This window comes from Ambystoma mexicanum, chromosome 3q, assembly GCF_040938575.1.
Source record: "Ambystoma mexicanum isolate Mex_15411 chromosome 3q, UKY_AmexF1_1, whole genome shotgun sequence".
NCBI lineage: Eukaryota > Metazoa > Chordata > Amphibia > Caudata > Ambystomatidae > Ambystoma > Ambystoma mexicanum.
In genome coordinates, this window is record NC_090926.1 from 371,338,383 (window position 1) to 371,626,740 (window position 288,358).

A 288,358-nucleotide genomic window follows, 5' to 3' on the forward strand; every position below is an offset into this window, starting at 1 on the left:
AGCCCTATTACACCTCCTGGATCAAAATGTACTTATCCTCCAGACCCATGCAATTACATTGAACAATGGGTATTTTGCAAGCCGGACGCAAAGTGTTGCTTTATGACCTGGAGCGTGGACAAATACATAAGACATGCAGGCAACCTGAGGGGATGACTAAGATATGGACTCCGAAGGTACATTAGGTGGGTTAGGGAACTAAAAGCGGTGTGTTCTAGGACTTGACCAGAGGGGGGGAATGTTGACAGGCAGATGAATATGTCATTCATAGCTATGGACCCTCCCCCAGCTCAATATGGCATAGGTGAGAAGCGCTACTCACTAAGGCAACCACGCCATCCGTAACCGAGGCAGGTACAAGAGGAAATTAACCTAATGTACTAAAGATGCCAAGAATAAGTTAACTCACTGTGAACTGACACTTGCGCATGCAATAGACAAAAAGCAAATATGCACTCACCATGAAGAAACACGGACACTAGGTCAAATATGCATATATACACAAAAATTATCGCTTGCGACCATAAAAATATGAAGAACATCATATTAGCAAAGAATAGGATGAATGCAACATGAACAACACACATATATGGATCACTAACATAGAAACGCTGCAGTACTGACCAGCTATCCTTTTCAAAATGGAAGCAGCAGCACACATTGAAATGAAAGGCCTCAGTGCTTCATGGAAACTCAAATTGCTGAATTTACTGAAACACAGACCTGTGCAGGGCACAGACAGTGGCTGCGCGGACTCAGTGAAAGTTACTGAGAAATTATGGAGGGTTTGGATGGCTTTGGTGAAAAACATGAGATAATAATTCCCAAAAGAAAAAGTGTTAGGAATCCTATCAGTACTTGGTCTCTCTGGCATCATTGTAGGAAACAACATCCTCACAGGGTTTTTAACCTTTCAAGATGGTGGCAGGTTGAATCCGTACACAGAAACTCAGGCAAAGCTTCATTTCTTCCTAAAATGGCACTCAGAATTCGCCCCATCTCAGGGGATGTTAAAACATCAAAAAATACATTATAAGAAGCAGCCCAATGATGAGTGCCTTGCATCGCTTCGTATCTATGCCTAGCTGAGACGCTGTTCCTAGTCGTGTTCTGCCCTGCCTTTTCCTTGTCTTTCTTGCCTGTTCACACCATGCGAAGGGCCATGGCTCTCTGTGTGATGTCCACTGCTTCATCCCTCCTGCCTTCCCTGTCTCCACTCTTATCTGCTGTGTTTTTTGCTTTGTTGCATTTGCTCTTGCTGGCTGCTCTTCAAACTCTGCCACCTGGGAGCCTGGTTCCCATCTCACCACTCTGCCTCTAGCTGAGTTTTCTACCTTTCACTCCGGAGCTGGGATTCCATTGCCATCTGAGCTGCACATCGGATACTCACCATTCTTGTTCCGTGCTGAATGGTGGTGCTAAAATAATTCTGGAAAATAAGGAACTGTTCACCCCAGTTTTTACTAAAATAGTTAATGTCTCCTTCAATGAGGGCATGGTCCCCCAAGACATCAAGAAAGTTACCATTATGCCCCTGGTCAAGAAACCAGGCTTAGATCCGAAGGACCCAGGTAACCTACGTCCTATAACTAATACCAACTTCATCCTGAAAATTATGGATAAAGTAGCTACGAATCAATTCCAATCATATGTTGAGACTAATGACATTCTGCATGAGCAGCAATCGGGCTTCCGTGCTGCACACAGCAACGAGACCGCGATGCTTGATCTGCAGACACATATGTTATCCATACTAGATAAGGGCAAGGCAGGGATGTTAATGCTCCTGGATCTTAGTGCTGCATTTGACCTGGTGGACCACTCATCTCTACAACAGGTTCTGGAGAAAACGGCAGGATGTTCCAAGGCCGCTTTGGCGTGGTTGACATCCTTTCTGGCGGATCGAGTAGCAAGAGTCCACTTAGGAGAGAAGTTCTCTAAGACAGCCCACATAAATGTAGGGGTTCCACAGGGAGCCAGCCTGTCCCCTATACTTTTCAATCTTTTTATGAAATGGTTGTGTGAATTATTAGAGATGACCAGTGCATATTTTGCCAATTACGCCGATGATACACAGTTGGTGTTGGAATTGGAAGGTGACTACCAAAAATACTCAGCTAAGATTGCAGCAATTTATGGTATAATTGACAAATGGATGGAGTGTAATTGGATGTGCTTCAATAGGAAAAAAAACAAGCTGATGATATTTGGCTCCTGTCAAGCAAAAGCCAAATTAGGAGCAGAATACAAGTCGTTCTTGCTGAAAGACTCAAGTATTAAGGTAGTTGCACAAGTGAAAACCCTATAGATGATGATGGATGCGCCAGGTGGGTGTAGAGGCCCAGGTAAACTACCATCATAAAAACAGTGCCTATTATCTCTGCCTCTTGAGAGCCATCCGCCCCTTTCTCAGCGAGACAAACTCAGCTACGATTGCCTCAGCCATTATCCTATCACGCTTGGACTATGGCAACTCACTGATGTTGGCCACTTCAAAGAAAGGCATTGAGAGATGTTAGATAATGGAGAACAACACGGTAGGCGTGGTCAAAGTGATTAACAGAAGAGACCATGTGACGGATGGAAGGAGAGCATTACACTGGCTCAGGATTGAGGAAAGGATACTCTTCAAATTAATGACACTAGTGCACAGATGCCTGCATGGGGTAGCACCAGGGTATCTCAGTAACAAGTTCATAAGATACATCCCTAATAGGCCTTTGAGATCTGAAGCGCACGGCTGAGTGACCGAGCCGGGGAAATCCTTCCCGGTACTGGCCGCACAGCAGTGGAACACGTTTCCACTGGCTATCCGCTTGGAACCTAACTTAAGAATGTTTAGGAAACACCTCAAAACACAAACCTATTTAAGTAAAATCCCTAAACTGAATGAGTCTTGAACTGCTCCTATGTCTAAGTTTGTCTTGTCACCTGGTTCTTTGTCACTGCGCCCTGATGCCTGCGGGCTTTCGGCGCATTACAAACACACAAATAAATAAATAAAAATAAATAAAAATAACCCCCTTTGCGACATTATCGCAGAAACATACACCGAAAAGGGGTTTCCCTATATAGGTTTTCCCCTTGGGCTTTGCCCATAGGGCACACACAGCCACCCTATTCCATTAGGGCAAAGTGGATGCTTTGGGGCTCTGACTTATGGCATCACTCCTCAGAAAGGATCCTCGCAGGACCCAACGGCAGGATCACAGGTTAGTCCCAGACAACCTAATCCTCACAACAAGACATATTTCTCTAAGATTAATTAAAGAACAATCAGCCTTTGAAAGCTAGGTGCAGAATAATTATAAGCTAACACCTTCATAGCGAATGGATCAACTAAGTCTCTAGTGGTCTGGAAAGTAATAAGACTTGCACTTATATTAGCTAACATCTTAGTAAATGCATGGTGAAATAATTCAAAACATGGTCTTCTCAAAGTTGATCCATAAATCAAGAACACTGTGTATTCATTAGTCCCAGACACAGATATGCACCTACCTCGACTCCCCACATATTCTCAGAAACAAGGCACCTGGCAAGGTTAACTACAATGGGGTCGCTCTGGCTCATGACCTTGGAATAAGGGATAGTGGGCCTCATTATGAGTCCGGCGGTAACCATGCCTGAAATTCCGGCAGGTTACCGCAGGAATCGTATTACCATTCCGCCTCCGTGATTCCTGGAATTACCGGGGCATTACGACCCCAGTGACCCGGGAATTCCGGAGGCGGAATTTGGTAAATCCCCATTCCCATTGAGTCCAATAGGACTCAATGGGAATGGGGAAGTGAAAACACCGACACCATCTCGTGATGGTGCCGGTGTTTCCACGTCTGCCTGCAGGCGGGTGGTGTTAAACCCGCCTGGTCAGACCTGGCGGGAATGACACCTCCGCCTGCAGGACTCGAGATCACCCGGCATGGAAACAACTTTGGCGGCGGGTTTACCGCCACCATTATTTTCATACCGGGTGACTCATAATGAGGCCCAGTATCTTTTTTAATTGAATGGAAAGACGTTCCTGGGCTCTCTCCCCACTCACGTTCTGGCTCATGTGTTGACGACCTGTGAAATGCCCAAGGTTGGTCAGTAAGATGCCAACCAATGAAAACCCCCAATGCTAGGCCGCCCAGTACATATTATGCCAACCAATAGCTTATTGTAGAGATTACATGTATTCACTATTATCATTTTAGAGGTGGTCTCCGGTGGAGCCAACAGATATGTAATGATCGATTAGAAGACTTACCCCTATATAATATGTACATATTCAATTCTCTTAACCAATTCCTTAGGTTTGTGTAACTGAGATTGTAGTATGACATAGGTGATGATGAAATCCTGCCTTATAATCTGTTTTTGTATGATATGATGTGATATGGCTTTTATAACACGCCGGGTATAGCTGTTGAGCTGGGGCGACCACTTTTTTGATAGGGGCTTGTGGGATGTGGTCAGAAAATCATAGACGAAAAAGGGGTTTTCCCAGAAACAAGCTACCTGTTGTTGTCACAATCTCGGGCGCAAGGTCTAGATAAAGATGAGGAACATGCAGGAGAAACATAATCTTATTATAGAATCAATCTGTACAAAAGCTAGTATTTTACTCAAAAAACATGATTTTATTTGATTACATAAAAAGATTGAACATAATTAGTTCGATTAAAAAAACACCAAAGATGACCAAAATCACAATCCTGTTTAACAGAAACGGTTAGATAATAGAGGTAGTCATGTGGGACCACTTCATTTCATCCAATCATGTATCAGGCCTATTTTCTTTTATGAATATAGGTGATGTTAGTAGTTGTGTAAGTGACTTTTCAACACAAACAATGACTCATGAAAACATTTTTGAACGACCACTAATTGTACAGTATATGGGCATAAGCCCATCTGTAAACAGTGTCGACAGGTTAGCTCTGTTTCCAGCCTTATAGGTCAACACCAGTCTTTTGTGAGTGGCTGTCGTCGTGGGATGGAAGTGAGACCATATAAGACTTTCGTCAGGACACGTTAAGGCGGTGCTTCTAGGTGCCACAAGGCAAGACAAGAGAGGGAAGACAAGACAACGATCCTACTAAGCATTGTGTCATTCAAATCGTGCAAGTGAGACATGAATTGCAGGGGGAAGTGCAAGGGCGAAGGTAGGGGGTAGTGCGATGGGGGCAGCTTGGATCTGAATAAGTACAGCCAGGGCAGCATGGCTCTGGGAAAGTGCAAGCGAGCAGGGGGATGTAGAGGTTACATTAACAGCCCCAAGTGTGTGGTAGACTAGGATGCAGTGCAAGGAAGACTGGTCATGGATGAGCCTGTTACCCAGTGAGACTCTGAGGGTACCACGCAACCAGTCGGCGCAGCAGACAGGTAAGTTAGCAGGGAAGTGAGAGAGAGAAGGCAGAGGGGAAATGGAGGGTCTCGAGCTGCTTTTGGAACTTCAGGTGGTCTGGCTCAAGTCTGAGATGGGCAAGGAGGCCATTCCAGAGGGAGGACCCTGCAGAGGAGAGAGATCTACCCCCCACTCTCTGTCTGGAGAAGCGTCAGACCCTCAGGGAGTTGGAGGTACTTGAGCGAAGGGCTCTAGAAAGAAGGTATTTCAGAAAAGAGAACTGGACGTAGTTCGGGCCACGTCCGCAGAAAGGCTTGTGGATGATGCAGAGAGTCTTGAACTTGATTGTTGCAGCCACTGGGAGCCAGTGAAGAGATTTCAGGGCTGGAGCGATTCTGTCCCTGAGCTTGAGGCCAAGGATAACTCTTGAAGTCCTGTTCTGAATTAGTTGCACAGGGTGAAGAGCAGTGGTAGGTTGACTGAGAAAGAGGCTGTTGCAGTAGTCCAGCCTGGAGAGAACCAGTGCTCTGGAGACAGTGAGCTTCTGGGGGAAAGTGAGAAAAGGTAGAATACCTCTGAGGAGGTGCAGCTGGAAGTGAGCCTTTTTGGTAAGGTCTGTGATGTGAGGCGAGAAGGAAAGAGTGGAGTTGAAGATGACACCAAGGTTTTTTGCCTCACAGGAAGGTGAGGGTAGATGGCCCAAGGAGGGTGGCTAGAGTGAGAGCCTCTAAGAGCTGTGACTCTTGCTTGTATGCTGTCCCTGCTTTATGTGGATTGTTTAGAAAGCAGGTTTTGCCTTTCACTTTGACTATTTCTGTTAGTGAGTGCAGCTTTTACCGGTCATCCATTTCGGCTTACACTGGGGTTTTCCAGACCATCTTAACATATGGCAGCAAGGAGATTAATAACACATGGCAAACGTGCTAACATCCTCCGATGGAGAAGAAAATGTAATTTTTGACAGCGATGTTTGCAACATGTTCAGTATGTACACGGACAGAAGGGAAGGGGCGTGGTTATGTTAGGTGAGCTTGGATGGGTATTTGTGTGGGACATGGCTTAGTCATGTAAGAACCGTTTGGTCAAGGGCTGCACACACATGGCCATTGTGACCTTATGAAGATATTTTAGGGAATGGAATAGAAAAACAGTTATGTCTGAGAACTTGTTAAAGAGGTAGTTTGCTCAGCAATGTTATTGTTTAAAAAGATTGGGCATAATGAAAATATATATAAAAATATTTTTTTTTAAAGTTCCTATGTACAATTTTTGGGAAATCAGCCTCAAAGTTTTCACTAGGAGGCATCCATTTTGTAGATTTCAGCAGCCTCCTGTGTTAATGTTAAGCTCTGCTCTTTCGGCACTAATCAAGCAAAGAAAACCTACTGGGAGCTTTTGCTTATTACTGCCGGAGAGCAGAGCATGCCTTCATTGAGGCAACATGCCTCCAGCATATAAAACCTAAAAAGAAAGCCACGTCAATTATGAAGACTCTGCTGCCTGCCGGGCGGCGGAGTCTTCATAATTGCTGTGGCTTTTTAAAAAAAGTTTCCCGGGCTTACCCGGAAACTTAAAACAAAACCAAAGGCAATTATGAAGACGCTGATGCCTGCTGGGTGGCGGAGTCTTCATAATTGTTGGTACTTTTGCTTTAAGTTTCCAAGGCTTACCCAGAAACTTAAAAGAAAGCCACACAATTATGAAGGCTCCACCGCCCGGCGGAGAGTAAAGTCTTCATAATTGCTGGTACTTTTGTTTTAAGTTTCTCAGGCTTTCCCAGAAACTTAAAACGAAAGCTACAGCAATTATGAAGACTCCACCACTCGGCAGGCATTGAAGTCTTCTTAAAATGAAAATGACAGCAATTATGAAGACTCTGCTTATGCTGCACGCCGCAATCATATATTAATGAACTCGGAGAACCAAAGTTCATTAATATAGGATTACAGCAGGCGGAGTGAATGAAAATAAGGGTGGGAGCAGCACTTACCCAGCTGCAGCACTGGAACGAGCCTCCAGCTGCAGCCTGCCAGCATTCTGTGCTCTCCGGCACTAATAAGCAAAAGCTTGCATTAGGGGGCTTTTGCTTGATTAGTGCCACAAGAGAAGAGCTTAAAATTAACACAGGAGGCTGCTGAAATATACAAAGTGGGTCCCTCCGGGTGTCTAAAAATCCAGACTTTGATTTGCCAAAGGTTTTACACTGGTAATTTAAAAAAAACATTTTTGCATATATTGTTCATTATGACCAATCTTTTTAAACAATAACATTGTTGAGAGAACTACTCCTTTAAATGCTTAACATTTTAACAGGTGTACCATCTTCTGAATAGCATAGTCCAAATGACAGAGTGAGTATTTGGAGTGTCATATTACATGTTTGAGTAACCTCCATTGCATGAAATGCACTACCTTTGCCAAAGGCAGTCACTACTCATCAATGATAGAAGAAGCCTCCAGAAAGAGCAGCACCTTCCTCAATGTCTCCAAATATTGCACCAGACCATTGCTGGCGCCCAACATATCTCTACAATATCGCCATGTACAAATACATTAACACCGTCAACAAGTTCTTCACATGCAAAATAGACAAAATCAGACAACACATTGACAACCCCATTCACACCATACACACCCTTAGCAGCCCTCCATGTGACAAACCAAAATTAACCAAGTTTAGGACCGTAAACCAGAAGGAGCATATCAGCATCCTCGCAATACACATCCTATGAAGATCACATCCTTCCAGCCTCCATTATGAGACCATCCCAGGTGATCCATATACACTGCACCTCCACATCTTCCATGCCTCCATTTTCCCAGTCATTTTCTTCAATGTCCTAAAGGTGGACACATTCCTTTCCCTACTTAAAAGCCCAAATCTGACTCTAGTGGCCAGATGACCAGGCTAACCGCCCCATCAAACACCTATCTCCCATTAGAAAGGTAATCAAGAACAACCTTGCCCTTTACCTCACTATAGGATAGTTGAGCATAATCACAAATCAAGCATGTGGGGGATCTTTGACTGAGACCACCTCGATACATTCTAAACGCCCTTCAAATCCTGGACAATGGGGGGGGGGACTTCCTATTTGTGCCGGTAAGTCATTTTAACAAAGTTTTATTTCACATGAATATAGCAAGAATTTGAAAGACCATGTGGCATGCAGTCCAGCTCCTCTCTTGGGCATCACTTCCACTGACACCAATTGACTACATTGCAATCCAGTTGGCTCAACATTTCAAATGTGTCCCACTATCCTGTATGTATAATATGTACCAATACAGCAGTCACCTTCAGCACTGTTATCCACAGGGCTGTTCTCCAGCATCAAGCGTTTGGATGACTTGGTCCTAAGTTGGGTGAGCCACTAGCACAAAGATGCACACCATCCCACCCCTCCCATGCAGTGCCCAACACATTTCACGGCCACCTCGAAACTTATGGAGCCCCACAACAGATCTATCTCCAGCCTCTACATGGGACCACAGGAGGAACTCCTCACTGCACTAAATACAGGCAACTCTACCCTTTGATCACATGGACCAGTTACATTCATTGTGTGAAACAATGCATCTCCCTTATTCAGGCAAACATATCAGGGGACTACCTGAATTTGAACCCAATGCAGACAGAGATCATCATCCCAGAATGTTGATGGGTTCACATCTCAACTTACTCCAAGTGCAAAGTCTCTAGGATTCACCATCAATGACAATCTCACCTTCAAAGCCCATGTCACATGGGACTGGCTCGCTGTACTCTGCAGAATGTAACCTGTCACCACACCTCAAGGCTATGAATTTTGCTGTTCAAGATCTTCTCCTCTTCCACATATATGGGATCAACGCCGTAGCCACAGGAGAACCACCGGCACCATTGCATCCTCTGGAAACCATGCAACAATCTCCAACGGCTCATCCCATGCCAGAAGAATGTCAGTCACATTAGCCTTACCCTCATGAGATTGCACTTTCTTCACCTCCAGGGCCACTGCAAGACATCCTGCATGTTACGTTAGGCTTTTATATATATCGCGCCACATTCAAAAGCGACATGGCGTCCTTGCATTGTCAGTGCCCTCTGCTGTGAGTCATGGGCGTTTGGATGCGGAACAACCTCCTGGGTAAGTAGCATTGCTGTTTTCAGACTCTATAATACAGTAACAACCAATGTATAACCACTGGTCTAAGTAACCCATACAGTTCCTGGCTGGTGTATGTCACATGATATGATATGATATGATATGGCATTTGAAACGCGCCTATACACAAGTGTTTCAAGGTGTGACGAGGCAGGGGGGGAACAAGGGGAGACAGACAACTATCATACTAGGCCAGGTGTCATTCAGATCGCGCAAGTGCAAGGGTAGCGGGACTGGGAAAAAGTGCAAGGGGAAGGGAGAGGGGGAAAGTGCTGTACATGGTTAGTAGAATACAAGATAAATAATAGGGCCAGCTGGTGGCAAGTACAAGGAAAAGTGCAGGACATGGTTAGTAGAATACAAGATAAGTAATAGGGCCAGCTGGTGGCAAGTGCAAGGTAAGTGCTGGGAAAAGGGGCTGTAGGATACAGAGGGAAGAGTGGCTGGGCCAAGGACAGAGATCGGAGAGTGGCCCGGTAGCAGATTCCGTCCAGGTTCAGTGTTTTTAGCAGGGGAAAGAGGGGGAGAAAGCGGAGGCAAAGAGGAAGGTTTTGAGGTGCTTCCTGAACCGGAGATGGTTCTCCTCAAGTTTCAGGGAGGCAGGAAGGCTGTTCCAGAGGGAGGCCCCTGCTGAGGAGAGAGATCTACCCCCAGCTCGTTGCTTGGAGAAGCGGCTGACCCTGAGGTAGTTGGAGGTGGATGAGCCAAGAGCTCGAAAAGGAAGATATTTCGGAAGAGAGAGTTGAAGGTATTTTGGCCCAAGGCCCCAGACGGCCTTGTGGACAATGCAGAGGGTTTTGAACTTAATCCTGGCAGCCACTGGGAGCCAGTGTAGTGATTTCAGTCCTGGAGAGATACGGTCCTTGGGCTTGAGGCCATGGACAAATCTCGCAGACCTGTTCTGGATAAGTTGCAAAGGGCGGAGAGTAGAGGCAGGAAGATTTAGATAGAGGCTGTTACAGTAGTCCAGCCTCGAGAGAACCAGGGCTCTGGAGACAGTGAGCTTCTGGGGGAAGGAGAGGAAGGGAAGGATACCTCTGAGGAGGTGTAGCTGGTAGTGTGACTTCTTAGAGACGTCAGATATGTGAGGAGAGAAAGAGAGTGTGGAGTCGAAGATGACTCCAAGGTTTTTTGCTTTGCAGGTAGGCGCAGGAAGAGGGCCAAGGGAGGCCGGCCAGAGAGCTGCAGGGAAGGAGGGAGTGGGTGTGCCGATAAGTAGAATCTCAGTCTTACTGGCATTAAGGCAGAGGTCATTGGCGGCACACCATTCCTGGATAGCAGAGAGACAGTCAGAGATGAGGGAAGGGGAAGAGGAGGCTGAGGGTAGCCTGAAAATGAGCTGGGTATCATCCGCGTAGCACTGAAAGTTGGGACAGAGAGCGGCGATGCGGTGAGCAAGAAGTGCCAGATACTGGTTGAACAGCCAGGGGGAGAGGTTAGATCCCTGGGGGATACCACAGGTAGAGGAAAAGATGTCAGAGAGGAAGGAACCCAGTTGGACCTGGGAGGGTCGATTGGAGAGGAAGGAGGTCAGCCACGCCAGAGCCTGACCAGTGATACCCAGGTTATCACGGAGACGGTTAATCAGGATGGTGTGGTTGACAGTGTCAAAGGCAGAAGAGAGGTTGAGCAGAATGAGAACACAAGGGGTGTTAGAGTCAAGGTTAGAGAGCAGGTCCTCACGGATGTTCAGGAGAGCAGTTTCTGTGCTTCTGGCAGCTCAAAAGCCAGACTGATGGTCATGAAGACTACCAACAGATTCAGCATGGAGACTAAGCTGGGAGAGGGCCAGTTTCTCCAGGAGCTTGCCCAGGAAGGGGGTGATAGAGATTGGGCGATAGTTAGCTGGGCAGGAGGGGTCGGAAGAGGGTTTCTTAAGAAGGGGGTGCACAAGGGAGTGCTTGAGGGGGGAAGGGAAGACTCCAGAGGCGAGGGAGTGATTGCAGAAGTCAGCCAGGGCAGGGGCCAGGGAGTCAATGTGGTCCTTGATAGTTTTGGAGGAACAGGGGTGGACCTGTTTTGACGACTTTCATAGATTGGACTTGTCTTGAAACCTCGTCAGCAGAAAAAAGGGGAAAGGCAGAGAAGGAGGGAGGAGGGGTGGCTGCAGAAGGGCCAGAGGGAGAACAGGGAATAGAGGGGGGGAGGTGATAGGAGGAGAGTGAGGACAGGATGTCCTGAGTTTTTGAAATGAAGTGGGAGGCCAGTGCCGTGCAGAGGGCCTGGGAGGGGACAGGAGAGGTGAAGACTGCAGCAGGGTTGGCCAGCTCCTTGCAGATTTTAAAGAGCTCGGCCGAGTTGTTAGATGCCACAGAGATGCGAGCTTGGATAAGGGCTCTCTTCTTAGTGAGAACGGAGAGCCGGTATTGCCTTTGGAGCATGCGGCAGGCCAGTTTGTCAGAGGATGAACATGAAGCACGCCGTTTCCTCTCTGCCACCCTGCACTTGCGTTTAAGGGTGACGAGATCTGAGTCATACAAGTAGTTACATTTGGCTTTGGGCTTCAGGCGGATCCTCATGACAGGGGCAAGGATATCGAGGGTATCAGATATAGCAGAGTGGAGAGTATAGAGGGCTGTGTCAGGGTGGGAGTCAGCCGAAGGGAGAGGAGGGGGCGAGAAGGTGGTAGCGAAAGCCTCAACTGACACGCGCTTCATGGGTCGGATAACCGTGAAGGTGGGTGGCAGTGATGAGGGTGGCTTTGCCTGTGGGGTAGGGAAGGTGAGGTGGGAGGATAGGAGAAAGTGATCACTCCAGGAGAGAGGAGAGAAGAGAGGGACAGAGAGGGGAAGGTCAGAAGAGATCAGAGCATTGAGAGTGTGCCCTGCAGTATGGGTCGGCCCAGACGGGAGAATAGAGAGTGAGAGAGAGTCGCAGAGGTTGCGAAAGAGTCCGGAGGGAGGACAGGAGGCATCGAGATGGATATTGAAGTCTCCAAGAAAGAGGAGTTGAGTGGTTGAGGACAGGAGTGAGGAGAAGAGGTCAGCCCACTCGGAGAGGAAGGCGGAAATTTGACCAGGTGGCCGATAGATAGTAGCCACGGTAAGGGAATGGCTAGGAGAGAGAGAGAGTCGGCAGACAAGGCATTCAAAGGAGGAGTAGGTCTGCGTAGAAGTGACAGTGGCAGGAATCCACTCAGGGAAGATAAGGGCCACATCCCCCCAGCACGGTTGGGCCTGGGCAAGGAGAGGATCTTGTAACCGTCAGGTAGGAGTGTGTCAAAGCTGGTGACAGAGCTGGCCGTGAACCATGTCTCAGTGAGACCGAGGATGTCAAGGTCCAGTTCCTCAAGAAGGTAACAGATATCAGAGGAATGTTTGACGGCAGAGCGAGAGTTGAGAGTGGCAATGTAGAGAAGGTTGCCATCTTTGAAGGACTTCCGGGGAGGGGTACAGATCAGAGGTACGCCCTGTGGAGGTGAAGAAGAAGGAGCCAGAGCCAGAGAGAGGGCAGGGTGAGAGGGTGGAGGCAAGGTAGCTGAGGACAGGGAAGAGGGGACAGCAGGAGAGGAAAGGAAGTTGATGAGGCGCGGGAAGCGTCTATCAAAGAGGTGGAGGTTGGCCTGAGGGCCTTGGACCAAGACGGTCCCGTTAGCGTAGACATTAATGATAGCCTTAGAGGAGAGGAAGGGGGCCAAGAGGACATCCCAATGGGTGCCACCATTAATGGGAGAAGAGGAGAAGGGAGAGAGCACAGAGACCATATGAAGGGTCCATTGGTCAGGGGAAGGCACGAAAAAGAGGATGTCAGTAAGAGTTTCCTTGGAAGAGGCACTGGTGTAGGTGTCAGTGATAGGGAGGTCTGGGTTGGAGACCAGGATATCCTTTTTAAACTTTTTCCTGCCATATCTAGTGAGGAGAGCAGGATAGTCAATGGAGAAGCAGTTAGAGAAGATAGGAGAGATAGAGAGCAGCATGGAATAAGGAGGGAGGGGGGGGAAGACAGACGAGAGCAAGCAGACAGGGATGAAGCGGCAAGCCCTAGTTTACCACAATTACAGAGCAACAGTAACAGTAAATACGAGTTAGGTACCTAGTGTAGAGGCCACCTAAGTTTGAGAGTCCTGCGGGGGGAGAAAAAGCCCTAGTTTACCACAAGTACAGAGCAACAGTAACAGTAAATACGAGTTAGGTACCCAGTGTACAGGCCACCTAAGTTTGAGAGTCCTGCGAGGGGAGAAAAAGCCCTAGTTTACCACAATTGACGGATCACACTGAAGTGGTGTAGGTTAGTGGGCGAGCAGGTGGAGCTAACCAGAAAAAGGCGGACAGGCGCCTGGCATCCCCTGTGGACACCTGCAGACACACAGGGAGCCGCAACCGTAGGAGCCGCCCTTTGCCTAAGGGACCCTTAGCCGAGGGGGCTGCCCGGCAGGGGGCTGCCCAGGGGGGTGGGATTTAAGGCAGAAGGAGAGGAAGGGGAGGTGGTGTGTGGGCGGGCATGGAGGCGGGAAGGGAGAGGGCAAAGGCGGACCAGGAAGTGAGGAGGAGGGAGGGGGCAGGGGGCAGCACAATCGCGCACGGAGCGCCAACAAAACAAAACAGTAGCAAAATGGAAAAAATCAATGGAGGCTTACTGAAGCCCAACGGGGCTTGGATGGCAGCCTCACAGCAAGCCGCACAGGGTTACGGGCGACTGCTCGATCCCGCTCTGGCTCAACAAAGAAGCGAGCTTGGAGAGCGGTCGTCATGTAGTCCTGGAGGGCCTACAAAGACAACCAATCAGAGGGGGGGTGGGCGGGCAGGGAGGCGGGAAGGGAGAGGTCAAAGGCGGACCAGGAAGTGAGGAGGAGGGAAGGGGTAGGGGGCAGCACAAGCGTGCACGGAGCGCCAACAAAACAAAACAGTAGCAAAATGGAAAAAATCAATGGAGGCTTACTGAAGCCCAACGGGGCTTGGATGGCAGCCTCACAGCAAGCCGCACAGGGCTAAGGGCGACCGCTCGATCCCGCTCTGGGTCAACAAAGAAATGTGAGTAAAACAAAAGGAAAATTGCACACGGTCATGATTTATCTCAGTGATGTACATGTTTTTATAAAGGCTGGCAGCATATTTGCTGCTAGGTACATCATGATTTTATGTTTGTTGTACTTTAGGCAGAAAGAAGAAAACACTGCAAGAATTGTTAGGCTAATGTGGGGTGGTTCTTGCTAATGGCCATATCTGGGCTGGTGGAATTTTGTCCGCATGATAGGGGACTATAGAACCTTAGGGTTTTATGGACAAAAGGCTGGCAACCCCTGCCAGGCTGGAGTGAATGGATTGGGCCGAAGGACTGTTGGGAAGACGCTTGGAGGGAGAGCGAAGGGCATGGTGTTGCTGCTCCTGGCGGTCTCTAAAAGGGCTGGACATACTGCTTGAGGCTCGTGCTGGAATCAGGATTCCTAATCAGTATTGGGGTGGTGTGGGTGCCACAACACTACCATGCTGACTGCAGCTCAGTGAGTGTGTGTGTCAGCGAGTGTAACAACCGGGGTAAGTTCTGCACTGTGCTCAGCAACCTTAGTGTCCGCGGTGTGCCAGATCCCACCACAGCCATCAGCGCTTGCCAACCTGACGGCTTTCGCAGCCCAGTGGAATCAGAAAAATCACTGCCACTCTTGATACATAGATCTGCTGGTCTCCTTGAGAGTGGGTAAGGGTGGGCTCAAAGCAGGCTTCCGACTGCTGCGGAAGTAAGCAGCCATGCATCCGATTTGGGAGCAGTGGGGCGTCCCGTGGCTACTGCACTCCTTGGCCATCCTGGCGTCAAGTGGGCATTGAAGAGATGAGGTCCACACATGATGGGAGTGTGAACCTGAGAGCTAGTGCTTAATTTGTAAAAAAAAAGAAGTGCCATGGCACAAATGTTTTCTAGCACTCCTGTGACACTGCTGGTGGGCAGTTCCCCACCACTGCTGCCACCACGCATAGCTGCTCCCCACAGTGTCGGCATGTTCGGGTTGCACTACAGCCTCCTCATTGTGGGTGATGGATGCACTGACTATCACCACTTCACAATTAAATTGAATCTGAGACAATGTGTCTGGGCTCAAAAATAAGTGCCAGGGCTGAGCCCTGGCAAACACCCCCACTGATTAAGCAGTGCTGAGAGCGGGACAGTCGGACAGTGACAGTGAGTGCTCCTGGATGGCCTCACTCTCTGCCCACAGAGACTGAAGCAGGCCTGACTGTTATGGCTTGTGACTTGTAAAGGCTGGAGTGTGTTGAATAGATGGAAACCGGTCATGGCATGGAACTAAACTTCTCTTTAGGGGCTGCTGGCTCCAGCCCAAGATCCTGTTTGTATTGTTATTCAGGACTCCGGGAAGGAGGCCTTTCTTGCACCCATCCTCTTTTGCAGGTTGCTTCAACGTGCATATTCCCACTCTAGCTTGTCTGGGGTGAAAGTTGGGGCGTAGTGTTCCCCTTTGGGTGTGGTGGCACCAGCCAGTCACCAGTTATAGGCAAAAACATCTGGGCCCCAAATGGAGCAGCCTAACTAACCGAAAAAAGCATCATCCTTGGAGGCTTATACAGCATTGGTAGGCTGGAATGCAGGGACTGCCAGAAGGAGAAAACCAGGAAGCATGTTTCCTGCTATTTGCCCACCCTTTTTAACTGAGGGTGTAATTTCTGACCTTAGTGAACCTGTTCTCATCTCAGATGTATTGCCCACGTGGTTAGGTGCACCTCGTACAGCAAGCAAGGAAGTTAATAACATGGGCATTGGATTGGAAAGTAAGCGTTCTTTCCACGCAACAATAAGCTGCTGCAATCCTGTTGCTTCCTTTCTAGAACCCATAGCTACATGTTCAAACACCTCGAAAGGCCCCAGCAGGCCCATTGGCCCTTATGCGCCATTGGCACCTCCTGCCATTTCTCCACTGGATTATACCAATGGATCATATCAGGATCTTCCAAAAAACGCTATTAACCAGCTCCAAAGAACTCGAACTCTCAAAGTGGGAAAAAACACAGAACAGGTTATCATGCTAGAGAAGGGCGCCTGCTACCTATTTTGTATTTTTGAAAGGAACTTGGGCTTGGTCACCCTAAGTTACCTGGGGGAACTCAGACGTGGACCCCTTGCTCACGGTGCTTAAAGAGACACAGCTCCACCTCACTGATGAGCCCCAACAAGGCTGAAACACGTGTCTGGGGTTGCTGTTGGGACTCTTGTTCAAAGGAGGTTTGCCTGGCATTTCGGTGCTGCAGTGCCTTTGTGTGCGGGACAAAGACTGATATGCAAATGGATATTCCTCCTTTGTGAAAAGTACAGTGAGCAAAAAGTGATGGCTGTTCACTCTCAAAGTGGGAAAAAACCCACAGAACAGGTTATCATGCTATGTTGTATCTAGAGAGGGGCGCCTGCTACCTTTTTTGAATTCAGCTGCATTCAGCCTGTTAAGCCAGCCCTGCTCTGCTTCATCAGGCTGGGTGTTGCCTATGTTGCTCTGGCTAACTCCCTATTTATGAGCAAGACTTGTTGAATGCCTCGTGCGTGGCTTGCTGATGTGTATATGGGCAGGGGACCCCATTTGTAGCAGAGAAATAGCTGCTGCAGTCTCCCACATGGATTCCTCGTTCTTCTGGCTTGCTACAGCCCTGCATTCCTGATATTAAACGCAACGCACAGGAGGCTGCTCTTTAGCTTATCTTGGGCCCTCCTACAGGAATTGCCTGACCTACAACCTAATGCCTTAGCACCAAAATGGACAAAATGGGCGTACAACACTATGACGAATTGGATTCTGCTCTGCATGCGTACAAGGATGAGTAGGGGTAAAAATGCCCACTCATCCCTCACACTTGTACAAACCAAGCACCAATGCAATCACAAAGGTAAACAGGCACAGTCCTTCGCTGAGAGTGGTAACGTGGGCCGAGGGAAGGCTATGCTCTTAAGAGGGGTGTGAATATGATTCAGTAGCGACCCAAATAGCAAAGCATAACAGTCCAAAATAAAGGGAATATCCAAACAAGGTTCTATAAAAATAGACATAATTTAACCAAACACAACATCTGCAATAGAAGTATCTACAAAACACTGTACAAAGCCCATCCCCGTGGATAGAACAGAGAAGATGCAAAAGATAGGAGAATGTAGCCTCTGAGTATGAATAGAGGGGCAACGGGCAATCTATTAACCATACACAGGATATATCTCTGGGTAGAAAAGGTTCAAAAATGACCTAACCAGTCTCTGGGGCCCAAATGGACCAAGGCGGGTTCAGTTATTGATGGACAGAACCTCATTTTGGGTCTTTGGTGGGTTAACAGTGTCAAACCCTTCTTCGATCAGTGATACAAGCGGATAAAGCTTTGTTCGGGCACAGTGGATCACGTGGGCCCAGGCATCAAACAGGTTCAAATGCAGTTGCTCGAAAGAGGCATTTTGGCGATGCAGGTCAGCGCATTCCCCAGGAACCCTTCAAGGTCGAACTGAGTCGGGTTGTAATCGCCAGCAAGGGTCGATGTGTGAGACTCCAGCAGTTAGAGTCAGCTGGCGATGGTGGTCAAAACTGTGATCCTGTTGCTCCGGGGGTGGAAAGTTGCGGGCATGGTGTTTGGAGGGTGCCTGGGAGTGCTATGTGTGTCTGGCTACCTATAGAGATAAGCACAGTATTGGATGCCCTGCCGCTGGAGTGAACGGTCTGGAGGTGGAGACAGTCAGATACTCGTGGGTTCTGACTGGGTCCATTTCGTGCTGGGATGAATGGTGTGGAGGGAAAGACAGTAGGAGGTGCTGCCAGCGAGAACAGTTGGTTCTAAAATAGATGGTATGGAATTGTGATCGTGGAGAATGTGGGGACTCGGAGTTCACTTTACTGGTGCCGAAATATATTGTAAAGGATGGGCATTGGCACAGGCAGCTTTGTGGGCTGGGGTTGTCAGGGCACACAGAGCACACAGCATCAAATATCCTGTCTTGGGAGGATAGCTCAGGGGCAACGTGCTAGCCTTGAAAGCAAGATGACACAGTCATATCATATCATAACATGCTCCAGGACAAATTCTCCATGTGGCGACGAGGCATAGTAATGTATTAAATTGTGCCAAGCATTTCTATAAATCCCTTTATTTTAGCAGTTAGATGCTCGTGGTCCAATTCGATGCCACCATGCGCTGTTAGACATGTGTGTCTCATTGAGTGAAGCTCTTTCTGGAGCTGTTTTACTAGGAGTCTCAGTGTTCCTGCTCCAGGGGGGCTCTAGTTCCAGCAGGTCCACAGCCCCAATGCCCCCTTCTTTGGAGCACCCGGGGTGCTCTTCCTTTCCAGGAATGCTTCATTGGTTTCTGCTGTACCCATGGCAGATAACTGTATTTCATTAACCTCACCCAGAGGGGCTAGCTTTGTTAGCGCTTCAACTTGTTGCTCGTCTGTCACTGGTGCTTCCACTGGTCTTGGGGAGTACTTAGTGGTCAAGTCAAGATTCTGCTTGCTTAAATGGGCATTGAATCGAGACATACTTGGTCACCTCCAAAGGTGTTTGGTCCCAACAACGCCACCGCTTCTAACTGGTCGGCCTAAGTAGCAAACACATACCACAAAGCTATTATTTTACATTAGGAACGGGGAGTGGGAAGCCGTCAAAAAGGTTGCTCAGGTCGCGAGTATAGCCTGTTAGTACACGCTCACATATTGCACCAACTCACTCCCCTCCACCTGCTGCCGTCTGCCTCCCACCCTCGTCCTCCCATCTCCCACCCCTTGGCTCTTGCCATCCACTGCCACTAACAACATACCTCCCACCTTACATTTGTAAAATACCCCTGCCTCTGCTCGTGTTCAGCAATCACTCTGCGCCACCTTTAGGAAGCTGCATTAAAAAATGGGTTGCACACTCTGTACAATCTGTTTTTTTCTTTAAATAAATGGGCCTCTGCACGGTCAAGCTTGTGCTGGGGTAACAATAATGCAGTGTTTGGTGAATGGTTTTCATCCATTGTATTCTGGTAGATGTAGTTTTTCATTTCCGATTATTAACATAGGACTTCAAGTCCCAGAAGGCAAGACAATTTGGTACTTTATGAGCTACTCCCACTTGACATGGGCCTACTTGAGAGCTGTGCCCAAACCATAAAAATGCATGTTAAGACTCATTCATACAGAAATGAACCAGCAGTTGGTTGATTGGGAAGTCATTCTCACCTTCCCAGCTCTGCATTCACCAGGTCAAAGGTAAACAGTGGACAGGCCATTCTGCTAACTGTTCTGTAGTTACAAAGTCACATCTTCTGATGCCTGCCCTCTCCTGTGGCCTTCTCATAGATGAGCAGATGGTTATTGGCAGGGAAGCGTTTGCCTTGTACTGTAAAGGCTGCACAGGGGACCCTTTCCACTATGTTCACATGTGACTCTGGGACTGCACTGGAGAAAACAGAACCCCATGAGACACCCAGGCCTCGTACAGGTCCACTCAGGAAAGTGAGTCTGTGTGTTTGTGGGGCGGCAGGAGAAGGGTTGAGTGGCTCTACAACTTCCCTAGGGGGGGAGTGGGGCTTTGGGAGTGAGTCACGCCTTCAACAGTTGCTTAGCTCCTGGCTCAGGCACCCTGGGTGTTACAGCGGAGGCCCTGTTACACTGTGTGAAAGGTGTGGCTACACCCCTCGCCAGCGACAGCTATGTGTACAGTTTCGGGGATTTAATGAGCCCATACAGGGAAGAGATTGTTTGAAAGCCCCCACCTGAGTGATGCTTGATGGATACAGCTATTTTACCCCCCCAGCTGTCCGGTCAAAGTTTCGACTCAAAAGGGTCGAATGACAAAAGGGTCGAGTGAATTCGACTGAAAACAAAAGGATCGAATTTTTTTTTAAATGTTTTTTTTGTTGCTTTAATATAGGTTAAAAAAGGTGTTTTTACACCAAAAACAGGGGTTTGGGGGAGGGACCCTCATAAAAAATAAAAAAAAAATCGACCCTTTTTTTCGGTCGAATTGACTCGACCCTTTTATCATTATATTTTATCATATCACGTAGCATCTGTGGCTCTTTGGGATATAATCAGGCAGCAGGGCTGGGAGGGTGCATTCATGAAACAGAAGGAGCGCCATATTGGATCGTCCACCATAAGTGCCCTGCTGGCTCTGGCATGCCCAATGGTCCCCAGTTGGCAGAGGTACCAAGGTGGTCTTAATAAAGCAGCTCACTGGCGTAACAATAACATGCTCTATGGCAAAATGAATGCTCAACAACTAATCATGATTTTCTTAGGGCGCAGGAGGAAAAGAGACATGGGTGACTGCATTGCCCTATCTTTCCCCAGTCGACTAGCTTTGCCTCTGTGTGTTTCTCTCCACCTATCCCCACCGCCCCCCACCCTCTCCCTCTCAGGCTTATAGCTTCCCTATCCCTCTTGTATGCTGTCTCTTTTCCTGTCTCCTCCAATGGGCTGTAGCTGTCCACGTATAACATCTTTCAGAGAGGAGTTGTGAGCATCCATCTTTTGGACCCTGTCCTAACTCCCACTTTTTTGTCGTTTCTGAATCACGGTACGGCTGTGGTCAGCGATGAAAGGATTCTAACTTTTGTGGATACGTCCCCATGCTTTGACTGATGTTTTATGTCATGGCAGGCTGACTCACGTGGTCCCTCTAGTGGCAAGTGGATGTATAGCAGGCTTGCTCTCTGGATTTCTCTGTTCTTGCTGCCACATGCATGCACAGTACACGAGCAATGAATGAACACGGTGCAGTTACCAGCATTCTACCACAGTTTGTATACTGTGAACGGCACATTGAAAATCTATCAGATTTGGCTTCAGTAAGCCAGGCCTGTCCTGATGCACCTAATCCAATTGTCAGATCATTTTAAACACAGTGGGCCTCATTGCAATAATCGAGTTTAGCGCCTATAGTTGCTCTAGCTGGCACCTCCGCCAAGAACATTCACAGACTGCAAATCACACAAAACAATGCCCTCAGAGCCGCTATGAGCATCCCTAGAAGAGACCATATATCCCACGCCAGACGTGCAGCACAGTGGCTTCGGGTCACAGACCGAATTACTCTGAAAATCCTCACCATCACACACACAGATGCATCAACAACACTGCTCCCACATACCTATCTGAAGCAATATCAAGGACCACTTCCACTCGCCCCACCAGAGCTCAGTACACCAACCAGCTACACATACCACGCATCAAGAGAGCCACAGCTGGAGGTCTAGGCTTCTCCTATATTGCACCAAAACTTTGGAACTCACTCCCTGCCACCCTTAGAGCTGAAACTTCCATCTCTGTCTTCCGCAACAACCTCAAGACCACTTTCCTCAACTAGCACCTCGACTTCCTCCTGTACTCCTGTCATGTATACTGTAATATAAACACAAATGCAATATAATTATATTGCAACCTTGTATATATATTGCTCATGACTATGTAGCTAAGCTTTTTACTGTGACAAGTGCCACAATGTCCTCGGGCTGTTGTGCGCTATATAAATACGAATAAAACAAAACAAACAGCAACTGCAGTGCTAATGAAGGTACCACTCACAGGGAAACATTGAGCCTTGTTTGAGTGAGCGCTCCATGACAGCTGAAGGAGCAGTTCACAAACAGAGGTGGGGCTCAGGGAGACAACAGAGGTACTGTGCTGTAGCTGGGCAGTGCAGGACCCGTGGCGCAGTGTCTGCTGGAGTCTGGAGAAGTTGGGTCAGCCATCCTTAGCCTGAGACTGGGGAAGGCCCTTGGACCCCAATGGAGCAACTGATGTTGCATCAATTCAGTCCTCACATCCTAATCCTGAGGCTGTCCGAAGCAGTGCATGAAGCTCACTGTTACAAACATTTTAATGTTAGGGTGTGTGGTATGAAAAATGAAACCCCAGTACGTCACACAACACTTTTATCACAACCATATTTGTCAGAGGTAAAGATCCAAAGTCATATTTATGTTCCCAAAATACTAGCAGGCTGGAACCCCCACTGGCATTATTTGTCCCCTTTCCCTATCTCATAGTGTTTTTTCCAAAGAGTACAATGGCAGTCTAGCAGACTGTCTGTCTTCGAATAATAAACTATCAGAAAATAATGTATTCCATTATTCCACTCCTAGGTTTTCATCTTCATCAGTAAGACAAATGTAACGTTCTGTTTATGACTAAAATATAAACTGGAAGTGAACACTAGAAATGAACACTGGACTATTTAAAAAAAAGAGTCTTTCTACAATTATACAATTTACATTTTTTCTTTTGTTTATAGCTGCTAGGCAAAAAAAAACACAACCGTCCCAACCTACTCCCCACCATAAATACATTTCATTTTCAGCGGGTTGCACAGCTGTCAACATGACTTGGGTGGTTTTAGCAAACACGCACCTAACAAAGCGACTCTCACCCACACAGGAAGAGACAGAAATATAGTTAGGAAAGGCTGGAGATAGGAAGAGAAAGGCAAAGCGAGGGAGAGAGGCTGGGAGAGAAAGGGAGCACAGAGAGAGAGAGTGTGTATGAGTGAGAAAGAGAGTGAGCGAGAGAGAGCGAGAGAGTGAAAGGGAGAGCAAGCACTTCATTGCATATGAGGCGCCGGGTACAGCTAGTAATTCTTATTCTTTCAACTCCATTGATTTTTGAGTGGGTGTTCATTTCTTGTACTCCCCAGAATGTCTCTCAGAGTAAGCACTCTACACAAGCTACACTATCCAAGGGTGAGCCTTATTCACCTTTAAGGAACCCCTGCTACACCTCTTTGAGGTCCCACTGACAAGATACTTGTGTAAGATTTGTCATCACACACATTAAAATGTAGCCAGTCTTTCCCTGTGCCTTCCCACTACCAGGTTGAGAAGGGTATGTAAAGGCTGGGTAATGCAGATAAACTCAGATAAGAGCCCAGACTCAGACTAAGTGCATTTGTGCCTCACACACAGCTATAAAAACCACCTTTAAGGTTTTATTAGAGATCAAGAACTTCTAGCAAGCCTAGTTCAGGGCCTTTCTCTCACGGGAGCTACGGTTGACACCCCACCACCTTTAAAAGTGCCCCTCTTTCCTTCCAGCTTCCCTGTCTGCAAAACGTTACTGTTTATGGCACATGGGAGGAAGTAGACGGGGTTTGACCTCTGTTGTAATGGCATTGTTTCAACAGATCCATGCTCACAAAGACACTGTGGCACTGTGGGTGCCTTAAATGTCTGACCATTGCTTAGCCAAAGACAATGTTCATGTCCTTAAGCGCAAAAGGGTAAGTGTATGTTGTTCTGAGACTACGGTGGTGGTGACTTGGTGCAGTATAAAATCTGTGTTGCAGACCTAACATTAAGGGGCAACAAAACAAAAAAGGGACACTTTTTTCTACTTCTTCAGGGAGATTTGCATTTCTGACATACAACTCCTCCCAAATGTTGTTATAAAAAGAATTTCCAGGTGTACAAGCTGCCTACATCGTCATTTCTCTTGCCTGAAATGTCCATTGTGGGGTACACTCACTCTGTCTTTCCCCCATTCTCTTCCCTGTGTCCAGCTGGCTGGCTGAGGAGCCCCTCAGTGCTGATCTTTGCATGCACTGGTGCTCTTGTTTGCTCATGGACTGTGGGCCTCATCACGAGTTGGACAGTATCCCGGCGTTGTTCCTGCCGGGATACCACCCGCATTAATAGTGCTACCGCCAACGGGTCTGGTGCTATTAGCACCGGATCATGGGTTTGGCGGAACAGGAATTCCCCTTTCCCTTTGGAGGAATTTGGGAATTCCCCATTCCCCATTGAGCCCATTGGGGAATTTCTGGCGTGCCTACCGTCAGCGGTATTACAGCGCGATAATTGTGCCACAAATTGGCAAATTTGCAGCGGATTTACCCCCAGCACAGAGCTGGGGGTAGATCCTGCCAAACAAATGATTTGGTGACCCTTAAATGCAGCAGTAATAGCATTACCGCTGCATTTAAGGGCCGCAGCCAAACTCGTGATGACCCTGTGTATGTCATAGCCGCATTGTAAAAGGCACGGTAATATACCATAAGAGAATGGTGACATTCGGTCACTACAGACAGAAGGACAGACATCTGGCCCTTCCTTCCCTGTCTACCCTGTCTGGTTACACAACCACCTCTGCCTTTCACATAGTCTAATGAACATGTCCTGCATACAGAACTCAGGCTATATTTTCTCATACAAAACCCCAAGTATTACTATAGTTTAATAGCCTGCATCCAAGTAAGGCACCACCCTGCACCACAGCAAAACTACAATAAAATAAAGTATAGCATGATATGACATGGAATAAAATCAGAATAACATTTTTGACAGCAATGCATCAGGTCTTTTTACTTTTACTCATCAGTTTCACCACCCCATCCCCTCACTTTCTGTTACCAACATTGACCTTTTTACACAGTCTGTTCTTGATTATGTCAGTTTTGGTTCAGGCTCGGCAGGCACAGAATTAACATTCTGGAGTTTGCAAAGGGGTGCAAAGTATAGAGACAAACAGGAAAATAAGCCACCAAACGTTCAATATTGCCCAAGCACACTCTCGAGCCCCTTGTTAGGGACATACATGCAGCAACCATTGATGAGGGAACTCTCTCCCTCCCCAATCAAAAGCGCCACAGTAAAATTCCTTTTCAGTTCTACAAGTCCTGTATTTGGCTCATATATACTACCCTGTATGTCCTTCACCTGTGTGCCACAGATAAGCCAAGAATCAGGCTGTTGTACAGAAATAATGTATACTTATTAATGAATAGGACAATTAATATCTGTACAAAATTACAAATCACACCACCTCACTCCATGGCCCAAATGCATTTCTTTCCTGGAAGTTCAAGTTTCACAAATTAAAATCTCCAGTGGTTTTCGATAATTCACATCACAGACTCTTCAACCCCTTTACATGTACAGTCAAAACCCTTTGTTTGAGATGCACTTTCCTAGCATATAGCGCCTTGAAACATGACAAGATCAGAAGCTCGACACTCGATTCTATATGAATTTTAATTTAAATAACATACAATCCTTGTCTATTGGCAAAACAATTTTACACATGCAGCGTTTTGTATTTTTAATTTCCCAATGCACTTGAAAAGGCTAGCAGTTCTGTTTCACTTAATCACATGTAAAACATTATTTTGACTGGTGCTGCGCTCTTAACAATGCTTGCAGTTTTATAACAGAACCAGCTTTTCAGACCAATGCTTTTGATTTATCTTTGCACCCCTTTTCCTTTCACCACTATGTAAGGCAAGATTTCCCTTCTCTTAGGAGCCACTTTGTCACTTCAATAGAAGGTGTGCTTTTAAATAAATGACTCCACTCTGTTTAATTTTGGGAAGATGCTGTCCTGTCCCAGAATACCCACCCAGGTATACATCTGGCAGCTACTAACTGCACCAAAGGGTCCCAGAGAGCAGGTTATTCTAAATCCCGTCAGTGAGGCTGCTTGGCTGGAACACATTGGTGAGAATCAGAAGTCTGTTTCATCAACCTCGACTGCTGGTGACTCAATGAATGGGGAACGTTGACCAATTGAAACATCAATGAACACATTGATGGCCATCAACACCCTTAAATCCTCTAGTGCAACGGGGACTAATGGGTTACCCAATGTGGTAATTAAAAAGAATCCTGCTGCTTGGGCGCCATATCTGAACAACTGTTTGATGGAGTATGTGATGAACAAACCACCCTGTCCACCTGGAGGCAGTCTGTACTTGTCCCAGTGTATAAGAGGGGGGACAGGAGTAAGCCAGGCAATTACAGAATCCACTCCATGCTGGACATGACTGGCAAGCTATTTTTGGGCTTGGTACTGAAGGAACTCCAGGATTGGGTTAAAATTGAGAACATCTTGGATAATCTGTGGACGGGCAGCTCATTGGCCATACATTTTGATTGGACAACTGCCTTGAATCCCATTATTCAAGCCTAGCACCTTCTTATTTTAATGGTCCCTTCAGTTGCCAAGCCAACATTTTGGGAGGGATAAGACCACCCTTTGAATTCACCTTTTTACATATTTCAATTTTGCTATTAAAAACTCTAACATGGCAAATATTTTTACTTTACAGTTAAGCATAACAAAATGGATATATTTGGGTTCCTTTCATCATGCCGAATTGATTTAACTATAGACTTGTTGTGGCACGATGTTGCAGGTTTGACTGAAGTTCCTTCCGCTTTATTAATACATTATAACAGTTCTCAACATGACATTTTATATACAGAAATCTAATTTATTCAGCTAACACCTCTGTGAATTTCTGCTGCTTGACATTTTCTGGGAAGTTAAAAACACATTTTAGGTTGTAACTCTAGTTTCCAAGGTTACATTTTGAAGGTGGTAGTCTCAACAGATCAAGCTATTTATATGCTTTGCAATGATATTTGGGTTATTTTTCTGTGACATACGGATCTCAGGAAAATTATAAAATTATAATTATAAAAATGGACAACATATGGTTTTCAATGTAAATCTATTGCAAAATAATTACATGCATATGATTGTTTACAATCAAACAGCACATCTCTCTTCCCATAAGGCGTATGCAGGTCTGACCCCTGGCTTGCTGGCTCAAGTCTGCAATAAAGTTCATCAACATTCTTGCTTATCTGGAAAGGCCGATGAGATGGCCCCATCCTCCATTCTCATGGGGAATCCCTCTGCAACAGGCCTATAATCAGTTTATTTTCAAGAATTGTTCAGAGTTCAGCCCATAGGGGCGGGCTCTCTGTTGATTCTGCTGTTTACTCCACCCCCAATAACATCTATGTCATGCATGAATACAGCTTCCTCTCTAGCCCTGAAACTTCAAAGAGATTGTCTTTCAGATAGAGAGCACAGCAGAGGCCTGGCATCCATTGGGGGAAGTTGGCTTTGGATCTCAGTGTACAAGTCAGTCCTAATTTATAGAAATGTGTACCATTTTTTTTTTTTAGACATGAGGCATGCATACATATTTGACCTCATCTCATATGCAGTTTACTCCTGTACCATGCCATCAATGTTCATCTTTACATCCTGATATGTATTTTGTGCATCATTCTGGCAATAGAGATTCATTTTCCCTTGTGCTAATCTGCACAATGGCCACCTTTCTCCATGGCATCTTTCATTTGGCAAAGGTGCACTTTGGGGCCTCAATCGCTTGTATTCTGAAAGCAGGCCTTTTATTTTGGGCTTTGTAAATCACATGCAGGGCCCATTTAATTTTACTTCTCTGGAACAGCATTTTGAAGTGGGAAAGTAGAGAAAGAAATGCTGCCTTTTCAGTTCGGCAGTCATCTCTGTGTGTTTTCAATGTTCTGCATTTTTAGACCTAACATAGCCAATTGCAGTTTCCTTTTTTTCTGGGGCTGGTTTTAAACCCCACACCCTCATGCATCCACCATTACAGTGGGGATCATTATGACCCAGGTGTTAATCATGGCGCTATTAGCGCCATGGTTGACGCCAGAATCTGCCATGGTGAATGGCAGAATTACCGCCCCATCACAAGGTTGGCGGGCGGTAATTCCCCATTCATCATTGGCCCTTCCCCATTCCCATTTTTGCCCCATAGGGCTCAATAGGAATGGGGAAGTCGGTAAGGGGTTAACGGTGCCACCACCTTTTACTGCGCCGTAAACCCCTTACCGCCTGGGTCGTAATGAGGCCCAGTGTGTACTAACTTAAAATTATCCATATCTGCCTTGGTAACACAACTCAAATAGCAGAAAACTGTAGGAAATATCTACCCCCTCCATTTGGCAGAACCATGGTACACCTCACCAGACTGACATGGTCCCATGCTATCACAAAACATTTTTCCCCCACTTCACCCCTTCCTCCTTCTGTTTGTAGCATCTACATTCTGCTTTCCCATCTCTAATCTTCTATTTGCTACTTTTCTTTCTTCCAGCAGACTAAGGTCTGGGTGCACAGTACGCTACTATACAGACAAAACATGTGCTCTGATACTACTCCGGTGGTGATTTGGTGCATATTAACATAACATTACACTAAATAACATAAAACCTACATATTGATTCTTGCTTGTGTGCAGTTATACTAACTGTTCACCTGTGCTACAGTCAAGGTGTTTTGACCTCTCCCGAAACCAAAAGGGTAGCCAGGGATTTATTTGGAATTATTTCCATCTCCTTTCAGGTTACATTCTGCTGAATGTATCTGGAGATCTGATCTACCAATTAGTAAGGCTAGCCTTAACCTATTGCTTCCAGGCAGCTCGTTGTAAACCTCACAGTGGGAGTACCCTAGGTACATCTCCTGTACTTACTGCAATGCAACTTAGAAATTTGAGGTGCAGTTGATGTATACTTCACCAGTGTCAGTGCTAATATTTCAGGGAAAGTGAATATGTCCTTTGTCAGGTCAATGTTGGTACTGTTACCCGCACCTGCCAGTGGCATTAAGTAAAGGAAAACACATAAGAGGGACCAACTCTATCTTTATTACCTCCTCTCTCAACCTCTGTTACAACACTGAGCCTTCTTGACTTCTTCTCATCCGTTTCCTCCCATCTCCGTCCCCCCTACTCGATTTTCTGTCCTGTGTCTCTGGCTCTTAAAGGGGTATAGCTGGGCTTGACCTCAAGATATCACCCCCTAAGTTATCTTCTTTAATCTGTCTAGGCTTCTTCCACCAGTCGTAAAAATCCATTTGCCTTTCCTGTGCAGTTGATCAGGATATCTTCCAACTTCTTGAGGCTATGAATCCAACGGATTCACTCCTCCTTCCACTTCACCTGAGGGTTTTTGATAGTCATTCTCATCCGCATCACCCGCTTCAGCAGGTGGTCTGAGCAAACATTTAAAGTGTGAAGCGTTCATTGTCACTTCTTCACAGTCACTCTGGGCAGTCACAATCGTGCATTCTATCTTGGTTACCTTTAGCTGTGTGATGCATATCTTGAGTCCATCTTCTTTTGTTGTTGCAGCTTCACAAGCTCTTCTTTTCTAAAAGTGAAGACCTTTATTTTGGCTCCTCGTTTTAGATCTGTATGTTCTCTGGCTTGTCGTTTGATCCATGCTCCATCTTCCATATTTCTTCATCTTCCTGCCTTTCACTTGGGTAGCTTCTGAGTAAACGTGTTCTTGGTCGATAAGATATCATCGCTCGCCGGGGTCTTCCCTGTGGCGTCATGTGGAGTATTTCTGTTCTGTCTCTACATTTTGCACAGTGCTTGTTGTGTAGACATGTTTCCAATTGCTGCGTTTTGGAATATTATCTTGATCGACAACATGAAACGTTCATCCATGCCGTTGGCTTGTGGCCAGAGAGGGGCGATCTTCTGATGTGGAAATTCCAAATGGTGTGCAAATCTGTTGAAATCATTCTCATTAAATGGCAGGCCATTATCTGACTCCACAACGTGCAGGATACTCCACTAACTAAATACTTTATGTATGATACCTGTCACCTGACTAAACGTTGTTGTGTCATGTACACATGTCTCACCAGGGGGAACCTTGAGAATTTGTTTATAGTTATTTACAGATATTCTCAATTTTCCATTGGCCCATAGATGCCAACGGCGACTCTGTGCCATGGTCCCACAGACAGAGCAGCCAGACTTCCAGCTCAGACTCTTCAACAGATGATTAACCACAGGCCAGAGGGTGACAAGCGAATTTTGGCCAAATTCAACCATTCTTATAACCACCCAACATGCCTTTTTTAGGCCTTGGGCGTCCCAGAGGAGGGTACTGGGGCCCACCCCAACTTCCACAATTTCTCTTCTACAACTTCCCCCAATGGGGACATCTGAACAGATGCCACAGGAACAACCGGAGGCGCTAACGATGACCCCCATCTTCAACCTTTCCGGCTCTCTGCTAACTACAGATGAAAAATCGCTATTAGCGAAAGGACTATCATTCGTTCCCACCAATCATACTGATTGATTTAAATTGGACCTTGAACTCACCGACTCTTTCTGGACCATAAGGAGAAAGGCCTTTTTCTTGACAAAGATCTCCCGACTGGACCCGAGGACACCAGCCAGAGACCCAAATCTGACTTTCTCCCCAGAGACTCTGAAACACCTGCCTCTATCCTATCTTTTGAGAAATGTATTCGGAAAGAGATTCGGAAACTACAGTCTACGCCGGACCAACACAGGCAGAACCTTACCTCAGGGGAAAGAAAAGCCCTCATAACCCTAGGTGCCAACAAAACACTGGTGATAAAACCAGCCGACAAGGGAGGAGGCATTGTAGTACAAAGTAACACCCATTACAATGAAATGGTGATGTCCTTCTCAATGAGGAAGGCAACTACAAATAACTAAAAAAGGACCCGACAACAGAAATAAAAAACAAGATCCAAGAAGTGACCAGATATGCACTGGAGTGCAACTGGATTACCGATAAAGAAGAGGCCTTTCTCAACATATCTGAAGGAAGAACTCCTGTACTATATGCCCTTCCCAAAATCCACAACAACAGCCACACACCCCCTGGTAGACCTATTGTCTCGGGATGTGGCTCCACTCTTGAACCCATTGGAAAATGTATAAATTATTTCCTCAAACCTCTGAGCCAGTGTACTCCCACTTACCTGAGAGACACTATGGACACAATTGCCAGATTTGAAAATCAGCCATTTAATCCATCAGAAGATCTCCTAGTGACTCTCGACATCAAAAGCCTGTACACTTCAATTCCACAACAACAAGCATTGGAATGCATAAGACATAATTTAACGCAGCATATGACACAAAGACAGGTGCCTATCAATTTTATCATCAAACTACTTGAAATAGCACTTACGAACAACTTTGTTGAGTGCAACAATACCTTCTGCCTTCAAACTTGTGGGACAGCCATGGGTGCAGTGTTTGCCCCCAGCATGGCCGTCATTTTTATGGCCGAATTCAAACTGACACATGTCCTCAACATTGTCAACCTGCACCTGGATTCTGTGACTTTATGGTTCAGGTACATTGACGATATTATCTTTCTCTGGAAAGGGGAAGACAACACCCTGATGCAATTTTTTCAATGGTTGAATCTACGTATGACAGAAATTCAATTCACCATTAACAAAAGCAACCAGAAGATGAATTTCCTGGACCTCACCATAACACCCAAGAAAATAAACTTGAATGCTTGATTTTCAAAAAAACTATGGACCGAAACACCATCCTTCACACCAGCAGTCATCACCCCAAAAGCCTACGAGATAACCTCCCATATGGGCAGTTTCTGAGGATCCGCCGCAACTGCACTCAGCTGGAAGACTTTCAAAAACACTCTAACGACCTACAGCAAGTATTGGCCTCAAGAGGATACCCCAAGAAACTCATAAAAAACACCCACAAAAGAGCACGATTTACACCCAGAGAAGCCCTCTTGACACCTAAAGTCCACATTGAAACCCCTGAGAACATCATGACTTGCGTCACCGCCTTCTGCCCTACTACTTCCAAACTCAAATCTCTCATCAAGAAACTTTGGCCTCTTGTTCAACTTAACCTTCCAGATGAACCCAAACCACACATTGGCACTTAGGAGGTCTAAATACCTCAAAGAATTACTCACTAGTGCCAAAACCTACAAAACCCTGGCTCGCTCCACGTTGTGGAATATGAGAGAGATCCATGGGCATCACCCGTGCGGTCAATGCACGGCGTGTAGACAAACTAAGAAACTTAACTCCTTCACCATTGAAGGCAAAGATTGGCAAATCAGACACTTCTCTAATTGTAAATCCACCAATGTCATTTATGTGATTTAATGCCTCTGCGGCCTATGATACGTAGGACAAACTTCAAGACCCGCTCACAAAAGTATACGGGGAACACAGATCCAGGATACGCTATAAAACCCTGACTGCTCCTCTGGTCCACCATTTCAATGAATACCATCATGATCCAGATTCCTTCACCTGTTGGGTGTTAGACAAAGTTCAAAATAAAACCAACATTGTGAATGCTCTGAATTTCAAGAAGCATGGTGGATGCACAAACTCAAATCTACCACAACTGGCCTTAATGAGGCCCAACCAGGACAATTTAACACCCAGTCCCTTTAGTCCTTAACACTTTGTCTCCCATGGACCCTATCCACCCTCTTAGCCATCCCATCCACTCCTTGTATGCTCTGAGTTCCCTCCACCTATTACGGGATTCACACACAGACCACTTCTCCTAGTACTACCTTGAGCATTAGAATCATATGATGAGAATTTTGGGTTTCCATCCTTTGGCTTGAGATCCAGCTACATGTAGACTGCTGTGACACAGAACGATTTCCCAATACCTGTCTATATATGGATAATTGTTGAGTACGCACTTTTCCTTCCACTATCCTAGTAACCCTGAAATTGTACACTATACTGGGCATTGATCATAATTGTTGCTTATATGCATGCTTGTGTTTATGCTTACCTGATACCAACTCATGCATTTGCATTCATGTAATTGTTCATTGCACTGTTCAATATGGATTGGTTTATATGTTTGTCATGTGTCAACGCTGAGTCTTCTTGGGGGTCTCCCTCACCAGGTCTTCGAGTACCCGCTATACACACTGACTCCTTATTAGCAAGGTCTACATGTCCACTCTGCCTTGTTCCTTATATCTGGAAGCACGGTCATATTTCCCCTCTTGCTCCTGTATGACTAATTATGGGTTGCTGCCCATTACATTCCACCAAGCCAGCCACTTTAGGCTACCCACACCTGGCTTTGACATTTAGCTTTGTTTAGGTTCACCGACCATGCATGCCCTCTGGCTACACAATGCACGTTAGGTCCATGTGTGCCCCCATATACACTCCTTCCTGTGATCCGATCACACGGCACTTCAGAGTCGTCTCCGTGGTGAGCCACTTCTCTCCTGTGCTCGTGCAGTGATGTCTTGAGACACTTCCCTCTTGTCCCGCCCCACGAGACACTACCGCCATGCGCATTGGATTTTCGTTCGACAGCGCATATATGCAGCTCACTTACCCAGAGTCAGCACAGGTGCCATTTCCAGACACCGGTCCTCCTCCAGTTTGCCTTGACTCCTGCAGGTATTTTTTTATCACACTCGGATGCCTGATGCTACCCTCGTGGTGTCATCAATTTCTTAACTACTCACTTTCAGGCTGGCAGGCTCCTCATTTATGAACCCTCTCCCTCTTTATCTCTATGTTTTTTATATAGGGCGAGCTTTACGGAATGTATACCTGCCATTTAACCTTGATGACTTCATCTCAGGCTCATTTTGCTCCAGCCCTCCTCCAGCATTTGGCTCATTTCACAAGTTACCTTCAGGTAAATTCAGTACCCCTACCATGGTTACTGTTATGATGCAGTCTGTCTGTTCTGTCCCGCCTTGACGGACACCCAATGACCAGTGTGCCCCCCTTTGATCATCCCAGGTTCCTCATACCCTTTGTCCAGCCGGACCTTGCTCCAACTGCTAGGGGTCCCTCGCGTTCTCCCAACGGGCCCTCCATCCACATTCCGGCTGCCTCCATAATAAGTGCCCACTGCGGCGACTCCTGTTTCCATTCCTGCCCAGCGATGAAACCTCTCCTGTTCATCCGCCCCTACTCCAAGCACGAGCAGTGCTGAGTGGAGTTTTCTTCTAGAACTGCATAAGATATGTGTACAGTATTAGTTACCTCTTATTGACCCACTCCAGCACCTTGCTGCTGTTTTAACACAGTTCTCCTATTTCTCTACATTTTTTTGTTCTTCCAACACAGAGTTCCCTGACTTTTTTGTCCCTAGAAGAAGGCTTCCATCTTTTCTGCCGAAACGTCAGCAGCACACAGACCTAGATTCCACATGTGCTGTACTTAGTGCTGTATTCATACTTCTAACATCTCACCTAGACGTAGACCAAACATGAGGTCAGACCTTAGCTGGGCATAGGAGACCTACAACCAACGTCTCCTCCAACTGCACTTACATCCTGTGTTTCCTGCACCTAACCACATGGTATCTTCCACTTATTAGCAAGTTGTTTGTTAATTGTACAAGTGGACTGTTTACACCTTAGGACACCTGTAAACATGTTGCACTGGATTTCAAATATAACCATGTGTTTGTTTATTACAATGGTCATCATGTACTGTTATGTATATAAAAATACTTAAATATTTTGTAAAAGAAAGAGTATCAGCTAATTAATAATAAACAGCTGACATTTTCAAAAAGTAAGAGACATGTGTTCATTAGCAGCGAGCGTGTTGTTTCTAACACTGACTGCCCCATTTGTATGGGCATCCAAAAGGGTTTAAAACCAGTTTGCATTTGAATTGTTTTGCATGTTTTTGATTTATAGAGGGTAGGACAACCCCCTAGTCATAGAGCAGTCAGACAGAGCAGTTTCCTGAAGAAGTATGGGTGGATCTGCCCATGACGTGCATTGGCACGGGAGACAGCTCCGGACCATTTTCTCAACTAGCAGATCCGTGAGTCATTTCCTGGTAATGGTGAGTTCGATAGCAAACTTTATTGTTGGGTTTTCGCCTGTTTGAATTTTTCGGCACACCACAAAGCACTACACTAGCAGGGACATGTGCCACAGGTGGCCAAAGCAGAGGTGGCACGATGAGTGCCACCACTAATCAACCCACAAACATACTCATCCCTCTGCCTCCACCTCTCAAACTCTAAACAAAACACAACCATACCTATACAGCACAACAAACTACACGCTCTTCACTACACCACAACAATGAACCATACCACACATAGCCTCGCACAACAGCACATGACAACTACTGACTGAAAAATCACATCTACGCTCAGTCAATGGTGTAAACCAAACAGAAGTTGCCAACTGCACACCACAGCTCTCGTGCGCCTTTTACTGCTCAGTCCTACTAACTTACCCTACCCTCTTGCTTTTCAGATCCACCAGAGCACCAGGGAACAACTCAGGTGGTGATAGGGTGTGGTTTAAAGATCCTCTAACATAACATAACATAACATAACAACATAACATAACATTGTCATTGTTGGAGGGAGCACATGTGATATCATTTAAAGGTTGTATTCTTCTATAGCACCTTGCAGTGCTCCATGAAGATTGTTCCCGGGTGCCTTGAGATGTAATCAGACGGATTCTGGTCACCTCCTGGCCAATGAACAATGTCATAGTCATGCTCTTATAGGCAAATGCCCCAACTCTTAATGCACGGTGGAATCTTAGTCTGCGTTTCCAAAGAGTGACAGCAGTGCCTGATGTTCAGTCACTAGGGTGAATCTTTACCGTATAATGATATGGTGAAAATGTTCACACGCCCAGAGAGCCACCAAGCTCTCCTTTTTGGCCTGTGAGTATGTACATTCTGTTGGCGACAGCGACCAGCTGGCATATGCAACAATATGCCTTGGTGCTGCTGCCGTCATTTCACATTAGGCAAGGATCAACCCCTAGGCCAACTACGCTGGCATCCATAATGATCTCTGTGTGAAGAAAGCCAGCTGATTGGCTTCAGACAGCGTTAGCTTGATCTGGTCAAATGCCAGTGGACACTCCTGGACCACACAAATGCAGCCTCCTTCTTGAGGCGGCACCACAGAGGTCCGCTTTGTCATAGCGTAGCTAGAAAATTATCACAGAAGCCGGCAATGCCAATCAAGGATCGCACTTCAGCTACGTGGGTGAAAGCAGCCAAATTGCTGATGGTGAGAACCTTCCCTGGGTCGGTCACTTCCCCTGGTCAGAAAATATGTGAGCATAAAATCAAAGGTTCCTCTTGTCAATGTTGCTCATCTCAAAGTTTCATGTTACACCCGCTGCTTGGAGGGCATTGCAAACGGCAATGAGCGCCTCATCATGTTCATCCTGAGAGTTCGCACATACCAGGATATCATCACTGTTATTGAACGCTGTCTGAAATGGAAGGAGGATTTGCTTGATTGATTCCTGGAAGATTCCCAGCACAGTAGAGATCCAGAAGTTCAACCTCCTATATTGGAAAAGACCATTGTGGGTAGAGAACATTGTAATAACCCTGGATGAGGGATGCAGCTCCAGCTGGTGGTAACCCGGATAGAGGTCAAATTTGGAAAATCTAGTGGAACTTTTGAGTTGTACAATCATGTCCTCTATGTTCAGACAAGGATTTCTTTGCCTTTGTATTGTTGTGTTAGCGACCCTCATGACAGTGCACAGGTCTATGTGACTACCACCACCAAAGGAGAAATCCAAGGCGTGGGGCCGATGCTTTCTCTAGTATGTCGTCCTGTAGCAGCTAATGCAGTTCCTGAGAGACAGCCTGTTGTAAGTGGAATCCCACTCTCCTAGGGTGTTGAGATGCTGGATGAACTGCTTCGACAATGTGGAGCTTCACAACAGTTCCCTTGAGCGGTCATCAAGGACACTATTGGTGTATTGGTTCCACCACACGGGACACATTGCATCACATTCGACTCTTGGCAGTGGACATCAATGATGCCGAGGTCCTTTGCTGTTTTATAGCAGAGGAGGCATCTTCCGGCTGTGGGGCTCCATAACACGTCAATGGTGGTGGACATCAATCTCTCTTTGTGCGTCAGTACACGCTGAAATCGGTCGATGGATGGAAGTGGTGCGCTCTCACCCCATTGGTATATACGTGCTGTCGACCTAGAGAGATAGGGCCTGTCTTCAGTTTGAAGGAATTCTGTTTCCCCCATTATATTTACTGTTGCCCCTGTATCTATGATGAAACAGTGGGCTATGCCACTCATGTTCAGCGATACTCGCAGGGCTGCTTCGGCATCAGGGTCCCCATCCACCAAGTACACATTTACATTTGTATAAGTAGATTATGGGTCAGTTGGTATCTGCGAGTGTGGGCTGTCCTTATTTGGATATTTGTGCATATTGTGGTCATTCAGATATCATTCTGTCTCGTGGTGAGTCTGATAATCTTCCATCATGCGGCGGTCCGGGTATTCTTCCATCATAAGGACACACCTTTGTCGCCCTTCGGATGCATCATGTGGCAATGAGGTATTCTGCGGCCTGACAGGCGATGATCTACACGTGGAACGTTGTGCTGCTCTGGTGAAGGGGAAAGGCTTTCCATCCCTGGCTACTGCCTAGAAATTACCTTCTCTGCCACAGTCGGTGTGTAGTTGACTTATCGCTGGGCGTGTGCCAGTATGTGAGAATGCGATTCTACACCTGCAGCACATTCTGGAAGGTGGATTATGGGGCAGTGTCTGATATTGTGGTGGATGAAGGGTGGGCTTTGGTATTATTGGAGGCTTGTCAGGGCCCTTTGATGGTTGTAACAATGCTATGACCTCTGTTTTCTTCTGGGTGTCCATGGTGGCTGCTTGCGCATTGACCCTCTCGTATACACTAGCAAGGTCTATAATGTCAGCTAGTGGCAACGTTTGTTTGAGCAGCTGTTTGCGAAAGTTGCATGAGGTGCACCCTAAATAATGCGTAGGTGAATGGCCTCACCATCTGAGGAATTAGCAAACTGACGATGCATCATCTTCTGACGAAGTCCCATCACAAATTCGTCAACAGATTCATGTGGGAGATGGTGGCAGTGGTTGAACACATAGCTCTCATAGTTTCTCTTTGGTTGGATCGAGTGTGTCTTAGGACATTCTCTCAGCATCCAGCATCTCAGATCGTTTGGATGATGGCTATGACTTTTTTCCCCACCCTGTTGGTGAAGATATCAATCATGGCTGGGGTTCTATCATTCTCCATAGCTGTGATGAAATCCGTGAATTCATACAGCCATTTAGCTCATCTGGGCCCTTTATCCTATTGTGAGGGCAGTTGAAAGGGCACTGCAGCTGGCCTTGCAGCAGGCTCACTGACCACGTCCTCAATGGTGAAGATGCCAGGAGGTTACAGTGCGAAGGAGCAGGAGCAGAGGCACCCCTTTCTATTAATCTAGATGTTAATATTATTTTTCAGTGTTGGAGCTTGGAATGGGCTATGTGGACGCCGTACAGGACCGTTCTTGAAGCCGTAGGCAGGATACCTTTGAGGTAGAGACTGGTGGAGCAATGGAGATTGATGGAGGACGGCTACACATGTGGACTTGGAGCAGAATTACAGTGCAATGGGGGGCCGGCGTGGGCTTGCGCACACATGCATCCTACTCGGGATTCTGTATGACACCCAGATGTCCCGTGGGTTAAGCCACAGTGTTGAGTCAGGGCAGCCAGCCGTTGCGACTGTTATTGCTGTGCACGGGCGATGTCGGGGAGAAGGGTGAGTTTGACCATCCGGGCGGGAACAGAGCAGAGGGCAGCTTCAGGGTGGAGTGTCCGACCCCCTCAGGGAATGGAGCGGAGGGCTTGCTGAAAGCGCTGGTATGGGCATGAATGGAGCGGATGGTGCTCCGAAGTGGAATGCCCAATCGCTGTAAGGGTCGCGGGAAGGTCCTGCAGTGATGGTGTACTGCCAAAGGAGTACGTCCGGGCAGGACCCCTTTGTCGCAGGTTGTTACCAGCACCTGCCAGTTATGGTAAGTAAAGGATGACACGTTAAGGGATCAACACTATCTTTATGACCTCCTCTCTCAACCTCTGTTAAAACAGGGAGTCGTCTCAACTCCCATCTGTTTCCTCCGATCTCCCTTCTCCCTCATTGATTCCCTGTCCTGTGTCTCTGGCTCTTAAAGGGGCGGTGCTGGGCTTGCCCTCATGACAGGAACCTAGTTTGCATCTGGTGTCTTCTCTCTGTCATCTCATTGTGAGTACCCGAGGTAGCGCCTATGTGTCCATTCGTCATATCTGTGTGAACTAATGTGGTTTACTTGTGTGTCACTCACAAGAGTTCGTGTGAGGACCTGCAGTACAGCCGGTGTGTCCCACTGCAGGGAGGTGCGAATACCTGGGGTACAGCTGTGTGCCTTATGCAGGGTAACGCAGTTGATATGAAGGGGTCTGCAATGTCAGGTATGGGAGGGATCGTGTGCAACAATGCCCCAGCTATTCCAGACCTATAAATCAAAATGTCAAATGTTTGTGAGGAAAATAAGAAGCTACCTGTTCGTGTTTGTACCTTAGAGGTATAACACAATGACATGGATCCTGAAGCCAGACTAGCGCCTTATATATCTAGTCCACTGGTTACTGACCTTTGGTACTGTCCTGAAAGTTAGTAGGATGAAATAGACAGACACAAGAATGTATAGCCCAAAAGGTGTTTATTGGGATATTTACATGGTTGGATCGAATCAAGGAAAAGGCAACAAAAAACTTTTCTGCTTGGAGATGCCCTTTCACTTTTATTTTTTTTATTTTTAATCCCTTTGCCCTCATTTCTTCTCTCCTTTGCCTTTATCTCACCCTCCTTGCACCAGTTGCTCTTTTTCACTTTTACCCGTAAAACCTCCCATTCGATCTTCTGTCCTAATTCTCTGTGTCTTCACATCTCCTTTACTCCTTCTTTGTGTCTCCATTTCAGTCTCCTCATTCCTTCTCCTCTGCACCTCAAGTTCAGTCTCCCCCTTTCTTCTCTTTGTATCCACCTAATTTAAGTACCAGTCACCCAGCCTCTTAATCTCTGACTCCATTCACCTACACCCCCTGGATGACTCTGGCATTTATCTGGCCCCATCTCCTCCCCGGGCCCACCCTCCTTGTGAGTGTTTGTATCTGTGTCTAATTGTTAGTTCAGCCTTTGCATTGGTGGGTCAGGGATCAACTGCTGAGTGGGGGGCTTTTGTTCACTTGGCAGTTCCTTGCTGGGCTTTTGCAGCAGCCGACCTCTGCCAGCCCAACACTGCTCATATTGCGAGGTTCAGTTAGACTTCCACCTCCTTCTCGCAGCTTGATCAGCGCCTGATGATTGGGGATGCCTGGCCAAATGACTGTACTCTGTTCCTTCCCCGAGACAGTATGACTTCTAAAAGGGGGGGGGGGAAATGGGTGTATATGACTTGGTTGACAATAACTAAATATCTTTAACGCTGTCCCAGATTGTGCTCAGTAAATACTAACTGACTGATCTGTTTGTATTTTATTTCTCATATAAGTCATTAATTAGTCATATTAAGCACATAGCCTTTCTTCCATTCGAAATTGCACACCTCTACCAAGGAAAATATATAGGTCATTGTTTATAAAACTGCAAAACAGATATCGCCTATACATTTAACAAGAAGCTACAGCCCTAACAATCAGCTATATGAATCTATGCCAACACATATTTTGCTTAGTGGCCCACATCAAAGTAGTGCAGCCAGTGACGCATCTAGCGATGTCGTCACTGCTTCCATGGAAATGCTTCCCTTATATGGCCTGAGAAAAGCAGAACCTACCTGACTCTAATCCTGGGGGTGGGTATCTGTGGGAGGACCATATAATGGAAGTCAATCCTTGGGGAGGCAGAGTAGAGTTGTTGGGTCAAACCAGATACCCTTTTCAATTTTCCTCTGTTAACACCCACTTGCCCCCACCCCCATTCCTGTATGGCATATTGTGATGTTGTGAGTCTAGAAATTACCCTTCCATAGCATAGACAGTATATTTTGTTGGCCGAAAACCAACCGCATCATATATTCAGTATTGTTGGTACAGACTCATGAGCATAACCATAGAGCGTCCATTTTGTATGGAATAGAATTCGCCATTTTGATGATTTCTGCTTTTTTTGCTTCTGTTCAAACTGCTTTGCTGTAAGTGAATTCTATTTCGTTCTTGGTCATGCATAGAGCAAGGCCACAAGTTACATGTTGAAATGCAGCCCGGACAACCCAGACAGCAATGCCCCGATCTCCTCCCTCACAAGTCCTTGGAAGTAAAGCAACAAGGCATTTAATCACTATGCAGGTGCCAGCTAGTCTCGCTGGTGCGGCAGAAACTGTAGAAATGAACAGTTAAAGGCTGAATTATACTCTCTTGTGCGGCCCCCCTTCATTGAGCCCCTGTAGATCGAGCTGACCTCTTGCCCACAAATAGAAACTTGAAGATAGTGAGGCCTGGAATGTGTCTCTCCCCTGCACGCAGCTGCTTGTAAGAACAAGAGCATTATGTTCCCTAAAACAAAGACTGGTGTCTGCACTTTTGCAAATTGCAAACTGTTGCTGAATAAATGTCTGAAGGGTGTCATATTCGTCATAATTGTCAATCATCAAACCATTGCAAAGAAAGATACATTATGGGCGGTTTTGAATGTGTCACTACTGATAATAAGATGAGAATTTTGTATATATGTAACTGATGTAAAATGCTCGCTCTCTTGTGTCCCACGAGGTCTGGGTGACACACGTTGCAGGACGTGAGACCCAGTCAGCCGACTGAGACTATTTGCTTTGCAATAAACCCTAGATTTTGGGAATTGAACCTTGTGTCTGGTGTATCAGTTTGTGTGTGATGATTGTGCCTTGTTTCCATACGGGAGGGTCTCCTAGGGGCCCCATCAATGTAGTCATAGAACCTTCAGTTTTGACCAACCATCAAACTTACTTACATTCCCCTTTACTTAATAACACTGAGACGAGGAAGAGAACTGGAGTAATGAAGATCACTAGAAGCAGAAAGCAAACGCTGCATTCTATTTGTTGGAAAGGGTCATTTAAATGGAGCACACCTTATGAGGAAGGGAGTCTCACTTTGACACCGGTTGGGGCACCGGAGGAGAGTAGGCTGCAGTGTGGAGTGCAGAAGCTGCTGGAAGTGCCGTCCAGAGAAGTCAAACAGTGGGAGGTTTCTGCGCTTGTGCCAGCAGGAGCTGTCAAGTGAGGAAGGAGGCAAAGCAGACACCGGAGGGCCAATGGGACACTCTCCCAGATGACGAGCAAGCAGCAGAGAGAACGATGAGAAGCATGGGATGCCGAAGCCGCAGACAGAGATCGGTATGCCCAGGGAGAGAGGTTGGGACACTGGGGTGCATTATGGCAAATGCTGCATACTGTTAATTAACCTAGTAAGCCCAAACTACAGGTAAGCTGAGATACCAGGAAAACTGAGCAGAGACTAAGACTACTGAAAATGGGTTGCTGACCCTATATATGAAAAGGATAGTTAAAAAATCTTGGGACTGGATAAGTGGGAAGGTGATTGCTGATGAGAAGTGTGAGTCTGGGACTTGCACCCAAATACTCAGCCAAACAAGAAAGTCCTGACAGGAGAGTAAACCAGGCAAACAGCGAGTCAGGGACCTGCACCAAAATAAAGAGATAAGAAAATCCTGGCAGGGGAGTAAACATGCCATGCAGCAAGTCGGGAACCCACACCAAACTAAAGAGATAAGAATGTCCTGGCAGGAGAATAAGCCAGGCATACAGCGAGTCAGGGACCTGCACCCAAGTAAAGAGATAAGAAATCACTGGCAGGAGAGTAAACCAGGCATACAGTGAGCGTGTGATCCTCACCCGAGTTATGAAGTAACAAAGCCCTGACTGGAGAGTAAACTATGCAAAGAGCAGGTGTGGGACCCCCACCAAATTAATGAAGTAAGAAAGCCCTGGCAAGGGAGTATACCAGGCACACAGCGATGGGACCCACACCCAAGTAATGAAGTAAGAAAACCCTGCAGGAGCATAAACCAGGCACACAGCAATTCTGGAAGCCACTCCCAAACGTTGAAATAAGAAAGTCCTGGCAGGAGAGTAAACCTGGCATAGAGCAGGTTTATCCAAACAAGATTGTTGAACTTGTGAAAAGGGGAAACAGCACCCCATAAGTGAAATATGTGAACTCTGGAAAATCTAAGAAAGCTCAGGGACAGAGATACACTCCTTGTGCTTGTGGAACTGTGAAAGTTGCAGACTGTGGAAAAGCAAAGAGAGCTCAGAGGCAGAAACACACCCCGTGGGCCTGTGAATTGTGAAAAGCTTGAAGGGAAGGATTGTAACCCTTCATACTGTGGAAGAGAGCTCAGGGGCAGAGACACACCCCCTGAGCCTGTGAATTATGGAACTGTGATGAACTGTGTGAACTAGAGGAAACTCAGGGGAAGAGTCATAACCCTTGAGATTGTGGAGTAAACTGTGCAACTTGAAGGAAACATAGGGGTAGAGTCATCTCCCTTGAGATTGTGCAGTAGACTGTGCAACTTGAAGGAAACTCAGGGGAAGAGTCATCTCCCTTGAGATTGTGGTGTATATAAATGTGACACTGGAAAGCCTGAGAAATCCAGGTGAAGGGAAGGGACCCTTTTCTGGTGGAACTTTATTGGTTTCTTTTACACTTTAGAACTTTGTGTTTGGAACTTTGGAGAGAAGCTGCAGGTGTTCATATAAAACATATCCTCACTGCACGTTATATTAAGTTTAGTGTGTGACGGTCAGTTTAGGATTTTGGACATAGGACAGAGAACTCTTTGTTTCAGACATTCTGACACAGACGTTCCTTTTGTTGAGGAAGGGAAATCCCTCCTAAAGTTAGGGATAGGTAGGTTTTCCAGAAACCCCTCCTTTCTTTTATCAATAAAAGTCTTTAACCAACACCACAACTTCCACTGTGTCCTAGTCTTACTCTTGATCTGTTATGGCCCCTTGTGAGCTTCTTCAAGGCACTTTGTATTGATAAAATATATACTTTTTTCATTCCTTCGTACATTTTTAGTTAAGCTCCATTTATCATGTTTCTGTTTGAATGGGTATGGCTGCTCCATTCTTTACACAGTGATTTAGCTTATTTTTATATCTGCTTTCCTAGCACAAATCCTCCTTCTACTGTTTTTTGATTAATTTGATATCTGATACAATTTCTTCAAGCAGCATGGTATGATAACCGCGCCTGTTTGCATTCTGCGTTGCCAACACACTTCCTCCATGACAGATGTTTGACTTTTGAATACAAATTGTGTCAAAAGTTACAAATCCACTCTTTCGACACGATTCTGTATGAATACTGGACATTTTAAATACTATGCACCACAGCAATTTGTGGTTCCTGATCAATTCACAAATCTCCAATAACTGAAATAGGCCTTGGCAACTGACTTTTGACCAGCATATTCTCATTCTAATAAACAAAGCCAACAAATTGTGAGCTCCAGAACCTGATGGTCTTTCCAACATGATACTGAAGGGTGATCCTGAGGTGTGGGCCTATATTCTGTACCAATTATTTGATTGCATTATTACACATAAACCACTTCCCCACTAATGGAGGACAGAATATGGTGTTGCAAACTTTAAAAAAGTGAACAGCTCAATGCGATCAATTATCGCACAATCACTTTACTGGATGCCTCAAGCAAGATCTTTTTGTCAATCTTTTTAAGAAATGTGGAGGTTTCCATGGACACTACTGGCAATCTGGATTTGAATTAGTCAGGACCGGAACAGGTTGGGCACCTCTCTGAATGGCCTTGCTGTTCACTTACTTCAAACCCAGTCACTCTAACCAAGGTGCTAACAGACTTGTCATGGCAATCGACAAGTTGAGTCAGGCAAAACTGTGGCAAAAATTGAGCACAATAATCCATCCGCATGAAAAACCTGAAGGCCAAATTAGACTTGGCAGGGAAGATTCCATAACTGAACCTAATGCTACACATCGTGGACTGCGACAGGGCTGTGTGCTCGCTCCAGCACTATTTAATTTGTACGTGGTTGATGAGTCAAGATATTTTAAAGTACACAATGGGTTTCCCCCTAGTTTAGGAACTCTTTTTATCCAACATTGAACCTATGCTGATGTTTTTATCCTTCTGGACCAGGCCACAATAGATCTGCAGCGCTCAACACTTTTCTTTGCATCATTTGCTGAAGACCAGGATCTTGACATTGGTCCTCACAAAACCAACATCTTGATCTCTGCTGAGAATAAAAAATTCCAATCAAACAAATTCAAATGGCATCCTAATAGCACCATTTTAGAGGAAGTTACAAACTGGAACTATTTAGGGCTCCAGATCAAACATAAATGTAACAAAAAGTTGGTACTTTTTCAATAATTCACATTATGACAAGCTAAGCTGCTTCCTGCTCTGTTATATGGAGCAGAATTTAAAGACTACGTTTTTTTGTGCCCTTCGGTAGCAGCTAAATTATGGCATTGTGTTTTCCATCTACTAGTGCGAGTTCCTGCAGTTCTTACTAAATACAAACTTGCTCTCGTATCCATGCAAACGATGGTTGAATGGAATTGTCTTTCGATTCATAACAAAATCTTGTCACCCGCACTAAACTCCCTTATCCAGTTTTGAACGGCTGGATCTTACATTGCACTGGAACTTTGGAAACCATCAATGCAACAAAACCGGAACTCATTTGGTGACCCCTCAGCATCCAAAAAGTAAGCTATGGCTTCTCGATTGGACTAAAACTACTGAGGAGAAAAATAAATACAAACTATACTCACAATTACACCATGAAACGAAGAAGTTGAATCATCTGCCCAACCATTTAAAATTGTTTCCAAATAGGCACTGGAGAGGCTACTTTATGAGCAGGGGAGTTGCTAGGTCTGGAAAAGACCCGGGGCTACGCTGATGTCAGAACTGTTGGGACTGGGGGCTAGCTAGTCTTTTGGCTGTAGCTCCTGAGATTCTATACGGGGCTACAACCAAAAGATATGGGGCTATAGCCTCCTTAGCCCCCCCCTAGCAACACCCCTGTTTATGAGACTACGATTTCATCTTTTGCCAACGAGAGACATTCTCGGTGCCCTACACGCGAAATCCATGCAATCTGACCTAATATGGGCAGATTTTGTGAATAAATACACGCCTGGAACTTCATAATGTTTGAAGGGAAGAAGAGTGGCCACTTTGACCCGCCCAACTATTTGAAACTTGTCAAAAATCCCACCGGAAGAGATCGCTATGTTGGCTTTAAAAAGGTCAACAAGGAGGCAATCACACTTACGTTTATATAAACGTGAACATTATGCACTAATCACAACCACTGGAACACCTCAAAACATACAAAGCGAGAGGAGACACTGTTTCGTAGGGGGAGGAAGCTGGAGGGGGTAAGTTGTAGTAAATGTCCCATGTATAAATTGTTGAGGGGAAAGTATTTGCTTAATGTATACCCCTTTGATATGTCCCTAATAACTACATGTATTGATTTTGACTTGTTATGGAAATCTCAATAAACTTAAATTTAAAATAAAAATAATAATAAGTGGCCTTCCACTTCTAGATGTTGTCATTTCAGTAGGAAGGAGGAGAAACTCGAGACGTTAGTACATTTATATGTGGAATGCTCCAATCTATTGTCAATAAGGGAAAATATTTCTCTAAATGGGGTTCATGGCACCGAACTCCTGCACACAATGCCTCTCATTATAAGATTGACGGAATGGGTTAACTGGTTCCGCAAATGGGTGCGGACACGTTAACTCCATGCCGCAAGATTACAAGCTCCCCTTGCGGGACCCGGTAAGGAACGCCTGGTCAAACCAGGTGTCGTTACCGGGGCCCGCGAGGGGAAGAGGGAGCAAACAACGGGCCGCTCGTAATCGGCCTGTTGTTTGCACCCTCTCCCATTCCCATTGAGCCCTATGGGGGCTCAGATGGGAATGGGGAAGGCCCGGGCCCGGGTTCCCAGAGGGAGGAATTACCAGGCCCTCCGTACTCAGAATGGCCCGGTAATTCCCCATTCTGGGAACCCGGTAAGAGAGCCCGGTTTGGCGGCAGCCATGGAGCTAATAGCTGTATTTCTGGCTGAGAATTTTAAACGGAATTCTTACATCCCTCACGATATCTGCTATCACATGTACACAAGTAATTTTAAGAGAAAGCAGTGATCACTAGGTTTCTTCTTTTTACCTGTTATTTGTTTTGTGTTTGCTCTTGTATGCTAGTTAAGAAACTTGGTATGATAAACCACACCGTACGTACGTATAGGATTTGTATGTATTGGTTTTCTTTTGTCTCCTTTTATAAAGGGTTTTACAAAGGTAGCGGGCGCCCCTCTCTCGCAAGAACAGACATGATAACCTGTTCAGTGGTTATTAACCACTTGAGAGTTCGCAGCCACTGCTTTTACTCACTGTGCCTTTCACAGATGGGAAATATCCATTTGCATATCAGTCTTTGTCCTGCCCAGGGGCAGTCCAGCACCGAAATACAATGGCAATTCCAATCTGAACGAGAGTACCACCAGCAACCCCATACACGTGTTTCACCCTTGTTGGGGATCATCAGTGAGGTGAAGCTGATGCCTCTCTAAGCACAGTGAGAGGGAGACCACGTCTGGTTGCCCCCAGGAGACCTAGGGTTACCAATCCCAGGTTCCTTAACAAATAGTTTTACAAAGGTAGCGGGCGCCCCTCTCTCGCAAGAACAGACATGATAACCTGTTCAGTGGTTATTAACCACTTGAGAGTTCGCAGCCACTGCTTTTACTCACTGTGCCTTTCACAGATGGGAAATATCCATTTGCATATCAGTCTTTGTCCTGCCCAGGGGCAGTCCAGCACCGAAATACAATGGCAATTCCAATCTGAACGAGAGTACCACCAGCAACCCCATACACGTGTTTCACCCTTGTTGGGGATCATCAGTGAGGTGAAGCTGATGCCTCTCTAAGCACAGTGAGAGGGAGACCACGTCTGGTTGCCCCCAGGAGACCTAGGGTTACCAATCCCAGGTTCCTTAACAAATAGTTTTACAAAGGTAGCGGGCGCCCCTCTCTCGCAAGAACAGACATGATAACCTGTTCAGTGGTTATTAACCACTTGAGAGTTCGCAGCCACTGCTTTTACTCACTGTGCCTTTCACAGATGGGAAATATCCATTTGCATATCAGTCTTTGTCCTGCCCAGGGGCAGTCCAGCACCGAAATACAATGGCAATTCCAATCTGAACGAGAGTACCACCAGCAACCCCATACACGTGTTTCACCCTTGTTGGGGATCATCAGTGAGGTGAAGCTGATGCCTCTCTAAGCACAGTGAGAGGGAGACCACGTCTGGTTGCCCCCAGGAGACCTAGGGTTACCAATCCCAGGTTCCTTAACAAATAGTTTTACAAAGGTAGCGGGCGCCCCTCTCTCGCAAGAACAGACATGATAACCTGTTCAGTGGTTATTAACCACTTGAGAGTTCGCAGCCACTGCTTTTACTCACTGTGCCTTTCACAGATGGGAAATATCCATTTGCATATCAGTCTTTGTCCTGCCCAGGGGCAGTCCAGCACCGAAATACAATGGCAATTCCAATCTGAACGAGAGTACCACCAGCAACCCCATACACGTGTTTCACCCTTGTTGGGGATCATCAGTGAGGTGAAGCTGATGCCTCTCTAAGCACAGTGAGAGGGAGACCACGTCTGGTTGCCCCCAGGAGACCTAGGGTTACCAATCCCAGGTTCCTTAACAAATAGTTTTACAAAGGTAGCGGGCGCCCCTCTCTCGCAAGAACAGACATGATAACCTGTTCAGTGGTTATTAACCACTTGAGAGTTCGCAGCCACTGCTTTTACTCACTGTGCCTTTCACAGATGGGAAATATCCATTTGCATATCAGTCTTTGTCCTGCCCAGGGGCAGTCCAGCACCGAAATACAATGGCAATTCCAATCTGAACGAGAGTACCACCAGCAACCCCATACACGTGTTTCACCCTTGTTAGGGATCATCAGTGAGGTGAAGCTGATGCCTCTCTAAGCACAGTGAGAGGGAGACCACGTCTGGTTGCCCCCAGGAGACCTAGGGTTACCAATCCCAGGTTCCTTAACAAATAGTTTTACAAAGGTAGCGGGCGCCCCTCTCTCGCAAGAACCTGTTCAGTGGTTATTAACCACTTGAGAGTTCGCAGCCACTGCTTTTACTCACTGTGCCTTTCACAGATGGGAAATATCCATTTGCATATCAGTCTTTGTCCTGCCCAGGGGCAGTCCAGCACCGAAATACAATGGCAATTCCAATCTGAACGAGAGTACCACCAGCAACCCCATACACGTGTTTCACCCTTGTTGGGGATCATCAGTGAGGTGAAGCTGATGCCTCTCTAAGCACAGTGAGAGGGAGACCACGTCTGGTTGCCCCCAGGAGACCTAGGGTTACCAATCCCAGGTTCCTTAACAAATAGTTTTACAAAGGTAGCGGGCGCCCCTCTCTCGCAAGAACAGACATGATAACCTGTTCAGTGGTTATTGACCACTTGAGAGTTCGCAGCCACTGCTTTTACTCACTGTGCCTTTCACAGATGGGAAATATCCATTTGCATATCAGTCTTTGTCCTGCCCAGGGGCAGTCCAGCACCGAAATACAATGGCAATTCCAATCTGAACGAGAGTACCACCAGCAACCCCATACACGTGTTTCACCCTTGTTGGGGATCATCAGTGAGGTGAAGCTGATGCCTCTCTAAGCACAGTGAGAGGGAGACCACGTCTGGTTGCCCCCAGGAGACCTAGGGTTACCAATCCCAGGTTCCTTAACAAATAGTTTTACAAAGGTAGCGGGCGCCCCTCTCTCGCAAGAACAGACATGATAACCTGTTCAGTGGTTATTAACCACTTGAGAGTTCGCAGCCACTGCTTTTACTCACTGTGCCTTTCACAGATGGGAAATATCCATTTGCATATCAGTCTTTGTCCTGCCCAGGGGCAGTCCAGCACCGAAATACAATGGCAATTCCAATCTGAACGAGAGTACCACCAGCAACCCCATACACGTGTTTCACCCTTGTTGGGGATCATCAGTGAGGTGAAGCTGATGCCTCTTTAAGCACAGTGAGAGGGAGACCACGTCTGGTTGCCCCCAGGAGACCTAGGGTTACCAATCCCAGGTTCCTTAACAAATAGTTTTACAAAGGTAGGGGGCGCCCCTCTCTCGCAAGAACAGACATGATAACCTGTTCAGTGGTTATTAACCACTTGAGAGTTCGCAGCCACTGCTTTTACTCACTGTGCCTTTCACAGATGGGAAATATCCATTTGCATATCAGTCTTTGTCCTGCCCAGGGGCAGTCCAGCACCGAAATACAATGGCAATTCCAATCTGAACGAGAGTACCACCAGCAACCCCATACACGTCTTTCACCCTTGTTGGGGATCATCAGTGAGGTGAAGCTGATGCCTCTCTAAGCACAGTGAGAGGGAGACCACGTCTGGTTGCCCCCAGGAGACCTAGGGTTACCAATCCCAGGTTCCTTAACAAATAGTTTTACAAAGGTAGCGGGCGCCCCTCTCTCGCAAGAACAGACATGATAACCTGTTCAGTGGTTATTAACCACTTGAGAGTTCGCAGCCACTGCTTTTACTCACTGTGCCTTTCACAGATGGGAAATATCCATTTGCATATCAGTCTTTGTCCTGCCCAGGGGCAGTCCAGCACCGAAATACAATGGCAATTCCAATCTGAACGAGAGTACCACCAGCAACCCCATACACGTGTTTCACCCTTGTTGGGGATCATCAGTGAGGTGAAGCTGATGCCTCTCTAAGCACAGTGAGAGGGAGACCACGTCTGGTTGCCCCCAGGAGACCTAGGGTTACCAATCCCAGGTTCCTTAACAAATAGTTTTACAAAGGTAGCGGGCGCCCCTCTCTCGCAAGAACAGACATGATAACCTGTTCAGTGGTTATTAACCACTTGAGAGTTCGCAGCCACTGCTTTTACTCACTGTGCCTTTCACAGATGGGAAATATCCATTTGCATATCAGTCTTTGTCCTGCCCAGGGGCAGTCCAGCACCGAAATACAATGGCAATTCCAATCTGAACGAGAGTACCACCAGCAACCCCATACACGTGTTTCACCCTTGTTGGGGATCATCAGTGAGGTGAAGCTGATGCCTCTCTAAGCACAGTGAGAGGGAGACCACGTCTGGTTGCCCCCAGGAGACCTAGGGTTACCAATCCCAGGTTCCTTAACAAATAGTTTTACAAAGGTAGCGGGCGCCCCTCTCTCGCAAGAACAGACATGATAACCTGTTCAGTGGTTATTAACCACTTGAGAGTTCGCAGCCACTGCTTTTACTCACTGTGCCTTTCACAGATGGGAAATATCCATTTGCATATCAGTCTTTGTCCTGCCCAGGGGCAGTCCAGCACCGAAATACAATGGCAATTCCAATCTGAACGAGAGTACCACCAGCAACCCCATACACGTGTTTCACCCTTGTTGGGGATCATCAGTGAGGTGAAGCTGATGCCTCTCTAAGCACAGTGAGAGGGAGACCACGTCTGGTTGCCCCCAGGAGACCTAGGGTTACCAATCCCAGGTTCCTTAACAAATAGTTTTACAAAGGTAGCGGGCGCCCCTCTCTCGCAAGAACAGACATGATAACCTGTTCAGTGGTTATTAACCACTTGAGAGTTCGCAGCCACTGCTTTTACTCACTGTGCCTTTCACAGATGGGAAATATCCATTTGCATATCAGTCTTTGTCCTGCCCAGGGGCAGTCCAGCACCGAAATACAATGGCAATTCCAATCTGAACGAGAGTACCACCAGCAACCCCATACACGTGTTTCACCCTTGTTGGGGATCATCAGTGAGGTGAAGCTGATGCCTCTCTAAGCACAGTGAGAGGGAGACCACGTCTGGTTGCCCCCAGGAGACCTAGGGTTACCAATCCCAGGTTCCTTAACAAATAGTTTTACAAAGGTAGCGGGCGCCCCTCTCTCGCAAGAACAGACATGATAACCTGTTCAGTGGTTATTAACCACTTGAGAGTTCGCAGCCACTGCTTTTACTCACTGTGCCTTTCACAGATGGGAAATATCCATTTGCATATCAGTCTTTGTCCTGCCCAGGGGCAGTCCAGCACCGAAATACAATGGCAATTCCAATCTGAACGAGAGTACCACCAGCAACCCCATACACGTGTTTCACCCTTGTTGGGGATCATCAGTGAGGTGAAGCTGATGCCTCTCTAAGCACAGGGAGGGGCGCCCGCAACCAGACGTGGTCTCCCTCTCACTGTGCTTAGAGAGGCATCAGCTTCACCTCACTGATGATCCCCAACAAGGGTGAAACACGTGTATGGGGTTGCTGGTGGTACTCTCGTTCAGATTGGAATTGCCATTGTATTTCGGTGCTGGACTGCCCCTGGGCAGGACAAAGACTGATATGCAAATGGATATTTCCCATCTGTGAAAGGCACAGTGAGTAAAAGCAGTGGCTGCGAACTCTCAAGTGGTTAATAACCACTGAACAGGTTATCATGTCTGTTCTTGCGAGAGAGGGGCGCCCGCTACCTTTGTAAAACTATTTGTTAAGGAACCTGGGATTGGTAACCCTAGGTCTCCTGGGGGCAACCAGACGTGGTCTCCCTTTCACTGTGCTTAGAGAGGCATCAGCTTCACCTCACTGATGATCCCCAACAAGGGTGAAACACGTGTATGGGGTTGCTGGTGGTACTCTCGTTCAGATTGGAATTGCCATTGTATTTCGGTGCTGGACTGCCCCTGGGCAGGACAAAGACTGATATGCAAATGGATATTTCCCATCTGTGAAAGGCACAGTGAGTAAAAGCAGTGGCTGCGAACTCTCAAGTGGTTAATAACCACTGAACAGGTTATCATGTCTGTTCTTGCGAGAGAGGGGCGCCCGCTACCTTTGTAAAACTATTTTTAAGGAACCTGGGATTGGTAACCCTAGGTCTCCTGGGGGCAACCAGACGTGGTCTCCCTCTCACTGTGCTTAGAGAGGCATCAGCTTCACCTCACTGATGATCCCCAACAAGGGTGAAACACGTGTATGGGGTTGCTGGTGGTACTCTCGTTCAGATTGGAATTGCCATTGTATTTCGGTGCTGGACTACCCCTGGGCAGGACAAAGACTGATATGCAAATGGATATTTCCCATCTGTGAAAGGCACAGTGAGTAAAAGCAGTGGCTGCGAACTCTCAAGTGGTTAATAACCACTGAACAGGTTCTTGCGAGAGAGGGGCGCCCGCTACCTTTGTAAAACTATTTGTTAAGGAACCTGGGATTGGTAACCCTAGGTCTCCTGGGGGCAACCAGACGTGGTCTCCCTCTCACTGTGCTTAGAGAGGCATCAGCTTCACCTCACTGATGATCCCCAACAAGGGTGAAACACGTGTATGGGGTTGCTGGTGGTACTCTCGTTCAGATTGGAATTGCCATTGTATTTCGGTGCTGGACTGCCCCTGGGCAGGACAAAGACTGATATGCAAATGGATATTTCCCATCTGTGAAAGGCACAGTGAGTAAAAGCAGTGGCTGCGAACTCTCAAGTGGTTAATAACCACTGAACAGGTTATCATGTCTGTTCTTGCGAGAGAGGGGCGCCCGCTACCTTTGTAAAACTATTTTTAAGGAACCTGGGATTGGTAACCCTAGGTCTCCTGGGGGCAACCAGACGTGGTCTCCCTCTCACTGTGCTTAGAGAGGCATCAGCTTCACCTCACTGATGATCCCCAACAAGGGTGAAACACGTGTATGGGGTTGCTGGTGGTACTCTCGTTCAGATTGGAATTGCCATTGTATTTTGGTGCTGGACTGCCCCTGGGCAGGACAAAGACTGATATGCAAATGGATATTTCCCATCTGTGAAAGGCACAGTGAGTAAAAGCAGTGGCTGCGAACTCTCAAGTGGTTAATAACCACTGAACAGGTTATCATGTCTGTTCTTGCGAGAGAGGGGCGCCCGCTACCTTTGTAAAACTATTTTTTAAGGAACCTGGGATTGGTAACCCTAGGTCTCCTGGGGGCAACCAGACGTGGTCTCCCTCTCACTGTGCTTAGAGAGGCATCAGCTTCACCTCACTGATGATCCCCAACAAGGGTGAAACACGTGTATGGGGTTGCTGGTGGTACTCTCGTTCAGATTGGAATTGCCATTGTATTTCGGTGCTGGACTGCCCCTGGGCAGGACAAAGACTGATATGCAAATGGATATTTCCCATCTGTGAAAGGCACAGTGAGTAAAAGCAGTGGCTGCGAACTCTCAAGTGGTTAATAACCACTGAACAGGTTATCATGTCTGTTCTTGCGAGAGAGGGGCGCCCGCTACCTTTGTAAAACTATTTTTTAAGGAACCTGGGATTGGTAACCCTAGGTCTCCTGGGGGCAACCAGACGTGGTCTCCCTCTCACTGTGCTTAGAGAGGCATCAGCTTCACCTCACTGATGATCCCCAACAAGGGTGAAACACGTGTATGGGGTTGCTGGTGGTACTCTCGTTCAGATTGGAATTGCCATTGTATTTCGGTGCTGGACTGCCCCTGGGCAGGACAAAGACTGATATGCAAATGGATATTTCCCATCTGTGAAAGGCACAGTGAGTAAAAGCAGTGGCTGCGAACTCTCAAGTGGTTAATAACCACTGAACAGGTTATCATGTCTGTTCTTGTGAGAGAGGGGCGCCCGCTACCTTTGTAAAACTATTTTTTAAGGAACCTGGGATTGGTAACCCTAGGTCTCCTGGGGGCAACCAGACGTGGTCTCCCTCTCACTGTGCTTAGAGAGGCATCAGCTTCACCTCACTGATGATCCCCAACAAGGGTGAAACACGTGTATGGGGTTGCTGGTGGTACTCTCGTTCAGATTGGAATTGCCATTGTATTTCGGTGCTGGACTGCCCCTGGGCAGGACAAAGACTGATATGCAAATGGATATTTCCCATCTGTGAAAGGCACAGTGAGTAAAAGCAGTGGCTGCGAACTCTCAAGTGGTTAATAACCACTGAACAGGTTATCATGTCTGTTCTTGCGAGAGAGGGGCGCCCGCTACCTTTGTAAAACTATTTTTTAAGGAACCTGGGATTGGTAACCCTAGGTCTCCTGGGGGCAACCAGACGTGGTCTCCCTCTCACTGTGCTTAGAGAGGCATCAGCTTCACCTCACTGATGATCCCCAACAAGGGTGAAACACGTGTATGGGGTTGCTGGTGGTACTCTCGTTCAGATTGGAATTGCCATTGTATTTCGGTGCTGGACTGCCCCTGGGCAGGACAAAGACTGATATGCAAATGGATATTTCCCATCTGTGAAAGGCACAGTGAGTAAAAGCAGTGGCTGCGAACTCTCAAGTGGTTAATAACCACTGAACAGGTTATCATGTCTGTTCTTGTGAGAGAGGGGCGCCCGCTACCTTTGTAAAACTATTTTTTAAGGAACCTGGGATTGGTAACCCTAGGTCTCCTGGGGGCAACCAGACGTGGTCTCCCTCTCACTGTGCTTAGAGAGGCATCAGCTTCACCTCACTGATGATCCCCAACAAGGGTGAAACACGTGTATGGGGTTGCTGGTGGTACTCTCGTTCAGATTGGAATTGCCATTGTATTTCGGTGCTGGACTGCCCCTGGGCAGGACAAAGACTGATATGCAAATGGATATTTCCCATCTGTGAAAGGCACAGTGAGTAAAAGCAGTGGCTGCGAACTCTCAAGTGGTTAATAACCACTGAACAGGTTATCATGTCTGTTCTTGCGAGAGAGGGGCGCCCGCTACCTTTGTAAAACTATTTTTAAGGAACCTGGGATTGGTAACCCTAGGTCTCCTGGGGGCAACCAGACGTGGTCTCCCTCTCACTGTGCTTAGAGAGGCATCAGCTTCACCTCACTGATGATCCCCAACAAGGGTGAAACACGTGTATGGGGTTGCTGGTGGTACTCTCGTTCAGATTGGAATTGCCATTGTATTTCGGTGCTGGACTGCCCCTGGGCAGGACAAAGACTGATATGCAAATGGATATTTCCCATCTGTGAAAGGCACAGTGAGTAAAAGCAGTGGCTGCGAACTCTCAAGTGGTTAATAACCACTGAACAGGTTATCATGTCTGTTCTTGCGAGAGAGGGGCGCCCGCTACCTTTGTAAAACTATTTGTTAAGGAACCTGGGATTGGTAACCCTAGGTCTCCTGGGGGCAACCAGACGTGGTCTCCCTTTCACTGTGCTTAGAGAGGCATCAGCTTCACCTCACTGATGATCCCCAACAAGGGTGAAACACGTGTATGGGGTTGCTGGTGGTACTCTCGTTCAGATTGGAATTGCCATTGTATTTCGGTGCTGGACTGCCCCTGGGCAGGACAAAGACTGATATGCAAATGGATATTTCCCATCTGTGAAAGGCACAGTGAGTAAAAGCAGTGGCTGCGAACTCTCAAGTGGTTAATAACCACTGAACAGGTTATCATGTCTGTTCTTGCGAGAGAGGGGCGCCCGCTACCTTTGTAAAACTATTTTTAAGGAACCTGGGATTGGTAACCCTAGGTCTCCTGGGGGCAACCAGACGTGGTCTCCCTCTCACTGTGCTTAGAGAGGCATCAGCTTCACCTCACTGATGATCCCCAACAAGGGTGAAACACGTGTATGGGGTTGCTGGTGGTACTCTCGTTCAGATTGGAATTGCCATTGTATTTCGGTGCTGGACTGCCCCTGGGCAGGACAAAGACTGATATGCAAATGGATATTTCCCATCTGTGAAAGGCACAGTGAGTAAAAGCAGTGGCTGCGAACTCTCAAGTGGTTAATAACCACTGAACAGGTTCTTGCGAGAGAGGGGCGCCCGCTACCTTTGTAAAACTATTTGTTAAGGAACCTGGGATTGGTAACCCTAGGTCTCCTGGGGGCAACCAGACGTGGTCTCCCTCTCACTGTGCTTAGAGAGGCATCAGCTTCACCTCACTGATGATCCCCAACAAGGGTGAAACACGTGTATGGGGTTGCTGGTGGTACTCTCGTTCAGATTGGAATTGCCATTGTATTTCGGTGCTGGACTGCCCCTGGGCAGGACAAAGACTGATATGCAAATGGATATTTCCCATCTGTGAAAGGCACAGTGAGTAAAAGCAGTGGCTGCGAACTCTCAAGTGGTTAATAACCACTGAACAGGTTATCATGTCTGTTCTTGCGAGAGAGGGGCGCCCGCTACCTTTGTAAAACTATTTTTAAGGAACCTGGGATTGGTAACCCTAGGTCTCCTGGGGGCAACCAGACGTGGTCTCCCTCTCACTGTGCTTAGAGAGGCATCAGCTTCACCTCACTGATGATCCCCAACAAGGGTGAAACACGTGTATGGGGTTGCTGGTGGTACTCTCGTTCAGATTGGAATTGCCATTGTATTTCGGTGCTGGACTGCCCCTGGGCAGGACAAAGACTGATATGCAAATGGATATTTCCCATCTGTGAAAGGCACAGTGAGTAAAAGCAGTGGCTGCGAACTCTCAAGTGGTTAATAACCACTGAACAGGTTATCATGTCTGTTCTTGCGAGAGAGGGGCGCCCGCTACCTTTGTAAAACTATTTTTTAAGGAACCTGGGATTGGTAACCCTAGGTCTCCTGGGGGCAACCAGACGTGGTCTCCCTCTCACTGTGCTTAGAGAGGCATCAGCTTCACCTCACTGATGATCCCCAACAAGGGTGAAACACGTGTATGGGGTTGCTGGTGGTACTCTCGTTCAGATTGGAATTGCCATTGTATTTCGGTGCTGGACTGCCCCTGGGCAGGACAAAGACTGATATGCAAATGGATATTTCCCATCTGTGAAAGGCACAGTGAGTAAAAGCAGTGGCTGCGAACTCTCAAGTGGTTAATAACCACTGAACAGGTTATCATGTCTGTTCTTGCGAGAGAGGGGCGCCCGCTACCTTTGTAAAACTATTTTTAAGGAACCTGGGATTGGTAACCCTAGGTCTCCTGGGGGCAACCAGACGTGGTCTCCCTCTCACTGTGCTTAGAGAGGCATCAGCTTCACCTCACTGATGATCCCCAACAAGGGTGAAACACGTGTATGGGGTTGCTGGTGGTACTCTCGTTCAGATTGGAATTGCCATTGTATTTCGGTGCTGGACTGCCCCTGGGCAGGACAAAGACTGATATGCAAATGGATATTTCCCATCTGTGAAAGGCACAGTGAGTAAAAGCAGTGGCTGCGAACTCTCAAGTGGTTAATAACCACTGAACAGGTTATCATGTCTGTTCTTGCGAGAGAGGGGCGCCCGCTACCTTTGTAAAACTATTTTTTAAGGAACCTGGGATTGGTAACCCTAGGTCTCCTGGGGGCAACCAGACGTGGTCTCCCTCTCACTGTGCTTAGAGAGGCATCAGCTTCACCTCACTGATGATCCCCAACAAGGGTGAAACACGTGTATGGGGTTGCTGGTGGTACTCTCGTTCAGATTGGGATTGCCATTGTATTTCGGTGCTGGACTGCCCCTGGGCAGGACAAAGACTGATATGCAAATGGATATTTCCCATCTGTGAAAGGCACAGTGAGTAAAAGCAGTGGCTGCGAACTCTCAAGTGGTTAGTAACCACTGAACAGGTTATCATGTCTGTTCTTGCGAGAGAGGGGCGCCCGCTACCTTTGTAAAACTATTTTTAAGGAACCTGGGATTGGTAACCCTAGGTCTCCTGGGGGCAACCAGACGTGGTCTCCCTCTCACTGTGCTTAGAGAGGCATCAGCTTCACCTCACTGATGATCCCCAACAAGGGTGAAACACGTGTATGGGGTTGCTGGTGGTACTCTCGTTCAGATTGGAATTGCCATTGTATTTCGGTGCTGGACTGCCCCTGGGCAGGACAAAGACTGATATGCAAATGGATATTTCCCATCTGTGAAAGGCACAGTGAGTAAAAGCAGTGGCTGCGAACTCTGAAGTGGTTAATAACCACTGAACAGGTTATCATGTCTGTTCTTGCGAGAGAGGGGCGCCCGCTACCTTTGTAAAACTATTTTTTAAGGAACCTGGGATTGGTAACCCTAGGTCTCCTGGGGGCAACCAGACGTGGTCTCCCTCTCACTGTGCTTAGAGAGGCATCAGCTTCACCTCACTGATGATCCCCAACAAGGGTGAAACACGTGTATGGGGTTGCTGGTGGTACTCTCGTTCAGATTGGAATTGCCATTGTATTTCGGTGCTGGACTGCCCCTGGGCAGGACAAAGACTGATATGCAAATGGATATTTCCCATCTGTGAAAGGCACAGTGAGTAAAAGCAGTGGCTGCGAACTCTCAAGTGGTTAATAACCACTGAACAGGTTATCATGTCTGTTCTTGCGAGAGAGGGGCGCCCGCTACCTTTGTAAAACTCCTTTTATAAAGGGTTACGATAAACCATACGCAAATAAATAAAAAATAAATAAAATCAATGGTTGTTACGTGGAGCCCTGTAGCGATTGCTTCTTCCGGGGTTCCCAGAATCATCTGAAAGTGACTGGGTTTATTAACATTGCCTATTGGGAATTGAGATCCAAGTCAAAGAACCACCCGGGAAAGAGATATTAATTCGGTTGGTACAGCTGATGTTGTGCAGAATCCTGGTTTAGTGGCAAAGGTTTGCTCACAGGAGGTAAACTTGCTTTGAATGTTGCACTATATGCTGCTGCAATGCTAAAGTGTATCACCTCAGCATTTGCATGCTTTTACACATTGGAAAGGGCAGGGAGGTTGCGCTACACTCAGAGGTGGACTGGGGACCAAAAGAGGCCCTGGAAATAAAGTTCAAAGTGGCCCGATATGACACATTTTCAGCAAGCCTAATGCTTTTCCTATGAGAAAATTTGGAAATACCACACAAAAGAGGCCCAGGGTGCAGAGGCCCACCGGGAAATCTCCAGAGTTCCCTATAGGCCAGTCCACCCCTGGCTACACTGCCTGTTGCCCTGGAACAAGAGCTCTGTGTTGTTTTCTACCATTTGCAGGGCAGGTCAATAAGGGCTTAGTGTAAAGGCCATGGTCAGAGGATGAATTGTGTGCAGGAGAATGGCCGACTGGATGTGTTGCACAGAGTCTTTGGGGTGCACTGTGATATGGCTGCTGTCTTTAGTACTAGTTAAACACCAAAGTATTTTCACAACACTGAAAGGCGTTTGTTAGGTATTTATTTTATTTGACTGTTCTGTTTTGTTTTTTATCTTTTGCACCAGTAGAAGCCACTATCCTGCGTGGGAATGCCACCAACATGTAGTACCGCACTTACACTTTGCCTGTACAGCGCCTACACGTGCAAACAGAGGCAAACAGAAACAAAAAAACAGACAACAAAGAACACGTTACTCCTAATTTTTCAAGTTGATTTTGTGATTATCTGCGCCACTCCTTTTCCAGCCCATTAGAATGTGATGCAGATTGTACTGGGCGGGCGTTCTATGGGCCATTATAAAACGCTTCTGAGAATCAGGCCCCATGTGTGCAGTGCATACACAGTAAGAATGGCGAATCAGTCAATTTTGGAAATTGACACGCATGTTCCCAGACAGTGAAAAGCAACATGTGGCCTTTGATAGGGTAACCTTAGTAGACTCAGACACACTTTTACTCAATAACAACTTTCATCTTCATCAATGTTCTACTGTGGTCTTCTTCAGAAACGAGCAAGCATGCCATTACTTAACATGCATAGTTCTGGCACTGAACCAGAATCTCGTTATGACTTGCATTTCTGTATGTTTCACGATGCATGTGTATAACTGTAACACATAAAGCAACACACAAATACGCCCACATTTTAATGTTCTGCAACGCGCATAATCACGAGGGTTACAAGTAATGCAAGAGGCAAGCACACGTTTTCACAGTGGAAGGTGTAAATGGTCGAACACTATTCATTTTCAAGTTTGCCTAATGCACGTTTCAGCCACTGGAAACATCCTTTGTGTATTCTAGAATCTCTTTACATGAAGTTGACTGTCAGGGTTCCTTAGATGTCACATCCATGAGGGGAGCCCATCAGATTGTGGGGATCATCCCCCCCCCCCTCACACCAAGTGCAAAAACACTCTGAGGGGAGGGCTACCCGGGGCCAGTTAGAGGGAGAAGGTCATCACCATGGGTGCCCACTCTACAAGGGAAAGTAAGACGAGAGGTTCAAGACCCTAGGCCTGCTGAAAAGATGTGCGACGTCACCCTAAAGGAGAAAAGAAAAGGCGGGAAGTTCCAGAGAAGATTGTAGGTTAAAAGTACTGTCCACAGACCAGAAACCTGGCCCAATGACATAAAGGATGGAAACATACAAGTGTAGTCTTTAAGTGACCCATCCAGGCAGCAAGGCCAAAGTTCAAAGGGTGCCAGAATCACTAGCAGTACCAGGCAGCATGATCTGGCAGCAAACTCCGGCATCGAAGAGGCAGATCCTAGGTAGCAGAGCCATCCAGCATGGCTTTGCAGAGAGATGGATAAGCCTGAGCAGCAGAGGATTTGGGCATTGCTAGTTTGAATACGATATACAATAGACAGGGGATCCGGTGCAAAGCTACGTCACCAAGAGCGAAGGTACACGGAGAGCAACCAGAAGGCGTGTGGAGGTCGAGTCGCGTGGCTCCAATAACATGGCATCAAGGAGAATAGGAAATTAAAAAAAGCCAATCTAAGGTCAGGGGAGACTGGCCTGGCACACAGAGAGATCACCAGACATAATCAGTGGTAGTGGAACAGCCGAGGATCACAACTGTGGCGTAGTCTCATTCTGTAATGGGTAGCACAGTTTCTACAGAGAGAAACAAAGTCGAATCCTGCAATGGCAACCAAAAGTCAATAAAGGAATGTGTGTAGGATCATTGTCTGGCTGCAATAGGACAAGTACAATAGTCTTCTCCCAGGGCGGTACAGCAGCTTCCAAAGGGTGCTTACAGGTCCCGCAAATCATCTCATAGGCTTCTCGAACTGACATTTTCTGAATTTGACGCTGCCAAAATTCTCTCAAAAGGAATTAGTGAACATTTGAGGGAGTCAAAGAGACAGGATGCCACTTAGCTGGAGAGCAGGGTTCAGTGAGCCTTCTTCCAGTAGCTTAGACATGAGCAGAGATGATCACCCTTTCCACCAGCAGCACTACTCACGTGCATGTGTGCACCAGAGAATAGTGCTTTATGGAGAGAAATGAGAAAATCAAGTTTCCTTCTGAAAATGCCACATTCTTCAGGATTGTGTGGCAACTAATCCTGGACTATAACGACACAATGACTACATGTTCTTGTACAGTCGCTGCATCTCCAACTCAGGCCAACCCTTCCCATCTCACACTAGCCTCTATAGCCTTAGCTAAGTTGCACAGCGCCTACTTTTACGGGTTGCCCTTCAATGACCTGTGGAGCATGAGGACGGTTTTAGGGCAATACTTTAGTAATGTTCTGACTACATTTACTTATCCTAAGGGATTGTCGGAAACACGGCCGGTGAGAGTGTGAGAGGTGCGGCTTGACGATCATTACACGTTGTGAGGTGCTTTGCTATAGCCTTCCTGGTGCTGTCCCGGTGTAGCCTTCCCGGAGCTGCTCGAGTGTTTCTGGAGCATTTTTGGATTTAAGTGCAAGTTTTTCTCTCCCGCCAGTGTCCGCAGTCTAGAGGGCTCTGAATTACAATTGTTGTAAGTCCGGTAAATGTGGTGGTCTTGCATCAGAGAACTTCGTAAAATAAAGTAGGGTGTGAAATCCAAAGCTCTGAATTTATTGTAAGATCTATTGTCGCTGTGAATGTGAGTCCTGAGGGCATTGTAACGATTCCAGAGGCTAAGCCCCTTCAACAATGATTACCACTGGAGAAAAAAAGATTACCGTTTAACATAAAAAATAAGTCGGAGACCTAAGCAATGACTGGGAAGTTATCTCTTGGTGGTGTGGAGGCCAGACGGCCACCACCGAGTAACGAGTACAAAGTTGGTCTTGAAAAATGTATTTTGTTAGAAAAAGTGTTACACATGGATGACACTCTGATTACCAATCGTAGTCATGTACTGAAGCACCTAGATCACATTCCAAAGTTGAGAGCTATTGGCTCGAATGATATAGAATTGGTGGAGTTTGTGATTGATTATCAGCTTGATGGGGTAATGATTCATTTGAATTCTAAATTGCTATTAGAGTCCACATTGTGCTTACTACACTTAGGGTTTGATTTAATGGCGGTGACCTAGAGAAGTTTATTAGCTGTGAAATGTACAAGGGGGTCTGATGGGGCAAAACTAAAAAAAATAAAAGCCCTCAAATTGCTGAAGGTTTAGGAATGGTTAATTGTGACGTCCATGTGGAGGTTCCAGTATGCCATTTAGTGTAACATTTGGAGGTAAGGGGGGTCGGAAAGGAAAACTGTTATGCAGAAGGGAGCGGTGGACCAACCCCCTCAGGAGGGATCATGTGAATGGTTTGCTGAGGCTTTGGTGCTGGATGAAAAATGAGATTAACTAAATGACGTAATAACATCTAGGGGCATAATAGTAGGGTTGTGGAATATGCAGGATTTCACTCACTTGTTTAGGAGTGACCAATTGAAGTTTGAGGCCTTTGACACACTCTGTCTACAAGAGGCGTGGCTGTGTACAACCCTGACTTTGGATGGCTATTCTATCAATCTAAACCCGGCAGTGAAAGTCTTGAGGGGGAGACCTGTGTTGGGTCTTTTGTTAGCCCTTAGAAGCAGAATTGGAATAGAAGTTTTAGAGATCCGAAACCCCAAAGCGTATATATCCAGATGGTAATCATACACTGGGATAATATGAGAGCTGTGGGCAAGTCCTTGTATGCAATCTTCAACTTGTACTGGAACCCGGCTGTGGTAGGGGATGGTGAATTTGTGGACTATGTTATGGAATTAATTGATGAATGAACGTCACGCAAATGTAGATGAATTTTGAATTCTGGCAACTTAAACAGTTGCTTTATGGATCCAAATGGTTAGGTTTTGAAAGAAGAGGGATGTCTTTATAAACCGCCTTAGAAAAGAGGGGTATTGTGGCAAAAGGAAAATATCACTAGGGTCCCCCACCTCCTAAATGGGCAGGTTCATGGAGAGATACCAGGATGGCCAACGTGGTCCAGGGGAACCCAGGTGGGAATCTTGGACTACATGTTTGTATGGTATCCCTACATATTATCCCCACCAAAAATATTGCTGTGCATATGGTCATTTGACTCGCCATAGGTGATATGTTTGGGGGGATAATTTGTGGGAGCAGTGGTTGCAGGTTTTTCCCCCGTACATTTAAAAATAATGTGAGGTTGCGGGGGTGTCCCCCGCAGGTTCCATGGCTCAATATCGCCGCAAAAATATGGTGATATATTTGTATCGCAGTATATTTGCGGGGATATTAACACATAGAACTGGTAATACATTTAATTGGGTGTTGAGTTTTGAGATAATAACTTCTTCTAGTAGTGACCACAACATTTTGAAAATGATGTGTGGGATATTAAAGATGCTTAAAGAGGTTTATTATAGTGAGAAGACTTTTTGCAAGGGAGGACTGGATGAAATCTATAGAGATTAGAGTTTTAATGATTGCATGAGTAATTGGAAGGATCAAAAAACATACAATATTCTTGATTATTCCCCACATTTACAGGATTGGATTGAGGTACATAATAAGGGAGGCTAACCGACTTTTCGAACCAAAAATTGACCGGCAGACAGTGGAGAAAAAAACAATTGGTTAAAGCAGAGGTTAAACAGATCAGTGATGTCAGGGCCAGAGATGGCTGATCGCTTAAGAAAAAAGAATTGGCTATGGTCCCACAAGGCCATGATGCTTCAACACGATGCTGAGAACATGTTAGAAAAGATCTGCAAGAAACGCACAGGGGATATTTGGCAATTTATAAATGCTACAGATACCCCAGAGTCGGCCCTACAAGCAAAGGTAGTGTCAGAAGAGTCCTCAGTAGCTCACTTTACAAGTATTCTTTTTGTTCCCGATAAATTTATGGAAGTAGTGGATGAAGGTACTTCCACCTAGTGGTCTATTCATATTGTTAAAGGAGAATATCATGGACCTCATAAAGAACGATAGTAATTCCAGAGCACCAGGTCTGGGCAGGCTGACGAATGCTATGCTGAAAGAGGAACCAGGATTATGGGCTGACTTCCTTTCTAACTTTTCTGTTTAAGCTAGTGAGGAAGCTAAGGGAAGTGCCTCCAACATGGACATCCAACATTATCATCACAATTTTTAAAAAGGGCAATAGGTCTAATCCTAAGAATTATCGGCCTATTGTCCTCGTGGACGTCGTGGATAAGATCTTTGCCTCCATAAACATGGAGGGTTTATCAAAATGGGTGGTTTCTTCTGGTCATTATGATGTGCACCAGACTGGCTTTGCAAATGTAGTGGGAACGAGTTTCAATTGTGGTTTTACTAAACATTATTGAAAATCGAACTCGAAGATGTATTTAGTATTCCTCGATCTAGCCCAGGCATTCAATAGCATTGATAAAGACCTGCTGTGGGCACAATTAGCAGATTGCAGATGTCTTATCGACTTGCTACAGGCAATTAGGGGTTCATATTATTTTACCTCATTGAGGGTTAGATTGAACTTGGCTATCTAGTCTAATAAAAACTGATAAGGGCCTGAAGCCGGGTTGTCTCTTAGCACCAGCCCTGTTCAATCTGTTTATTTCAGACTTGGGTGTTACTCTGGGATGTGCCCCATGCCTCCCCCCCTGACTCAACGGCAAGGTGTTGGGGTGGTTGCTGTATGCGGATGATCTGGTCCTTTTGGACCAGACACTGATTAGTTTGCAGCATCAATTCGACGCGTTGCAAGTGTATGTTGAACAGAACAGACGTAAGGTAAATGTCACAAAGTAAAGGGTTTTGATCCTTCGATCACAACTGGGCAAGTGAAAGACATCCTTTGAATGGCTTTTCAACCAAGAGACTCTTGAGAGGGTGGAGACTTTTATGTACTGTGGTTGAATACTAGTCTGATTGATGCCCCAAGAGAAAAGGTTTTACGGGCAAGGGCAAACAATGTGGCTGCCCAGGGTAGTGTTCAATTGAGGCCATAGAGGCGTTATTCATTAATTGGGAGCGGACGGGCTGGGACCTTTGTTTAAATGCTAACAAGACTGAGACCCTCCTCATTGGTACACCCACTCCATCCTTTCCCCTCTCTCTCTGGCTGGCCTCCCTTGGCCCTCCTCCTGCCCCCACCAGCGAAGCTAAGAACCTCAGGGTTATCTTTGACTCCACACTTTCCTTCTCTTCACACATCTCGGATGTCTCCAAAAAGTCTAACTTCATACTACACCTCCTTAAAGGCACTCTTCCTTTCCTCTCCTTCCCCCAGAAGCTCCTTATCTCCCAAGCTCTGATTCTCCCTAGGTTGGACAACTGTAACAGCCTCTTTCTAAATCTATCTGCCTCCACTCTTCACCCTCTACAACTAATCCAGAACAGAACTGCGAGACTTGTCCTTGCCTCAAGCCCTGGGATCGTATCTCTCCAGCTTTGAAATCCGCCCATTGGCTCCCTGTGGCTGCAAGGATCAAATTTAAAACCCTTTGCATTGTCCACATGGCTTTCTGGGGTCTGGGTCCTCTTTACCTTCAACTATACCTCCGTAAATACTTCCCCTCTAGAGCCCTTCGCTCCTCTACCTCTAACTCCCTCAGGGTCAGTCGTTTTTCTAAGAAACGAGTTGGTGGTAGATCTTTGTCTTCTGCGGGGGCTTCCCTCTGGAATTGCCTCCCTGCCACTTTGAAACTTGATGTCATGATCTCTGCTTCCAAAAGGTCAGGGTTTTCCCAACTCCCTTGGAAGCAGATCCATAACCCAGGTTCCGAGTGCCAACCAGTCCCAATTGAGACCTTTTGGACCCAGTCCTGGGGCCAGTGGCACCAGGCTCATAAATATGCCCAGTCCCAGCGCTGGAAGCGCCGGGCTCATAATGCTTGGGTGGACTTACCTGCAGCAGACCATGCTGCTTACTTGCCTGCCAGTTGAGCCTCTGATCCTCTTCTGTTTGGGTGGGGCAGGAGCCACTCCCTAGATTCAGAACACTGGAACTCTTCTGGAAAGCAGGAACTCTTTTCTTACCTAGGCGTGGCTGTGGAAGGAGACACCTAAGCACTACAGGAGGCTATTTAAACCACACCCGATGGATGAATCTTGCTTTGCGTTATTCTGCATCCTCTGCAGCAGAACGCTCATCGTGTCTTCTGCATCTGATCCTGGGCCTAAGGAAAAAGGCTTACCATCCTGAATCCAGTCTTCAGCAACACCTATAAAGACAAGAAAGAACAGGTTAGCATTACGGTCTTCAGTGATAGCTCTTCACTTACCTGGTCCATCGGCTGTCACCAACGCCTCGCGCTGCATTCCGGCATCTGAAAGACAAAGGCTTACCTACTCCTCGTGCGCTCCGGAGGTCTTCACACTGCATTCCGGCATCTGAAAGACAAAAGCTTACCAACTCTTTGCACGCTCCGGAGGCCTTCGGCGCTGCATCCCGCATCTGAAAGACAAAACAAGGTGCGTTTAAAGACATTGGGGAACTTAAATACTCACGTGCCATTACTCCTTTCCACATCTAACCCAGTGGGTATTCCAGCACCCTGCAGCCGCTCCGAACTTGTACCTGCAAAATAAAAAGACAGTTAGAGCGCATCGTGAAGCAGGCAACAAGCGCTTACTTACGTGCTTCCAGGCGCTTCTATTCATCACACGGGCTCCATCTTCAACTCACTTCAGCCCGTCATCCGCCATCGCCGGAACCCTGCAAAACAAGAAACATCATTACTAAAGACTTTAAAGACATTAGAATTACTCGAAACTTACCGTTCGTGCAGTAAACGACGGACAGCAGTCCTCTGAAGTCAAGAGGCCTGTTCCCCTTATCCAGTGAAGAAACTGGTTACAGCACCCTGCCCCGAGGCAGATGGAGAGCACGGCGTTCACTTACCTAAGGTGAGAGCGTTAACCTTTGGGGTTCTACAGGAGAAGAGAAAGGGAAGAAGAGAGAGACATTCAATAACCCAGTTCCTTAATCCCTTTTTTCTATCTGCAGACATTTTACCCTTCGAGTCAGACATACAGTGCACAGAGGTCCAGCCCAAAGAGCCAGCCGGGTGTTACACATCACCTTTGAAGACACGGTATACGCCCAGTCAAGACCGGCGCCTCTACGGGAATCAGGTGAGCGTTACACTTGAGGAGAGCCACCTACGGTTCCGTAAGCTCCTCAAGACCTTCCTCTTTGCCTCTGCCTTTTCCTCTCTTCTCCCCTGCTGATCTGCTTTGTTGCTCAGCAATGCTGCACCTGGCCAACCTCTACCTTTGGGCCCAGGTACCTGTTCACCCTGCCATCCTCATGCACTTCCCCCCTAGAGCCCCTTGCACTGGGGCCTGTATCTGTACCCATACAGGTCCCCCCACTCTATCTGCACTGATCGGTTACTCTCTATTCTGACCAACCTTGCACTTGGCCCTCACAGGCTGCACTACCACTGTTTTTGGCTCACCTTATTTATTTATTTATCCACTTCCTATTTATTTTTCCTCTCTTATGCTCTGCACTTTCCAATTTCTCCCCCTTCTATTGCACTCTCCCCCTTTTCCCTTTCCCATGCACTTGCACGTTCTCAATGTCACTGGGCTAGTAAGATTGTTGTTTTTGTTCTCTCCACTGTTCCCCTCCCTTTCCCTGGTCATGCTCTGAAACACCTGTGTATGAGCGCAATATGAATAAAATATCATATCATATCATAAGAAAAGATGAAAAAAGAAGATAAGTGGGGTTGGGAGGGAGGGCAGAGGATAGTTTGATAGGGAGGGGGGTGGAGGAAAAAATAAACGTACCTGAGTCCCCGGCGGGGGACGAAGGCAGCCTCCAGCCATGAGGAGGCTCGGAGCAGGATTGTCCCGTTTCGAGCATCCTCATTGGCTAAGGGGCTGCCACGCCCCTCGCCGGAAAACAGAGTACCCGGCACGCGCGGGACACACTAACGTACACGAGAATACCGTGTGGTATGGCTCGGAAAAGAGCCAATCTACACATAGTATGTCTGGTGTACAGTGCGCGCCGGGTACTAATGCTGTGTATGGATGGTAAAAGGTTTGTAATGAGCCAAACACCTAAATAAAATAAAATATATATATTTCCTAATTACACAATGACCTCCCTCGTCACAGTACTTGATAACTGTTGTCTTTCTGACACCGGCAGCTGCCATCCATATAAAAGCTCATCTTTGAATGATTGAAAGCCTCTAGAGTCTCCTTCCAGCACAATCAGTGTGAGAGAAACACTGGCCCAGCCCCAGGCATTCCCTATCACTATCCTGATCCTGCAGGTCATGGTTGTCACAGGAGACCTAATGCTTGCATACTCTAACTAAATATTATAAACACATTGTCACATTTTATGAAATATTTGGTTTTGGAGAGATATTTCAAAACTGACACATTTACATCTACAGAAAAACATCTACCTCTTCTTGATTATTCATGAAAAGGTCAGAGGTTAGGAAGGACATCTTCTTGGTCTAAGTGAAATGAGGACCAAGTCTTGGGAAGAAATCCTGGAGTTAGAACAAGAACAAATATTTAATGGAAAAGCCTACAATATGGAGGCATACATCCTAAGAAGCTGTGTGTGTACACTGAAGTAAGTGGCACCAGTAAAAGACTTCTAAATGATAGCTTCCTGAATAGGCTGAAAGGGCGGCCCTTGCAGAACTTTCAGAACCAAGAGAAAGTAGCAAAGAGGTGGGCAAAATGCCTCCAGGGGATTGAGGAGAATAAGACCATTTGATCATCTCAAAAGGGAAAACAATAGTTCTTCCAATAGCATCTAGATCTCCCCCAGGCAGCTCATGCAATCCTCAAAAGCGAAATTTCCACTCCTTTATGAAAAACGCTTTAGGAGAAAATCTAGGCTCTTCAGAGGCTCACAGGACAAAGGATAGGGGGTCTTACCAAGGCACCTCTACTGGGCGGACAACCAGCGATGAGAGTATGCATGACGAATAGGTCTCCTAGAAAGTTAAACTGCAGCTCGGGCATCTTCCAAAGTACCAAGCCTTTGATGCTCACATTCCTCAATCTCCAGCCTGACACTTACATCTGAGACAGTGCCTGCACTGATAACTCTGTGAACTGAGGGGGGAAGGGAGAATCCTGATCCTACCTGAGCATTTAGCCGACTGCTGATGACCGGAGAATGCAAATCTATGGCCTCCTGCCCCAAAAGAGGGCCATTTGGAACAGATTCACTGGTCCTTCAGCCAACGAAGCAATGGAACATCTACCCTGCATTCATGGGGTCCCGGTGCATGAAAGCTGAATAGGGAGAAATATGAATGTTCTTGGGACAGAAATAATTGCATCTCAAGGAGCCCAACATCCTGCAAATCTAAAGGAATGCCATCTGGTACAGGTAGCATTTGAAGGCAGGAGGAAAGGTTTAGTGGAACTGATTGGCTTACTGTTTGTTTATTCAATGATGCAACATTTGCCTTAGCCCAAAGAAAACTCTGCTCTGCTGACTGTGCCAATGCTATCAATTAGTTCCACCCAATGGTGCTTGGTGTATGGGTTTCCCAATGCATTGTTTATCCAGATCTACACTCTTCCCTTGGTCTTCCCTTGGTTGAGCATGAAAAAGACCTGAATAGCCTCGTAGGTAGCTTGTAGCTCCCTCCAGTTGGAATATATGAATTGATGCAGGAGAAGTAATTTTCCCTGAGCTGAAAGGGTGCCCAAGCCACTCAAACTCATTGGGATGGCTTGTGGTACAGGAGGGTTTAGGATCTTTCCCTTCTATATATTCCTGAGTATTTCTCTCCTCTGTCGCCAGGTCCTGGTCTCTTCTAATACTGGATCAAGTCTTTCTACGTCAGGATGCTCTCAGAATCACCGACACTGGACCTCTTGAAACTCTAAGCTGTCTTATACACAGTTGACCACAAAATGCTCATCTCCCCCTACACTGACAGGATAGGCTTTCTCTGGAACTGTTCTAAAATGGTTTGCATCCTACTTATCTGGTAGGTACCAGGTCATACAGATGGGCTCATTCAGATACAAATGATTCCCTGTCACGTGTGGGGTCCCTCAAGATTCCATTCTCTGCCCAATTATCTTCAGTCTATACATAGAACCCTTGGGAACTCTCCTAAATGACACTAATATAGCCATTCATCACTTTGCTGATGACACTCAACTATAACTTAAGGTCAGTGGCCCCCAGGACATTGATTTGATATGATATGGCATTTATAATTCGCCTATACACAAGTGTTTCAAGGCGCAGTGAGGCAAGGGAAGGGGAATAAAGGGAGGACAGACAATGATCCTACTAGACCAGGTGTCATTCCGATCGCGCAAGTGAGTGGGAAGGGGGAAGGGACAGTGCAGTACATGGGAATAGATAATAACAATAAGTAAAAGTAACGGCCAACATTGGGAAGTGCAAGGGTAAGTGTGCAGACATCAGGTGTCAAGTGCTGGTAGGGGGACTGCAGGGGTACAGAAACAGCCCCCAAGTGCGGGGGTTGCCAGGCAGGCAGTGCAGTGCAGTGGTGAACATTGGTCACCTCGACAAATGCCTGGCTACTATCCAAACATGGATGCCAAATGCTTACCTTAAACTGAACCCGCCCAAGACCGAATATATCCTTATCAGTCCACTCACCAAAAAACAATGGCTGGATGAAATGTGCTTGGAAGGATTCACCCTTCAACTGTTAAACTCAGCCAAATCCCTGAGCTTCATTGTGACAGTAGCCTTTCTTTCCAAAAGCACTTAGCCAAAAAGGCACAAACGGAATAGCTACAGATCTACACTATCTGCAATATTAAATCCTTCATACCCCTGAACGAATTCCTTACGTTGGTCCAATCCCTTGTTATCTCACACATCGGCGGGGGAAATGCCCTCCAAAAATGAGCTTTCAGTTACACACCTGCCTCCTCAAAGTAGCACACCACGCTGCAGTCCGCCTCATTACAGGTGCCCTGCAAATATGACCATATGTCTCCAACATTGCGCACGGTTCACTGGCTCTCCATCCCCGCCAGGATCAAACTTAAAACTGCATTTATCACCTACAACCTTAAATGGAACACCATCATATTTGCTGACTAAACTCCACACCTCTGTAAGTTCTTGCACCTCACGTAGTAAAACGATCAAAAAGGTTGGAGTCAAAGCTAGCCCAAAAAGAGAAGACTCGCAATCAGTCCTTTTCCTGCCACGCTCGACCATCTGGAACTCAATCCCAGTAGAGGCTCGAAATGCCCTTACCATCCTCCAGTTCCGCAAAACACTAAAACGTGGCCCTTTCAACAATACCCGACAGTGTTCTAAAAATCCCACTCTCCCTCCACCAACAGTACTGTGTTACTGTATAAAATGCCGAGCCGCATTCTGGCACAACCTTGTTTTTTAGTGCTGCGCTGCTATTGAGCCAGGTTTGTGTTGTGAGCAATAGAATACAATAAGATGTAGGATCCCAAAGTGCAAGAAGAGACTTTGCATCCTTTTGTTAATGAATAATGAATGTGGGTCCAGGGATCCCAAAACACTGAAACCGCTACGTCCTCCTTTATTTATTTAACATTTATAGAGCGCTCACACAGCCCGCAGGCATGACAGTTGACTATTTCCTAGCTTACGAATGATGCTGAGCAAGCATTCAAAGAAGGGGGCTGATTCACCTATTCCACGTGCAGAATCCTCCTTACGCAAGCGACTACGCTGGCGTAAATCCTGGTGCTGGTTTGAGACTGGAGTCTTATATCTTGCTCTGCAAGTGTTGCCATTAAGCACCGAATGGAGGGAGACTCTGGTGAGCAGGGGGTATCAGGGTATGGTGGTACACCGCTTGCAGGCCACAGAATGCCATGAAATGGGCAGGGCTGATTATTGGAATTATCTGCTGTGAAGTGTTCATCAGAATCTTGTTGCTGCGCTATACGCGCATGGTTGACTCGGCACTTCCAGCAACAGTGGTAGCTACATCAACCAGGTTTAATAAGGGAGCAATCAGACAGTGAAGAGAGGGCAGCATTAAAAAGATAAGATGTAAACACAGAGCGAACTATGCTGACTGTTGTACGTGACTAAAAGAGACGCAGCCCCTTTAAAGAAAAGGACACACACCAAGGCGGGAGGAGGGCGGAAGGGGAGGGACGGGAGAGGGAAAAGGGGCAGTTGAAATATATAGAAGAATAAAGAAGCTTGATACGACCCACGGCTCGGTGCATCCTTGCCATGTGTGCGCGCGGATGATTGTCGGATGAACCCCTAACAACTGGCGACGAAGCCGAGACGAGCCCTCGCTCTACGGCAGCATTGGACCGCCCGTGACCCCAGCAGCATCGGATTACATGGGTCTGTGTGCCTGGCGAACAAGGTGGGCCTGCGTGCCCAGCAGCACTGGTGGGCCAGTGTGCCCGGCAATCAAGGTGGGCCCGTGTGCCCAGGATTTTGCGGGCCTGCGTGCCCAGCAACGTAGCACCTGGGACGGGGGACGCAACCAATCAGGTTGCTTGGATCATGGGCTGAATCCACCGATTTAAGGCCACGTTCTAAGCAACCTGATGGCTGCTTCCCCCACCCCGTCATTGTCCGTCCCACCCTCCCTTCCGTTCATTTATACTTTTTTGCGCCTTCCACCCCCAGCCTCACTTACCTTATTGCTTCAGCGGTGGCGGCGCCCTTCGCTGCTGGTGCTGCTGCCGTTCCGTGTCCCAGCTGTCCACCATAGACATGGAAGAGGGGCTCCATATGGAGCCCTGCCTTCCTGATCCATGGCAGCCATCTTAAGAAAGTATTTTGTTTCAATGAACAGGAAACAGCGAGGCATCCCGTTCATTAAAAAAAAAGACATTTATCTTAGCACCCTGAGTTTCTGTATTGCCAACCCAGGGTGTTACTAGTCATAACCACACATTCCATGGGCTGGAACGGATGATAATGGCACCGGGACTCTCAATAAAAGCCCTTCCTACATTCGGCTTATTAACTCTGGCACTGGGCCGTTACCACCCATGGAACGTTGCAGCCCATGGAACGGGTGGTTATGGGTTAAATAGTGGATTGTCAGGCACATTCTATGCATCTAAGTTCAGGAGACGGGAGAGGGTTGGGAGACGGGAGAGGTGTGGAATACCAGTTATCAACTCAAGTCCACCTTCAAGAGGGAGAGATTGCCTTTTTAGAGTTCATTTGAAGTTTGACAAAGTCGGGATGGACTTGATGTCAGTGGTTATGGAGTTCCAGGGGTAGGGACAAGTTGAGGAACGGAAGCTGGAGTCAGAGCAAGGAGGGGGCAGGGAAGAGAGAGGTTGAAGACAGGTAGAATGCAAGAAGTGAGAGTTGGAGGTGGCCTGGTAGTGGGAGTAGAGGACACTCGATGGATAGATGTATTGTTTAGAAGAAGGAACTTCAAGAAGGAGCGGTTGCACATTCACAGCCACCCTACATCGAGGGGTTGTGCAGAGGTGAGTGAGGATCGAGAGAGTTTGGAGATGGTACTCATAGCAAAGGTAAGTACCCCATTGAGTGGTATGAAGGTGTAAAAATGATGTGTAAAGAACTGGGTTCTCTGCTCGGGCAATATATGAAAGGCTGTAAGACATTCCTGACATATATTGGTTATCCTAGGGAGGTATATCTAGGTGGAAATGGTGAGGGGAGGCCCTCAGGGATATAGAACGATAGCATTGAGATGGAACCACATGAAAAATGAGGAACAGTTAAGGAAGAAAACATTGTTCCCGTAAATCTACTGAAAATTGTCTATGGCAATGGAAGATGGAAACCCTCTTGACCAACTTTACCGACCAAGAAAGAAAGATGGGTTTTCTGTGATTTAGAGCAAATTGCTTAGAGACACGCGAAGTCTGCTCCCCAAGTTAAACACTGTCCTCTATTTGTAGATGGTGCAACAAAGAAGTCGAAACACTAACACATCTGTACACCTTCCATCCAGGTACTAAATGTCGAGAGAGGAATCCTTTGGACGGTTCGTACACTACTTAAAGAGTATACACACAGATCACACAGATTATAGCAAGAAAACAAATTAAACAGACTCTAGCGATTGTAAATATTTGGAAAAGGATCTCTATGAACTAGGGAGCGGACAGATAATTATGGAATGTTGGTATATGAAATAAGGACTACAGGAAATATGTTTCATTCGGAGTTGCTGCATCTGTTTTTTAGAATTGGAAGTATGTCATTTCTCAGGAAATTTCCTTTGATTTATTTATTGATTGGATATTTTTATTATAATATTTAAAAATTGGGCAGGTGTTTTATGGCACATTAAATAAATAAATAGGGAAGTAAACAAGCAAGTAAATACATAAATAAACTCATGCCTAATAAGGGGTCCCACGAGGAGGATGGGGTCTAATGAGGGTAGGGCTGCATACGAGGGACATAGCAGAGTGAAAAGTGAGAAAGGGGAGGATTTTTCGCATGGAGGTAGATGCAATGCATTGATGTAGTTTCATGTATGTAGCAAAGAGTAACTCTAGGTTGTGGGCCCTAGAAGATGGAGTGATGGATTCAGGGTGAAGAAAAGGGGAGGGCAGGATAGAATTCCTTGCTTAAGGGCAGCAGCCACTGATTCACCAAAGGTGACTGCCACGTGGCCACTGTATATTTAGAGACTTTTCCCACATTCTGATTGACTGTACTCTTTTACATGCCCTGTCCGGCAGCATCCGGAATAAATGCAGCCACATGGCTGTACCAGGCATCCTCCTCCTCTTCCTCAGCAATGATGTCGCTAGGCTGCAAGGACTCTTGCTCGCCTTCCGCGGCACGCACACTCGAGACAAAGTACACCCTCCACACCCAACCTGTAGCCCTTCCCAGGAAACATCTACCCGCGACATCACACTTCCGGATTTGCTCTCAGCATTGCATCCTTTTCTATATCCCTGGCGAGGAAGGCCAAGGAAACCATTTCCCGATCTGGGGTGTTTGCGTTAGAACCTCAGGTAGAAGACGGGATCTCTGTAACTGTACAGGAAATATAACACGCTCCCAAAATAGTAGAGCCAGTGTCGTCTACCGCCACCACTGGGAAACCCGGTAAGAATTGCCTAGTAAATAATGGACTCGCCTGCTTAAGCGAAAAGCGAGTAAATGCGGGGGATCACACACTAAGCCCCACAGCCAATAACACTAGCCAAAATCATAGCCACCTTTCTAGTATTCCCATAGAAACAAAACTGAGGGATACACTTGGCTCTGCGATTATAAAAGGAACAGCAGGGAAAGAAGCCGTGAGGCGCCATGGTGGGGATTTTGAAGAGGTCAGGGCGGTCAGGGAGGCCCTACTGTTGGACACTGGGAAGGCAGGGGGAGTACAAAGCAGGTGGAAGCATCGCTGAGCCAACCTCTTGAGCTTTCTAATCTGGTACGCTCTTTGCCAGCCGCCTCAACGGAATCGCTATTGGCTTCTCAATCCTTATGTGATTCACTCTCTTCATTTGTTTGGGACAAAATTGAGAACATTCGGGAGGACATTCGTGGGTCTAGCCTGAGGTCATTGCAATCCCAGCCTGGGGTACATGATGCTATGGTGGGCTCTGCCTCGGATTTTATTCCCACATTCACTTGGGACGATGCTCTAGTGTCCACGAATAGGCTGAGGTCAGCCTCGCCCACGGATGCTATTCCATTGATTGTTTTGAAGGAAGTCATGACTCAGGTTGCTCCGCTGCTTTCTCGTGCGGTGAATGCCCTGTCTAAAACTGGCCAGATCTCAGCCCCCCTGAAACACGCTGTGGTCATCCCCTTACTGAAAAAAAAAACAGATTACATCTTCCATTCCAACAAACATTCGCCGTATTTCTCTTCTTCCTTTTCTTATGAACTTGCTGGAATCTTTAGTCTGTCCTCTCCTCACTTCTTCTCTAGAAAAATCCTCTTTTTTCCATCCATTCCAGTCTGGGCTCTGGCCAGGACATGGCACGGAGGGGATACGGATCTCAGTTGTGGACGACCTTGCTCGACTGTAAAGATTGGAAAGTCCAAAGTTGCGCTTCCACTTTCAAGTTGTTAGGTGCAGTTTACAAAAATTAAATGACTCGAAATGCCACTCTGTGCCTCTGTGTTTATTGATTATTCCACACAGAAAACAAAAAAATAAATAAAGGACCCCTTGGATTTACTTCATTCCATTCATTGCTGTGTTCACTTTGATGCTGGTTATTAGTTCCCCTAATAACAATTGAATTTAATGCATTCAATGATACATTTTCAGTTATTTCATTGGTCCTCATTATTTACTCTCCATAACAATTGAATTAGCTTTATTCAATAATAAATTTGCATACTTTTCATTACTCCTGGTTGTTTGCACCCCAACAAGTGTTTCCCCGCTAGTATATCTGTAGCGGTACTTCAGGAGGCGCAATTTAGGTTAAGAAAGTTCGAAGGTAGTCTTTTCAATACTGTCATACAATTGTTAGCTGTGCAATACATTTTCAAGATGTAAGCAAACAAACAAACAAAGAAAAGAAATGATTCCATTCCCAATGGGGTAGCTCTGCTTGTTTGAATAAATGACTGCACTTGCTACTTCTGGTCAAAGTTGTATGGGACAAACCTTCTAACTCATTTGTTGACCATGTAATTGTTTTGCTGTATCTTGTATTATTCCGAGGTCTGCATGGCTCGACTGCATGATCAAGGTGGCGCAGGAGCCTTGATATTGTTTGTCTGCCACAGTTAATACCATCGTTCATGCCGTCTTGCTTGGTCGCTTGGCAGGGGTCGGTCTCTTGGGTGCCATTTTGTCCTGGTTCACTTCTTTTCTTTCTGATCATTCTCAATCTCTTTCCCTTACACCTTTCCATTCTGCTCCCAATGCTCTTTTCTGTGGTGTTGCTCAAGGCTCTGCCATTTCCCCCGTCTTGTTTGATGTGCATGTTCAGCCACTTACTAAGCTCATCTTTTCTAATGGCTTCTGTTGCTATGCTTACGCAGATGATACCCAGGTTCTGGTTAGGTTAGGTCTGCTTGTGCCTGAAACTGCAACCAGGCTTATAGCCTGTCTTGAAGCCATGGGGGAATGGATATGTAACAACTGGTTTACACTGAATGTGGAAAAGAGGCAGGTTCTGGTGGTGGGTTCTTCTGCTGTTGTTGCTCTTTGGTCGCCCCTCTTTTGGCCCTCTTCGTTGGGTCCTTGACCCACTCCAGTTTCCGTGGTTGAAGACCTGATAAATTAAAATCATGTGCACCCTGTCCATGGCTGCTCAAATTAGTGCGGTATGCCAGGCGGGCCATTTCAAATAGAAGATTCTTCGTAAGTTCCTTCCTTTTCTACCACCTCATCTCCGTGCCACTGTGGTTTCTTCTTTAGTATTGTTCTCTCTTGATTACTGCAATTCTCTGTTTTTTGCACAACCACCCTACTTGATTCGGCGAAGGTACATTTTAAAGAACGCGGTGGCCCAGCTGCGACTTTCACCCATCACTGGGTGCATGTCTCTCCAATTCTGAACAGCTTACACTGGCTCCCAGTTGCTAAGTGGACTCACTTTAAAGCACTCTGCCTGGAGCATCGGGCTGTGCACGGTCAGGAGCTGTCTATCTACAGGTGTAATTCAGGTTCTACGTCCCTCGTCGGCCCCTATGGTCAGATGAGGCTTTTCTGGTGGAGGTTCCATGGTTCAAACTGACTCGGATTGGCGGTCGTTCCTTCTCAGTGGTTGCCGCCTCCTTGTGGAACACCCATCTTCGCGCCGTCCGGCAGTGGATGATTATTTGTCTTCTAATCGATCTCTTAAAACCTATCTATTTTAGTTTTTTGTCCTTAGTTCCTTTTTCTTCTTTTGTCTCAATCGTCCTGTCAAAGTTAGCGGCAAGATGATTTTGGGCAAACGCTGCGCTCTACAAATGCTGTTAGGATAAGATCAGTATTGTGAAAGTATTCCTTTTTTTCTTCACAAGAGATCTTGCTGCAAGCAACAACAAAAATGTATCGTGCTCCGTGCCATGCCATCAGTGTGAAGGGCTGCGAGTGTGCCAATGCTTTCTGTTATGACTATCAGTGAGAGGTGGGGGAGGATACCGCCAAAATAATCTGGCCAGTGGGAGGTCTTGTTGCATGGGTCCTGCGCATTTCAGAATCCTAGTCTACGTTTGGGGGAGGAGGCTGGCTGAGCTGAGAGAGGAGTGGTGTGATAACAACAATCAGCCGTCTGAATATGTTCTTTACAACTTAATCGATGCGCCTTGGCACATCAGGTAGTTTATGCATGCTTTATTTCAAAGTAACCTCTACATCTTAATCCAAATGAATCAAATTGCGTGTTGGTACTGTAGGGCGCTCGTTCTATATTATTTCTTTTCAGAAACATTTTCAGTGTCGGAAAACGATTGGTGTGTAATTCTTCCTTTTGGCACTAGATGGCAGCCATACCCTATAAATGTACAAGTACATTTGAGACCCCGGTACACCCCGTTTCGGCGCGGGCCGATTCGCCGCAGCCAGTTCGCCACGGCCAGTTCGGCGCTGGGATGTTTTGGCGCTGGGATGTTTTGGCGCGGCGCACACTTGTGTGTGTCCTTATCCCGCTACTCATAGCCTGCGCCACATCTCCTCTGATTCTACCCCTGTTGCCCACACATTGCTTCGCCCCTCCCGCCATGCCCCTTCGCTCCTGGGCATATCTCGACTCCACACATGTACACGGAGTGAGTGATAGGGCATTTGATGCCAATAGAGGGCACACTGTCTAAGTAGCAGAACATTTGATGGCAGTGCATGGGCATACCGGTGCAGATCTAATGCTTCGATGCGTGTTGCTCCGCTTGAGGACCCACTTAGTTTTATGATGGCATCCCTCCAATGCTTATCATGCTTGTGTCCCTCTCCCCGCAACCTTCCTCTACACCTCCCACTCCCAGCTCCTTGCCATGTGCTCCCCCACGTCCACCGACCTATTTTGCCCTATATGCCTCTGCACACCGTTACCTTACCCAGATGTGGACTGAGCAGTAGCCCTCTGCTTGCTTTGTCAATGCCTCGTTATAAAGGGCATTTGCGTATCGAGTCGAAGCCTAACCTCCCCATTCAACAAGAGCAAGCTACCGCACAACGGTTAACACAACAGAACATTGTGTTGTTACCTTGAATTCCTTGATCGAGCCTGCGGACTGCCCAAAGTGCCCCCTAGATAGCCGCTCTCCCATTTCGGAGCAGCACATTTCTGTAGGGCGAGGGCGGCGCGAACTGGCCGTGCCAAATCGGCCCGCACCGAACCGGCTGCGCCGAAATGTCCTGCTCTGTGAGACCCTTTTTTCCTACCTTTAAAGATCGAAGATTTCCCGAGGGCACTGTTGTGTGCCACACTTCGTCATCTGCTTTACAGACCATATTAATAAGGGAATAATGTGAATTAGTTTAATATGATTTGCATGCGCCTATATCCTAAACGTATCAACTTCTTGGTTTGTTTTTCAATTTTCCTTTTCTATTCAAAATCCAACAAATAATAGGTGAACTGTTTTTAGTTCACATGAATACCCCAAGTGTTTCTCCGCTCTTGTGGCTTCATCAGGTGGATCTACTTATTTAAATACAATGTATCCAAAATAATTGCTTCGGGGCGTTATTTTAAATATAGTTGTTCATTTGTTTTGAATATTGTCCACTTTAGTGGCACAAACAATATGCCTCACAAAGCCGAGCTGAATTAAGGACGCTGCAGCACAGAGAGAGAGACCATTACATCACATAAAACAGAGTCGCTTCTCTTGAGGCATGCATTCATTTCAGGAGACCGCAGACATGTTCAAGCTTCTTTATTTCTTCATGTTCTAGGTTCCAGTTACTCTCAGGTGAGACACTCACCGCGCCAGTCAGTCACAGCTCAGGTCTGCCTGACACTCATGGAACCATACGCGCATCACACTCGCCCAACGTTCTCTGAGCTGTCATTCCTCCACATGCAGCAGCATGCTACCAGCAGACAAGCACCACCACAAGCCACGTACACTCAAATGACTCATGATTGACTTAAGAGTGACACTCTCATCAGACATTTAAGGTGACACAATGTTACGCAAAATTACAAGAAATGCATAAGAAAAATGTGGAGACTAAAATAGGCAATATACAAAACAAATGGAAAACTATATTTAAAATAGCACTGATAAGCAATAATTTTGGATGAATTATATCTAAATAAGTAAATCCTCCTGAGGAAGCCACAGGAGCAGAGAAACATGTGTTGGCGTATTTATGTAAAATGAAAAAAATGAATCCATAATTTCTTGGATTTTGAATAAAAAAAGAAAATTAAATAACAAACCAAAAAAGTTGTCATATTTAGGATATAGGCGCATGCAAAATCATATTAAACCAATTCATATTTCAACCATTGCAGCATTGCAGGAGAAGTGTAATACGAGGAATGCAGCCAAAATGCAGCAAGATTCTAATCAGGAATTCTGTGCAAGGTACCTGCACTCTGCTAGTTGTATATATTAATAGGGCATGATAATAATTCACCCTTTTACATAGCGCATGGTTTAGGGTCCCCCATGATTCTATTTGCTGTATTGTGCTGTCCAAAGGAAAGCCATGTACCCTTGCTCATTCTGAGTACAGGGGCTCTCACAGTTTTTGGAAAATGTAATGGCAGTCAATTTATCGACATTGGTTGAAGAATAGGGAGCCCGGAATCCACTTGTGACTGAGGGCAATCTCACTGCTGATCTTTGACCTCACTGACCTATCTGCCTACATGTGGGAGAGCAACACCCTGTTACTCCCCAATTCATGGCAACGCCCAGATCTTTGAAATAAGTATTTGTGTATTTGTGTTTCCTCCCAAAGACGATTCGCCATTTTAGTGACTTGCTCAGTACGCGTTCGTTTAGGAAAGGATCCTATTCCAGGCATTACACAGGAGGTCGAATGCCCTCCTTGACCCTGTCCACCAGGCGGATAAGCGCTTCGAAAAGGTCCTAGGTCCCATGTAGTGCTTAACAAAACACCTACACATCAACAGAAATAAATGTCCCACCTGACATGGGGCCTGCATAGAAAGTTGAGCCAGCTTTCGGACAGCTGCTTCATGCAGTTGCCATCCCACAGTGTCTGGACATTTTCTTGAAAAGAGCATGTTTCAGGCTGAACCTAAGTGACTCCTGCTAAATCTGTGACACAGAAACATCACCAGGTCTCAGGGGTGGACTGGGAACTAAAAGAGGCCCTGGAAATAATTACTGGGGACCAAAAGAGGCCCTGGAAATAAAGTTCAAAGTGGCCCCATAGTACACATTTTCAGCAAGCTCAATGCTTTTCCTATGAGAAAATTTGGAAATACCACACAAAAGAGGCCCAGGGTTTAGAGGCCCACCGGAAATCTCCAGAGTTCCCTATAGGCCAGTCCACCCCTGCCAGGTCTGCTCTCGAGATCATTGATTGGCTCGGGCAGGATAGGAAGTCCGCTGGCAGGATAGGAAGTCAGCTGGCAGGACAGGAAGTCAGGCAGATGTGCTCCTGTAAGTGCTGCCGGCACATCAGCATCATATATTTTTTTTATCCCACCCCAGTCACTCATAAATTGGCTGGGGCAGGATTGGAAGTCAGCTGGCAGGACAGGAAGTCAGGCAGCAGGACAGGAAGTCAGGCAGACGTGCTCCTGTAAGTGCTGCCGGCACACCAGGAGCACATTTCAATTTTGTCCCACCCCAGTCACTCATTGATAGACTGGGCAGGACTAGCACACTTCCTGGTGGTGCTGTGAGGTAACAGTGAATTCAAAAAAGGTAAGTGAGCCCCTTTGTTTCTCCTCTCAGTATCTTTTGTCACCTTTTGTTGACCCAACACTGTTAGCTGCCCCATGTCGATTTTTCACGTTCTCTTGATTCCCCCCAGTTTCTATTATCCACCTGGCTCAGTGGCTCACTTCACCTCTATAACCTTTGCTTGCATACATGGTCAGCTCGTGTGGCTAATGTCCAGCTTTGGTTTACAGTAGACTTTCCATTGGGCGGTCGGCCAAATGCCTAACATCTGCCACCAAAAATAATTGTACCCAGTGCTTTAAGTGGGGTAAGAAATTGAGGGGGGGCCCTCGTTTGGGGGCGTGGCTTCCATTGTGGGTGTGGCCTAAAACGTGCACAAATCATTGTAAGGTGCGCAAAAAAATATATAAATGTATGTGAGCATTTATATATTTGTATGCGTACTACTATGGTTTGTGTACCTTTCAAGCCTTATAAACATACCAATGTTACGTATTTCTATGTTTATAAAAAGGTGGCTTGAAAAGTGCACAAACCATAGTAATTTACGCACACTTGTGTGCTTACCTTACTATGGTTTGTGCACTTTTCAAGCCACCTTTTATAAGCATAGACATTTATAACATATTCCTATGTTTATAAAAGACGGCTTGAAACGTAAACAATTCAAGGCATCTTTTATAAAGCGTTGAGGACGGACAAAACCCGAGGTGGCTTTGTCCATCGACAAAGCTTTATAAAAGATGCCCTGAATTGTGCACATTTCAAGTGGTCTTTTATAAACATAGAAATATTTCTACGTTTATAAAAGATGGCTTGAAACGTAAACAATTCAAGGCATCTTTTATAAAGCTTTGCCGATGGAGAAAGGCGCCTCGGGCTCTGTGATCTCTGCTCAGAGCAGATAGATCACTGAGCCCGAGGCACCTTTCACCCTCTGCGAACCCACAGGCTCGTGACCTAATCTGCATATTAGATCATGGAGCCCGCAGGTTGGCTGAGGGTCAGTGACCTGGAGAGGGCAAACAAAGGAACTGTAACTTCCCTGATGACCCCTCGGATGAGGGGTCATCAGGGAAGTTACAGTGACTGACAGAAGTGCCAGCCAGCCTCAGCGACGCTGTGCCTGGCTGGCACTTCTGTCAGCTCGCCTGAAATTAAACTGGTGGGCGCATCTCCCGTCGCGGCTGCAGCTGCGGAGGGATAATGCATCACGCCAATGTTGTGTGGGATGGGGGGCCCCGCAGGGCCCTGGCTCAGTCCCACTTTTTGGAGACTGCTGGGGCCCGGCCCCGGCAGGCCCCGGCCCACTTTAAGCACTGATTGCACCTTTGGATTGAGAAGTACCAACGTTTTCGGGTATAAATGTGTACCCCCCACTTGGATCGAGACAGCACCATAAGTGGGAAGCAAAAGGTAGCATAGAGGGAGTCGCTGAAGCTTCTCAAAAGGGGGTGGCCTCAGAAGCGAGAGCTCATAGATTAATACTAATTAGTCAGTATTTTGTTGATATTCATGATATAAATGGCAACCATCTTGCCTGGTGAGAGATTAGCAGATTGGCACTCTTGCCCTTGCACATTTCGTGTACCCAAAATTCTGTTGACAAATGCTGCCGTGGAAGAGTCACCCTGCAAGTAAGTGGAGATGCCAATGTACATACTCATTGTAGGTTTTATGAAGCACCTTCTTCTTGAAGTGGCCAATGTTGTCTGTGCTCAAATGTTTATCTGCTCCCTACTTTCTCTTTTTTTCACTCATCCTTTATGGCAATTAGAAACAAACTCGGGGATTTTAAACGCTGTACAAGCAATCCCTGTGCCCGAAGGTAAAGGGGTAAATGCAGTGTAGGCCAGTGCCCCCATCTATTAAATGCCCTTTCTGGCATCAGAAATCCTGAACACAACTATCTGAAATTCAGGAAAAGGCTTCTACCCTCCTGTGCTCAGCCATTCACTCCCCTTTAAACCCGGCCTAGGAGCCGCCCAGAAGTGATTCAGCTTTCTCTGTTACTCTATACACTCACTGGCACGTGCAAGGTAAGCAGGGCCATAGTGAGACAGTACACCTTTGTGCCAGATCATGCATTTTGAGCATGCACCCCTTTGTGAAATTGTTGGCGTCCCTCATTTCTCTGATTGCTCTTTAATGGGGGCTCACCCCTATGCCCCCTCTTCCCTGCGCCACATATCCACCTCTCCCCGCTCACCCCTCCTCAATACATTTTTCATTCTCTAGCCCCACTTGCTCCTCCTGCCTCTATCGGTGACCATGAGGGGCACTGTTACTGCTACCCACGCCCCATTCTCCCACCTAGGGCTCTGGCCTGACCCATCGCCCCCCGCGGGCCAGTGCTTGCCCAAAGCAGGGCTGGCCACAAGCCCTACCGGGTGCTGGCTCAGTACTTTAGATACAAAAAGGATGCATTCCTGTAAGTGAGCCGACAGCACTTACAGGAACACGTCTGCCTGTCTTCCGGTCCTGGCCACCTGACTGCCGGTCCCTCACCACCCACTCTCCAGCCACTCGTTCATTGGCTGTGGCAGGACAGGAAATCCAACGGCAAGACAGGAAGTCAGGCAGACGTGCTCCTGTAAGTGTTGCTGGCACACCAGGAGCACGTCTTTTTTTCCTGCCCCAGCCACTCCTTGATTTGCTGGGGCAGGACTGGAACACTTCCTGGTGGTGCTGTGAGGCAGCAGCAAATTCCAAAAAAGGTAAGTGAGCCCCTTTGTTTCTCCTCTCAGTACCCTTTGTCCCCCTTTGTTGCTCCAACTCCTTTAGCTGCCTCATTTCCATTGTTCCCCTTTTCTTGACCCCCATTCCCATTTACCCCCTTTTGGTGCCCCTTAGACCTTTTAGATGCCCCAGGCCTGGTGGGCCCCTTTTCTTGACCCCCAGTCCCATTTACCCCATTTTGGTGCCCCTTAACCCTTTTAGCTGCCCCAGGCCTGGTGGTGCCCTTTTTCTTGACCCCAGTCCCATTGAGCCCCTTTTTGGTGCCCCTTAGCCCTTTTAGCTGCCCCAGGCCTGGTGGGCCCATTTTCTTGACCCCCAGTCCCATTTACTCCCTTTTGGTGCCGCTTAGCCCTTTTAACTGCCCCCAAGCACGTGTTGCCCCTTTTCTTCACCCCAGTCCCATTTAGCCCCTTTTAGTTCCCCTTGACCCTTTTGGCTAGCGCTAGGCCTCTTTTGCCTCTTTTCTTGACCCCCGTCACATTTAGCCCCTTTTGGTGCACCCTAACCCTTTTGGCTACCCCTAAGCCTGTGTTGTCCCTTTTCTTGACTCCCAGTCCAATTTAGCTTTGTTTGTTGCCCCTAGCCCCTGTTCCTGTCCCCTTTGATCCCAGTTATTGCCCTCTTAAGCCAATTGTGTTGCCCCAGTACTGTTTATCCCCTTCTCTTGCCCCCTTTAGCCTCTTTACTCAGCCAGTCCCTTTTGTTGCCCCAAACCTCTTAAGTCTATTTTATTACTCCAATCCCTTTCCTTCCCCACAGCCCATTTCTTCACCGTGACACATCCGTCCTCCCGCCCTCGTTTTGCACAGCCATTTCCTGTGCTTGGCTTTTGCTGGGCCCTTAGAGACAGGGCTCCTACCCATGAATTCCCTAGCACCCCAGGTCTACCCAGCCTACCACATTGTCCCTAGCCCCACTCTTCGCCCTCCACTGATTCACCCATAAGCAGACTCTGCTATCCATGGCTTTGTGTTCCACGAGCACATCATTCAGTGGGCCATGTTTCCGCCCACTCAGGTTCGGTGAGGATGGATTTAGTGACTGCAACTTCTGCAAACATAGATTGATCCCACAGTCAACCAATATAAACACAACTCATTATCAAGTTATAATTATTACATTGTTAAAAGCAGGAGTGAGGAACTAGTGTTAAGACTGCTGAAAAATTCGTCTTCCACACAGTAACAGTACTTACATGCCTGAATAACAGGTTAACATAAAGCGGCATTGCCATCTAGCGGTCAAATTTAGAACTAAAATTGCTTCAATGGAAAACGTATTTTACATCCGGATAGTAGCATTCTGAGCAAATAAACATGCGCATTTCATGGTCGACGTTCAAAGCCCCAAGGGCCATCGAGTCCAAGTGCAAAAGGCATTTGCTCTGAAGCCGTCAGAGCACGAGTCTCTCTTTTGCCTTTTCTGTGGCTCTAGTTTAAGCCTATCAAATACAAAAATGAAAGTATGGACGTGTTCGAAACCTGAATGTCTCAAAAGTGTACTGATCGCTAGCGCAGGTCAAGTATTCAGAGTTTCAAAGTATACTACTACTGGGAACATACACAGTAGAGCAGGGACATACAATAAAACATATTGTATAGGTGGATAAACAATTCAGAGTCGATTTTCTAGAGTTCCATCATTATCAAAAACCTCATCTTATAGGCAGCCTGAGGGCAGATATTGCAGTATCCGCAGTTAAAAGCAGAGGGATGATCCACCGCGTGGAAGACCGCAGAGAGATCGAGTAGGATGAGGATGGTGGAGAGATGAGAGTGGTGTGTGGTGGACAGCAAGTCGGAGACATGGACAAGAGCAGTTTCGTTCGAGTGTCCTCTGAAATCCTGATTGTGCGCTTCGTGTTTGCTAAGCATGAGATTGAAGACAACGGACTGAGGATGTGTGTAGATGTGCACCAGGAGGGAGAGACAGACCTTTAGACAGAGGGGTTGTGGAGACCAGCAGTGGGGTTTTCAGTGGGGGTAATATCACAGTGGCTAATTTATAATAGGCAGGCAAGAGACCTGTGGATAGGGGTAGGTTGAGAAACAAGGTGAGAAGGTGATGGGGCCAGTTCAGAAGAGAGTCTTTGCAGTAGGTAAGAAGAGTAGGCGAGCAAGTTTAACACCAGATGCCTAGGTGGAGGCACGTGGCTGTCCATAGCTGCTGGGTGGCTGGGGATGTCCATGGTTGGGGGCGAGGGTGAAGGGTGTGAAGGATGGAGCAGAGTGGTGGCAGTCAAGGGAGGTAGCAAGAGCATCACTGAAGGCAAGATCAGGTGAGTGGGCGAGGGGCAAGGAGGAGGACTTGACCTGGTTGAGATAGGAGCGCATGGAAACGTCTTTGCATTTTATATGGGTGGGTCATTGCAGACAGAGAGAGATGTAAGGGGTTCGGGGAAACAGGGATGCTGAAGTGGCTGGGTGAGTGCTCAGAGGGAGAGATGGTGGCATAGAGAACAGAGGAGCTAAGAGTGGAGGTTAGGAAGATGAGATTGAGGGAGTTCACTAGGGTGTGAGTAGGAAAGTCATGCACGCTTATCAGGTTGTGATCAGAGCGTGTGGAGTCTAGTTGCCGGGGATGGGCCTTTGTCCTGTTGGAGAGGTTACAGTCACACATTAGGATGATAGGCTCATCAGAGGGAAGTGGATCTCATCATCTTTAAAAGACTCAACAATACTCTGGGTACTACACTCTATAAAAAGCCAACGGATAAGAACACGCTTTTACTGTACAGTAGCTTTCATCCTTTAAGTATGCGAGAAAATCTACCAGACGGTCAGTTCCTTAGGATAAGGTGCAATTGTTATGATATAGACGACTTTAAGTTTAACAGCAGTGAATTAAGTTAAAAACTTAAAAGTCGCTAATACCCTTTAAGAACCATCAGGCAATCAATGAAGCGAGCACATAATACAAAAAGAGATATTTGTTTGAGAAAACAGACCATGGGGTCGATTCAGGGAATTAATGTGCGCCGAAAATTCCCGCGCAGAGGTGCCAAAACGTGCGAATCGCAGTAAAAGTGCGAAAATCGCAGTGCAAGTGCGAAAATCGCAGGGAAACCAGCGCACATCGATTCATGGAAGTCCGTGCGCGAGAAAAACATCGGATGTGCGCTGAAAATGTGCGCCGCGCACGCCGGCGCACAGGTCATCCAACAGCGTGCGCCACGGCCACTGCGAAATCGCACATAGCGCGGCACACATCACAAAAGTAGGCGGAACACGGGGCGTAACACTCGGAATGGGGAACAACGCGTGAAAATATGGGCGTCACGGGGGAAGTACAGGAGGCAAGTGCGCGGAACGCCCACACGCTCGCCTACAACATGTAATTATGGAATCGAATAGGGCAAACCAGTGCATGGTCCAAGACGCGCACAGGGCCAAACAAGTACGTCACAAGAAAGCAGGCGGTAGCGTCCCTGCGCATGAAAAAAATGTGCGTCAAAATGTGCGATAACAAAAAGCACCCATATACAGCCATGATGAATGGTCCATGCAGTGGCCCTCTAGGACAAATGAGGTGCAAAGGGGTACCGACAAACACGGACAACCGCTGTGTGAAAAATAGCGTGTGCGTGTGTCCCTGGGTGCGCGGGAAGTTTCACACGCGACTGGCCTGGGTACGTGTACTACGGGGTGCACGGGAAGTTCCACACGTGATTAGCCTGGGTACGTGTGTCTCGGGGTGCGCGGGAAGTTCCACAAGCGATTGCCCTGGGTACGTGTGTTTCGGGTGCGGGGGAAGTTACACACGCGATTTGCCTGGGTACGTGTACTTCGGGATGCGCGGGAAGTACCACACGCGATTGGCCTGGGTACATGTACTTCGGGTGCGCGGGAAGTACCACACGCGATTGGCCTGGGTACGTGTACTTCGGGTGCGCGGGAAGTTCCACACGCGATTGGCCTGGGTACATGTATTCTGAGGTGCGCGGGAAGATTCACACACGATTTCAGCAGGGTACGTGTATTTCAGTGGTGCCGGGGAATGCTACACGTGATTTGGCCGTGTGGGTCCTTCCAGGTGTTCCCACTACACCCTCCACAGCCCCTGCAGGCAGCCCACACCACAGGGGACTACTCTGCACCCCTGCTCATGTCCCACAGGCAACCCATCCACCATGGCCATGACCCCCAGCCAACCCACATGTCACCTTGCACTACTGATCACAAACACATATCTCCCAGCACCCCCACACCCAGCAGTGCAGGGGCAGCCTCCACCAGGCCCCCACCCATGTCTCCCACCACCCCACCCTCCAGCAGTGCAGGGGCAGCCTCCACCAGGCCCCCACTCATGTCTCCGACCACCCCCAGCCCCCAGCCACCAGGGGCAGCCTCCACCAGGCCCCCACTCATGTCTCCCACCACCCCCACCCCCCAGCAGTGCAGGGGCAGCCTCCACCAGGCACCCACTCATGTCTCCCACCACCCCCACCCCCAGCAGTGTAGGGGCAGCCTCCACCAGGCCCCCACTCATGTCCCCCTGCACCCCCACCCCCCAGCCACCAGGGGCAGCCTCCACCAGGCCCCCACTCATGTCTCCCACCACCCCCACTCCCCAGCCACCAGGGGCAGCCATCACCAGGCCCCCACCCATGTCTCCCACCACCCCCACCCCCCAACAGTGCAGGGGCAGCCTCCACCAGGCCCCCACTCATGTCTCCCTGCACCCCCACCCCCAGCCACCAGGGGCAGCCAGCACCAGGCCCCCACTCATGTCTCCCACCACCCCCACCCCCCAGCAGTGTAGGGGCAGCCTCCACCAGGACCCCACTCATGTCTCCCTGCTCCCCCACCCCCCAGCCACCAGGGGCAGCCTCCACCAGGCCCCCACCCATGTCTCCCACCACCCCCACCCCCCAGCAGTGCAGGGGCAGCCTCCACCAGGCCCCCACTCATGTCTCCCACCACCCCCACCCCCCAGCAGTGTAGTGGCAGCCTCCACCAGGCCCCCACTCATGTCCCCCTGCACCCCCACCCCCCAGCCACCAGGGGCAGCCTCCACCAGGCACCCACTCATGTCCCCCTGCACCCCCACCCCCCAGCCACCAGGGGCAGCCTCCACCAGGCCCCCACTCATGTCTCCCACCACCCCCACCCCCCAGCAGTGTAGGGGCAGCCTCCACCAGGCCCCCACTCATGTCTCCCACCACCCCCACCCCCCAGCAGTGTAGTGGCAGCCTCCACCAGGCCCCCATTCATGTCCCCCTGCACCCCCACCCCCCAGCCACCAGGGGCAGCCTCCACCAGGCACCCACTCATGTCCCCCTGCACCCCCACCCCCCAGCCACCAGGGGCAGCCTCCACCAGGCCCCCACTCATGTCTCCCTGCACCCCCACCCCCCAGCCACCAGGGGCAGCCTCCACCGGGGCCCCACTCATGTCCCCCTGCACCCCCACCCCCACCCCCCAGCCACTAGGGGCAGCCTCCACCAGGCCCCCACTCATGTCTCCGACCACCCCCACCCCCCAGCAGTGCAGGGGCAGCCTCCACCAGGCCCTCACTCATGTCTCCCTGCACCCCCACCCCACAGCAGTGCAAGGGCAGCCTCCACCAGGCCCAAACTCATATCTCCCACCACCCCCACCCCCCAGCCACCAGGGGCAGCCTCCACCAGGCCCCCACTCATGTGTCCCTGCACACCCACCCCCCAGCCACCAGGGGCAGCCTCCACCAGGCCCCCACTCATGTCTCCCACCACCCCCACACCCCAGCCACCAGGGGCAGCCTCCACCAGGCCCCCACTCATGTCTCCCACCACCCCCACCCCCCAGCAGTGCAGGGGCAGCCTCCACCAGGCACCCACTCATGTCTCCCTGCACCCCCACCCCCCAGCCACCAGGGGCAGCCTCCACCGGGCCCCCACTCATGTCCCCCTGCACCCCCACCCCCCAGCCACCAGGGGCAGCCTCCACCAGGCCCCCACTCATGTCTCCCACCACCCCACCCCCCAGCAGTGCAGGGGCAGCCTCCACCAGGCCCCCATCCATGTCTCCCACCACCCCCAGCCACGAGGGGCAGCCTCCACCAGGCCCCCACTCATGTCTCCCACCACCCCCACCCCCCAGCAGTGTAGGGGCAGCCTCCACCAGGCCCCCACTCATGTCCCCCTGCACCCCCACCCCCCAGCCACCAGGGGCAGCCTCCACCAGGCACCCACTCATGTCTCCCTGCACCCCCACCCCCCCAGCCACCAGGGGCAGCCTCCACCGGGCCCCCACTCATGTCCCCCTGCATCCCCACCCCCCAGCCACCAGGGGCAGCCTCCACCAGGCCCCCACTCATGTCTCCCACCACCCCCACCCCCCAGCCACCAGGGGCAGCCTCCACCAGGCCCCTACTCATGTCTCCCTGCACCCCCACCCCCCAGCCACCAGGGGCAGCCTCCATAATGCCCCCACTCATGTCTCCCTGCACCCCCAACCCCCAGCCACCAGGGCCAGCCTCCACCAGGCACCCACTCATGTCTCCCACCACCCCCACCCCCCAGCCACCAGGGGCAGCCTCCACCAGGCCCCCACCCATGTCTCCCACCACCCCCACCCCCCAGCCACCAGGGGCAGCCTCCACCAGGCCCCCACTCATGTCTCCCACCACCCCCACCCCCCAGCAGTGCAGGGGCAGCCTCCACCAGGCCCCCACTCATGTCTCCCTCCACCCCCACCCCCCAGCAGTATAGGGGCAGCCTCCGCCAGGCCCCCACTCATGTCCCCCTGCACCCCCACCCTCCAGCCACCAGGGGCAGCCTCCACCAGGCACCCACTCATGTCTCCCTGCATCCCCACCCCCCAGCCACCAGGGGCAGCCTCCACCAGGTCCCCACTCATGTCCCTCTGCACCCCCACCCCCCCGCCACCAGGGGCAGCCTCCACCAGGCCCCCACCCATGTCTCCCACCACCCCCACCCCCCAGCAGTGCAGGGGCAGCCTCCACCAGGCCCCCACTCATGTCTCCCACCACCCCCACCCCCCAGCAGTGTAGTGGCAGCCTCCACCAGGCCCCCACTCATGTCCCCCTGCACCCCCACCCCCCAGCCACCAGGGGCAGCCTCCACCAGGCACCCACTCATGTCCCCCTGCACCCCCACCCCCCAGCCACCAGGGGCAGCCTCCACCAGGCCCCCACTCATGTCTCCCACCACCCCCACCCCCCAGCAGTGCAGGGGCAGCCTCCACCAGGCCCCCACTCATGTCTCCCACCACCCCCACCCCCAGCAGTGTAGTGGCAGCCTCCACCAGGCCCCCATTCATGTCCCCCTGCACCCCCACCCCCCAGCCACCAGGGGCAGCCTCCACCAGGCCCCCACTCATGTCTCCCTGCACCCCCACCCCCCAGCCACCAGGGGCAGCCTCCACCGGGCCCCCACTCATGTCCCCCTGCACCCCCACCCCCACCCCCAGCCACTAGGGGCAGCCTCCACCAGGCCCCCACTCATGTCTCCCACCACCCCCACCCCCCAGCAGTGCAGGGGCAGCCTCCACCAGGCCCCCACTCATGTCTCCCTGCACCCCCACCCCCCAGCAGTGCAAGGGCAGCCTCCACCAGGCCCCCACTCATATCTCCCACCACCCCCACCCCCCAGCCACCAGGGGCAGCCTCCACCAGGCCCCCACTCATGTGTCCCTGCACCCCCACCCCCCAGCCACCAGGGGCAGCCTCCACCAGGCCCCCACTCATGTCTCCCACCACCCCACCCCCCAGCCACCAGGGGCAGCCTCCACCAGGCCCCCACTCATGTCTCCCACCACCCCACCCCCCGGCAGTGCAGGGGCAGCCTCCACCAGGCCCCCACCCATGTCTCCCACCACCCCCAGCCACGAGGGGCAGCCTCCACCAGGCCCCCACTCATGTCTCCCACCACCCCCACCCCCCAGCAGTGTAGGGGCAGCCTCCACCAGGCCCCCACTCATGCCCCCCTGCACCCCCACCCCCCAGCCACCAGGGGCATCCTCCACCAGGCACCCACTCATGTCTCCCTGCACCCCCACCCCCCAGCCACCAGGGGCAGCCTCCACCGGGCCCCCACTCATGTCCCCCTGCATCCCCACCCCCCAGCCACCAGGGGCAGCCTCCACCAGGCCCCAACTCATGTCTCCCACCACCCCCACCCCCCAGCCACCAGGGGCAGCCTCCACCAGCCCCCTACTCATGTCTCCCTGCACCCCCACCCCCCCGCCACCAGGGGCAGCCTCCACCAGGCCCCCACTCATGTCTCCCTGCACCCCCAACCCCCAGCCACCATGGGGCAGCCTCCACCAGGCACCCACTCATGTCTCCCACCACCCCCACCCCCCAGCCACCAGGGGCAGCCTCCACCAGGCCCCCACCCATGTCTCCCACCACCCCCACCCCCCAGCCACCAGGGGCAGCCTCCACCAGGCCCCCACTCATGTCTCCCACCACCCCCACCCCCCAGCAGTGCAGGGGCAGCCTCCACCAGGCCCCCACTCATGTCTCCCTCCACCCCCACCCCCCAGCAGTATAGGGGCAGCCTCCGCCAGGCCCCCACTCATGTCCCCCTGCACCCCCACCCTCCAGCCACCAGGGGCAGCCTCCACCAGGCACCCACTCATGTCTCCCTGCATCCCCACCCCCCAGCCACCAGGGGCAGCCTCCACCAGGTACCCACTCATGTCCCTCTGCACCCCCACCCCCCAGCCACCAGGGGCAGCATCCACCAGGCCCCCACTCATGTCTCCTACCACCCCCACCCCCCAGCAGTGCAGGGGCAGCCTCCACCAGGCCCCCACCCATGACTCCCACCACCACCACCCCCCAGCCACCAGGGGCAGCCTCCACCAGGCCCCCACTCATGTCTCCCACCACCCCCACCCCCCAGCAGTGCAGGGGCAGCCTCCACCAGGCCCCCACTCATGTCTCCCACCACCTCCACCCCCCAACAGTGTAGGGGCAGTCCCCACCAGGCCCCCACTCATGTCCCTCTGCACCCCCACCCCCAGCCACCAGGGGCAGCCTCCACCAGGCCCCCACTCATGTCTCCCTGCACCCCCACCCCCCAGCCACCAGGGGCAGCTTCCACCGGGCCCCCACTCATGTCTCCCACCACCCCCACCCCCAGCAGTGTAGTGGCAGCCTCCACCAGGCCCCCATTCATGTCCCCCTGCACCCCCACCCCAGCCACCAGGGGCAGCCTCCACCAGGCACCCACTCATGTCCCCCTGCACCCCCACCCCCCAGCCACCAGGGGCAGCCTCCACCAGGCCCCCACTCATGTCTCCCACCACCCCCACCCCCCAGCAGTGCAGGGGCAGCCTCCACCAGGCCCCCACTCATGTCTCCCACCACCCCCACCCCCAGCAGTGTAGTGGCAGCCTCCACCAGGCCCCCATTCATGTCCCCCTGCACCCCCACCCCCCAGCCACCAGGGGCAGCCTCCACCAGGCACCCACTCATGTCCCCCTGCACCCCCACCCCCCAGCAACCAGGGGCAGCCTCCACCAGGCCCCCACTCATGTCTCCCTGCACCCCCACCCCCCAGCCACCAGGGGCAGCCTCCACCGGGCCCCCACTCATGTCCCCCTGCACCCCCACCCCCAGCCACTAGGGGCAGCCTCCACCAGGCCCCCACTCATGTCTCCCACCACCCCCAACCCCCAGCAGTGCAGGGGCAGCCTCCACCAGGCCCCCACTCATGTCTCCCTGCACCCACACCCCCCAGCAGTGCAAGGGCAGCCTCCACCAGGCCCCCACTCATATCTCCCACCACCCCCACCCCCCAGCCACCAGGGGCAGCCTCCACCAGGCCCCCACTCATGTGTCCCTGCACCCCCACCCCCCAGCCACCAGGGGCAGCCTCCACCAGGCCCCCACTCATGTCTCCCACCACCCCACCCCCCAGCCACCAGGGGCAGCCTCCACCAGGCCCCCACTCATGTCTCCCACCACCCCCACCCCCAGCAGTGCAGGGGCAGCCTCCACCAGGCACCCACTCATGTCTCCCTGCACCCCCACCCCCTAGCCACCAGGGGCAGCCTCCACCGGGCCCCCACTCATGTCCCCCTGCACCCCCACCCCCCAGCCACCAGGGGCAGCCTCCACCAGGCCCCCACTCATGTCTCCCACCACCCCACCCCCCAGCAGTGCAGGGGCAGCCTCCACCAGGCCCCCACCCATGTCTCCCACCACCCCCAGCCACGAGGGGCAGCCTCCACCAGGCCCCCACTCATGTCTCCCACCACCCCCACCCCCCAGCAGTGTAGGGGCAGCCTCCACCAGGCCCCCACTCATGCCCCCCTGCACCCCCACCCCCCAGCCACCAGGGGCATCCTCCACCAGGCACCCACTCATGTCTCCCTGCACCCCCACCCCCCAGCCACCAGGGGCAGCCTCCACCGGGCCCCCACTCATGTCCCCCTGCATCCCCACCCCCCAGCCACCAGGGGCAGCCTCCACCAGGCCCCCACTCATGTCTCCCACCACCCCCACCCCCCAGCCACCAGGGGCAGCCTCCACCAGGCCCCTACTCATGTCTCCCTGCACCCCCACCCCCCCGCCACCAGGGGCAGCCTCCACCAGGCCCCCACTCATGTCTCCCTGCACCCCCAACCCCCAGCCACCATGGGGCAGCCTCCACCAGGCACCCACTCATGTCTCCCACCACCCCCACCCCCCAGCCACCAGGGGCAGCCTCCACCAGGCCCCCACCCATGTCTCCCACCACCCCCACCCCCCAGCCACCAGGGGCAGCCTCCACCAGGCCCCCACTCATGTCTCCCACCACCCCCACCCCCCAGCAGTGCAGGGGCAGCCTCCACCAGGCCCCCACTCATGTCTCCCTCCACCCCCACCCCCCAGCAGTATAGGGGCAGCCTCCGCCAGGCCCCCACTCATGTCCCCCTGCACCCCCACCCTCCAGCCACCAGGGGCAGCCTCCACCAGGCACCCACTCATGTCTCCCTGCATCCCCACCCCCCAGCCACCAGGGGCAGCCTCCACCAGGTACCCACTCATGTCCCTCTGCACCCCCACCCCCCAGCCACCAGGGGCAGCATCCACCAGGCCCCCACTCATGTCTCCTACCACCCCCACCCCCCAGCAGTGCAGGGGCAGCCTCCACCAGGCCCCCACCCATGACTCCCACCACCACCACCCCCCAGCCACCAGGGGCAGCCTCCACCAGGCCCCCACTCATGTCTCCCACCACCCCCACCCCCCAGCAGTGCAGGGGCAGCCTCCACCAGGCCCCCACTCATGTCTCCCACCACCTCCATCCCCCAACAGTGTAGGGGCAGTCCCCACCAGGCCCCCACTCATGTCCCTCTGCACCCCCACCCCCAGCCACCAGGGGCAGCCTCCACCAGGCCCCCACTCATGTCTCCCTGCACCCCCACCCCCCAGCCACCAGGGGCAGCTTCCACCGGGCCCCCACTCATGTCCCCCTGCACCCCCACCCCCAGCCACCAGGGGCAGCCTCCACCAGGCCCCCACTCATGTCTCCCACCACCCCCACCCCCAGCAGTGCAGGGGCAGCCTCCATCAGGCCCCCACTCATGTCTCCCTGCACCCCCACCCCCCCAGCAGTGCAGGGGCAGCCTCCACCAGGCCCCCACTCATGTCTCCCACCACCCCCAGCCACCAGGGGCAGCCTCCACCAGGCCCCCAATCATGTCTCCCACCACCCCCAGCCCCCAGCCACCAGGGGCAGCCTCCACCAGGCCCCCACTCATGTCTCCCTGCACCCCCACCCCCAGCCACCAGGGGCAGCCTCCACCAGGCTCCCACTCATGTCTCCCACCACCCCCACCCCCCAGCAGTGCAGGGGCAGCCTCCACCAGGCCCCCACTCATGTCTCCCTGCACCCCCACCCCCCAGCCACCAGGGGCAGCCTCCACCAGGCACCCATTCATGTCTCCCACCACCCCCACCCCCTAGCCACCAGGGGCAGCCTCCACCAGGCCCCCACCTATGTCTCCCACCACCCCCACCCCCCAGTCACCAGGGGTAGCCTCCACCAGGCCCCCACTCATGTCTCCCAGGACCCCCACCCCCCAGCAGTGCAGGGGCAGCGTCCACCAGGCCCCCACTCATGTCTCCCACCACCCCCACCCCCAGCAGTGTAGGGGCAGCCTCCACCAGGCCCCCACTCATGTCCCCCTGCACCCCACCCCCCAGCCACCAGGGGCAGCCGCCACCAGGCACCCACTCATGTCTCCCTGCACCCCCACCCCCCAGCCACCAGGGGCAGCCTCCACCGGGCCCCCACTCATGTCCCCCTGCACCCCCACCCCCCAGCCACCAGGGGCACCCTCCACCAGGCCCCCACTCATGTCTCCCACCACCCCCAACCCCCAGCCACCAGGGGCAGCCTCCACCAGGCCCCCACTCATGTCTCCCTGCACCCTCACCCCCTAGCCACCAGGGGCAGCCTCCACCAGGCCCCCACTCATGTCTCCCTGCACCCCCACCCCCCAGCCACCAGGGGCAGCATCCACCAGGCACCCACTCATGTCTCCCACCACCCCCACCCCCCAGCCACCAGGGGCAGCCTCCACCAGGCCCCCACTCATGTCTCCCACCACCCCCACCCCCCAGCAGTGCAGGGGCAGCCTCCACCAGGCCCCCACTCATGTCCAACTCATTTCTCCCACCACCCCCACCCCCAAGCCACCAGGGGCAGCCTCCACCAGGCACCCACTCATGTCTCCCTGCACCCCCACCCCCCAGCCACCAGGGGCAGCCTCGACCGGGCCCCCACTCATGTCCCCCTGCACCCCCACCGCCCAGCCACCAGGGGCACCCTCCACCAGGCCCCCACTCATGTCTCCCACCACCCCACCCCCCAGCCACCAGCGGCAGCCTCCACCAGGCCCCCACTCATGTCTCCCTGCACCCCCACCCCCCCAGCCACCAGGGGCAGCCTCCACCAGGCACCCACTCATGTCTCCCACCACCCCACCCCCCAGCCACCAGGGGCAGCCTCCGCCAGGCCCCCACTCATGTCTCCCACCACCCCCACCTCCCAGCAGTGCAGGGGCAGCCTCCACCAGGCCCCCACTCATGTCTCCCACCACCCCCACCCCCCATCAGTGTAGGGGCAGCCTCCACCAGGCCCCCACTCATGTCCCCCTGCACCCCCACCCCCCAGCCACCAGGGGCAGCCTCCACCAGGCCCCCACTCATGTCTCCCACCACCCCCACCCCCCAGCCACCAGGGGCAGCCTCCACCGGGCCCCCACTCATGTCCCCCTGCACCCCCACCCCCAGCCACTAGGGGCAGCCTCCACCAGGCCCCCACTCATGTCTCCCACCACCCCCACCCCCCAGCAGTGCAGGGGCAGCCTCCACCAGGCCCCCACTTATGTCTCCCTGCACCCCCACCCCCCAGCAGTGCAAGGGCAGCCTCCACCAGGCCCCCACTCATATCTCCCACCACCCCCACCCCCCAGCCACCAGGGGCAGCCTCCACCAGGCCCCCACTCATGTGTCCCTGCACCCCCAGCCACCAGGGACAGCCTCCACCAGGCCCCACTCATGTCTCCCACCACCCCACCCCCCACCCACCAGGGGCAGCCTCCACCAGGCCCCCACTCATGTCTCCCACCACCCCACCCCCCAGCAGTGCAGGGGCAGCCTCCACCAGGCCCCCACCCATGTCTCCCACCACCCCCAGCCACGAGGGGCAGCCTCCACCAGGCCCCCACTCATGTCTCCCACCACCCCCACCCCCCAGCAGTGTAGGGGCAGCCTCCACCAGGCCCCCACTCATGCCCCCCTGCACCCCCACCCCCCAGGGGCATCCTCCACCAGGCACCCACTCATGTCTCCCTGCACCCCCACCCCCCAGCCACCAGGGGCAGCCTCCACCGGGCCCCCACTCATGTCCCCCTGCATCCCCACCCCCCAGCCACCAGGGGCAGCCTCCACCAGGCCCCAACTCATGTCTCCCACCACCCCCACCCCCCAGCCACCAGGGGCAGCCTCCACCAGGCCCCTACTCATGTCTCCCTGCACCCCCACCCCCCCGCCACCAGGGGCAGCCTCCACCAGGCCCCCACTCATGTCTCCCTGCACCCCCAACCCCCAGCCACCATGGGGCAGCCTCCACCAGGCACCCACTCATGTCTCCCACCACCCCCACCCCCCAGCCACCAGGGGCAGCCTCCACCAGGCCCCCACCCATGTCTCCCACCACCCCCACCCCCCAGCCACCAGGGGCAGCCTCCACCAGGCCCCCACTCATGTCTCCCACCACCCCCACCCCCCAGCAGTGCAGGGGCAGCCTCCACCAGGCCCCCACTCATGTCTCCCTCCACCCCCACCCCCCAGCAGTATAGGGGCAGCCTCCGCCAGGCCCCCACTCATGTCCCCCTGCACCCCCACCCTCCAGCCACCAGGGGCAGCCTCCACCAGGCACCCACTCATGTCTCCCTGCATCCCCACCCCCCAGCCACCAGGGGCAGCCTCCACCAGGTACCCACTCATGTCCCTCTGCACCCCCACCCCCCAGCCACCAGGGGCAGCATCCACCAGGCCCCCACTCATGTCTCCTACCACCCCCACCCCCCAGCAGTGCAGGGGCAGCCTCCACCAGGCCCCCACCCATGACTCCCACCACCACCACCCCCCAGCCACCAGGGGCAGCCTCCACCAGGCCCCCACTCATGTCTCCCACCACCCCCACCCCCCAGCAGTGCAGGGGCAGCCTCCACCAGGCCCCCACTCATGTCTCCCACCACCTCCACCCCCCAACAGTGTAGGGGCAGTCCCCACCAGGCCCCCACTCATGTCCCTCTGCACTCCCACCCCCAGCCACCAGGGGCAGCCTCCACCAGGCCCCCACTCATGTCTCCCTGCACCCCCACCCCCCAGCCACCAGGGGCAGCTTCCACCGGGCCCCCACTCATGTCTCCCACCACCCCCACCCCCAGCAGTGTAGTGGCAGCCTCCACCAGGCCCCCATTCATGTCCCCCTGCACCCCCACCCCCCAGCCACCAGGGGCAGCCTCCACCAGGCACCCACTCATGTCCCCCTGCACCCCCACCCCCCAGCCACCAGGGGCAGCCTCCACCAGGCCCCCACTCATGTCTCCCACCACCCCCACCCCCCAGCAGTGCAGGGGCAGCCTCCACCAGGCCCCCACTCATGTCTCCCACCACCCCCACCCCCAGCAGTGTAGTGGCAGCCTCCACCAGGCCCCCATTCATGTCCCCCTGCACCCCCACCCCCCAGCCACCAGGGGCAGCCTCCACCAGGCACCCACTCATGTCCCCCTGCACCCCCAGCCCCCAGCCACCAGGGGCAGCCTCCACCAGGCCCCCACTCATGTCTCCCTGCACCCCCACCCCCCAGCCACCAGGGGCAGCCTCCACCGGGCCCCCACTCATGTCCCCCTGCACCCCCACCCCCACCCCCAGCCACTAGGGGCAGCCTCCACCAGGCCCCCACTCATGTCTCCCACCACCCCCAACGCCCAGCAGTGCAGGGGCAGCCTCCACCAGGCCCCCACTCATGTCTCCCTGCACCCACACCCCCCAGCAGTGCAAGGGCAGCCTCCACCAGGCCCCCACTCATATCTCCCACCACCCCCACCCCCCAGCCACCAGGGGCAGCCTCCACCAGGCCCCCACTCATGTCTCCCACCACCCCACCCCCCAGCCACCAGGGGCAGCCTCCACCAGGCCCCCATTCATGTCTCCCACCACCCCCACCCCCCAGCAGTGCAGGGGCAGCCTCCACCAGGCACCCACTCATGTCTCCCTGCACCCCCACCCCCCAGCCACCAGGGGCAGCCTCCACCGGGCCCCCACTCATGTCCCCCTGCACCCCCACCCCCCAGCCACCAGGGGCAGCCTCCACCAGGCCCCCACTCATGTCTCCCACCACCCCACCCCCCAGCAGTGCAGGGGCAGCCTCCACCAGGCCCCCACCCATGTCTCCCACCACCCCCAGCCACGAGGGGCAGCCTCCACCAGGCCCCCACTCATGTCTCCCACCACCCCCACCCCCCAGCAGTGTAGGGGCAGCCTCCACCAGGCCCCCACTCATGCCCCCCTGCACCCCCACCCCCCAGCCACCAGGGGCATTCTCCACCAGGCACCCACTCATGTCTCCCTGCACCCCCACCCCCCAGCCACCAGGGGCAGCCTCCACCGGGCCCCCACTCATGTCCCCCTGCATCCCCACCCCCCAGCCACCAGGGGCAGCCTCCACCAGGCCCCCACTCATGTCTCCCACCACCCCCACCCCCCAGCCACCAGGGGCAGCCTCCACCAGGCCCCTACTCATGTCTCCCTGCACCCCCACCCCCCCGCCACCAGGGGCAGCCTCCACCAGGCCCCCACTCATGTCTCCCTGCACCCCTAACCCCCAGCCACCATGGGGCAGCCTCCACCAGGCACCCACTCATGTCTCCCACCACCCCCACCCCCCAGCCACCAGGGGCAGCCTCCACCAGGCCCCCACCCATGTCTCCCACCACCCCCACCCCCCAGCCACCAGGGGCAGCCTCCACCAGGCCCCCACTCATGTCTCCCACCACCCCCACCCCCCAGCAGTGCAGGGGCAGCCTCCACCAGGCCCCCACTCATGTCTCCCTCCACCCCCACCCCCCAGCAGTATAGGGGCAGCCTCCGCCAGGCCCCCACTCATGTCCCCCTGCACCCCCACCCTCCAGCCACCAGGGGCAGCTTCCACCAGGCACCCACTCATGTCTCCCTGCATCCCCACCCCCCAGCCACCAGGGGCAGCCTCCACCAGGTACCCACTCATGTCCCTCTGCACCCCCACCCCCCAGCCACCAGGGGCAGCATCCACCAGGCCCCCACTCATGTCTCCTACCACCCCCACCCCCCAGCAGTGCAGGGGCAGCCTCCACCAGGCCCCCACCCATGACTCCCACCACCACCACCCCCCAGCCACCAGGGGCAGCCTCCACCAGGCCCCCACTCATGTCTCCCACCACCCCCACCCCCCAGCAGTGCAGGGGCAGCCTCCACCAGGCCCTCACTCATGTCTCCCACCACCTCCACCCCCCAACAGTGTAGGGGCAGTCCCCACCAGGCCCCCACTCATGTCCCTCTGCACCCCCACCCCCAGCCACCAGGGGCAGCCTCCACCAGGCCCCCACTCATGTCTCCCTGCACCCCCACCCCCCAGCCACCAGGGGCAGCTTCCACCGGGCCCCCACTCATGTCCCCCTGCACCCCCACCCCCAGCCACCAGGGGCAGCCTCCACCAGGCCCCCACTCATGTCTCCCACCACCCCCACCCCCAGCAGTGCAGGGGCAGCCTCCATCAGGCCCCCACTCATGTCTCCCTGCACCCCCACCCCCCCAGCAGTGCAGGGGCAGCCTCCACCAGGCCCCCACTCATGTCTCCCACCACCCCCAGCCACCAGGGGCAGCCTCCACCAGGCCCCCAATCATGTCTCCCACCACCCCCAGCCCCCAGCCACCAGGGGCAGCCTCCACCAGGCCCCCACTCATGTCTCCCTGCACCCCCACCCCCAGCCACCAGGGGCAGCCTCCACCAGGCTCCCACTCATGTCTCCCACCACCCCCACCCCCCAGCAGTGCAGGGGCAGCCTCCACCAGGCCCCCACTCATGTCTCCCTGCACCCCCACCCCCCAGCCACCAGGGGCAGCCTCCACCAGGCACCCATTCATGTCTCCCACCACCCCCACCCCCTAGCCACCAGGGGCAGCCTCCACCAGGCCCCCACCTATGTCTCCCACCACCCCCACCCCCCAGTCACCAGGGGTAGCCTCCACCAGGCCCCCACTCATGTCTCCCACCACCCCACCCCCCAGCAGTGTAGGGGCAGCCTCCACCAGGCCCCCACTCATGTCCCCCTGCAACCCCACCCCCAGCCACCAGGGGCAGCCTCCACCAGGCACCCACTCATGTCTCCCTGCACCCCCACCCCCCAGCCACCAGGGGCAGTCTCCACCGGCCCCCCACTCATGTCCCCCTGCACCCTCACCCCCCAGCCACCAGGGGCAGCCTCCACCAGGCCCCCACTCATGTCTCCAACCACCCCCAACCCCAGCAGTGCAGGGTCAGCCTCCACCAGGCCCCCACTCATGTCTCCCACCACCCCTACCCCTCCCAGCCACCAGGGGCAGCCTCCACCTGGCCCCCACTCATGTCTCCCACGACCCCCACCCCCCAGCAGTGCAGGGGCAGCGTCCACCAGGCCCCCACTCATGTCTCCCACCACCCCCACCCCCAGCAGTGTAGGGGCAGCCTCCACCAGGCCCCCACTCATGTCCCCCTGCACCCCACCCCCCAGCCACCAGGGGCAGCCTCCACCAGGCACCCACTCATGTCTCCCTGCACCCCCACCCCCCAGCCACCAGGGGCAGCCTCCACCGGGCCCCCACTCATGTCCCCCTGCACCCCCACCCCCCAGCCACCAGGGGCACCCTCCACCAGGCCCCCACTCATGTCTCCCACCACCCCCAACCCCCAGCCACCAGGGGCAGCCTCCACCAGGCCCCCACTCATGTCTCCCTGCACCCTCACCCCCTAGCCACCAGGGGCAGCCTCCACCAGGCCCCCACTCATGTCTCCCTGCACCCCCACCCCCCAGCCACCAGGGGCAGCCTCCACCAGGCACCCACTCATGTCTCCCACCACCCCCACCCCCCAGCCACCAGGGGCAGCCTCCACCAGGCCCCCACTCATGTCTCCCACCACCCCCACCCCCCAGCAGTGCAGGGGCAGCCTCCACCAGGCCCCCACTCATGTCCAACTCATTTCTCCCACCACCCCCACCCCCAAGCCACCAGGGGCAGCCTCCACCAGGCACCCACTCATGTCTCCCTGCACCCCCACCCCCAGCCACCAGGGGCAGCCTCGACCGGGCCCCCACTCATGTCCCCCTGCCCCCCCACCCCCCAGCCACCAGGGGCACCCTCCACCAGGCCCCCACTCATGTCTCCCTGCACCCCCACCCCCCCAGCCACCAGGGGCAGCCTCCACCAGGCACCCACTCATGTCTCCCACCACCCCACCCCCCAGCCACCAGGGGCAGCCTCCGCCAGGCCCCCACTCATGTCTCCCACCACCCCCACCTCCCAGCAGTGCAGGGGCAGCCTCCACCAGGCCCCCACTCATGTCTCCCACCACCCCCACCCCCCATCAGTGTAGGGGCAGCCTCCACCAGGCCCCCACTCATGTCCCCCTGCACCCCCAACCCCCAGCCACCAGGGGCAGCCTCCACCAGGCCCCCACTCATGTCTCCCACCACCCCCACCCCCCAGCAGTGCAGGGGAAGCCTCCACCAGGCCCCCACCCATGACTCCCACCACCCCCACCCCCCAGCCACCAGGGGAAGCCTCCACCAGGCCTCCACTCATGTCTCCCACCACCCCCACCCCCCAGCAGTGCAGGGGCAGCCTCCACCAGGCCCCCACTCATGTCTCCCACCACCCCCACCCCCAGCAGTGTAGGGGCAGTCTCCACCAGGCCCCCACTCATGTCCCCCTGCACCCCCACCCCACAGCCACCAGGGGCAGCCTCCACCAGGCCCCCACTCATGTCTCCCTGCACCCCCACCCCCCAGCCACCCGGGCAGCCTGCACCGGGCCCCCACTGATGTCCCCCTGCACCCCCACCCCCAGCCACCAGGGGAAGCCTCGACCAGGCCCCCACTCATGTCTCCCTGCACCCCCACCCCCCAGCCACCAGGGGCAGCCTCCACCGGGCCCCCACTCATGTCCCCCTGCACCCCCACCCCCCAGCCACCAGGGGCACCCTCCACCAGGCCCCCACTCATGTCTCCCACCACCCCCAACCCCCAGCCACCAGGGGCAGCCTCCACCAGGCCCCCACTCATGTCTCCCTGCACCCTCACCCCCTAGCCACCAGGGGCAGCCTCCACCAGGCCCCCACTCATGTCTCCCTGCACCCCCACCCCCCAGCCACCAGGGGCAGCCTCCACCAGGCACCCACTCATGTCTCCCACCACCCCCACCCCCCAGCCACCAGGGGCAGCCTCCACCAGGCCCCCACTCATGTCTCCCACCACCCCCACCCCCAGCCACCAGGGGAAGCCTCGACCAGGCCCCCACTCATGTCTCCCTGCACCCCCACCCCCCAGCCACCAGGGGCAGCCTCCACCGGGCCCCCACTCATGTCCCCCTGCACCCCCACCCCCCAGCCACCAGGGGCACCCTCCACCAGGCCCCCACTCATGTCTCCCACCACCCCCACCCCCAGCAGTGTAGGGGCAGTCTCCACCAGGCCCCCACTCATGTCCCCCAGCACCCCCACCCCCAGCCACCAGGGGAAGCCTCGACCAGGCCCCCACTCATGTCTCCCACCACCCCCACCTCCCAGCAGTGCAGGGGCAGCCTCCATCAGGCCCCCACTCATGTCTCCCTGCACCCCCACCCCCTAGCAGTGCAGGGGCAGCCTCCACCAGGCCCCCACTCATGTCTCCCACCACCCCCACCCCCAGCCACCAGGGGCAGTCTCCACCAGGCCCCCACTCATGTCTCCCTGCACCCCCACCCCCCAGCCACCAGGGGCAGCCTCCACCAGGCTCCCACTCATGTCTCCCTGCACCCCCACCCCCCAGCCACCAGGGGCAGCTTCCACCAGGCCCCCATTCATGTCTCCCTGCACCCCCACCCCCCAGCCACCAGGGGCAGCCTCCACCAGGCCCCCACTCATGTCTCCCACCACCCCACCCCCCCAGCAGTGCAGGGGCAGCCTCCACCAGGCCCCCACTCATGCCTCCCACCACCCCCACCCCCCAGCCACCAGGGGCAGCCTCCACCAGGCACCCACTCATGTCTCCCACCACCCCCACCTCCTAGCCACCAGGGGCAGCCTCCACCAGGCCCCCACCTATGTCTCCCACCACCCCCACCCCCCAGTCACCAGGGGCAGCCTCCACCAGGCCCCCACTCATGTCGCCCACCACGACCACCCCCCCAGCAGTGCAGGGGCAGCCTCCACCAGACCCCCACTCATGTCTCCCACCACCCCACTCCCCAGCAGTGCAGGGGCAGCCTCCACCAGGCCCCCACTCATGTCTCCCTGCACCCCCACCCCTCAGCCACCAAGGGCAGCCTCCACCGGGCCCCCACTCATGTCCCCCTGCACCCTCACCCCCCAGCCACCAGGGGCAGCCTCCACCAGGCCCCCACTCATGTCTCCCACCACCCCCACCCCCAGCAGTGCAGGGGCAGCCTCCACCAGGCCCCCACCCATGTCTCCCACCACCCCTACCCCCCAGCCACCAGGGTCAGCCTCCACCTGGCCCGCACTCATGTCTCCCACCACCCCCACCCCCCAGCAGTGCAGGGGCTTCCTCCACCAGGCCCCCACCCATGTCTCCCACCACCCCCACCACCCAGCCACCAGGGTCAGCCTCCACCTGGCCTGCACTCATGTGTCCCACCACCCCCACCCCCCAGCAGTGCAGGGGCTTCCTCCACCAGGCACCCACTCATGTCTCCCTGCACCCCCACCCCCCAGCCACCAGGGGCAGCCTCAACGGGCCCCCACTCATGTCCCCCTGCACCCCCAACCCCCAGCCACCAGGGGCAGCCTCCACCAGGCCCCCACTCATGTCTCCCACCACCCCCACCCCCCAGCCACCAGGGGCAGCCTCCACCAGGCCCCCACTCATGTCTCCCTGTACCCCCACCCCCCAGCCACCAGGGGCAGCCTCCACCAGGCCCCCACTCATGTCTCCCTGCACCCCCACCCCACAGCCACCAGGGGCAGCCTCCACCAGGCACCCACTCATGTCTCCCACCACCCCCACCCCCCAGCCACCAGGGGCAGCCTCCACCAGGCCCCCACCCATGTCTCCCACCACCCCCACCCCCCAGCCACCAGGGGCAGCCTCCACCAGGCACCCACTCATGTCTCCCACCACCCCCACCCCCCAGCAGTGCAGGGGCAGCCTCCACCAGGCCCCCACTCATGTCTCCCACCACCCCACCCCCCAGCAGTGTAGGGGCAGCCTCCACCAGGCCCCCACTCATGTCCCCCTGCACCCCCACCCCCCAGCCACCAGGGGCAGCCTCCACCAGGCCCCCACTCATGTCTCCCTGCACCCCCTCCCCCCAGCCACCAGGGGCAGCCTCCACCGGGCCCCCACTCATGTCCCCCTGCACCCGCACCCCCCAGCCACCAGAGGCAGCCTCCACCTGGCCCCCACTCATGTCTCCCACCACCCCACCCTCCAGCCACCAGGGGCAGCCTCCACCAGGCCCCCACTCATGTCTCCTACCACCCCCACCCCCAGCCACCAGGGGCAGCCTCCACCAGGCCCCCACCCATGTCTCCCACCACCCCCACCCCCCAGCAGTGCAGGTGCACCCTCCACCAGGCCCCCACTCATGTCTCCCACCCACCCCCACCCCCCAGCCACCATGGGAACCCTCCACCAGGCCCCCACTCATGTCTCCCACCCACCCCCACCCCCCCAGCCACAATGGGCACCCTCCACCAGGCCCCCACTCATGTCTCCCACCACCCCACCCCCCAGCAGTCCAGGGGCAGCCTCCACCAGGCCCCCACCCATGTCTCCCACCACCCCCACCCCCCAGCTACCAGGGGCAGCCTCCACCAGGCCCCCACTCATGTCTCCCACCACCCCCACCCCCCAGCCACCAGGGGCAGCCTCCACCAGGCCCCCACTCATGTCTCCCACCACCCCCAATCCCCAGCAGTGGAGGGGCAGCCTCCACCAGGCCTCCACTCATGTCTCCCTGCACCCCCACCCCCCAGCAGTGCGATTTGCCTCGGTACGTTTGTTTCGGTGTGCGCGTGAAGTTCCACACGCGAGTGGCCTCGGTACGTGTACTCCGGGGTGCGCGGGAAGTTCCACATGCGATTGGCCTGGGTACGTGTACTCCGGGGTGCGCGGGAAGTTCCACACGCGATTGCCCTGGGTACGTGTAATTCGGTGTGCGCGTGAACTTCCACACGCGACTGGGCCTGTGAGAGTGGGGTACGTGTATTACAGGGGTGGGCGGGAATATTCACATGTTCGCCTACGACGCGCCGAAAAATAAATGGTCCAATCCTGAAACACGTACGCCTGCTGGTGTACGTCGACCCGCGCAGCATAAATGTGCGCACAAACAACAAACAAGCTCAGACGCCAGGGTGAATATACCGTTCCTAGCAGCAGTGGCCGTGGGATACCAAAGGAGGAGGAGGAGGATAGTGAGGGCCCGAATTTTCACTCCCAGAACCAGCCTTTTTGGGATGCCTGATGACCATGTGTATGGGAGGTGCAGGTTTCCACCACACATAATACTGGACCTGGTCAGTGAGTGGGAGGATGACCTCACATCACCCACCCTGTGCTCCCAAGCACTCAGCCCCCTGGAGAAGGTCCTAAATGTACTGCACTTCCTGGCCACAGGATCATTTCAGCGGACAAGTGCCATAGTGGGTGGGTTGTCACAGCCACGCAGTCACGCTGCCTACACCAGGTCTTGAACATCATCACTGCACGCCCATCAGTCCGTAGGCACATATACCTGCCCAGGGCACCTGCAGAAAGGCAGGCTGCCGCCCTCAATTTCTACTGTGTGGCACAATTCCCCAAAGTGCTAGGTGCCATTGACTGCACCCATGTGGCACTACGTCCCCCCAGGGCATCTGAGCACATCTATAGGAACCGCAAGCACTGGCATTCCATCAACGTGCAGGTAGTATGTAATGCCAAGGGAATCATCACCTCAGTATATGCCAACTATCCAGGGTCCACCCACGACAGCTTCATTTACCGAATGTCTACCGTAAGCCGGGACCTAGAAGCTGGGCGGCATGGCGATACATGGCTGCTTGGTGAGTATGAATGCCACTGCACATGCATGCATGTCAGATGCAGAGTTATGTCACTACCCCACTAATGATACCCATCACCTCCTCACCAGGGGACAGTGCCTACCCTCTGAGCACCCACATGATGACGCCAATTCGGAACCCCATCACGCCTCCAGAGGTAAGATACAACACAGCCCATTTTGCAACACGGGGCTTAGTGGAGCGCACATTCCGAGTGCTCAAGTCACACTTTCGCTCCCTTGACCGTTCTGGCGGGCAGCTATTATATGCGCCCCCAGTAGTGTGCAGGATCATAGTGGCAGCATGTGTCCTGCACAATTTTGCAACACGCCGGGGCCTGGCTGTGTACATGGTGGTGCCCCAACATCCCCAATCACATGCACGCCCGCTGTGCATGGGAGGGTAGAGGGCACGGGGTGAGGCAGCCCGTACGCAGCTGGTGGCTAATTACTTCACATAGAAATCTCACCCCTGTGGAGTGCACACAGCCCTGGCACATACCATCTGATAAGCAATGATGACTCGACCTGACAATTATGTCCAACAAAGGGACAGTCAACTGTCAGAACCATAGCAGCCTGAGATTGTTCATGTGGAAGTGTCACAATGTGTGCATCCCTACCTACACAAACACCACCAATGCAGTGTCATCAAAAGACACACTTCCATGCTGCAGAAATGAATACCCACTTCCAAAATACTACATGAAAACAGTGCCATGTCACCCAACCCCTCCCCGGAACGGCCACACAACACACCATGGCATGTCATGCAATGTGAGAGCAAACAAATTAAGCCACACAACATGCCCTAAGTGTCACCAGCTACAGTGTGCCTAATGGAAACATGGCCACACATGAAATGCTCACAGTAATGCAGGACCTACAACACACATTACCAAATACTTACCAAGAATACCAATCACCTACACAACCTCCAACCTACCTTAAACATGACATAACAGACTTAAAAATGTGCTAGCCTCACTACCTGATGATGCCAGCACTTCAAACACTTCCAAGTATACAGTGTTAGCGCCACGCAAGAGTGTAGGTGCACTGCTTACAACAGGGACTCCAGTTCCAAGGTGGACCGCCTTGTGAAGACTTGAGAAATGGACCTGCAAATTTGGAGGATGAGATGGATGCAGAGGCACATATCAATACACCATGCAGTGTACAATACAACAACAATATGCACTATGAATGTATACACAGTATTGACTACAGACTGCCCACACATCGAATCGGAGTCCAATGTCACCATGTACGTCAATTTCACTTAAGCACACCCTTTGCAAGCCCATGGAAACGGGAAGCAGGAGGGGTGTGTGTCACAAAAACCCAAGCATCTGAACCAAAATCATGACAAGCCTGCATATGCCCAGCCACAATGCAGCGTATGCCCACGGGAGCCACACAAGACAACACACTGTCCAAAAAAACAACAACAAAAAAAAGCCCATTAATGGGCCCAGGGGGGTGGGGGAGGCCACCCAGGAGGTCCGAGGACAGGGTGCACACCAAAATCCCACCTGTGTGGAACTTGCGAAAAAAAAACACCTCCATGGGCTCATGGCCTACACGGCTACCCTATTGTGGGAGAATCACTGCTGTCGCTCTCCTCACGCTCTGCAGCTGCATCAGGAGGTGGTGGCAATATGGGAGGCAGCCCACGCAAAGCCCTAGTATGTTCCTCCATGGCTGCAAGCATGCGGGTGTGGTAGGTCTCGTTCTGGAGGATAATTGTGCGGAGGTCCCCATGCAACAACTCACGGGATGCCCAGACCTTCGCCCTAGTTGCCTGCATCTCAGCTGAGAGCGTACGTGTGAGACGCTCCAGCTGCTGTTCTGTCCTTCTGTTTGTTGAAGCCTCAAGCTCAACAAGAGTTGTCCTGAGGTGAAGGAGTTCCACCCTCAGGGCTTCCCTGTGGCCCTGGGACTCTATGGAAATGGCTTCCTGCAGAGTCGCCAGTGCCGCCCGCCTGTCCCTGTCGGACGCCAACATGTCCTCCCTGTGTGACTGGCAGATGGAGTCTGTTGCCTGCTGTAGTCGCTCCATCAGCCTTTCGGGGGGGACAATGGAAGTGGCCACCCTATCCATGGCCTGAGCCATCATCTCTGATGATGCTGCCTGTTGGGTTGCCATACCGTATAGGGATTGCTCCCATGCGATATTGCCAGGTTGCTGACGGCCACCACGTCGGCGGGCACCACACCTGTCTGGGGCAAGGCAAACTGCGCCTTGCTGTGCCGGCACTGCCTGAGGCTGCAGGACTGCATTCCCCCTCTGATCTGCTGGCCCAGGAACAGGATCAGATGTCGCGGAGTTTGACCCTGCATCCGTAACCACCAAAAGGCGTACCTGCCAACACTGACATCCCCATTGAGGGTTCTAACCCTGGTGCAGGTGGGTCGGACAGAACAGAATCCCTCCCAGGAACACTCACCTGCGACGGCACATAGGTCTCATCATCCGAATCGACACCTGAATACAGCTCGGGGGAGGTGCAGCCAGAGACAACCCTTGAGAGCACGACCTTCAGCAGTTGTGGGTTCTCACCCACCACCACACCACGTCCCTCACTGGTGGTCGGTCGGCCCTCAGACCCCTCCTGGGTCTGCACCATCTCCACAACCCCAGCGGTATCAAGTGCGTCATCCCCTGCAAAGACATAAAAGAAAACAAATGGAAACAGGCATTAGCACTATGGCACACAATTAGGGCTGAGAGGCTACAGAAACAGTATTTGATTGACACATGTCCCACATGACTAAAACCCTCCCATGCATGCACCGTCACTGCGTGTGAAAGGTAGGCAGATGGCACACATTGATGACACCAAGATGGAAGATGAACACATTTGATGCATGCTGCCTAGCAGTGGCATCACACATTGGCCAGTGATTGGCAGGTCAAATACACATGCCATCACACAGATGGCATGTACCCTAGCCATGAAGTGAAGAGCGAGAGGAGGTCACCAATTGTTCATTCAGTCCAGTTAGCTATTGAAATTGATTATTCCATTTAAATGGTTCAAATGTTTAACCTGGAGCTGCCAGTCCAAAATGGCCCTATAGCACAGGGACATGTCTAAACAAATCATGTGCAGGAAACAAAGCCAGTCCACTGTACCATAGCCATGTCAGACATGTGACAATAGGACTGAGAAATCCAGAGTAAAAGTGGTGGTATGCAAACAATCTGCCTGAATAAACAGAGGTAAATGAGCAACAATGCTGTGGCAAGATGACACTCCAAGGGCAACTGGCATGGTGTTGGGCTGGATGTCTAATGTTGGCAGAAGGGATGCTGCTATACCCAAATGCTGGTGCACAGAATGTATAGGAAGAGGCACATGGGTGACCCAAACCACCCTCCCCAGGCACCCAAACAGAAGCCCTCCCACACACACCATGCACATGGTTGACACACACATGCATGTGCACTCACCGGACAATGCCTCGTAATCTGCCAGTTCTCCCACGCCTTGGATCTGTTCCTCTGTGATGTAGGTCCCAGCAACCTGCTCATGTGGAGTGAGTTCCATGTCGTCTGTTGGAGACCCACCTCCAGTCACTAGAGTTGCGGCATGACTTGAGGCCAGCTTATTCTTTGCCCTGCGCTTCAGGTCATTCCAGCGCTTGTAGCATTCAGTAGCTGTGCGCCTCACGATTCCAAGGGCACTTATGATGTCCGCAATGGTCTGCCAGTGTGCCTGACGTTGTGCAGGTGTGGTCTTGGATCCTGCAACAATCACCATTTCGCGGTCATGTGCAGACACGTACTCTACAAGTGCATTCAGTTCGGCCTCATTGAAGCTGGGCTTCCTTGACGGGCCGGACTGTGTAGCCGTGTCTGGGGCATCAGCCTCTACTGGACGAGCACTCTTCCTCTTCCGCTTGGAAGGTGGTGGGGATCCTGAGTGTCCTACGCCGCTCTGGACACTAGGGGCAGGAGCCCCGGTGGACTCAGTACTAGGAGTGTGGGATTGCACACTCAGCATGGGAGTTGGTGCAGGCATTAGCTCAAGTGTGATGGTGTCAGGGGGAATGTCAGCATGATGGACTTGGACCGACACTGTCCTGGCTGGGTGTGTGAGAGGTGGGGTGGATGGAGCGGCAGCTGCCCCTGCAGCCTCCCCAGCCTGCCTACGCGGGACAGCAGATGACCTAGCTGCCCCTGATCCACGTGGCCTGATGACACCAACGTTCACCGGCGCATGTGGCCTAGACCTGCTGACCTGGAAGTCAGCCATGGAGTCACCCTGTGCCAGGTCTGGTTCCACAGTGGGCTGGTCCAACAAGGGCTGTGCATGGATGGTGTCAGCTACGTTAACCTCAACGGGGGGGGGGCATGGGTGTCCCTGACTGCTCCTCCACACATGGGGGGCTAGGGGCACCCTGCAAGTCACGGCCACGTCCCCTACCGGATCCACCACGGCCACCACTTGGGGCTCGGCCACCTTTGCCACCCTTTCGGCTTGTTCGCCTCCCAGGCATGGCACTGATGTTATTGTGCGTATGGGAGTCGCTGTGAACTATTGTCCTGGGCAATTGGGGGGCAAAGGGGTTGGGTACCAGATGGTAATCGTACCCTAGTGCTCTAGCAAGGCTGTATGTCACCCCTGGGGAAAGATGACGGGTCACGCAACGCACAGGCACCCCAAAAAAGGGAAGTAAAGTGCACGCAACCCCTCCTAGACCACGTGCGTGGAAAAATAAACCTGCACTACGCTTTGGCACCCAGAAACACAAGAATGAACGTCTGTGTGTCACACGCAGCCTAGAATGACCTCTGAAGGGGTATGCGACACACGGGTCAAGCAGAGATGTTAAATACGTGCGCGACTCACCGTCTGCCAGGAACAAAAGCGTGAAAAATATGCGCGTGTGCGCGTTGGCAACACCCCCGCCAAAAGAAGAATTGTACACTGTCTGAGGAGACAGGACAACAGTAGAAGGGAACGCTGTTTCAGGAAACAGGCCCAGGAAAAAGAGGAAAAGAGAAAAAGCTGTCAGAGGTAACAGGAAGTACGAACTGGAAACGCCGTGAAGTAAATCACGTGTGAACCGACAAGAAGTACAGATTTCACCCACTCGCTCTCCACGAAAAGCACGTACAAGGAAATGGCGTTCTACACGTACCTTTTATACACACATCACAGACGCGCATATGCGATGAGGCCATTTCCACCAATTACACGCTTTGACACTCGGACGTGTATCTCTTTATTTTTACACGCGCCATTCTCAACGGCCATGCGCGTGACGTCACAGCTGCGCGCATGTGGCCCTTTGGGCCAATGAAATTGCGTATGCGTGCAGACGCGCTTACGCGCTAAGGGCCTTTCCTCGAATTACACGCAGATGTGCAGGATTTTCATGTGCCAAATCACTCCGTATCAAGCTGGCCACGCGTAAGCACACGGAAGACCACGCTCCTGCCCAGAAAGCTGATTTACTGCCCCCCAGAGCCCCGAGCACGCTCCCACCTGCCATCTGCTGCTGCCTGACTGCCTGAATGCCTGCTGCCCACGTGCCCTGCCATTTGCTGCCTGCACATCAGCCAGGGGTGCTGTTGCTGTGACCACCCCTGCTGGAACCGAAGACTACTGACTGCAATTTCATCGCTCCACAGCCCAGCCCCAGGACCCAGTTGCCCACCCACTCCTGCCTCTGGGGTTGTCATGTCGGGCACTGCAACATCTGGCACCACTGACAACCCCCGGCCAGAGAGGCAGAGGGGCACCAGCTTCAGTGCCAGGGAAGTTGGTGTCCTGGTGGAGCAAGTCCTGGGGCAGTGTGATGCCCTCTTCGGAAGTTCCTGCGCCGACAAGGAAGGAAGGTCTCGGATCTGGACGGACATCGTGACTGCCATCAACGCGGAAGGGGTGGCAGTCCGCAACTTCCAACATGTCAAGAAGCGCTGGGAGGACTTCAGGTCCAGGACCCTGAACAAGGCCCGGCGCCTCTTGAAGGCAGTGGATGCTAAGGGGCGCCGGGGCCACTTGTCGGAAGATCAGATGAGGGTCCTGGAACGCATATCCCCAGCGTTCCACGTCCAGGTCCTTGAGAGGCAGACCCGTCTGGAGTCGAGCAGTAAGTGTACATGCATCCTGATTGTAAGCTGCGCGTGTGGTGATGTTTCAGTAGTGTGCAGGTTGCACATCTGTTTGTATGGGGTCGAGCATGGGTGGGGGTGTACAGGGCCTTGAGGCTAACACATGCGAGGGCTGTCATGTGTGGGACATGGATGGTGCTTGTGTGTGTAGGCTTGCATGCCAAATGCAGTTGTATGGGCACACATGTTTGGATGAATGTGCATCTAAGTAGGCATGTTCGTGATGTCACGCATGTATGTTGTCTTCAGCTGCATGTATCAGCACCGTGTACATGTGCATGTGTGTGTATTTGACAAGGGTGCAACAGTGATGCAACATGGATGCATGTGACAGCGGGATGTGGAAGCCTGATTGGCAGATGTGACATGGATGCCCATCTGAACAATGCGACACTTGGCAGAGGTGTACACATGCATGCAAGTGTGGTGGTGTGTGTACATGTGTAGTGCACTCCCTGTGTTGCATGTGATGTCTGGCTCACCATTGCCTGCTCATGCTGTTGTATGTGTATGGATGGTGCTGGCAGTTGCGATATGGCTGTGGTATGGCTCATGTGTGCAAGTTGAAATGACATGTGTGTTGGGGATTGCGATGGCATGTCTGAGGTTTGCCAATGCCACTCATGTACAACTGTCATGTGTGTATGTGTCCGTTGTACAGTGCCCTGATGCCTGTGTTTTATTTCTCCCTGTCTGCAGCGTCAACTGATGAAGAGGGCGGAGAAAGTGCTGTGGAGCACAGCGGCGGGGATCACACCGCCAGCCGTAGACGCAAGGCCCGGCTACCCTCACAGGTTGTGATCTCGTCGGGAGTGAGGAGTCCGGTGCCGCGTCCCAGGCCGCAGCTGCTGGGGGGAGGTCCAAGAGGCAGAGGTCGGGGTTGGACTCCTCGGCAGCAGAAGGGGCAGCTGGGACCCCACAGGGCCCAACGGGGGAAGATGGCACGGAGTCATCCAGGTTAGTGGGGGGTTTGGTGGAGGAGGAGGCCGTGCAAGCAACAGAGACGGGGTCTGGAGGTGGGGATTCCACTGGTGCTAGTGGTGCAGTGCAGGACCAGGGACAGGAGGCAGCACAGGCCCGCCGCGGTGGTGCCTGTGTGCAATCCTGTCCCTGATCCTGTCCCTGCAACATCTTGCACCAGCAGGGATGCCTACGTCCAGACCCGTTTTCAGGCAGGGGATGAGCTCACGACAACTGGCCTTCCTCTGCCTGCGGACGTGGCTATCCGGGTCCGGGTTGAGCCTGTCCTGACTGGTGTGGCGTTGCGTCAACGGGCCATGCGAGGTGACCTGCAGTCTTTTCATGAGGAGACTGCACGTCATCTCGAATGGCTCGTTGACCGCGTCGGCCTACTGGGACAGGTCACCCAGGCCGGATTCCTCCGTTTGATGGGGCTTGCTGTGACCCCCTCCTCAACTGAACCCCCTATGCGCCAGTCGTCCTCCATGCCATCTTCCCACCCATCATTCACCTGGGTGCCCTGTGGAGCTGCCTCTGACGGCGCGGCCAGGCTGGTGGAGGAGGCATCCCTGCCACAGTCGGGAGTCGGACGTCCAGCAGGGGTGGCCACATCAACGACTGCACCCCAGCCAGCGGAGGACGTGCAGGCAGCAGGAGGCAGTGCACGGGCAGAGGCACAGCAACAGCAGCAACGTGGTGGGAGCCATGATGGCTCGGGGCCTTCGACATCAGAGGGGCAGGCATCAGCCGGAGGGCAGGAGGACCCAGGACAGAAAGTGTCTTCCGTGTGGCAGCGGTTGGGCCACGCCATAGATGCGGACCGGCAGCGGGCGGAAGAGGCACGGCTCATGATGGTCAGGGCGGAGAACTCCATGCGGAGGGCCCTGAGGCGGGCCGAGTGCCTCGAGGAAATCCACAGGGGGTTGGGGGTGGACACGTCGACGTCCCTGCGGACCCTCGGGGCCATGGAGGAGGACCGCCTCCGGGACATTGAGCAGGAGTTCGATGATGCCCTGGCACGGGACATCCAAAAGTGAGCCGTCGGACTATCCCGCTGCCCTTGTAAATAGTTCTGTAGTTAGTGTTAGGTTTCCTTTGGTTTTGCATTTTTATGGACCTTTTGGACAATGGGCCACATTTTTGTATATAGTTTTTTTTTTATTAGATAGGTTTCATTTTTTCTGTTGGGATCATGGACCCTGGCTTGTTTATCTGTATATAGTTCATTGTTGGATTTTCTTTTTACAATTTACCCATGGAGCAATGGCTTTCAATTATAATTTTCCATTGGATTTTCTTTTGTGGACTGTGACTTTGGACACCATTCCTTTGGATTATGATTTTTGGTTTTGCATTATTTCACGGACATGCTGCTTTTTATTTTTTTGAATTCCCATTTCTGTTTGTTTATTTTTGATTCAATTTATGTTTCTTTTAATACATATTTTTTGTTCAAACTTCAATGTGTAGTATCATCTCATTGGTTTCATGCATATCATGATATGGGTTTTGAGATTCACTGACACCCATTGGGTGTATGTGAGGGACATGTGTTCATTTCCAAATTTGCAATTGGGGTTCTATCATGTTATTGCCATTTCTAAGTGGGTGGATGCAATACTCGGGTGGGTGTTTGGCATTTGGAGGCTGACCATAGGGGCCAGGGATCTAGATTGTGATGACATGTTGGCTGGGGGACATGAGTGGGGGCCTGGTGGTGGCTGCCCCTGGTGGGTGGGGGGTAGGGGTGCATGGGGACATGAGTGGGGGCCCGGTGGAGGCAGCCCCTGGTAGCTGGGGGCTGGGGGTGCAGGGAGACATGAGTGGGTGCCTGGTGAAGGCTGCCCTGCACTGCTGGGGGGTGGGGGTGGTGGGAGACATGAGTGGTGGCCTGGTGGAGGCTGCCCCTGCACTGCTGTGGAGTGGGGGTGGTAGGGAACTTGAGTGGGGGCCTGGTGGAGGATGCCCCTGGTGGCTGGGGGGTGGGGTGGTGGGAGACATGAGTGGGGGCCTGGTGGAGGCTGCCCCTGCACTGCTCGGGGGTGGGGGTGGTGGGAGACATGAGTGGGGGCCTGGTGGAGGTTGCCCCTGCACTTCTGGGGGGTGGGGGTGGTGGGAGACATGAGTGGGGGCCTGGTGGAGGATGCCCCTGGTGGCTGGGGTGTGGGGGTAGTGGGAGACATGAGTGGGGGCCTGGTGGAGGCTGCCCCTGCACTGCTGGGGGGGGTGGTGGGAGACATGAGTGGGGGCCTGGTGGAGGCTGCCCCTGGTGGCTGGGGGGTGGGGGTGCAGGGAGACATGAGTGGGTGCCTGGTGGAGGCTGCCCCTGCACTGCTGGGGGGTGGTGGGAGACATGGGTGGGGGCCTGGTGGAGGCTGCCCCTGCACTGCTGGGGGGTGGGGGTGGTGGGAGAAATGAGTGGGGGCCTGGTGGAGGCTGCCCCTACACTGCTGGGGGGTGGGGGTGGTGGGAGACATGAGTGGGGGCCTGGTGGAGGCTGCCCCTGCACTGCTGGGGGGTGGGGTGATAGGGGACTTGAGTGGGGGCCTTGTGGAGGCTGCCCCTGGTGGCTAGGGGGTGGGGGTGGTGGGAGACATGAGTGGGGTCCTGGTGGAGGCTGCCCCTGGTGGCTGGGGGGTGGGGGTGGTGGGAGACATGAGTGGGGGCCTGGTGGAGGCTGCCCCTGCACTGCTTGGGGGTGGGGGTGGTGGGAGACATGGGTGGGGGCCTGGTGGAGGCTGCCCCTGCACTGCTGGGGGGTGGGGGTGATAGGGGACGTGAGTGGGGGCCTGGTGGAGGATTCCCCCGGTGGCTGAGGGGTGGGGGTGGTGGGAGACATGAGTGGGGACCTGGTGGAGGCTGCCCCTGCACTGCAGGGGGGTGGGGGTGATAGGGGACTTGAGTGGGGGCCTGGTGGAGGATGCCCCTGGTGGCTGGGGGTGGGGGTGGTGGGAGACATGAGTGGGGGCCTGGTGGAGGCTGCCCCTGGTGGCTGGGGGGTGGGGGTGGTGGGAGACATGAGTGGGGGCCTGGTGGAGGCTGCCCCTGCACTGCTGGGGGGTGGGGGTGGTGGGAGCCATGAGTGGGGGCCTGGTGGAGGCTGCCCCTGCACTGCTGGGGGGTGGGGGCGATAGGGGACTTGAGTGGGGGCCTGGTGGAGGATGCCCCTGGTGGCTGGGGGGTGGGGGTGGTGGGAGACATGAGTGGGGGCCTGGTGGAGGCTGCCCCTGCACTGCTGGGGGGTGGGGTGATAGGGGACTTGAGTGGGGGCCTGGTGGAGGATGCCCCTGGTGGCTGGGGGGTGGGGGTGGTGGGAGACATGAGTGGGGGCCTGGTGGAGGCTGCCCCTGCACTGCTGGGGGATGGGGGTGGTGGGAGACATGAGTGGGGGCCTGGTGGAGGCTGCCCCTGCACTGCCGGGAGGTGGGGGTGATAGGGGACTTGAGTGGGGGCCTGGTGGAGGATGCCCCTGGTGGCTGGGGGGTGGGGGTGGTCGGAGACATGAGTGGGGGCCTGGTGGAGGCTGCCCCTGCACTGCTGGGGGATGGTGGTGGTGGGAGACATGAGTGGGGGCCTGGTGGAGGCTGCCCCTGCACTGATGGGGGGTGGGGGTGGTGGGAGACATGAGTGGGGGCCTGGTGGAGGCTGCCCCTACACTGCTGGGGGGTGGGGGTGGTGGTCGACATGAGTGGGGGCCTGGTGGAGGCTGCCCCTGTACTGCTGGGGGGTGGGGGTGATAGGGGACTTGAGTGGGGGCCTGGTGGAGGCTGCCCCTGGTGGCTGGGGGGTGGGGGTGGTGGGAGACATGAGTGGGGGCCTGGTGGAGGCTGCCCCTGGTGGCTGGGGGGTGGGGGTGGTGGGAGACATGAGTGGGGGCCTGGTGGAGGCTGCCCCTGCACTGCTGGGGGGTGGGGGTGGTGGGAGACATGAGTGGGGGCCTGGTAGAGTCTGCCCCTGCACTGCTGGTGGGTGGTTGTGGTGGGAGACATGAGTGGGGGCCTGGTGGAGGCTGCCCCTGCACTGCTCGGGGGTGGGGGTGATAGGGGACTTGAGTGGGGGCCTGGTGGAGGATGCCCCTGTTGGCTGGGGGTGGGGGTGGTGGGAGACATGAGTGGGGGCCTGGTGGAGGCTGCTCCTGCACTGCTGGGGTGTGGGGGTGATAGGGGACTTGAGTGGGGGACCGGTGGAGGATGCCCCTGGTGGCTGGGGGTGGTGGGAGACATGAGTGGGGGCCTGGTGGAGGCTGCCCCTGGTGGCTGGGGGGTGGGGGTGGTGGGAGACATGAGTGGGGGCCTGGTGGAGGCTGCCCCTGCACTGCTGGGGGGTGGGGGTGGTGGGAGACATGAGCAGGGGCCTGGTGGAGGCTGCCCCTGCACTGCTGGGGGGTGGGGGTGATAGGGGACTTGAGTGGGGGCCTGGTGGAGGTTGCCCCTGGTAGCTGGGGGGTGGGGGTGGTGGGAGACACGAGTGGGGGCCTGGTGGAGGGTGTCCCTGCACTGCTGGGGGGTGGGGGTGATAGGGGACTTGAGTGGGGGCCTGGTGGAGGATGCCCCTGGTGGCTGGGGGGTGGGGGTGGTGGGAGACATGAGTGGGGGCCTGGTTGAGGCTGCCCCTGCACTGCTGGGGGGGGTGTTAGGGGACTTGAGTGGGGGCCTGGTGGAGGGTGCCCCTGGTGGCTGGGGGGTGGGGGTGGTGGGAGACATGAGTGGGGGCCTGGTGAAGGCTGCCCCTGCACTGCTGGGTGTGGGGGTGGTGGGAGACATGAGTGGGGGCCTGGTTGAGGCTGCCCCTGCACTGCTGGGGGGGGTGATAGGGGACTTGAGTGGCGGCCTGGTGGAGGATTCCCCTGGTGGCTGGGGGGTGGGGGTGGTGGGAGACATGAGTGGGGGCCTGGTGGAGGCTGCCCCTGCACTGCTGGGGGATGGGGGTGATAGGGGACGTGAGTGGGGGCCTGGTGGAGGATTCCCCCGGTGGCTGAGGGGTGGGGGTGGTGGGAGACATGAGTGGGGGCCTGGTGGAGGCTGCCCCTGCACTGCTGGGGGGTGGGGGTGGTGGGAGACATGAGTGGGGGCCTGGTGGAGGCTGCCCCTGCACTGCTGGGGGTGAGGGTGATAGGGGACTTGAGTGGGGGCCTGGTGGAGGATGCCCCTGGTGGCTGGGGGGTGGGGGTGGTGGGAGACATGAGTGGGGGCCTGGTGGAGACTGCCCCTACACTGCTGGGGGGTGGGGGTGGTGGGAGACATGAGTGGGGGCCTGGTGGAGGCTGCCCCTGGTGGCTGGGGGGTGGAGGTGGGGTGGAGGTGGTGAGAGACATGAGTGGGGGCCTGGTGGAGGCTGCCCCACGCACTGCTGGGTGGTGGGGGTAATAGGGGACTTGAGTGGGGGCCTGGTGGAGGATGCCCCTGGTGGTTGGGGGGTGGGGGTGGTGGGAGAAATGAGTGGGGGCCTGGTGGAGGGTTCCCCTGCACTGCTGGGGGGTGGGGGTGGTGGGAGACATGAGTGGGGGCCTGGTGGAGGCTGCCCCTGCACTGCTGGGGGGTGGGGGTGGTGGGAGACATGAGTGGGGGCCTGGTGGAGGCTGCCCCTGCACTGCTGGGGGATGGGGGTGATGGGGGACTTGAGTGGGGGCCTGGTGGAGGCTGTCCCTGGTGGCTGGGGGGTGGGGGTGATAGGGGACTTGAGTGGGGGCCTGGAGGAGGATGCCCCTGGTGGCTGGGGGGTGGGGGTGGTGGGAGACATGAGTGGGGGCCTGGTGGTGGCTGCCCCTGGTGGCTGGGGGGTGGGGGTGGTGGGAGACATGAGTGGGGGCCTGGTGGAGGCTGCCCCTGCACTGCTGGGGGGTGGGGGTGATAGGGGACTTGAGTGGGGGCCTGGTGGAGGCTGCCCCTGCACTGCTGGGGGGTGGGGGTGGTGGGAGACATGAGTGTGGGCCTGGTGGAGGCTGCCCCTGGATGCTGGGGGTGGGGGTGGTGGGAGACATGAGTGGGGGCCTGGTGGAGGCTGCCCCTGCACTGCTGGGGGTGGTGGGAGACATGAGTGGGGGCCTGGTGGAGGCTGCCCCTGCACTGCTGGGGGGTGGGGGTGATAGGGGACTTGAGTGGGGGCCTGGTGGAGGATGCCCCTGGTGGCTGGGGAGTGGGGGTGGTGGTCGACATGAGTGGGGGCCTGGTGGAGGCTGCCCCTGCACTGCCGGGGGGTGGGGGTGATAGGGGACTTGAGTGGGGGCCTGGTAGACGATGCCCCTGGTGGTTGGGGGGTGGGGGTGGTGGGAGACATGAGTGGGGGCTTGGTGGAGGCTTCCCCTGCACTGCTGGGGGTGGGGGTGGTGGGAGACAGGAGTGGGGGCCTGGTGGAGGCTGCCCCTGCACTGCTGGGGGGTGGGGGTGATAGGGGACTTGAGTGCGGGCATGGTGGAGGATGCCCCTGGTGGCTGGCGGGTGGGGGTGGTGGGAGACATGAGTGGGGGCCTGGTGGAGGCTGCCCCTGCACTGCTGGGGGGTGGGGTGGTGGTAGACATGAGTGGGGGCCTGGTGGAGGCTGCCCCTGCACTGCTGGGGGGTGGGGGTGGTGGGAGACATGAGTGGGGGCCTGGTGGAGGCTGCCCCTACACTGCTGGGGGTGGGGGTGGTGGGAGAGATGAGTGGGGGCCTGGTGGAGGCTGCCCCTGGTGGCTGGGGGGTGGGGGTGGTGGGAGACATAAGTGGGTGCCTGGTGGAGGCTGCCCCTGCACTGCTGGGGGGTGGGGGTGGTGGGAGACATGAGTGGGGGCCTGGTGGAGGCTGCCCCTGATGGCTGGGGGGTGGGGATGGTGGGAGACATAAGTGGGTGCCTGGTGGAGGCTGCCCCTGCACTGCTGGGTGGTGGGGGTGATAGGGGACTTGAGTGGGGGCCTGGTGGAGGCTGCCCCTGGTGGCTGGGGGGTGGGGGTGGTGGGAGACATGAGTGGGGGCCTGGTGGAGGCTGCCCCTGGTAGCTGGGGGTGGTGGGAGACATGAGTGGGGGCCTGTTGGAGGCTGCCCCTGCACTGCTGGGGAGTGGGGGTGGTGGGAGACATGAGTGGGGGCCTGGTGGAGGCTGCCCCTGCACTGCTGGGGGGTGGGTGTGATAGGGGACTTGAGTGGGGTACTGGTGGAGGATGCCCCTGGTGGCTGGGGGGTGGGGGTGGTGGGAGACATGAGTGGGGGCCTGGTGGAGTCTGCCCCTGCACTGCTGGGGGGTGGGGGTGATAGGGGACTTGAGTGGGGGCCTGGTGGAGGATGCCCCTGGTGGCTGGGGGGTGGGGGTGGTGGGAGACATGAGTGGGGGCCTGGTGGACGCTGCCCCTGGTGGCTGGGGGGTGGGGGTGGTGGGCGACATGAGTTGGGGCCTGGTGGAGGCTGCCCCTGCACTGCTGGGGGGTGGGGGTGGTGGGAGACATGAGTGGGGGCATGGTGGAGGCTGCCGCTGCACTGCTGGGGGGTGGGGGTGATAGGGGACTTGAGTGGGGGCCTGGCGGAGGATGCCCCTGGTGGCTGGGGTGTGGAGGTGGTGGGAGACATGAGTGGGGGCCTGGTGGAGGCTGCCCCTGCACTGCTGGGGGGTTGGGGTGGTGGGAGACATGTGTGGGGGCCTGGTGGAGGCTGCCCCTGCACTGCTGGGGGATGGGGGGTGATGGGGGACTTGAGTGGGGGCCTGGTGGAGGCTGCCCCTGGTGGCCGGGGGATGGGGGTGGTGGGAGACATGAGTGGGGGCCTGGTGGAGGCTGCCCCTGGTGGCTGGGGGGTGGGGGTGGTGGGAGACATGAGTGGGGGCCTGGTGGAGGCTGCCCCTGCACTGCTGGCTGGTGGGGGTGGTGGGAGACATGAGTGGGGGCCTGGTGGAGGCTGCCCCTGCACTGCTGGAGGGTGGGGGTGATAGGGGACTTGAGTGGGGGCCTGGTGGAGGCTGCCCCTGCACTGCTGGGGGGTGGGGTGGTGGGAGACATGAGTGGGGGCCTGGTGGAGGCTGCCCCTGGATGCTGGGGGCTTGGGGTGGTGGGGGACATGAGAGGGGGCCTGGTGGAGGCTGCCCCTGCACTGCTGGGGGGTGGGGGTGGTGGGAGACATGAGTGGGGGCCTGGTGGAGGCTGCCCCTGCACTGCTGGGGGGTGGGGGTGGTGGGAGACATGAGTGGGGCCTGGTGGAGGCTGCCCCTGCACTGCTGGGGGGTGGGGGTGGTGGGAGACATGGGTGGGGGCCTGTTGGAGGCTGCCCCTGGTGGCTGGGGGGTGGGTGTGGTGGGTGACATGAGTGGGGGCCTGGTGGGGGCTGCCCCTGCACTGCTGGGGGGTGGGGGTGGTGGGAGACATGAGTGGGGGCCTGGTGGAGGCTGCCCCTGCACTGCTGGGTGGTGGGGGTGGTGGGAGACATGAGTGGGGGCCTGGTGGAGGCTGCCCCTACACTGCTGGGGGGTGGTGGGAGACATGAGTGGGGGCCTGGTGGAGGCTGCCCCTGCACTGCTGGGGGGTGGGGGTGATAGGGGACTTGAGTGGGGGCCTGGTGGAGGCTGCCCCTGCACTGCTGGGAGGTGGGGGTGGTGGGAGACATGAGTGGGGGCCTGGTGGAGGCTGCCCCTGGATGCTGGGGGGTGGGGGTGGTGGGAGACATGAGTGGGTGCCTGGTGGAGGCTGCCCCTGGTGGCTGGGGGGTGGGGGTGGTGGGAGACATGAGTGGGGGCCTGGTGGAGGCTGCCCCTGCACTGCTGGGTGGTGGGGGTGGTGGGAGACATGAGTGGGGGCCTGGTGGAGGCTGCCCCTGCACTGGTGGGGGGTGGGGGGATAGGGGACTTGAGTGGGGGCCTGGTGGAGGATGCCCCTAGTGGCTGGGGGGTGGGGGTGGTGGGAGACATGAGTGGGGGCCTGGTGGAGGCTGCCCCTGCACTGCTGGGGGGTGGGGGTTGTGGGAGACATGAGTGGGGGCCTGGTGGAGGCTGCCCCTGCACTGCTGGGGGGTGGGGGTGATAGGGGACTTGAGTGGGGGCCTGGTGGAGGATGCCCCTGGTGGTTGGGGGGTGGGGGTGTTGGAAGACATGAGTGGGGGCCTGGTGGAGGCTGTCCCTACACTGCTGGGGGGTGGGGGTGGTGGGAGACATAGGTGGGGGCCTGGTGGAGGCTGCCCCTACACTGCTGGGGGGTGGGGGTGGTGGGAGACATGAGTGGGGGCCTGGTGGAGGCTACCCCTACACTGCTGGGGGGTGGGGGTGGTGGGAGACATGAGTGGGGGCCTGGTGGAGGCTGCACCTGCACTGCTGTTGGGTGGGGGTGATAGGGGACTTGAGTGGGGGCCTGGTGGAGGCTGCCCCTGGTGGCCGGGGGGTGGGGGTGGTGGGAGACATGAGTGGGGCCCTGGTGGAGGCTGCCCCTGCACTGCTGGGGGGTGGGGGTGGTGGGAGACATGGGTGGGGGCCTGGTGGAGGCTGCCCCTGGATGGTGGGAGTGGTGGGAGACATGAGTGGGGGCCTGGTGGAGGCTGCCCCTGCACTGCTGAGGGGTTGGGTGATAGGGGACTTGAGTGGGGGCCTGGTGGAGGCTGCCCCTGGTGGCTGGGGGTGCAGGGGGACATGCGTTGGTGGGCAGTAGTGCAAGGTGACATGTGGGTTGGCTGGGGGGCATGGCCATGGTGGATGGGGTGCCTTCGGGACATGTGTAGGGTAGGCCCCTGTGGTGTGGGCCACCTGCATGGGCCGTGGAGGGTGTAGAGGGAACACCTGGAAGGACCCACACGTGCAATTCACGTGTGGTGCTCCCCGCGCACCCCTGGAATACACGTACCCTGATGGAATCGCGTGTGATACTTCCTGCGCACCCCTGAAATACACGTACCATGCTGCTTTTGCGTGTGATACTTCCCACGCACCCTTGGAATACACGTACCCTGATGGAATCGCGTGTGATACTTCCCGCGCACCCCTGAAATACACGTACCCTGCTGCTTTTGCGTGTGATACTTCCCGCGCACCCCTGGAATACACGTGCCCTGATGGAATAGCGTGTGTTACTTCCCACGCACCCCAGATGTACACGTACCCAGGACAATCGCGTGTGGGACTTCCCGCGAACCACTGAAATACACGTTCCCCGCTTGGCATTTGCTGTTTGCCAGCCCTGTGAACTGGTCCAGGGTTAGCGCAGCCCTTTGCGATGAGTTGGGGATTGTGAAGGCTTTTCCTTGCGCGAGGGCGTTCTTGGGGGCGTAACTGGCGCTGCTGCAGGGTCGCTGCGCCACTCTGCGCCACGGCTGGTTTCGGAGGCTAAAATCCATGAATACGCTGTGCGATGAAAAGGATTTTTTCGCACGCGGCTGGTGCAGTGTATAGCACGGGGACACTGTGCGCCAGCCGCGTGCGCCATTTTTGTGCCAATTTCTATGAATTACCCTCCATGTGTGCAGACGACAGAATGACATGCATCTCTACATTCTCTCCGTTAAGCAACGATCTCAGGAAGATCATTCTCAAAAACTGGAAAATCATACAATCAGATGATTTAAAACCAATTCCACCCAGATTTGCATTTAAACGTATGCCTTATCTTTGCAATAAACTGGCACACACATATCCCGTTGATAGAAACCCAATCACGGATCAGAACCAACTTTGGCATTTACCACCGGTAGTAGGCCACTTCAAATGTGGTCACTACTCGGTGTGCCATTTGACGAGCAATACTAAACAGGTTGATCTAAATGGACTGATTTGGAAATTGAACACCTTTTCAAACTGCCTTACTAAATGGGTTATCCATGGCATAAAATGCCCTTGTGGTCTCCTCTACATCGAGAAGACCAAAAGAACAGTTAAAACACGCTTATGCGAACACAGTTTGGCCATAAAAACTCACACCGCAGACAAACCTTTGGTAGCACATTATGAGATAGCCAAACATTAACACAACAAGATATACTGGTTCGTGATCCAAATAATACGAGCACATCCATGAGGAGGCGATAGGGATTTGGCACTTAGGAAAATGGAAGAAAAGTGGATTTACAACTTGGACACAGTCAAAACCGGTTTAAACTTAACCGTGGAATGGAATCTATTCTACCACTAAGCTGTGATGCTCAGAATTGGCCCAAATTCTAGACAAGACCAATTAAAAGTGCAGATGTACTGCTTAGCAAAGGCTGATTCTCTTTGAACAGGCACTAGTGCCATTTTCCGGGGCATATATATAGATGGTTAGAATAAGAGATGTGTGTCCAGTTGCGCCTAGAAATGGCCAAGCTATGGGATGATGTGTTTATCCAGATTTTGGTTTAGATTCATTACTCTAACAGGTATGATTAAAGATGAGATGACGTGCATTGTGCCGGAATGCCACTAAATATGGTAATATGAACAGTCACTGACCACATGTGATTTCACATGCAATGTCATACAGTCTGAAGATGGATACACACTTATTTGTGAACACCCATAAGTGTGATATGAGAGATCCAATGTACTTTGAAATCATTTAAAAAATATATATTAAATAAAAAAGAAAGAATTTTCAATACTATCCACTATACAGTGGTGCGTATCGGTAGTAAGTATCCTTAGATGTCTATATGATAAAGGTGGCTAGACATTTTCCTTGGGGCTTTTTTCTAAGCCCAAACACCAGTCTGAACGGCACACAAGTATCGTGGAGTGGCTAGTTACACCATACATGTAGAATGCGGCTAAACGCGGCCCCTATCCAATATAGCGGCGATGTTCTACGCAGGTATACGCATTTACGGAAATGGGTTAAATTACACCTCTATCCAAGATGGTGGACGGACAATTGCAGCCATAGCCCAATCGCTGCAGCAACACGAACGCGTAAAGTGACAGAGATGTCTAACTCTAAAGTAAGTAAATAAGATATTAACCGACACACATGCGATTGGAATTACAATTTTGCCTGTGTAGGGTCATTGATATTTATTTTTCTGCCCCTTAGGAGGCTCTTGATGTTCAAATAACATCAAAACGTGAGGCGCCAGCAGATTACTAACTTGTAGACCGTGATTGCCCAGTTAAAACGACCGCGAAGGCGGCATCAACGCCATACATCAGGCATCTTACGAGTAAGTGTGACTTTTCATTCGAAAAGACATATAACACACCAGAGGCTTCGACTAAATTGCTGCAGGCCTTTCCCCGCCTTTCCCTATTCTTCCCTCGCCCCTTTCCTCCCCTTCCTTTCCCGTTACATGTCCCAACAGCTGTATGGGCCATGATGCTGGTGGCGACGGCACGGCAGTGACTCAGCGTCACCTACATCCGATAGGTTGACAGTGCACCAGGAAACATTTCACGCTCCGAACTACCAAAAGGTAGCTTTTATAAAAAATATAAATATGTTTTATATATGTTATTATATAATATTAAATGAAACATGGAGGAGAACAAAAGGTAGAGAGTCTGTATAACCTCTCCCTCTCTGTTGTTTTGCAGTTAGGAATGATCCTACAGGCAGAATTGTGATGCCAAACAATGAAATTTGACTCCCACACTTAAAAGAAGCTACGCAAGCAGCAGGTTAGTAGGGTGCTGACTCCTTGTGCTGCTAGGTGAAACTATTATGGTCACAATCACGATAGGTTCTTAACGCAGTGTTTATTTGTTTTTGTTTGTAGGCCGGATATGTTGATCATATAACTGACTGCTTTTCTGTTTGTATGCCGGTTTGTATACCGAAAAACTGACAGCGTCCTGAAGAAGGGGGCAGACTACACACCTTACATCAAGATTTTCTCAGTTGTGTTGTATGTTTATCTCCTGAAACACAAGTTGGTGTAGACGTGTCATGACAGAAGTTAGGATGTCATGCTTATCTAAAGTCACCTTGATACTAACATCACAATTGTTGGAATGGATATTGTGAGAACTCTATCTACCCTAAAAATTAACAAGGTGTCATTAATACATCTTTGTGAAATGTATAAGGTTGATGTCTTGATTGAAATTCCGAAGTACCCTGAGACAACGCTGACATAGTATTGCACTTCTTGTCTTGTATTTTATCCATACTATTGATTTATTTGGCCTACAGATGGTCATTTTAATGATTTGAACTTGAATTAAAATTGTTGTTTTTTGATACCTACGTCCTTGTGATCTATGGAGCTAAGTGAAAATAATAATCACTTATAGGAATCACTTCTCCTCATAGGACAGTGTCAGCTGGTGAACCTTAAAAGTGGTGGATCATACATGTTTTCCTTGAGTTGGGCAGAGTGAGCCCAGCAAGCAAGTCCAAACCTATGCTTTGCTGGATCGTAAGTTTTTAACCACCCCCCCGCCCACCCTCAAGAAAATCTTCAAAATAATGGGTCCAAATAGTGAATTTTACAGCAGAGATTTCAGAAAATGTGGGTAAAAAGCCAAATAATGTATAAGCGTTTCTGAAGAGGAACACATACATTATTCCAATAAATGCACAGTCAGCAACAGTGCTCAGATCATTTGTGCCTCAGAACTATATGCCAGTATTGCCAGTGAAAAACTCATTTATTTGTTTGCTTCTTGTGCCCAAAGAAATTCATGAGGCCGCATTCAACAATAACAACTAGGCGTGGCTGTTCAACTAACAGCAGCATGGGATGAGCACTGAAATATACTCAATTGATTCCAGAACGAGACCAGAACCAACACCTCAACCAACCACACCCACAGCAGTACCATCCCAACGAAGGGAACTCCTAAAACTCTTTGAACATGCATGCACACACATGAAGGACATATGAAATGGAAAGGGATTCAAATGAACATTATCAAAAACTTCCCTCAAACACCCTTATTTATTTCTATTGAAGTCAACAATAACTTTGATCCCAAATGACACCAAACTCCTCACGCGATATACATGTACACATCAGCTGTCTACACCTCCTCTGTCCAACTAACCCACTCGCCTCTAAAATTTCAAATCACCTTGAACTACATACGCAAATCCAGTGTACATGGCTACCGCACGCTTCTATTTTTCCACCTCAACTTTAGTGGAGCTATGATTAAGTCCTCATGAGCCGTCAAACGGCCCGTGCCTAGATCAGCCAGACTATAAGCACTTTAACATTAGCTTTTGGGCTCTCCCTTTTGGATAACATATCCCAAGTGTCGGCGCCAAACCTACAGACACAGAAAAGTACTGAGGACTTGGATACTTCCAACCTGCACCCATCAACATCACAAGTTTCACTGGCTTCTCCTGAAATCTTCCTAGCAACCCAACCGTCCTATTTCTTAAAGGAGCCACACCCAGAAAGGTCAACAAAATGGCAGCACCATAAAATACCACTTTGCATTACATTACATCACCGGACAACATATGCCAGCTTTGCCACTGTAAAACACATTTTCATATCACTCGTGTTATGTTATGTTTTGATGTTGTGTGGCCAAAGAAAATCATGAACCTGCTTGAACATTATATGCCAGCATGCAATGTATTGTACTTTTATGTAATATAAAGAGGATATGCACAGCACACCTCTGCCCTTTTGTCATTCTTGTTGCAAGTGGCTCTGCGAGAGAGGAGGGGAGGAAGAGGCAGGTGGGACACCAGTGGAGTTGATGAGTGCAGACTGGCAGTACTCAAACCTTGGGGGTTGGTATGCTTCTATGTGTTTTGTGGCTGTGCCACTTTGCTGTATGTTTTATCCTGAGGGGAAGACCCAAGACGTACATGATGACAGTACTGGGTCACCAGAAGGACAGCTGGTGTAGAGGAGAGGAGGGGCATGTGTAATAGAGCTAAAGACCTGTCTGATCAGACTGCAAGCCCCAAGCCATGCAGTGTATGTTATTATGGTGGGGATGGTGCTAGTATGTAAAAGTGGTGGTGTGTGAGGATGAATGTGTAGTGCAAAGGTAAATGCAGATTGAGGGTTAATGTTCTTAATTTGGGAAGTGAGGGGTGGTTGTGGCTTTTGAGGAGTCCTATTATTGGGATTTAGGGCTAGAGTGAACTGGTAGAATCACACTTTGCAAGTGAGCAGAGAGAAGTAATATATGTGTAAATAGCTGATGATACTGTTGAGTATGTCACACATATACACATTGATCTTTTTGAGAATCAAGATTAAGGAAGGGTATCACATGCATATGTTATTTCACAATTGTCATGTGTCACAACATGTGTGTCCCTTGTTTTGTTCTTGTAATTTAATTTAAGATTAAGAATATTGGATTAATAGTACACAATATTTCTACTGAAGAAAATTGCTCTCAGATTATTTACTAATTGTACCGACTCGTACCACTGTAAAATCTGATTAACACAAAATCTGATTAATATGCTAAACCTACTACTTATTGTTAAATAGTAAATAAAATTGTGAGATAATCGAGAGTCAAAAGAAAAGAACCAGAGAAAACATATTTAAGGAACAGTTGACTTACATGGGTAACATTATTTAGTGAATTAATCTAAGGAGGAGTACTATATAAATATACACAATTATTCATGTTAATTTTAAACTGCACTGGAGGGAGATGTGGGGGTCAGGTAGGAAGGATGGGGTAGAAGGAAGGAGAGCTCCCTCATTGGCAAGTAAGTGAAGTTTAAGCCGAGCTTTGAAGATATCCACAGTTGGGCTGGCTTTGATTGTGATGGGCAGAGGGATCCAATGAAGCAGGGTGAGTAGGGGAGAGATGATTGCAAGCGAGAGGATGTAGAGGAAGGGCATAGGACAGTGAGGATTAGTGCAGAGGAGAAGAAGAGGAAACAAGATGGTGAGTAAATAGAGATATAATCGGACAGGTACTGAGGAGCAAGATCATTAATAGCTTGGGAAAAGGAACCTGAAAATGGAGTGGTTGTGCATGGAGAGCCAACCAGTACATTGTTGATAGGTAGACGAACGGAGCAGTGGGTAAGTTGTGGGTAGAAAAGTTGAGAACTTTGTCTAGAGGGAGGAAGATGTAGAGAGAAAGGACAAGGAAGGGTTGAGCAGTAGTCAGGTCTTCTGAGCATGACTGTAGAGATTTGAGTTTTCATAGAGTAGTTAGTAAGACAAAGACACATATTTCAAATTTTGAGGGGGCTAATACAAGCTGAAGAGGCAGTGATAAAGATGAATTGTTGGAGTCGGTAGTCACTATTAAGAAGGACACCAAGGTTGCAAACCTTGGATCAGGGAGCAAGACATTCAGTCGGGAAGGAAAAAGGAGAGGGGATGCAAGGATGGCATTGAAGACAAGAGAAATCTGACTTCCATTTTTGAAGAGTTCAGCATGAGAAAGCAGAGAGCCATCCAGTAGCGAACTGCAGTGAGACAATTAATAATTCATTCTGAGATAACTCGGGAGAAGGAGGGAAAGGAGAAAAAGATATGAATTGTCATCAGCAAAGATGTGATATTGAAAGCCAAAGGATGCAAGAGGTTTCCCTAGGGCAGAGGTATAAAGGGTGAAGAGCAGCCGTTCAAGGACCGATACTTGGGGGACACGGATAGGGGTGGGGCCAGAGGTTTGCAAGTTCCAGAAGATTTTAAAGGATCAACCTTTCCGGTACGAGACAATGCAGGTGAGAGATTTGCAAAACCCAAACTCCTCGTGAGTGAGGCAGCAAGAGGAGTGGTTAACAGTCTTCAAATCAACAGAGCATTTCAAAACGATGAGTATAGAATTGAGTTTGGAATGGTGAGCATCAGAGCGAAAGTTGGAGACATGCATAAGAGCAGTCACCATTGACTTTTTAATATAGAAGCTAGATTGAAATGGATCTTCAAGGTCATTATCTTTATCTTAGTGATCTGGTTGAAGTCACCCCACTCTATGACTTTTGAATGATGGGGAAGTAGGGAAACCGGGTGATAGTTTGCTGGGACTTTGGGGTCAGAAGAGGGTTTATTCAATAGGGCGACGCCAGTTGCAGATTTGATGGAGGCAGGGATGCCTCTAGTATAGAGAGAGGCTAAAGAGGTCAGAGAGGTGATGGCAGGTGATGTAGGATTGGAGTGCAAGGTGGGTTGGCACTGCCAAGGGTGGGTAACATGTCAATAGGGGAGGTAGGAGAGAAATAATCAAAAGTGGAAGAGGTTGGGGAGAGGTGGGTGGAGATGTGAATAGAGATGTGGTGGACAGACCGGGGCTTTGAGAGTCTGATGAATTTGAGAGATTTTAGAGGTAAAGTAGCGAGCAAAGTCATTACCAGAAAGGGAGGTGTGATGAATATTAGCTTGGGAGGTGTGAGTAAAGTTTGGAGGATGGATTACATTTTGCAGAGTGGTTACAAATTAGGTGTGTGAAATAGGTTAAATTGGTAGAGTCCAATGCAGATGTGAGGGCAGCAAGGGATTTTCTGTAGGATACGAGTCTGGTAGAGGTCAGTAATTAGTGCCAGGGTGTGTTGTGAAAGTCTGAATCTCAGAGATGATCCAGGGCTGAGAACGGGGATGGGAAGGTGTGAATGTGTGAGCAGGATAGTGTTAGTCAAAGGGAGTCATAAGTGCATAGTGAAAGTCATAAAAAGCATAGTCAATGAACGAGGAATGAATTGGGGAGTGAGATAGGAGAGAGGTCCTGACATCATAAATGTAAAGGGCAAGAGAGTCGTGCCTACATTTACATTTAGTCATTAAAGAGAGGAGAGGAGTAGAGGGTGGCGAGACCAATATGTTAAAGGGAACAATGGAGAGATCAGAGGGAGAGGGGTTAATGGAAAGGTGAGGGGAGGAGACTGAATTAGAAAGAAAGACAAGGTCAAGAGAATTCCCACCAGAGTGGGTAGGGTGGTCATGGAGTGAGTAGAGGGAGTGGTCAGATAGGAGGGAGTCAAGTTCAAGGCAGTGGTGGATGCAGAATGTTTGGAAAAGTTAAAGTCTCCCAGCATGACAATGGGGATGTCGGTAGGAAGTGTCTCAAGGAGAAACCTCAGGTTAGGGAAGGGAGAATTCAGGGGACCAAGGGTTTACAAAGATCCAGACCAGTGAGAGGAGGGGGAGAGGAGTTGAGGGATGGCATACTCATCCACTCCTATCTGCCTTCAGTTGCAGAGGCGTAATGGAAATCACACTCACAGTGTATTTCTAACTTCCTCACCACTGCTCACCACTCTCGACACTCTTCCTTCCTCCTTCAACTGATCTCTCTGTGGCCATTTGATCAACCTTATCTCAACCTGACACTCTCAAGTCTACAACTTAAGGACCCTGCCCTCAAATGTGTCACCTCCTACATTGTGGCTCAGATCAAAATGATGAACACAGGAACTTAGAATCAATTTCATTTTAAAGAGAAGAATGTATTAAGTTCAAATGGACATGGATTGGTGCAAGGACGTTACTCAAAACAAATGGATGCTTCTCTGTAAACATGCTTGGGTTCGTGGTCAGGGCATTGTTTTCCTTGAGGCAGGTTACATAAAGTCACTCACAATTGCGACAGTTTTATGTTATTCATTTCGGTATCTCTTAAGCCCATCTCAGGGTCCTTCCTGTCTCTGATTCCAAATATTTCCATCGGGCCCAGGTGCTCTGTCAGCCCCCGTGAGTCTGCTCTAAATTAGCTCTCACTTGGGTTTACAGGTGCTCCTCTTTTCTGAAATGTCTTGAGGAGTTTTCCATGTTTCCGGTCACACTGTTTGCACCAGGATCAGCATTGGTGCAAGCCGTTTCTCTCAGTTCTGCTTTGAGACTTCCTGGCTCAAGAAAGTCTTCTCTTATTTTCTATGGTGGGGTCTGGGTTCTCCCACTGTATTCCCGATTATGGCTTCCGGCTAGCCTATCACTATCTTTCTCTCTCCTCTCTCCTTTTGTTTCTCACATGCAAGCCCTATTTCTTTCCCTTGCCAGGTTTGCCAGTCCTACCAGAATCCAGACCCTTGCACCGGTCTAGCCTGTCCCATTCTGGGTCTAATGAGGTAATTAGGCTCTATCAGTCTCTGGGCCCAGGTTAACAAGGCCTTCCACTTCACTAACCCTTATATTCTGGCTACACCTCAGCACTGGCCCCACAAATCCTTCCAACTACCTCTTTGCAGTTCTTAAAGCTTTGGGTTCTCTCTGCTTTGCCAATACTGGTGTGGTAGTCTGGACTGCACTGTCCTCTTGCACCACCATTCTCCATTACCCAAACTCTTCTGCCTTTGATGTTCTGCTCCTTTCTCCCTCCCTGTTCGTCTACAAACTCCTTCTCTTTGTACCCATCTCATCCCCGTCACCTTGATCCTTTCCCTTGTTCCTCTTTCCCTCTTCTTCTCTCCTGGTCTTTGCCTCGACCATCTTCATCCTTATCCTTCTCCTTCCTCCCCTCCTCTTCTCTCCCAGTCTATCCATCCTTCAACTCTGACCTTTGCATTCTTTCTCTTTTCTTTTCTCTTGCCTTGCTTTAACTGTACACCTTACATGTCTCCAAACCCCCCCCCCTCTCTCTGTTGGTTTCTGGTCCCTTTTTTTGTACCCACCCACCTCCTCACAGCCGTTTTACAGCATTTGTTAAAACACCTGTCTTGCCGTATTTTTCATGCCCTTTTTTTGGAGGATGGGGGCAGGTTAGGGATAAAATATATATTATTTCCAGGGGTGTGTAGGGTGTAGCCGGGGTGGGGGATGTGGAATGAGGGTATAGGGGGCTTAGCCCCATGAAACATGCCATGAAAAAGTGGCAAAAGGACCCCCACAATGAGTTAGACCACATCCCCATTTTTATCCATGTTCTGCTGGGGATTGGAACCATACGTGTTTTAGTGGTTCCCGATTTGGGATGGGATGGGATGGTATGTCAGTTGTTGTCCCTCCCCATCGGCCTTTCCATAGGAAAGTAGTGGGTAAGGCAGAGGAGTCTTCACTGCATCTCTGCTTTGAAGGGTTACACTGTACTTTGGACTTCTTTTGGTTTTTGCTGCCACTGTAGATGTCTGAGCCCTTTTTCCTGTATCGATCCTCTGTGGTTGCTTGATTTCTTACAGGATAAGGCCACTTGAGGCCCGCAGCCGTGCCATCTGTGTTCCTTGGCATTCATTTCTCCCCTTGATCACTTTGTCTCCCGACTTTAGCTTTCTCCTGATTCAATCTGCAGTGCCTTCTTGCCTCATTTGTCGAATCATCCTCTGATTATGTGGATCCTTCAGAATCATCCTTTTGAACATTTGGAAAAGATTTCATCCAACCTGTTCTTGGACATGCTGACTTTGAGCCGAAGGTTGGCTGTGCTGAGTTGTCTTCTCTGCTCTGAGCCTTTTGTCCATTGTCTACCTCAAGGTGCAGGTGCACACTTCCTTTGTGCCTGAGGAGGATTTTGGTGTTCCTGCTAATCAAGAGTTGTCTCACTCTGTTGACACAAATTCTTCTTCCTTGGAAGAGGTGGTTATAGAATCCCGAAAGATGGACATGACTTTTCTGACAATATTCGATTGGGTTTGCCAACGTGGTGGAGGTCAAAGGCTCTTAAAACATTCTGAGCAGGTGAATCCTAGTTTAGGCTCTGCTTGTTTTAAAGACTGGAGGGGTTATCTGTACTCCTGCTCTCTATATGGCAGAGTCGAAGCACAGAGTACACCAGCCAAGATTCTCTTTATGGTAGCTATGGTCGAGCAATCAATGCTTAAGCTCTCAGGAGGCGATGCGGGCTGGTTCTTAAGTACAGTGTAGTCCCCAAGTACCCACAAAGGAATGTCCACACATTATGTTAGTGAAAACACAGTCTTTATATAAATAAGGTACACGTTATGTACACAATCACAATTACTCACTTTGTACTCTGGCAATACTGTAATGGCAAATAGGTCTACGTGGTATCACTCTTAACTATCGATTCCTTTGAAATGCATCGACTGCTAAGAGTTCAAAATGGCATGCGTATCAGATTATAAGATGAATCAACGATAGACACAGAAAGAAAGCAAGTTACAGTAAGCAATGGCAAAACAGTCCGCGTCTACCTAGAGACAGTTCTGTGCGAGGATCCCCCCACCTGGGCAACCTGTAAATAAAACATATTTGACAAGCCCAGTCCAATTATGCTCAATATTTATTTATTTATTTATTTATTTATTTGCATATTGTGGCGCTGTTACAGAAATACTTGCTGGTTACATAGGAAAAGACATATCACTTATTGATTACAGGGTATGCATAAGTACAGCATTTGGTTGCATGATGCTGCTGATTCGTCAAGTATGCGTAGACCTAGCTTAGTTACAAGAGTCGGAGGCTGGGCGGAAGGGGGCAGGAGGATAGTGATGAGGGAAGGGAGGGAGGGAGTGGGGCAGGAAGGCTATATGAACAGGGTGGTTTTGAGGGGTTTACGGAAGGTGGAGAGTGGGGGTTCAGCTCTGAGTGCATTGGGTGGGGTATTCCATAACTTGGGATCTATGTGAGGGAAGCTGATGCCTCCTGCATTGGCTCTTTTGATGGGGGGTACTTGGAACTGATTGACGTGATTACTTTTTTTGGGGCGTGTGGATGGTTCTCTGGTAATGGTGTCCACTAAGTAAGATGGGTCAGTGCGATTGATGCATTTATGCGTTAGGGTATGTATTTTGAAGTTGATCTTTCCTTAACTGGAAGCCAGTGGGCAGCTCGCCTAGTCTGAGTGATGTGTTCCCTTTTGGGGATTCTGAGGGCTGCGTGAAGCATGTTGTTTTGTACTATTTGCAGTCTGTGGAGATTTTGGTTTGAGGTGCCTGCAAGGAGAGCATTACAGTAATCTAGTTTTGCTCCTATCCTGGCCCGAGCGATGGAGAGGCAGTGCTGAGTGGTCAAGAACGGTTTTATGGCATTTTTGAGCTTGGTGGTGTGAGCAGATGCCGAGGAAATGACGCTGACCTGACGAGTCACCGAGAGGGTAGAGTCCAGAGAGACTCCTAAGGTTTATACGGTAGTGGAGACAGGTATGATGGAGTTGTCAATGGTGAAATTGTTATCATTTTGATCAAGTTTGGGTAGTATTTCTTTGGGGCCTAGAAGGATGATCTCGGTTTTGTCCCCATTTAGGCAGACGCCATTGGCTGCCATCCGGGTTTGTATGGTAGTGTAGATATGGAGAAGGGCTTTTGCATTCTGGTCGTATGAGGCAGTGAGAGGGAGAAGTACTTGCGTGTCATCGGCATAGTTCGTGTAAGCTATGCCGAGCGCATCCAGTTTATCGAAGAGAGGCTTTGTGAATAGGTTGTAAAGGGTGGGTGCGGTGCATGACCCCTGGGGCACTCCACAGTGGATGGTGGTAGGAGGTGCATTGGCTTGGTCGGAGTAGACCTTAATGGCTCTACCCTCTTGAAAGGAAGTTATCCACGAGGTGGCTCTTGAGGAGAAGTGGGCTGCGTTGGACAGGTGAGAGGTTAGGATGTTGTGGTCAACCAGGACAAACGCGGCGGAGAGATCCAGGAGTAGCCGGAGTGCTGGTTTGCCCATGTCGTTTATTTTGGAGATTTGGTTTTTTAATCTGAAAGGGTGGTTTCTGTGCCGTGGCCTTCGCGGAAACCTGACTGCCTTTTTCCTAGGATGGCATTGGATTCGAGGTAGTGTTGGATTTGGGAGTGGGCAGCTTTGTCTAGGATTTTGAGAAGGAAGGGGACTGTGCTGATGGGTCAGTAATTGTTGGGGCAGGTAGGATCCAGAGATGGCTTTTTTAAGAACAGACGTACCCATGCTTCTTTTAGGCTAAGTGGTACAGTACCTGTGGAGAAGGATGCATTGATAAAAGCAGTGATGATCGTGGTTAGTGCTTCAGTGCATTGTTTAATGATGGCTTGGAGGCAGATGTCTCCTTTACATGTGGATGGTTTGATGTGTTGGAGGAGGTCTGTTACTTCTTTTTCAGTGACTTCTCTGAAGGAGAAGTGAGTGGTGTCAGGGTGCGGTGTAGGGTTGACGGGGTCTGCAAATTGTCCTGTTTGTGAAGAGCTTCGCGCTGTGAATGAATTTTTATCTTGGAGTAGATTGATTTTGCTGAGGAGGGCTGCCTGGATACTAAAACACCACTCTTCATCTTTCTTGATTTTGCCTGGGTTGGTGGAAGGGGTGATAAGTTCTTTAAAGATCGAGAACATTTCTTTGGACTTGGAGTTGGCAGTGAGATTCTGAGGTTTAAGGATGCAGATTTGGCTTTAAATATTTCTTTTTTGTAAGTTGATGCAATGTCTTTGAATTCAGTCAGGGTGGAGGGGTTAGGTGTTGATTGCCATTTTGCTAGGTCTAGGCATTTGTTGGCGCGTAGGGTTGATAGTTTATCTGTGAACCAACCGTTGGTATGCATGGATTTTTTCTTCTTATCCTCAAGAGGGTCAATGGATTCGATGGCTTTAGTGAGGGTGCAAGAGTAGATGTTGGCAAGAAAGGAGGGGTTGTTAACAAATGGGGGTTTGAGTTCTGGTATGTCTAAAAGAGGGAGGAGATTGGCTTTGGTAAGTTTTTTGGAGCTTCGGACTTTAGCTGCAGGGGCGCAGGATAGTGTTTTGGGGGGAGGTCTGGTAGGAATAGTGAATTGGATGCAATGATGATCCGTCCATGGGAGTGGCACTATATCAGTGATGGTAGATGTGCAGTTGTGGTCTACAATCAATCAACGGTGATGGACTTCAATGTCCGGGCGCTTCACTTCATGATTCCACTGCGTTCCCCATTTCCGGTTGGCAGCCTTTCGAGGGTCTGACGTTCAGGGAGCTTTGGCAAAGATCAGCTGGTGCACAATGGTTCCTCGTAGCTCGGGAAGAGGTCTCCTAGTCTGGTCCTCTCTTGGATCAGTTCCTTGACAGTCATGCAGCTTTCAGATTAGCGAAGGACAGCAGCAGCAATTATTCTTCTTCCAGCGGGCTTCAAGGTTAAGCATCAAGTATCAACTTCAGCTTCTGAACGAATTCTAGCAGTGAGAGTCCCCCAGATATACTAGTTGGTCTCTCATACACTCTAACAGGCAATAGAAAGCAAGAGGTCACAGGGGCCATCTTGTCTCCTATTAGGAATCAACTGATTCCAATGGCAGGGCCTGGTTATCCCAAAATGGAGGATACTCAGAGCACCTGTCAAATTCAGCATGGAGCTGCCACCAGGCCATACCCCGTTCTGTGTGCCACACACAGGTGCCCAAAAACATACACTAGGGCCACAGGGTTGTACCCCCACCCATGTGTGCCATGAGGGTATCCCAAGGGTCTCTACACCAAACCAATAAGAGGAAGAGCTGCACTGCCAGGAGTCCTACATGGACTCCTGGGCAGAAAACAATACAGAACACACATGAAAAAGGAGAACAGGACAAGGACAGGGAGGCCCTGCCCCTCCAAAGCATTTCCAGCATCACACTTATCCCAGGTCATCACTCTATCAGGGGAATGGCAGCATCTTACAGAGAGAGCAATGGTGTGTCACTTTCTGATATTTGAGGGGTGACCTTTTGGGCAACTTATTTTGCTCTTCATTATAAACTAAATGTCAATGTATTCCGGGAAAAGTGCAGAGAATCTGTTCTCTGAGTTGTTCATCTTTAGGTTATTTTGTACTGATTAAAGAATGAGTGACAGAGGTGTTTACTTTGTGTTATTTCAGGCTGGACACATAGTAATACTGCTAGATGTATTCCAACAGAGTTGGACAGGGATACTTAGATGACTGACTGGTCACTGTCATTACGCTAAGCCCTTGCATGAGTCGGACAGTAACAGGAAAGGCCTGGTCTACTTGTACACGAGTCCTGGAAAGGCGCATTACCAAGTTAAAGGCATATACACGCTTATATCTGCCTCGGGCGTGGGATTACCTCACAAACGAATGACTGTGAGGAGAAATGGTCAACCTCATTGTGATGACGTATACTGGTAAATGATCTAAGCAGGGTGAATGCAAAGATCCACTCTTCTCGGAAAGGGGTTAATTCATACCCAGCGGAGCAAAGACAGCTTCTAAGACTTTTCGGAAGCATGCGCCTTCATTTGAGGGCCACATGGGAGCCCAGCACCACATGCTACTTGGTAAACACTGCATGTGAAGGGAAGTATGCTCGAGTATGGGTGCCCAACTTGGCCAAGCAGGCCTTCGTCACCTCTTCACCTGATGTTGAGATTTGTTAAACTGCCTCCATTCTCCAGGGATTCTCTGCTTGACAATTTGTTCTGATGAGATGGGAATGAGAACAAAGCTGGTTTTAAGGTTTAAGCACGGTTATCTATCCCCTTCTTTCAACTGGTCTTAGTCTAATTGGGTTTTATGTTCCCATCGGGTACGCTTAAGTCTCCTAAAAGCTTAGGTCAAAGTGTCATAAGCCTGTCCTACCAACCTTCAGGGGCACTGAGAGGTCGGGGACCTGCCCATTTTTCAAAAGCCAAGTCCATCCACGCAGCCGGAACTAAAGGGTCTGATTGTGTTGTAGATGTAGCCATGGAGTGTGTTGTGATGGTTGTGTCAGGGTATGAAAGGGAGATGTTATAATGTAGTCCTGTCTTATGTCACTGGACTAGAGTTCTTGATGTTAGAATGTTGATGCATGAATGCAGCTCAGGAGAATGTTGGGTGCATCTGTGAGTGAATGTTCTGAGTGTGTCAGTTGGGGGCCTGACCTGGAGTGTGAAGAATGGCCGGTGGGTTTCTGCTACACATTCATGTCTTGTCCCCTGTCCAATGTAAATACCTTAAGAGAAACTGGATGCTGTACATGTGTATATATATAAATAAAGCTACCTGGAACAAACACCATGACTCCACAGCAGGTTTGTGTCTCAAGTCCAGCTTTACTACAACATAGTGTACATTCAGAAGTGCAAGCTTTGGTTTCAGTCTGCATTTTCCTGTTGATTTACAATCGAATTTAATGTGAACATCAAAATCTTCTTAACATCGTGCAAACAGGGCCAGGTCTGGCTGAAGATGCGCCTCAGCTCTTGGGGGCCTATTTCAACATGAAAATTAGGATGCCACTTGCTAAGAACAGAGGACAACAGTCTGAGGCAACCATGGGGTGCATATATTATAATGGAGACAAAGGAATACAGCCAGAGGGTTAATGGCCGCTGACTATTATCCTGCCAGCAACAGGTAGCTGAAACACTAAAAGTCCACTGAAAAGCCATTAATCCTTCTTTGTCCGCAAGGGGCTAATGTAGAGAGACCAAAGTAAAAGGTTCCTGCAGAGGCCGAGGGAGATGATGACCTGAAGGGATCCAACAAATGCAGACTGTAAAATGGATTTAAAGTACCACATGAATGGCGTATTTTGCTGTGTCATAAGACTACTGACTGCCAACATGGTGGCAGTTTATTTGTTTATTCATTTATTGAATATAAGGCACACTAGACAGCAAAAAGGTGTTTCCAGTTGTTTATCATCCAGTATCTGGAACCCTAAATCAAAAGGGAAAAGAAAAATCAGGGGCATGATGAATTGACCTTTGATTATTTATGTTAACTACATTACCCCCCCGATGGTGAACTTATGGGAGGATTGCGTCTTGTCAAGATGTTTTAGGTACCACTCTTCATCTATTGAAGAGGGACAATGGAAAGCTTGTCTGGTTAGAGCATCAATCTACTTTCAGGTTCTGTACCGATGCCTGTTGAAAAAGGGTAAAATATTGATATTGCCGTAGGCATTTGAATAAAGTTTGTACAATCATTGCGCTTTTCAAATTTGTGGCTGTAATGACGTACGAGATACGGCGCCCATTTTTAAAGCGTCAATGTTTATATTAAAAAGTTTCAGTAGTTATCATTCCTCAATGAGGCCGGAGTTGCCACTAAGCAGTCTTCACGTACGACATGGTCCTAGTGAGTTTGACGTTAAACTCATGACCTCGTAATTCAGAGGTACTCTTTTCAAGATGTATATAGATGGATACGTTTTTTTGGCAGAGTAATTGAACAACATGTGCTATAATGCGTCATGAAACTCACCTTTCTATTTGTTCGTGTACTGCTCGCGGCTGCCGACAATCGGAGAAACCGCAGCGTCTTCTGTTGGATAAAACGGCTTGTTGTTCACGCTATTGTCCTTTTGAGAGTCACCTGATTCGCGCTGTCGATGCGTAATGTGACACGTGACCAAACTTAGGTCACCTGATTGTCAATGTTATTGTATGTAGTGTCACATGACCGCAATTTCAAACGTGACATTACTGTACGTGTGCTGAGTATTTATATCGATGAGCTACATATCAGAGTCACAAGACTTCTGTTATTACAAATAATGTGGAGCACATTCATAGCTGCATATTTGGTCTGGGACAGTGTCGTAATATTTGTAAGGCTCCCGTACTGTTTGAGTGTGGACTCATCACTTCCGTGCAAGGTCAGATGACGCCTTATGGGGAGGAATGTTGCATATAAATGCAATTTATCATTAGGCATAGTTGTCGATGCCATGTTTGCCAAATAGAAATTCGCAGTGAAAGTACTTGGAACACAGGCAATACTGAGCAATAATCCAAAGAAGGAAAAAAGTTTTATGGGTAAAAAAGGAGAAAAGGTTCACTGATCATTTATTACTGACTGATATGGAACCCGGTGATATATTGACAAGCATAATTGTGGCAGAGTTTATGGGCATCTATAGAGCTATTGTAAAACTCTATTAGATGGTAAGTATGGCAAAGCAACTGTCAAGGTTCTATGGATAAAAATGGACAAACGGCTCGCACATCATTTATCACTGACTGATATAGAGACCGATGATCTATTAGCAAGCGTGATTGTGGCAGAGCTTTCAGTCATCTGTGGAACTTTTGTAAAACTCTATTAGATGGTGAGAATGGCAAAAAAACTATCATACCATCTTGGAACAAGTATATGCTTAAGATCAAATAACAAGAAAGCACTCCACTCCAAGGCGATATTGAGCCCGTGTTTGACTGTATCAAGATTATAAATCCATTTTTGCTCACTTCTAGTGAGGATCAAATCTCTGTTGCCACCTCTTGGGGTCTGCTTGATGACCTGGATGACACACCATATCAAGTCAGTGCATTTGTGTTGTTTTGCTGTAAAATGAGCAACCAGGGGTTTATTCTCAATTTCATTACGAATACACGACTTATGTTCACAGATTCTCTGACGTATTGGCCGTTTTGTTTTACCTATGTAGACCAATTCACATGGGCATTTAATAGTATACACTACCCATGGAGTGAGACAATTAGTGAAATCTTTTAGTTGGAATACTGGAATACTTTGTTTCGCAATTTGATGTTTTTGATAGTGGCAGTTTGCGCGCACACTGAGTAATTGCCACACCAGTGATGGCCTTCCACAGGGGGTAGGCCCCACAGGGATTTCTGTGATATTCTGGCTGTGTTTGTGTTAGGGTATGTATGGACAAGGGTATCTTTAAAATTTCGTTGTCTTTTGAATGCAAAACGGAGCACTGATGGATTAAAATCCTCCCTTTTGATCATGTTCCAATGTTTTCGAATAATCTTTCTAAGGTGGCTACTAATAGGGCTATAGGTGCTGACACATGTTATTTTATCCTTTAATCTTTTAGTTGGATTACTGTGTTTCGCAATTTGATGTTTTTCATAGTGGCAGTTTGCGCACACACCGAGCACTTGCCACACCGGTGATGGCCTTCCACCGGGGGTAGACCCCACAAGGATGTCTGTGATATTATGGCTGTGGTCGTGTTAGAGTATTTATGGAAAAGGGTATCTATAATATTTTGGTATGATTGATTTAAGTGGGAATTCGGAATGTTTTTTATGATGTTTTCATAATATTACTATTAAAAAGATGTATGTCTTTACAACATCGCATTGACTTACAGGAAGTGTTCCCGGTAAGGAGTTAATTCTGCCTAATATAGAAGCAGTATTCCTCCACCCAGCCCTGTGTTCATACAGGACTTCTAGAGAGGGGTAGTCAATCTGTCCGTTACTTTTTTTCTTCCTAGATTCTCCCTTCCAACAGATTTGACCCCCCGTCAACAAAAAATTCAGGGAGTACCCAATTACTTAACCCTTTTCAGGACAACCCTTTTCAGGACAACCCTTGGTTGTTGGGTAGATTTTTGTCACAAAAACTAAACTACTGTGGATAAATGGATAACAGAGACTTGGTTTCCTTTACAGATGAGTATTATAAACAACTCATGAGTCTGCCATCATTATTAGGAGATAATATTGAAAAACAGCAGCCACTATTCAGTCCAATGATGCTGAACTTCTGACTCAAAAAAGAAAAAACTAATACGTACTGAGTCACATGGCCAACTTATGCTGGCATATCTAAAAGCTGGCACCATACCGGAAGGCCTGCAAATCAAAAACATTCCACGAGTGTTCACCAATAACACTAAATTCAAATGTAAATTCAGTGGAGTGAGCAATAAATGCTCAAGAGATCTACTAATTCTAATTATAGATACTGCAGAAGAAGAAGCAGGCTTACAAAGGATTGAAATAGAAGCACTAGAAGGAAAAATTAAACAAGACAATACAATCAAAGATATCAAAGAAACCCTAGAGAAAAGTGAGGACGAAATGATCAAATTCAAGAATAAGATAAGAAATAGATAAAAAAATTTGGAAATTAAAAAAAAGATGTTGAACAATATAAGGAGACTAAAACTTACCCATACCTCATAGACACATACTATGAGGATATACAAAAAGCCAACCAGGGGAGATCACACAGCACAGGGAATAGAAGGAGACAGTTTGTAAATTTCTCAAATTCATCAAACGCATCGACCAGTAGCAAATCAGATAATGGTCAATCAGGATCAACAAGTCCGCCACCCCAGTTTTTCGGGGACAGGGCAAATGCGGTCGCAACAAACACCAAGGTACACCCCGGATGCAAACGAGAAATTGGCAGGGTCCTCCTCCACAAATTTGGTAGTCCCAATCTGCAATTGAACACCCTATGTCCTCTCTAAAACCGAGATTAGTGTCCTCTCTAAAGGATTGTCCTTTGTACCAACTACGAGGGCCAGACCTTTCGAAACTGAAGTTGAACTACAAAAGTTCTATAGGACCATACGTCTGAAATATTTCTTCAGAAACTCCACTGTTTCAAGTAAAGAACCAACTATTACAGGTTTAAAAACTCCATCAAAATTCTCCCCCACTAATGCTATGATAAGTCCAGCTATTATAGCGTTTGAACAAAGAATCTCTCATGAAATTCAAGGTGTTATCAAAACCAAAAACAACTCTAGAGATAACCTCACAAAATCTGAAAGAGAAGCCTTAAAAGCATTGCAACTGAATGATTCTTTCATAATTAAGCCCGCTGACAAAGGGGGAGGAATAGTTCTATGGGAAAAATGCGCCTATGAGGCTGAAGTGATGAAACATCTTAATGACACAACTGCCTGTAAAGAACTGCCACGAGACCCCACACCCAGGCTCCAAGAAGAGATAGAAGTCTCATGAAACATGCAGAGGAGGAAGGGTAGATAGATCCCGATGAAAGAGATTTTTTGGTTAATCAACATCCGACCACACCTGCCTTTTATATTCTCCCAAAAATTCATAAAAATGAGACAACACCTCCAGGCAGACCAATTGTGGCAGCTATCAATTCAATCCTCGAACCACTGTCAATTTATTCCGACTGGTTCCTGAGACCTTTTGTGTCCAAAATGTCATCATATGTTAAAGACACCACAAGCATGTTAAAACTTTTAGAGACTATTCAATTGAATCCATCTGATATCTTGGTGACCCTGTATGTGGTAAGTCTCTATACCAGCATTCCTCAGCATGATTGTCTGAAGGTGATGGCTAAATATTTAGACAAACGCACCACTACAATCAACCAAGTCCCTACTGCATTCATATTAGAATGTATAAGATTGGCATTAACAGAAAACGTCTTCCTGTATAATGGTCATTTTTATAACCAACTACAAGGGACAAGTATGGGAGCGACATCCGCTCCCGACCTTGCAAACTTATATATGGACGATCTTGAGCAACAATTCATCTATGGCTCCATCAATCCATTTTCCATCTATATGAAAACCTGGCTGAGGTACATTGATGATATTTGCATGATTTGGAGTGGAACATCTGACCAACTTTCATTATTCCATAAGTGGTTAAACCTTCAGAACCCTCATATCCAATTCACTATCCACACGGATGTGAACAAGATACCGTTTCTAGATATTGAGATACAAAAAAATGAGGGAGGCAATATTGAAACTGAGCTATATAGAAAGCCCACAGACAAGAACACTCTTTTGAACTATCGAAGTTTCCACCCAAAAAGTCTGAAAGAAGGCTTACCTTGTGGCCAGTTTCTGTGTATCCACAGAAACTGCACACAAATAGAAATGTACAAACAACACGGTAAATCTCTCAAATCCAGGTTGAGAAATAGAGGGTATCCTAAAATCACAGTACAACGGGCGTATAAAAGAGAACTGCACACTAACAGAACTTCAAGTCTTGAACCAACATATCGCCATACAGAGGATAAAATAACATGTGTCAGCACCTATAGCTCTATTAGTAGCCACCTTAGAAAGATTATTCGAAAACATTGGAACATGATCAAAAGGGAGGATTTTAATCCATCAGTGCTCCGTTTTGCATTCAAAAGACAACGAAATTTTAAAGATACCCTTGTCCATACATACCCTAACACAAACACAGCCAGAATATCACAGACATCCCTGTGGGGCCTACCCCCTGTGGAAGGCCATCACCGGTGTGGCAAGTACTCAGTGTGTGCGCAAACTGCCACTATCAAAAACATCAAATTGCGAAACAAAGTATTCCAACTAAAAGATTTCACTAATTGTCTCACTCCATGGGTAGTGTATACTATTAAATGCCCATGTGAATTGGTCTACATAGGTAAAACAAAACGGCCAATACGTCAGAGAATCTGTGAACATAAGTCGTGTATTCGTAATGAAATTGAGAATAAACCCCTGGTTGCTCATTTTACAGCAAAACAACACAAATGCACTGACTTGATATGGTGTGTCATCCAGGTCATCAAGCAGACCCCAAGAGGTGGCAACAGAGATTTGATCCTCACTAGAAGTGAGCAAGAATGGATTTATAATTTTGATACAGTCAAACACGGGCTCAATATCGCAGTGGAGTGGAGTGATTTCTTGTAATTTGATTTTAAACATATACTTGGTCCAAGATGGTATGATAGGTTTTTTGCCATACTCACCTTCTAATAGAGTTTTACAAAAGTTCCACAGATGACCGAAAGCTCTGCCACAATCATGCTTGCTAATAGATCATCGGTCTCTATATCAGTCAGTGATAAATGATGTGCGAGCCGTTTGTCCATTTTTATCCATAGAACCTTGACAGTTGCTTTGCCATACTTACCACCTAATAGAGTTTTACAATAGCTCTATAGATGCCTGTAAACTCTGCAACAATTATGCTTGGCAATATATCACCGGGTTCCATATCAGTCAGTAATAAATGATCAGTGAGCCTTTTGTCCTTTTTTATCCATAAAACTTTTTCCCTTCTTTGGATTATTGCTCAGTAGTGCCTGTGTTCCAAGTACTTTCATTACGAATTTCCATTTCGCAAACATGGCATCGACTTACAACTATGCCTAAATGTACATTGCATTTATATGCAACATTCCTCCCTATAAGGCGTCATCTGACCTTCCACGGAAGTGATGAGTCCACACTCAAACACTACGGGAGCCTTACAAATATTACGACACTGCCCCGGACCAAATATGTAGCTATCAATGTGCTCCACATTATTTGTAATAACAGAAGTCTTGTGACTCTGATATGTAGCGCATGGATATAAATACTCAGCACACGTACAGTAATGTCACGTTTGAAATTGCGGTCACGTGACACTACATACAATAACATTGACAATCAGCTGACCTAAGTTTGGTCACGTGTCACATTACGCGTCAACAGCGCGAATCAGGTGACTCTCAAAAGGACAATAGCGTGAAAAACAAGCCGTTTGATCCAACAGAAGATGCTGTGGTTTCTCCGATTGTCGACAACCGCGAGAAGTACACGAACAAATAGAAAGGTGAGTTTCCTGACGCATTATAGCACATGTTGTTCAATTACTCTGCCAAAAAAAGTATACATCTATATACATCTTGAAAAGAGTACCTCTGAATTACGAGGTCATGAGTTTAACGTCAAACTCACTAGGACCATGCCGTATGTGAAGACTGCTTAGTGGCAGCCCCGGCCTCATTGAGGAATGATAACTACTAAAACTTTTTTAACATAAACATTGACACTTTAAAAATGGGCACTGTATCTCGTACGTCATTACAGCCACAAATCTGAAATGCGCAATGATTGTACAAACTTTATTCAAATGCATACGGCAATATCAATATTTTAACCTTTTTCAACAGGTATCGCTACAGAACCTGAAAGTACATTGATGCTCTAACCAGACAAGCTTTCCATCATCCCTCTTCAATAGATGAAGAGTGGTACCTAAAACACCTTGACAGACGCAATCCTCCCGTAAGTTCACCATCGGGGGGTAATGTAGTTAACATAAATAATTAAAGGTCAATTCATCAGGCCCCTGATTTTTCTTTTCCCTTTTGATTTATGGTTCCAGATACTGGATGATAAACAACTGTTACACCCAGCAATCTGACCTCAGCTGTTCTAATGATAGGGTATGAATAACAGGTGGGTGGAACGTTGATGGTCTAGAATAGTCTAACGTGGCCATCACCTTACAGACAATAAATTTGGGCAACACTATATTCCTGTATAGTAAAAAATATATATTTTATGTTTGAGATTTGGCAATCTATGTGAATGGGGAACGAAACTGATCTTCTAGAAATTACAAATGTCCTGAAGATGGCCCAACACTTGTATTACTGACCACCTCAGACAAAGGTGGTACACCGTCCAGGGCCGAAACATATGTCGACCGCAAAAGGAAAATCAAATGTTTTTTTCCTATTTCATGCACATTAACAACAAATGTTATGCTAGAAAGAAAATTGAAGCTGTAGAACCCCGTTTTTTTGTAAAAAAAGCTATGAACTGTATGAAAGGTATGATTGATTTAAGTGGAAATTTGGAATTTTTTTATGATGTTTTTATAATACCACTATTAAAAAGATTTATGTGTTTACAACATCGCATTGACTTACAGGAAGTGTTCCCGGTAAGTTGTTAATTCTGCCTAATATAGAAGCAGTATTCCTCCACCCAGCCCTGTGTTCAGACAGGACTTCTAGAGAGGGGTAGTCAATCTGTACTTTTCATTTTTCTTCCTAGATTCTCCCTTCCAACAGATTTCACCCCCCGTCAACAAAAAATTCAGGGAGTACCCAATTACTTAACCCTCATAAAGGACCAAGCCACCAGTCACAGTGGCAGACGGGGCATTAACAATGGAGTGCGAGAGGGAAGCTGGTAGAGAAGAAAGGGTCTTGAGAAGCTTCTGGAACTTAAGGAGGTCCGGCTAAAGTCTGAGAGGGGCAGGGAGGCCATTCCAGAGGAAGAATAGGAAGAAGAGGAGTTAGTGAAGGGAAACTTGAAGCAGAGCTGTGTGTCATCAGCATACAGCTGAGACAGAGGCCCCATTCAACGGAAATGGTTGAAAGGCCCTGATGCCGTCCCCTAAAAGGGAAATTTATTGAGCACTACTGCAAAAATGTGTTTGCAGCAACAAATTGCACATGGGAAGTTATGATATGATAATGTGGTATCGTAATGAAGCTTTGGGAATGTGGAATGCGAGAAGGGAGAGTGAGACCGTTGAGAGAAGAAGAGAGGAAGAGGACAGCAGAGCTCCTTACACTGATACCTTTAAATTAATAAGGGGGGTCCTGGGAGTCCCTCTGCCAGACATTAGTCCTGGTTGCGAGAGACTTACCCAGAGTCTTTAGCTCACTATCTTTCACAGAGAAGAAATATCCTAAACATATCATTCTTTGTCCTGCCCTGGGGCAGTCCAGCACCGAAATGCTAAGCAATTCTCCTCTGAACAAGAGTACCAACAGCATCCCCAGACACGTGTTTTGGTCTGGTTGGACCTCATCAGTAGGGAGGAGCTGTGCCTCTCTAAGAATAGTGAGCAAGGGGTCCACGTCTGGATTGCCCTAGTAACTTAGGGTGAGACCCAAAGTTACTTGCATATGCAAATTAACAAGGGGGTCCTGGGAGTCCCTCTGCCAGACATTAGTCCTGGTTGCGAGAGACTTACCCAGAGTCTTTAGCTCACTATCTTTCACAGAGAAAAAATATCCTAAACATATCAGTCTTTGTCCTGCCCTGGGGCAGTCCAGCACCAAAATGCTAGGCAATTCTCCTCTGAACAAGAGTACCAACAGCATCCCCAGACACGTGTTTCGGTCTGGTTGGACCTCATCAGAAGGGAGGAGCTGTGCCTCTCTAAGAGCACGGAGATTGCTGCACTGGTTGCCTATAGCAAAGAGAGTTATGTTTCACACCTTGTGCATTGCACACTCCTGTTTATATGGTAAGAGCCCATCATACATGGTGGCAAAGCTCAAATGGCTACCGGTCAGACGCGGCCTGAGATCCAACAACACTGGCTTGCACCAGATACCCAAGTCAAAACTGTCACAAGTCAAGGAGGGCTGTTTCCCATCCTCGACCCCACGCCTATGGAATGCCCTTCCACCCGACTTGAGGCTGTGTTCTAGCCTCTCAAATTTTTAAAACAAACTGAAAACGTTCCTATTTGAATGATTATGAATTTGCTGGATACTATAATCTCCTGTTATGGTTACTGCTTTACATAACCTGTTCTGTCCTGTCCTGTCCTAGCACTCCCATGCCTCAGGGCTTCTGTCTTTAGGACTATAGAAATAAAATAAATAATAAATATTTCATAAGATCATGAATTTTCATGTAAAAAGCTATTTTTCCATATGCTATTTGGATTTTATTAGAATAGTGTGTGTAATGGCCATTATAAAAAGGTGCATTGGTAAAGGTGATCACAAGAGGTGTACTTTGGTGGGTGAGGTGGGTGAGGTGATGAAGAATAAGGTCCCACTATTCAGGGAGTTTCTCCGCAAGAGGGCAGAGCGAATTCCAAGAATCAGGAATAGCTTGCTAGCACAGGCTACCATGACAAAGGAGAGTAGCCCCCAGGGGACACTCGTGCATACAAATCTACGGATCCGCCAGAGGCCACTGTTAAGTGATGCAAGCACTTACCGACCCTCCACGCACTCTGGACCAAACCTGGCCAGTCAAGTCCAGTTTGTTCGCAGGTTCAAATCCTGCAGTTGCGTGGCTCTGCAGCTTTCAGTGGCTACGTTCCAGGACCTCAGTCCGTGGTGGGACAGTGGTGATTTCTTTGCTTCTGGTGAAAGGATCAGGCCAGTTCCACTGCAGCTCATTTTAGGGCACAGGGGGGCACAGCAGCAAGGTACCCACGAAGTTCGTCACCACAAAAGGATGACACAGTAACTGTGTAGGATCGGGTTAAGATGGACTCTCCTAATTCCAGACCTAGGAATTATAGGTGTATGAATCTCAGCAGGAGAGTGCCTTCTACCCACAGCTTATAGTCTCCAAAGTCTCAAGTTGAAACTCAAGACGGCGCTGGTTCCAGGGCAAAAATCCCATAGGAGCTGTGCAGTTCACTGGGCGGTCCAGGAACGCTTCCAAGCAGGTTTGTTTGCCGGTTGAGGAGGAGTTGCCAAGAGTAGTTAGTCCCATTACTCCAACGGGTCGAAGTACCCTTGCAGGCCTTCTGTGATCAATGTGAAACATGGGCTCTGATGGGACAACAGTGGGGTCAAGGTGCCAAACTTTCCAGCGGGTCACCAGCAGTTCCACAGATCTGCTTCAGCAGTTCAGGATACTTGGCTCCTTTACTAAATTCGGTGTGAACTCAGAAGATAATAGAATGCAATAGTTTTAGAGTGCCTTCTCTTATCCAAAATCTTCTTTGTGCCAAAACGAAGAGGAAACCAATAGGAGATCTGACCACTTACAACCATCCCAGACGTGGACTAATCATGGACCAAGGTGGTCCCAGTCATCGCAGCACACCAGACATACTGGCACCCAGGATGTGTATTGGAACTAGACCGCTCCAGCCAACATCCTGGGCGCACACACACAAGGCATGCAGAAGCCCGCAAAAGCTTTGTTTTGCGCGGGGGTCTGCATGGCCAAATTAGGAATTTCCCAGGTCTGCTCAACCTGGGGAAGGCCAATGGACAAAATGGCCAAGGGACAGAACAAAGGACCTCGTGGCATGGCCATTTTGGGCACTGGCCACTGTCCTGGGCCAAACGTGGTAAACACGGTTTGGACCATAGAAAAGAGTCAGAAATGCTTTAAAAGTAACTGCTGCCACCAGCTCTGTCCTGGGCAAACTTGTACAATCACAAAAAATCCTTTCGAAGGTGACTATGGCCTGAAAAATAAAAATAAGACATCAGCGCACTGTACTGTAAGGTGCATTGTGCACTGATAAAATGTTACCAACAAATGGCAACAAAGTGAAAGACTAAGGAAAACAAAGTCTCCCAGTAATGTCCGTCTGAAGTGCATGTCAGTATCCCCTTAACAAGATGAGCAAAAGACCAGCGGGGTGCAGCAGAAGGCTGGGCAACACTGGCAAAAGTCTAGGATGGTCAGACAACAGCAAAAAGTTGGGGGGTTCACAACTGGAGGGAAAATTGCCCATAAATGGAAATCTTTCCTAACAAAGCGTGTAAAAACCTTTACATAAGGCAGTTACGCTGTTTTCTTACATTTATGGACCCATGGAAATGAGCCCAAGTGTCAGTTTCTACACCACTGAAGTGAATAGCCAGGCCGACGCTGCACCTACACATGCAGAAAACATCTCAAGCAAAGTAATGCCCGAGAGACTGGACTTGCCTGGGGAAATCTATGCATTTTAGGGGGAAAAAACTCAGTCGCTTACTGCTCTGTGCTGCACTTTGAAAATGCTATGTACTTTTGCAAGTGCAAAGGCTAAGTTTAAAAAGAGTGGTGAGCGAGCACAATACCGCTCACGGTACCCTGTTTGAAAGTTACGGTCAGTGGGGACATTTCTAGGTTGTAACTTTGAAGAGACTACATTGTTCTCCTCTTTGCCTGGCTGATTCAGGGCCCAAGCAAATGTGAGTCAAAAGGTTCCATGTGTTAATATCCCCGCAAAAATATCGCCATACAAAAATATTGCCATATTTTTGCAGTGATATTAAGGCATGGAACCTGTGGAGACACCCCCGCATTATTTTTAAAGTAGCGGGAGACACCCCTGCAACCCCCGCTCCCAAAAATCCCAAAAATTACCCCCCCCAAAAATATCGCCTATGGCCGTTCCAGACGACCATATATACGGCGATATTTTTGTTGGGGATACTATGTAGTGATACCAGTCAAAATCCTGAAATTGCTGTCCCCCAAATATTTCATTCACTAATCTCAAGGTAGCAGAAGGAGTGGTGGGGAGATGTTGGTTCTGCTTCGTAAACCCATGTAAAATGGAGCAGAAGGGTTCAGAAGGGTTTGCCTGGGAAGATCACCCATAGCTCCAAAACCACACATTTCTACATTACTAAAATTGTAGCGGAGCCAACAGATCCACAGTACCACTTGCTGTAAAGTAGAAAAGTGACACTATGTGAAAGAAAGTATGCTTCCTTAACAAAGCCCTGATGCTCTGGGACTGATTCTGAGGTACGTGCAAATATAAAAAAGCGTTCCTCCATGAAGGTGCAACACTTTACTTACAAACACCATGTTCTGATGAAGAAATAATTTGTTGCAGCGACATGAAAGCTGCGGCTTTTTCATGTGCCTGATTTATTGCTTGACAGCAGCCTTAGCAACCATCAATCAGGAATGCAGGGCAGCCACATGGTGGGGATTCTGCTCCCAGCAGCACTGGTTTTGCACGACACAAAAAGGAGTACAAATATGGTACCTTTGAAGTGCCGTTAAACTCCACTGCAGTATTTTTCCCTTTATAAACAATGCATTTCTTAGACTGCAGAACCACTTTTCTAGTTTCATGAAAGTTTAAAAAATGTACTTAAATTATAAAAGAGGCAGTCTTTTAAGAAATGCTTGCAATGCCACTCGAGCACATTTTTAAATGTTAAAATATTAAATGTTAAAGGTATTTGTACCGCGCACCGTCACCAACGGAATTAGTCCCCAGGCGCTCTGGTGGATCTGTAAATGATAAGGTGGGATGGGTTAGTAATGTGAATAGGGAGTAGGATAGTGAGAGGAGTGGTGTTCTGTTGGCAGCTTCAACTCGGTATGCACCGGGTGCTGAGCTTTGGTGCGGGTATTGGATCGGTGTCAGTCCGTGTGTGCTGTTGCTCCGGTTTATGTGTTGTTGCAGTGTTGTGAAGTGCGTGTGGCTTGTTGTGCGAGAGATGGTTGTGTGAGTTTTTGAGTGAGATAAGTATGCAGAGTTTGAGCTTATATTGGCTAGTGGGTTACCTGACCTTTAGCATGCTAACATTCACAGTTGTGTGTGGCACCTGTTGACCCTCACAACTCTATCTGGATGTGACGCAGGCCAATGCTTAGGATTCCATCTAGGTGTGGGCATGCCAACATTCACAGTCCCATCCAGATGCGGCGCAGGCCAATATCCACAACTATAAGTGTGGCATATGTCAACTTTCAAGTTTTACCCAGTTGCAGGCATGACAACATTCAAAGTCCTATCTAGATGCAATGCAGGCTAACATTGACAATTCTATCTAAGTGTGGACATGCCAATGTTTACAATTCTATCTAAGTGCGGGCATGCTAACATTCAGTTTTCAGCTAAGTGCAGGCGTGCTAACATTCAAAGTCCTATATAGATGCGACGCCGGCTAATATTCACAATTCTAAGTGTGGACATGCCAATATTCACAATTCTATCTAAGTGTGAACATGCTAACATTCATGTTTCACATAAGTGCGGGCATGCTAACATTCAAAGTCCTATCTAGCTGTAACGCAGGCCAATGTTCACAATTCTATCTAAGTGTGGAAATGCTAATATTCAAAGTCTCAACCAAGTCTGGACATGCCAATATTCACAATTCTATCTTAGTGTGGACATGCTAACATTCAAAGTCCTATCTAGATGTGACGCAGGCTAACATTCACAATTCTATCCAAGTCTGGACATGCCAATATTCACAATTCTATCTAAGTGTGGACATGCCAATATTCTCAATTCTATCTAAGTGTGGAAATACTAACATTCAAAGTCCTATCTAGATGTGACGCAGGCTAACATTCACAATTCTATCTAAGTGTGGACCTGTTAATATTCACAATTCTATCCAAGTCTGGACATGCTAATATTCACAATTCTATCCAAGTCTGGACGTGCTAATATTCAAAGTCCTATCTAGATACGACACAGGCCAATATTCACAATTCTATCTAAGTCTGGACCTGTTAATATTCACAATTCTATCCAAGTCTGGACATGCCAATATTCACATGCTTACCCCACAACGTGTGATTTTAGCAGCTTTTGCTGCTGGAAAGCACAAAGTCTCCCCTCCAATGTTTCCACCCACCTCAGAATGATGGTGCTGGAAACTTGAGGGGAGAATGTCGTCTTTCCACACACTTTTTACCATGAGCTCAGAATCAGGCCCTCTGTCGTGCCTTAGTGTTTCCTGACATACCCCTTGAAATGTCTTTGAGGGCCTCATTCCGAGGATGTGGCAAATTCCACGTACACATAAGACATTCCCCCTCTGAATCCTTTTTGCTCCACAATGAGGCGGAGGGAGGGTGGCAGAGAGATGTCGTGACAGCAGCCTAATAGATTAATGTAAAGTGGGTGTTTTCCGTGTGCACAGCACCACGTAAGGACACATTTCTATATCACCAAAGTGTTAAGCAGCCTACAGAGCCTCGGTAGCAATTTTGGTAATATAGAAATGTGACATACTGCAATAGAAAGCACAGTTATACATGACTTGTAGTCAGAATAAGGACTGTGTTTAAAACATAGGTGATGCATGTTCTTTTCTTTTTACACTAAAGTGCCCTCTTGTGGCCTAACTAGGAAATCATGTCGTCGGTACCGTCTACCTAACCCGTCTGTCAATAAGCACGTAACAAGGGTTGCTTACACCTCACGGATGGCGTACTTTGACACCTATTATTTTAGGCTCAAATGTGGTGCGGGGTGAGCAGAATAAGCCAGCTCTAAGGGATCACTGGTTAATGTGGTCACTAGGGCCGTTGCCAAGCATAAAGGGAGGACGTACATTGGAGAACAAAAGGGGCAGATTATATTGCAATCCAACACTTTTGCATTCCAAGTTAATCTTGTGCAAAGTAGAAAAGTGCTCTTCCTTCAAGGAATGACACTTTTCTATTTTTACATGCACCTTAGAATCAGTCCCCGAGTTCTTTACAGGGCAGGTGCTGCTAATTATTTTCTTTACACTTGGCTGCTTTGCCATCTTGTGGCCTATCTCTGCATTACCGTTCAATAGACTACATGCATAGGTATTTTTTTACAATTTGAGAATATAGGCGGTTCCGTGTATCCACCTACGATGAGACTGGCCCAATTCTGAGGTCCATGTAAAACTGGAAAAGTGTTGTTCCGTGGAGGAGCCGCACTTTTCCTAAAAGCACCCTCTTCTCTGGCAGAAAGAATGTGACTGCGACCACAGTGCCTGCCCTCAGGAATGCAGGGCAGTCCCTGCAAAGGCCTTCTCCGGCTTTTGCATTCAACAAGAGTTAAAATACGGCACCTGTGGGGTGTCGCTTACATCTGTTTTACAAGTCTTTCCCAATGAACCTGGCCATTTCCCAGAGGCTGCACTACTTTCCTGGGTTACTGAAATCTGGAAGACATTTTGGTGAATCAGAAGAGTGGCAGACTTTTGAGAAATGCTTGCAGTGACACTAGTTCAGACGCTGCCCACACAATGAGAGATTTTATGCGCTTTTGCAGTTGGTGACAGCTCCCCCTTCAATCCTTTCACTCACCACAGAGTGGCGCTGCTGGAAACTGGAGGAGAAAATGTCAGCTTTCCAGGCTACCTTTAATCGGAGCTCAGAATCAGGCCCTTGCACTGTGCTATACATTAGCATCTTTTTTTAATACAAAAGTGATGCTGGCCATGCAGAATGCGCGTGCACTGGTGGCTCTGCAGTAATTACAATCAATAGGACTGTTATTACACAGTGCACTGAGGACATGGACCAGTGAAGGAAAGTGGACGATTATATTCCAAGCCGCCACTTCCGTCTTTCTAATGAATTTAGTGCAATTTGAAAGTGTCGTTCTGAGAAAGAGCCACACATATTTTTGCATGAGCCTCGGAATCAAGCCCTCGTGCACCACGGTATCAAGCCCTCATACTCTGTAGTACACTATGGACAAAACTTCCTCACTCCCTGCTCCGTGCTGCACCTTGCAAATGCTTCACACTTTTGGCGGGTGCAAAAATAGGTGTAAAAAGAGCGGTAAGTGAGGAGAATAATCTGCGAAAGTAGGCGCTTTGAAATCTCTGGTCACTAGGGACGTTGCTAGGCTGTAAATTGTCCTTGGAAGCAGGACGACACGGAGCAACACAGGTCGATCCCTGGGTCTGCGCTTAGAAACCTCTGGGTATTACACGTGTTATAAATAGCCCATTACAATTACAATTACACACTACATGCTACTTTGAAGTGGTGGTTTCCTCTTTGCCTACAATATTAGGGCCCTGATTCACACGTGTTTTATAATGGTGCTCACCCATTGGAAAACGCTCTGTGAATCAGGCTCCAGGTCTTTCGCAAGAAATATGCACAAAAAAAAAAGTGTTGCTCCACCATGGAACGACACTTTGGACCTGATTTAGAAAGCTTTTTTCGATGGGGGTTTCCCATTCAAGAGTGTTTTTGTAAATTAGGGCCTTTTTCTTATTTGGCACGGGCCTCAGAATCAGGCCCAGATATTGAGCTGGCCATGATTTTACTAGCAATGACCACAGAAAACCACTGCAATTGCGTGTGTTCAGTACATCTGTGACTCTGATCGCAGCATAGACGTCCTTGCAGTTTGCAGCGGCGTAAAAGTCCATGTCCACCATTATGGGTTGCGCAACCTGCTGTCCACACCATTTTCAGAAATGAATTCCAAATTCGAAAAATGTTGCCGACTGAGAAATTCCACATCTGTTGTCGAGGAATTTTCGTATATAATAATGGCTCTGCGGTACTGCAATTAAGGGCATGCATTACAAATGTGTAAATGTTTTGCAAAGGCATTAAAATACCTGCTCCCAAACACATAAAAAGCGAGATAGGCGATGCTCGTCGCACTATTGAACACACATAGTGGCCAGTATTCATAAATCCCACGAAAGTGGAGTAAGGCACACTGTTCGTGGAATTCGGGAAGTATGCGATGACTCTGTGCACGCCATTTTATGTTGTGACAATGTGAGTAGCAACAGCCAAATTCAGGAGCACACACTAACAGCTTCCTTGTGGCAGCATTGTGACCAATAAACGGTCCTCAAAATCTCTTTGGTTTTAAAGGCAGCCATCAGGCAGCATCCAGCACACCCGGGCCCGGCTGAAGATGTGCAGAGGTCCATTTCAACATGATGGTTGGGGGCCCCCCCTTGCTTAGAGAGGAAAGCAGGTGAGGCACCCATGATGGGAGAGCATATATTATAATGGAGATAAAGATAAGGTTAATAGCTGCCAAGTATCACGAGACGGCGAGCCAGCGGGGAGCTGAAACACTGAATGCCCGCTTACTAGCAATCATGCGTTCTTTGTAAGCAAGTGGCTTACGTGGAGGAACCTGTGCTGAAAGGGAAAGAGGTGATAACACTTCTGTTTTCCCCAATGGAAGGAACGGCAGACGGGCTCCAGCAAAAGCTGCTTGTAAGGTGAGCACTGCAAAGCGCACACTGTAAGCCCCAGAACGTAAGTCATTTATAAAGGAATATATTGCTGTGTTATTATACTGCTGACTGTCAATATGGAGGCAGCTGCTGGGGACCCCCTGAGGCTCTAGGACCCTTTCATTTGAAAAGTTTCAAAGGCCCTCAAGCCATCCCTGGCCACGCCTGAACAACACCACAACCACAGTCTGTCTCAACTATGTGCCGTATATGATCTTACATGAGCAGTGAGGCTTATCTACACCTGTGTGTTGGTCCAAAGCTGCACACACAGGCGCCTTTGTTGATGTTCAGGGTAACCGCATCCTTTTTGCTGTATAATCAGCAATGCTTTTGCAATTCAGCACATTTGTTGGTAAATACAGATGTTTAGGACTGACAAAACTCTGCCCATGCAAAGAGACAGAACAGGGTGTGCCAAATCACAGGGCCAGCCTCTGCTCAGACAACGTCCCAGGCGAAACCAAGTTTGGGCTACTCTCCTGTCCTGCTGAGCTCTCTCCCCCCATTGCAGGAAAAATATATCTTCACACCCACATCTGTACAACACTTTATGGCAACATGGCAAATTGTGATAAATACACACAATCACAATATTGAGCATTATTTCCTCAGGGAGCAACGCCTGTTGATGTGCGCTGTATAATTAAATATGGCTGATTGGTGATGCTTTGAAGAAATGCTTGCAATGCCACTGGAGCACACATGATTCCCCGACAATGAGTGATTTAAGCAGCTTTGGCCGCTGAAAGCACATCTCGCCTCCATTTTGTCCACCCACTTCAGAATGGGGGTGCTGGAAACTGGAGGGGAGAATGCCATATTTCCACACACATTTTTTATCATGAGCTCAAAATCGGCCCTATGTCCTACACCCCAATTATTTCTTGCTCTTTATGTGTGTCCTTCAGAATGCAACGTGGCACGAATAATTAAAATGACACACACAACATCGAATGATGTGGATTGCACGATTTGCGGGTCAGACGGTGAGTGAGAGGTGCCATAACTGTATAAAGGGGAGAGGCGCACTGGAACTCTGAAAATTTACATTACTCATCCCAGATTCACAATTTTTGTTAAATGATAAGTGTTTCTGGCTGTTTTCTGCCGTCCTCCAAATATTTCCTTCACAAATCTGAGGGTAGCAGAAGGAGTGGTGGGGAGATGTTGGTTCTGCTTCATGAACCCAAGTAAAATGGAGCAAGAGGCGTTCAAAAGGGTTTGCCTGGGAAGCGCACCTTTGGCTTCAAAACCACACATTTCTACATTACCAAAAGTGTAGCCGAGCCAACAGATCCATGGAACCACTTTCTGTAAAGTAGAAAAGTGACACTATGTGAAAGAAAGAATGCTTCCTTAACAAAGCCCTGAGGCTCTGGGACCGATTCTGAGGTGCGTGCAAATGTAAGAAAGTGTTCCTCCATGAAGGTGCAACACTTCACTTACAAACACCATGTTCTGATGAAGAAATAATGTGGTGCAGGGACACGAAAGCTTCGGCTTATGCATGTGCCTGATTTATGGCTTGACAGCAGCCTTAGCAACCATCAATCAGGAATGCAGGGCAGCCACATGGAGGGGATTCTGCTCCCACCAGCACTGGTTTTGCACGACACAAAAAGGAGTACAAATACGGTACCTTTGAGGTGCCGTTAAACTCCACTGCAGCCTTTTTCCCTTTATAAACAATGCATTTCTTAGACTGCAGCACTGCTTTTCTAGTTTAATGAAAGTTTAAGAAAACTTTCTTAAATTAGAAAAATGGCCGTCTTTTAAGAATTGCTCTCAAAGCCACTAGAGCACCTTTCCCCCACAATGTGTGATTTTAGTAGCTTTTGCTGCTGGAAAGCACAACACCTCCCCTCCAATATTTCCACCCACCTCAGAATGATGGTGCTGGAAACTGGAGGGGAGAATCTCAGCTTTACACACACGTTTTACCACAATCTCAGAAGCAGGCCCTCTGTCATGCCTTGAAATGTCTTTGCATGACAACAAGTGTAAATGCATTGAGGGCCCGATTCTGAAGATGTGGTAAATTCCACGTACACATATGACATTCCCCCTCCGAATCCTTTTTGCTCCACAATGAGGCGGAGGGAGGGTGGCAGAGAGATGTCGTGACAGCAGCCTAATAGATTACTGTAAAGTGGGCGCAGAAGATGTGCTGCTGGTTTTCCGTGTGCAGAGCACAACGTCTGAAACCCTGAAACATTTAAGGACACATTTCAATATCACCAAAGTGTTAAGCAGCCTGCAGAGCCTCGGTAGCACTTTTGGTGACATATATTAAGCTCATAGCAACTCGTATTCTGGTACTACTATACTTTTCTTGATGATGGAGCTGAAAACATTCCCATTTTGTATAACATGCTCTTGTAATGTTTTTTTAAATGATCATGTAGGGTTATGGGATTTGTGTACTTTCCAAATCCGTGGGATTTAGTTTAGTTCATGAAAGTCAAACAGTCACAAATAAGTGCACCTTGCTCTATGCTAAGAAATGGGAAACAAAGTGGTAAAGTATAAACATTTCAGATTGGCTTCAAATCCCAGCTTAACCTCTTAACCAATGCGTGACTCTGAGCAAAGCATTTAATCCCATATTGCTTAACCTGTCAAAAGTGCCAGTTCCTAAACATTTTTAAATGGTCAACCCCCAAGATTGAGTTTGTTCTCAAGATATGCTCTTCATAAAAGTCTCATTCGTGGTTTAACTTGCTATATTGTTGCTTCATATATAATAATGGTGACCACTGATATATTGCACATCACACTCATTTGTTTCTTTGCTTCTAATGACAACACAGATTGGAAACCGTGGCCCTCTTCTTATCTCAGTCTATGTCCGGAAACATGCACCTTCCTGTTAGCTTCTAATCTGCATCTGCTATGCTATTCTATTGTATGTGTCCCTTTCTCGTTGTTTCCAGATAGTCTCCTGTATTCACACAGGAGCACTATTACATTGCGTTAAACTGCTAATAGGAATCCCCTGTGTATTTTGTGGTGTGTGCATCTTTTTCATATGGCCACTAATCTGTGTCCTGCATTTATACTGCAGCCCGTATACCTTCTTCGTGGGCGCTATTGTTAGAAAGTGTGCGCCCCTATGCTAGAACACAAGTAGCCTCGTCCTAGACTGGTAATGTTGCCCTTGAAATTCCACTTGTACTATACTTATTTTACTTACTTATTGAGGAAGTACTACACTGATTTTGATAGCTGGGAGGCAGCATATCAAGCAATGGTTTGGGAGCACGATGTGGGGGGTGCAATCAGATATTCTGGATTCCAAAACGTCTATGGTTCCCTAGCAGGGGCCACAAAGGTGCCTGTGCCCCGGGACCTAAAACTGCATAAAATGGCCCTGCACTGGTTCCTTATACCCAGATGGCCTGCTAGCTGCAGATCTTTGTCAGTGACCACACCTACTTGAATCTGCTCAGTTCCACAAATGGGACCCGGACGTGGCAGAGTGCTTGCCCGCTGAGCATTGTCCCTCCCATAGAGACCTGGGCTGCGGCTGCTGTGCTGCCTTCCTTGCAAATAGAGATAGCTTAGTTCCAGGTAGGAAGTGACCCTGACCACTGCAAACCCCCTGCATTTTATGTGGGCATCCGGGGTCAAATAGCCCTCTTTCACAGGTCCCCAGGGTACAGTGATAGACATGGACACATTTAAACAGATGTGCCAAATAGATATCCCACAGAGATCATCATTAACACATTCATGTGTAATATAGCCCTTGTGTAGAGCTCCTTTTTAGCTATTGTGTACATTATTAAAGTGAAAATATGGGGCAAACATGGATCGATGGCTACATACATATATCAGTGCCAGGTGCATCGTGTGCATACAACACAGTGTCCCGGTCTACCCAACGTGACAGGTTGTGGCACCGAAGCCCATTGACTGGCACGACACATACAAAAAGGAAGGTGACAGCACAAAAGGAAGGGGCAGGATTGTATAGAGGAATCTGGTCACTTAGAGAAACTCAGAAGGTCTGTAATCACACAGGTTGTCGCCTGTTTAACTACCCAGGAAGCACCAAGAAACAAGCAAACTGGAGTTGCGCGTGGTTGTGTGGCACATACATGAGCGCGTGGGAGAGAATATAATTATACAGGAGGAGGTGCGTAAAATGGACCCTTGCTTGGGCCGACATGAATCCTTGCACTCGGACTGACCTATCTAGAATGCCACTAAGGCAAGACTCTGACAAGGGTGGGAGATGGGACTGACCTAGCTAGAATCCCACCGAGACAAGACTCTGGCAAGAGTGGGAGCTGGGACTGACCTAGCTAGAATCCCACGGAGGCAAGACTCTGGCAAGAGTGGGAGCTGGGACTGACCTAGCTAGAATCCCATTGAGGCAAGACTCTGGCAAGAGTGGGAGCAGGGATTGACCTAGCTAGAATCCCACTGGGGCAACTGGGACTGACCTAGCTAGAATCCCACAGAGGCAAGAATCTGGCAAGAGTGGGAGCTGGGAATGACCTAGCTAGAATCCCATCGAGGCAAGACTCTGGCAAGAGTGGGAGCAGGGATTGACCTAGCTAGAATCCCACTGGGGCAACTGGGACTGACCTAGCTATAATCCCATTGAGGCAAGACTCTGGCAAGAGTGGGGACTGGGACTTACCTAGCTAGAATCCCACTGCGGGAAGACTCTGGCAAGTGTGGTAACTTGGACGGACCTGGCTAGCGTAGAGGAGCAGGTGAACATGTTATCCCTAGCTACGGCCCCCTCACTTCCATCATACCAGAACAGTTGGATTAGAGCCCTAGGTGGAACACCAGGTATCATCCAAATACCGCAGTGTATGAGAGACGATATGCACTCAGACAACCATATTGAATGTACCCTCGCACTAAGAAGGTGGAAGGATGTCTGCACACAGCGTTGGACAACATAGAGCTGTAAGTGAAATCTAAAAAGAGCAGAGTCATGCCATAGAGGAGAGATAATGAGACTCACTGAAATGATATGCAAATACTCAAAGAGTAAAGGTGTTACTGAAGTAACAAGAGAAACATGTAATCGAATATGAAGAAATTGTATATGCAAAGAAGAAAAAATAACCTGTTGATTAATAAATGTATATACGCAGAAATGCAAGGTAGTTGAGACATATACAAGCTTGCTGCAGAGGAAAGCATACCATGGCTATAGTGTCCATGATGGAAAGATTTATGTCATACTCGTATTAAAACCATTCAAGATTCCTCGGAAACAAACCAGGGCTGCAGAGTCAGGAGATGCTGGAAAACAGCTTTGTGTGAAGAATAAAGAGGAGTTTATTGGCTTGGGATCAATGATGCTATTTCAAGGAATATTTGCAAGGCACAGGGGGGGGTCAAAGGGATACACCATATACGTAAGACACATTTCTCTTAGATTAAGCAAAGGAGAAAACCTCTGCAAGAGCCAAGTATTGGACAATTCGAGATGCGGAAAACCCATGTAAGATGGAGTGAGCAAGTGTCCAGAGGCCGAGAAGTGTAACAACACCCAGCCCAATTTAATCAAATAGCAGTAAATAGAAGGTTGAGATGGACAAATTTGTGGTCTCCTCACACGTGATTCAGAAGCTGAAAACAAGGGCTACTTGTGAAAACAAAAATCAAAATATCGAGACTGGGTACCCCAAAAGGAAATACACCGAACACGGGTTACAAAGGAACATACGAAGATCTTTAATTTATACTGAATCAGTTACAAAGAACAAAGCAAAATCAGATAGCTATCAGCCCTCAGTACAACACAGCGAACTCCAGCGTGGTTCGGTGTATTCAGTGAGAGACGCTGTACATTAGAATTCATTGCTCTTTTATACCATTTGCGAACACGATGTCCAACCCTACTTCGGGTTAATATTCCTCTTAATATATTACTGATCTAGGGTTCATGCTGAGTTCGCATCTCCACATGTAACTAGTTTGCCTTTAATACATACGTCAACAAGCCTACAAGGCAACTGTGTGTTTTGGGATTTCCCATGCAGGTCTTCTCAAACATTAATACAATGTAGTTAAACAAGTGTTCTTAGTTCAGTATTTGAATACATTGTTCTTAACATATGCTCGCGGATTAGTTTCATTGACACGAGTAATCCTTTACACACAGGTCAACGAAGGACAAGGTCTCAGTTCACGACCTCAACAAGTGGCCTGCAGGCAAGTTACATACTAATTACACACAGTGGTCAAGACGGCCATGTTGTATTTCGGAATGACATCGTCCACGATTTTAACTCACATGGTGACTTTACAAAGCAAATCTAAAATGGCGGATTGACCTAAAATGGCGGCTTACATTGATTTTAAGGTCAGGACCTTGCAACATGGATTTCTTCGCAAGTGACTTACAAGCAGCTTGGCGTAGGCCAATATACACATATTCATTGCAATAGGAGGCACGATATAATTTCTTATTTGACAAACCCTCCTTTTGGCCTATGCCAAGTGCTAAACTACTTCGGATCTCCTTGCAAATAACTCCATGCATCATTGTCCATGCACCCTGAATCGCTGTCAGAAATATCTATTGCCATCAAGTCATTTGCTAAAATTTCTTTTAACACATATTCCTTGGAAGTTTTATCTGGGGCATACACTTTATGTCCTTATCGTACCTATAGCTTGTGCGCAACATCCCCTAGCATCGAACATATACTAGGTAGACACTGAATACAACAACAAAGGAACAACAGAATTCCCAAATTGATCAGTAAGACCGAAAGTACCTTCCAACCCCAAGATCGCAAGAAGTCCCAGAACCAAGCGCTAAGATCCCAGTTTCCCTCGGGAACATGTACTTCTGAACTAAGTACGTGCAGATTCTGTATTGCCTTGAAGATAGATGGGGAGGAATCTGGCACGAAAACACAGCAAGCGGACCCCACTAATTAACACACTCCACCACGTGCAGCCAGAATGACATCTAATGCCATCCGGTTCTGAAGTGCTACTAGTCTTATCGCTTTCTGTTCTAATGTCATATCATAGAGTATGTCTGTGGTCCGGTTGATGGTTCTCTCCAGTACTCTCACTAGTCTTCTGATATCTTGGGAATTCGCTATCTGCCTCCAAAATGGCACAACTGATTTTGCTATATCTCCCAGGATCTGTGCTGGAGTGTCACCGTTCTCATCCCGCTGTGGACGAGCCTTTGAAACTTCTATTGTACTAGCTATAAACACCCCAGGTAACAGGATCCCTAAATAACAGGTTCCCTGCCAATCCCTGGGCAACGATGGAAATGCTACATTACCGCAAACAAAGTAGACAGGTTCGCCTACATACAAAGGTCTGTCTTCCTCAGTCAAATTTGCAATGTTGGCACAACCTTTAAAATCTCCGATTGACTGATTACCATTCCTCTGTATGCAAAAAGAAACTGAATCGGGGCTATGGTTAACAGTGTAAGAAGGCGGCATAGCATCCTTATTGCCTATCGGAGCCATCTTAAAGGAAATCAAAGTTTGGAAAGGACGAGACAGTCTATAAGAAGGCCTAATAGAAGCAACGTTGGGCTTACTCCTATTTGCAAAAAGCGAGCATCCCAGGGGAGTCAGAACACGTTTCTAAAAGCTATTCAAATTAAAAGCTATTAAAATTAGTGACATCAAAGTTCCCCAAGATGCTATCGTTCCAATGGCCAAAGAACAGTGCTCTAAGAGAAGCATAACAAGCAGTTGTCAAAGGTAAAGGATGGATATACCAACCTAGCCCCTTATCCCCGTGTTGCGGTAAATGTGAGCAGACCCAACAATTAGACTTATTAAAAATGGCATGCGTAGCATTCATAATGAGTAGCAGAGTATTATTGTGTTACCTTTGTCTATGCTGGGAGTCTCTAGGGGACAGAGTATGCAAATGTACAAAGGGAGTAGGAACAGTAGGTACATTTTCAGTCGGTAACAAGGATTCTACAGGATGCATTTCCTCGAGGTACCATAAGCCTAGGACAGTGACTATTATAAAACCAAATATCATTATAAAAATACAGCAATACGTTTTCGGGGTCCAGGTGCATTGTCCTTGTCCGGGTTGGTCACACAATCATTTACAAGTCCCATACGAGCGGTAGCGGTGGCAGGCATTGTAGCCTTCAAACGGAAACCCCCAATGTTTGTTGCTGGCGACCTCTCGGCCACGCGACTTCTTAGTCCTTCCACAACCCTAGCCAACAGAATCCCCTTCCTCAAATTTGGCCAAAAACAAGCCCTCAATGATCCTTTCCTTCTCCGAATGCACAGCCGAACCGTGCCGTAAGTCTATCAGATGCACAGCAAAACCGTGCCGTAAGTCTATTTATTTGGACGCAGATTGTACCTTGCTTTCCCCGGTACTGATTGATCCAGAAACAATGTGTCATCTCTACCCGTTGGAAGCAACGTATCAGAGACAAGTAAAGATGCCGAATTTGAAACAGCAGTTTCCGGAAGCAGAACCTTTGGAGAGTGTAGAGACAAAATGGCAGGCTTCTCAAGCCTCACAGGCTCAGAAAGATTCTCCGATACACTCTCCGCGTTATCTACTGCTTTGGGATCATTGGTTGCAGCGTTAGCGAGGGATTCTGTTTCTTCTGTATCGTGTGGCACTGGGTGAGGAAGTTTCTTGATGTGCGACGTGTGGATCCAATTCTTTCTTCCAGAAACCCACACCGCCGTTTGCGTGACCAACAGGACCAGGAATGGGCCCCGCCAGTGAGGTGCAAGGCAGGAAGAGTGCTCAAATGCCTTGATAAGCACCCAGCTTCCAAGCCATATGCTGTGGCCTATGCTCTCGTAACGCACAGGTAAAGCCTCTCGTACCTGGTGATAAATCAAATACAGGTTTTTAGTCAACTGGCTGCAATAATCTGAAAGTAATACATTTTCAACATCTCTCAAAGATCTACATTTAGGAAGGTTCCAGATATTGGCAGGTCTCCCCATTACCACCTCAAATGGAGAGAGCCCAGTCTTAGTTTGATTGGTTGTACGCATGGATAAAAACACGATTGGTAAGGCGTCCGGCCATTTTAATTTAGTGCCGGCACACGTCTTAGCGAGTTCTACTAGTCCGGTGCTCTGAGCGTGTCTGGCCAAATGGAACCGTTTGCCGATCTGTAATGCCGCACATATCTGCAGAATGACAGCAGCGACAAAATGTGGACCATTGTCTGACCAGATGACTCTTGGTAGCCAGATCCCTGGGAAGTACTCCTTTAACATGGTTTTCGCAGTAGTCATGGCTGTAGCATCTTTGACAGGGAAAGCCTCAACCCATTTACTAAAAGCACAGATGACCACTAGTACGTACTTCATATTATTGCATGTTCCATTTCAATAAAATCAAAGTAGATGACTTCAAAGGGGACAGAGGGTGGCCCAAAACTTCCCCTTGGAGTTGCTGTCCCCTTTCCCACATTGTGTTGTAGGCAAATCATCTAATCCTGGACATAGCGTTGGGCAGTTTTCAAAATTCTGTCATTTACCCAAACTTTCTCTAAGATTTTCGTTACTTTCTGGGCACATAAATGCATAGGACCAAGGGCCATGATGACCATCATCATTACATAAGTGTCAGGGAGTAGCCATTTCTCTTCAACTATGTCCACCCAACACCCGTCACCATCAAGTTTCTCCAAGCCTTCAGCCCACCTCTTGGATTCTTCTAATGTAGCATCAACTTGGATATCCCATACAGACCCAACACCCTCGTCCATTGCATAGGCATTTACAGTCTCCCTTGAAACATACATCTCCGTACGGAGATCGGTAGCAGTTTGTCCTGCTATCTGATCAGCGAAAGCATTCCCTTTTCCTATGTCATCTGTAATCTTTCGATGTGCTGCACATTTCATAACGGCTAACTGAGTAGGGAGCGCAAGCGCTGAGAGTAGTTGTACTATTAGGGAGCCATGTTGGATCTTAGTGCCATGTGAAGTTAAGAACCCTCTCTCTGACCAAAGTCTCCCAAAGGTGTGAACCACCCCAAAGGCATACTGACTATCAGTAAATATGTTTACTGAAAGCCCTTTGGAAAGTTCACAAGCTCGGGCCAATGCTATAATCTCTGCGGCCTGCGCAGAGTTATGCGTGATTCTCTTGGTTTCCACAACCGTGCTTAATGTGGTGATTGCATAAGCAGTTGTGGATGTACCATCCGGAAGTTTAAAGCAGGAGCCATCACAAAACAGCTCTCCTTGCGGATTATCCAAAGGAGTGTCTTTCAAATCAATTCTACCCTTTGTCTCTTGTTCGGTAGTATACAGACAGTCATGTGACTCTTCATCGCCGCATGTAGTATCTTGCGGGAAAGGTAGGAGTTCAGCCGGATTAAGAACACAACACCTCTTAATTTGGATGTGAGGTGTTGCGTTTGGGTTCGGTTCAGTAGAACATCTACAGAGTGAGGCACCATCAGGGTTAGATCATGGCCTAGCACCATTCCCTCACTTTGTTTTACAGACGCAGCAGCAGCAGCGACAGCTCGCAAACATCTTGGCAAAGCGCATGCTACAGGATCAAGGGCGGAAGAAAAGTAACTGCACGGCCTATTCTTCCCTCCATGTTCCTGCGTTAATACAGCCAAAGCACATCCATCCCATTCATGCACAAACAACACAAAGGCCTTTTCATAGTTTGGTGTGCCCAAAACTAGTGCAGAGCATAAGTCAGTCTTGAGCAAGTCAAACGATTGCTGGTGTTCCGCGTTCCACGGCAGTGGCGAAGAAATGCCCTTCTTTGTCAAGGCCAACATCGGTTTGATCACTAGTGAAAAATTTGGGATCCACAACCTACAGTAAGAAGCCATACCTATCAAGGCTCTAACTTCCTTCTGTGTATTTGGGACAGACATGCCAGAAATGTGTTTTATACGTTCAGGTGTCAATCTTCTTCCCTCCTTTGACAGGAGATAGCCTAAATAGGCGACCTCCTGGCAACAATATTGAAACTTTTTAAGCGAAGCTTTGTGACCGTGCTTAGCTAGATGAATAAGCAATAACACAGTGCCCTCCTTACAGGCGCTCTCAGAATCAGCAGCTAAAAGAAAGTCATCAACATACTGAAGCAATGTACAAGTAGGGGGCAATTCAAGGGTATCAAGCTGTTCTTTCAAAGCCCTACTATAGATGCTAGGACTCTCTGTGTACCCTTGAGGTGCACGAGTAAATGTGAACGAGCGTTCCCCTAAGGTGAACGCAAACAAGTATCTACTATCCTTGTGTATAGGAATACTAAAGAAAGCATTCTTTAGATCCACAACATTAAAGTAAGTAGCTGGAATCATGGTTAATATTGTCATCACATCAGGCACAATTGGAAATTGCAGAGGGACAACTTTATTAATGGCACGTAAATCAATTATGAAACGGAACCAAATTACATTATCGCCTTTCTTGTACACAGGTAAAATTGGACTATTGCACAAACTTCCTGAAATTTCCTCAATCACGCCGCGATGCACAAAATCGGAAACAATGCATTTCAAAGCTCGCTTGCCCTCAACTGAAATCTTATACTAGGGTATGCGTGGCAGCTCGATTCCATGTTTCAAAACTATCTTAACAGGCTCAATCTGTAAAACACCGACATCGTTGTCGTCAACAACCCATAAGCTCTCTGGTACATCAATGAATTCTGGCGCCAAATGTCTAGTCAAGAATTGCGAGACAGAAAATTGCTGTGGTGAAATCGTCAAGAGCACTCCATCAGAAGAACAATAAATTACTGCATTCAATTGCTTTAACAGGTTCAACCCCAGCAAATTCTCTCCACAATTCGAAGTCAACAGAAATGGACAGTGGTCCGTAAAGGGAACCAAAGAAATGGGTACCGGTGAAGAAACCGGACAAACAACTGGCGTGCCAGAAAAGCCTACAAAAACATTGGTTTGCCCTGACAGTGGAATGTTTGGAACCCGTGAATGATCAATGGAACACTTCTGTGCTCCAGTATCTATCAGAAACTGATGTTTCCTATTTCCCACCCCCATTTCAACATAGGGACCTTTCTGATTGACGGGAATAGGTGTAGGTTCCAAACCCTGCTTCGGGCAATCCTAACGAAACAGAATATCATCAAAAGGAAGCTCTTCAGATAGATATGCAGCAGAAGGATGATCAAATATGTTCCTAGTGTCCGCACTCAAAGTCTGATTATCCTGTGAAAAAAGTTGCTGAGGATCCTGTGCAAACTGACCTCTACCAGGGCCCCCTACACCCGGGCGACCTCTGGATCATCTACCCATATTCCCAAATGTGTTATTCGACCTCTGTCGAAGAACAGGGCATTGTGCCTGCCAATGACCCTCTTGTCGACAATAGGCACACTGGTTAATGTTCACAGGACCCAAGGGCACATTCCCTTGCGGAACATACTGACCTCTAATCTGTGAACTACCCCCTCTGGGGCCTCTAACAATTTGCTGTAATAGTACTTTAGTCTTTAAATCACCTTTTCGTTTTTCAACTATATCTTTTTCATTATTGACACGATTCTTGTAGTACTGAGCCATGTGCAATACTTCTGATTGGGACTTTGCCTGCCAAGCGCTCTCAGAAGACATAATTTGTGACTGGATGTCGGGCAGCATTCCACGCACAAATTTGTCCCCAAATAACCTTTTCCCAGACTCTGTGCCTAAGTCTTGTCCGCTGAAATCCAAGAATACCTGTTCGAACTGATTAAAGAATTCAGTAGCACCCTCACACTTCCCTTGGACACAGGCCGTAAGTTTCTCCCAAATAATTCTTTTCTCCGGGATTATGGTTTTTAATTTTGTAATGATTCTATCAGGCAAAGTTAGTATCACCTGGGGCGGTCTTTCACCAGCTGGCCTTTCTCCATGGAATCTAGTTATATTTGCCCATGTATCTCCCAACCCTAGCACGTCGTCTATAGTCCTAACTTGTTTCCACAAATCTACGGGCAGGAGCACAGGAAATAACAAATCAATATCGCCTAAGGTGAACACTGAGGACTACAAGACGGACTCTATTTCTGTATAGAATCCTGTCAGATTTTTCCTAATATTAGGAATAGATTGTCTAATAGTACTCACTTCTTGTCTTGAGAACGAGACGTGAACAAACTGTGATATATAATGTGCAGGAATGTTCACAGCGACTCTACCCTGTGCAGCATCGGCCGCAATCTCAACCTTCGGGACAAATGTCAGAGGAACCTCTCTCATAGGCAACTGAGAAGTAGGTGACTCCGAACGCTTACTAAGCAACAGAGCTAAGTCGAGCGCTAAAGCAGTCGAAGAAGTGTCAAGTGGAAAAGCTCTCTTACAAATACTCAATAACTCTGTGGGACAACTAATCTTTCTTTTTACAAAATCATCCTGTAGGTACTCTATCATTACCTGTATCACTTTGCTCTGCATTTCTGGCGTATACTGACTATATGTGTCATATACCTCAACTGGAGTTATCGACATATCTGAAATCAATCTAAGCGCGTCCTTCGTACAAATCCGTGCTTCCTCAAATATCGATTTTTGACAAGGAAGGAACCGTTTCTGTACATACATACTTTCCCCCTCGTCATCATCATTCTCTAACCTTTCCAACTCAAATAACCTTCTGACATGCTTGTTTACTTTCTCCACAGTGTCTCTTGAAAACGCTAAAGTATTTAGATCCCTTAACCCTTGCAGGAGATCTGCATTATTTAATTTTCCCCACATTACACATAAATGAATCCCTAAACCTTCAATAAAAACATTTTTCTCAGGAAAATTATCCATATTATAAAGTGTGGCAAAACATTAGCTTGATCATCCCTCTTATACAATGCTTAGGCCATGCAATCAAATCCCGTTTCTTCTCTGGTGATACGGTATTGCGAGTGACAACCTTTGACCCTGCACCTTGATCGACTACAAGCAGCACAAGACCAATTGGAAGAGGGGGAGCAGGCAAATTCAATAGAGGTACTGTTACTGGTGCAATAGGAAGGGGTGGGGGGATAGGTGGAGGAACAGTAACTGGAGGAAGAGGAACATTAGGAGGAGCAGGAACAACAGCAGGTAGAGCAGGAATAGCAGCAGGAAGAGGCAAAGCAGCAGGAAGAGGAACATACGGAGGTGGTGCAGAGGCACCAGGCCTTCGTTCATTTAACAATTTGTCTATGAATTGGTCGGAAACACGAAGGTCTTTAGAAGCATAGATTTTTCGAATTCCAAGTGAGAAAGCCCTATCCATATTCCTAGTCGACTCAGAATGTTTATCTTGGTCATACAATAATGCTTTTTCGGCATTCGTCTTATGATGGCGCGCATGTTTTTCTCTACTCTTAAGTTGCTGCAATGCTTCTTTTTTCCAATTCTGCAAAACATCAAATGCTGCAGGTCTAGCCTTTTTCTTTAATAGGATTGACTCTAAATACTCAATACGAGGGATTTCAAAACTACCATTGATTGGCCACTGAAGTTCGTAGGCATGTCTGGTTTGTCTGTGCCAAATATCATTAAGCACTATACATCCAATGCCATGCTTACAGTACATAGTACACGCCGGCGACCCCTCCTCTGGTGCGGGACGGCTAAATTCCAAAGATTGTCTATCGCTGCGGAACAACACCCTGAAGCAGGTAGACAATTTCCCAGGCATATCAAATTATTGGTGTTACCTGGTCAATAATTGTGTCTGCAGATACAATACGCCAAAATCAAATAATCAGGATTATTTAAGAGTCGGGTCATGACTCACCTGATCGATTTCCTAAGGAGGTCTGATCGGATTTCAAAGAATCTTACCTAACTAATCTTACCTCGTGTGTGGTGATTTCGGCAAATCTGCCCGCCTCGATAAGTGGACCCTCGTCAAGATGCCGTTCTCGGACCGCAAGCTAATCGTCCAGGGATCGGGTCATGCAGCGCTGCTGAAGTGTCTCGTTCAGTGGGGCCCCTTTTTGTCACACCGTCCGATCCGCTAGCGAGGGTCAACCTTCGATAATCCGGCATCAATCTTGAGGGTCCCTATTCGAGCGCCAACTGTGAAAACAAAAATCAAAATATCGAGGCTGAGTACCCCAAAAGGAAATACACCGAACACGGGTTACAAAGGAACATACGAAGATCTTTAATTTATACTAAATTAGTTACAAAGAACAAAGCAAAATCAGATATCTATCGGCCCTCAGTACAACACAGCGAACTCCAGCATGGTTCGGTGTATTCAGTGAGAGATGCTGTACATTAGAATTCATTGCTCTTTTATACCATTTGCCAACACGATGTCCAACCCTACTTCGGGTTAATATTCCTCTTAATACATTACTGATATAGAGTTCATGCCGAGTTCGCATATCCACATGTAACTAGTTTGCCTTTAATACATACGTCAACAAGCCTACACGGCAACTGTGTGTTTTGGGATTTCCCATGCAGGTCTTCTCAAACATTAATACAATGTAGTTAAACAAGTGTTCTTAGTTCAGTATTTGAATACATTGTTCTTAACATATGCTCGCGGATTAGTTTCATTGACGCGAGTAATCCTTTACACACAGGTCAACGAAGGACAAGGTCTCAGTTCACGACCTCAACAAGTGGCTTTCAGGCAAGTTACATATTAATTACTCACAGAGGTCAAGACGGCCATGTTGTATTTCGGAATGATATCGTCCACCATTTTAACTCACAGGGTGACTTTACAAAGCAAACCTAAAATGGCGGATTGACCTAAAATGGCGGCTTACATTGATTTTAAGGTCAGGACCTTGCAACATGGATTTCTTCGCAAGTGACTTACAAGCAGCTTGGCGTAGGCCAATATACACATATTCATTGCAATAGGAGGCACAGTATAATTTCTCATTTGACATACTGATTAAGCCCAAACAAAGATATTAGTGCTCCTACACCCCCTTAAATGCCCCAGAACAGAGAGCAGGCTTCGAGGTCAACTACAAAGGAGAAGCCTTGGCTTGGGGCCTGACCGATGAGAGATGATGGACTAATTGGGAAAGTGGGGATTAGTCTGATGTTTGCAGCACCTGAGTTTTGTTTTTCTTACGTGCTGCTAACGAGCCGAAAGTCCAAGGTTGACAAAACATGGCAACCAATCAGAGGGTCTATGTAGCAACATGCAATGCAATGTTGCAGAGACCAACCTGCTGCCATTTATTATGCTATAATCAACATTATATGTATTTAGAGGTATTTTGAGGCGTGCCCACAAGAGAAGGGCAGCCAATGAAGTTATTAACACTTATGTATACTATAGGTACATATGTTCCTCTAACCAAACCCTGCCTTCAATAGGTTTTGGTTTGTCGCGTAGTATGATGTCATAAATGACACACATCAAAGTATAAAACCTTTGTATAATCACATTTGAGTGTGAGTGTGGGAATTACTGCCTGTAATGCACCAGATTGCTCTACTTTATTTTATGCTGATAATAAAGTGGTACTTTGCCATATTCTTTGAGTCTGTCCGGTTATCTGGGTCTGAGATCACTATTGGTAATGCCATCTAGCACATGAGATGCTTCAAAGTGCTAGAGCACACTAGAATCCAGTTGAGACAAGAGTGGGAGCAGGGACTGACCTAGCTAGAATCCCACAGAGAAAAGACTTAGGCAAGAGTGGGAGCTAGGAATGACCTAGAATTTTATGCTGATAATAAAGTAGTTCTTTGCCATATTCTTTGAGTCTGTCCGGTTATTTGGGTCTGAGATCACTATTGGTAATGCCATCTAGCACATGAGATGCTTCAAGGTGCTAGAGCACACTAGAATCCAGTTGAGACAAGAGTGGGAGCAGGGACTGACCTAGCTAGAATCCCACTGAGAAAAGACTTTGGCAAGAGTGGGAGCTAGGATTGACCTAGACAGAATCCAATTAAGGCAAGACTCTGGCAAGAGTGGGCACTGGGACTGACCTAGCTAGAATCCCACAGAGGCAAGACTCTGGCAAGAAGGGGAACTGGGACTGGCCTAGCTAGAATCCCATCAAGGCAAGACTCTGGCAAGAGTGGGAACTGGGGCTCTTATAGCTAGAATCCCACTGAGGCAATACTCTGGCAAGAGAGGGAGCTGGCACTGACCTAGCTAGAACCCCACTGAGGCAAAACTCTGGCAAGAGTGGGAGCTCGGACTGACCTAGCTAGAATCTCACTGAGGCAAGACTCTGGCAAGAGTGGGAACTGGTACTGACCTAGCTAGAATCCCACCGAGGCAAGATTCTGGCAAGAGTGGGAACCGGGACTGGCCTGGCTAGAATCCCACTGAGGCAAGACTCTGGCAAGAGTGGGACCTGGGACTGGCCTAGCTAGAATCAAACTGAGGCAAGACTCTGGCAAGAGTGGGATGACTATTGAGGTAAGACTCTGGCAAGTCTGGGAACTGGGGCTGACCTAGCTAGAATCTCATCGAGGCAAGAGCGGGAACTGGTGAGACGCAGGGATAGAGATGTTCTTTCCCCGCTGCTGCCCCACATACAAACCTATTCGAGGTTTGTGGTCTGCCCCTCATTGTGCACAGGAGTGAACTCAGGGACAGTGAACATCAAGAAACAGCAGGCCTCCAGCTCTGTCTTCGTTTACGAGCAGTCACAAATCATTGGTACATGCCCTGGGGAGTTGCAAGGAAGGAGGGAACTCCTATATACATTTCTTTCTTTTGCTGAAGCCTGCGATTTGTGATCATTGCAATTTGCTGGGAATAACCATTTCCCTTTTACACAAAGCAGCCATTTGCAAACTCAGACGCTTTGTGACGCTTTGCAATTGGAGCCTTTTTTGTTTAAATCCGGTTCAATGACTTCCTCGCTAGTCGGCTCTTTGGTCGCAAATGTTGTGTGTTTTTGCCAGCATGCAGGCTGCCTGGATCTCACAACAGTGTCATTCACCTGTTGCCGTTGAGTAATTGCTTTGCACATTTCCAATAGTTGAGTGACTTCATCAGTGCCTCCTGGATTTGCTGACTTTCTGTAAGGCAGCGCCATATTTAATTTCCACGCTGCTATTGTGTAGAGTTTGTGCAGAACTTTGCTTGAAGCGCTCCTCGCGCTCCAGTTCTTTTAGTCAGTGGTGGACACGACGGCTTGCTGCATTCCTTCCACATCCATGATTGTGGCGGATCCATGTGTTGCTGGAATATTACGTCAGCATAATGCCGCTCTCGCTTCATACACCTTGCAAGGCACTTGCTGTTTGTCCGCTGCTCGGCCTGGCCTCGGGATTAAACATTAATCCCCACTTTTTCCGAATAGTTTTTCGCTGAGTTACATTTGGCCGCATTTTTTACCACTTTTTTACTGCAAAAATATAGACAGTGGGTTTAGGTTAGGTATATAGAAATGGGGTGGAGAAAAAAGCGAGCAGGTTATGGTAGGGGTTTCCCCCCCACTTTTTGGGGTAAAATTAAATGTAAAAATGTGCGCAATAAATTTGCAATAATGTAAGTCTAACAAACCTCATGGATCCAGATGAAACTGCTGTGGCAGTAGCGGCGTGTCAGCGGGGGAAATGAAAGCTTGATACTCCTGTAAAGTAGCGTCAGTGAGGGAAATTAAGGCTTGATACTCCTGTAAAGTAGCGTCAGTGGGGGAAATGAAGGCTTGACACTCCCGTAAAGTAGCGTCAGTGGGGGAAATGAAGGCTTGACACTCGCGTAAAGTAGCATCAGTGAGGGAAATGAAGGCTTGACACTCCCGTAAAGTAGCGTCAGTGGGGGAAATGAAGGCTTGACACTGGCGTAAAGTAGCGTCAGTGAGGGAAATGAAGGCTTTACACTCCTGTAAAGTAGCACAGCTAAGCCGGCGACCTTAATTCTGACATCTGATAACTTGTCAACATACAGAATGACAAAAATAGAATGCTAAAAAGTCATACGAAACATCTAGGAGGTACAAAGGGCCTAATTCATGGAACGTTTAGCGTGGTGCAAAGTGACTTTGCACTGCCAACAAACACGTAGAAAGGGGCCTAATGCACAGATCGGTACAAAGTGTAGTTTTGTGAAGAAAACTCTCCTTGCACTGCTTTGCACCACGCTAAATGTATCAGTACGAAAAAATGGGCCTAATTTTAAAAAAAGCACTAAGTAGTGCGTTTTTGTGAATTATGCTGATTTAGTGCAGTGCAAGGAGTACTTTTGCAGTGCAATGTGACTTTGCTCCACAAAAATTCACTTTGCACTGCTCTGAGAATTAGGCCCGGTTGTGCGTCTTTGTTGCCAGTGCAAAGTCACTTTGCACCACGCTAAACGTTCCATGAATTAGGCCCCAAATCTTAAAACGGAAACATGCGGCATGAACATAACGTTGAACTATACAATAAACATTGGGAGGCTGGATGAAGGGGGAGGGGGAAATGGGCGAGGGAGACCGGAAGTGCATTGCTTTGTAGGGATCAGATGTGAGTAAAAGTGTTATGGTGGGGTTAGAGGGATGCGGTGCAGGGTTAAACCCTTATTTAAGAAGTTAATTTAAAAGGATCAGATTAAGTTTAGGATAAAGAGGGTAGGGATTAGGAGCACCATTATGTTAAAAAAAACAATTACGAAACAGTTTATTTTCGATTTTAAAACAATTCACTTTAAAAATGTTTATTTGATTGCATTTGTAATGTAGCAGTAATTTTTTTGTAATTTGAGATGCTAGTTTTTCTTTTGCACATTCTTCAAGTTTTCTTTCAAAATTTTCACAAATAACAATCACATCCATACTAGTTGATTAGACTGACCGAGGGCACACCATGCACCGCTCCCTCCATCTCACTCTCTCTGCATAGAAGGCAACATACATATGGCATGAACACAGTTATGAGAGGAATAGAGAGACAGCCAACATGGAGTATTGCAATGAGGAAGAGGGAGCTGGGGGTAATGTAATGGATTACTAATGGGGTACCCGGATGAGGACGAGAGAGGTGAGGCTAATGTGGTACTAGGACGAAGAAGGGGGAGGTGGACGTTATTCTACACATTACTGTAGGGGTACTTGGTTGAACGAGAGGGAGGTGGCGGTAATGTAATGGATTACTAATGGGGTACTGTGACAAAGAATAGAGGCTGGGGTAATTGAGTATTGGAACAAGAAATAGGGAGGTGGGTGTAATGTAATGGACTTCTAATAGGGTACTGGGACAAGGAAGAGAAAGGTGGAGTAATGGAGTGAATGGAATGAGGAAGAGAAAAGAGAGGGTCATGGAGTACTGGGACAAGGAAGTGGTGATGGTGGGGTGATGTAACAGCTTAATAATGGGGTACTGGGATGAGGAAGAGATAGGAGGTGTAATGGAGATCTCGGACAAGGAAGAGGAAGGCGGGGGTGATGGAATACAGGGACGAGGAAGAGGGAAGTGGTGGTTATGTAAAGGATTACTGATGGTGTTCTGGGTTAAGGAAGAGAAAGGGTAAGGGAGTACTCAGATGAGGAAAAGAGAGATGGTGATAATGTAATGGTTACTAGCAGGGTTCTGGGACAATAGAGAGGGATATGAGAATAATGCAATGGATAACATTACTAATCGGGTACTGGGACAAGGAATACGGAATGGGCGATAATGGAGAACTGGGAAGAGCATGAGAGAGGTGGTGGTAATGGAGTATTGCAACGAGGAAGAGGGAGGTGAGTAATGTAACATATAACTAATAGAGTACTGGGACAAGGGAGGGAGGTGGGCTAATGGTGTACTGGATGAGTAAGAGGTGGTGGGATAATCTAGTGGATTACTAATGGGGTACTGGGATGAAGAATAGAGAGACAGCAGTAATGGAGTACTGGGGGTAGAAAGGCAGGTGGCGGCAAAGTAATGGATTACTAATGGGTTACTGGGTCAAGGAAGACGGACATGGGGGTAACACAGGGGGTTACTATTGGGGTACTGGGACCAGGAAGAGGGAGGTTGAGGTAATGAAACCGATTACTAATGGGGTGCTGCGACGAGGATAGGATAGCCATGGGTAGTAGACTACTGGTACAAGGAAGAGCAAGTTAATGATAATGTAACAATTACTAATGGGGTACTGGGAGGAGGAAGAGGGATGTGGCAGTAATGTAGCATATTACTATTGGGGTACTGGGATGAGAAAGAAGGCCCTGGGGCAATACAACAGATTATAAATGGGTATTGGGATGAGGAAGAGGAAGGCAAGGGTTATGGAGTACAAGGATGAGGAAAAGAGAGGTGATGGTAATCGAGTACTAGGATGAGATAGATGGAGCAGGGGGTAATGTAACATATGACTAATAGAGTACTGGGACAAGGAATAGGGAGACAGCATAATGCAACAGATTACTGTTCGGTACTGCGATGAGGAATAGCGAGGGGCAAACATGTAATGCATTACTAATGGGGTATTGTGATGAGGAAAGCAGAGGTGGGGCTGATGAAGTACTGGAACTAGGAGCTGGGAGGTGATGGTAATTTAACTGATTACTAATGGGGTACTGGGATTAGGAAGAGGGAGGTGGAGGTAATGCAACAATTATTTTGGTACTGGAACAAGATAGAGGGATGTGGTAGTAATGTAATGGATTACTAATGGGAGTAATGGGATGAGGAAGAGAGAGGCGGGGGATTGGACTACTGCGACAAGGAAGAGGCAGGCGGTAGTAATGTAACAGATTAGTAATGGATTACTGGGGTGAGAAAGAGGAATGTGGGTTAGCTAATTAGATTACTATTAGGGTACGGGCATGAGGAAGAGGGAGGTGGGGTTCATGCAACAAATAAATATTGTGGTACTGGGACGAGGACAAAGGAGGCAGGCATATTGTGGTACAGGGAAGAGGAAAGCAAAGTAGGGGTAATGGGGTACTGGGTTGATGACGAGACGGTGGGGGTAGATCGAGATGATCTTCATTGTTTAATCACCTGAAACGGTCGCCCAATCAAAACAAAGGCTAGTAAATGCATTCATTGGCACCACTTGTGTTTCCGTTGCATATTTTATTTTCATTTTCAAGAAATAAATGAAAGCTTTCAAAGCTAGTACAATATTTCCACACAATAGCAACCCCTAAATATCCCCCACACATTTTGGGTTTATTAAGGAAGCAACCCTGCTTTCCACATCCCATGTTTAAGCATTCTCGTCCTTGGTACTTAAGGGGTTAATTTATATGTGTGACGTATTTATCTTTTCTTTTGCCACTCGAGTAGAATCCAGATCTTAGATGTAGATCTCAGTGAAATGCTGTGGAAAGAAATCTACACTATCCTCAGACTCCAAACCTTCACAAAGCCTCCTCTTTCACCCTGACCACATGTGCCCCAGCCTCAAAACTACCCTACTCACTCCCCCTAGCATGGGCTGTGTCTGTGAGCAAAAATGACACCATTTCCCTATGGGAAAACTGATGCAAAAAGAGAAAAACACACTCTCTTTTTGACTCTATTCATCCTTTGAACCATAACATGAAATTTGCACAAAACGTTCCAGTTTTGGGGAGCTTGGTACAGACATCTTGTTTGGAAATTCACATCCTGATCTGTCCCATAGTGCAAATTTTATGAAACATAGAATTTCATATTTCCTATGGATGATAGGTTTCACCTTAACTGTAGAGCGTTTATATAAATATATGTGCTCAGGCATTTAACTCGCTCAGTCTTCAGGGCCCATAACTCCTGGGGTGGGGAATATGAAGCTTAAATATTTCTGATGACAAACAGCACATTGAATACTGTAAAAAGAAGAATGTCAATAGTTGGGAGAATGTCAAAGTGTGCCAAATCACAAAGCCACAATGCGGGGGAATGTGAGGTGGAAAGTGTGCCTCTCATTGTTCAGTAAGGTTCCCATGCGCACAGATCCCTGATTCAGAGCAGGGATGTGTGTGCGTGGGGTTATCTGGCTGAATGTGCAAGGGAACTGCAGTCTGCACCTGCATACATGCAACCCGCACACAAACCTACACTGAGCATTTTGGTGGCCATTGGATATACATGGGCAGCCAAACCTACATGGGTTGGTGGCTCTGGCGCCAGCGCCCTGTGCGCATATAGTGTGAGCTCATTTGCAGTGACGCGCCTACAAGGGCTCATCATTGCAGCTGCAGCTTTTGCCTTTACACCTCTTTTTCATGGGTCTGAGTGGCTCAGGCTCTGCACGAGCTTTTCCACCTGAGGCCTGAAAAGATACTAGGGGGTGGAAAAGACAAGGTTAGCCTTGTACTTTTCCCTACACCTGGCCTGTGACCAAGGAGACCAGGCAGAGGCGAAGTAGTTGCTTCAATGTATGACAGCCACTCCCCCGGTGCACCCCATGGCCGCAGGTTCTGAGGGTGCAGTGACCAGGTGTGCCCAAGGCTATTTGCACAGAACATTCTCTTCTGTGAATCATCCCACTCGCGGAATGCAGGTTTGTGTTCACTGATACCCCTGCTCCATTGCTTTCCAACTAGGTTTGCACGTATGTACGTACATACATACACTTGCATATGCCACTAAGTAAGTCGAGCTGGAGGCAATAATTCATATATATCGAAAAAGATAAATGTATTTCAAAATCCAAAAGTTAGAAGACAGTTGCATCTTGGGGGCAGACGTGTAACCCCTCTCCCTCCCACCCCCGACCCTCCCTGCCTTCGTGTATAATCGATTGCAACGTTCCCCTGTCATCTAAGGCAAGGTAATGGAAATGGAAAAAACGTCCCGTTTGCCGCTCCCTTTACATGTGCAGCATGCCCCCAAGAATACTGAACTACATTTCCCAGCACACTGCTTGGTCCTAATTTCACTACTGACTTGCTTCACATTCCCATTTAATCATCAATTATTAGTAAACGATACAAATATAATGATGATCATTAAAAACAAAAATCATATAATGCAATCCAAATCATGAATCACGGATTTTGTGTGGTTAGAATATCGTAATATATTTGCAGCTTCTCATCAAAATAAACAATGTACTCATGTTGTACTCATTTGCTGCACAAACTAAAATGTTCCTGAATGTAGCAAGATCAGAATGGAAAATAATTACAGGTTCTGCGTGAAGATGTTTTATTAAAGAAACAAATTATACCCTTTGCTGCTATTTAATCTATTTGCTGTTTTAAGTCAGGAAATATAAAATGGTAAACGCTTTGATTTGGCATAGGATCTGTTCCCTCTTGCCTCTTTGTTTCTGGATAAGTGAGGCATCACCCTGGCGGGGGGGGCGGTGCAGGAAGTGGGCCTGGCCCTTCTCATGGATCACCTCAGCTGCGGTGGTTGCCTCTGCTGTCTGCCCATCCAAACTCGGAGTTCAGGGATGACATTCTGCCTCAGGCAGCAACTATCAGCACACCCAGGCAAAATGCAAGACCTGATACCTGGAAACGATGGGATCATTGTCAATGGAGATCGGCAGCCGACATTTGTAACAACAGGGTGGTGGCGACCACGAGTCAGTGATGGCGACCACGAGTACGTTCTGGAAGTGGAACGGTGTATGCTCCAGCTTGTGACACGATAAAGGAGAGTCTGTTCAGATGCTCTGTAGTTCTACAACTGTTCACGTGTCTGCCTGCTAGAGACCTCTACTGGCATTTGCATACAGGCTTCCAGCTGGATACTGGGAGGTCCTGCTAGATATAGCTGTTCCCTGCCTCCAGAGGCTTGGGAGGATTTGCACTTCAGTGGTTCTGTTTGCTCTCCCGCTCCTTTGCATTAGGGAACACAAACCTAGTTTTGTGAGCATTGCAATGACTGGCTCCCCCATTTGCCGGTCCACTTGGAGTCACATCAGTAGTACAAACACTTGCCTCACTGTCTGAGAGCAATACTGACGAGGCCCTAATCTCTGCTCCTCTAGCTGTAAGACCACATTGCTCCTGTGCTATGTTGACACCTTGTGCCTGAACACATCCATGTTATACACTGTTGAGATACTGACTCAAACCAGGTCTCGGTAAAGAGAAAGGGTCAGCACAGCATTTCAAAATACACTGCTGTCAAGTAACAGGAGGAGGTTATGGACTGCATCCATGCAGTTTTTCAGCAACAATCTGTTTCTTTTCTCTAATGATCTTTCATGTAGAAAACAATATAGTCTACTCCTGCAGTTTGGGCTCTGTATTTATTGATTGCCTGACGAAGCCTAGAAGCTGAGTTAGAACTGGTGCAGACAAGGGGTATCTGAATGTTTAAGTACAATGTTGAAGTGCTCTGCTCTCTGCTCAGCACTCTGGTGATGAAACTGAATGAAGTGCAGGGAAAGTGTGGGAGCAACTATGACTCTATTCATTAATTTAAAAATGTTTCATTGAGAATTGGTGAATCAATGCAAAACACTTCCAGAGGGGGTATTTCCTGGTTCAACAAAACCCTGCGGAGATGGTGTAAGGAAGTGCTGTCTTCTCCTCAAATTATAAACGCCCTTATCGAATTTGACAATTTAAAAAGAAGCACTGAACACATGATTACCATCAAGGACAACAATACGTACCACAATCAACAACACACCTCTCGATAATTTAATGGAAAAAGATGAGGCTCCAATATACATTAAAGAAGGTCTTATATTTGTATACTCAACTAGCACAGCTGAATCTAAATGTGTAAGCCAGTTAAGCAAGCTTCCTGATATATATCTAATTCCACCAGAAAAGAAGAACTCAAGTCCTGATCTCTTAAAGAAAATCACGTTTTGGAGCTACCCCAAATGTACACTATGTGGAGATATTATGAGAACTTTTAAAGAACTCAGGAAACATGTCTCCAATAAACACACAAATGTTATACTAGAAGTCTTCTGCTCTAAATCTGATCAAGAAGAACAGTATCACAACATTTCATGCCACTTTGCCAAGTGCAATCCGAAAATTCCCACAGAAAATGTACTTTTCTTGCAACTTTTGTGACCAAAGATTTGGAAGTAAATCAGGAGTTTCTCAACATGCTCGACATGCACACCCAAGAACAATCAATGAAAAAAGACGTTTAGCATCCACACTGAGTAGAAAATCAAGAATCTGGTGACAAGAGCAAATTCAACTACTGATTGACTTTGAAATAAAACATCAAGGCAAACATTATATACAAAACTAACAAGCACATTGCAGAACAAAAGGTGAGACATCAGAGACCATCATAAGAAAATGGAAGAAATTTATGATTCACATTTTAGCACTATTCAAGAATCTGAAGATCTCAGTGCTATAGATGATGAACCAACTCAAGTTAGCCGAGAACAAATCATCCTCATCAAGAGAACATCCACTATTAAGATGAAGGATTTACAATAAGCAATAGTTTAATTCCTCAATGAAAAGTTCACAACTTGAAGGTACCAGCAAGCCCCAGTGCTCCAGAAGCAGGGGACACCTTAACCGATGAATCCTCAACACATGTCCTGGCTGCGTCCAACAAAGAACCTGCTAAAAGGTCTCTAAACAACAATAGCAGGAAGGAATACGCTGAGAGAAACGGAAGTTATAAAGAGCTTCAGACAATGTTTAAGAAAAATCTGAAGAAAATTGCAAGAATTTCTACTGATGGTATTGAAGATTTAGATTGCCAAATTAAAGGCAGGACAATATACAACTGCTACAAAAACATTCTTGAGAATGAAAATACAAAGAACCCAAAATCTAGACCAATCAGTAATACTCCTGAAGATCATCTATATGACTACTTAAGCAGAAAAGTACAGTTAAAGGGCTGACAAATATCTTTGAAAGAGCTGAGAAAAATAAAGCAGCTGGTCCTGATAACATCAGTTTACTCGATCTATACAATAAACACATGAAAGATTCCACATTAGTACCAATACTACTTACCATGTGGATGAAGAACTCTGAAGTTCCAGGATACATCAAGAGAAATAGATCTATTATTATTTGTAAAAATGGCCTCTCAATGAATTTGAGAAGGTCAGTAATTGGAGACCAATAACAATAGGCATAGCTTTGATGAAACTATTCACAAAAGTGTTAACCAAAAGACTTACTGCATTTGTTACGTTGAACAACCGACAGAAAGGATTAATTAACTTTTGTGGATGTCTAGACAACTTAACTCTCTTGCAGAACATCATAAAAGGTCAGAAAAAGAATAAAGATTCCCTTGCAGTAGTATTTATTGACATCTTCAAAGCTTTCGACTCAGTAAGTCGTAAGCGCATAAACAACAGTTTAAAAAGGCTAAAAGTACCATCCCAAATAAATGTAATTAAAGATCTTTATACAGACGCCTCACCATACTTTAAAGGCAAAAATAATGAAGCAACACTTAACATCAAGATGAAATCAGGAGTTAAACAAGGAGATACACCCTACACATTGATCTTCAACATTGCGGTGGACCCTCTGCTTTGTGACCTTGAATCAGAAGGGACAGGTTTCCCATTCAATACTATACAACAACGGATGGGTCTGGCATTTACAGATGATACATTAATGACAAGATTGACTACATCAAAACGCATTAACTGAAATCAAGAGCAGAATACCATAACTATTCGTATGACCTCCTTACATCGTATGACTTGGGCATGGAAGAATTTAGAAAAATGAAAGAAACTTCCAGGCCATGAAGATGGAGTCTGCTACTTTGAAAATAATCCCACATCCAACTTTTGGCTTAGAAAACCCAAACATATTAGAGAAAACACTGAGCACAACAGAGACTATTTCCAGAGGAAGAGATTGCTTTCTTGCTTGATGCCGATAATGTAAAAACATATGTGAAATTGTATCCCACATCTCAATGCAATGTCCAAATATGAAAGATATTAAAAGGCGTAACAAAAGGCGTAGCAAAATCCTTGATCTTTGAATTGACAGAGCCAAAAGATGTGGATGGCTTGCCTACAGAGATCCTCACATTAAGAACAGGGATGGGGAACTAAGAGAGCCTGCTGTAATCATCACAAAAGATGGGACTTCATTAGTTGTAGATGTTTCTGATAGATTTGAGAGCTCATGTAACTCATTAGAGAATGCATACCAACAAAAGATAGCTTATTACTCAGAACTTGAAAATGCGATAACAAAGTGCAGTGTCTGGGGTCAGCTGGATACAGAGATAAGATGCAGGAAGGAAGCTGGAACCAGAATGGACAAAAGTGAAGTGCCTTTTATTATGTTGCAGGGTACAGATTAGAAGAAGGGAGAGAGAGCAGGTAATACAATACTTATTAGTTGTGGCTCCCATCCTGAATCCGCAACTGACATCCCTGGAACCTCGAGGGAACCCAAAATTCCACCACTACTGTACATTCCATAGTGTTGCATTGCTATGTGCCATGCAAACACCATGCTACACAAACAATACAATAAGTAACTCTGTTAAGTTCTATGGATGTGTCATTGGTTGTAGAGGAACATGTGCAAATTGCAATATTGTGGTTTTGAAAGTCTTAGGGCCTCATTACAACAATTGCGGAATGCGTTTAACGGCGTCGGTAATGGTGCCGACGCCTTTAAATGCATTCCGCACTATTACGAAGTTCCCTCGTGGGACCCGATTTGGATGTCTGGTTTTACCAGATGTCCAGAGCGGGTCCCGCGAGGGGACCAGGGAGCTAACAACGGGCCGGTCATAATCGGCCCGTTGTTAGCTCCTGCACCCATTCCCATTGAGCCCTATGGGGGCTCAAATGGGAATGGGGAAGGTCCGGGCCCGGGTTCCATGAAGGAGGAATTACCAGGCCCTCCAAACTCAGAATGGCCCGGCAATTCCCCATTCAGGGAACCCGGACACGGTTTTGGAGGCAGCCATGCCCTTTTTAAGGGCATGGCTGCCTCCAAAGTCGTCATGAGGCCCTTAGACCTGGAATCACTTTATACATTTAGGAAAAATATATATCTAACCACACTTATAGATATTTTACAAATGTTCCAAGTTGTTATGGAGCAATATCTTACAACAGCTTCAAGATTCAACAGATAGTTCTTACTGTAAATGTATTGTGCAATGTTTACATATTTAGTTTGAGGTAGTTACTCTTCATTTATTTATTGAATACTGTTAGATGTATCTATAGATTCACATGTTAGTCTAAGAAAAATGTAGCAAATATAGAAAGGCACACATCTTAGGTTGTTGATAACATGTTCTCAGGTATTGGATGCCGTAACCATATATTGTTTTTCCCTATTGACAATTGTAAATGTATTTATTGATAAAATATCTCAGGGACATAAATACTGATCAGTGTGCTTATGCATTCTCCTTGTGCATTGTCCATCACCTGAATTTCACATGTAGTGTCTAATCAGGTTTATCTTATCATGTTGGTGCTAACTCCAAAATAATGCTAATGGACGGCAATAGTAACCCAGAATTATCAACTTCTTTGGTGGTACAAGTAGCCAATTGCCTTATGACCTAATGAGTGATATACATGAATTAGATTTATGCTGCCCCTACCGAGCAACTGGCAACATGACAGACAAAGGGAAGGGCTTTGTAGAATCAAAAGAAAAAGAAGACCCTGAATAACCTGACTCTAGTCTATTATGATGATGGAACATGAGAGTTGTAGGATAAGTGGGAGGACCTTGGGCTGCCGTTGACATACCACTACTCACACAATTTGTTCACTTACCCTACTGCTGAATCCACTGGAGAGAACCATATGGATCTCTTTTCTGGCTCCAAATGCTCAGCAGCCACTGTGCACATCTGCTTTTGGGACAGTGGCAGGTAGAGAGTTTGTGGTGGAACATCTGTCAAATAATGCAGATGTTCTAAGGTTCATTTAGATGCATTTAGTGCAGAAACCTTCCACCAAACCTAGGGACAAAATCTTGATTGATCACAATTGTCATTTTCAGTACAAATACAGACTGTGGAAGCAAGGTTTTAAGATCTTTCTGACTTTTGGGGGTTCAAGCAAGGCCTCAGAAAAGTAACCACAGGGATAACTGACTAACGGCGGACAAGGGTTTATAGCAATCTTGCATTTTGATCCTTCAATGCTGGCTATTGCGATCATTGTGAAGAAGAATTCAACAAGGGTTCGATTGTTCATCCTCTAATAGTGACCGTGAGCTGGTGTTAGAGCATAGAGAGACAGGGTAGTTTTACCCTATTGATGGTGTGTTATTACAATAGCAATCTTGCTGGGGAAGGAAATCACAGTCTATGTTACCAACCCTTTCCAACTGATGAGTGAAGAGTGCAGAGGATCCAGCAGCTAGGCAAGGGACAGCCTAGAAAGGGAAAAAAACAGTTTCCTGGCACTGCTCTGGGAAAGCTTCCACACCGCTGTTTTTAGTCTGTCTGTGCCGCTGCAAAAGGGGGTCCAGCCATATGCAAATCAGTCAGGTTCTTCCACCAATGAGAGCAGACAAGCCTCAACAACGATGCCAGGTCCCCTCTGCATGGAAATGCAAGTGACCCCTGACATGTTTCGGCCTTGTTGAGCCTCATCAGTGAGGTGTAGCTTGTTGCCATATGGCGCAGCAAGCAAGGGTACACGTCTGATCATACCCTCTCTCTCTCACAGGGAGGCAAACTGTAAACAAAAAAGTGATGGGTACTACAGACGGAGATCCGAGAGGTGCACCAAAGCACATGAAAGAGAGCTGTTAGGGCATAGCCCATCACAGTAAACTCACAGTCCCAAGTGAAAGGGGTGGTGTGCCTTTGGGAAAGGAACAGATGTAGGACTCACCCATTTTCCCCACAACAAGCTCAATTTAAGCTTTGGACAGAAGCTGGTGGAAAATGTTCTCCTACTTCAAAAGCCGGCACCTGAGGTCCTCAAAGGTTAAAATGTTTGTGGGCACCGCAGAGAACCCAACTGTGATCCAGGTTAAGCCACTCCAAACAGTTGGTTGACAGGTAAAAAGGCCCGGAGATCTAAGCCAGATGCAAGAAGTACAATAAATAATTAAACAATTTCGAGTGTGAAGTTGGGGCCCAGATCAAGCACAATTTCTTGTTCCATAGGACATCACTGTCACTTATGCACCACGACAGTTTTATTTTAATCTCCATGTTTCCATGTTTCTGCCCAACAGGCAAGGTTCTTGTCCCCTTCTCGTGGACAACAAAGTGTGGAGGAAATGGGACGTGACATAGAGTCCCTTGATGAAATAGGCCATCCCTTCACATATTAAAAGAGGCGCTAAACTGTTACATTAGAAAGATATTGGGGCCACTTAGATAAAGGACATGCACGAAGGATGCATGGGTGCAGAGTTGTTTGTATTGCATTTTCGTGAGTGTGTACACCCGCAGCTTCGCCTTATTGCCACAGAGACGGAGTCTGAGAATTAAGATTTGAGAGGTGCTTGACTGGAGGGTGCAGAATGGGGGCCCCCACCTGAAGAACACAATGAGCAAAAGAATCCCAGTGCTGCATGGCAGAAAACTCGGCAGGTCTCGTAACCCACATGGGACCCTTCTTGGGGGTCTTTTTGCAGCTTTGCTCGATCCAGGACCCGGAGGGGTCCGGCCTACTTTACTGTTTATTTGTAGACAGTGCGGAGGTTCACGCCCTGCGCATCCCCGATTTGACCTAGAGAACTAGAGGCGGGTGAATTTTTGCAGGCAGCGTGAAATTGCCAAATTCCGCATATAATTCTGGACCAGCGGAGTGCAATTCCTGTCAATTTCAACTCTTCTGGCGGTACTTATTTATTGGCAGGCTGTTCTTTTTTGTCTGTGGGCGCATCAACATTTCAGCCAGTTCTGATGCCAAAACAATGTATGGCTCAGGCCCATGAGGCAGAAAAAAACAAGACATTTTCATGCCAAAATGCTGATTTGCAGGGTGCAGATTTTCTTTCTCCAAAGCTGCCATTTGTGAGTGTTACACAATTTGCCACCATCCGCCTACAGAGGAGCTGAACATCTAAGTCGCAGTGTCTACAGCGAATTATGCAGCCTGCAATTAAAACAGATAAATCCCTTCCCCATGAAGCAGGTTTTAATATACCAAGAGAGTACCCTCCCAACCCCAGCTACTTTTATATATCACCGAGCACAACAAAAGAGCTGCTCCCCAATTATATATTGTAGGGAGTGAGCTAATGTCAGGCAGGAAGCTCCTCGTGGGGCCCCCCACTTTCCTGTCAATCAATCTTTACATTCTCATGGGCTCGGTGCCAGCTAGAGCTCAGCACGCGTGTAAATGCACTGGGGAGGAAAGTCCATCCACTGATGCATCTCTCTTAGAGGATTTAGTCAGCATCCATTTTGTGACAGCCTGACCCTGCAAACCATCTTGCATGTAAGAAGTATCCCACTGGGCAGCTGGAGCCTGTCACTAATCCAAAACTATGATTGATTAACAACCTCTTGATATTTGAAACTCTCCCACATAGATGACGTTAGGGAGTCCATGTATGTCAGGATTGTGCCTTCTTTTCTCAATATTGATCTATGTCCAGCTTAGTGGACCCCCACGCGCCCTGGATGACACAAAAACATTCCTTCTCCCCTGCTACATCACCACTGCTCTAGATCTGTGGCATCTGCACCCTCTTTCTCATCCACTGATCTTCCCGCTGCCCCTATTTCCTGAACAAGCGAAGGTTTGAATCCCCCAGGCCAGGCCACAATTCATCAACTTCTGGACAGGCCACTCACTCTGCGACCAGTACGGTGGTGATTTGGTGTATTCTGAAATTCTTGCAACATAAATACATGGAAAATTGCCCAAGCTTAATGCAAAGCTAGAGACTTGATAGGGAAAGCCCTTGGGTCAAGACAGACACACACGCCCACGCCCGCGCACATGTAGTCCATACATAGAGGAATATCAGCATCTGGTAGCCCTGCACCGTAAGAGTGGTGTGATACAGAGTCGTTACCCGCCACGCCTCCCATATCTGGGACACATCCAGCATCTCCTTCCCCAGTGGGACCATGGAAGATTTGTACTTCAAATGCTCACCTTCCAATCCTGCCTCTGACACTGTGTGATCTTGGGCAGCAATGACCAGTCTTCCCACCCATGCACCTCTGAGTAAACTGATGGGCTCAGTCATGCATGGAGGGGAGCATTGACAGCGCCGATCAGGATGCATTGATCTGACATTAGAAACGGAAAAGTCTGTAAAAGTCCAAATGTGTGTCCTTGGCTCTCTCTGACACAGTGACGTCCCTAGTCTGAAGGTTTTGACTCTGCAGCATTTTAGCACAATGGTCTCACTCCCTAACATCCGCTTAATCTTATTGGCTCTGACACAATCCTGACTTTGACTGAGGAAGCTACCTTTTAAGGTGACAGTGCCTTTATATTATAACACTGCTCCGACTTCCGCTTTGAATCATGTAAGCTAGAAAGTAGGTTTCTCCTTGAAGTGTACTCCAGTAGCCTCTTACTTATTTTATTTTTCGTTTTGTCACAGTTTATTATATATTGTTGACCCCGTTATAAACATAATGAACCGGTAAATAGTTAAACAAAATGCAATAAAAAAATCACCACATTTGATTCCAAAGATTTACAATAAAAGCAAGGGAGTCTAAACCCCACAAAATAGAACACGCAGCCGAATCTATGTCGTCACACCAGGTCTTTGTGGATTTCGGGAAGACCGAAAGGGACACAACTTTCACAGTGAGATAGTGAGGCTCCAAGGAGACACCCTGCCTTTGAAAATGTTCTTCATAAGATTGGTGGACGCTGGAATGAGGGCCGCCCAGGCAGAGGTTATGTACAGTCTCCATGGCAAATAGCTTGTATTATTCATAATCCGAGAGCCCAGTGGCAGCCAGTAAAGACCCTCCAAAATAGGGGTGAGGTGGTCGTATTTTCGGGCACTCTTCACTGGATATCCGTGAACATTTTGAATTTACAAAAACAAATGGAGAAATGACCTAATTTTTTTGACCGTAAAACGAAAATAACGTTTTGCTTTTTTTACTTTCGAAAACAAATAGTGCGGGGAAAACCCCCCACCCTCCTACCCTAACTTATACCCTTACCCCAACTCCCCACCTATTATTTACTATACATAAACATAAATACCTACCATTTTCGGTCAAATAAATTATGTAATTTCTCGTTTTTTGGTATTCGTTTTCTTCTACGGATTCCTGCTTCACCAGCTGGCGGCAGCGTATATGGCGGCCCTGAGAAGAGTAAGACCAGGGAGAAACATTTCCAGATGAGAGAAGGGAAATAGAACCTAAGGAGAATGAAAGCATTAACACGTAGAACACACCACAGCGAATGATCCAGAAAGAATTCCAAGGAGAGCAACGCAATAAGCAAACCTAAAGGGCTGCCCAGGCGCTCAGCCCTCACAGAGAACAGACAGCCAGCGATTCACATGAGTAAACAAGAGAAATGTGGGTAGTTGTTCCACTTTAAAATAAAAATGGCTGCCCATTTACCTTTCAATTACTCTGAGGCGCCCCTTCGGACGATGGATCTCGCTACAGCTTGACACCTGCAGGTACAGCCGATCATAGGCATAATCATAGGGGGGGACAGGGGGTTTTGTCCCCCCAACTTCTGTGGCATGCCATTTTGTCCCCCCAACTTCTGGAGGGAGGGCAGGGGGGGGCCGCAATCATCAATTATGCAATTGGACAACGCGAGCCCGGCTGGGATGCCCAGCAAGGCTTGCGCTGTGTCATTACATAATGCTGGCAGGTGCGCTGCAACACATTCAGGGCTGGGATGCCCTGCATGGCTCAGTCCCTCACCCTGGCTGGCCTGACTCAAAGTCAGCAGCCAGGGTGCTGAACTGTGTGTTGCAGGACCTGGTGCCTGTGCTGCCACGCTAGCAGCAGCACTTCCAGGGGCTGCGGCGCAGAGAATCGCTTTCCGGCTTTGTATTCGTATGACACACAGACAGGAACTAGGAAGCTCATTCAGCTTGCTGGTTTCTTTCTGGAGGTGCGTGAGTGCGTAGAGGTTAGGTCAGTGTAACATGAGACATAGCCCGGGCAGAATTTGAAAGCAGACCAGCGGTATTTTCTTTTTTTAAATAATTTTTAATATTGTTTGTGTATGTTGGTTGGGGGGCTGGGATGGGAGCTGACCCTAGTGAGGGACGTGTCACATTTGGACAAAGTGAGCAGAGCTCACAGTACACATTAAGACCCCAGGTATGAAGACACACTAAAAATAAGTCTCTAAAATTAGTCTTGCCACTTTTCAGATGCTACTAAAGCACCACCATCCTAATTTCAAAAAGAGGTTGGCAGAAGGTGCGCCCTCCCCAAGTAGAGTGGAAACAGTGAAGCTGAGAAAACATGCGACCCAAAACCGTCGTACTCTACAAATTCTGTGAAATGAATTTGAGTGCTATATGCCTTCCAAACATGGTGAACTTTTGTTAAGCAGTTTTTGCTCTAGGTACACAGAAGGAACCGTATGGAATTTTGTGTTAAAAGTACTCTTTTAGACGCGCTGTATAACTTTTCCCTCTGCCGCCAAAAATAATCTTCACCAAACTGGCAAAAAGTATTTAGAGTTTTGCAGACACTTTTTCAGGACGGTTTGGTGCAAATTAGTAAATGGGTGTCATGATTCAGGTTACAGGCCACCAAAAACTGCTTAACTTACCAAACTAAGCAGGGGAGTATCCAGAATTGTAAGAGTGGGGGGGGGGGGGCGGAGGGGTGAGCAACTAAATGCAGTGTCTGGAATTCAACATGGTCTCATTGGCACCCCCAAACGACCCACCCTGCCCCAATCTACTTTTTTGGTAACATTAGTGGAAGATGGCATTTTAACACACAACAACAAAAGTAAAACCGCAGGATCATTACAGATGCAGGAATCTCATCTATTATAGCTCTGTCAAAGCCCTCTGAGGCAAAATGCATGCAAACTTCCTAAATATTATATGGAAGTGAATTCACAGAAAAGGACACTCCAAGGCGCATCATCAGTCCTGGATACTTTGAGGCACCATGGAAGTGACTTTAGAATAAGTGGCCATGAATAAGCCAAGTGACAAATAACTTTGTGGTGCAAACTACCTAAATTGCACTTTTGTTATATGTGGAGCAACTCTATAGTCATTAGGCTTTCCCATTATAATACCATGATACATTAACATAAGCTTTGAAGTGATTCTGAGTCACTTTCAGAGCTGCAGATAAGGCACAATGTGATTAAATGGTTTGCTCAGGATCACGCACTTGGTTAAATGGTGAAACTGGGATATGGACAATTTAAGCGACCGTGCACATCATTCCATGTTTAGTTGATATAGATATTTATTAAGGTTTTGCTTTACATTTCATGTGCTTAAATAATTATGTATAGCAATGCCTTGGAAGCGAACCACATTACATTATAAACAAGCCTTTCATAGTAAACTAACCATACACTATATACATTGTCATAGAAATATGTTGAGCAATGGGAGTATGACTTTAGTTTTATCCTCCCCATACTACATGCAAAGTCACAATAGCATCATGTAGATTCATGTGAGCCTAACAAATCCCCCTTGGGTTTTAAAGCCATAGTCATTATTTCATAAAGCATGCAACATTATGCGCCCTTCTCACTTCTGATCACTCCCTCCCATTCACATTTCTAAAGGGAGAAATGTCTCAGCTAATAGGCCCCCCTCCCTCCCATCAGTGCCTAATCGCTCACATTGTAATGCTCTGTTGATACAGAGCAATGTGAGCACCCTCTGTTGCCCGGAACTGGTAAGGTGCCTTGCTGCCAGGACAATGAGCGTGCTGAGTAGGAATTGCTCAGCACACATTGTCCTGCCAGCAACACCTTTGCCGTTGGGCACCCTCTTTGATGTGCCGAACGGAAGAGGTGTCCCAATGACAAATGTCGCGGTCTGGCTCTTAAAAGATCCACGGGGGCAGATTCCTCCCCCCGCCTCTATCGCTTGGTACTCCACTGCTTGGAGCCATTTGAACACAGAAAAACATACCTTAATTTTAATCAGTTAGAATATTGTAGACAAAATCTATCAGCACATCCACATATAAGGTGCTGTGCATAACCCAAGTTTGGAGATATATGGTATTTAAAAATTGATACCAAGTATACTTGGTCCCGCACTGCACTGCATTAACCGATGGCTTCTGCCTTTGAGTGAAAGGAAAAATCAAGGGAATTGCTGACATTCCAGTGGATCTGTTCCTTTCGGCCATGGCTTTATAGTTCAGCCAGGTCAAGTCAACTTAGCCCTAAATTTCAGGGATCAGGGGGTGATAAAGTCTGGGCTTCTCAATGACCATTGCGCCACTGTTTCCATGTGTTATTGTATATGTACATATAAAGGTTGTGTGCACACAGTGTATGTCAATGAAGGTGCTGGGTGTATGTCAATGAAGGTGCTGGGTGCATTTGTGTGTGAGTGAGAGTGTATGCAAGCATATGCTGTTGACTTTTGAGTCTGAATGAATGATAAATAATGCATTGTTTGTTTGTTCTATTGGAATTAAGTTTGTGAATGTTGTGTCACTGGGTTCATGGCAGGCCGGCTGAAGAAGTGTGAGGGCCCAATTGATTTTTAAAGATAGGTCACCAGTCTTATGAAAGTTATAGCAGAGCAATGGACTCTTGTGGTGTGGTAGTCTAGTGTTATCCCTCAGGGATTTAGGTTGTTTGCCAAGGTACAAAATCATGGCAAAATTGACCGTAGTCCTTTTCGCTGCGAATACGTTTTTACCTCGGTACAAAAAAACAAGCCCATGTCTCCTCAAACTGCCAGTACACCCATAAACCCCTCTACTTACCTTTTCTCCATCCGCCTCTCTCCTGTACCCTGCAGCGTCCGATCCATCCATCTAACGCGGGTCGAATCTGACGCTGCAGGGTCCCTTTTTCTTCTTTTTTTGGTTGGGTCCCCTGCCACCAATGCTGAGAAAGCAGGGGACACCCCCATAGCCCCCAAAGTAAAAATAGCGAATATGAGGGGCGGGGGACACCCTTGCAACCCCAGCCCTTCATGTTCGGTATCTTCGGCTTTGAACTAATCGTGGTGACCAAATTTAGTCAAATCTATCATTCAACCACATTTTATCGAACAATTCGGCCAAAACGATCCCTAAGAGCCAGCACCCACCCTCCCTCCACCCCACCCCTGTCCCCCCCAACATTTTCAGCAAAGTTACTCCACTGTAGCCGATTGCCATCTGGATATACTGGTACATGGAGACTGCCACCATGGCAAACAGATCTCATACCGTATTGGGAGGGGTACGACCTAGCTGATCCCTCCCTGCCCAGTTGGAGGCGAATGTCTAGAAAGGCCACATACAGTCAATAATAACTCGACCACGCGTGCAGAACAGGTGGCATTAGGTCACGGGGTCTGCAATCTGCAGCTCTCCAGATGTTTTGGACTACAACTCCTACGATCCTTCACCATTGACTACTGTGGCCAGGGCTGAGAGGGGTTGTAGTCGACAACATCTGGAGAGCCAAAGGTTGCAGACCCCTGTATAGCCTTAGTGCTGCAGATATGGGGAAAGCCAGACCCACAGGGGGACTCATGGTTTCTCGTCTCCACATTGAGCCTGTTTCCCAGACACATTTCCTTTGTAAAGGGGATGCAGGCAGTTGTGTGGTGCGTGGATTATTTTTTTGGTGCACATTGCAGTGGATTACTTTCTTATTCAAAATATCAGGGTTCTTTAGTATTAACCAACACTCACGCTCCATTATTCTCTGAGTATCTATTGTAGTAATTGAACCTCACACTAACCGGACATATTGTGTCTGTGATTGTTGAACAGCAGTGAGAAATAACATTTGGCTGACAAAGTGACACTGGAAATGATGCTGAGGTTGGGAAAAAAGTGTGTTTGCAGTTCTAAGTTATTCTATGTGATTTTGTTGCAACACATTTGTGTTTGCCAATTTTGGTCGACCAATAAATATGTATTAGGATTTTAGGTGGCACTACCAAAATTAGGTTGATGACAATTACCACTGTCTGTTTTGTTTCTACGAAACCACCATATATATCGGTGTATGCATGCAATGTGGATGCCATGGAGAAGGGGATACCTCTTCTGGAGGCACAGGCCCCTTGGGGGTACTGGGGTGACATCCTTTGATGGTTCCTACCAGGTCACAAGTGGATAGCAACGCTTGAAGGCGCTCTTTCGAATCAAAGGTTTGAAATGCTCTTACTAGCCCCTGCATGGATGTGTGGAGGAGAAGGGCCCGGGTGAAGGTGCTTGTGTGCCAAGGCTTGTGTGTGGGTGGACTGGCCGTGTGCGAGAGTGCCAGAGGCTGAGATGGCATTCCTAGTTATGGTTACTGGGTCTGAGGGCAACTGTGCGAGGGCATGAGCTCCTGGCTGTTGGGGTGGGCATGCGTGTGGTGCCCTGGTTCATGCCCGTGTGGGGGATGCATCTTCCATTGATTGACATGCCTGAGGATTCCACACTGCAACACCTTCTTTCGACAGATGCTTCGCAGCCACTGACAGGGCAGGATACTTTTATGGATTACAAATGTAAGGCTGCCGTCAGATTTTGATCCACCACTTGCTGGGTTGGGCTCCTTGAAAGAGAAAGGGATTTCTTGAGGTGTACTTGTTGCCATGGACACTCATCAACAAAACACATCAGCTGCTGGAACTGCAAATGCGGGACGATCTGTCCATGTCAATCAAGCAGCTCACCTGAATGTCCCTGCCAATCATGCAGCTCATTTATCTGTCATTATCGAGGTGCCCATCCAGCTGTGCCTGCAGTGACCCCCCTCTCTCTCTCTTGCACATGCCACAGCTTTCCCAACAGACAGAAATTTAGCTAATCTTGATTTTTTTTCTTCGTAATTTGTGCATTTGATCAAGTTACCAAAGTTCAATTTGAAAGGATTTGACAAAGTTTGGAATACAGTGATGCATTATGGGTAGGATGACCAGAGATCTGGTTTTCCTGGTACTGTCCCAGAAATGGGCCCTCTGTCCCAAGAGATTTTTTAGTTAAAACCCCATCCCAGTATTGAGGAAAGGGAAGGTGACAGTTCAGGTTTTTTTAATCACCAACAATTATGAACTAAAAAAAACAGAGATATTATGAACTTTGGCATCTGAAAATGGGCTTCAACCCCCAATCTCCCTGGTACCAGCAGCCTGCATAAACTGAGGCGTGAGTGCCTTAGTCTTTCTTTTATATTGTTCACCGTCCTCTTTTTTTATCTTGAAAATCTAGTCACTCCAACTATGGAATGCAAGTAACACGTTAAATTGTGACATTATTGCACTGCAGACTCTGCAACCATCTGCACACGCTCAATGTCCCACCCAGAGGGTCGGCATCACAGAATCGGTGAGGAGTTAGCGAAGGATAACTAATATAGAGAAGCACAACCTTGCAAGGGGCTGCCTGAAAGATAGACCGGTGCCCAGACAATTAACAGAGATAGGAAACTAACTCACAATGCAGGACAACTAACCCACAACAGGGACCAAGGATGAGGAAGAGGGACAACCACCTACAGGAGAGGGATGGAAATGAGCTAGAGTCAAAAAAAGGTTGATCAGAAGAGTGAAGAGAGCATGTAGGAGAATAGGGAATACACTTGTCCTTCAGGAAACTGTGACTGGCTCCCTGTAGCGCACCATAGACAAGGCATATATTAATTCGATCTTGAATAGGAATCCCGTGTTTTACAGGTAGTGGTTTAAATGGTGGGTGTCATGGGACATTGGTGGCCAGGCTCACCACTACGTTTTGCATGATATGTTATCGGCAGATCAAATATTCAGGCAGACATAGAAATAAAGTCCTGTGATAGTCCAATCGGGCAGAAGCTATGGCAGGGACTGCAATAGTTTCGAGCTCATGGAGACAAAGGGAAAACACCTTTAATAAAGTTTTGATTGCTAGAAAGCAACTGATTCAAGCAACTCCAATCTGAGTGCAAAGTGAGGGATTTTGGTTTAATCGGAGCCCCATATTACGAGCTGAGGCGGTTGGAGTAGGTACTGGCTTCATCCTAACAGGCTAATACCAAGGGCCCAATACATCTGTACAACTTCCTGCACTATGACCTCTTTCCTGTCCGTGTTAAGCTCAGCCAGTGGCTAACCATCCAACAGTCCCTAGCTCAAGGACAATCAGAGAAGCGAGGATATCCATATACTCATACTAACATCTTTAGAGATATAGAAAGTAGTGCAACTGTTCGAGATATAATAGCCCCACAAAAGGTTTCATCAAAGATCTCCCCCTTAGTAATCAAATTGGATATTGGAGGAGAAGACCCACAGCCACTCACAATAACACTTGCCCTTTGAAACACCAGATCCCTATCTAAACATGTGGTTGATATCGACGATTATATTGTTAAAAACCAAGATCATAATATGTGTCTCTCGGAGACATGGTTATTGGACTCACACAGGCCTGTGATTAAGCATGCAACCCCCCCAGGATATGTATTTTTTGAAAAACATCGGTCTGAGGGTATTGGGGGTGGTGTCACTATTATCTCTAAAAAGAATATTGGAATGTATGAGAACAAAATAGATGGCAATGGTGTAAACCTTTACACACTAAGATCAACCCAAACCATAATCATAGCATAAACTTAATCCTGATCTACAGGCCTCCCATTGAGATGCCTCTTTTTAATGAACATATTCTTCAGCTGCTATCTCCTCTACAGAAATCAAACTGCTCAACTATATTCCTGCGTGACTTAAATCGCAGTAAAGGAGATCCTGGAGATAAAGCAGCCTTGGATTTGGAGCATTCATTAAACAATGTGGGTATCCAGGTACATTATCTAGCTCCATCTCATATAAATGGTCATACGTTAGATTGGTCATCTGGCCGAACTATAAACATATTTGATGTGACAAGCTACCATGCATATGGTCGGATCACTTTTTTGTTACAGCCAATGTGGAGATCCCATCACCCTACCAGCGTTAACATGAGATTCCTAGTCAGCATTATGGTAGGAATTTTCAAAACATCATCATAATGATGGATTTAGCCAACTGCTTTGAGGAACTTATGTCTAAAACAACTGATCAGGACTGCCCGGACCTTTTAGTGAAGTGTTATGATGTACATTTGGAATCATTTTTGAATAAGTCAGCACCACTTAAAATTAGAACAGTTATAGACCCTCCTAATCTCCAAAATTGGTTCACACCAGATCTAACTTCTACTAAACAGAAAAAAGACGAGCAGAGCCTAATTGGACCAGGGAGAAACTCATTGAGGAGGAATACAAATGTGAAATTATGGAGGTTAGAAAATCCTTCTACAATAAACAAATAATAAAAGCAGAAAATGAAAAGAAGCAATTATTCAAATGTGTCAAATCTTCGGGAAAACCAAATGTTTTGAATGGCCCTTTTAATCCTGATAGAGAGGGCTGTATCTCTGCTCAGAAAGCCTTTGTGGAGAAGATCACCACGGCTTGTACTAGAATTTGTAGAGCTTTAGAAACACAACCTCAGCTGGAATCATCCACTAATATAAATCAGGAAATAAGTCAGGAATCACAGGGGCTCTAAAATATTCTCTCTGTGTCAAATAGTGAAGTAACTGATCTGTTGAAAGGTATGCATCCAACAAGTTGTCCCGGGTATCCCCTTCCATCTAAAATCATTTTGGAAAATAGAGAAACGTTTGTGCCTCTTTTCAGAAGATTTATTAATGCTTCCTTTGCAAAGGGTATCATTCCGGTGGCAATCAAAGATGTACTTGTGAGACCACTATTGAAGAAACCAGGTTTAGATCCTAAGGATTATACTAACCTTAGGCCAATATCAAATACCCCATTTCTGTTGCAAATGATCTATAAATTTGCCACTATTCAGATTCAGCACCATTTGCAGACCATGGGGCTCCTTCATAAGAAGCAATTTGGTTTCCGTACATCTTATGGAACCGAGAGTGCTCTTCTCGATCTACGCACCCACATGTTAGCTGACTTTGAAAGGAGTGGGTCGGGCTTTCTAATATTATTGGGTCTATCAGCAGCTTTTGACCTTTTAGATCATAAACGGTTGTTACAGACATTGATTCACACAGGTTGCTTCTTAGAGGAAGCCACAGTATGGATTGAGTCCTTTCTTTGTGGTCGTAACTCCAGGGTATCTTGGGGGGATGCAACATCTCATCTTGCTCCAATTTTCTGCAGAGTTCCACAGGGGGCCTGTTTATCTCCTTCTTTGTTCAATATCTACATCAAGCCTTTATGTGTCGAAATAGAAATATAGGAGATCTTTTTCACAAAGTATGCTGACGATTTCCAGTTAGCCATGGAGATGAGTGGAAATTATGAAGTAGATCAGAAGAATTTGGACAAAATCTACAATCTTATGAAAGAGTGGATGACCATAAATTGGTTATGCTTAAATCCGGCCAAGACTGGACTTATGGTCTATGGATCAAAACAGCTGTTCTCCTGTTGACTAGGAGCACACCTTGGTTTGCTTATTTATATAGGTTACAAATCTTTATAAAGGTTAATGGGGTTCAAGGGAGATTATCAACCCTGACACTAGGTGGTGTATACAAATGCAAGACAACAGACAGCCACAGACTTGTAGTACCCTCCCGTCCCTTGCACACCGTTATTGTGTTAAACAACTACAGAAATATTTCTTTTATATAAAAAAATGTGTACAGGGGAGCGCTTTGTAACGGATACCGTTTAACACTCGGTTACAATTATACCAGCTTATTGCAGCACAACAGGTTAAGCAATTGAGAAATGTTCATCCAGTCGCCTGAGTATTTTAGATGGGATAGATTATCTGTTCACATTTTTTCTTTAAATAGTAATAATAACTTAATTTACATCCACAACGGTACTACTTTTTTTCAACAGTAGTAAACAATCTATGACGAGCCATGACATCATCACTTTAACGCGTGATGCCGCATGTAAATAAAGAGTGGCCATCTTGGTTTAACGGCATTTGATGCCGCGCGGATGACAGGATGGATTTCCACAAAGACTCTAAAGAAAAAGGTAAAATGGACAGGAAGAGAAGTTAATATTGACACATATTGTAATCTAAGATATATCACTAGAGGTAGACTCATTTACTTACAAGATATGATCTGTTTTTCAGATCGCTACATTGGATCTCTGAAATGTCTCCATGAGGCTTAGTATGACATCCTCACAGAGCTGCATTACCTAAAAAGGGACCTAATTGGGAAAGACTATTTTTAATATATCTTGAGGCTGGCATCCCTGATAAATAGTTTTGAGAATTGAATTACTCATAGAAACTCCTATTCTGTACAATTGATTTAGATCAACCTGAAGGTGATAAGAAATTCAATTTTTCACCCGGATAGAAAATAAAACAACAAACCAACATGAGCCAGCTTGTGGGCTTTTCGAGGGAAAGGACCATATACAACAGCTACATGAAGGTGTTGTCTAGCATAACTGCCCTAATCTTTCCGCACTATAGAAAGATTCTGTTATAAAGTATACACACATACATACATGTTTTTTTAACCCTTACATTAGCCACACTTCTGTCTATGGGAGGTGTCGGTGGACTGCACACCAGATGAAATATACTGAAGATACTAAAATTGAAAACAACATCCAGGTGATTATTTACTGAGAGATATGACAGATAGAGAATGGTTTTTAATAAGCCAGCTCAGAGAAACTGATTATAAATATTTTTGTACAATTGTTATATTAATAAGCAAAGACAAAAGGAAAGATTGAACTAGAAAGCTCCTGATGAAGGAATTACACTCCCGAAACGCGTTGACCCAATTTATGTAACACTTGGAATGATTGTTTAAGAAATTTGGAATTTGTTGGATCAAACTCTTGAAAATACTAAATGTTTTTGACATGTTATATGATATTAATCAGAAACTGAATATATGATTGGATGTATTTTTCAGGGATCATTTTGTTCAATTGAACAGCAAAGATTTGAATATTATCATTTTTTTAAAAAACTTTTTTTATATAAAAGAAATATTTCTGTAGTTGTTTAACACAATAAGGGGGTGCAAGGAATGGGAGGGTACCACAAGTCTGTGGAGGTCTGTTGTCTTGCCTATGGATCAAAACAGGCCAGAGAAAAATTGGGCCCCGTTTTTATCAAAGTTAATATAGACATGGGCTGTATCTCTGTCGTTGATACAGTTAAAACCTTGGGCATCTATATGGAGGCTTCGCTAAATGCGTATGCACATGTCAATTATGTAGCTTGAGGGTTCTGAGACAGGTCTGCCCCCTGGTAACCCACAAAGAGTGAGAAATGAGTTTGTTCCATTGTTTTACCCAGACTAGACTATAGTAACTCCCTACTAGGTGGGGCAAGCAGGGACTGTTTAGGTAAGCATCAAATAATCCTAAACAATGCTGTTTGAGCAGTCTTAAAATTGCTCAGAGGGATCGGGTATATTTAATATATCATCACTTGCCTAAGTAAAATCAATTGTTGATTAATGATGCTAGTGGCAATCATATAGATTCTGCTATATATTTTAAGATGGAGGCTGGAATAGAAATAGTGGGAAACATGAGTTTAGATGAGAAAGCAGCTTGCAGGTATCCTTGGCAGATAGCAAGGTGAAATCTGTTCTGTGAAAAGAAGTGTAAGTGAGTAAGGTCTGGGGGAGAGCAAATGTGTGCATAGGATGAGAAGCAATAGCTTGATAGATGGTCTTAATCTTAGAACCAAAGAGAATATTTCTTTGATTAGAGCCTGAGAAGGTATGACAGCAGATACGATAGTAGCGGGGTGAGCTGTTGAAACATGCCTAATTATTGTGACTAATCCTTTTTGGCTATTAGTAGCAGAGGAGATGCTGGCTCTATTAAAATCATCTTTGGCTTAGGCAATGCTTGCATGATATGCCCGAAGAGCAATTTCTCCTCTGTTCGGCAGGAACACCTCCAGCTGTTTACAAGAGTACACACTTTCTTTTTGCAATCTTTGTAGATTAGCTACACCGGAGGGTGGAGAGTCTGTTAACAAGTGGGTTAGAAGATTTAAGAGAGGCAAACAGTCGGCTGTATTCTCCAGCCAGTTGTTGAAATTCTCATATCGAATATCGATATCTTCATCAGGAAGGGAATGAGAATCTCCAGTAGGGATAAGCGTATTAGAAATGGATTGTAGAGGAACCCTAGTGCATGATCGAGTCAGTCTACCTGGTACGCAATTCCTCAAAGGTGGAAGGTTAATTACCTGTAGCTGGAAAGAGATTAGGGAGTGGTCAGACCAAGTGGTAGGCAACACATGACCAGGAGCTACATACATCATTGCGAGGGAATGAAAGGTCTACACAAATTCCGGAAGAAAATCTTAATTTAGTTGTAATTAACTTCTGCTTGCTCTTAACACTGTTTGTAACCCAGAGCTCAGATGCCTTCAGTTGGCAGCGCCACATCATACTAAGTAAACAAATGATAATATGCCCACAAATATGGGTGCCCTCACTGAGTTTTTCAGAAAGGTTTTGCATTGCGAGGCCATCATGAATTCAGGAAACTGGTATGCAGGTAGATTTGGGTGTTGCCACCAGATTTTAAAGTCACACGCTCCATTTGACCATGTAGGACACATAGGTCAACAGCACTAGTCAGTGCCTAGCTAAACAGAGGACCTGATTGGCATCGGGATAGGAACAGAATGCTGAGACAAGCAATTTAAGCTCCAATAAAGACCATATTAAACTAGTTACCCCACAAACTAAATAGGCTCCATATTATGGGTGTACCTAACTGCGTCTTTCAGTAAGTATTTGGACGAATTCTGGCAGAAAAACTGCTATCCGGCTGAATAGTTTCTTGCTCTTCAGTTCCTGCTGAATACTTTGGAGCTCATTTTGCTCCTATTCACAATTTGACGGCGGGGACCTGGTATGTTTGCATTGAGGCGTAGCCAGTGCTGCCTGTAATGCGAGCATACCAAGCAGCATCTAACTTTAATTGTTTTTGAAGGCGGAAGGCTGGGGGTGTAACAGAAGTTACGTTATTGTCTCCTGTTAGCCATGCACCTTCAAAAACAATGACAATTCTCCATAGAGTGAATGGAGGCGTTAAGACAAGTGCAACTGAGTTACACCACTTTTTGGTGCCTCCATTTGTTTGATGGGGACTTCCAAAAGGAGCTCCTTTGTCTTCTTATTTGAATGCAATGTAACACCCTAAAGAGGCAAATATGGAGTGCAGATTGCAAAGGAAAATTACATTAAACATTGCCAGACAGTGAATCTGATTCAATTTCATACTAACGTGCATATGTTTGTACTGGAGAGAAGAGTGATGAGGATCAGTGAGAGGTGAGCATGCTTTGTTCCCATGGGAAAAGCCTATTAAGAAACTTGAAGAATTCACAAGTAGTGGAGACGAATAGGGTGGAGTAGAGAGTTCTATGTCAGCTAGTTCAGCTGTGTGCTAGTTTAACAGAGATAGCATAGAGATAGGTTTCAGGACTGTTTTTATGGCACATAGAGAGCTGTGCTCTGTTGTTAAAATTAGGATGGGAGGATGTTTGGGAATTGGAGGACTTCCGAAAAAGTTGACTGCACCTTTTAGTTCAAAAGGGCTGGAGGGGAGGTGTCAGTTACATGTCAGGCAGTGCAAGATGTTGCTGACATTTCTGACCCATATTGTGGCTTCTTGGAAGAACCTTCTTACTGGGAATTGTACTGAATACATTGCAGGCCACTCTGCTCCAACGGGAAATCTGTGAGAGATGAAAGCACTTTTCTATGCGGACGGTGAGATGGTATATGTGCTGGCATTGTGGGGTGGAAACGTGAAGAGTGAGAGACATAGAATAAGCCACAGAGACTTGCATCCTCTTGTGTGGTGCGACGGAGGTGGGGTAAGTGGACATGGATTGAGATTTGGTGGAACCCTGCAACTGCCCAACATGCAAGTGCCTTCTTAGAGCTTGAATTTGAGAGAATTTAGGCAGACTCAGTCAAATGCCAGGCTTTCTTACATGTAATTAACCCTGCCAGTTTCTCTGAGAAGTATCCTCTGCTTTGTTTGGCCGTTGGTGATATAGTCAGAAGATGGAGTCCACTCACCTCACACCCATTCTCGACTTGCATCTTGTAAGGGTAGACAGAAACCATTAATTTCTCCTTGAGTTTCACTTTCCACCTAAGCTGCCCTGCAAGTTGCAAGAGATTGCAATGTGTGCAATCCGCAATGGCAATTTTAAATCACAATATTCATTAGGTTCATTGTGACCTAGGTCTTTTGCAGTCGTGAAGCCTGACACTTTGACTTGCACTGTTTTTGCGCAAGCAACATCCTTCCATAAATTTGGTCCTGGTTTTTGGTAATCCTTTCTTGTATGCCTTAAATAAGGATGTTACAGTGATTAAAATAAAGAAAAATAAAGAAATCATGGGACCACATTTAAAATAGCGATTTATGTATCATTTAAAGTGTGCTTTTTAAGCTTTGACAAGATACAAAATTACAAAGTACAGAAAACAATCCGCAACATCAAACTCGTATCATCTATATCACAGCATATATTTTTTATTGATCATTTTTAAAAAACACCATAAAAAATCTTACAAATGCTAAAACATAATAAAGAGTAAAGTGCAACTGACACCAAAGAAAATGCTCACAATTGAATTGTGACAGTTCAAGCCTAGGGTTTAAATAAACTAGGACAACAACTCCTATTTAAACCTCAGTCTGACACATACAGGAGAGGGACAATATTGGTCAATAGAGGCCCAAATACATGAACCAGTAAAACTAATAACTGGTGTTATGCCTGGGCATGTTTCAGTTTGTATTTTTTCATTTGAACTTTCATCAGGAGGATGTTGATCCGTCACTTTATCTTTATCATTCACTGTTGCACATCAAAATTATTAGAGTGCTCGAGCCACATTGGTGCTGCTGAAAAACATTAAAAACACTCTGTGAGTCTAACTATTCACAACAGGGTAAAAAGATTAAATCTGGTATTGCTGGACAGTGCTTCTTGTGGTGAAAGCGTACACCCTGGCAATCCAAAACCAAAAACTCTTACAAAAGGAGCAACAACTCATCTTTAATACACGCAGTGACCTTTATGGTCTAAACGATGCCATCGAGTGGCACAAAATTAAATAAACGAGCTGCGAGAGTGCCTTGATAGAAGATATGAGCTCCTTTTTGGGTAACTAGCTTATATATGACCTATTTTGCTTTTTGCATGTACTCTTCTCTGTGTAGCATTTGCTACTTCATTTAATTAAAGTCCACCATTTAATTAATGTCCACCCTGTATACCATTAGTCTTCTACATTAACATACGGTAGATTTGGGTTACTCCATTGTTTAACATTAATTATCTCAAGTGCATCTCTTCATTTCACCACTAGAGTGCACCTTGATTTAGTAGAAGTATGATCCCATATAGACATTAATAAGGGACTTATGTACTATTTTCACCTGCTTTAACCATCTCAAGATGGCCGACGGCGTTTTTTCAACACTCTTCTTCAGCTCCAAGGGAAGCTGGGAGTGTTTTTGAAATCAAACGCGCACCCTGCCGTACTATTTCAGCAAAAGGGATGTGCTAACTCTTGTCCAGCGAGCTCTGTAGCAATTGAAGCCACAGCTCCCATCAGATGTGCATTTTGAAGCGCTATTGAGGGTAAACTGACCTGTTTGCCGGCGTATACGAGACAATCCTGTCGTGACTGAAATGTGTCTCTGACAGTTGGTTTGCCCGCTGAAATTTTGCAATTTGGCATTTGTTCCTTCCTTTCTGCTTTGGAGATTACTTAGAAGGCATTCTCTATTACTTTGTCTTAGCGGATACACGCTTCTACTTTGGTGTATTCATTTCCTTTTACACTGATTGGATGAGCCCATCTTGAACCCGTCCAGCCGCAAGGCACACTGAGACCATAACTTTTTTGCTTTCATGGATATCAAGTTTAGTGGTAAACGATTTAATATCTTCTTGCATTATACCTTTGAGTGTAATTGTTAGTGAGTTGCCACATTAAAATGCGTTTCCTCTCTAGTAGCATTATCTAGTGATGTTGAAATGACGGTACTTAGGCTTTCTCATACTAAATTATACTGTTAAGCCAGATGAATAATGTGAATCTTGACACTGGTGCACTTTCATGACTAACAGTCAGCTTTCACAAGCTCCCAAAAGTAATTTGATACGATTTATATGTATCTACACAGATATTGAAACCTGTTAAGGGGCACGACCTGCTTGAAGATGGAATATTATCCAGCCTTCCCCTGTACTACCTCCACTTTGATGCTAGGTAAAAGATGTATTAGTTTTCCTTTTCCTATGCAATACCAGATTTAATCTGGTTACCCTGTAGTGAATAGTTAGACTCACAGAGTGTTTTTAATGTATGTCAGCAGCACCAATTTGGCTCGAGCACTTTAATAATTTTGAGGTGCGACAGTGAATGATAAAGTTAAAGTGACGGATCAAAACATCCTCCTGATGAAAGTTCAAATGAAAATATACAAACTGAAACATGTCGAGGCATAACACCAGTTATTAGTTTTACTGGTTTGTGTATTTGGGTCTCCATTGACCAATATTTCCCTCTCCTGTATGTGTCAGTCTGAGGTTTAAGTAGGAGTTGTTGTCCTAGTTTATTTAAACACTAGGCTTGAACTGTCACAATTCAATTGTGAGCATTTTCTTTGGTGTCACTGCACTTTACTTTTTATTATGTTTTAGCATTTGTAAGACTTTTTATGATGTTTTTTTTTTAAATTATCAATAAAATATATATGTTGTGAGATAGATGACACGAATTTGGTGTTGCTGATTGTTTTCTCTACTTTTTAATTTTGTATCTTGTCTCTTTAAACCTTTAAACCGTTGCTGAAAGTAGAGATTTTTCTACTACGTTTGGGAGTAGTTTTTTTGAAGGGCTTCCTCCCTTAGTATATTTTGTTTCAAGCTTTGAACATGATGTATTAAATTTAAAAAACAATTCAGTTTAATATTTGACTTCAGAGGAATACTTGACAAACTATTCGGTATTTGGCCAAATACTAAATATGCTATTCGGTACACCGTAGATAGAAAAAATCAAATGGTCAGGAGAAATGCAACTGTCTCAGCACTTCTCTTTAGAAAGGCATGGAACAGTGGGGAATGCATCCAGCATGTAGCGAATGCTAGTGACTCAAGAAGATTACAGGAACCATGTACTTAAAAGCGTTTGCAGAACTCCCTCAGTAATTATGATGGCCGTTAATGTAAAAAATCGGCAGTTTTTTAAGTTAAGATTATGGGGTTGCAGGCATTGTCCTCATGTATTATTCCTCAGAAGCACAGCATTGATAAATAGCACCTATTTAAGCTGTTCAGTGCTTTCAAAAATAACCCTCCATTTTTTTTTACCTTCACCCAAAAGATGGAGATAAAAACTGTGAAAGGCCCCTGAGCTACTGTAACGTAGAAAAGGGTAAAAAAAATCAATTCCTTAAGAAAAATGTACAGCAGTGGTACGATTGTCTACTATATACTCAATCCATTTCCATTCTCAAAATGGGGGTGGAAATGGATAAAGAATGCATGTATATGGGGGCGTGGCTGGGAGCGAGACGATCTAGACACACTTTGTGAGTGCTCCACGGCCGCCCATCTTGATATCTTGTCAAATCCATCCAAAGAGAGCTGGGAACAGAGGAACAAGAACCTGACTAGCTGGAGATCACTGTCACTGAGTTACAGCCTAGTGGGCGGAGTCCGTCTCCTGTGGAGCTGCAAGTCAGACTGCAATTTTAGGGAGGCCGATCGAGTAGTCAACTGAAGAGGAGGAGGCTGGATTGAGACTGTGTGGATCCAAGGAACTTGGGAGAGGACGCCAATCAACATCGGTGAACCATCCACCCCAAGAGCGGTGACACTGTGTGGCTGTGATGTATTCAACAAAGCTCTCGCTAACTAACAGTGGTGGAGGGCTCTGTGGGAAGGTGAGGCCTGGCCCAGCGGGCCTGTGAAGCAGTGAGGATTTCTTCCCCCTCCGTCCCCGCCCCTATACACTGGATACACTGGTACACACCCATGAGTGTGCTGAGTGGAGAGCACAGGGATTGGATGGGGCTGGTGAAGCAATGTGGCTGGGAACCGAGCTTTGCAGGGAAGTAGGAGTGCAGTGCTGGATCCCTTGATGGGGGCTCGGACGAGAGCTCGACGAGGCTTCTCTGGTGCTTTTGGCTGAGGGTCTGGTGTCCTTCCCCCAGATGACCGTGCAAAGGAGCAGATGCTACTATTTGATATGGCGCTCTGAGGGGGGCAGCATTCGAACTTCTAATGCCCCGGGGTCCATGATGCAGGTGGACCGGAGTAGATTTATTACTCACTCCAGATTGCACTTTAGAAGGAGTCAGTTCGAAGCAGGAGTTGGGAACCATGATTAACGGTCAACAGAAGATGAAGCAATATGTGGGTTCCAAAAGTAAGCACAGTAAGCACCAGTCACCAATGAGATGCATCCCCGCTTCATAGAACTTCTCATGGTTGCCAACTGGGAGTCTAGATCATCGTCAGAAACCAAGATTCAAGAGGTGGGCAGGGATGTTTCCTTCCTGTGGGCCGATATGTGGAAGGTGAACAAGAGGGTTGCTGTAGCAGAACATGGAGAAAGGGTTGGCAATGGCCACAAAATTGCTGGAGTTCAGGGCGGAGGATGCAGAGGGCCGCTCCAGGAGTTGTAATGTCGGGGTATCCATAGGGGGAGAAATATCAATGCATGGAGCTTTTCCTGGAAAATATATTTCTGGACACTTTCTGGATATGGGGGCTCTCAAAACTGTTCACAATAGAAAGGGCACACAGATTGGTGGGGAGATGCCCCCCTATGGGAGACCTACCACAAGTGATCGTGGCTAAATTCCTTAATTTCTGGGACAGGGATGCAGTGTTTCAGGAGGCCCACATGAAAGGAGCCTCTACATTGGGCTCTGCCAGTATTCTGATTTTCCCTGACGTCACACAGGAGGTGTGAACATGGATACAGTCTTATGATGCAGAGAGGGGAAAACTATGAGATGAAAACATAAGATACATGATGTTATTTTCGCCAAAAATTGAAAGTGATGATGGAGGGGAAATCCTGTTTTTCAGTCTGGACAGGAAATTTGGGACTGGTTGGAGTCCAGAACATTGAAGGTGGGGAGTCAAGTTGTCTAGGTTGAGCTTCGGGGAATGTGCCGTCGGGACAGGCATGACTGATGAAGGATTGGAAGGGACCTGTGGTTCTCCCTTTCCAGTGATGCGTACATCTGCAGTTGAGGTGGGTGGCCGTGTTGCCTGGCTTCCCCCCAAGGTCCACGCAAGTTTGAGAGGGAGGGGGTTTGTTCCATTGTTTGAGATTTGGTGGGTGGGACTGGGGGATGGTATTGTTGGGTGGAAGGGGAGGGGTAGATTGGGCAGTAGGAGGTGGGCAGGGTTGGGGCTTTTTTCTCTGTTGTGAGCGGCCTGGTGGCAGGATGGGTGAAAAGCGTGATTCACTAGGGAGTTTGAGAAGGAGGTGGGATATTTTGCAACAATGGCTAATTCAAGTAGGGATCAGCTGGAGACATGGAGTGTAAGGGGGCTAGGTAACAAAGGGAAAAGGAGGTTGGTAGGGAATTACCTGAAAAGGCATGGTATCCAAATTGCCCACGTGCAGACAACACATCTCCTTAATGTGGACTAGGAGGACCTGCGGCGGACATGGGGAGGGATGGTATATGGGTCTAGCTACTCCTCGTTTTGCTAGGGGGGTTCTCATGTGGATAGCACAGGGGACACCCATTCATATTGACACATGCCTGGTGGACGAGAAATGGTGAACCCTGGTTTTAGTTGGCAGTTTGGAATTTGTTTGGTTAATTCTTATGCCCCAAATGAAGATAATGATGTGTACTGCTGGAGCAAAGTGGAACTGTCTGGAGGATATTGGTATGACCTTTTTCTGTAGGCAGAGATTAAAATTGTTTGCTGGATCCTGACCAGGATAGGTTGAATAGGATGTGCCTCTTCAAGCACAATGCCTTGTGCCCGTTGAACAGGGTGTTGGCTGACCTTGACTTGGTGGAGCTGTTTAACGAAAAGTCACGGGAATTATAGTGTTTATTCTTTTTTACTCTAGTCCCCACGGTATCTTCTCTAGAATAAATGATATGCTGACTGGGAGGGAACAATGTGCTCACTTCATGGACACTGATTATCTGGGGCGGGTGTTGGATCAACTACGCAGACTTTGGGGCAGACTGAAACCCTGGGTTCCCACGTGGAGGTTGAGGGCAGGAAGCTTACAGAACAGGGCATTCCGGGAGACATTACGACAGGAGATCTCTTCCATTTTTAAATGTAATGAGTGTTCTATTGAAGAAGTTGGATTGATCTGGGAAGCTTTTAAAGTAACGATAAGAGGGATTGTTTGGCCAACATGCTGAGGGTGCGTAAGTCACTGCATGATTCTGCGCACAAATCTGAAGATGCAGTTAAGAAACTTGAAGGGGAGTTAGCCGGTGGGACTCCATGTGGAGACAATCTCTACGAGGAACTTAGCCGTCACCTGGAGATACTAGAACGACTTCAGAAATATGAATATAGTCAGCATAGGGTGAGGATTCACAGTGAAGGGGATAAAACGGGCTGCCTCTTGGCATGGCTTATTATGCAGGAAGTGCCACAATCTGTTGTTACGCAGGTCTACGATACAACCTGCTGTTTCGCAGGAAGTGATTAATGAGGTGTTTAGGGAATATTACCAGTCTCTATATTCCAGCAAGAAAACGTTTTAGGAGGGGGAAGCATCAGACTTGTTGACACAGCTTAGGCTGTCACAGTTGAATGCTAAAGCCAGGTAGGCACTAGAAGGGCCGTTAGAGGAAGGGGAACTTCTGGCTGCGATTAATTCATTGCAGAAAGGGGTGTTGTCTGGGAGTGATGGCCTACAGGTGACATACTAGGAGATCTTGGTTCCCAAGCTGAAATTGATGTACGATTTTGCCTTTACTAGAGGGCATGAACCGGAGTCCCTACAAGGAGGTGATTGTAATTGTGATCCTTAAATCTAAGAAAGACCCAAAGTGATGAGAATCGTCCTTCCTATCTCACTGCTCAATTTCGATGCAAAGATTTTAGGGAAAGTGCTGCAAGACTTTCAGGTGTCATTACAGAACTTGTGCATTTGTGCAATGTGGATGTGTGGGGGATCAGAGTACCTCTTCTAACCTTTGGAAGCTGCATCTTTATTTATTTTATTCATTTGTAGAGCGCACCAAATCCAAAGGCATCATGGCGCTAGCAAGCAGTAAGGACTGTGGTACAGTACAAACAGTTATGAACAATACTTGGATAGAAAATTCACATGCATATTGGGCAAGGAATCATGCATACAAAGTGGGCAGACACGGTTATAGACAGTGATTAGATGGGAGATATACATACATATTGGATGAGAAATCATACCTAGTAGGTTGCAGCTAAGTAACCTCTAGTTATTTGGAGCTAATGTCTTTGCGGAAGGCCCCGAAGACTGTTCTGATCTAAGAGATGGGGGTAGTGCACTCCAATATTTTTCTGCCACTAGAGGGAAGCTATGTCCCCCTGCTTTTTGCAGTTTGAATCTGGGAAATGTCAGTAGATGGGAGTGACGGACATGACTAAAGACTCATCCGCTGAGATAGCATTGATGTCCTTGGATGTTAGATTTAATTTCAGTGGAATGGGACTGTTTGTTCAGGGTACTGAAAATGATGGTCTGGGTCTGACTATTCTGAGGTGGAATCACTTGTACAGTGAACTAATGGCAAGGGTCAGGACAGGGAGATGGATTTCTTCTAGATGGACCCTGGAAAAGGGCACTAGATGGGGATGTCTGGCATCTACGATCCTTTTCACCCTAACTTTGGAACCCTTGGCGGGCTACTTCAGACAGTACATGTCTGAGGCAGCCATCACAGTAAATGGGAAGACACATGTTATATCCTTGTATGTGTATAGCAATCCTCTGCACCATGTTCTGATTATATTGGAAGTATCGGAACATTTTCAACGGCTGTCAAGCTCCCAGATTAATAGGGAAAATGTGACTGTATTCCTGATAGCGCATATGTGGAACAGTTCCGGGACTTTTATTGAGATAGGGGTATAAGATGAGAGTTTGACTCGTTTTCATATCTACGTAGGCACATTTTCTATGAATTAGAGGAGAGAAAAAAATAAACAAATAAATAAATGTTCGCATATAACATGGGAAGGGCTCTCATTGCTTTTTTGAAAACGTTGCCTCTCCCGGTGATGGAAAGGGAGGCGTTATGAACAATTGTCATCCTCCCATGGCTATTGTACTTCTTTGTAATATCCCGTACATAACTAAACAGGTCTGCTTCAAGATGCTGGACAGTAAAATCATCTGATTGCTTTGGGGAATGGGCAGGTGACAGGTGGCGCCATCGACTTTGAGGAAATCGTATCAAAGTGGAGGTTTACATCTGCCAGACTAGGAGTTATATTTTCTGGTGGCCCCGCTACAGAATGCGGTGAGATGGGGTGATGCGGCAGATGGCAAAGTGGTCAGACTGCTGGGAGGGGCTAGAGGGTGGCACATCATCATGGGGCTGAACTGCTTTGCGGTACGGTGCCATGGATAGGGGAGACGTGCTGTCCAGATGGTGCAAGGGGCATCAAAAACAGTAGTATCTAAATGTGGGCCTCAAGAGATGCATTGGCCGGACCCGCCAATGAGTTTTGATGAGGGTCTCCTACGGATAGTTGGGGACATTGCATAGGAAGGGGTGTCCATCTGCGTGAGCCTTTTTTGAGGTTGGGACATTGCTCACGCGCTTGCAGTGAGCCAAACAAATCCATAGACCCAAGGATCAGGATTTTTTCACCAACCTAGTATACATCAGTTTTTGATGTATACTAGGTTGTATACTAGGTTGGTGAAAAAAGATGTGGGAATTGTAGATGGAGTTATTGGTGGAACCGGACCCTACTCTTAACGGAATATGGGAGGGTATTGATTTTTGGGATCTACACATTGTCAGCTGGAGCAGGGCCATCCGTGACACCCAAGGCCCAAGAAAAACGGGAAAAGACCTTGGTATGTGCTATATGGGATATAAAACTGCTAAAGATATGGGTGCAAGTCGCGAGTATGTCCTGAAATAACTGATTTACGTTAATCAGGTACATCTTCTTCACAGGGTATATATGACACCGGGAAAGACGTACGCAGTGACCTCAGAGTTGTCCCATAGCTGCCCTAGATGTATGAAGGGGTCGGCCGGGGTTTTGGCACATGGTGTGGTTGTGCCCCATGATGCAGAGGTATTGGAGGGAGGTGATAGATAGGATTAATGCATTGTTGACTGGGACCTACGAGTGCACCCTGGCTGTATGGTTGTTGGGGAAGATACCCGGGGACAGGGCAGATAGATACAGGAAAAGGATAATGTGCTTCTTATTGGTATTGGCAAAGCGCTGGGTGGTGATTGCTTGGAAAAGCCCCAGGGGTCTTCCAGTGACTCAATGGGTATTACACACCAAGAGATGGGGTTGGGCAGAGTTGGAGATTTTACGCACGACTCAAGTATTGGAGCAGGAGGAAGGGGATCATCACAGACTGGCGTCAATGGCTGAATGTTCTTAAGACTTCTCCTGATACGAGGGGGCACGGTGTCCTGGGGGGGTGTTGCCAGGGGGAAGTCGGTTGATAGGGTGACATGGAGAAATGGGGGCGGGGGGAACAAGGGAGAAGCTAGTCAGGTATGGAAGGGGAATGCATGGCCTGAATTGAAAAAAGTGACGAAGAGTGTTCCTGGGGGGGAGATTAAGTCGATGTTGTATGCATGAATTCCGAGAACCAGCGAAAGTACAGCGGGATGTATAACTGATATTAATGGTTGGAAAATGTAATTGCCTTGTCTCACGCTTACACACTGGTTAATAGACACATTTCACACAAAAATGAATGCATGTACATTTCCAGAAATACTGCACCCAATATTTCTGGAAATATGCATCAGACTGCCAACCCAGAGGATTCCTTGTAATTTAAGTACCACTGCATTCTGTAACAGTAATTCCTGCAGCCAGTAATTCTTGGGACAAAACTCACATGAGAGCTCTGAAAACGGTAAAGTCAAGAGCAGTAAAAATGATGGAGTCATGCGCATGAATACTTGGAAGAGCGTGTGAGCCAGCTCCAGCTCAGGGTGGTCGGCATCCCAGCCCAACAGTGGGGTTACTTCTCTGGTTGGTTCAAGCGAACAGCACCTGCGAGGCCCTGCAGCATATTCCCCTGACCGTAGCCTTCTTAGTGATTTTAGGCAGGATCTCTGTCGCGCCACCACGACACTTTTGGTGGAGGCGTCTCCATTTGTTGAAGTGGGCGGGAGCAGTTGGGAGAGGTGCTCCTCTGCTTTAAAAAAAAGGTTTTACTGTTCCTATACTTTTATTTGAAAAAGAAACCGTTTCAGAATGGTTTAGTTTTAAAATAAAAGTGTAGAAAGAACTTCAAACTTGCACTTCAGTGCAGTGCACTGAACATTCCCTTAAACAGTATGTGCGGTTTATTTGGGGGTTGGATTGTGGGAAGGGGCGTGACAATGGTATTTGTGGGTAGGGCAGGTCATGAGGGAACATAGTTCCACTACTTATTTTCGTACATTTCGACCACTGGGCTTCTCCCTCCCCACCCTTGATAGAGGCTGAAATGCATACTGCGCTTTCCGGACCTGAAGTCAAGTATTACAAACAGCTCGGAGTCTGATTGGTCAAGTCCACAAGTACAAAAATCCAGCACTCCAGCTGGAAAAGGACGTGTCTTCCCCATAAATGACATCATATAATCAGCCCATATGAAGTCACCATTGACATGAAACGTCAATAGGAGTCACAATTGACATGAAACGTAAAACAGTCTTGGGGGGATAGCTCAGGGGCAACGTGCTCACCTTGGAAGCAAGATGACGTGGAGAAACAAAGGTCCGATCTTCGGGTCCGTGCTTAGAAAACTCTGGGTATTAAGCAAGCTATAATTATCCAATTATATTTATATATTTAAACATGTCCTGAATGATGGATACTGGGGGTATTGTGGTTAGGCTTAATTTGCTAGGTACAGGATAAGTACAGTGTTCTCTGTTTACATGACATGGCTGCAGGTCTTACACACTGGACAATATGGATAGCATTACTGTGTTAGGGATTTGTAGTGGCTACAGGTTGGCCTGTAGGTATTGGGGGCAGAAGTACTGTGCCTAGGGTATGGCCATAGATAATTCCCCAAGCCCAATGTCCGCAGCCCAAGCTCTCTGGTGGTTAAGGGTAGAGCACCCGGGTTATCAGTCTATGCAGTAGGTACAGTGCACAAAAGGCCTATGGACAAGCCCAGGGGTCTCCAACCTTTAAGTTAGCAAGCACTGCTTGTAGTTTGGGGCCAATAGGCGGGAGCTACTGGCGAGAGCCTCCCTCCCTCCCTCCCTCCCTCCCTCCCTCCCTCCCTCCCTCCCTCCCTCCCTCCCTCCCTCCCTCCCTCCCTCCCTCCCTCCCTCCCTCCCTCCCTCCCTCCCTTCCTTCCTTCCTTCCTTCCTTCCTTCCTTCCTTCCTTCCTTCCTTCCTTCCTTCCTTCCTTCCTTCCTTCCTTCCTTCCTTCCTTCCTTCCTTCCTTCCTTCCTTCCTTCCTTCCTTCCTTCCTTCCTTCCTTCCTTCCTTCCTTCCTTCCTTCCTTCCTTCCTTCCTTCCTTCCTTCCTTCCTTCCTTCCCTCCCTCCCTCCCTCCCTCCCTCCCTCCCTCCCTTCCTTCCTTCCTTCCCTCCCTCCCTCCCTCCCTCCCTCGAAGGTGTACCCTCTAATTATTGTGCACGCCTCATCCACTCCACCCGCCCGCCACACCCATTTCCCATGGCTCTCTGGATTTCGATTCTTGCTTAGTTATGAGTTCTGAGAAGGCAGTGCCAGCTCATCGTGTGGTATTTCACAGTGTTGACAGATGGGTCTAATTTACTAAACCTTTGGTAAGGCACTGCGGTTTGCCTGCAATTATCGGAAGCCCTTGCTGAGCATTTGTTGATCTGCGCTGGGCGTGGACCACGCTGGGTGCACTAGGAAGTGTCTGCAGACAGACAAGGCCCCAGGTATCGCTTTAGGAGCTCACATCAGAGTAGATTAAAACGAACAGCCTTTGAACTGGAGGTGCAGAGGATTGAGACGAAGGGCTTTTTACTTTTACGATTTCTGTCACAGATGAGCATTTCTCTTTAACCCGAATTGTAAACTTGGCATCATCTCATTCTGTGACATTCTTAGGGACAACTCAGGTCGGCATCAATCAACCAACTCTCATTACGATCATTTGAGTAGGTTTTCAACCTCAAAATCTGATTGTAACAGACATTGTTCTGTTTATATAATGGAACACCATTAACATGTTTTAATTAGAAACTTGATTGTTGTCTCAAAACACTCCAAACCAGTGACAACACTGTAATCTAATTATGCTACTGATACCTTTTCTCAGGGAAGGAAGAGACCTGATAAGTCTAATTTGTGTACATATCATGTACAATAATGTGAACTGAGTGTATTACTTTGGTTATAATACTGTACACCGTTGTCTCCTTTCTCTAAAGAGTCCGCACTGGCCATTTGAAGAAGAGGAAAGTATCCTCAAAACGCGTCACCAAATAAAATGGACTCTATTTTTTTCTTAATTCTTCATTTACACCATGATGCCGTACTGTCTTTTCTCTGTAAACAAAAACGTTCTTTTGATATTGAATCACACTCTCTATGAAAAGCTATTTTTGTATAAAAAACAATTTTTGCGTAAGATCTTGTTATTTAGTTTGATTTTGCACAACACATTATTACATTCCTTGACTAATTACAGTATTGGATATTTACCCAAACAATTGAAAGTGTGTAGGGGAGGGGCGGATTCCTAGGTAGAATCCTCTTTCTTCATTGTCTGTTGTAGGGGTTTTGTGCCATGTTCCCAGTTCCTCCCCCACACCTAAAATACATAAGATGTATTATTAAAGCCATTATTTAAAATTAATCTACTATAAGGTGTGCACCGGTGTCCAAACCTTGCAAGACTTTCCCTATCTCAGTATTGTACTCTTAGGTTTGAAGATGTTGCCAGCTCACCTTGTCTTGTGAATTCACAAATATATGTGAGGTTTTGACACCTGTGTGTAGCATAGCATCGGCTTGGCAACCGCAATCTCGTGGCAATATCTGTAGTCAACTGTTATAAAGCAGGAATCTGTTCCCTATGGTTTAGCTCGCCCATCTTGCAAGGACACATGGAAAATGCACATATCTTCTTGCACCTTCCACAAGATCTGTGGCTAACAAGGTAGAGTCTAGAGCGAGGGTGCATTGATGTTGTCCTGGGAACAAGCATCTGTTGCATGGTTGCTAAGGCGGTTATTCTGCATGTGTTTCTGATACATTTCACCAAATGTAGTACTAAGGCAGGTGGACATAGGATTAGTGAAAATGATTCATTTTGTCAATTACTCATCAATATTTGCTATTCCACAACTTGATTCAGACTAGTTATGTGGGTTTCTAGTTTAAGGATATATAGTTGATCTTTTTACAGACAGCAAGATTTCACCCTTGTTACCACTCAAGTTGGGTTTAATTACTTCCAGGATTATCCAGTCAATGTCAGTTTTTATATGTTGCTCCCGTACAAAATGAAAGACCGTAGGGCACTGTAGAGCTTTTGACCTTACCTTGGATTGTTATTCACTAATTGTGTTCATAGATACCGAGGTTTTTCCTGTATGGGGTGTATAGCTGTCGTATTTTCTATTGCACAACCAACTTGTATTTCAGCAAGTCAAAAAATAATTCAAAGTTACCTCATCTTCCTTTGTGCATGGCCATTCGGCACAGTTATCAGAAAGGGAGGACCTTCAATAGCAGCTAATCCCAAACTTTACCTTAACCAGATCTAGTTTCATGCCACTTTTTGCACTGGGTTCAGCAGCAGCTGACCTCTTGAATATTGCCTTTGTAAAACCAAATAGTGTTTTTTGTTTCAAATTTGGATTCTATACGTTAGGCGTCAATTTTGCATAACCAGACTGCAAATCGCTCAACTGGCTTTACAGTATGTTGTACCACAGACTGCTTTCTCAATCACAGTTTGATTTGACTTCTGGACAAGTCATTCTTTTCTGTCCCTGTATAAAGCCCCTTTTAAGGCCCCACTCAACAATCCATTAGTTCGTCGTCAGACTTCTTTCAGCATTCTTCACCTGAGACCTAAGAAATGACCATTGAGTAGATTGCCCCTAAGTGCTTCAGGGTGTTGGCTGGTGACTAGTAGTACAGTATTGTATGGGGCTAATCTGCACACATTTTCCTATGCTCACCATACGGCAAACACATAGACCTGTGTATTCTAGGTGGACACAGCCTACAGGTGCCAACCCCCCACCTCCTGTCACATTTACAGCCAGAAGTGCATGAAGGTATCGCAAAAGGGGGAGGGCAAAACAATTTGGCTTTTAAAGCTAGATGGATCACAGGGATTGGTGTAGGCTTAGGCTACCTTAATGAGCCAATCATGGGCCCCCACCAACAATCTCCTGCATGCATGAGGTCATAACCAGTGTGCTTTTCAACAGAAAAGGGAAAGGGATAAAACATTTAATAAGTCCCACCCATCTCCCTGTCTGTTGTGGATCAAAGGGTCTCTCTGTTTAATGGAGCTCTCTGTGGTTCCTGGTTAAAGTGCCAGGTCTCCCTTGAAGCTGTGGCAAGACCAGACTTTCTGGCTCTGTCAGACAACATACTTGTACCTTCTGAATGGCGTCCCCTACGGGGATTGACTACTGTAAACAAGCACTCCTAGACATAACATTTCAATGTCAATCGACACTGAGAGCGGGAGCTGGAATCAGGTTGACACAATTACATATGAAAGGTTGTTGGGGTTTCCTGTCTCCTTTGTTAGCCTCTTGAGCCAAGCCCCATGTGGGCCGGTTTGAATTACTTTCTCATTAGTATGCAAATTACTGCCACCAGCTTCAGGGCCCAACAAAAGGATGGGGTGGAGCCATGGTGCCTTTCTTAGTTAATTAGGCTGGCTATGGTAGGGGGAAGTTCCCCCCCACCCCTTCTGGAGATGCATTGTGTTCTCTTCCTGTCATGTTCCACTAAATTTGTAGGCTGTGTCCACCCAGAGTAAACAGGTCTATGCGTATAATGTGCGGTGAGCATAGAAAACCCCACACATTTTCCGTAGGTTGATCTATCAGCATTCAGTTTCATTTAAAATTTCAAAAAAGCACAGGCGACCACACACCTACCGTGCGCATGGTTGAATTCCTCACATACCCCCCCAGTCTCAACATGGAGCCTACTGTGGGTTTGGTTCGTCATCAAAGTGAAAGTACCGGATGAGGCCATCCGCATTTCCATGCTGGGAGCATGGCTTGTGCTGGATGTCCATATCTGATCTTTGTAGGGAAATGGCCCAACGCAAAAGCTTAGGCTTCGGCACTTGTATCGCCATTAACCATCGAAGAGGCTGGTGGTCCGTCTGGATCGTAAAGTATGATCCAAAGATGTAGGGTTTCAGCTTCTTTATGGCCCACATGATCCCATAAGCCTCTTTTTCAGTGACAACCCAGTTCCTTTCCCTTTTTGTCAATCGCCTGCTAATGCAGGCGACAGGTTGCTCTACCCCTCTAGACTTCAGCTGCGCTAACACTGCTCTAATCCTAAAATCACAGACGCCTGTCTTACTGATGAGCTCCCGACCATAGTCTGGCACTTTCCGAACTGGGGCCCTGTACAATCCATCCTTTAAATCATGAAAGGAGGATTGACAGACGGGGGTCCAAGTTACCTTCTTCAGCATTTTCTTGGATGTTACATCATTCAAGGGCATGGCAATGCTCCCATATGGTCCCATACGCCTTGATGAACGACCGGTAGTACCCAGTGAGACCTAGAAAGTCTCTGACCGGTGTCTGTGTGGTGGGGTCTTTCGGACCATGTACCTTCGCTTCCAGAGGTTGTTTCCTACCTCCACCGACCAGGTGGCCCAAGGTTAGTCAATGGGCCCTGTGCTATCTGTAAGTTCATGGCCCTGATAGTCGGACCCACGTTCTGTTGTGCTTGAAGCAATTGTTTCAGGTGGGATGAGTGATCCTCCCAGGTGTGGCTGAACACAGCATAGGTGACACTGAAGTTTTCCAGACCAGAGGAAAACCTGGTTAACCATCTGCTGAAAAGTGGCATGGGCATTCATCAATCCGAAGGGCATCACAGTGAACTGATAATGTCCTTCTGGGGTTGAGAATGCGGACCTCTCTCGCGCTCCATCTGTCAAGCCAGTACCCTGCTGTGAGGTCAAAAGTACTCATGTACTTGGCAGTGCCATGGTTGTCAATGAGCTCATCTGCCCAAGGAATGGAGTGAGCATCTGTCTTCTTGACAGAATTGAGCTCCCTGTAGTCCATACAAAAGCAGACTTCAGTCTTCCCACCACTGGCCTATTTAGAGACCAGTAGCACTGGGCTTGCCCAGGGTCTCTGGGATGGCTCGATCACTCTTAGGAACAGCATCCTGGTAACTTCCTCCTTGATGGTGTCTCTGACCTTATCAGACTTCCGGTGACTCCTACTCTTCACCGGCTTACTGTCTCCAGTGTCCATATCATTGGTGCACCAATCTTCACAACCTGGAGTCAGTGAAAACAGTCTGGCAAACTGTCCCAGTAAACAGTGACAGTCTGTTCTGACATGTCTGTTGCAAGGTTGACACCTTCAACTTACACATGTGTGTCTTCAGTGTTTAGGAGGTCTGGGAGGGGATCTGAGGGGGGATCGGTCTCCTCCTCAGTCTCTCCATCAGTCACTAACTCCATGACCAATTCATCCCATCTATAATGATGATTTAGCCTGTTGATGTGAAAGACCCTGCACATCTGTTTAGGTCCCTTCACGTCAATGAGATCATTCACCTGACTTACTTTTTTCAGCACACAGTAAGGCCCAGTCCACTTGTCCTGAAGGGCACTGGGTTTGACAGGTTCCATAAACCGCACCTACTGGCCTAGAGAATTGACTGTCACTATGGCCTTCTGGTCATGTCAGTGCCCTCATCAGCTCCTGACTGGCCTTAAGGTTTTTTGTTGACTGTTCCATGTACTTTGCCATTCTAGACTGAAGGCCAAAGACATAGTCAATCTACATTCTACCCTACTTCGCTGGACCATAGTGCCCCTGAAGAATTTATGTTTACTGGATATTACACAGAAAGAAACATGTTGGGGTGGGGAGTGTATTGTTATTTGTGAACAGTTCGAAGTTATATCCGCCCGAGCCAGAATAGATTACATTAATGAGGAAGAGGCTTAGTGGCGTTAAATTTATGGTTCATATTAACAATGGATCAAAAATTGTATAATGGTGTTTTAGAATGTTTGATTTTTACTGATATATTTGTCATTTTTGAATTAATTTTTGAATGGTTTGTGTATGAATGTGGTGTGGTTGCAGTGTGGTTGGATGTGGTTTTTAGATGGGAATGATGTATTAGGTCAGTCCAATGATGAACTGGAAGGATTGATCAATACAAAATATATTGTTTGATACTAATATTGCTGTATGCTTTTATTATTGAGAAATTAGTTTTTTTAGCCATTTGTTTAATAATGTCAATAAAAAATATTCAATTATATTAGAGCGTCTACTGGGTTGAATTCAATTGCTTCACCTCAGGGTTTTGTTCATTGATAGACGCTTGTGTTCTACAGTAGTTTTATGTACCGAGAAATGAGTTTGACCTTGTAGGCATGGATATTACACCCGCACCTGTTATTTGAACAAAACAGTACTCTGACCTTCTCTGTTTATCTTGTATATGTTCATTCCAGGCCAGGTCACAGTACATAGATATCCCTGGTATCCCTTGTTACTCTTGTGTTTTGGCAAAGACATAGTCCACAACATCTCACTTAGGGGATTAGGGGCTGCTCTCCCATCCTCTTTCACTAGACTGAGGGTACCTCATGCAGGGTGTCCAAACAGAATCTCAAAGGATCTAAACCCTACTCTGTTTTGTGGCTCAACAGGCTTGTTGAGCGGTTCAGCAAAACCCTGAAAGGCATGATAGGTGGCTTGGATGAGCACCTGAGGAGAAAATGGGACATTATCCTGCCATGCCTTCTGTACTCGAACAAAAGGCATGGCAGAAAAATATCAAATTTCTCCCCAGGTACTCATCCAAGCCACCTATCATGCCTTTCAGGGTTTTGTTGAACCACTCAACAAGCCCATTTTTTTGTGGATGGAAGGGTGCAGAGAACCGGTAGGTGATTCCACACTCTTCCCACACAGCCTTCAAATATGCTGATATGAAGTTTGATCCCCTGTCAGAAACGACTTTTTTGTGGAATCCAACATGGGAGAATATCCCAATCAGAGCCTTCACAACCAAAGGGCCTTTGATGCTCCCCAGTGACTCACTAAAGTAATTTGGTGAGCCAAATCCAAATGGAACTTTCTGTGGCACTGGGGAATCACCAACATTCTGTTGCCCTCACCCTCAGAGTTTAGTTTAGTTTAATTTATTGTTTACTTTTGGTCGCTTATACAACAAATACATTCTGTTTCAAAGCGCCCACAGGGCAACAGGGAGGGAACATGGGATTGCAGCACAATTAAAATATACAAAAAATACAGTGGCGGAAGGGACAGCCAAACCTACTAGTATTCAGAATGTGCAAGTGCAGCAAGGAAGAGGGCAGTGGGGTGAGGGTGAGCCACAGATAATGTGCAAGGTATGCCAGGAGCCGCTTTGGGTGGAAAAGTGCAAGTCTCCAATGTGGAGGGTGTGCCGAGGCAAGTGCTGAAGGTAGACAGAATATGGGGGGATTGCATGTGAGTGGTCAGGCGCCCCGAGGATGGATAAGGGTCCAAGATATCAATCACAGCAACTGTAAGATTAGAAGAGGAGGGAAGAATGGAAGGAGGCGGAAAAGAGGAAAGTATTGAGGTGCTTTCGAAACTTAAGAACATCCTGCTCAAGATGCAGAGGGAGGGGGAGGCTGTTCCATAGGAGGGATTCAGCTGAGGAAAGCGAACAACCTCCTTCTCTCTGTTTAGTGAAATCTTTACACACATAGAGTTGGTGCCAGAGGAACGTAGAGGCCTAGAAGGAGAGTATTTTGTAAGCAAGAGTTTCAGATAGTGTGGTCCCTGTCCCCAGACAGCCTTGTGGATGATGCAGAGGGATTTCAATTTGATCTCTGCAGCAACCGGGAGCCAGTGGAGACTTTTTAGGGCAGGAGAGATGTGGTCCCTGGGATTAAGGCCAAGGATAAGTCTTGCTGCTCTATTCTGTATTAGCTGAAGGGGTCGCAGAGCAGAAGAAGGTAGATTGAGGAGGAGGCAAGCCCAGAGAGAACAAGAGTTCGGGAAACATTGAGGTTCTGGGGGAAAGTGGTGGTCCTCTGGATGCTCGGAATCCAGATTGATGTTCGTGGAAACCACGACAAGTTCAGTGTGCAAGTTGAGTTGGGCAAGGGCAGCTTCTCCAGCAGTTTCCTTAGGAAGGGGGTGATGGAAATAGGATGGTAGTTGGATTGACAGGTAGGGTTTGCTGAAGATTTTTTTGGGAGCAGTTGCAGAAGGGAGTGCTTGATAGAGGAAGGGAAACAACCAGCAGAGGAAAGAGTGGTTGAAGAAATCAGCGAGTGCAGGGGCAAGAGAGCCAATGTTGTCCGTGATGGTTCTCAATGAGCAGGGGGAACCTGTTTAGAGGAAGTCTTCATAGAGCGGACAACTATGGTAAGTTCTTCAGATCTGACTGGGGTGAAGGAGGAGAAGGCGGAAGGAGGAGGGTGAGTGGCCAAGGGAGGTAAGGGGTGTGGGATGAGTTTGGCGGGTGTCAGAGGGTGAACCAGAGGATTGCAACTTCCATTCTGCTGCTCTGCACTTTCGTATCAGGGCTGCAGATTTGAGTCATACCAGGTGTTATGCTTAGAGGCGGGTTTCAGGCAGATTCTCATGACTGGGGCAAGGATGTCAAGAGTATTAGTGATGGCTGAGTGAAGGTTGCTGAGAGCAGAGTCGGTAGAAGAGTCTGAGGAAGGGTTAAGGGGGATGAAGGTAGATGATGAAGGTAGATGCAAAGGCTGCAGCTGACTCTCATTTCATTGGGCGGATGTTCGAGAATGAGTTTGGCAGGGCTTTTGAGGGTGCAGTAGGGGGACCGAAGGGACCCAGGTGGGAGGAGAGGAGAGAATGGTTTGACCAAGAGAGAGGGTTGGGCAGAGGGCGAGCAGGAGAGAGGTCAGAGTGGATGATGGCATCCAGTGTGTGTCCAGCCGATTGGGTTGGACCAGAGTGGAGAGGAAAAGAGAGGCGCAGAGGTCAATGAAAAGAGTGAATGCTGAGGCAGGGGAGTCCAATTGGATGTTGAAGTCACCCAAGAGGAGGATATTGGAGGTGGTAGGAAGCAAGGTGGAGCAGAAATCAGGCCATTCAGAGAGGAACAGGGTGGTAGCGCCTGGAGGCCTGTAAATGGTAGCAATGGCCAGAGTGGAGGAAGGAGAAATGACCAACTTGCAGACCAAGCTCTCAAAGGAAGAATAGAGGCGGGTGGGTTCCATGGAAGAAGGAACTCACTTAGGATAGATTAAGGCAATCCCACCACCAGCACAGTGAGGTAGAGGTTTGGAAATGATCTTGAAGCTGCCAGGGAAGAGGGAGCAAAAGCAGTGACTGAGCTGGCATTGAACCAAGTTTCGTGAAAGTGAGAATGTCTAGGTCAGTGTCTTCAGGAAGGAGACAGATATCAGCAGAGTGTTTGTTGGCTGAGCGGGCATTAAGAGTCGCCAGGTGGAGTAGGTTTCTGCATTTGAAGGTTTTCTAAGAAGGAGTACAGGGGTGTGGTCCTCTGGTCAGTGACGGACGGAGAGAGAGTGGTCAGGGGAGAGCAGCAGAAGGAAGGAAGTTAATGAGGGAAGGCGGGATCCGGTCAAAGAGAAGGGGTTTGGGTTGAGGAGCCTGAACCAGAATAGTGCCAGTGTTGTAGACATTAACGATGCAATGTGAGGATGAGAAGCCAGCCAATAGGATTTCCGACTTGGTGCCACCGTTAATGGGAGAGGAAGTGAAAGGGGAGAGAGTAGAGATGAGGAGTCCAAAGATCGGGAGAGTGGACAGAGAAGAGGCTATCCATCAAGACCTCTCTATAGGTTGCGCTGCCGTAGGGGTCTGCGATGGGAAGGCCAGGGTTTGCACGCAGAATGTCTTTTTGTGCTTTTTCATGCCAGACTTAGTGAGAGAGGTGGGGTAGCAGATAGTGTAGCAATAAGAGAAGATAGGAGAGATGGTGGGTGCCATTAGGGTGGTGGAGGGAAGTTGACAGAAGAAGGGTGACTGCACTGCACAGTTCTGGCCTAATCTCATAGTTGGCCTACTAGTAACACAGGGAGAACAAAACAGCAATGCAAATGTGAGCGCAGGATGGAAAAGGCACACATGCAGTGAAATTAGGGTGCAGGATGTAAAATACACATAGCTAAATTCGGGTTTCAAGGAAAAGGCACAAATGCAGTGAAATTAGGATGCAGGGTGTAAAATACACATAGCTACATTCAGTATCCTGGATCACTGTACAGGAGTCCATTGTCCCAGTACACTTTGAACAGGCCAGGGCCTCTCCCCTTGGACTGCTTCTCTGAATGCTTCCGCAGGTCCACCAGAGTTGGACACTCTTTCTGGGCTTTAAAGAAGTCAGTCTGATCTGGGCCCCCATCTAATTCAAATTCATCTAGCTTGGACAGGCCTTTCAGATCTGAGCTCACCTGGTCCTCCACCTCAGGGTCCTGCGCTTTGCCAGGCAACTCTGAAGTCACTGAGTCCCCTGATACCAAAGTAGGGTCCTCCATGGCTACTGACCCCTCTCCTGCTGGAGCAGGCAACTCAGCAGACGTCTGTGGTAATGGTTTAGGGGCTACCGGCCACACCGGTCCCTCCAACAAGCCCGCTGGGAGCAGTCCAGTCCCTAAGGCTCTGAGAGTCTTAAATTTGGTGGCTCTCCATGCACAACTGCTCTCTTTCTAAGTTCCTTCTCCTAGTTTACAGAGCTATCAATGGTCTTGCTCCTCAGTACCCGTTTGATTGTATCTCTGTTTACTCACCATATAACCATCCCTCACAGAGTCTCCTCAATCGTGGCTATCAACTTTTCACTCCTAGACTTTTCTAACGGTCCATACCTTGGAGCCACCGCATCACAGCAAAGGGTACAAAACACAGCCACAAGGCTCCTCTCCTTGCTCATAGCCCCAGAGAACACATCCAACCCACCCTCCGTGTTCTTTACTGGCTTCCGATCAGGTGATTATCCACCTTCTAGGCAATGTGCATCAGTCCAGGTATTCCAGTCCTGTGCTGTGGAGTGCTGAGCACTCCACAGCACAGGACTGGAATACCTGCAGCATAAATTTACACGATACAGGCCTAAGGCCCTGGTGTATAACCCACTTATTTAAACACCATCATAAATGGCTCACCACTTTTTCTCAATTTTGTGCTATTGTACAGGGATCCTTCATCATGTAAATGTGTTATTGTAAGTAATTTCTGATAGAAATGGACATCCCTGTTCTTCAAATAAATAAAGATATAAGGCAGAGACATTGGTTGAAGGAGCTCATCCTGACAGACACTAAAATCTATTCTGACAAATTCATTCAAAACAATCTAACATCTTGTGAGAACAGAAGCCCTGTTGATACCATAATTCTTGTTTATGACCCAGAGACTTGGCAATCTTCGATAATTAAGAGTCACCACTTGAAAAGGAATAGGAACTAAGGCACATTGGACACAAGGATTAAGAACTCCTCTGAAAGTGAAGTAGTGCCACAGATCATACAAAACAACAGGATGGTGAGTCTAAAAAGACTGAGATAAAGAGCGGAATCCCAAAAAACTCAGAGAATAACATTGAAAGGTGACTGGCTGAGGTTTGAGGTGCTTCTTGGATTCAGAGAAGAAGTTAGACGAACGTGATGCATATTAATCTCCTTGTAGCAATAACTGGTCCTGCACGTTTGATTGCCTAGGCGGCTTTGCCAACCGCAGGAAGGGTTATCCTCTTATGGATCAGTTGTGCATCTTACCTCATGGTCTTTGCTGACCAGTCTATGTGGTCGGCTGGGCTCACAGGGGTCATCTCTTTGGATGGAGGGGCTCTGGTGTCAGAGCCAATCAAGAGGCCTGGCTTGGCTCTCAGAGCTCAAGCACAAGCCGGGCATGGAAACATATATATAAATCAAGCAATCCATAATTCTGCAAAACACAAAAAGATGCATAATGCAGCCTGTTGTAGTTATTATAATATTAGTAAGTTATTATCATGATATTGTAAATGGCAAACAAAAATGTTCTTTATTGTACTTTTCAGAACTTCTCACAAGAAAAGGGGGGCCCCGGAGGGAATGCGAAGCGTTTCCCCCCAGGGTTATTTTGACCCTGCACAGGCCAGCGAGGTGGCCTGCGCACAGAGCACCTCTCTCTGGGTATTTAAGGGCCAGGGAAGGTTCGGGAAGCAGGCGACGGTTGGGGGACTTAAGATTGAGCAGTCCCGGTCGCCTGCTCCCGAGCCTTCCCTGGTTGTACTGTTTTAGGGGTGTTTGTTTGGAGGTGAGGAGTAGGGAGTAGTTTAGCAAGTGGGGTTAGGCAGGCAGCAATATATTAAAAAAAAAAAGTTGTTATACGGATGTTCCGTAAATAAGGACTTCCATTTTTACCTTAGTTGTTGCTGTGACTTTGGTTTTGTGTTCCGGATTAGTTCTGTGAGGGCTGGGGTTCGGGGTCCCTGGACTTGGGAATTGATTTCTTCTGGGGTGCACTTAGCTTTCTCAGGCCTCTGTGTTTCCTGCTGGGCGTTCCGGTGGGGTTTCCAGCACGGGTTGGGCAGCGTTGTTTTAATGTCCAGCAGTAGTGTTCCTAGGCAAATGTCTTTGCTCTCTTGAGAGCCCGGGGATTAGCGGCTCTTTTCTCTCCGCCCCAGGGTAGTGCACCATTATGCCTGTGTAGTTATGGGCGGCGTGTGGAAAGTGTCGGTCCCGGGTTCCTCGCCTGTAAGTACGCGTAGTTTCTGATTGAAAGGGCCATTAGCGATTTCTGTTCAGCTATGTTGCGCATAGCACAGTAGCACTTTACGGGCGTGTGGAGGTAGTGCGGTCCGTTTAAAGGGACCGTCCGGTTTTCTTTTACTGTCTCTGCGGTGTGGCCTTCTCTCTGCTAGGGGGCATTGTTATCAAAGCAGTTTTCTTGGTCATAAGGACGCTGGTGTATCTTTGGTGCCTTTTTCTTGTGGAAAGTTTGGTTTTAAGGAAATGATCATATAGGGCAAGAGTTATTTTAGGAGGAACATTATATAAAAAAATATATATATTAAATAAATAAATCTAATACTATTTTTAGGTAACAGCTTTCTAATACTTTCATATTTACAAAGTCTGAGTGTTTATTTATCTTTTGAGGGATTTTTTTGTTTTTTTACCCATTATCAGTATTATGGGCTCTCCATTTTAGGTGTAGGTCCACGGGTAGGTGTGGCTCGGGGGCTTAGGTAGCTAGTTGAACTTCAAAGGGGCATATTTGGGTGCACAGCTAGATTTAGTGCACAATGGTGGGACAAGGAGCTAGCAATAAGGGTTTGGTGGATGCCAGGGCGCTGAGGGAGGCCCTTGAGATTATCAGCAGGGCATCTAAGGCCCAGTTGGAAGGGGCGGTGGTGGAGGTTACAGGGGAAGGGGTGTCAGGTGGGGGTAGGCCGCAACATAGGGTAGCGGCGGATGGGGCTCTCGCGGCAGTGGTGGCTTGCACCCCTGTGGCTGGCAGGGGGGAGGTAGGGGAATCCAGGGGCAGGAAGTTGAAGAGGGAGGTTGACAGGAGAGCGGCCAGGGGTTAAGTGTGTTTGGGAGGGAGGTGGATAGGGTGCAGGTGCATAATGACCAGGAGGAGGTGGAGGGATGTCAGGTGTGACCAAAAAAGGGGTAGGGAAGGGGGGACTGGACGGTGTGGGTGATGGGGTGTGGGGTGGGGCAGCAGGACAGAGGGCAAGGGAGGTAAATACCTGCGGAAGAGTGCAGGTGGGAGAAGGAGGGAGAGGTCCCCATCAATCAGTGAGGTGAGGGAGGGGTGCAGAACGGTCCCCCCGGCTAAGGGGAGGTCGGACGGAGGGCGCTGTGCAGCCCCTGCTGTCCCAGAGGATGAATACGGAGAGGGTTTAAGAACGGCTCCTCCTCGGTCAGCGCGAGGACAGTCTAAAGAGCGCAGCATGGCCCCTAGCGACTAGGACCACAGGGTGGAGGAGAGCACACCTTGCCCAAGAGAAGAGGACCAGGAAGGGGTTTCTGTGGCCCTGGCAAGAAGACGACAAGGGAGTGGCGGGGTGGATGCCCCGGGTTCTCATGAGGAGGAGCTAATCAACCCCAGCATGATCTCGCATCAGCAACGGTATTTCAGGGATAATGAAGTTGGGATTGAGGAAAATGTAGGGCAGTGGGAGGATGAAGGTTCTAGGGCATTAAGGAGGAGGGGTAATGAGAGGGGGGTTTCAGGTTGGATTGGGAAAGACGGGAGCAAGTGGTTTGGGGAGCAAGAAGTCAGGGGAACAATTGGCTGGGTGAGACTGCTGACATGTTTTTCCCCTCAGTAGGAGCCCAGTAAGAAAAGAGATGAGGAACATTGGAGAGGAGGTCAGACTGCAGACAGGCGATGGCAGGCCGGAAAGAGGTGAGCGGGAAAGGGAATGGTCAACTGCATGGCAGGGGGGGGATATGAGAAAGGAGGCATGAAATGAAGGGTCTGGTCTGCAAGGGGCAAGGAGAGAGATGGGTGTACAGGCTATTGGAGCTATGGTGAGTGACAAGGGAAATTGCTCGGTGGAGGTACAAACGGACAAAGTGGTTGAGGCATTGGAGAGCGAGGTACAGGTTTCAAAAGAGAAAGAAACTGAAGTGAAGGGTAAGGAGAAAAAGCTACCTTACACGGGCATCACAATACCTTTGGGGGCACACTTGATGGCAGCGACAAAGGATAAGATTCAGACAGGGGAATTTGTGGACATGTTTAAACTACTTCGCAAGGAAGTGAGAGTAAAGGAGGGTTCTAAGGAAGAGGAGAGAGAGTTGGCCTCGCGCCCAAGAGTGCCGTTGACAATTGAAAACTGGACGTCAGCGTTTATTATTTATGCCATTGTATATTGTGAGAAATTTACGGAGTGGTGTGTGACTCTGCTAAAATATATGGATGTGATCTCGAAGGCATTTACAAGTTTCGGGGGCTTTGCGTGGGGACGTTATGATGAGGAATTCAGTGCAAGAATGGCTGGGGACAGTCAGGCTGTTTGAGGGGAGATAGACATGGATCTATGGCTGCAATGGGTGGCGCCAACGAGGCCTGCCCCGACTTTGCACACAGCAAGTGGGCTGCCTGCGCCTTTCCGGCCCTTTCTTGGTCGCCCCGCCCAGGAGGGGGCGGGGGGAGGAAGTACAGGGCAGTCCTCACAAGCGTGTTGGGCATTTAACAAGGACGGCTGCACAAGACATTTCTGTAGGTTCAGACATGAATGTAGCAAATGTACAGGGAAACACACTCTCACTCAGTGTTTCCAACAAGGAGACGGGGGAAAGGGGAGAGGAGCTGGCAGAGGGGTTGTGGGGAAAGGCTTTCACTCCAGTTAAGTTGGATGTGCTGGAGAAGTGGTTGGAGTTTTATCCGGACAGGGAAGGGGCTAAGATTTTGAGTGAGGGTTTTTGTAATGGTTTCAGGCTGGGTTATCAAAGACCATGGGTGCGCCGGTGGGCGGAAAATTTGAAGTCAGACAAAGAAAATGTGGAGGTGGTATGACAAAAATTGGGCAAGGAAATTGCGGCAGGGAGGATAATAGGGCCATTTGATGATCTGCCGGGAGATTTAGTTGTTTCTGCGCTGGGTGTTGTGCCTACGAAAGCCCCGGGGGAATTCAGATTGTTACACCATTTGTCATGGCCCAAGGTCATGTCTGTTAATGATTTCATCGCCCCTGAGGAATGCGGGGTTGTATATGCAAGTGTAGACCAGGCAGTGGATTTGGTGAGGAAAGCAGGGTGTGGGACCTTCATGGCCAAGTGTGACATTAAGGCGGCTTTCAGGTTGTTGCAGTGCACCCGGAGGATTTTTGGCTGTTGGGTTTGCAATTTGAGGACAGGTTATACATCGACAAAGCTTTGCCAATGGGGTGTGCAATTTCTTGTGCCTTGTTTGAGCGTTGCAGTTCCTTCTTACAGTGGGTTTTTTCATACAGTTCCGGTTGTCAAAGTGTGCTGCATTACCTAGATGATTTTCTGTTCATTTGCGGGGCAGAGGGTGAAAGAGAGTGCGAAGAGATGCTAAAGCTGTTCCAAGCTTTGATGGGGGATCTGGGTGTGCCTCTAGCAGAAGACAAAACAGAAGGGCCGGCAGTGGTGTTGACGTTTCTAGGGATTGAACTGGATTCAGTAGCGATGACCTTACGCTTGCCGCACGACAGAGCACAGTTTGGTGGGGCATTTGAATTTTGCATGCAAGGTGGTGGCCCCAGGGCGGACTTTTTGCAGAAACATGGTGTGGTCTATGGCAGGAGCAAAGTTCCCACATCATCGGATAAGAGTAACAGGTGCAGTGCGGGAAGATTGTAGAATATGGCTGCGTTTTTTGGAGAGCTTCAACGGAGTGTCCATGTGGTTGCAGGGAGATCTGGTGTCTTGGGAAGTCCAGATTGTTTCGGATGCAGCAGGCACAGGAGGTTTTGGAGTGTTTTGGGGAGGAAAGTGGTGCGCGGAGAAGTGGCCATCGCTTTGGCTGAGGGAAGGAAGGAGCATTGCATTCCTGGAATTTTTTCCTTTGTTGGTGGCACTGGAGTTGTGGGGGAAGGGGTTGCAAAACAAGAAAGTGAATTTTAACATAGACAATGAATGCATGGTTCATGTAGTGAATCGGCAGTCAGCAAGGGATCTGAGGGTGGCAAGGCTGATGAGAGAGTTTGTTTTGCATTGCATGGAATGGAATGTGGTTTTCAAGGCAACACATGTGCCCGGCAGGGATAATGGCATCGCTGATGCGTTATCTCGTTTTCAATGGCAGCTATTCCGTGGATTGGCTCCAGAGACGGATCAGGAGGGGCCGATGATTCCGGAGGAGCTGTGGAGAATAGGAAGCTAAGAGCACTTTCATTGGTGGAGGGTTCGCTGGCTTCTGCATCTAGAGAGGCCTACAGGAGAGCTTGGGAGGATTTTATAGGAGGGGGAGCTCGTAGTTGGAAAAGTTGGGGGGATGCGGAAGAATGGAGAAGGGACAATGTCACTAATTTCCTCCTGAGGTGCATAGGGGCTGATCTAGAGCAACTATAACGGGGAAACTGGCAGGGATTGCTTTCTATGGGAAGTGGTTTTGGGGTTTTCAGCCGGGCAGTGGAGATATGTCAAGCAGGATGTTGGAAGGATGGGCAAGGGAAAGTAAGAGGGAATAAAATAAGAGGAGACTCATATCGGCCGAATTGCTAACCAGGCAGTGTCAGGCAGTGGGGGGGGGATTTGCTGGTCGGCCTGGGAAGGAGAATTGTTCGCAAAGTGTTTTACTTGGCCATTTTTTGGGGCCTTTAGGGTTTCTGAGTTGGTGGGGGGGAAAGAGGGGTAGGTGGGCTGCAATGGGAAGATGTTCAGTTTACTGAGTTAGGTTTGGACATCAAGATCAGGAGGTCTAAGACAGATCAAAAAGGAAAGGGCTCTTGGGTTTTGCTGGGTCGAGGGAGTAAGGAGTTATGCCTGGTTCGGACAGGTTTGGTTTGGAAGGAGCATTGTGGGGGTAGGACAGGTTTGGTTTTCCAGCAGGAGAAGGGGGAGCCACTATCAGTGCAAAAAGGTTCTGGGAGCACTACGGAAAGGTTTGGTAGCAGTGGGGGAAAAGGCAGAGGATTTTGGAACTCATTTGTTTAGGATGGGGGCAGCATCTGAAGGGAGTAGGTTGGGATATTCAGAGGAGAAGGTGAAAAGTCTGGAGCGTTGGAAATCAGGGAGATACAAAATGTATGTGAGGGATTTAGGCAAAAGGGATGTTTGATAGAGTTTTCAGAAGTTAGCTGGAAAGTTGCATTTAGTAGTTTGTTGTTGATTTGTACGTGATTTTGTAATTTCTTTTTCAGATGCTGCTCGGAAGCTGGGCAGATTGCACAAATTCGGATAGTTGGGCATTCTATTGTTAAGTGGGCGGGGAAAGAAGCTGAGAAAAAAGGTTTTGGCAGACAATTGGGTTGCAGCTATAAAAATGTTTTGGTAAAATGGTCCGGTTTAGGGGGGCTTCGCTGGGATCAGTTACTTTCTATGCTGGCGGGGTTGAGGGAACGCTATGGGTCTCCAGATGGGGTCATTATTCATGCTGTGGAAAATGACCTGGTAAGAGATACGGGTGTGGCTCTTCTGAGGAAAATGAAAAGGGATTTGTTATGGGTCCGCGAAATGTGGCCTCAAGCATCTGTAGTTTGGACTAAGTTGTTGCCGCAGAGAGTTTGGAGAGGAGCGAGAATTGCGGGAGTGATAGAGCGGGCAAGGAAAGGGATAAACAGGTGCCTCAGTGGCAGTACAGATTTTGGACCACAAGGAAATAGTTTATGAAGGGTTCATGATATTTAGAGAGAATGGTGTCCACTTGTTGGTTTTCGGGAATAGTCATTCTCTGGCGGACTTGAGCTTGTTGGTGGGAGATATGTTGAGGAGTTGGAAGTAAGGAGAACTGGGTGGGTTGGGGCAGAAAGAACACCTCGGTGGAGGGTTTCTCTGGTGCCAGGGGCATGGCCCCTTTAGATGTGGGGGGAGGGAAGCACAATGGGGAAAGGCGGGAGAACGTATGGGGGTGGTGCTTTTTGCACAAACGGGCTTCCCCGGGGGAACAGGTATTGAACCTGAAGGGGCATGGCCCCGGGGAGAAAACGGGACACCTTCAGAAGTGGTAAGGAGACGGTAGGGACCAAGGGATGGTTGGGGAGAAAGTGGATTTATTTGTTTATTTAATTATTTAATTATTGGGGAAATGAAAGTGTTAATTATTCATTGGTTTGTTTAAAACAGTTTGTTAGTTTGTAAGGCCAGGGAGCCAGGTAAGCAGTAAGCGGTAAGCTTTGACCTGTCACATTAAAGCAACCTTTCCCACTCTAAACGAATCTGGGTTTTTGTGCAGTAAGTCAAAAAGAAAGCTAATAGGCGGCTCACTGCTGTAATAACTACACAGACATTATGAATGGGTATATGCTTTTCGATCACATTTGTTATACTTGTAGTGTATGCATTTATTTAATTTAATCTTACAGTCACATCATACTGGCTCAGATTACACAGATTCCGCCGCCTCACTCCTTAGGTGTGCCTCTGCCATTTTATTACTTTCACATATGGCTCTATAATGGGGAGTTTTTCTTGTGCAGTCTCCACTCAGGAGGCAGGGCCCTCAACATCTGTGGCAACTACATCGCACTCATGAGCCCCTTGTAGGGTGCAAGGTGTCTTTCATTGGTGAACTTCTTAGAGGGCTGGCTGCCATTGGCTGACAGGCACATTTAAGGTGACGGTACAATTTGTGTGGAATCTGATACTTAAACTGCCCAAAGTGCAGAGTGTTCATCGCGTCATACGACCAGCAGAAACTACACTGAGTGTATTTGGTGGCTGGGGTACAAACAGAAGGGCGGTACAGCTCGAACCAACATACATATCTAAGGGAGAGGGGGGGGGGCAACGTGCCAAATATCTAGATATGCTTTGCCACAGGACCAATCAGGGGTGGACTGGGAACTAAAAGAGGCCCTGGAAAAAATTACTGGGACCAAAAGAGGCCCTGGAAATAATGTTAAAAGTGGCCCCATATGACACATTTTCAGCAAGCCCAATGCTTTTCCTATGAAAAAATTTGGAAATACCACACAAAAGAGGCCCAGGGTGCATAGGCCCACCGGGAAATCTCCAGAGTTCCCTATAGGCCAGTCCACCCCTGGGACCAATGTGAGTGGAGGGCTAGGGGCATGCTGGCATCAGCAGTCCCTGTGCGTTCCTGCCTGTTACCTAGGTGGGTGCAGGGAGCACATTTCGGGTTGAAGGAACAGCACTTAAAAACAATGCTTTATAGATATAACACAAATGTAGATGTAAACACAGAAAAAGCATATTCTGTGCATGCAGGTTTTCCTTTTAGGGTAGGCGAACATCTGAAAAGACCCCCTCTCTTGTACTTTTTGCTGCACTTGGCCTGTGCCAGGGCAGATCAGGCAGACGGGAGAATTGCTTCATGGAGAGCACATTTCTGAGCACACCCATCTGTGAGATAGGCGAGCACCCAGAAAGGAGCTAAGAACACCCTCGGCAGGTACAGGCATTTTTAAGTAGGCCCATTCACTCAGTGGTGGAGGCAGGTTTTGGTGTCAGAGGGTGCGCCCGGCTGCTCATGTGTCTGGCCAGGTGCCATTTTACACTCTATGGCTGGTTGTGGAGACATTAGGCTGTGAGAGGAGCACGGGGCGGGAGGTGACATTTATAATTCGCTCACTAGCTGCACCGCACCTTTATTTCTTCAGTTGGAAGTTCCAACCACCAATATAATAAGCAAGCATAGGCTTGCTGAAATGAACCTCAAACATGTACATTTAGAAAAATCAGTTTCAAAATCACGTCGGAATTGGAGAATTATTTTAATCTCTGACAAACATTCACTTAAGCTTACAGAGTTGTAATGTGGGAACATTCTATCAGTATGGCTGGGGGCTCACAGGGATTGGCCCCGAGACTGAGAGATTTGAATCGAATCTAAAGGGACTGATATAATTTTCTCTTGGATATTGCCATTTGCCCAATATACACCAGAGATCTATGGACTTTAAGCGTTGAGTTGTATATCGTAGCTTAGCAAACCTCCCATGGCCTTTTTATGAGAATGATACACTTGCATTGGTCACACATGGAAAGAACCAAATATCCACTATTTCCTGCGAGCAATCTAATCTAGGAATGTGTTTACAGTATTGTACACATAGTCCCACAATACTCTACATTAGCACCAGGGGCAGGCTAAGCAAGCGATCAGGCTGCTCGGATCGCAGGCTGAATCTACCGATACAAACCTGTATTCTGAGCCATTTGCGGGCTGCTTTCCCCGCCCCACACTGCCATCTTCCCCTCACCCTCCCATGCCTAAATATACTCCCGTCCCTCCCACCCCCAGCCTCACTTACCTGCATTCTTCTGCAGGGGTGCATCGTTGCTGCTCCTACTTCCTGGTCGCCATGGAAATGGAAGAGGCACTCCAAATGGAGCCCCACCTTCAAGATCCATGGTGGCCATTTTAGTGAAGTATTTGGATTAATTGAACGGGGCGCCACACAGCGTCCCGCTCATTAAATCAAAATACAATGCTTTGTGCACCCCGGTTTACCGGATTGGCAACCCAGGGTTCTAATTGCAATGATACCGTCTCGTGTGCTTCATCGGGTGGTAATGGCCCAGGGACCTTGGTTAAATGCCCTCACTTTTTTCTGGCCATTTACTCAAGCCCCGGGCCGTTACCAACCGATCCTATCCACCGGATCGGGTATTAACGCTTAATTGTTGTTTAGTGTGAATGTGGATAGTATTATCATGCTAAAAATAGGATCTTGCTTTACTGTGTACATGTTGTTACATTACAACAATCCCAAGGTTTGTAGAAGTTACAGATCACCAAATCACTGCTAAATCCTCTACTTCCTGTGTAGATAATGATGATGATTATGCTGAATACAGTGGAAAGCAACGAGATCCACAATTTCAGTCTTTCTATCAAGCACTTACTTTAGTAAAATCATCACCTAAAAAGTGACTAGTGTTTGAACAGTAAAAGAAAAACACTTCAATTTTGTAAACTGTGCCTCCCAAAGTCTGCAAACAACAGTATTTTCCCCGTATTTACAAAACATGTTTACTTGTATTACTAAACCTATAGCATGCCGATTTCTATTATAGCAGAATTAAGACAAGAGAGATGAAATACCAGAGAGAGAGAGAGAGAGAGAGAGAGAGAGAGAGATAGAGAGAGAGAGTGTGTCACGGCCCTCGCCCAAAACCCCCTCTGACAAACCTATTGGCCAGGTGGAGTCAGGACTCGGGCCTCTAGAGCCTGGCATCCTCTTCAAAAGCCCTCATGGGGCCAGTCCTGGCGCCTATAGTGCCAGGTTCATGCACCATGAACAACAATGTGCTTGGCAACTACTTTATTGTATTGTCAGCCAACATGGAGGCATCCACATAGCTTGTTCCTATGAACCAAGCTATGCGTTCTAGTGTTTTGGGTGTGACAGGCCTGGAACTACTTTCCCTGGTACTACTTTACCTGGGCTATATAAACCACACCCTGACTGCAGAACATGCTTCATGTTACTTTGCAGCTTGCAATGTGACGCTCACCGTGTCCAGCTATTCCCTTGAACCTCGGAGAAGCAGAACCTGCAAGGAGATATAGGAACATCATTAGCAACAGCATCTTACCTGCAGTCTTCATCTTTAAACACTCACAGCTACTGAGAACAGCTTCTTCAAATCTGCACGCCTCCTTGACAGAATGACCTGAAAGAGGAAGATAGAGGCAACATTAAAGAAAGCAGTAGAGACATTTACAAATTACGAACTGCTCAAAAGACTTACCTGGCTGGTCACCTCTCGGCTGGCACCACTCCGGACATTCCACTCGCGCTGAAGAACACCGCGACCTATAAGGAAGGAAAACACAGGTTAGCAAAGGCAAGACTTTGCAGCGCTGCGCATTGCGCTTACTTACTTCATCATAGCGCTCTTAATGCACCATCATTTACCAGCGGGGCTCAACCAAGCCAGTTCGCCGCGCTGAAACTCTGCATACCTAAGGGAGAAAAAAGAGATTTTAAACAAAGAAAGGCATGCAGGATAGCAACAAAACTAAAGAACAGGAATAAGACCTACCTGAACAATATCAAACGGGACAGCGTCAGTGAACTAACTGGACCGCATGTTAGGGAGAATTCTCTTTTTAGGCTGAATTCCTAACCTAGTGAGTCCCCCAGCCACTTTGCTGGATTTCTGGAGTTTGTTTTTTTCTCCTGCCCAGAGTGAGACTCTTTTTTCCCACTCTTGGACATGATTTGTGGTGTTCCTTTGAATGTTAATGTGTTTCATGGGCTATGGGGTCTTTTACTCCATAGGGTCTCATATGTTTTTTTCTATGTGTGTTACACTGCACCCTCCGTGCAGTAACGCCGGGGTGTCATAGTGACCCCCCACCATAGACTCCATACCCTGGGACTGACTACTGTCTCCCAGGGCATGTAAAGTCACCATTGGCTTTACTAGTCCCAAATTACTAACAGAACCAGTACAAACCATCATATTGTGGACGTACTGGTAGGGGCAATTTGATTGCCCCTGGGTCTGTTGTTCGAGGGGGTACTGTCCCGTCCCCCGTCGTCGAGTTTTGTCTGGTGGCAGTGGATACTACTTTTTATATTCAACCGCGAATATATCTCTATGGGATTTTCCCATTGTTCGAGGCTAATACTTTTTTAACATCGCCTCTAACATACCGCCGGTTTATTTATTTAATACTAATTCACCGGTTGGTAATTTCTGCCAGAACTCGGTTTTAAAATGGTGTTTGTGTTCGCCTCTGTGACTCCAGACCAAAGGACGAGCCCTTTGTTCCACTTTTGGTGGGCTTCTACACAGAAGCCCTCCAAAGTGGTGCCACTCTGTCTGGGTACCACAGTGGGTGTGGGAGGGGGTTTCGGCACCCTGGACCGGGTTGCCTTGGCAACTCAAGTCGCACTCTTGTGTGATTGGCCCAAGTGGTGAGCCGGCCGGCTCACCACTTAGCATGTTTGATTGACAGCTAGGCTGAATGAATGGGGGTTTCTTGCATAAAAGCAGGGCTTTTGGGACTGGAACTTCAGAAGTCGCCACAGGACCTGAAAATCTGACGAGGGAGAAGCTGAGCCAACCTGCTACGACAACACCACCGGTGGAGCCCTGCTGAACCGACTCACCACTTCCCAACGACAGAGGAGATCTCCCTGCTGGAGAGTCTTCTTCCCTTGACTGGTGGGCACAACCAGTTTACCTTCTTTGCTCGCATCCCAGGACGTCTTGTGGTTGAATTGCCCATGCCAAGCACCCCGGCAACCAGATAGCCACTTACCACTGGACCGCGAATAAAAGGACCGCTCCTTTTAATTGAGAACTCCGCGGCTGGTTTCTTCCCTGTCAGTGCAACAGACTCCTGTTTTCCTCAACGACGAGATCCTCTCTTCCCACGGACGAAGCACCGACTTGCACCTGCTGCCACGAACAACTGCCCCCGCTGGAGCGTTCTCGCCATTTTAAGGTACCGTGTCCGCCAGGCCTCCCTTTCTAAAGATTGCTACAAGGTAACAATAATCCCTTAACCTCTTGACTGGGCTGGCCGCCTTGACCATCTAACTCGTGCCTTTCTGTTGGTCCAACTCTTTCTGAACCGTGTGCGAGACTTTTGGGCACTTTCAATCATGTGACCTTCGACACATTTCGACCGGAGCCTCTTAAAGTGGGTCCGGCCTTGTTAACTTTGACTTTACGGTTTTAATCTGCCTTCTTCTCCTACTGTGTTCTTCCGAAAGTGTTGGGATCTGTTTCTATCTTTGCTCTGCCTTTCTCTCCCTTTTTAACCGATTGATTAGAGTGCCATCTTCGTTAAGCGCTCACCGCTGTCTGAAAATAAGTGTTGCTTTACTTAAGACTTGTCTAATAATCGTTGAAGGGAGTGTATATCTTTTAGTGATCGTGTTTTTGAACTGCTTAATATTGGTGCCAGTGTGTTTAAGTTCTGTATACTGCCTAACTCTTCTTGAGAGAAGTCTGACTGCTCAGCCACAGCTACCAGGTAAATCTGGGTGGTACAGACTGCAACCAATTGGGTTTACTGCCAACCACCTGTGGTCTTAAATCTTTTGCAGTGGTCCCAGAGGGAACTGCACAGGTTTCTGCCTAACACCGCACTCACTCATGAAAGACAACACGCCCCTGCAAAGAAGTCAGGACGGAGAGTATGCCTAACTCTACCACAAGGTGAGGAGAGGGCGACAGAGGGACTGAAAGCATATGGGGGTGGCGGGAGGATAGTTACCCCAGTCGGTCGTTCTTGAACACAGTCCTCCTGTATTTTCAGGCAGAACCTTCCCCGCAGACCACATCAGGGCAAAGCTGAGAAGCATACCAGCGAGTAACCCAGCTGGGTGGCGTCCCTGTGGATACCAGGTGAGCGTAACAGAGAGAGAGAGAGAGAGAGAGAGAGATGGTGACCGATGACGAAAGGTAGAAAACAAAAGAGGGTAGGCACTGATGGAATAGGGTCATCTGATGGCTCATTGTCATAGAGATACCTAATTTTCCTTTTGTTATATTTTCCTTTTACAAATCACTGCTGTCAGGTGTGTTAGCCCAAATGGATTAGTTAAAGAACCCCAGGAAATACTTTTTGTTAAGAGAAAGACTATTATCTGGTCACTCTGTGAATCAACTGAAAGCATCACATCTGATTGAGACGAACCACAAACCCCTCACCCAGCACAACCAGCACCCCACTAAGTAGAATGTTGTTAAGCCAGCTAGGAAGGGCAGAGAGTGAATAGCGGTGGGGACTTTGGGGTGACTATGCGAGGAAATTCAGCAGCTGCAGCAACCATGAAATTTCCGGCACTGGCACCGACAAAGAAACCCCTATGACTGACACAGAACCCTAAAGTCTGTATAATTGATAGTTGTTACTATCATCCAAATCATTGATACTCATTTTACTGACCTCAGAAGGATGGGAAGCTGAATCCGCCCTTAAGAACGCCAAACACGAATGTATATATATATTGCACCATGATTTCCTATATCATGAGACACAGTCACAAGGAATCTAATCCCTTCTTTGGGGACTGGAGCTTGGCAGAGCAGGGATGGCTCACCACAGTGTGAAGTGCTAACTGGAGTTGTTAAAAGGGGAGATATGCCAGAACCCTCCACTAATTCCAACCTCAATCCAAGACACTGGTTCACCACCCACCAACCCCTATCTAGTAGAAAGAGGTAGGTACTGAACAACTACACCTTTACACAGGAAACCTGAGAATTCCCCAATGCACGAAACAAGGTCAGCATTAAAGTATTGATCGTGAGGCCCACCTAGGGAGCATGACTCTGGGTGGTGTGGGGAGACCAACACCCAGAGAGGAGACCCATAACAAGAGTGACACTGAATGATGCAGGAGAGCCCAACCTCCAGACCAAATACACCCATAAAATGGCTTGCTTTATGTGCCACCCCGTTGGAAGAAATTCAGCCATGTCATCAATTCCTGAAATTCCTGCAAGCTGAATGCCTAGAAATGCAATTGCATGCACAATTTATAGTTTTGCTAGCAGGCAGACGGAGTGAACCCTGTTCAATAATGCACATAGTATTTCCTGCCAGCTGGTATATTTCAATTTATTCAATATATTCTGGGGGCCACGTCGAGGTAAATGCATTTATTTTGGGCTGGGAAGATTTTGATTTTAAGCCATTTCAGAAGGTTTTTGACCGTTTTAAAGTTGGAGGATTTATGACCACTTTTTGGCTGGATGAAAGTAACTTTACAATAGATCTGACTCATACTGTTACCAAAGGATATGATTAGATCGAGTGAGTGGCTCACACTATTATGTTTTAGTGGTACATGATCGCCCGTTGGATATCTGTCTCAGTTTGTGATCTTTGCAAATGAAGTGGCTTTCTCAAGGCACGGGGCCTGGCCGGCTGTGGGGTCTCTGAAAAGCTTCTCACTACGTCACACCACTGCTGTCACTGATGAGAGCTGAAGTATACTGAATTGTGGGTGATTGAATTGACCAAATACCATTCTTCTATGTAACATTGTTTTAACTCATTGTGATTGGCAGCTTATTAAAGTACTAGACAGGCTAGTTGTTTACTATATTCGTATTCCTATCACTATTAATGGTAGGGAGTATTTTCTTAATCAATATTATCTTCATGCTGTATATGTTTGAATGTTTTCTATAAGTTAAAAACAAAGGTTCATACAAAGAGACAAAGTCATATTTGTAAAATTATTGTGGCAATAAAATGAATTACCTAGGAATTCTGTTTAGTGGTCACACGACTGACTACCTATGAGATATTAGTATTTGTATTTTGTATTTTATTTTTGTTTTATAAAGCGCCTTACGCCAAAGCGCTGACTATTTTAAAACAGGGTACAATAAAAAATGGTTAAGCAATTGAACAATCAGATCCAGGTAGCAATCATTCAGGGATGTTGAAGGATGTCGGCTTTCAAGGAATTACGAAAGAGAGAATAAACACTGATAGAACGAAGAAGAAGTGGAAGAGCGTTCCAATTGAGGGGAGCAAGAAGCTGAAAGGATCGGAAGCCAGACTGGGCACATGGAGGACGAGGATCCACAAGTCTAAAGAGAGAGGAAGACCGGAGAGAACAAGACGGAGTATAGGAAGATAAAAGCGCAGCAAGGTAGCTAGGTGCAAGTCCATAGAGGGATTTGAAGACAAGGCAAAGGAAGTGAAATCTGATTTGAGAATGGAAAGGTAGCCGACCAAGTGTAGCGAGAGAGGAGGAAATAGAATCTCGATAGTGAAGAAGACAAAGGAGACGAATAGAAGAATTAAAGACTGACCTTAGTTGGACAAGACGAGAGCTTTGGAGACCAAAGAGAATAGTAGGACAGTAAAAGAGTTGGGAGAAAATCAGTGAGGATATTAGGAGTTTGGATGCTTGGAAAGTAAGAAATGGACGAGCTTTATGAATATTGTGAAGATGGACGTGAGAGGACGAGAGGTGAGAGAAATATGATGAGAAAAAGAAAGGTTGGGGTCAAAGTGGAGACCAAGGTTGTGAGCTGTAGTAGAGATTGGGAGATTAGAGGGAGGGAAATATTGGGATATATTTCTGACTCTGTGTATCACTTTTGAAGGCTACATTTAGGGAGAAGCATAGCTCTAGATCTCTCTGGGAGCAGCTCTGCTGCACTATCCTTTGTATAGTTTGAGGACTGGTAATAAATAGTTTGCTGGAGGGAAGAAAAAGAACCATGTCCATACCTGTCAATGCCCGCTGGAGAAGCAAGGCAGAACATGGTACTGTTCCCAAAAAGCAAGGGAAATCATCACCTAAAAGTAGAATCAGCAGCCGTGATGGGTAAGACCACCAGTACCACTGGGTGGCAGGAGGGGTAAGATGCCCATAGAGAGCAAGTGACTCTCTGAGGTTTAAAAAACAGGGCGGAAGGCCCCAAGAGTGCTCGAGAGTGAAGGAGTAATACTGCAGGGACGAGTACGATAACACCAAATAAAACCAGAGGCGAGCAAGCAGGCTGCTGTATCCTGCGGCCTGAAAACAGCTTCAGGTTAGTGGGACGAATACCTCCAAAATTAACTGATAGACTTGAAAGGACGAGAGAGACAAGTGCTTGCTCAGTGCAATTCCTCAGCAACTGCGATCGACTACACTCGGGAGAGAGGGAGCCAAGAGCTTGTAGGGAGGTATACCTCAGACTCCAGGAGAAACAAGATTAGAGAGAGAGAGAGAGAGAGAGAGAGCGCAGAGAGGGAGAGAGACACACACATATCTGACAATGGAGTTAAACGTACACTGGAAATTCTATTCCTAAAACTAGGAGATTGAACCTTGGCTGGAGAGTAATAGTACTACAGACTGAAACACATAAACAAGTTGAAATAAATACTTGCCGGTAGGAGTGTGTTGAAAGAGAGGAAAAATAGCCCAGGAGAGTGACCTGCAGCTAGAGGGAGAGAACATCTACTCTAATGATTACACTAAGCAGGGGAAAGAAAAGGGTAAGAGTCTGTTGGAAGGTATTGTAATTAGCTTGCGAGGGCAACCACCATTTAGGGGTTGTGAAAATTCAGTCTGACACTTACCATAAGACCAGCGGGGTGAATAACTACTTTCTGATAAGAGACTACAAAAAAGTGAGCAGAGTGCTATAATTCTGGAACTGAAACAGTTAAGGAATATAAGGGAGCAATGGGGAAGACTAGCATAACTGTCCTGATACCCTAATGGCCCTTTTCTTACCTTTCCTGACACCTGTAGTTGGGGTACCCTCATCTATTCTAAAGTGGTTCCACTAGACCTATGGTTAATACATCAACCCATCTTGTCCAAGTTAATAAAGGTGCTGAACTTGACTTTTGACTTGTATGTGCTCTGTTAGGATGACACAATCGCCTCAGATTGCTGGATATCTACTTAATGTATGTGCCTTCATTGGATGGATTTTGCAGCCATTAGTAAATGTTTCTCTTCTCCCACACAGAATAAGTGCATTCTGAAGTGCATTACATCGTATAATGTTGGAAAAACACTTTATTTTAGTTTTTTGTGTGTTCCCCATTTGTTAATTAAGACAGGTCTCCGAAAACACTTGGAGATTGAGCTATGAAGTGATGTTTTACAATCTAGTCATTTTTACTTATGTTATTTCTTGCAGTTATATCTCCCATCATACATTCAGCATCACAGGTATGTGACAAAATCCCCTGCCTAACATTGGGGTCCAACAGTGGGGTGGTCAACGGATGTCAGGGCCACCCAAGCTAGTGGGTAGAGAAACAGCAGAATCTACAGACCACCCCACCCAATTAGGTGTTTGGGTACCCATTTTAAGTCAGGGGGCAGTCTCAGGAGCATGTACACCGACCACTCTTTCAGACACCCATGACCATCAGGAGGTTAGACACAGGCACACTCACATCCACACCTCCCTTACAGGTACCTATGGCCAACAGGGGGAAAAGTGGTTGTCACTCAGGGACCCTTGCTGATAGCCCATCACATCAGGCTATACTCCCTCCAGGAGCCATTTGTACTCCCTAGATAGATAAAACTTGCAACAGTTTGAAGCCACCAGCAAATGGAGAAATAGTCTGTTTTCTTTGACACCATTGCAGGGCTCATTTATCATTATGAATCATACTCAGGTAAGTGAGGAGGTTCTGTAGATGCACAATTATGTACAAAGTGAAACTGACTCATGTTGTAAGCAAGAAAATTGAAAATCCACTTTCTCTAGTTCAGTGAATATCATGAGAGTTACAAAGCTGCAACTTCCCCACGACAAAGAAGTTATGAATTGACTGGACATTTTCACAGGCTTATCCGAAGGCTTACTGTCTTGTAATTAAGATGGCGGCAAGCAGAAGAGCCCTGTGTAAATCACAGCTTCCTGTACGAGGGAGGAAGTCCTCAAACACACCCAGCTGAGTTCTAAAATCCAAAATAGCAGCAAGGCTTGAAATAGTCTTGGGCCAACCCCCCTTAAACCCATATGACCCTAAGAATGTTACCCAACCACAAAACAGCACACAAAGCCCATAAGCAACAAGTACCCCTGAGCACCATCCACGGAGAAGGAAGACCACCCTATAAAAAAAATAGCTTTGTCTGGCAGGGTGGGACGTTTGATAAAGAGCTGGAGTAGGCTGTTTGCAGACGGTTGGCTACCTAGAGGTCTTTAAGATAACTGGAGAAGAGAGATTAGAGGTTGGAGGAGAGAGTTGGAAAATTAGAGGGAAGCAGGAGGGAGACGAGATACCATAGAAAGATGGAGGTTTAGGGAGAAGATTGAAGAGTTTGGAAGAGGAGGAGATTATACCATCTGGAAAGATTTTATTGTAAGCAGAGGAGCAATAGCATTCAGTGAGGAGATGTGCCATCTGGACAGTCTATGAAGAAGGAGAAGTCTCATAGATCCGAGTGGACTGTATTGGAGGAGAGGAATACAATCTAAGGCGGAGAGCCTGCTACTTGGAAAGAGGAGTGTTTTGGCCCAAGCAGGCTAGAGGCAAAGAAATTACCTCTCATCTTCAGAAGGTGGCATGAGGATAGGTAATGGATATAGCTAGAAAAATTAGAAGAGTGGGCTCATCTTTACCAGGCCCTCCCTGTTTCTAGAGGAGGCTCTGAGTTGATTCAGCGATCTTTACACCGGGAAACCCCAAATGACAATGATCAAAAGGACTTGGAGCTCTAAAACGTATAACTTGAATACAAAGACTAAGCCCTTGCTGTACATTGTATTAGGGCCATTGAACCCAAACAAAGTATGTTATTGGGAACCATTGACTTTTGGAAGGGATTTGAATTCAGCACTACACCTTGGGGTATTTGTATCAGCCCCCGTTTATAATTGTGAACACTGAAAGGATTGTGACCTCCACAGTGAAGTCTGCTTGGATCCCCCTGGCTGTTGCATTCAGCTTCCCCCTCCTCACTCAGAACCATATTATTCGTTAAACTTCAGAACGTTGTCTTATTATACATTATTCAGAGCATTTCAAGCGCTCTGTAACATCTCATCTGTGTTTAAAGACCCACAAAAAGTGACTGAAAGGGAACCTGATTACACTAATTGTTTGACAAGTTATACTCCTTCTTGGTAACATGGGACTGCGTATGGGGTTTACTTTGAAATGGAAATGTGGCACCCCAGTGCTAATTCAACAGGCAATATCACTTGTACACAAATATCTGTGCGGCCGCCTATTTGTTACAAAGTAGTTTTTCAGAGTATGCCAGCCCATGCTCCCCAGAGGCTCCATTAGGGACTTGACCGTGGGCCTGGCAAATACTTGTATTTAACATGTCTCTTTGTTCTGAGATGTGCAACAGGGGAGAATCTGTACCTATAAGTTGCCCAGAACATTCAGCATTTCTTTTCGGTGGTTTGTCACCGGCTTTTATTGGTTTAAACTGAAAACCGTACACTGGACTGCCTAGTTATGCTCAATTCCTTTGTGCTGCTATCTAAGATTTTCTTTTGTTTATGACTAGTTTATTTCAAAGAAGAAAAGCAACATTTGTATTACTACCCAGAGATGAGCTATCATTGCAACTTGTATACTGCAAACAAACACTTACTGAATTTGGGAGCACGAAAATATGGTTGTCCATTTGAATTTTATTCTAATTTTATTTATTGCCTATTGTTTCATTTTCAAGTAGATTTTTCTCATTTTCAGTTTTCTTACGAAAAGGAAAACCCTGGACGAGTGAGACCACCTGTTGGATTCAGAAGATGAAAATCTCTCACAAAAGAAAGATTCAGAACTGTCGGAATATTATAAATTAACATGCTAATTTCAAAGGAATGGCAGGCAAGAACACTTTCGAAAACTGTATTGTTTACTAATATATGTATAATATTTTACATAGTTATTTACCATCTGAAAAACATTACCGCTCCAACCTTTTAAAACAGCTTCCAAATCTATCACCTTTCTGCAAAAAACAGCAGGTGACATCTGGAAATGTAGGAAACCTACCTGCATCACTCCACATCCATCACATGGATGCATCCTACATCTGCCCTGCAGCATCCTTGATGAATTTAAGTTCCATCTTTCCTTGCCCACTAAGCACTGCTGTGCCCTGGGATGGTGCAGAGAAGAGTCCATGCCTAACCCCACCATTCCCGCAGTCAGTGGATAGGATCTCGCCACAGTAAACTACAACCTACTCCAGCTCCTACAACGGGCTCTAAGGCTATATACCATGTCGCCAGTACTCAAGCACCCTTTTGGTCCCAGACCCCACGAAACATGTATGTAACAGCTATAGCCTCGTGCACCCTGCCCATCCGAGGATGATCACGATATGTTTACGGTCTGTAATGTGCGGTCATCTTCATAGTGTGACCAAGATCAGCAACCCACCAGTCAAACTTTTACCTAGAATTGGGTCTCTGCCCCTTGAGATATACAGTAATGCCGAACCCAGACATATTTTGGCTTCATCCTGACAATCTGGAAGCATTAAGATTTCATAAAAAAGTCCTCGAGGATCTGACAAATATATGCCGGTAGTCATTGTTGGAAAGACTTAGTCCATACCAGGAACCCAGGCAAATCTAGATACGAAGAATGGGCAATGCTGATATCATCACAGCCAAGGTTGAAGGTGCTAACACCCAGAACTACTTGGTTATCAAGTCTAGCTGGGAGTGCAAACCATATCTTTCCTAACTGACTGATGCTCGTATCAGAATAATGTTTCTAAGGTTCGTGTTAAACATCCTTCTTATTGCATCACGCACTTGAAGGCGGCTTCTCAGGTCCTCAAATAAATGTCTTTATTGCAAAAAATGTAAGAAAATTGAGAGGCCTCCCCACTGTATGGTAAAGCTAGGAATAGATTCCTTTTTTTTACATAATGCAGGATGGGATATTAAACTCCTTCAATGCATTGGCATTTTATAAATCAGGGTCTTCTCCTTGGCCGACCACAGGTGTCTCAAATTATTTGCATACTGTATGGGACAGTTGAACAAAGATCCTTAATCTGACAAAATGTGTGAGGTATGATGACCCTGTTATGTATTATGGAGTAGTTGCATTTTCTATGCATTTTACTGGTTTATTATATTTTAGTGAGTGAAATATGCTTTAAAGAAATGTTTAATTTCTGTATAAAGCAATTGGTGGATTGATACTACCTGCGGTCCTCTTCCTTCATGTCACAAGCGAACCACAGTCACTTTGGCTGAGAAGAACCATATTTAGACTCCAGTGAGAGAGAGAAAGTGAAGGGGAGCAGTCCACTCCATGCAGTACAGATCCCAGGCTCCAAGATCCAACATGAGCCACAGATCTTCTTGTCGCACAATGCAGTGATGAATTAAATGAAATGGGTGATTCCCAGTGCCCAGCCTGCCTGACCTAATCCCTGCAAAGAATTTATAACCTCACACAGTAGTTCTCCATTATGGGGAGTAGGGACCAGAAGGAGGAATTTGAGCGATATAAGAAAGGGAGAGATTTACAGTAGAGTCAGGGTGTTTGGATAGAGTGAAGGAGTTGATGATTTGGAGAGTCATGCAAGTGGAGGGAGCGGACTGAGCGGGAAAGGAAGCTATAGGGTGAAGGCCGGCAGACAGAAAAGAAGGTTGAATGTAGTGATGAAGACTGAAGAGGTGGTAAAGTTCAATCAGGTGGGAAAAAGTACGGAAGAGGTGGAGAATAAAAAGGTGGAGGTGAAGGAGAAGGTGGAAACCAAAGAGGTGATAAATAGAAAGAAGGTGGTGAAGAGTAAGCGGGTGGTGAGGGGTGCTGAAGAGAAAAGGAACAAAGGGTGTTAGGTGACTGGATTTGCAGGGCTTAAAGAAAAGGAGGGAGAAAGAACCAACAGGAGAGTTCAAGTGATAGCATGGGAAAAGAAGTGCACAGTGCGGAGCAGACTGGCAGTGACATCAGGGCAGGGGAGGTGGAAAGTTGTAAGAAAGAGAGTGGCGAAGGAGAGAAGGAGTTGAAGAGGTTAGAGAGATTTAGGGCAGCCGTATCAGTTAGGGTGAAGGAGCAGCCACACTACAAGCCAGACAGGAGAGAGTTGAGGAGATTTGTAGATACAAACATGCATCAGAGAGTTGGAGGAGGTACAGGGTGCGATATATCTGGACTGTACCGAATCATCAAGGAAGTAAAAGAGAACATGTTGTGGACTAGAGCCAGGGCTCTGAGACAAGTTGGAGCCATACATAGACAGCCTCCTGGTGCACCATCTGGCACCCAGCCTGGCATTACCCAGCCTCACCTCCTGCTGATACCTAGGCATAGCCTGCAAGTGCACACAAACTTCAGTTCCAAATGAAGGAGTCTGCGGAAGTCCAGGACGAGGAGCCAAGACAGACTTGAACCCCATCCAAGACTCTGAGGGACTGAGAAATAATAATGACGTGTCCTGAGAAGGGAACTCCACACTGAGAATCATGAAACCCAGAAACTATTACCATACCCAGTGACTTTGTTCTTTGAATGCCAGGGAAAAGGATGGCCTTTTGAGATAAAAACAACCTTGATTTTGGGTCACGAAAACCCATTGATGTGCTATTTAAGGAGGAGCCCTCCTTATTAATTTCTTCAGAAATATGTTGTTTATTTCATAAAGAGCATCCAGGTTAATTCTACTGCTAATGACTTAAGGAAAGCCCCCATGAACTGTAACGGTTTACAGGAGGCCACCCTCAACACAAGGAGTTCCTTCCCTCCCCAAGCCACGTGTCACACACAATAAACCGTTTAATGTCACTTCTTTCTTCAGCCCTATTTCACACTTATAAAATGCCCCTCAGATCTCTCCCCCTGAGCAACCAATGAGCCAACAACCAGCCCGGTGTACAGGAAATATATTTGTATTTATTTGGATAATTGAAAAAGGCGAATATACTAAAATGACACATGTGACCTTCTTTGTGGCTCACAATTAAACTTCCTTTACATAAATAAATCACACAAGTTGGTTGGGAAAACACCAACTTTATACAGATTTCACTTCAAGGAATAATCAACACTGGCCAACGAGCAAAATCAATTTACATATGCACTGCTGTGCAATTTCGATGTTCCTGCACGCTTAAAGGCCAGCAGTTTGGTTTACAGGTTTGTACAAATTCATATGTCAATTATTATTTCACCCACACTTTTGCTTTAAAATAAACACAGGTTGGTTTAGCAGTTGGTTTTTACCCCCTCTACTTTGGTCTGTTTTGGGGAAGTCGGAGAGAAAAACTGGAATGATTTGGGAATTTTGGATTTCAGACACCCCTCCACTTAAAGGCCTGTGGTGTGGAATCTGGATCCATAGGATTACTCAATTCAATTACAGTCTATATGTTTCTGCGCACACTGTGAATGTGCTTTGCTAGTTTCAACTTTTAACAAAAAACGCCCCGTGGTGTTCCGCCAAATGGGGAATTCATTAAATTCATATTTCAGGCAAGCAGACTCCCCGACCTCTTGGTTTCAAATGGCTCAATTTGACTTACATTTAAAACCTCTGTTTAAAGTTCACCAAAGCCAGCTGAATTTCAGGACCGTCTTGGAGGACAGGGCAGGGGTCTGGTCACTCCACTCATAAGGATGGCCCCCAGCTCTTCACCATATGGCCCAATCAGCTTTTAGGCCTCACCAGCAATAGACAGCTTCACCAAGATGCAATTACAGTAATCTCCTTTGGTGTTTCCTTGCAGCTGTTAGATGGTACTTTTTAGCAGCTCTTCCTTTCTCATAGTGCATCCACTTTATATACCAGTGATGACACCATCAAGATTTCACTTTTGGGCAGTGCCCTGCAAGAATTCTAGCAACCCAGATTGGACAGTTACCCTTCTCTCCCCCCGGTCCATCCTCTCTCCCACGATTGGGTTAGGAGTCTAGAGTCGAAATATGGCAACTCCCATTTGAAATCCCCTTTTGTTGTTATGTCAACTTTTCTCAAAAATCTAGTTGTGTCAAAAACTTCATAATTTACTAGTAACTGCTATAATATATATATATATTCCACTTCCGCTAATCATGGGGAATTTAATAAAACGACAGCCAGTTCTGCACCATGTTGGAATTTTCTGTCACTTTTACAAAAAGCACAATTGTTATGAACATGCAATTTACACTCCAAATGCTTACTTTTACCCTCCATTAGCACGCCAGTTCTGAATTTTGGGACATGTTCAGAGCAGCCAGAAACACATTTTAGCTTGCCATTACCTTTTCCTAAGTCGTAGGTGGACAAATTCTAATTCAACAAATCGCCTTGAAATTATCTAAAAGATTAAACATACATGTAATGTATACAGTGCGACTTGTGGTTGCTGAGAAATACAATTGTGATAGTTCATTTAAACAAATGGGGCACCTTTATATGTTTGCAAATATGAGCTCCCTCTCCTGCAGGCTATTTGCCATTCCTGGCCAGCATGTGACCAGACCTTCCTGCCCTGTATTTTTATTAGACTCTTTGTTGTTTGAAATTAGCAGGCTTCCGGTTGTAAATGAATGTAAGGCCTCAGCTCTGAATACCTCCTATTTTCTTGTATTGATTTTAGAGTTTTAACTTTCTTTGAATGTAACCCTTTCCCACATTCCAATCAGACACTGGCTAGGATATTTGGCCTACACAGAACTGCCTTCAGAAACAGCAGGTCTGGGGAAACTTGGTTTTCAACACCCTTCAGGCAGGCCACATTTTATTGCAGTTGTAAATAACTGGGATGCCCGAACCAGGCTGCAGTGGGGAAGCCATTTGCAAATTCTGCCCAGAGCCCCAAAACTTGTCCTTGGCTGAAAGGAACTCACAGATTGCATTTTCTAACATCAGCCTTTATTCTTGGACATACTGTTTGTTTTACTGATCAGGTTTCACTTTGCTTTTGCGCTGAAAGCACAGGGCTGTTTCTTTCAGTCATTAATAAAATGCACTTTTAATTATCCACTGTTTGTTTTTCTACTAAAAGTGGGTCTGAATTGTCACAGCGCACCCCCTTTTGATGGGTGGCAGTTTCTGTGAAAATGCTGCATTTATTTCTCAGCCAGCAATGTGATGTGCTTTTCTAATCTGAACTTGGATACATTTTCGTTTTAGCTTTTTCAGGATTTGAACTGCAGAAAGACACCCACATAGTCTGCCTAGATAGGCTCATTTTCAGGGGGAAGGTTTCTGAATTCTGGCAGGTAATATTCCCAGTGAGCCCTTCAGTTCTGTATGTTGGGGCCTAGTGGGTGCTTGCAAGTTGTGTATTTACTTTGGCCAATACTGTAACTACCTTCTAATAAATCCTCGCCTAATCGTTTCCCGTGTTTTTCTTGCATTGATCCTCTTGGCACAACTTTGCTGACAGCTGTAATGTTTTCTGTTTTACTGCTGCTAACAAAGAGGAATCCAGAGTTTGGTGATACGGCAGGAATCTGAACATAGCTACTGGCACTAGTGGAGACAAGTGTAAAAGCGTTCTGAACAAAGGTTGAACAAACTGCACATTTACTTTAATCTTTAATTCATTGATATCTTTGGATTCTTAATAGAAAGCTTTGAGAATAACCTTGCCCTGAAAGAATGTTTTTAGAGACAATCAACTTCCAACGGTATCTGCAAAAGCTTTTCAAAATGTACTTGCAATACAAACTGTAAAATACCCAAAGTTGGCAAGGAAAGTGGCTAGAAAGATAACAGTGACTGTGGTTGTGTAGGGTAAGCTTCCAACAACCACACCGAAAAAATAACCCTCTAGGATAAAAGGCTATGTGCACCCTTTTGTGAGAAGAAGAAGAGCATTGTTGTATACAAAAAGGAAACGGCGACAGGGTATTATAAATCCACTGCCACAGAGCTCTCTCTCTTCGTCAAAGCAAACAGCATGTTATAACTGCGAAAATCCTCCTTTCTGATGTCTACAATATATTGTGTTCATCCCCCACGCTCACTGGCTGCCGCCTATATACATACTACTGATAAAGTATAGACCCCCGAACCATTGGCCACGGCTTGTCTGATTCCAACTTCTTCACACATGGGTGATGATCTCTCCAACTTGGGTCGTTGTAAAATGATTGGTTAGGTATCTGAACACACTGCCTGTGCTGAGGCCTAATCACATGATGTGCACCTGGCCGTCAACATGAGCTCAGTGGATAACATCAAGGTCAGCCTGGTCCTTGCAAATAAAGCAACTCTTTTTTTCATACCAGACACACAGGTGCCCCCATCATGCCTTCCCACCACAATCTTATATGAGCTGGCATCACTCATTGCTCTCGCTGGTACAAATCACGGGCCTCGTTGTCCCCTGTTCTGCCCTTATCAGCTACTCCTCCCAAAGGGCAGGCCTGGATTTCCTGCAGATCCCACTAATCAGTCTAATTCATGAAGGATTTAGGAGTTTTACTCATGAGCAACTGATAATTCAAATGGAATGACCATTATCCTGGGGAGGCGCTGGTGTCCTAAATCTCAACTCATGTTTTGGCAGCTCAGGAACCCTTCCCTGGCTCTCATGGGTTTGTCCTTCAAGACCAGCCGCAACCCTATTTGTATTTAGACAGTCACATTCCATCCTAATTTTACAAAGTTCTAGCTGGATACATTTGTGTGTGTGTGTGTGTGTGTATGTGTTCCTTGCCTTGCCTGGAGGTGGGGATGAAATGTTTGTGCAAGAGGCCTTGCTGCTCTGTGTTTCCAACACGGTCTGCAAGGATTCAGACCTACCCTCAAATACAGTGTCGATTCATGTTATGTGTGTTGCATGCATGCATTATATCTTACCTCACACTGCAAAGTTTATTCGTTTTCCTTTAATCTATGTAAGTCTCTACAATAAGCGCGCCCTGCGTCATTTACTTCTATCCACAAATTGTACCCTCTCATTCATATTTCCCGCATATTAATATATTTTCCGCAATCTGAATCGTTTGGGAGGGGCTGGGATCTGAACGTGCATCCCAACAGAAGTCTAAGTAAGCACATGTGTTGGTGGCAAATTGAATTCGAGTAGATAAATGTAGTACAAAGTTATACTAAAACATATACACAGCATGTATTTGCATTATATTCTGTGATTTGTAGATTTAGTGTGGTGGCAAATCTCAATTTATCGCGAATGCATCTCACAATCCAAGCTCTGATTTTCCTAACCGGATCCCCTCTGATTATGAGACTTTATTGCACTCAGTATATTTTCATTTCTAGCACTTACCCAAAGACTCAGAAGTTGTGAGATTTCTATGTGCAACACAACTCTGCATATTGCTGACATCTTTTCATATTTTCAATGTTTTTTCATTATACACTGTGGTTTCCAAACCCGTAGTTTACTGAAATTAAGTTAAATCGTGATTTCGTAATTTCCTTATCAGTAATGTAAATTACATAATTCCTATGAATTTTAAAATGATGAGTGTACTGGCTTTCCTGAAATAGAACCCGTTTACATGTGAGAAATCTATTCAGGGCTAGCGTAGTGTGCAATTAATTATTTATAATGTAACACTAACATATCAGAAATATTTTTCATGGAATGTGGGAGCAGAAAAGGATGAAAATGACAGTGACTATAGAAGTTATTTATCAAAATAATGCTTTTTATCACCACCCAAATGAGTAGTGTAACTGTGGCCAAAGGATGCAATGGAGGAAGCATAGCTCAGGGGCAACGTCTTTGTTTTGGAAGCAAAACAACGCAGCGCAACACAGGTTCGAATCCTAATACCGTGCTTAGAAACCACTCGCTGGTATTAAGCGCGCTATAAAAGAACAATTATAATGTCACCATGCCTGTAAATTCATGTTTTCGCTATTCACACTCAGCGACATCCCATGCAAATAGAACATTTGATAACTTGCCAAAGAAGAGACCAACAGCATCATGTGTAATAGCATCATTATTATATATTCCTTTGCCAAAACAAAAAATAAATAACATTTTAACGATCAACAAATAAAAACCTAAAAAAAAGATTCCCCAGGAAATACCCTAAACAAAGAGCTTTATCAAGAGGAATGGGGTAACAGGATGGATCAAAAATAGACAGGGTAGTCACTTGAAACCAATAGTAGCAATCATTTGTAAGGAGGAGTTAATCATTGCCCCCAAGAGATCCAGGAACTTCCCTACATAGCCCTCATGCCCTGGTGCAGAATCATCTGCCTTCCCATGCACCCCTTTAGCTCTTGCATCATGAGACAAAAGGTCTTGTTGCCTGGTAGATGCCGACAGCATCTAATTTCAGGAAATCATCAGCTAGATGTTGTGGGCAGCAGGCATGAAAGGCTGATTCGCCGCAATGTTGCCACTACGCTGCTGCAGCTGCTAGTGAAATGATCACACACCTGTTGATTGAAAGACTTGACTGAGGAGCTCATTTTCCTTGAGTATCAGAGGGAAATCTAATCTTAAAATACCTCTGGAAAGATTTTACAAATGGATTTTCCTCTACTCCACATTTTTCTTCAGAGAGGGGGCATGGAACAGAATCTCCATTTACTCTTCACCCATCCTCTCCCCCTGACAATTGTGACAGCATTTACGCCAGCATGACATGGCCATTACGGCGTAAATGCTGCTGATTCATATGCAATCTGTGGGCTTTTTGCACCAGCAAAAAGCATGCAGATTCCATAGGATACATTGTAAACGCTGCCTGTCATGCGTAAATGACAGCTGACGTTTACCCTATTTGCACTGTGATGTGCAAAAACAAAAACGCAGTGCGAATTACAAAAATTGCACAGAGGTGACCTATTCGCCCCTAAGAGCAAATGTAGGCAGTGCTCCCCGTACAATTTGTGTGATTTGAAAAATGAGCTCCAAAAGATTCCTCAGGTGTAAATCTGACTAAAAGGAAAACGTTCATAGCGAGGCTATGCATACCTACAGAAGTTTACGCTTACATTTCTGACATGAAGAGTTTTGACTAGCACCTGTATGGGTGGGATTAGGTTTCTGTACTTTCACGGTCGACCGCTCAGTAGGAAGGTGCTATCTAGTAAGACCTTTATCCCATTCTGTCAGGACGCAGGAGCTGGCACCAAATCCCTCGGGATCCAGACAACTTAACACACAGATCAATCAGGCAAAGAACAGTAGGGAAGATTTAAGCTATAACATGCAAACCAAATGTAAGATAAGACTGTATATTCACAGTATACTGTTAGGTCATTGCAAGCAAAACACACAGCATGACACAACTGCAACCGGGGAAACGTCCCACGTGGGGTTATTACACGGCATAGAGATTATTACCAGGTCAGGGATACAAGTGCACACTGGGGTCCCCAGAGTGCACATTGGAGAAATGGGGGCTCGTAAATCCAAAAATAGATTCACTTCAGCAGCCGAGATACCAGCCCTGATCAAAAGAGAAGACATGGGTATTGTGACTATCTGCAAATGCTTATTGTGCGGTTCGTGAACTCTTGCTGGCACTTGAAAACGACACAGACTTCTGGGCAGTGTGTAATCTTTTCGGGTAGTGTTGCTGGGAGTCAATGGGTCACTTATGGGGTTGAAGGACTTCCCAATGTGTGGGGAGGAGAAACTACAGGGGCTGACCCTGATGGCTCTGGTCACTCTGCTTCTTCAGTCAGCTCATCACTTTCTTTCAGAGGACCTTTCCATAGATTCTGTGGTGGGATGGGTCAAAGCCTTTCTGCCCGCTTCGAGACCTTGGCATGTAATGGGCCACATGATTGCCTCGCTAAACTAGCAGCGATCCCCTCACCTGGAAATGTGTTCCTCCTTGTCGTTAGGCACGAAGGGACGTTTTCCAGGATAGGAAAGTCATTAAATAGTCAAGGATGCAAAGAGAGAAGAACAACCCTAAAGAAATAAAAGAAAACAGAATTACCAGAGGCTCAGAGTGGAAAGTGCAGAGCAGATAGAGCATTAACCAGCAATACTATCTACCTCTGTAGTCTAACTTGCAAACAAACTTCTGCCTATCATCAATATGTTTGAGAAGTCTCAGCAAATGGGATTCATCCAAATTTCCTTCTAAGCAAAATGTATTTGTAGATGATTGGCAACATCTCGACATGTCTATGTGGTGGGTTTCGTGGAATCAAAATAGTGGTAAGTTTCTTATACATAACATATATTACAGAGCCTGTGGCAGTGGCCCTGTAGTTATGGTGAAGTTGCTCAACTCATAGAAAGAGTACTTTTTGGGTGGCTTATAACTTTGCCCCCTTGGAATAATCCTCACTAAACTTTGCTGATAAAGTATATGTGAAGTTTGGTGCGGTTTCGTCCAGGGGGGGCAAAGTTATACTGGTTCCCAAAATTTTCATAGACACAATGGAAAAATATTTTTGCTCACTGCCACAGACCAAACCTCTGGACAGATTTTCACCAAAATAGCACCAGGAGCGGCGGCTTGATCCCAAAAACCATGCTTTTGTGAATTTGGTGTGAATCCATCCAGAAATGTGTGATATCTTGGTCTAGTTCACCGACTTACTTACTGATTCGGGGTCTGCGGATGCCTCTGAACCAATCAGAGAGCACCGTGACATTTGCGTACATTGTACATGGCAGCTGATTGGTCGGTTAAAAACATGAGGTGCATCAAACTTTTGAAACGGACGCCATGTTGGATTTGCGAAAAGCGGAGGTAGTACTGATTTGCAATATTGCCCTGTATGTTTATGCCAAATAAGAGGGAGAGTCCCACAATATTTGAAAGGCTAATACATTTGGTGCAGTTTTACGAATCTGCACAAACTTTTGCAAAACGATTTTAGACCCAAATTTGAATGTGTATGCAAAGTTTGGTGGGTGTCATAATGTTGGTACAAAAAATAGTGACTTACCTTTAGTGACTAAAGTATAGCCTCTGGCCATTGGCAGTGTACAGAATGTCCGGGTCATTGCCAAAGGCCGTGACCCGGACAATCTGGCTACTGGCCATGACCACAAGGGACTGGCAATGGGGTTAAAGTGGGCATGGCCACCTGGGACCGGCTATGTGGTAAAGTTTTTCAAAATCGGGATAGGTTTAAATAGGAAAACAAATTCTGATTGTGGCTACAACCTGACGTGCTGGACAGTATTGCAGCAAACATTCCCGGGGAGCATCAGCAAGGAACTCAAAGCATGGTTTTATAAATCTGTCTTGTTTTTTACTTTTTCTAAAGTGTAAAAATGTAATTACAAATCATTGTGACAGAACTTTGATGCATGAGCAATGGGCCTGACCCTAAGCAAGGACAAAAGTGCAGTCTGATTTACTTTTTGGGGCGTGCGGCATGGCCAGAGCCCTAGGTTTGAATGGGAAACAATATTCTGCTTGTGACTACAGCCTGAAGTGCTGGACTGGATTACAACAAACCTGCTCAAGGAGGATCAGCAAGGACCTGAAAGCATGCTTTTGCAAATCTGTCTTGTGTTAAAACTTAAACAAAAAATAGTGATATGACTTTGGTGCATGGACAGTGGGTCTGGGCCTCGGCAAGGACAAATGTCTATTCTGGTTTGCCTATTGGGGAATGTAGCATGGCCAAAGCCCATGCATTCTGGAGAATGGCCATGGCTGCAAGCCATGAGCACTGTCCATTGGTCACATTATGAGGGTGTAGTGGACACTTAACTAGGATGCAGGGTAGGTGCAGTGGATAGCACGGTTTGTTTGTTGGGGCAGCTCAACCATGACTTTCATCCCCAGCATGGGCTGCTGATAACGACACACATCAGTATGTGTTGCAAATAGATGTTTGTTAAAGGAGGTTTATAGTTCTTTCATATATGTTAAAGGAGGAATTATTAATAACTTATATACAATGATGTAACATCATGAAACATTTTCCCTCAAAAACATATGAAATTCTCAGAAAAACTTTGTTAAAGGCACGTTATGGTTAAGTTGCACTAATAAAAACCTATGGAATGCAGTGAAAAAATGTTGTTAAAGCGACGTTATGGAAACTCCAGAAATACACTAGTTATGGTAAGCTAAGCAACCATAACTCGTGCCAGTACCGTACACTGCTAAGGACATCAAGGATGCATCACCAATAAGGCATGCTATCTTATCAGAGTTTTCAGTAATGTTAAACATGGAATAAACACTAGTGTTAGCACAAACAGTACATATGCAGACGCACAATGCATGCAAATCAGAGACACATACAGGGCAACTAAAGTAAGGAAGAAAGAAACAAAATCACCAGAACATGTCAATAACATTATAGTTCATCATCATGTATACAAATGGATTGTTTGTTTGAGGCCTTGTTATTGCCCCATGTATGTGCACCATGAGCTGAGCCCAAACCCTAAAAAAGTACTTTAAGAACATACGACAAGGTTAACGTCTAGATATACAGCACCTTTTGAATTTTCATATTCTGACTGTCAGTGAACATAAACATCTGGCCTGGATATGTCAATGAACAAAAACAAGTATCCTAGACATATGATGTCATCAGTGATGTCTCCAATGACATTTGTGATGCCATTTCACATGCCCTTGCTCCCACTGAGACAGTGGTGTAGGGTGTACACCTTGCTGCTAGACAGGACAGGAAAGAACATGTGAATCTTTTCTACTTCAGGAGGAATTAGGATCTTCAGAGGATTTAGCAATCCTGAACACCCCCATGTGGCTCACAGGGAGAAGAAGTAATATGATTTCAAACCTTACAGAATTCTACTTTTTTGGCAGTCAAAATAATTCCATGCTTAAAATGATGTAAGGTACAATGTAAAAACCTTACATATTCTACCTTTTTGGGGGTCAAAATAATTCCATGCTTAAAACGATGTAAGGAAACAACTTTCAGGCACATCATTTGGAGGTCACCAGTGGTAGCCCCTGCACCCTCCATGGGTATCCCCGGCACTGCCATTGTGACCCCTAAGTCAGGGATCGCTGGGACAAGTAATGAATGCTCTGATACAAGCCATGTTTACTTTGCATAGTTCCCAGCCTTGAGCTGCCCTTAGCTGCATCCTAATGGCTGCTGAGGGGCTAGGGAAGGGATAAGGAGTGGGAACTTTGCATCCTCACCCTCGTCGCGTCAGCAGGATATGGCTGATGTGAAGTGCAAAGTAATAGGAAAAAATCAGGAAGATGGAGTAGATGCAATGGTAAAACATTTTGTGGTGTTGCAGTGGCAGAGCTGCAGAGGCAAGGCTCCGATCTAGGTAAGTTCAGGCATATGTGTTGGAGGCAGTGAGTTTGGGACTTCCGTTATATGTGGAGACCATGCAGTCAGACAGCCGAGTTGTAGGTGCGCCACATGAGGCTGTGCTTAGCATACGTTAGCAGCAACTGTATTTGCAAGGCTGAGACTTACATGTGATGGCTCTACCTTGAGTATGAGGCATTAACTGCCATAGGCATTGGCATTAATGGGGAATTTGAGGCTGCATTTGGCACATGACTGCAGCACCTGAACACGTGAGGCTCCACCTTACATATGGTGCCTATGCCAGGGATATGAGACATTAACTGACATTCAACAGAAATGGATGCTGCACTTGGCATACAATAGCAGCACCTTGATGGGCCAAGATGTACCTAATGTATTACTCCTATACTTGTCATCCGAGGCTATACAAGGATACTAGGGTAGTATGATATGATATGATAGGTTATTTATAATGCGCTTAATGCCCAGAGGTTTCTAAGCGCAGACTCAGGGATCGAACCTCTGTTGCTCCGTGTCTTCTTGCTTCCAAGGCGAGCACGTTACCCCTGTGCTATCCTCCTGAGATGAATACCTGTATACAGGTTGCACTATAGGTATATTATATAAGCACCTAGGTATGTGAAGCTGGATTTAGCATGGCATTAAACATTTGTGTAAGGCTATAACTGCCATACGTTGGCAGTAACTGGGCATATGTGACTGTACTGGCAATTGAAGGCTGTGCCCATGGCTTATGCTGTTTCTGGGTGTATCCATATCATATTATAGAGGAGCAGGTGGATGCCTCTTCTCTGGGTCCTCCCCACCACCATCTTATTGGAGTAGCAGACGAAGAACTACAATTGGGAACCCATGCACAACTTTATGCAACATGTCCATACCGCCTTGATTGTATGAAAGACAATATGCACTCCTGCCATTCAGAAGATACCCTCATGTTTAGACAGTGGAAGGAAGTCACCAAGAAGGATGCCCACTGCCAAAGTGCCAAAATGTGGATATGGGAATAATAGATGAACGCTAAATTAAAAGTCTGACGACAGCAGAATGATTTTATGAAGAGGATATTTAAACCTATGTTGAAGCGATATGAAGATACTTAAGACAGGCAATGTGACTGAAGCACTAAGAAAAACATGTATCTAAAAATTAAGTAACCATGCAAATAAGAAGATGAAGTAACTTGCTGACCAATAACTGTAAATATGCTGTAACGCAAGGCATTAAAAGCACAAAGAAGCTTGCTAAAAAGAGGTATATACACAAAGTTTAGGACGGCCATTGGAAGAAAATGATCGACGGCCGGTGTTAAAGAATAAACCCACCTACCTCAAAATACGAGCCTAGGATTGCAAACTGAAAAATTGATGAATAAGCTGTTTTCGTGTGCAGAGTAAGGAAGTATGTTAGCCTGAAGTCAATTAGGCTATTTCGAGAGATGAGTGTGAGGCACAAAGGAAGACAAATGAACAGACCATGTGTGTCAGGCATATTTCTGCTAAGATTAGGAGAGACAAGGACATTTGCAGGTGCCAAGTGTTGTACAAATCCGAGGGCAAAAGCCTATGTGGTGTGGAGTAAGCAACAGTCTAAAGGCCAGAAGGGATCATTACGCCCTGTTTAATATATATAATAGCAGTAATAGAGAGGCTGATTTTGACAAAATCATGGTTTCCTAAAACGCGATGAAGAACACAAAACAAAGACTACTCATTAGAGCTTGAGTTAAGATAGTGGTGTGCTCACACTCCCTCCAATGTCCCAGGATAGTGAGCAGACTATGAGGTGCACTACAAACAGTAGATCTTGGCTAAGGATCAGGTCGATGAAATGCAATCGACTAATTGGGAAAACAAGAGAACAAGTTGACGCAGCTTGAACACCTAGTTTTCGTTCTGTTCAGGTGCTGCTAAGGAGCCGAAAATCCAAAGTTGTATAGGGTTGCCAACCAATCAAAAGGCTAGCCATGCACTTTCATATACAATGTTACAATTATTAGTCTGCTGCCATAATCAGTATGTTACGTACGTAGAAGTAGCTCAGGGCGTGTTTTAGACAAGGGGCAGCCAATGAGATATTAACCCTTATAAAATTCCATAAGTGGATATGTTCCCTTAATCCAATCCCCCTGGCGATAGGTTTTAGGAAATGCCATGTAAGATGATGTCATAAATGACGTATGTGAAAGTATATAAACTCTGTGCAAGCAAAATTATGTGTGACCATTGAGCATCTACTTTGATAGCTGTCATATCCCCCTGCTTTCTATCATTGAGGTTAAAGCAGCATTTTACCATCTTTCTTTGGTCTGTCCGGTTATTTGGTCTAAGATAATTATTGGTAATTCCATCTAGCACATAGATGATGCTCCAAGGTGGTAGAGCACAATTTCACTAACATATACATGGCATGTCAAAACAGCATTGTGGGCAAAATACTGTTGGCAACTAAAATAGTCATTTAGCTGTTTTTTAACTATTTGTAATGTGATGTTATCAGTGCCAAAGATCATGTTATTTATTTACATTTTTAAAATGCTTACACAGCCCACGGCCATCGAGGTGCTCTTACAGGAATTGTTTGTTTTTTAGTTGCATAATTGTTTTTTTTGTCTTAGTTGCGTATTTATAATGCGCTTAAACACCCAGAGGTTTCTAAGCGCGGACCCGGGGATGGAACCTTTGTTGATTCATTTTGTCTTGTTTCCAAGGTGCGCACGTTGCAGCTGAGCTATTCTCCCTGGATAATGATGCCAATTGCTGCCATGTCAGCAGATTGCCAGTCCATTACCTTTGGCATTTTGGTGAATTGGAGTGGAAAGGAAACCTACATCTAGGAAAGAAAAATCTTTCAGTTTCTGCTTTTCAAATCTTAGAAAAAAAAGTTGAACAACATAGCAAATGGATTTTTAAAAGTTCAGAGGTGAGTGGAGGAAGGGATTCAATGCAGCGTTTAAGTACAATACAAATGCCATTTGCATGTTTAGGAAGAGTTCTGAGGCCCCACTATGGGAAAGCGCAACCTGCAGACAGCTTTGACTTTCTGACAGCGATTTTCTGCATGTATTTTGGCTTTTCTGAACGTACATGCTGTGCAATAGCACCTGGAGAGTTCCAAGTGCTGAATGGGATTACCAAAGAAATTATCTCAGGCTCAAATAAACAGACAGACTCAAAAAATATGGCAGAATACTACTTTATTATTGGTTCAATAAAGTAGGGACACCTGGCAAACAAACAGATTGTAGCTCACACACTCTTAACGCATTTACATTACACAAAAGGCTTGATACCTCGATTGAAAACAGCTATCATCAGGTGGAGGGATTGGTTAAGGGAACATATATACCCACGGTTCATATTCAGGTTAGTATCATCATTGGCTGCCCCTTATCTGGTAGGCACACCTTAAACACCATCTAACTACGTAAACTACTGATAATAGCATAATACCAGCAGCAGATAGGCTTCTGCAACAATGTACGTTTCACCATTACTTAGGCCCTCATGATTGGTTGGCACTCTCTTCCAACTTTGGACATTCGGCTCGTTAGCAGCATGTAAGCAAGGAAACGCAGGTGAAGGGGCACGACGTCAGACAACTGCCTTTCTTAACTAAGTAGCCTACCATCTCTCATCAGTTAGGCCCTAAGCCAAGGCTTCCTCTTTGTATGTGACCTTGCTGGACGTTCTCTTCCTCAGAACTTTAAAGGGAGTGGAGGTACATTTCTAGCTTTGTTTGGAGCTTTATGAATCAGCCTTGTCTTCTGATCTTACACCACGTGTGAAGAGACCATGATTTTGTCAATTCTGACCTTTTATTTAGTGCTATTTTCTTCAATTAAATTGGGTGGTATTACACCTCTTGGCCTCTGGAGACTTGGCTGCTCCATCCTGTATGCATTTTCTGCATCCTTGATTGTTCAATACTTGGCACTCATAATTATTCACTCCTTTTCTTAATCTGAGATAAATATGTTTTACATATGTGGCTTATCCTCTTTGTCACCTTTCGTTCCTTGCAGTTGCTCCTTGCTACGGCATCCTTGATCCTGAGCCAAACAAATACCCTTTGTTTTTGCACAAATTTGTATTCCAGCGCCTGTCAGCTCTACAGCTTTGGTCTCTCTCCTCAACATTTCTTGCTTACTATCATACAATGCCGATTACCATTTTCTTCACATGCCTGCTTTACTCACGTCATATTTCCTACATTAGCAAGCTTCTACATTGTCTTGTCTACCTTGCGTTTCTGCGTATATACATTTACTACATCTCTTGTCACTCATCTTCTACGTTTAAATGATTTTCTTCATATTCGCATATATGTTTACTTTGTTGCTTCAGTTACATCTTTATTCTCCAGATATCCATACATCAGGTTTAGTGTGTCTTCACATTACTTTTCTTTGGTCCGTCTTTACTTTTAGCTCTTCCATGTCCAGTGGTGTCTGCAGACTAAGATCTACCGCATCAGTTCAAGGGTACATTTGGTACGGTTGTCTTGGTGCACAACGTCTTTCAGACCTTCAATGTGGTATTGGGATGATACCAGGTGTCATGCACAGTGTTCTCTTGCTGTTCTTCCCATGACGGAGGTGAGGGGGTGGCCTCTATAGATGACCTCTGCCTCTCTACAATGCATTTGAAAATGCATAAGCCTAAGCACCGATACGGTTTATGAGGATTTGCCAGAGAATAATTTGTCACATTGCAGACAAAGGACAAGAAGTTGATTTAAGATATGCAGGATATTGGGGTATTTGGAGAAACGCCATTATGTGGTCATGTGAAAGTGCCTTTAAATTGTGAGAATGATATTTCACCTAATTCTGATAGTTACCCCAAGCTGCATAATGGGCCGATTGCAAGCTGGGTACATTTAAGGTGATAGGGACAGAAGTAACAGCCTCATTGTGGACCGAGCTAAGCTATTCATCTATAAAAAGAATACAATTTCAGGTGAGGGGTGATGATGAGTGGGCAAATACTTCTTTCATGTATATAAAAAAAATTCCAATTAGCTGAACATTGAAGTACAAAATAATACATGCATGAAGGACAGACAATGAGTGCCTATATGAATATGGTGAAACATAGTCTATTCTTGATTTCTAATAAAAACTAGGGAGAACAATCATCTCCTGAAGGGCTGGTGAAGACGGCTAGGAGGAATTGAGCATCACTCACATGACGGGGACACCTTAATATCCCAAAATAATGGTGTAATTTGTATCGTGGTATGTTATGTTATCTGAACTTCTAGAGCGCAACTTCCACCAAAAAGGCATCTTAGTGCTAAGAAAACCTGAAAACAAGAAAACGGACATGTAGAGAAACAACAGCATCTAAAAAAGATATCTTTTCAGAGAACCTCTAAAGGCAAGATGGTTCTCTGTGGCCCGCAGGGAGCGTGGCAGCTGATTCCACAGTATGGCTTCAACCACTGAAAAAGCAGGACCCTCAATATGGGAGTCATTGAAACGTGGAACCTGAATAAGACAGGCATCTTGCAAACGTAGAGCTTGCAAGATATTCAGCACCCCTGTCATAAAAAGCATGGTGCACTATACACAGAGATTTGAAAACAATCAGTTTAGACATTGGGAGCCAATGTAATGAACAAATAACAGGGGAGATATGAGATCCAAATGGAGAATGAGCTGCTACCCTGGCAGCAGGATTCTTCCAAACTAGGAGGTGCTAAATATGGTGTGCTGGTTGTGCCAGAAAAAGACAATTAGAGTAATCCAGGGAGCCACAAACCAATGAAGCCACAATTGGGGCCCTTAAGTGAGGTACCAAATAAGGAAGAACTTTCCAAAGCACCTTCAGCTGGAAATGGTCGGATTGACATACCGCACTCACCTGGGCCTCAGCAGAGATAGAGGCTTAGATCTTAAAACCCAGATGCTTAACCATAGGGACCGGCACTGGAAATGGCCCAACCGCGGAGGGCCAAAACAATGGAGTTCGAAGAGAAGAAGCCAAAGGGGGACATACAACCAGCACTTCCGTCTTGTCACCATTCAATTTAATCAACTACCATGAGCTGCAAAGATCCTCTTTTTAGGGGCTGTGTGGGTGAGGATCGTGGAACACAAAATCTAAAGAATCCCACAGAACAGCTTCCTTCCCTTTCTGCTATGAGTGAGTTATCCTAGATGCATGCAACCCTAGTCATGTTCACCCCTTAACCAAAAAAGGGCGAATAACCATGTAATTATCAAAAATACACATTTTAATATTTGTCAAAACACTTCACACATTACAATATATCTCTCTAAAAAAACACAACAATATGTTCAAAACACACACTGGAACTCATATCAGTGTGTATACATATTCTACAAATGTCAAACAAGCAAACATTTCAAATCCTTTTTTGTGCCCAACTAGAGGGTATGTCTATATTTAGCCCTCTACTATTATTAATGATACCCTTCTTGGTTCATACGGGAAAAAGAAACTGTGCTTTTTGGTTAAGGGGTGAACATGACTAGGGTTGCATGCATCTAGGATACCTCACTCGTAGCAGAAAGGGAAGGAAGCCGTTCTGTGGGATTCTTTAGATTTACCGTTCAATTTAAGCCAGTTGTTGCTCATCCAGCAAGATCTAAGCGGACAATGATCTGAGTGTCATCCGCATATGAGTAGCAAAGAAGGCCGTGGGAGTAGATGAGTTTTGCAAGAGGCTTGATGTAGACATTGAACGGGATAGGTGAGGGACAGTGCAAGACAAGGGGGCTGACACAGAGCAAAAGGGAGGTAGAGAAAGAAATTGTGAATGATCGGATAGGAAGGTTCTAAACTAAGGCAGCACCAAGTTCGTCAAATCCACCCCAGGAAGACGATCCAGAAGGGCCCCATGATCAATGGTGTATAACGCAGCTGATAGGTCGAAAAGAATCAGCGCTGTAGCACCACCCTGATCACGCCGCTGAGGCAGATCATCAATGACTGAGACAACGACAGAGTCTGTGCCCCGCCCAGGATGAAAACCAGATTGACACAGAGCAAAGAACTGGGAATCTTACAAAAAGGTACTTAGCAGAGGCATCACCAAAGACTCCTAGAACTTCATTAAGAAAGGCAACAGAAAAATAGGTTGAAAATTGGCTGTTACTGTGCGAACAAAAGAAAGCTTTATTTGCAGCAGGATTACCAGAGCATGCTTCAGATCAGAAGGAATAATACTTCATGTGAAAGAGTGATTGACAGCTTGAACAACCACAAGTGTAATGGAAGGCATAATCTCTTTCAGAATTGTCATGGAAATCGGGTCAGGAGGAGGCAGATTTCATTCTATTAGTGGTGGTTATTATAGCAACTGGGGTAAAGCAGGGTAAACTAGACCACAAACGTGCCAGACCGCTAACTGGCAGCCCTATCTCCAAAGTCTCCAGCTTCTGATTGAACAATCAGTTTTTCTTATGGATCATCACAATCTTCTCAATAAAGATTGATAAAGTGTCACATAGTTCCTGCGAGGTGGAAAGCACTCCAAAGGGAGCCAAGGCAGGGAATAATTAACGCCCCAGGCTAAAGAGTTCAGTAATTCAATTTGGTGTGTATAAAAAGCTTGTTTAGCTTCCACATTAGCTTTGTGATAGGTGGCTGTGGCCTGCCAAAGCACGGCTTTAACTGCAGAGCAGTATACAATCCACCACTTGCGCTCGGCCTGTCTCCAGCAATGCCAGAGTGCCTTAAGATCTGCATTAAAACAAGGCTCAGAAAGACAGGAGCATGGTCTACGGATTTAAAGGGGCAAGCAAATCAGCTGTAGAGACAAAAGTTTGTGCAAGAGTCTTAAGATCTAAAGTTTGAGAGGCCGTACAGTGTTCACTAACTCGGGTTGACAAGTTTTGTGTATCAACTGAACACCATCCTTGTTGGGGACCCCGAGTAGTAGTAATGATGAAAGAGGATATAATCCTAATCGAGAATGGAATAATAAAATGATCGGTCCAAGGGACACGAATGGCAGGAAACGTCAAAGTCTGCCGAATAGATCCAAAGTGTTGCCAAGCTGATGAGTGGGTCCAACAACTAACTGAGGGAGATCCAAATCACTCATAGCTGAGATAAGGCAATCCAAAGGGTCAATAGGCCTAAAATAAGGTGGGATAAATAGCTCAGGCTTAGAAACTGGCCCCCGGTATTAAGCACGTTATAAAAGAACAATTATAATTATAAGACTAACATTTACATGCATCCATGATACTTACATAGATACTTGATACCCTAAATATGGTGTGCTGACATAAGACTATCATATGGCACTAATTATAATGTTTAATTTTAATACTCGCTTCAGAAATACCAGAGTTTGTGATTGAAGTACATTCGGTTCTATGTGAAAATGTCCCTAAGAAATGTGGTCATGTGTAAATGTACTCAGCGAATGGTTGCTTTAATACAAGCAATGCAAAGTGTGAAAATGTTGGAAGTAATAAGGTCACCAAACCCTCCTTTCCATACCTTGAATCTTTGCATCCCTGCCCTTCCAATATCTAGTCTAACACCGTACCATCAGACCCAGTTTGGGTATTGCTTTTACCTAAAAATGAGTAGCAATCCTGGCAATGGAGTATGAGTTGAAAGCACCAGTGCCCCATTGTCCTGGACTGAGAAAGCAGGAAGGGGTTGGGAGGCCCTGCACAGTCACGCGGGGTGCTGAAAAGCTGATGAGAGTAGAATTTCTCTATTAATGAGTCAGAAACTTAGTTCTTTGAGTAATGTAACAAGCGATTTTATTCATCTAGCTGACAGGTGTTTTGACCCTTGGGGGTAATTTTCAAGGCTAAGCATTGATATTCCTAACAATAGATAATTAAGTGAATCACCCGTTTGTGTGTTGTACCCAATTGTGGTTTAAAAACAGGTTTTCATATGTTTATTCCATGTTGAGTGCTTAGCAATTGAAAACAATACATGTAAGATGGACATTGGTGACCATTGAGCAAGCTCAAAATGCTCTTTAGAAAGTAAACCATGTTAAATTGTTGCTAAACATGCTGATACATATAATAGTTTGGTATCCAACAAATTCAGGTCATGTTGAATGTGTCATACAGGTGGGGAGAGAGAGAAAGAGTGAGGAAAGGAAAGCAAGGGTTAATTAGTGTAAATGAGACCCCGAATAGTGGAGGCAAATGGTTGGTCAAACTACGACATGGAAAATCAATCTTACTGATTCTGATTGATGGGACTAAGGTAAGCCCTGGTGTGTGCTGAAGGGAGGAGCCCCATATGCAGGTACAGTGGAAATCCACAGGGTAATCTGGTAAGAGGCCTGGGGAGGGAGGACAGTAGGTAAGAACCATGGAAATAGGAAGGAACAGGGCAGAAATGCCCTGTGAAAGAGAATGTGAGTGGAAAAGGAAGATGGTTGGTGCTGGCTGTGGCTGGTGACACAATGTCACGGGTGAAGGGGGTGGTGAGCACGGGCCCTGTGGTGCCCGCATCAACTACAGTGACCTGCCTCTTCTCCACCCTACCTCCCCAGGACTGCCTTCTCTACTGCGGCCTCACCTAAAGTGACCTTCCTATTCACTCTCCCTGTTATGCGTTCTCCTCTCTCTCAACACCGACTATCTCTCCCCCTCTCTTTCCCCCCACCTCTTCCCCCTCACCTTCCTCTACATTCTTCTAATGGCCATCTCCTCTCTCCATCTTCCCCTCTCCTCCCACGCCCTCGCTATCCCTCTCCCCAATACCTCATCTCATCGCCGCAACCTTATCTATCCTCCTCTCACTAACACCTCTAATACCTTTGATGTTGCCCTCTGGAATACCAGTCCATCTGTAATAAAACCTCTGCCGTCCTTGACCTATTCCTTCACCTTAACCTACAATTTCTCTGCATTACTGAAACCTGGATTCCCCCTGATAACACCCCTGACCCTGCCTCCCTCACCTCCTCCTCCTCTTCCTTTGAACATGTTTCCCGCACCACTGGCCGTGGTGGTGGTCTTGGCCTTCTCTTTCACCCACACTTTACCTCTTCTCCATCCCCTACTTCTCTACCCTCTTTCCCTTCCTTTGAATACATGTTCAAAATCTTTAATTTCCCTCATGCTATCTCCTTCCTCATCATCTACCGCCCCCTGGGCCAGTTTGCTCCTTCTATGAGGACATTGACCATCTCCTCAGTCTTATTTCCCCCAGTCCCACTCCACTTCTTCTTCTTGGTGACTTTAACCTTCACCGCTCTTCTAACCCTCCCTCCTCTCCTCTCATCTCCATCCTCGACTCCTACCTCCTCTCTCCCCTCCGCTCCCCTCCTACCCACCAATCTGGCTCTACTATTGATCTCATCTTTACTACCTCCTTCTCTGCCTCCCCCATCTCCTCCCTTCACACCTACCTTTCTGATCACTCCCTACTTTATTTTTCCCTCTCCCCTCGCTCCCCCTCTCCTCTTCCCCCTCTGTCCTCTATCTCCTTTCTCTGACGTGACCTACGCTGCTTTAATCCCTCCCGATTTCTATCATCCCTCTCCTCCTCCCTCCCCCATCTCAATTCTCCTCTACCTCTGCCTCTGATGCCTCCTCCATCTTATCTTCCTCCCTCTCTACTACTCTCGATCTTCTCCACCCCCTCTCTCCATTTCGCCTCTCTCACAAACCTGCTCAACCCTGGCTCTTTTCTCATCTCTCCTCTATGCGCCACCTCCTTAGGCGCCTTGAACGTCAGTGGCTCAAACACCCATCCCCCTCTAACCAATCTGCCTATTTCTCCTATCATACCGTCTACGATTCATGCCTCAACTCTGCAAAATGCACCTACTACTCTGACCTTCTCCAGTCTCATTCCTCTCACCCTCGCCGCAGTTTTCAAACTCTAGCCCGACTTCTCTCCCCATCTACTACTGATCCCTCCAGTACCTCTTCTCTCTCTGCTACTGATCTTGCTTCCTTCTTTTCTAGCAAAGTCCTCAATCTCTGCCAAACTATCATTTCCTCCCCCTCCTACTCTCCTCCCTTTCCTCCTCCTTCCCCCACTACCTTCGCTATGTCCTCTTCTGCTCCGGTCACACATTCTGATGTCACTCTACTCCTATCCAACACTCATCCTACTGCTTCCCCCTCTGATACTATTCCGTCTCCCCTCATCCCTAAAATCTACCCCCTTCTCATTCTCTACCTCACCTCTTTCTTCAACATCTTCCTCTCAACTTCCACCTTTCCTTCTCCTTTTAAGCATCCCCATTCGCAAAACACCTTCTGCCAACCCCCATCTTGCCTCCAACTATCGCCCCATCTCTCTTCTACCCTTCCTTTCTAAACTTCTTGAGCGTATTGTCTATTCTCAACTCTCTTCCTTCATCTCCAACCACTCACTCCTTCCCTCCACCCAATCTGGCTTTCGCCCACAGCACTCCACTGAAACTGCCCTCACCTCTGTTCTCAACTCTCTCCTTTCAGCACGCTACACAAAGCACTCCTCTTCAATCCTTATTCTCCTTGACCTCTCTGCTGCTTTTGATACTGTTGACCATCCTCTTCTCCTCACCTCCCTCTCATCATTTTGCTTCAAGGACAACGTTCTTAACTGGCTCTCCTCTTACCTTTCTAACTGTACCTTTTCTGTCTCTTGGGGTGGCTCCTCCTCCCCTTCTTTTCCTCTCAACTACGGAGTTCCCCAAGGCTCTGTTCTTGGCCCTTTTCTTTTCTCACTCTACACCTCATTCCTAGCTCCTATTATCTCCTCTTTTGGCATCGCCCACCACTTCTATGCTGATGACACCCAGCTCTTCCTCTCCTTCTCCTCCTTCTCTCCTGACATTCATGATAAACTCTCATCTTGCCTCTCTCCTATTAAATCCTGGATGTCCTCACACTTCCTCACTCTGAATACGGACAAAACTGAGCTCCTTTTCTTTCCTGCTACCACTGTTCCTCCTCCCTCCCCCTTCATTGTCTTTCCCCCCACCCAGCTCTCCTTCTCTCCCCATTCCCGCAACCTCGGTCTCTCTTTCCCCTCTATAACATTCGTAAAATTCGACCCCTCCTTACCTTGCACACCACTAAACTTTTAATTACATCCCTCCTCTTCTCCAGACTCTTCTACTGTTCCTCTCTTCTCTTCGGACTCCCCTCCTCTCATCTCTCCCCTCTCAGATCCATCTACCACTCTGCCATCCACTCTCTATGCCTTCTTTCACCTCTTGATTCCATCGCATCCTCCCTCACTTCTCGAGGTTGGCTCTCTTTCCACTCCCAACTCAAGTTCAAGTTCCTCTGTCTTGTCTTCAAATCCCTCTATGATCTTGCTCCCCCTTACCTCTCCTCCTTCTTTCCTTCTACACCCCTTCCCGTCCTCTCCACTCTGCTAATCTTGTCCTACTCTCTCCTCCTCCCCCACCCTGTATCCCCTCCCGCTTCCGCTCCTTCCAACTCCTTGCTCCTTTCCACTGGAACCGCCTCCCCCTTCACATCCGCTCTCCTCCCTCCTTCCCTTCCTTTCACTCTTCTCTAAAATTTTACCTCTTCCACTCACCTCCCTAACACCCCACCTTCCCTACCCCCTCCCTTCTCCTTTACCCTTACATCTTACTTCTCATCTTCCTTACCCTCTCCTTCCCTCTGATCCCCTCCCTCCCTTCCCCTGCTTGACTCTTGTCTCACCTTCTCCGCTCTTCCTCCCTCTCATTCTTGCTCGTTCCCCCGTACTTACCTCCCCTTACACCTACCACTCCCTTGCTCACCTCCCCCCTCCCACGCCCTCCTCACCACTACAATACTGTAAGTTGCTCTTTATGCTGTTATCTGGTTGTGGTTCATTGTTATCTAATGCTTGCTGTATATTTACTTGTTCTTATGTAAATCACTTTGGAGTAAAGGGCTATATAAATTCAATAAAATACAAATACAAAATTCTAGTGGTTTGATGACCACTATATCAGCCTGATGTTTTCCAATACATTAGTAAAGTCACAGTTTGAAATGACATAGGGTCAAACTTAGCTGACTCTAAGACTTCTCACCTTAACGATGTGTACATGTAAAACAATTCTACACCAACCATGATGGCCCCCATGAGATTTAAAGATAGGGACCATTATAGTATTCTTCATTAATCCCAAGTGGTGTCATGGGATCCAACTTGTGGATCCAGTAAAGTTCACGTTGTGAGAGTCTTTTGGACAAGTCACCTCCTCTTGGAAGAGGGTGTAAGTCCTCTAGTATGATGCACCTTAACTGTGCGATATTGTTTCAATTTTCTTTAAAGTGTCTGAATACTAGTGATTTATTATTGGCAGTTCTAATGCTGGATTTATGTTTCGTCCATCTCTCTTTGGCCCTTCTGGTTGTTTTACCAACATAGTACTTCCCACAGGGACACCGCAATGCATAAATAATGTTTTCGCTATCACAGGTAGCATAGTCTTTCAGAGGGATTTGTTGCCTGTATTGGGGTGTCTGATGTAGTCCACCTTAATGATACTCGTACAATGTTGGCAGTTCAGACAGGCGAATGTGTCACATTTCGGCTTACTCAAGGTAATCTGTCCAGTTTTTTTGGGTCTTTCTGCTCTAATCAATGTGTCTCAACATTTCTACCCCTTTTGTAAGCGAGCATAGGGGGTTGAGGGAATAATCAATTAAGATTAGGCTCTTCCTTGATAAGGTTCAAATTTATATGAATGATCCGTTTGATTTGGAAACTTTAGCTCGAGTATTTAAGAGAGTGTATGAGTTTGTAATTTTCCAATCTTTATTTTCCTTGTTGGAGTGCCTGCCATTTTAATGGTTCTGTTCTAATCATGGCTTTATTCAGAATATCTTCTGGAAATCCTCTGTCAGTAAATCTCGACTGCATGGTATCATATTCCATTTTTATGTTGTCCAAGTCTTAGGTGTTTCCTCTTGAGTCTCAATAACTGGCTGTATGGGAGGCTTTCTTTTAGATGTTTGGGATGAAAACTTTGAAAATGCAGAGTACTGTTGATGTCAGTTGGTTTCCTGTAGATGTTAGTTTCAATTCCAGTCCCAGTCAAGGTCACATTTACTTCCAAAAAATGAATGGATGGCCTTCCTATGTCAATTGTAAAGGTTATACTTTCATTGCAACTCTTCAAGTAGTTGAAAAAATCCAATAGTTCTTCCTCCGTGCCTTGCCAAACTCCAAACACGTCATCAATGTATCATTTCCAGCATTTGATTTTATGGTTCCATGGTTGTTTGTCCAAGACATGTTTATGTTAAAAAAAAAATGTTGGCATATGATGGTGCCACAGATGGCCCCATTGATGTTCCTACTATCTGGAGATAGTATTTCCCATTGAATCTAAAGTAGTTGTTGTACAAGATTATATTGACTAGCTCAATTGCAAAGACTTTTTTCACCAGAGTCACATTATATTTTAAGAGAAACCCCTCCATGGCTTCAATCCCCTCACTCTGGGGTATTGAAGTGTGAAGGCTATTTACATCCATTGCGAATAATAGCAAGTTTGCATCATTTGTGTCTAATTCATCTAGTATTTGCAAAAAATTTGACATGTCCTTCAGGTAAGCGGGAGTTGCCAGTACTAATGGTTGTAATGCTGTATCTAAATAAATGGCCAAGGGATGAAAAATGCTTTCCGTCCCGGCAACGATAGGTCTGAATGGTGGATTTGAAATGTTTTTATGTGTTTTGGGCAACACATAAAAAAGTGGTGTAATAGGAAATTTTTAATGAAAAATTCACAGTTTTTTTTCTCAGAAATCCGATCTATTTGATATGCTTTGTCCACATTTTCCTGGATAATGTCTTTAATCTATGGCACTGTTTTTAGAGGTAGGCATAAATTGTCCACCTTACATTAGATAGCAAATCACAATCCCAGCCCATATAGAAAATATATTTAGATGTTCCCCTTGAACCTATCACAATCCCTCAAAGGTTTTTCTTATTTGCCACGCTGTTTGACGTTGCATCAGACGTATTTTTTGCATGTAACAATGTTTTTATGAGAAATGCATTAAGAGCTCGAGCGAACATCTGCTGATGTCTGTTGTAACTCCCTCTTTTAGATAATTGTTAATACAACAGCACCTTTGCCATCTTCCTGAGTTGGTTAGATTATTTGGTGTCAGAGTTATTCTGCATCACCATCCATTGCATGCACAATACCCAAAGGGCCATATGCTCACCCTCCCTGACAAAAGTAGGCCATTAACCATTTTCAGCAGCTTGTCATATTCCCCCTCCAGTTCCTGCAGCCCAAATAAAACCAGCATAAGTGATTTAATTCTTGTGATCCCATCCAGGTCCCTGATCCAACTGAAGACCTCATCCCAGTAGGACTGGACCTCCGCAAATCCCCACCACATGTACCAGTAGTCGGCCCTTGATCAGCATCCATGCCAAAACATCGGACTCACTGACTGGTACATTCTTTAAAGCCTAACAGGGTCATATTGCCATCTGTGCAGTAATTTAATGACATGCAGCTTCTACTGACAGGAAATCGAAGTCTTATATGCACCGCAACACATTCTTTGCCATATGTGAGGGTCAAGTTCAGTCCCCAAGTATTTTTCCAAAGCTGCCTCAGTCCCTCAATGTGCCCCTTTCCCGTCTCAATCAGGGCCCTACATAGCGCCCCAATCAAACCCATGGAATGAACTGCATTATCGAAAATCTTTTCAAAGAGTGTGAGCTCTCTTTCTATCTTTTGTTTCTACTTCTCACACATCATAGCCACCCCCTTCAGTTGCAAGTACGAGAAGACTGAGAATGCAGCTATTCCCAGGCCCTCATCTAGGTTGACTATTGAGATGAACCTCCCGTTATTTGCTATTGAGAGGGTAATAACTGCTTGGGCCTTGTTCATTTTGAACCCTGGCATATGACCGTACTGTTCCATCAAACCAACAGCAATCGGCACCAAGGTCAGTAGGTTTACCACATGCAGGAGCATGTCGTCCACACATAGACCGAGTTTGTATCTCTTCACACCGACCTTGAATCTGCCTATCCTACCATCCTCTCCCAACCTTTGGGCGAGGGGTTCCAAGGAGAGCACAAACAAAGCTGGAGACAGGGGGTACCACTGTCTCGTCCCTCTGCCTAGATCAAACCAGCGTGAGTATCCCCCGTTCACTCCCACTCATGCCCTCGGCATGGAGTAGACCGCCATTTTGCCACTCAGAAGTCTCTGGTTTATCCTCACTTAAGTGAGCACTACTTTCACGAATGGCCCCTCTACCATGTCAAAGGCCTTCTTGGCATTCACAGAAAGGAGTGTGGGATCGTCTGGTCTGCCCCGGGCCTCGTTTATCAGGTTTAACATTTTCCTCATGGTGTCTGCCCCCTGGAGCCCTTTGACAAACCCCACCTGATCAGAATGAACCGATCTAGGCAAGTGTACTTCTAACCTGGCAGCCAGGACTATTGTGTATATCTTTGCGTCTATGTTTAATAGGGAAATCGGGTGATATGAACAGCAGGAACAAGGGCCCTGTCCCATCTTTGATTTTACTGTAATGAGGGCCTGGCCAAACGAGTCCAGGTCTCTCCCCGGCTTCATGATGTCATTATACAATGTTATCAAAAAGGTGAGGAGTGCTGGTAAAAATGTTTTATAGAACCACGCAGTGAAGCCATCTTCTCCAGGCGCTTTCCCAGGCAGAAGGCCTCCTGGATCCCCTCTGGTGCCACCTGCGTCTGTCCCTCCTCTCTCTCGATCTCTGAGACCCATCTCTCTGCGAGCTGTCCCCTTAGCCTCGTGGCAAGAAGAGCATGTGCCTTATCCCCATTTTCATAAACTTTCTGTTTAAGAAATTCTAAATTGCGAACAATGTTCCCTTCCTCCAGCTGGCCTCCTTGTTACTGTTTGTCAACTGTCCGCGCCTCTCCAAAGGTATTATTTTCTTCCGCAGCCCTTTTTCAGTAACGCAGCATTCCCTCTTCTTACAGGCCCCTTCTCTAATTAGTATACCTCTCCACGTGGCCTTCGCGGTATAACACACAGTTCCCCTGCAAACATCCCCTGTGTCATTGATTTCAAATTTCCCTGATACCCCCTCCATTTCTTCTTTGAACACAGGGTCCTTCCACAAGGACTCATTACATTGCCATTTATAATTCCTAGGGCAGAACCTACTTCAACCAATATCGACGGATACCATGTCATGGTCAGACCAACGCAGCGGATTTCAGGGTGAGATCCCATAGGCCCCTTGAAATATAAAGATGGTCCATTCTCGTGGCAATTTCAATGTGGGTGGACTAGAAGGTAAACCCCCTCTCCTGCTGATGGAAGTGGTGCCAAAAATCCCTGAGCCCATATAAAGTTATAGCTGTATCTAGCGCCCTGCCCCCTTGTTTTTGCGGTTCTGGTCCTCCTGGTGTTTTTGACTGCCTGTTGACATTGGGATCCATCCACATATTGAGATCTCCCCCAACTATGAGGTGGACCAGTCCCTCGCTCATGACTTTCTCTAGGATCCTCTCTAGAACCCTCATTTGTCCCTGATTCAGGCGCATACTGTTGCAAAAGTGAATCTAATGTCTCTGATCAAACCCAAGACCAATACCGCCCTCCGCTCAGAGTCTGACCATACTTTTGTGACCTTCATCCTGAGTGCTCTCCGGACCAAGATTCCCGCCCCCACCTTTCCTCGTTATTCCACAGCTCCAAAACTCTCCCCCTATCAGCCCACAGGGGTTCCTACGCTCCTCCCTCTAAGGTTCTGGGGCTCCTGAAGGAATACAGTGTCAATTTCAGACATTCTAAATTCCCTTGCAACCAGTGACCTCTTGACCGGGGAGTTGAGTCCTTTCGCATTCAGTGTACATACCTGCAGATTGTGCCCCCTGTTCCCCTTAGTCGAGACAGCCATGGTAATTTCCCGCATCAAAACCATCCTTCAGAGTCCAGAAGCGAGTCAGAAGCGAGCATTGCCAAAATCAATTCATAATTCCAAACCCCCCTCCCAATCCCACTACCCCTCATCCTCTCTGCTGCTCACCTCCCCGAGGCATCCGGCCCCTTCCAGTAACTTTCACATGCCGGGTGACAAACCAACAGTCGAGCCCGCAACCCAGGCTCCCGCTCCTTATCACCTCTATTGTTGGTGCCCCTATTCCTCTACCCCGAAATTCAAACAACAAAAAAAAGACTAAAAACACAATGTAAAGACTGGAGGGGGGTGTCTGTACTCCTGCTCTCTATATGGTAGAGGTGAGTTACAGAGGACCCCAGCCAAGATTCTCTATTGTTGGTAGCAATGGACGAGCAATCAAGGCCTAGCTTCTCAGGAGGTGATGCAGGCTGGTTTCCTAAGTACAGTGTAGTCCCCAAGCACCCACAAAGGAATGTCCACACACTGTATTAGTTAAAACACAGTCTTTGTATAATTAAGGTTCAAGATTATATACACAATCACAATAACTCACTTTGTGCTCAGTAAATCTACAATGGCAAATATATGCAGTTCTAAGTGGTACAACAATTATTATCAGAGCTCATTAAAGTGCATCAACTATACTCTGGTGAAATGTCACACAAATCAATTAATAAAGGTAACCAACAATAGATATAGGAGGGAAAGCAGTTGGTTAGAACAATTGGCAGAATACTGGCCCCTACCACTAGACACAGTTCTGTGTGGAGATCCCCCCACCTGGGCAACCTGTAAAATAAAGATACACTACAAGCTCAGTCCATAGATTGTTCAATAAGTCTTATTTCCTTCTACAATGTTTCTACCACCCCAATGTACCTGGAATAGCAGAGTTTGACGATGAGTCGTTGACAGATCCTTCTTGAATGGCTCCCTTTAAAGCAGTAGCCACGGATCGTCGAGATCCCTCAAAGAAAGTGAACTCAGCGTTGAGGCAGCAGCTTCGGTCCTGGCGGTGCTCGTCGACGATGGGGGCGTCGAGTCGTCCAGCGTCTCTACAGTCTTTGGTTGGCCGGATACCCACTTGCGGATGCCCCCATTGGCGCGTCAACAGCCTGGCCTTCTGGTGCGGATGAGTGCGTCTGGGAATCAAGTGTCTTAATCAAGGGAGCTTTGCGGCTCTGGTCATCAATGGCACCGCATCAACCAGTCCCCTCTTCTGGGCAACACGGCTTCGACAAGCCTCTAGCAGTTATAGCAAACCTGCGAACCCTGGCCGACGACGGTGGACGGAATGTCCGGTGCTTATCTTCGTTCTCCTCAGCGGTCCCCGTCTCCGGTCGGCAGCCTGTCAAGGGTCTGACTTCCAGGAAGCTTCAGCGAAGGTTAGCAGTGCACAATGGTCCCTCGTAGCTCGGGAAGAGGGCGCCTAACCAGGTCCTCTCTTGGATCAGTCGCAAGGGCTCGGATTTCGGCAAAGGGAGACAGCAGTTAACCTTCTTCTTCAGGCTCGGTTGTCAAGATCAAGCGTCAATTTCAACTTCAGATTCTAAACGAATTCTAGCAGTGAGAGGCCCCCAGTTATACTGTTGATCTCCCATTCATTCTACTGGGTCACACTCAGACAATCAATCACTCAGAAGGGCATTCAGGCACACAGTGCATTCAAGCCATTCCCTCCCTCTCAGGTCCTCACAATAAAGAATGTGTATTGGGACAAGTACCCAGCCATTCAACACTACACACTGCATTCATACCAGTTTTGAGCAGGGCAGTTTCAGTCATTGTGTTTCATACCAGAAACCAGCCATCCACAACAAGAAGAGCATATTGGTCACACACTCCATTCACCCAGGTCCCACCCACAGGGTGTACCCACAACATACAGTCACTGGGAAGGCTCCAGCGAGCTGGCCTGGGCTTCACTACAATACCATATATGGAACTTCCACCCAACAGCCAGTCAGGGGGAAGGGACAGAGTCAGGGCTTCCCAGGTCTTTGGGAAAATTAGGTAACAGGCAATAGAAAGCAAGAGGCCACAGGGGCCATCTTGTTTCCTATGAGGAATCAACTGATTCCAATAGCCGGGCCTGGGTATCCCAAAATGGAGGATACTCAGAGCACCTGTCAAATTCAGCATGGAGCTGCCACCAGCCCATACCCAGCTCTGTGGGCCACACACATGTGCCCAAAAACATACACTAGGGGCACAGGGTTATACCCCCACCCGTGGGTGCCATAAGGGTATCCCATGGGTCTGTACACCAAACCAAAAATAGGAAGGGCTGCACTGCCAGGAGTCCCACATGGACTCCTGGGCAGAAAACAATACAGAACACAAATGAAAAAGGACTACAGGACAAGGACTGGGATGCCCTGTACCTCCAATACATTTCCAGCATCACAGTCACCCCCCCAGACTAATGTTAGGGTGCCTAATCTCCCACGAGATAGACACCCTCACCCAGACGGTCAACATACCTTCTGGAAAGGCCATCTGCATTATCGTGACTCTTCCCTGGTCTATGCTCTATGGTGAAGTCTAACCCTTGCAGGCTAATGGACCACCTGAGCAGTTTCGAGTTCTCACCCTTCATCTGCATAAGCCGCTTCAGGGGCTTATGATCTGTTTGGACCTTGAAGGTAGACCCCGTAAGATAGGGCCTAAAATGCCTAAAACTCCAAACTATGCTAAAACATTCCTTTTCAACAGTAGCCCATCTAAGTTCTCTACCCTTGAGTTGTCTACTGATGAATATGATGAGAAATTCTACTCTCATCAACTTTACAGTACCTGTTGCGACTGTACAGAGCTTCCCACCTCCTTCCTGCAATCCCTGTAATGGACCCACTTGTCACTTCAGCAGCCTCTCTTGTCCCTTTTGGCGCTAATCCTCCCTCTGTCTATTACAGTTTTGCTTGCATTTCCTAGAAACAGAATATCAATCCAGGAGGATTGGTCATTAATAAGCCACTCTGAGACCATGTGAGTGGGACACCAATGAAAGTGCAAATGGAATCCTTTGGGGTGTGCATGAGTGATTGTGAGAACCTCATACGAAGGTATAGCAGAATCTCACTCTTACATCCTCTTGGTGGTGCAGCTTGGCATCTGTTGGCAGGACATGCTGGGTTCAGGTCAGGAGGCATTTATTTATTTATTTGTTTTATTTATTTGAATTTATAAAGCGCACAACGGCCCTCAGGCATCGTGGTGCTGTTACAGTACATTCACTTAGATGCAGCTTAAAAACAGATTCTTAGAAGCAGAATTGCAAGGGTTCAAAAGACAGTGTTGTGGAGGTGTTCCATGGTTACATGGGAACATCATTAGAAGCATTCAAGTACAGTCTAGTTACAATCTGGGGGTACAATCTAGCTTTGCTTTAAAGATGGAAGCTATTGCAGCCAATAACACAGAATTTTGGTCACAGCCCTTATCTGGCGAACATCAAAAAATATGTTTTTTCTGTTGGCCATTGCCATAATGGTCAAAAGACTAAGACCACTCTATTGGCTGCAACACTTGTCATGAATACATCTGCTTTTGAAATGTAATGAATGCGGCACTATAGAATGAAAGAAACAAAACCTCATGCTCCCAGCTTTCCACTTACTTAGGCCCTCCTTCCCTGGTCCCGTCTTCTCTCTCATGTCTCCTCTTATGTCTCTGTTCTGCCCTTTCAAGTTGCCTTAAGTTGAAAAGGTGCTATACAAGAAACTCCCTAAAAGAACATCACTTCTAGTATCACCTTGGAGATATCCTGCAGGATTAGGTGATGGACAATTATATTTTGCAATTTGCACTGTGTTGTTTTATCATCTTAAAAGCGTGCAAAAAATAAGTGTCATCCCAATAAAGTTATCCTCATTTCAAGAGCCATTAATGGCCACTTTCATAAAATAAAAACGTCTCTTTGTCCACGATCAAATGAACACAACACTCCTCCAACTATCCAGGAAGGTAACACTCTCACAGCAAAAATGTCCCAATGTATATTTAAAGGTTGTTTGTCTATTATGCTCTGAATTCATTAACTACGGTGGGAGTGGGTGGAGCCGCCAATTATTCCTTATGGGTATTTAGGAAGAACCTACACACCTTTAGCGCAGGATTCACAGAAGCGTTTTATAATGGTGCAATCACATAGGGAAACACTCTGTGATTCAGACCCTTAGCACTTAAGGGGTTAATCGCTGTTAGAAATGTTTTCTCTTTTTCCAACTTTCCTTCGATATTCTATGGACCCCCAAACATTTTGGTTTTGTTTTTCACACTGAGCCTCCAGCTTCATTCCACACGGCTTTTGTTGACATGTTATGGGGAAACTGACTAGTCCTTTTTCTGGTAACTTTTTATCATTGTACAATGCATTTTACAATGCAGTGCAACAGGTTTTCCTTTATATGACCCTGGACTACACTCAAAGGGATGTTTTGGTTACATAGGGTGTGCCTAAGGACAAACTGGTGGCAGCAATTACTTGTTCTTACTTTTACTGTACGTTTTGTTAGCCTTACCATGTTTACCATGTTAGGCTACTAACAGTGGCTAGTGTCCCAACATGGCCATGCCAAAAGGCTTTTTGTTTGTTCCTTGGCCATCTTGTCGTTTGCCCTTCTCCCTGCCCTGCCAGGTCAGAAAAATGCATTTAATTGTCATGCACATGCCTGGGAAAGCCTTGCTTTTCACAGACTAGTGCATACTACGTGAGCGGGGTCTCTGAAAGCGGGCTGGGACTGTCTGGTCCCAATCCACATACTGGTGCCCGAGAGTCTGGTATGCATGCTTGCCTGAAACCCACAGTGCTCCCTGATTGGACCACTGCTGGTGTGCTTGTGTGGGGAAGATCTTGCCATTGGAGCGCTGAGTCTGATCACTCACCTGACTTTGAGATAAGAAGAGGTGTCCTGCAGCCATTCAAGCAGATCTGAAGCGAAGCCTTGTATCCTGTCATAGCTGTGAAGAGCGTGCAAGACCTGTGTATGATCTCTGAAGAGGTCTGGCAACCGAATCTGGCTAGAGTCCCGGTGGAGCCCTGTCTGGCTATTGATCTCTGAAGACCCTCGCCGGTGCTTCAACCTTCTGGACTGGTAAGAACAACTGCCCCCAGCATCTGCTGGTACTCAAGCAAGTTGGAGCCTTTGGAAGGGTCCCTGGACCACCCAGTGGACTGACCATCTCCAGATGTTGTGAATTGCACCACGGAACTTGAGCGGTCATCAGCTTGTACAACAAGAGGTCTTCCTGCAAGATTTCAGTTCCCTGCCATCAACGGGTCCTCAGATAGGAGACTTTCTTTGACAGCGACAATCATGATGCCTGGTGTCGCCATGCAATGGTGACCTGTAACTTGCTTTCCCACGCCTAGTCAAGTGTCCGGAGGAGTGCTGCAGTGGTGGTTCTTGTATTGTTTGCCGAGAAGAGGATGCACCAAGCTTCCATCCAGGACCAGAACTCTTGTTATACCTGCAGCTCCTGGGCATCAGTGCCCGGATCCAAATGTGGGAAAACTTACCTCAGCCAACCCTCTGACGACCCACCAAGCCTAAGAGAAGATAGAGTTCAGGTGGTAAGTTGTAGCGATACTTACCTGCCCTTCTGTCTCCACCCTTGAAAAGTTGCCTAACTTTTAAAACGTTTACATTTGTTTGGCATTGGCACACCTTATTGCTAAAAGCCTTTGAAAGCTGGGAACTGTTTAATTCACTAGAATACTACTTCATCTAACTTTTGGACCCATATTCCCATTCCCCAGACTCCTCTCCTATTTTTATTCCAACTCCTAAACTACTGGAATGCATTGTGAACTTTTGGGCACAAGGCGCCATACAATTTAGGGTTGGACTTATAAAGTTAGGGTTGTAAATCCTGTGGACAGTTGGTGCTAACCTAATCACTTGCCTTCGTTTACAGGTATTGGGGGTGGGATTGTTTTATTTTGCACCAACTACAGCGACTGTATATATGTCTTATAGTACTTAGTATTGTGTGATATTACTTGCCAACAGTCATTTTTCATGTGTTTTCTTGGCCTATGATGAATGTGTTATTTTTATAACTAACTGTCTAAGGCTAATCCTTGGTGTTTCACTGTGTGGACTCATTGTGGAC